General features: G+C 45.0%; 3 protein-coding genes across 12 annotated transcripts; all 3 read left to right on the top strand.

The window, feature by feature from the left end:
• Nucleotides 1-21,172: 21,172 nt before the first annotated feature.
• Nucleotides 21,173-54,547, top strand: IL21R (interleukin 21 receptor). The gene is given in 16 exon segments (XM_007063676.4): nt 21,173-21,377; nt 28,012-28,086; nt 31,847-31,952; nt 38,537-38,690; nt 38,692-38,725; nt 38,728-38,742; nt 39,608-39,759; nt 41,790-41,816; nt 41,818-41,841; nt 41,843-41,908; nt 41,910-41,934; nt 41,937-41,969; nt 43,246-43,333; nt 44,403-44,444; nt 44,446-44,485; nt 52,581-54,547. Coding segments are annotated over 16 exon segments (1,809 nt in total). The 5' UTR covers nt 21,173-21,367; the 3' UTR covers nt 53,499-54,547.
• A 3,253-nt stretch (nt 54,548-57,800) lies between these two features.
• Nucleotides 57,801-74,358, top strand: LOC102948367 (interleukin-9 receptor). 4 transcript variants are annotated; one of them, XM_037911497.2, is made up of 9 exons: nt 57,801-58,593; nt 64,867-64,956; nt 65,368-65,476; nt 65,877-66,070; nt 66,899-67,035; nt 68,184-68,365; nt 68,861-68,977; nt 71,703-71,787; nt 73,007-74,358. In XM_037911497.2, exons 2-9 carry the CDS (start codon nt 64,878-64,880, stop codon nt 73,532-73,534), a joined length of 1,431 nt encoding a protein of 476 aa, XP_037767425.1. In that variant the 5' UTR covers nt 57,801-58,593; nt 64,867-64,877; the 3' UTR covers nt 73,535-74,358. The 4 variants fall into 4 exon arrangements, with proteins under 4 accessions (XP_037767425.1, XP_037767424.1, XP_043380055.1 ...); XM_037911496.2 differs by having other exon boundaries at nt 57,802-58,593; nt 65,365-65,476; XM_043524120.1 differs by lacking the exon at nt 57,801-58,593 and adding an exon at nt 59,135-59,566.
• A 22,650-nt stretch (nt 74,359-97,008) lies between these two features.
• Nucleotides 97,009-253,135, top strand: PDPK1 (3-phosphoinositide dependent protein kinase 1). 7 transcript variants are annotated; one of them, XM_043524118.1, is made up of 19 exons: nt 97,174-97,456; nt 130,856-130,941; nt 145,084-145,353; nt 150,156-150,198; nt 150,469-150,606; nt 152,580-152,724; nt 168,276-168,373; nt 170,780-170,855; nt 172,545-172,613; nt 173,243-173,339; nt 174,135-174,308; nt 183,710-183,924; nt 184,715-184,772; nt 187,799-187,951; nt 212,248-212,356; nt 214,218-214,309; nt 217,328-217,423; nt 236,237-236,362; nt 247,419-253,135. In XM_043524118.1, the coding sequence occupies exons 1-19, from the start codon at nt 97,396-97,398 to the stop codon at nt 247,446-247,448; spliced, it is 2,136 nt and encodes a 711-aa protein (XP_043380053.1). In that variant the 5' UTR covers nt 97,174-97,395; the 3' UTR covers nt 247,449-253,135. The 7 variants fall into 7 exon arrangements, with proteins under 7 accessions (XP_037766657.1, XP_043380053.1, XP_037766659.1 ...); XM_037910729.2 differs by lacking the exons at nt 212,248-212,356; nt 214,218-214,309; nt 217,328-217,423; nt 236,237-236,362; nt 247,419-253,135 and adding an exon at nt 188,547-194,485 and having other exon boundaries at nt 97,009-97,456; XM_037910730.2 differs by lacking the exons at nt 97,174-97,456; nt 212,248-212,356; nt 214,218-214,309; ... (1 more) ...; nt 236,237-236,362; nt 247,419-253,135 and adding exons at nt 97,537-97,671; nt 188,547-194,485.
• The last annotated feature ends 3,730 nt before the right edge of the window (nt 253,136-256,865 follow it).

Genomic DNA, 256,865 nt, shown 5'->3' with positions numbered 1-256,865 from the left:
GCCTGCTGGCCAGTCTTTTAGCTGAGAAAGGAGATTGTAACAGCACTGCATGGTGCTGCCACACTGTCTTTAAAGGGGCGCCATGGTGGCCCTATTGCAGCCCCATCTTCATGTCCCCATGTGTGACATGCCCTGAGCTGAGCCTCACTGCACAGATCCTGCCAGGCCTTTGCAAGGCTGGGTTCGCTGCCCGAGAGCACATGCCCATTCCCCCACTCCTTCCTGTGCTCCCATGCACATGTGCGCAGCCTCTAGGAGAGCACGCGGGGTTTGTTCCCCAGGCTGGAAGGTGACGGAGCCAGTGACTAACGTGCAGCTGGGACTTTCCCACATGCTGCCATTTCCCCAGCTCTGAGGCATGGGGAATTTACTGTGGGCTGGGGGCGATGAGTGGAGGCAGCCTCTCACCACTTCAAGCATGGCTGGTTTTGTTTGTAATAAGCCACCCACCTGGCAGCGGGGGTTACAACACCCTGTAAGGAAAGCACAAAGGTGCCCGTTGTGGGGAGAATTTCCTTACTTGGCTTAATATTGTAACTAAGTCCTGGCCATCTGGCACGTGCTGGATTTCGCCAGGGCCGTGCAGCAATTCACCATGACAGTAGGGCGAGCCTCTGCTGCTCCTGCCATAGCACCACAAGAAGCCGAAGCCCTGGCCCTGGCCCTGGCCCGCTCCGATTCCTCCCAGCAGAGGGCACTAGGAGACTGCGTCTCTTGCAGGCTCACTCTGTTGCACAAGCCTTTCGGGTGCCAGGGAGCCCTGGGGGTGCACGGGGGTCTCGGTGCAGGCCACAGCCCTAGAATAACGTCAAGGGACCCATGCTGGAATGGGGCAAAATGTGGGGAACACACCCCATGTTCTCTGCAGCACAGAGGGAAGGGGCCACGCTAGGGCGACAGCTTCACTGAGCGAAGGGCTTGTTTCCCCTGGGAGGGCAGGAGTTTGGGCTCCTAGTTCGACTTTGTGCTCCCCACAAACCCAGTCTGTGGCCTGATCCCACAAGATGCCGAGGACTCATCGTGAACGCATCTTCCCAACTCCTGCTCACTCCAGAGATGGCAGCAGCAGGCACCCCGCCTGCCACAGTTCAGCCCCTGCAGTTACCTGCATCACTAAATACTGTGTCTTATCTTCTCCCTGAGGCTTGGAGGCCCTAGATCTTGTACCCTGTACCTGGACATACTCACCTGCAAAGGGGTCGTGCTGGCCTCTTCCTTAGCTGTATCGCACCTCACGCATGTACGTCACTTTCCATTTCTGTATGCTTGGATCCTGTGGGGAGGGGAAGGGGTGTGAAAGCTGTGCTGTATGGAGCCAGAAAAGAGCCCATCCAGACGTCTTCCTTATTCCACTGAGGCCCTTGTTCACCGCCCATGTCAATGCTGCATATGGATCCCCAGCCCCTGATTTCTGTGTGGTCAGGAGACTGACCGTATCCACTGCTGGTACTGTGGGGTAAGGCCTACTTCCCCTCATGCTGGGTGGCAACTGGCGCCGTTCTACACCGTACAATGACATGAATTGTTTAGACTATTCCATCAGTTTGATAGTTTTGTACCTTTCAAGTTTTTGCCCATTCTGACTTCCTGTCCACTGAGGCAGCTGCAGCAGGACTGAAGTGACTGGATTTTACTACTCAGTGCAATACGCTTTCCCTAGAGCAACAGTTCCACGTCTAAACTGTTCTCCATCTTTACTCAATGAAACCTGCTCATCTCCAACCAGCTCCAGCGACAGCCTAACAAAGAATCACCTTTAGAAATCAGTACTGTCTGGCAAGGTTTGAAAGCCGCAGTTGACACAGCAAATGGCCATGTAGCCAGCCTACCCTGCAGGAGCCTGCCTCTGAACCCAGGTTGCAGGTTGCTGCAGGGTTGGCTCAGCATAGACAATTCTTCAAGTGACTGCACACACCCATTCCACTGCAAGTCTGCCCACTGGTGCGCTCCTGTCCACCATTGTCAGAGTTTGCCCCTTAGTGGTACTCATCAGGGCAGCAGCTGTGCCCCACCCCACCCCGCCACTGCCTCGCACACTCAGCACAGGCATAAAGGGCAGAGCTGCCCCCGGCTTCCCTCAGTTCCTTCCTTCTGCCCGTGGCAGTTGTTAGAGGTCCCGTTCTACAGTGTAAGTCCTTCTTTCTCCAGGAGCTATTGTAGCTAGTACCCAGTGTTGTTACAGATGAGTCTGTGTAGTTTATTTAGCTTAGCTTAGCTTAGTTTTAAAAAGAAAGTTGTTTGTTTGTCACAAGCTCCCGTCTGGGTAGCCGTGTCACTGCCAGAGTTCGGCCCCATTCTCCGGACTTCAAGCCCTGTCACTCTTTCGGCAAACCTATGCCGGTTAGTGACCTGCACCTCAACTGTCTTATGTGCGTGGAGGAGGCTCATGTGAAGGACACATGCAGTATCTGTAAAGTGTTTAAGCCCTGATCCAGAAAGGACAGGGCACGCAGACTTAAGTACCTGCTACTGGAATTGGCTCTCGGCCCTCCATTGGAGCCATCCGGCTCAGCCTGGGTGCCAAGTGCCTCTGCATCATTCAGCCGTGCTCCTCTGGCCCTGGCAGTACCGAGGGGCAGACCAGTTTCACCGGTGCCAAAGAAGAGGTACCGCAAGTCATCTAAGGACTCCGTACTGGGCATATCAACATCGGAGGTGAAGATGTTAAGCTCTACCTAGGACTCAGGGATGCACGCAGAAAGGAGGCATCCCCAGAGCACACCTCAAAACCAGGGAGTTTGTTGACTCCAGATCCTACTTCAGGCCTGTTGAAACCAGCTCCCAAAGGGCCAGTTCTATCACTGTCACCTCAGGTCAGATGTCACAGGAGCAGAACGTTGCCCCAGCACCTTCTGCTCCTGAAGCGTCTGCAGCTGTGAGAGTGTTGCTGAATCTCTTGGTACCACCTTCCCCGGGAATTCAAGATTCTCACCTGGCATCAGCACCGAAAGTAACCACAGCTTCACCTCTGCACTGTGTGGGACCCTTGGGTTCTGCTATTAATGTACCAATTAAACCAGTACCATCCAGGGGAAAGCCACAGAAGGTCTTGCCACTATCCCTTTCTTTGGCATTGGAGCCACCTCTCTGGTACTGACTGGGATGGCTCCTCCATGGTCTGAAGAAGCAGACTCTTCTCCTCTGCAGTCCAAAGTGGGTTTCTAGGGGTCTCAGCCTGAAGACACTTGGCAACCTGTGAACGGTGCCTGCCCATCTTGGTTTCAGCCTCAATTCCAGAATGGAGCATACCACAGGGACCCAGGGTCCATACTCAGTTGGAGACCAGGGCCATTTCAGTGGCCCTTTTGGAACCCATGAGAGTTCCCCTTCAGTCAAGAGCATCCCCACATCCTACTCCCTCTGCTGGTCATCAAGAACATCGATGCCATGAGCAGCCCACCCTTGGTAGCGAGCTCAGCACTGTGCAGGATCAGGACCCATCTCACAAACTACACACAGAGGAATTGGAACAGGATCAGCCCTGAGAACCATTGGCATCCTCTTACTCATCCTGATGAAGCTGTCGTGCCTACGTCCCCGCCACAAGATGATTACAAAGCCCGTCAGAAGTTCTTAGGAAGGATGGCTTTGGCTCTGGACATCCATCCAGAGGAGGGCCAGGAAAAATGCCACAAGCTTGTGGACATTTTGACATCAGCAGTTCGGCTGAGGGTAGCTCTGCTTATTAACAAGGTTATTCTAGAATCTACCAAGGTTCTTTGCAGACCCCCGTGAGCCTGCCACCTCCTGCGAAAGGGGTGGAAAGGAGGTACTATGTCCCTTCTCAGGGTTCAAACCTTTTTCCAACCATCCCCCTTGGAGCTCCCTGGTAGTATCTACAGCTAATGAAAGGGAGAGGCAGGATCACCAGGCATCAACATCGAAGAACAAGGAAGCTAGGAAACTAGACTTGTTCAGAAGGAAGTTATTCCACAAGAGGATTAGAGATTCGTATTGCAAATCAGCCAGCTCTGCTGGGGTGCCATGATTCTACCCTGTGGGATGCAATTTCAGAGTTTAAGGACAAGCGCCCAGACGACATATGTTGGTTTCTCTGCAGGCTGGTCTAAATGCAGCTGACTCTGCAGCTTGCTGCATGGCCTCTGCCATCGCTATGCGATGGTCTACATGGTTGCAATCTTCTGGTCTCCCTGCAGAGGTACAACAAACAATCCAAGGCCTCCCCTTTGAAGGGCCATTGCTTTTCTTGGGAAAGACTGATGAGCCTATGCATAGTCTGAAGGACTCTAGAGTGAGTGGGGTCTAAGCCCAGTGGAAGTGGGATGCACCCTTCAATTTCTTTCCATCTCCCACTCCCATCCCCCTTCCCTGTCCCTTTTCAGGGACACCTCTCATGAAGCTGTGTTGCTGAGAGAAATACAATCACTTCTTCTTATAGGAGCTATAGAAGAGGTCCCTCCATTGCTCAAGAAAAAGGGTTTTATACCCGTTACTTCCTGATCCTGGGAGCAAAGGGGGATCTCAGGTCTATTTTAGATCTGAAAGAGTTAAATGGGTCCCTAAAGAAATCAAAATTCTGGATGGTCACTCTAGCTTCCATTACTCCTTCCCTGGAGCTGAGGGACTGGTATGCTGCTCTCAGCTTAACGGACACTTACTTCCACCTGGCAATTCATCAGAGCCACAGAAAGTTTCTAAGATTCACAGTCAATGGGTTCCCATGATCAATTTGCAGTTCTGCCCTTTGATCAGACAGCTGCCCCTCATGTATTCAGAAAGTGTCTGCCTGGGGTAGCAGAAGGAGGCCATATCTTCCCTTACCTGGATGACTGGCTAATAAGAGGTCCTTCCAGGGCACAGATGTTGTCCAGAGTAGACATAATCCAGTCCACATTCAATGCATTCAGCCTGCTGATCAACACAGAGAAGTCTGTCCTGTCTCTGGTACAGAAAATGAATTTATTGGAGCAGTCCTGGGTTCCATGACAGCCAAGGCCTTCCTTCCACCAGAAAAGTTTCAGACAATGCAAAGCATCATTCTAGGCATAAAGACTTATCACCTCACGAATCCTGAATCCTGGCAGGGAGTTAAGCGAGATGACCCTTGTGGTCCCTCCTGCCCCTGTGGTTCTGTGTTCTATGATTCTATGATAAGAAGCTGTTTGAGGCTACTAGGGCACATGGTAAAATGAATTTATGTAGTCCAATATGCCAGACTATGTTTCAGAGAGCTACAGGGCTGGGCAGCCAAGGTGTATTCACCAAGGAAGCACCATATGGATGTGATAGTTCAGATTATTAATCGAGTCTAGGGTGACCAGACAGCAAATATGAAAAATTGGGCACAGTGAGGGAGTTAATAGATGCCCATATAAGAAAAAGCCCCAAATATCAGGACTGTCCCTATAAAATCGGGACATCTGGTCACCCTAATCAAGTCTTACCCTCCCTAGACTGATGGACAGATCCTGCCACTGTTAACAAGGGAGTTCCCTTCACCCTGCCTCAACTAGCTCTCATCTTAGTCACAGATGCCTCTGAATTGGGATAGGGGGCTCACCTGGGTCTCATGCAGACTCAAGGTTTCGGGTCTCCCCGAGATCTCAGCCTGCAGATAAATGTCAGGGAATTGCAAGCAATCTGATTAGCTTGCATGGTGTTTTTTCCACACAGCAAGAGAAGGGGCTTGTTGGTTCTGACTGACAATACAATGGCTGTGTTTTATGTAAACAAATGAGGAGAAGCCCAAACTTTGCTGCTGTGTCAGAAAACGATTCTATTTTGGGAATTCTGCATTGCCAATTCTATACCTCTGAAAGTGGCTTACCTTCCAGGGATCCAGAATACTCTGACAAACTGCCTAAGCAGACTGTTTATCAATCACCATGATGGATCCCTTCAGCTGGACATACAAGGTCCATTGTCGAGCTCTGGGAGATTCCCCAGGTGGACGTATTTGCAAGAAAACACAACAGAAAGAGTCACCAGTTTTGCTCCCAAGCAGGCCAAAGCCCAGCTTCGTTAATGGATGCTTTTCAACTGACATCATCAGATGGTCTTCTGTATGCTTTTCCTCCTATCCATCTCCTGCCCAGAGTTCTGTGCAAAATAAAGCAGGACAAGGCTTAACATATACTGAGCGCCTCGCTGACCCCTCAGCACGAGTTCTCAGAGTTGTTAGTCTTGTCAGTCAGCCCCCTCTATCGCTCCCACTGCACACAGACTTGATTTCACAGAATCGTGGTCACCTCCTCCAGCCCAATCTGTAGATCTTTCATCTGATGGCCTGGAGGCTTCATGACTGATGTCTGCAGAGGGGTCCAGCTCTAGGGAAGTCCAGGAAGTGCTGCTGAATAGTAGAAAACCATCAACTAGAAGTACTTAGCTGGCTAAATGGAAGAGGTTCTCCATCTGATCCAGACTGAAAGGAATTTCCCTGGTCCTCGCATCTATTCAGCACATGTTGGACTACCTTCTGTCCCTAAAGCATCAAGGGTTAGCAATTACTTCAGTCAGAGCACACCTAGTGGCTATCTTGGCCTTCTACCTGCCTACTGATAACTGCTTGCTTTTTTTCCCAACCCAATATCCATGAGATTTCTGAAGGGCCTGGATAGACTTAGAATCATAGAATATCAGGATGAGAAGGGACCTCAGGAGGTCATCTAGTCCAACCCCCTGCTCAAAGCAGGACCAATCCCCAATTTTTGTCCCAAATCCCTAAACAGCCCCCTCAAGGATTGAACTCACAATCCTGGGTTTAGCAGGCCAGTGCTCAAACCACTGAGCTATCCCTCCCCTAAAGCAGGACCAATCCCCAATTTTGGCCCCAGATCCCTAAATAGCCTCCTCAAGGATTGAACTCACAACCCTGGGCCAATGCTCAAACCACTGAGCTATCCCCCCCCCACCCCTCTTTTTTCCACAGGTGTAGAATTCTAGCTCCCCATGGAACTTGAATCTAGTCTAGTCTTAGCAAAACTAATGCCCCACCCCCCCACACACTTTAAACCTCTAGTGACCTTCTCCCTATTGCACCTTTCTATGAAGGGGGGCATTTCTGGTGGCTATTACAACGGCCAGGAGAGTGAGGAAATTGAGGACAGTAGTATCTGAGCCACTATATACAGTTTTCTTCACAGATAAAGTTTATCTTCATCCTCACCCAAGATTCCTTGCTAAGGTGGTTTCCAGTTTTCATATTAACCAAGCAATCTCCTTACCAACCTTCTTTCCAAAGCCTCCTGGTCATAAGGGTGAGGAGATACTTCACGCTTAGATATTAAAAGAGCATTAGCTTTTTAGCTGGATTGGGGAAAGGCTTTTAAGGCTTTGACATAACTGTTCATCACATTTGCAGACAGAATGAAAGGCTGTCCAGTATCCACTCAAAGGATCTCAACTTGCATTTTCAGTTGTATTCAGTTATGCTACCAGTTGGCTAATGTAACACCTCCAGACTGAGTGCTGGTTCTTCAACTAGGTCCTAAACAGCTTTTGTGGCCTTTCTAGCTCACATCCTCATATTTGACATTTGCAAAGCGGAAGCCTGGTCTTCATATCATTTGTTTGCCTCTGACTATGAAATCCTCCAACAACCTAGAGACGATGCCAAATTTTAACCAGTCAGTCTCCAATCCCTGTTCAATTAGACTCCAAGCCAACCTCCAGCTTGGATGTCACCTGCACTGAACTGGAGATGTGCAATCACTCCAAGAAGAACAACAGTTACTAATCTTTCTATAACTGTTGTTCTGCGAGAAGTGTTGCACATGTCCATTCCATGACTCGCTCTCCTTCCCCACTCTATCAGTGTTTATCTGGCAGGAAGGAACTGAGGGAGATCGGGGCAGCTCCCCCCTTTTATGCCTGCGTGCAGTGCACAAAGCAGTGGGGTGCCTTTGCCCCACGCTGATAGGTACCGCTAAAGGAAAAACTCACCAACAACTGTGCACACATCTCAAAGAATAATAGTTATGGAAAGGTTAGTAACTGGTTTTTGGTGGTAAGAAGCAATTCCAGGAGACATAGATAGCGGTGATAATGGGCAGCAAATCCAATATCTGCTTGCAACATGATACCGGCAGAGTGGGCATCCACAGTGCTGTTATCCTAGACCTAGACGTAGGAGCAGAACAAGCAAGTCTGTGCTGATCTGCATGAGTTTAGAGCTGTGCAAGGGCAGCAGGAAGCAGCTTGTTGTTGCCACCTCCATGAGCTGAGGCAAGTACACCTGGGAATGTTCTGTGGGTTGCCGTCCTCACTTAGCATCCGAGGGACAGTGTGAGGATGAGGGCGGGGTGAAGGCTGTGTGGGCACCAATCTAGAAATCACAAACACAAGTCGGCCTGCCTGGGCTAAGTGACACCAAGAACAGGGTCCAGTCTGAAATCAGTCACTGGGGGGGGCGCTCTGGGGGAGCAGGAGGCACCAAGAGGACAACAGGGTTGAAGCAAATGAAGGAAAACATCAGTTGAACAGCAGGGGAAAGTTTCTGATGTTGAGTCTGTAAGGCTGTGATATAGCCCCCCTGGGGAAGGGGTGGGAGCCCCGTCTCTGGGGGCAAAGCTCTAGCAGACATGCTGAAGACCAGTCCTGCTCTGTGAGACTGGGCTAGGTGGGATCCAACAGCTTTCTTCCATCCTCTGATTCAGAGAGAGTGGGCTATGCAGTGCCTGGTTGTGGGCAGTGATGAGCTGCCAAAATCTGGAGAACCGGTTCCTTCACTCGCTCCGGGTCTTCGGTGGCACTGAGGGACCCGCCGCCGAAGTGCAGCCGAAGACCCGGAGCGCCACCGGGTGAGTAAAAAGGGATTCTCAAGGGGAGCCTCCCCAGCCGGGAGCTCAGGCGGGCCAGACAGAACGGTCCTCCGGGCCACATGTGGCCCACGGGCTGGAGTTTGCCCAACCCTTTAACAACTGGTTCTAAACCGGCTTCTAAATGTAACAACCAGTTCGCGTGAACCGGTGCGAACCGGCTCCAGCTCCCCACTGGTTGTGGGGAAGCCTGAATTAGCCTGCATCAAAAGGAGGGCGAGGTTTATCTGCTCTGAAGGAGTGGACGTGGCTGGGATCAGGCAGCAGCATGGGTCACGTTTCACTGTCACAGGCTTCACCCACAGCAAGATCACAATGGGCAGCAGCCGCATGTGCCCGACAGGCAATAGGGATAACCCTGAGCCAGGCCGGGGGTTTCTGTTCCATATGGCCCTGGGGACACAATCGCTCAGTCATTCCTGTTTCTGTTCACTAGTTTGTGACATGGTGCTTTCCGAAGAGAAAATGAAAGTGTCTCCATGTGACCCCTCAGAAGCTGCTAGAGCGAGGCACTCACTGCTCTGCTAAGGTGCCACAAGTCCTCCTTTTCTTTTTGCTCTGCTAAGGTAAGTCCTCTTCCCTCTAGTGTGAGATGAAGTGTAACCCCTTCCCCTGTCTCCAAGATCCTGGGGTTTCAGTCAGGGTGAGTTCAGGCCTAATGCACATTCAGAAAAGAAATGCATTACCCAGGGGCTGGACCCGAACTCGCAGTGTCAAGTTGGGCGCTAGGCAGAATGAGAAGGGTGGGAGGGTAGGCTGCTTGGGTTACTGGGGGGCTGGGTGGAGACACCTGCTTTACCAGTTTGAAGTTTCACTTTTAAAATGGTTTTGGATGAAGAAATGCAGGTTTGGTGCAGGGAAGGGAACAGGGCCTTGGTGATGCACACATCATGTCGGGTGGGCTCGGTGCTGTGCAGGGAAGCGCCCTGTACTGAGGTCACCAAACAGGCTGCCTCGTCCATCTCTCGCTCTGGGACTGGGAGGGTTACTTTGAATGAAGCTCATGGTGCCCGGCTTGGTACCTGCAGACCCTGCCCCAGTCCAAGCCTGGTTTTCAGGGATAAATCCAGGTTTCACTGTTTTCTGCGGCAGTTTTCCCAGCTGGCTGGAATCCCGCAGGAGCTGTTCTCCATGAGCCATGCTGGCTGCACCTCCTCTTACCATTACTATATTAACTAGTCTCCCTGCCTGGCTTTGTTGTTTTCTTGCATGTGCTTTGCTGACTAACACCTCCACATTCTGCAAGGCTCATTCATATTTTACCTTATTTCCTGGGCTTTCAAGTGGTTTCTTCTCTTGCTGTTTCCATCCGGTGGAAGAATGCTACTTAGCTCTCAGCTGTTCTGCTGTCACTTTACCTCATTATTTTTGGTAATATGCAGATTATCTTCCTCATAAATGTAAAAAGAAAAGGAGTACTTGTAGCACCTTAGAGACGAACAAATTTATTTGAGCATAAGCTTTCGTGAGCTACAGCAGATTCATCCGATGAAGTGAGCTGTAGCTCACGCTCAAATAAATTGGTTAGTCTTTAAGGTGCCACAAGTACTCCTTTTCTTTTTGCGAATACAGATTAACACGGCTGCTACTCTGAAACCTCTCATAAATGTAGAGATGGTTTGACTCTAGGGAGGTAGTGCTAGGCATGTAACATTTAGAAACATGGTGGTTGCTTAGCAGATTGTTTTATTTCCATTGTAACAGGCAGAAAATATGGAGAGCTATTGTTTTTCCATGTCATGAGCTTAATAGTTAGAAGCATTAATAGCAAAACACTGTAGAGCAGGAAATTGTCAAAGCCGTGATTGCACTATTTATTGTACATATTTGTGCTGGTTTTCTAATTACACACAAACAAATGCCTATCTCCCAGTTAGAGGCCTCTGCCAAGACTCATAGAGCCAGCAACTCTACTAATACACGTCCAGCAATCATAGAATCATAGATATCAGGGTTGGAAGGGACCTCAGGAGGTCATCTAGTCCCACCCCCTGCTCAATGCAGGACCAATCCCCAATTAAATCATCCCAGCCAGGGCTTTGTCAAGCTGGGCCTTAAAAACCTCTAAAGAAGAAGATTCCACCACCTCCCTAGGTAAAGCATTCCAGGGTTTCACCGCCCTCCTAGTGAAAAAGTTTTTCCTAATATCCAACCTAAACCTCCCCCACTGCAACTTGAGACCATTACTCCTTGTTCTGTCATCTGCTACCACTGAGAACAGCCGAGCTCCATCCTCTTTGGAACCCCCTTTCAGGTAGTTGAAAGCAGCTACCAAAACCCCCCTCATGCTTCTCTTCTGCAGACTAAACAATCCCAGTTCCCTCAGCCTCTCCTCATAAGTCATGTGTTCCAGTCCCCCAATCATTTTTGTTGCCCTCCGCAGGACTCTCTCCAATTTTTCCACATCCTTCTTGTAGTGTAGGGCCAAAACTGGACACAGTACTCCAGATGAGGCCTCACTAATGTCGAATAGACGGGAACGATCACGTCCCTCCATCTGCTGGCTATGCCCCTACTGATACATCCCAAAATGCCATTGGCCTTCTTGGCAGCAAGGGCACACTGTTGACTCATAGCCAGCTTCTCATCCACTGTAACCCCTAGGTCCTTTTCTGCAGAACTGCTGCCTAGCCATTCGGTCTCTAGTCTGTAGCGGTGCATGGGATTCTTCCGTCCTAAGTGCAGGACTCTGCACTTGTCCTTGTTGAACCTCTTCAGATTTCTTTTGGCCCAATCCTCCAATTTGTCTAGGGCCCTCTGTATCCTATCCCTACCCTCCAGCGTATCTACCTCTCCTCCCAGTTTAGTGTCATCTGCAAACTTGCTGAGGGTGCAAATCCACACCATCCTCCAGATCATTAATGAAGATATTGAACAAAACCGGCCCGAGGACTGACCCTTGGGCACTCCACATGACACCAGCTGCCAACTAGACATGGAGCCATTGATCACAACCCGTTGAGCCCGAAAATCTAGCCAACTTTCTATCCACTTTATAGTCCATTCATCCAGCCCATACTTCTTTAACTTGCTGGCAAGAATACTGTGGGAGACGGTGTCAAAAGCTTTGCCAAAGTCAAGGAACAGCAGGTCCACTGCTTTCCCCTCATCCACAGAGCCAGTTATCTCGTCATAGAAGGCAATTAGATGAGTCAGGCATGACTTGCCCTTGGTGAATCCATGCTGACTGTTCCTGATCACTTTCCTCTCCTTTAAGTGCTTCAGAATTGATTCCTTGAGGACCTGCTCCATGATTTTTCCAGGGACTGAGGTGAGGCTGACTGGCCTGTAGTTCCCAGGATCCTCCTTCTTCCCTTTTTTAAAGATGGACACTACATTAGCCTTTTTCCAGTCGTCCGGGACTTCCCCCGATCGCCATGAGTTTTCAAAGATAATGGCCAATGGCTCCGCAATCACATCCGCCAACTCCTTTAGCACTCTCACATGCAGCGCATCTGGCCCCATGGACTTGTGCTCGTCCAGTTTTTCTAAATAGTCCCGAACCACTTCTTTCTTCACAGAGGGCTGGTCACCTCCTCCCCATGCTGTGCTGCTCAGTGCAGTAGTCGGGGATCTGACCTTGTTCGTGAAGACAGAGGCAAAAAAAGTATTGAGTACATTAGCTTTTTCCACATCCTCTGTCACTAGGTTGCCTCCCTCATTCAGTAAAGGGCCCACACTTTCCTTGACTTTCTTCTTGTTGCTAACATACCTGAAGAAACCCATCTGGTTACTCTTAACATCTCTTGCTAGCTGCAACTCCAGGTGTGATTTGGCCTTCCTGATTTCACTCCTGCATGCCCGAGCAATATTTTTATACTCTTCCCTGGTCCTTTGTTCAATCTTCCACTTCTTGTAAGCTTCTTTTTTGTGTTTAAGATCAGCAAGGATTTCACTGTGAAGCCAAGCTGGTCGCCTGCCATATTTACTATTCTTTCTACACATCGGGATGGTTTGTCCCTGTAACCTCAATAGGGATTCTTTAAAATACAGCCAGCTCTCCTGGACTCCTTTCCCCCTCATGTTATTCTCCCAGGGGATCCTGCCCATCAGTTCCCTGAGGGAGTCAAAGTCTGCTTTTCTGAAATCCAGAGTCCGTATTCTGCTGCTCTCCTTTCTTCCCTGTGTCAGGATTCTGAACTTGACCATCTCATGGTCACTGCCTCCCAGGTTCCCATCCACTTTTGCTTCCCCTACTAATTCTTCCTGCTTTGTGAGCAGCAGGTCAAGAAGAGCTCTGCCCCTAGTTGGTTCCTCCAGCACTTGCACCAGGAAATTGTCCACTTCACTTTCCAAAAACTTCCTGGATTGTCTGTGCACCGATGTATTGCTCTCCCAGCAGATATCAGGGTGATTGAAGTCTCCCATGAGAACCAGGGCCCGCGATCTAGTAACTTCCGTGAGTTGCCGGAAGAAAGCCTCGTCCACCTCATCCCCCTGGTCCGGTGTTCTATAGCAGACTCCCACCACGACATCACCTTGTTGCTCACACTTCTAAACTTAATCCAGAGACTCTCAGGTTTTTCTGCAGTTTCATATTGGAGCTCTGAACAGTCATACTGCTCCCTTACATCCAGTGCAACTCCCCCACCTTTTCTGCCCTGCCTGTCCTTCCTGAACCGTTTATATCCATCCATGACAGTACTCCAGTCATGTGAGTTACCCCACCAAGTCTCTATTATTCCAATCACATCAAAATTCCTTGACTGTGCCAGGACTTCCAGTTCTCCCTGCTTGTTTCCCAGGCTTTGTGCATTTGTCTAGGCACTTGAGAGAACTCGCTGTTTGTCCTGCTTTCTCAGTGTGAGAAATCCCCCGAACCTCCCCTTTCCCATGGAAACAGACCCTGCAGCACAGAGGTTACAGCCCAGGGTAGTTTGAGGCAGAGGAATGTTTTCTTGTCTTGCGTCTGAGCTGCCACAAACCGATATCAGGGAAATGGCCTGACATCCCAACCCGTCGCCCTGGGAGGGTTAGGTCTATATTTCTGAGCCCTGTGCACCTTTCCCTCTGCTGACTGTGTTATTGACTATGGAAACTCTGATGCCTTTGGGGCAGGAGAGTCGGCGACACCCACAACTGCAGTGAAGAGTCTCTCTAGACTGGTGTGTGCTGTGGCGACAGGCACAGAGTGGAGCTGGAACTTTGGGCGTCACTGGACTTGCCTTGTCCAAGGCGGGCAGTATCTCTGCTGACTGTTTCGCACAACACAGGCCGTGGCAGAAATAGGGGCTCTCAGAGAAGCTGTGTATTTGTCCCTGTTCCCAGCCCCTCATGGGCTTGGAGAGTGCAATGCTCTGTGTGGAATGCTACAGATAGAAACTCTGCAGCACGAGCGTGCCCCAGGCTGATCCTTGTGTTAAGATGCAATGATCCTGGCACTAACGGTCCACGCGGCACTCACTGGCAGCCTCAGGGCCCAGCTGCCTTTGTCCCCACTTCAGCATTCACAAGAGCTACTCCCAGATACGCAGCAGAGACACAACCAATGAGCCTCACCATGCCACAGAGATGCACAGTACACACCAAGGGCATTTCCCACCCTCTGCCCTGGGCCTGATCCCGAAAGCTCTTTTTTCCCTGCTCCGCCCTGTCAGCAGGAAAACCCCACCATGTGAGCATTCAACAATTGCTAAAAAACAAAATACACACAACTGTTCAGCCAGCCCCACCTCACCCTGCCCCGCCCCAGCCACAACCCACCACGATCCCAACCCACAAACCAACCCCGCCCCCACCCGGCCCCGCCCTGCCCCAGCCACCAGCAACAGCCCACCACTATCCCAACCCACAAACCAACCCTGCCCCGCCCTGCCCCAGCCACCAGCAACAGCCCACCACGATCCCAACCCACAAACCAACCCCGCACCCACCCTGCCCCGCCCTGCCCCAGCCACCAGCCACAACCCACCACTATCCCAACCCACAAACCAACCCTGCCCCCACCCTGCCCCGCCCTGCCCCAGCCACCAGCCACAACCCACCACTATCCGAACCCACAAACCAACCCCGCCCCCACCCTGCTCCGCCCTGCCCCAGCCACCAGCCACAACCCACCACTATCCCAACCCACTAACCAACCCCGCCCCCACCCTGCCCCGCCCTGCCCCAGCCACCAGCAACAGCCCACCACGATCCCAACCCACAAACCAACCCCGCACCCACCCTGCCCCGCCCTGCCCCAGCCACCAGCCACAACCCACCACTATCCGAACCCACAAACCAACCCCGCCCCCACCCTGCTCCGCCCTGCCCCAGCCACCAGCCACAACCCACCACTATCCCAACCCACTAACCAACCCCGCCCCCACCCTGCCCCGCCCTGCCCCAGCCACCAGCAACAGCCCACCACGATCCCAACCCACAAACCAACCCCGCACCCACCCTGCCCCGCCCTGCCCCAGCCACCAGCCACAACCCACCACTATCCGAACCCACAAACCAACCCCACCCCCACCCTGCCCCAGCCACCAGCAACAGCCCACCACGATCCCAACCCACTAACCAACCCTGCCCCGCCCTGCCCCAGCCACCAGCCACAACCCACCACGATCCCAACCCACAAACCAACCCCGGCCCCACCCTGCCCCGCCCTGCCCCAGCCACCAGCCACAACCCACCACGATCCCAACCCACTAACCAGCCCCGCCCCCACCCGGCCCTGCCCCAGCCACCAGCCACAACCCACCACTATCCGAACCCTCAAACCAGCCCCGCCCTGCCCCAGCCACCAGCCACAACCCATCACGATCCCAACCCACTAACCAACCCCGACCCCCCTGCCCCGCCCTGCCCCAGCCACCAGCAACAACCCACCACTATCCGAACCCACTAACCAACCCCACCCCCACCCTGCCCTGCCCAGCCCTGCCCCAGCCACAACCCACCACGATCCCAACCCACTAACCAGCCCCGCCCCCACCCGGCCCTGCCCCAGCCACCAGCCACAACCCACCACTATCCGAACCCTCAAACCAGCCCCGCCCTGCCCCAGCCACCAGCCACAACCCACCACGATCCCAACCCACTAACCAACCCCGCCCCCACCCTGCCCCGCCCTGCCCCAGTCACTAGCCACAGCCCACCACTATCCCAACCCACAAACCAACCCCGCCCCCACCCTGCCCCGCCCTGCCCCAGCCACCAGCCACAGCCCACCACTATCCGAACCCACAAACCAACCCCACCCCCACCCTGCCCCAGCCACCAGCAACAGCCCACCACGATCCCAACCCACTAACCAACCCCGGCCCCACCTTGCCCCGCCCTGCCCCAGCCACCAGCCACAACCCACCACTATCCCAATCCACTAACCAACCCCGCCCCCACCCGGCCCTGCCCCAGCCACCAGCCACAACCCACCACTATCCGAACCCACTAACCAACCCCACCCCCACCCTGCCCCGCCCCGCCCTGCCCCAGCCACAACCCACCACGATCCCAACCCACTAACCAGCCCCGCCCCCACCCGGCCCTGCCCCAGCCACCAGCCACAACCCACCACTATCCGAACCCTCAAACCAGCCCCGCCCTGCCCCAGCCACCAGCCACAACCCATCACGATCCCAACCCACAAACCAACCCCGCACCCACCCTGCCCCGCCCTGCCCCAGCCACCAGCCACAACCCATCACGATCCCAACCCACTAACCAACCCCGACCCCCCTGCCCCGCCCTGCCCCAGCCACCAGCCACAACCCACCACTATCCGAACCCACTAACCAACCCCACCCCCACCCTGCCCTGCCCAGCCCTGCCCCAGCCACCAGCCACAACCCACCACTATCCGAACCCACTAACCAACCCCACCCCCACCCTGCCCTGCCCAGCCCTGCCCCAGCCACAACCCACCACGATCCCAACCCACTAACCAACCCCGCCCCCACCCTGCCCCGCCCTGCCCCAGTCACTAGCCACAGCCCACCACTATCCCAACCCACAAACCAACCCCGCCCCCACCCTGCCCCGCCCTGCCCCAGCCACCAGCCACAGCCCACCACTATCCGAACCCACAAACCAACCCCACCCCCACCCTGCCCCAGCCACCAGCAACAGCCCACCACGATCCCAACCCACTAACCAACCCCGGCCCCACCTTGCCCCGCCCTGCCCCAGCCACCAGCCACAACCCACCACTATCCCAATCCACTAACCAACCCCGCCCCCACCCGGCCCTGCCCCAGCCACAACCCAACACTATCCCAACCCGCTAACTCTTCACCCATCCCAGTACCTACCACCCCATTCTTCTCACATGCCAATCACTATCCCAGCCCTGCCCATACCCCATCCCCATAAGTATCCCCATCTTTCTCTACCCCATTCTTATAACTACATCCCTGCCCCACCCAACAAGTACCATGTGGCTACAGTGCAAGCCGGTGGAGGGAAGGCGATCAGCGGCTAAAGGGAAGAAATCAGTTCACACGCTTACAGTGGGAGTGATGGGGACCATCAAAGCTGGTCAAAAATTCTCTGCCAGTGGCTTCAAGTCAGCAAATTTTGCTTAAAACGTTTAGCAAGATCATAGGGCTGCATTACAAGTAAGGGAGAAAGGGGGTTGATCAGATAGGGGGCACATGCTCTGCTGTCCTTGCACTGCTGGGACCTGCCAGTCCCCTGCCCCCCAGAACTGCATCACAGTGCTCAAGATTAATAGAGTTTAAGGCAAGAAGGGACCATTAGCTCACCTAGTCTGACCTCCTGCATATCACAAGCCATTAAATGTCGCCCAGTTCCCTTGTACTGAGCCCAGTAACTTGTGCTTGGCTAAAGCATCTCTTCCAGAAAGGCTTCCAGTCTGGATCTGAAACCCTCAGGAGATGGAGAATGCACCACTTCCCTTGGTAGCTTGTTCCAGTGGTTAATCACCCTTGCTTGCAAATCATCGTGCCTAATTTCTCTTTTCAATTTGTGTAACTTCAACTTCCAGCAATTGGGGGGTTTTATTCCTTTTCCTGCTAGATTAAAGCGTCCTTAGTGCTCGGTATTTTCTCCCCATGAAGGTATTTATAGGGTGTAAGCAAGTCAATCTTCGGTCATCTTTCTGATATGCTAAACAGCTCTCACTGTCAGGCATTTTCTCCACGCCTTGAATCATTTTGTGACTCTTTTCTGCATCCTCTCCAGCTTTTCACCATCCCTTTTACAATGTGGACAGCAGAACTGTACACGGTATCAGTCTCATCATACCGAGATAAAATCACCTCCCTACTCATACCCATACTCTGGTTATACATCCAGGGAGAACATTAGTCCTTTGTGCCACAGTATCACGCTGGGAGCTCATTTTGAGTTGTTTGTCCATTGTGACCTCGAAATCCAGAGGTGAAAGTAAGCTGGTACAGTACGGTATGGCGTACTGGTAAGAAAGTGGCTGCTGGTACACAGCCAACCATACCGGCAGGGCTGCTGATGTGGGGGGTACAAAAGGGGCAGCTGCCCCAGGGCCTGGAGATTTAAAAGGGCCCGGGACTCCCAGCAGCGGCTGGAGCCCCTGGCCCTTTAAATTGCAGCCAGAGCTCCAGGGCTCCTGGCCGCCACTATCCCGGGGCTCCAGCGGCAATTGAAAGGGCCCGGGGCTCCCAGCCGCCACTGCCCCTACCACACCAGCGGCTGGAGCCCTGGGCCCTTTCAATCACCACTAGAGCCCCGGGCAACATGGGCTGGGCACCGTTGACAGGCTGGCTGGGGGAGTCTGGCCCCAGCCCTGCCCCCTCCGCCCAAAGCCCCGCCTCTGCCGGGGCCCCAGAGGAGCCTCCCCACCTTGCCCAGGACCCTGGCCACCCTGCATACCAGTAAGTCCGTTAAGTTACTATCACCCCTGCCTAAATCATTTTAGAGTCCCTGCTTCCCAGCACCCAGGCCCCCGTTCTGTAAGTACAGTCTGCATTCCAGCTGTGTAACTTTGCACATGGCTGTATTAAAACACAAATTTTGTCAGCGGTGATTTTATATTTACTTCCAGATCATTGATGAAAATGCTGAAAGCATTAGGCCTAGAGCTGATTCCTGCATTACACCACTAGAAACACCCCCATTAGATGATGATTCTCCATTGACAACTACTTTTGGCAATCTGTCAGATAGCCAGTTGTTAAACCATGTAACATGTGCTATATTGTTTCCCTAAAACCCAATGGACTGGCATTAATTATTTATATATCCTTTAATTCTTTATCAATTGAACCTCGTATTAGCTTTTCCATTCATTTATCCAGAATTGACATCAGGCCACCTGGCCTATAATCATCCAGCTCATCTCACTTCCCTTTTTAAATTTTGGCATAGCTTTAGCACTCTTCCAGTCTTCTGGAATTTCCTTGGGAACCTAAGATTTATTAAAAATTAACAGCACAAGTCAGAGATCTCAGCCAGCTGCTTCTTTCCAAACACAGAACAGAAATATTATTGACCACGTCTGCATCATTATTAACAAGTTCACCATCTCCATCTAGTCATGGGTTGATACCATTGCTACTGATCCCAGTATATTTTAACAACTCCTTCTTATCCTTAGCCCCACAAGCCAGGGATTTTTCTGATGTCTTTAGCTTCCCTTATCAATTTTTGAGCACCCACCAGGCACCACAAGGGACCTCTTCTCCACTCCTCCCCTGTTCTCCTCAGCCCCTCCCTTTCTGTGTCTCCAAACCCTTCCCTTTTCCTTCCATTTAGCTAACCCCCTCCTAATTAAATGCATCCCCTACCCCCAAAATTTGGCACTAACTTGATGTTTGCCACACGCACTGTTCCCTCTGCCAGTGTGTTACAGCCCTGCCACTTCGCTGGGTCTGTCAGTTCTTCAGGGCAGGAACTGCCTGCTACTCGGTTTTTTGCAGCACGTGGTACCACGGGCCCAAGCCATGCCGGGCTCCTAGGTGCTGCATTAACAGAACAGGACTCATGTACAGCTGCCGGGCTGTCCAGGCCTCTGCACTTCTGCCCAGGCTCTGGGCGCCAGCGCAAGGGGCAGGGAGTGCCCCAGCGAGCCCCATGCTCAGGCCTGGAGTGGGACCCAAGGGCAGAGCAGCGGGCTTGGCAGCCATCTCCCACCACGGGTTCACACAGACAACCCTTACAGGCACCCAAAGCACCTGTCCCCGGTGAGCTGAGCTAATAGAGGATCTGAGTTGATGGGCAGTGAGGGGCTGGACTGATGGGGGACTGGGTGGGGGTATATTTCATTGCTGGGCAGGGGACAGGCAGATGTGGGGTGAGAGCTCCTGCTGCGAGGCCAGAATCCCCTGGCCCATTGAATATGAGAGAGTGGGCAGTGCTGATTGTCAGCCATACACAGGGGTGGGTGGGGGGAATGCAACAACCACTGGTCAGACCAAAAAACTCACTATAGGCTTTACAAAATCTCATGATCTGGGGGGTCTCACTCATGATTTTTGATATGCTTGATATTGACAATACTGCACGGGAGCCTGTCCCTGGGATCCCCCAGCTCCCAACACCCACCATGCTCCTGACTGTATCCCACCACCCCAATACACACACCCAGGATCCAAGACACCTCGCAACACCCTCTGGCTGCCCCAGCTCTCTTCACACCTTCCTGTCCTCAAACAACCTCCCTCCCTCACAGCCTGCCTTAACTCTCTCCAATACCCTGATCCCTCGGGCTTCTCCAGGCCCACTCAAGCTGTCCTTGGCTCTGCTCACCCTCTCCCCCCAGGCTGCTTCTGCGGGTGTGAGGAATAGGCTCCTATCTCCCCGTGTCTGCCCCTCAGCTCAGGGCACGCTGCGGGGGAATGGCCCATCTGTCGTCATGCTCCTCTGCACAAAGAAGCTCTGCCCAGGCCTTGGAATCTTCAGCCTGCCTCGCTGGCTACTGCCAAGCCACGGACAGGCAGAGTCAAGGCACGGCATCTCCCTGTGTGGCCAGGCTCCAGCGTGCATTCTCTGCCCTGCCCTGCACGAACCCATTGCCCTTCAGTCTCAGGCATTTCACCTCCTGCTGCTGAGTCTGTCAGGGATTTCCTGCTGTTCTGCTGCCCGCAGCCCAGCAGGTGCAGCCAGAGGCACTGAGCAGAGCTGCGCTTGGCTGCAGATGGGCCCCTGCCTCTGACATGCCAGCATAGTGGTTAGCCGTGCATGACTGTGGAATTAATTACAATTAACTCTTCTAGTCTAAGGGCCCAGGGCTGATGCTTCTGCACTGCAGGTCTCTGAATCCACCATCCCCACAAAACCCCTTTAAATGACCTTTTAAAGTGTGGGTTTGCACCACTTCTCCCACCATTTTCTCACATGTGAGCGTTAGAGAGCAGAGAAATACAGCCCGGAGCACTGTGTGGGTGTCGGAGGCATGAATTCATTGCGTTAATGTACTCACCACATCCTTCATTCTGCACAGTAATACTGATACAGAGCTGACGTCAGCCACCGTATATCACTGTACATTCCAATACATTACTGCTCTGTATTGCTCAGGAGCAGATTTTTAGTTTTCACTCATTCGGTGCTGATGAACTCCACCTGCTTGTCATAGCCTTTGCTTTCAGTGTCTGCAATGACAGTAACATGTTAACCAGGCAAGTGCCCTATGGATTTTTGGGAGGCTGAAATGGACATCTGAAAGGATGAGGCAAGGTAATATCAGTGATTCTACCAATCCCCATAGAGGTTTGTTGCCAGCTTGAAGCAGTTTGTTAATGCCTCTATTGATAAGTTTGACTACATTTAAAATCTTTCCTATAGACGATACTGTACTTGCCCCTCTGGTGACATCCACATTGACTTTCATTGCACAGAATAAGGATTATTTTGCTTCCGTTCTGATTTACCTGTTGCTTTAACCCTATGGTCAGATGTTTTTTGATTATTGCTGTGTACAGTAGCTGTCAAGCTCAATGCTCAGGGAAGAGCACTTATTGTGCATTTCACTGAATTAGTTTTAACCTCTGTAGACCTTCTGGTCTCTTTCCTTTGTTTTGCTGTACTAAGAAATTATTTTCTGTGTTTGGAAATTTTATATTTTATCTTTATTTCATGTTAGTTTTTATAACTGAGTTCTTAGACTTTTTGGAGAATGTTTATATAAATATATACATATACAATTCATGTAACCATTTACAAACACAGCGTTAGACTAGGTAGACCCAGGCCCTCAGGCTGCTCCATATCTCCAGATGCTTAGCACTATGTGTCTTTGAATATGCCATGTTGGTACAGGCTCCATCTCTCACACTGTAGTTTATTACAATTTTTAGCACTGCTTTCACACTTATATATAAATTACTACGTCAATACCAAACATCTTTATTTAGTACAGTGCTTTTCATACAACCTGTCTCTTAAACTGCTGTACAGAGGTTAAAAGAATTGTGCTTAGCAATTCTATAGCGCTTGACATATGAGCATTCATGAATTGAGAACTGTGTCCAGTTCTGGTGCCCACAATTCAAGACGGATGTTGATAAACTGAAGAAGGTTCAGAGAAGAGCCATGAGAATGATTAAAAGATTAGAAAACAGGCCTTTAAGTGATAGACTCAAAGAGGTCAATCTATTTAACTTAACAAATATTTGATAATGGGCTCTTCAATCTAGCAGAGAAAGGTCTAACATGATCCAATATCTGGACAAATTCAGACTGGAAATAAGGTATACATTTTTAATAGTGAAAGTAATTATTCATTGGAGCAATTTACCAGGGGTTGTGGATTCTCCATCACTGACAATTTTTAAATCAGGAGTGGATGTTTCTCTAAAATATCTGCTCTAGGAATTATTTTGGGGCAGTTCTCTGGCCTGTGCTATACACAGGTGGTCAGATCAGATCACAATGGTCCCGCCTGGCCTTGGAATGCATGAATCTACGAGCCTCCCAAATCGCCTGGGAGCTCAGTATGTATCTTTGTCGTCTTTTTACAGACAGGCAAATTGAGCCATAGAGAAGTGATATGACTTGTCTGAGGTTACACAGTGACTCCATGGCAGATTTGAGAATAGAGCCCAGGGCTCCCAGCCTGTTGCTCATTGCTCCACACCATGTGAACTTTCCAAATTAGTAACAGAGGTGAACCAACAGGGGTAGGAAAAGGGGGAGATGTGTTTTCTGATTAAAAATCATGTGGAAAGTCAATAAGGCAAAGAAGGGGGTCGTCTTCATCGTACCCAGGGACTTAGGGCCTCAGCAGGCCTTGGGAATGGAAAAGGCCCTCGGCTGCATCTTGTGCCTGTTCAGGCGATGTGCTCATCCAGCCGCAAAGGGCCACAACGAGACCTGCTGCTCCCTTCCCTTGCTATTCTGCTCTTGCATGTGTGTCTCAGCACAGAACCCAGAGCAGAAGCAGAAGGATCTAGGGAATAGGTGCTGGCATTCACTGGCACACTTGCCCTGACTCTCTCAGAGCAGCAGTCCCCCCTCCCTTACCACCCCATGTCAGAAAATTTGGTGGGAGAAGGAGAGAAGGTTTTGGGTGCCAAGGAGAGAGAGATCTGGGGGGCCCTGGCAAGAGCAAGAGGTTGAACAACAGAGAACATGGGACATGAAAGAAAGAACGAAGTCTGAGAGGAAAGAGGGTGCTTCCCAAAGAGAGAACGAGAAACGCCAGGGAACAGAGAAAACATGAAAGAGAACGAAGCAATGGAGAGATGGGATGATCACTTGACAGGATTATCTGGGGGTATCTCACTTAATCGTTTCCCTGCCATTGCAGGGACCTTAGGCACTGGTGCACCTCAGTCCCTCCTGTTCTCTGCCTGTGGCACATCCTCGTCTCCAGTATACCTTGGTCTAATTCCAGTTGTTGGGTTAATGTGGAGGTGCTGGGTGGTTTTAGTGGCCTGGGATATACAGGAGGTCAGACTACATGATATGGTGATCCTTCCTGGCCTTGGACTCTGACTCTAAGAGCCAAGGGGGAGAAGCAGCGAGAGACATATGCCACGCTGGGATTAGGTAAATGCATTGAGTGCATTAATCTGCCTACATTCTGTTGCATCTCTTAGACAAAGACCTATATCCCGTGTTTGGGGAATGCTATGTAACTGCAACAGGAATAGTGCAGGGGCCTCAGATTCACTCCTTGCAGGAGTCATGTTCTTAATGAAAGAGATCATAAAAGCTAGAGGTGGGATTAAGTCCCATCCAGCCTACCCCACAAATCAATTCATGAGTATTCCCCTTGTGCTAATATTTTGCCCAGTCTAGTTTTAAATATCTCAGGTGAGATGGTTTCGACCCTTTCTCTGAGGAGATAATCCCAAAGCCTAACAGATATCAATGCTGAGATATTTTTTCTGATATTGAGACTAAAGTTTCCGTTTCTTAATTTCACCCCATCACTCTTAGTTCCACCCACTGTACTCCCTAAATGATTCTTCTTTTTCCTTGGTGTTAACCCCTCTCAGATATTTGTGTGGCAGCTTGTAATCTTGTCCCCACATATCCATCTCTTAGCCACTCTTAGGAGTGTAGCACTTTTGACTCTTGCTCTTGTGTCAGGCCCTCCAGCCTCTTGATCTTTTCTATGCTTTTCTCTGAATGGTCTCTGAGCAGGGGAGACGCATAGGAGAAGGTTCTTGAGCAAGTGATAGCCAGATGGTTTGGAGGAGTAGACATGTAGCTTGTATTGGCCGAGCAGATGTAGTGGAAAGGGGAGAAGTCCATTAGGGTCTGCTGGAGCAAAGCTACCAATGGTTTTAGGAGAGCAGTTTTGAAGTGAAACGAACAAGGAGTCAGCAGAGCTTCTTGAAGGTGATGGTGATGTAAGTCTTGCTTCTTTGTGCATATGAGAAGGCAGGAAGCAGCATTCCGTGCACGCCTGAGATCTAGGACATCGGGAGGCCATAGCAAGGGAGCTGTAACAGTCAAGGGGAGTGGAGCCAAAAGCCTGGGTGAGAATTTCAGCAGAGGTGGAATCCAGGCAGTGGTTTGCATGGGGAATGATACCAAGATCGCAAAGAAACCTAGGGCATGTAAAGGAAAAAGGGGAGCTCAGGATGAAAGAAGACAGGAAGGTTGCAGGCACTGAAGACAAACGGGAGTTTTGAGAAGGAGACAACAGAGAGAGAGTGATCCTTGAGGAGAAGTACTGTCCCAAGAGAAGCACTTTTGTGTCTGAGACACAGTGGGAGGAAGTTGAGGCAAAGCAAGTTTATTTGGTCAAGAAGAACAGCCAGTGGGAGGCAGAGTGGGGCCTTCGGTGTAGTGTGAGCTGTGTGCCACCTGAATACTCCTAGCACAGCGGTAGTAGTAAAGGCAAGGATATGATACACAAAAGGTAGAAGGCAGCTAGTTACTAGAGCAGGGCCGGGCAAACTTTTTGCCCTGAGGGCCACATCAGGGTTCCGAAACTATATGGAGGGCCGGATAGGGAAGGTTGTGCCTCCCCAAACAGCCTGGCCCGCGCCCCCATCGGCCCCCTCCCACTTCCTGCCCCCCTCAGAACCTCCCACCCATCCAACCCCCCCCCGCTCCTTGTCCCCTGACTGCCCCCTCCTGGGACCCCCCGCTCCTACCTGCCCCACCGGGACCCCCACCCCCTATCCAATGCCCCCTGTTCCCTGTCCTCTGACTGCCCCAACTCCTATCCACAGCCCCCAGCCCCTGCTCCCTGTCCCCTGACTGCCCCCCGGGACCCCCTACCAAACCCCCTGCCCCCTTACCATGCCACTCAGAGCAGCAGGACTGGCAGCCTTGCCACCTGGCCAGAGCCAGCCACATCACCACACTGCCCAGCAGGAGCTTGCAGCCCCTCCACCCAGAGCGCTGGCAGCGTGGCGAGCTGAGGCTGCGGGGGAGGAGGGACAGCAGGGGAGGGGCCGGGGGCTAGCCTCCCTGGCCAGAAGCTCAAGGGCCGGGCAGGACGGTCACATGGGCTAGATGTGGCCCGTGGGCCGTAGTTGGCCCACCTCTGTACTAGAGAGACCAGCACAGTTCTGGAGGCAGGGCTGGGAAGGTGGCTTGGTGTCAAAGGGTGCGTTGGGGTCCAGGAGAAAGAGAAACAAAAGGAGCCTTCGTGATCAGAGAGGAGGAGCTTGTTCATCACATGGCCAGCGGAGAGCAGTTTCCATGCTCTGGAAACAGGCCAGGACACTGTTGTGAGAGCTGTGACTGGAGAGATGAGAGAAGGCAGCTTTTTCAGGGGCTTTGTTGAGAGCGGGAAGATTGGCAGTGAGAGGGTGGAGAAGGGGAAGTCAGGAGCTGAGGGAAGGTGTAAGAAGGAGGTTGACAGTGGCCCAAGTTTTAGAGAACTGGAGAACGTTCCAGAGGAAAGAAAGGTAGTTACAGTTATGTAAGGAGGCATCATGTCCAAGGGGTTCAAGGAAGAAAGGGAGTTTTTTTAAAGGACTGGATGACACAAGAAGATTCAGGTGCAAAAAAAGGGGGGGGGGGGGAGAAGAGGACGGGGGGAATGTTACCCTGGAGTCAGATATTAATGGATGTTAAGAAGGGACCGCTACAGCCATCTCGTCTGACCCCCTGCACAGCACAGCACAGACAGTCACCCACTGATCTCTGCTCAGGCCTGTAACTTATGGTTGAACGAGGACATATTTTATTGACAGAAAAAAAGTAAAATGCTTACACCTGGAGGCCAGGGTGACAGTGACATGTTGGGCTTGTAGCCTACTACCATATTCCTAGCTGGGATGTGGAGCTGCACATGAGAAAGACATTTCTCCTGCCTTCCGAACTGGCCTGCTAACAGTTCAGCTACGAGCGTGACTTGATTATCTGACCCTGGTGCCACGGTTCGGTGAGAGCCAGTCTCTGAACTAGCTCAGGAGCCAAAGGGGCTTTTCGCTGGTTACTAAAATTATTTTGCTTTCATTATTTGAGTAAACCTGGAAAGTTTTTAAACAACAAAAATATTCCCCAGGTTAGAAGAGCTTAGCTGGTGTCCTCATCACTGAGTGATCATGTGGTACACGTGCTTCCGGAGGCTGGGGACCGCTGAGCATGGAGGGACACACAGGGATTCTTTGAGCACTGAGCTGACCTTTGTTCAGGGCCATTGGGAAGGCACGCTGCAGCAGCTTCATGCCCTGCACTCTTAGGCTTCACTCCTAGCATTCTTCCTACAGGTGCCACTTTGAGCCTGGGTGGCCAAAGTGTGACCCAGCCCAGCTGCCTGAGCCTGCCCCCTCTAGCCTGCAGAGTCCACAAGTCCTACCTCCTGTTGCCTCGGTTTGGCGTTTGTCACACTTTCATGACATCCGTGACAGTGTTGCAATATTGTAATGCAATGTGGTGTCTTTGCCTCCCAACATAATCTGACAACGCTGGGTAAGAGCATCCTTCCATTGTAATGCAAGCTAGCTCCCTCTGCAAAAGCCACGTGCCCCTGGGACCCAAAACCTCCTGGTATACGACTCTCCCTGTTCCTTTGGTGGACCACTGGCCCCTTTTGGGATGGCAGTGTTAAGCAGAGGGTGAATCTGCAGTGGGTATTGATGATGGGGAGCTCCAGCCCAAACCCTGCAAGGATTTTATTTTTCACTCTTTCAATGTATACCTCTGTATTGGCATAAAAATAAATGTTAGCCATTCTGCAAACACAAGCTTGGACTGTGTGTGCCACATGAGTCCCCCGGGGGTTGGTTACAGAGCAAGAGCCTTTGCCTTTCATGGCTGAGCAGAACAGTGACTTATCAGTGTCACTAGATCCAAAGATCTGATCAACCTCCTTGTTCCTTGCAATCAAAAGATTTTCATATAAATGCTCTTCAGCCAATGGTGTCAGAACAGCCTTTCCTTAAATGAATGAGTGTGTTACCAATGTTCTGTGATGCAGGAGAGATAGGCTTTGCTTTACTTCTTTATTATGTTCCATGAAGACAGTTCTCCTGTCCTATGCCCAGGGCCACAGCCCCACATGCTTTCCTGGGGGGTCATTAACAAGATGCTAGTGTTTGTTTAAACAAAGGAGGAGGCTTTTAGGGAGACCAGATCCACTTTCTCCATAGCTGATGTCTGTCTGCTGTGTTTCTATAGGGCCTAGCACTAGAATCTACACAGGTGCAAGCACCCATATTAGTTCCAGCAATGTTTGTTGCTCGCTGTTGCGTAGCATTTCTAACCATAGGCACCCAGCAGTGAGCAAGGACTCTCGTTTAGCCTGCGTGCATGTGCTGTAATCTGTTTACTTACTGAACTACAATACAGGGCTGGGTGACGCTCCCTGACATCTGTCTCTCTCACACACACACACACACACACACACACACACACACACGATTTGGTGGCTGGGCTGAGCTCATGTTTTGTTTTTCAGGACGGTCAACTGGGATCAACATGAGGAACAAATTCCAGCTCCAGGCAATTCCCTTCTTCCTTTTACTTCAGCACAGTAAGTTCCCAGGTTTCTGTCCCAGTTTTTCAAATGCAGAATTCTTTGGTCTAATGTTCTGCAGCTGCCTCACACACCCAAGGTTAGTCTGGGAGGATCACAGTGGCGGAATGATTCTAATATACTATTCAGCACTTACGTAATCTTTGCTGATGATTGTTTGTGCTGTGGCAGGGCTTAAGGGCCTCAGTCATGGATCAGGCCCCACTCTCGGTGCTAGGCGCTGTACATACACATAACATAGAGACAGTCCCTGCCCTAGGAGCTTCCAGTCTAAGTATGAGACAATAGATAACAATAATACTGTTCTCATCCCAATTTTACAAAAGGGGAAACTGAAGTGGGACAGCAACTTGTTTGAGACCACAAACTAAGCTGGTGCCAGAGCCAGGATGAGAACTCAGGAGTTCCTAGTTCTCAGTCCTGGGCCCAGGCTGCTCAACTATGCTGCTGCACCCTGTGGTCTGATGGTTAGCCCCCTGCCCACCTGATCCCAGCTGGGTGATCCAGCGTCTCCACCCAGCTATAGGCTAATTATTAGAGATTATAAATTTTCCTTCCTGATGGGTGTTGTGAGGATCCCCAGCTGTCCTCTTTTCTAGTCAATGCCCCCACTTCTTTTTGGAGTCTTGCATACCACTGCAGATTGGCGCCCTTAGGCTGCTCCTGGACAGCATATTTTAACCTGATGGGAGAAAACAACAGACTAAAGAAAGGGAAGCAGTGGAGCAAAGTCAGGGGAAAACCTTAGGTTTTCTTTCCCTTTGAGCTGCTTCTTCTCAGGCAGAATCTCCAGCCTCAACTGGACACATAAGTCAGTGCAATGTTGCCCTAAAATAAGCACATTATCCTTGTAGGGTGGGGGGGTTGCATTTGATATGAAGGTGGCTGGACATGGTGGGCATTTCTGGCTGATCTGATAAGTGGATAAACCACAGTGCAGCCTGCTGCATTCTCTGTCAGTTAGCTCTGGGCAGGCAGCTTTCACTTCAGCCACACTCTGAACACTAAATAAAACTGAATCTTGTGGCTGTTTTGAATGTTGGCTTAGGTCTTTCACACACTGCAGCTTCACAAACAACTGCCCGGATGATAAAGTGCACACAGCCACAGAGATGCAGCTAAGAAGTGCAAGGGAGAAGGGAGCACAGCTCCTGGGGGGAGGGGAGGGGAAGTACACATCTGTGCTTTTTTTAACATCAAGACTAGCTTCACCATCAGCAAAGCTAAAATGCAGGATCCTTCCTCTCTCCCCAGAGGAACAAGCAGTGAAAGAAGCAGACCTTCTGGCTGGTGTAGTACTGACAAGACTTAGGAATTTTGCAGCAGCTGATTTAAAAATTTTATTAAAGCTAATGTTAAAATTATATAAGACACAAGTCAAGGAAAAGAACAGAAAGTCTGTACATCTGTCTGTAGTGCTTAGATTATCCAAAAGTACAACGGTTGGTTTAAAAGTCATATAATACATATGGGACATAATCTAAATTTGGGTTATTGCTGATTAATAAATTTAAAGATACAGTTCAGATATTAATATCCAAATATTTGGGTACATCACTCATGAAAAGTTATACAGCAGAGGTGGGCAAACTACGGGCCACATCCGGCCCGCAGGACCCTCCTGCCCGGCCCTTGAGCTCCCGGCTGGGGAGGCTACCCCCGGCCCTTCCCCTGCTGTCCCCCGTCCCCCACAGCCACGCTGCTGCGCAGACAGCGGGGCTGCGAGTTCCTGCCACTCCAAGCGGCATGGTAAGGGAGCGGTGGCGATGCGCGCACGGTGGTGAGGGGGTTGGGTAGGGAGTCCTGGGGGGCAGTCAGGGGACAGGGAGCAGTTGGATGGGGCGCAGGTTCTGGGGTGGGGCGGTCAGGGGTCAGGGAACGGGGGGGTTGGATAGGGCGTGAGAGTCCTGGGGGGCCTGTCGGGGGCCGGGGGGTAGTCAGGGGACAGGGAACAGGGGGGTTTGATAGGGCGTGAGATCTCGGGGGGGGCAGTTTGGGGCGGGTGGTCCTGGGAGGGGGCAGTCAGGGGACAAGGAACGGGGGGGTTGGATGGGTCAGAGATTCTGAGGGGGCAATCAGGAGGCAGGAAGTGGGAGGAGGCGGATAGGGGGCGGGCGCCAGGCTGTTTGGGGGGCACAGGCTTCCTTACCTGGCCCTCCGTACAGTTTTGCACCCCGATGTGGCCCTCAGGCCAAAAGGTTTGCCCACCCCTATTATACAAAGAGTCCATAAAACTGCAGTAACAGCGGTGGCTAAACCCACCTTCTGAGTGACTCATAGTGGGACACATGACAAGAATGCCCCTAGCTCAAGTCCTGAGGCCACTGAAGGAGGAGAGGATCTTACTGGGGCCACAGTGTCAACATCTGCCCTTGCGTAATGGGAATTTTGCTCCTTTCAAACAGGAACAGGGCTGTAGGCGGAAGAGACCAAATTAGCTTAGAGTCTTCTCCACCATCTGACTGTGGGCATGATCCTGAGGGATTTCACCATCATACACTTGTTGTATTTCCTGCAGCAGCTTCATTATTCTTTATGTTTTTATATTTTTATTCTTTTTTTTATATATTCATAATATTTATGTATTTGTTCTGTGGTAGCACCCAAAAGCCCTAATCAGATCAGGGCCCCCTTGAGCTGGGGGGCTGTACAATGTACGCGCTGGTTATTGCTAAGTTAGCACAGACTACTAAACTTTTTACCTTTTCCTTAGCACTGTCAGCACTACACACGGCTGAGGTTCACAGCACTGCTTTATTCCTTTATTGAAATCTCTCTTCCTTGCATCACCCCATGGAGATATTGTCTAGGCGTCATGCTCAGGACTACTCAGGATCCAATACTCTCATAACAATACCTTTCAAATGCTAACATCTGACCAGAATGCTCCGCAGAATAATGTACAGCAGCATCAAATGCTGCTATATGTCAGTTTTCAACTACAACTCAGAGCACTAACAAACCTCAGCATGTAATTTCTTGACATTTTTCTCCCCTATGTTAGAAACTTGTTTCAGTTATCTATTTAAAGGTTTATAAATCTATGCCTATCATTTTGGCATCTCGACATCTTACACAGATTATAACAAATACAAAATTAAAATATCTTTGTGCCAGGATTACAGAAAAAGATTTTTCCAAACCTCTGGAGCCAGATATGAAAATGAACTAACAATGCAGTTGCTAAGCTGTCAAAAATCGTTAACAGAGAGAACTGAAAAGAATACGTGATTAAAAGATTTTTTCCTACAAAATAAACATCTTGGAAATGCTCGATACAAAAACCATTAAAAGAATGGTACAGTTGCAAATTAAAGTGTTCAAAAGTTAGGTAATGCCAGAATTGTGCATGATACAGTCATTACATGGTCATAGCCAATCTGTGTACTAAGTAAGTCAGGGCTGTTGCAGAAATAATAGCATGTAACTAAAGAGTGTATCATGATGTGTACATAAAAGGGGGCAGAGTTAAGGTTGCACATTCAACCATAATTTGGGCATTTCCTGACTTTTCAGCGCTTCACTTGCAACCTTAATGTTCTTTAATGGGATATTATTAAAAACAGCTCTGGCTTACAATGGTTTACCGCCTGGGAAGCCTCAATAGACATGAAGCACTGTGTATTGAGGTGAACTGGCACCGAGAGCAATCTGGGTCATGTTGCTGTGCCACGTGCCCTTTTGAGGGCTGAGTGTGGTGACACGAAGTGCAGTTTGGTCTGAGCTGGTGCATTATTCTCTCTCCCTGAACTTACAGCTACATGTTGTGAAGATCTCCTTTGTTCTGTGGACTATGTAAAAACTCTGACGTGTATCCAGAAAACTGACCTCAGTGAGACTTTGTATAATCTGACTGCAACTTGGTATGTATTAATAAGCAAGAGAACAACGATGAAATTAGCTGTGATTTGCCGGAGGCTAGAGTGTTGTTCTCCTTCCCAGGGCTAAGGCAGAGCTCTCTCTCTCTCTCTCGCTCTCTCTCAGTGCCTCGCTCACTCATGCTCTCCAGCTCTCCCACTCCGACTCCAGCTGCCGGCCAACTGCCCAGTTAACAAAGAGAGGGGAGTTCATGGTTCCTGGCTTCGATAACAGGGCTGTATTGCCCTCCCACTCACAGCCATACTGACTCTGCTCTCTTCCTTGCTTCATTTCCTCTCCCCCACCCTGGACGCTTCTCTGTCTCCTCAGGGTTGAGGCTGGATCTTTTGCTGTTTAACAATGGAATTACATGCATCTGGAGCAGAACATTAGGACTCAGCCATCTTGTTCACAGACATAAATAAAACTACTGCCCACTACTTGCCAGCATGTGGGTTTATTTCTGGGCAGATCTGTGACCTTGTGCCTCCCTTGCTACTGTAACCCTTGACCCTTCTCTGTCTTTGCATCCTATGAGAGCTCACTTATAGAAACTTCCCTGAATGAAAGAGACTACACAGCTCATATATAGCCAGTATAGTAACCTATAACACCCTATTGACTTTGAAATGTCCTAGCTCCCCTTATGTACCAACACCTCGGTGCTGTTTTATGCTACCTGTAGTCACAAGATTTTTCTCATAACTCTGCTTAGAGCTGAGTAAATAGAAGGAAAAGTTTTTCTGCAAATATTTATTTGAATACAGAAGTGAATTTCCATTTGAAAACCTAATTGGGTCCCTTTTAGTTTTCATGAACTTCTCTGCTAACTCATTTAGTTATGTGCTGTGTGACGGGGCAAGGCCAGATGGCTATAGAAAAGTAATGGGAGATAGATATATTAGCTCCAGGCTAAACAAATCCCTGGTACCAGGATAAGTGAAATGGCAGCTGCTCCAGGTCACTTAAGACACCTGGGGCCAATTAAGAACTTTCCAGAAGGCAGGGAGAAGGCTAGGTTGATTGGGACACCTGAAGCCAATCAGGGGCTGGCTGAAACTAGTTAAAAGCCTCCCAGTCAGTCAGATGGGTGCGCATGTCAGGAGCTGTGGGAGGAAGTTGCGCTGTTGGAGAGGCTGAGCAGTACACACCATATCAGGCACAAGGAAGGAGGCCCTGAGGCAGGGGTGAAGTGGAGCTTGAGGAAGTGAGGGCTGCTGTGGGGAAGTAGCCCAGGGAATTGTAGATGTCATGTTTCTAAAAGGTCAGCTACCATAGCTGATACTATTAGGGTCTCTGGGCTGGAGCCCAGAGTAGAGGGTGGGCCCAGGCTGCCCCCCCCACCTTTGCCCCCTGGTTAATCACTGAGACTGGGAGACAACAGAGACTGTGCAAGGAAGGATAACTTCTCCTAACCTCCCTTGCCGGCTTATGATGAAAATGGCTCAGTAGACTGTGACCCTTGTCTCTAGAGAGAGAAGGGTTACGTGCAGGGTCACGGTGAGCCTCAGAGGCTAGCGAAATCCACCAGGAAATGCGGGACCCATGGAGTCAAGGACAGAGCTTTGTCACAACTGGTTTTAGAAGTGGGATTTCATACACAGCGTGGCGGAAGAAAGAGGTTTAAAAAAAAAAGTGCACTGGGGTTTTGGATTTTTTTGTTTGTTTGCTTTGTACCACAATGGAGGAGGTGGTCAGAGCTCTGGTACAGCCCAGCAGGAGGCCACCCGGGTTTAGGCAATGGCACAACAGGAGTCTGTGTGGCTACAGCAGGAAACCAATCAATTATTGATGAGCCAGACGACCCAAGATCGTGCCCTCTTGAGAGAGGTGGTGGACCAGCTGAATATCCTCACCACCCAGGCCCGGGGGTCCAACAGGATGCGAACTCTGAGGGCCACTGGTTGTCTGCCAAAGATGACGTCAGGAGATGACGTAGAGGCATATCTCCTCTCATGCGAAAGGACTGCTCAGCGTGAGGCGTGGCCCCAGGAGCAGTGGGCCAGCATTCTCGCCCTTTTTTGTGTGGAGCGGCCCAGAAGGCCGACTTTGACTTGTTTGCCATGGATGCCACTGACTATACCCATCTGAAGGCAGAGATCCTAGCACGATCAGGGGTAACGGCAGCGGTAAGGGCCCAGAGGTTCCATGAGTGGAAATACCAGGAGAACAAACCCCCGAGGTCACAGCTATTCGACCTCATTCACCTCGCACGGAAGTGGTTACAGCCCGAGGTGTGCAGGCCAGAGGAGATTTTGGAGACCCTGGTCATCGACCATTACATGCAGGGACTGCCGCCAGATCTCCGCAAATGGGTAGGCCAGAACGATCCGTCCACGTACGACAAGATGATCACACTAGTAGAAAGACAGATGACAGCCAGGGAACTGACCCGACTATCCAAGGAAGGCCCCTTTCGAAGCAAGCACCAGACCCCAAGCCTGGAAGGTTGGGCAGCCAAACCCCCGGGGAGTCCTAGGAGGAAGAAGGGGGAGGGGCTGAAAACCAGCGGGGACCCCAGAAGGAAGAGATTGGCCTGAGTGGTGGGAACCCCAGGACTAAACCCCTTAACCCCCGGGATAGGGGAGTGATTAAAAGCAATTATAGATGTTATGCATGTGTGGAGTGGGGACACATAGCAGCACAGTGTCCCAGCACCGAGGAGCCTATGCAATGTAACTTGGGGGATTGGGAGGTCCCATGCTCCCTCGCGGGGGTCGCATTAGCCCTGCATAATTACACCAGGCCAGTGAGGATAAATGGAGCAGAGACTACAGCGCTTGTGGACTCTGGGAGTGCTATCACCCTCATATTGGGTAAGCTGGTAAAAAGTAGTCAGCTGCTACAAGCGAAACGCGTAGCAGTGCCGTGCGTGCATGGGGCCGTGAGCCATTACCCCACCATCCCAGTAGAGACAGAGGTTCAGGGAAACCCCATTGAGGTGACCGTGGGCGTAGTTCCTAAACTCCCATATCCTGTAGTCATTGGGAGGGACTATCCAGGGTTGATAATTTACTCCCCCCGGAGAGGCTGGAGGGAGGTGGGGACCCTGAGGACAGCGAGGGGAATGTCAACCCCCGAAGTTTGCTGAGATTTCTCAGGATCTGTTCTCAGCCCCCCGAAAGACCCGGAAGACAAAAAAAGAGCGGAAGGCCACGAAGGCCTTGGGAACCCGGATCCTGACCCAGGGCCAGAAGACCTCCCTAGTAGGCAGATGGACGCGAGCAGCCAACAGAGAAACTTCCACCACAGAAGGTGAGCCAGAAGCTGCCCCCAGCCATGACGGCGGCGAGCCGTTGGAAGAAGCAGAACCCAGCCTCTGGGAGCTTGGGCAGGTTAGTCCCGGGAGAGAGACTTTTGGGCGGGACCAGGCGGAGGACCCCAGATATGATAATGCCAGGAAAGAGATCGATGGAATACCTGTGGATGAGAAGGTCTGGGATCCCAGACCTTACTTTATAGTGAAGAAAGATCTCCTGTACCGCGTGGTGCAAATGCAGGAGCAAGAGATACAACAACTTCTGGTGCCACGAAAACATCAAAAAGCCATATTGAATCTCGCCCACAGTCACCTGTTTGGAGGACACCTAGGGGTAGAGAAAACCCAGGCACGGATCCTGCGGAGGTTCTTCTGGTCAGGAGTACATGAAGATGTCCGGCGATACTGCACCTCTTGTCTGGAGTGTCAGTTACACAGCCCTTGCCCGCACTTGCAGGCTCCTTTGATACCTCTTCCAATAACAGAGGTTCCTTTCGAATGGATAGCCATGGATCTGGTAGGGCCTCCATTCGAACTACTATATGGGCTCCACCCTCGGGGCATATTGAATATAGCCAGAGAAGCCTGGGAAGAGGAGCCAAATCCCGGAAGGAACATAGTTAAGCATGTACTGCAGATGAGAGATCAGGTAGCCCGAGTTACGCCCATTGTACGGGAACACTTGGAGAGAGCACAGGAGACCCAATGAACCCATTATAACCATCAAGCGAAGCTTCGACAGTTCCAACCAGGGGATCAGGTGATGGTACTGGTGCCCACAGCAGAAAGTGAACCGTTGGCCCAGTGGCAGGGACCCTACGAAATAATCAAAGCCGTGGGAGAGGTGAACTATAAGGTGCGGCAGCCAGGCTGCCGGAAATTGGAGCAAATTTACCACATCAATCTTCTAAAACCTTGGCATGATCGAGAGGCATGCTTAGTCATGCAGGAGACCCTTCCCCAGGAGGATAACTTACACGAGCAAGTGAGGATATCATCCGACTTGACGCCGATCCAAAAGATCGAGGCAGCCGACATGATTAATCGCAACCGAGATGTGTTCTCTACAAAACCAGGGCGGACGACTGAGACCTATCACCATATCCGCACGATCCCCGGAGCCAAGGTAACATTGAGACCATACCGAATCCCAGCAGCCAAAAGAGAAGAAATCAAGGCCGAAGTAAAGAAAATGTTAGAATTAGGGGTTATTGAAGAATCTTACAGTCAGTGGTCCAGTCCCATTGTTCTAGTGCCTAAACCTGACAGTACCATGAGATTCTGTAATGACTTTCGCCAACTGAATGAAATATCCCAGTTTGATGCATACCCCATACCGCGCATCGACGAACTGGTTGACCGACTGGGTGTTGCCCGATTCTTGACTACACTGAATCTGACAAAAGAGTACTGGCAGATTTCTCTGACCAAAGAAGCTAAAGAAAAGACAGAATTCTCCACCCCGGATGGGCTATTCCAGTACACCGTCCTCCCTTTTGGGCTACATGGGGCCCCAGCCACATTCCAGCACCTCATGGATAAGCTGCTGCACCCCCATACTAGTTATGCAGCTGCATACCTAGATGATGTCATTATCCATATGCCAGACTGGGGAACCCACTTGGAGAAAGTTGAGGCAGTACTGCGCACCTTAAGGTGGGCTGGCCTCACTGCTAATCCCACTAAATGCGCCATAGCGCTAGCAGAGGCTAGGTACCTGGGATATATTGTGGGAAGGGGCATAGTGAAGCCCCAAATGAATAAGCTAGAGGCAATTCAAAACTGGCCCCGGCTGACCCAAAAGAAGCAGGTCCGTGCATTCCTAGGCGTGGTAGGCTACTACCGATGTTTTATTCCCCACTTCGCCACTAGGGCAAGTCCCCTAATGGACCTGGTGAAGGCCAAAGGGCCAGACATGGTAAAGTGGACTGACGCAGCAGAGGGGGCATTTACAGACCTTCGGACAGCCCTTTGTAATGACCCCGTACTCATAGCCCCAGACTTTAACAGGGAATTTATTTTACAAACAGATGCTTCCGAGGTGGGGTTGGGGGCAGTTCTGTCGCAAATGGTGGGAGAAGAGGAACACCCGATCCTCCTCCTAAGCAGAAAGCTTCTCCCAAGAGAACAGAAATACGCAGTAGTCGAGAGAGAATGCCTTGCTGTCAAATGGGCTATGGAGACACTGCGTTATTACCTCTTAGGCCAGCGATTTACTCTTGTGACGGACCATGCACCCCTCCAGTGCATGCAGTGGAATAAGGAAAAGAATGCAAGGGTCACCAGGTGGTTCTTATCCCGCCAACCATTCCAGTTCCACATATGGCACAGGGCTGGATGCCACCATGGCAACGCTGATGGTCTGTCACGAGCATACTGCCTGGCGTCCCAAGTTGCCCAACTCTATGGTGTTGAGCGGGGGGCGAGGAGGGATATGTGACAGGGCAAGGCCAGATGGCTATAGAAAAGTAGTGGGAGATAGATATATTAGCTCCAGGCTAAACAAATCCCTGGTACCAGGATAAGTGAAATGGCAGCTGCTCCAGGTCACTTAAGACACCTGGGGCCAATTAAGAACTTTCCAGAAGGCAGGGAGAAGGCTAGGTTGATTGGGACACCTGAAGCCAATCAGGGGCTGGCTGAAACTAGTTAAAAGCCTCCCAGTCAGTCAGGTGGGTGCGCATGTCAGGAGCTGTGGGAGGAAGTTGCGCTGTTGGAGAGGCTGAGTAGTACACACCATATCAGGCACAAGGAAGGAGGCCCTGAGGCAGGGGTGAAGTGGAGCTTGAGGAAGTGAGGGCTGCTGTGGGGGAAGTAGCCCAGGGAATTGTACATATCATATTTCTAAAAGGTCAGCTACCATAGCTGATACTATTAGGGTCCCTGGGCTGGAGCCCGGAGTAGAGGGTGGGCCCGGGCTCCCCCACACACACACCTTTGCCCCCTGATTAATCACTGAGACTGGGAGACAACAGAGACTGTGCAAGGAAGGATAACTTCTCCTCACCTCCCTCACTGGCTTATGATGAAAATGGCTCAGTAGACTGTGACCCTTGTCTCTAAAGAGAGAAGGGATACGTACAGATATAGGTGTGAGGTTTTTTGCAGGAGTGGTGGGTGAAATTCTGTGGCCTGTGTTGTGCAGGAGGTCAGACTAGATGATCATAATGGTCCCTTCTGACCTAAATATCTATGAATCTATGAGGCTAGTGAAATCCGCCAGGAAACGCGGGATCCACGGAGGCAAGGACAGAGCTTTGTCACAGCTGTTAAACAAATCACAGACCAGCCTCATTAAAACATGAATGAACATATATTTGATTTTTAAAGGTTCCTTGAAGAAGAGATGAAAATTTCTGAGCACTTCTGCAATCTCCTCCAGTCGTCCAGAACTGCTACTCACACTCAGTACACATGCTCCATGGACCTGAAGGAATTCAATTCTGATGACAAGTTCAGAGTAGATGTAACAAAGCTAGCTGATGGGGCAATACACAACTTCCAAAGCATGCAGTGAATTCTTCTGAGCAAGAATAGTAAGTACAAGAAATCATGAGCCTGGCTTTCAGTACTTAGATCCAGGTGCCTCTGGCATACGTAGCTCTGAGTCCTCCTATGAGTGCATAAAACAGCATCAAGGGCTTGCGCATGCCTGTTGCTAGGTAGGGGGCCTGCTGCATAAGGATACTAACCCACTGCCAAGGCTGGAGTGGGTCCCTAGATAGCTCTTGTCCCTGGAGTAACAGGTGACTTGTTCCCACCTCAGATCTGCTCCAGATCCAAATAACTATGATGTTAGTTATTTAGCCAGAATCAGACGTGACAGTGAAGGGTCACTTCCATTGAACATGTCACAAATATCCCCTGTACAGGACTGTAGCAGCCTTTCCAGTGGGAAATCAAAGAGCAACATGAAATTATTGCCCTGTCTGGTGGCATAAAATATCCCTAGAATAATGCAGGCAGGGCCTTTCCCTCTTCCTGAGTCACTCTTGTACAGGGGAGTTAGTCTTCCTGATGGGAAGTTCAGGGTAGATTCTGGCATAGCTTATTCTGCCAGTTCACACAGCATGGTGCTGAACCCTGAATCCTGCAATAAGCCGTGAGGTTAATGGGTGCCCAACTAGACGCACAAAGGCCACAAAGGGCTGTAACCCACTGTCGGAGTCTCGGGATTCGGTTTATTCTGAAAATTAAACGTCAGGTAACAAGTGTCTAGATGAGTGTGAAAAAGATTACAGGAAAATGGACGACATTGCGTGGCCATGAGTAATAAGTAATTGATGCTTTCAAAGACAATTCCAGTCCACTGCACCCAGACTGTGCACCTCTCCTCGGGGCTGGGAGGTCTCAGGATTGTAAAAATTGGCACAATTTGTCTTTCTGTGTTCCCACCCACAGTTAAACCGTATCCTCCGTTCAATCTGACTGCCGTGTTTTCAGATGGATATAATATCTCCTGGAAAACCATCTATCAGAACTCTCTCTATTACTATTTGGATGATGAGCTGGAATATGAACTGCGGTATAAGAAGAAGAGTGACACCTGGGCGGTAAGAGGGAAGCAAGGACACCCATGAAATTGCATGTGCCAGCAGAACACATGTTCAGGCATGAACCAAAGGAGGAGAAGCCCAGGAACTTGTAAAATAATAACCCCGAGCTCTGATGTGGGTGGGCGAGGAGAAGATGTCCTTGGGGTGTACGTGGTGTTTTCATTTGATTGTCTTGGCTGGAAACAGAACTAAGGTTGAAGCAGGATTTGGAGATCAGGCTAGTTTATCCTTGTGTTTGAGAGGCTCTGTCTTTTGTAGGCAAGACTTCTAACTCAGGCCTGTCCTACACCAGATGAATCGTACACCAGGCCAATGCTGCAGCCAGCCAAGGATTAGCCTCGGGGCTATTAGATCCTATGCAGAGATCCAGACCCTGGCTGCCTGGCTCCCCATCTGCCCTAGGTACTGCTAGGTACAAACATCTCCGATAGAGTTACTGCTTAAGGCAAATTGCACTCCAGACTGTGCTCCCCCGGAGAAACGGACAGGCTGCGTGCCCCTCTCCCTCAGCCAGAGGCATAGTTTGACTACTGTATTGGGGGTGGGGGGGTGAGGCTTTCTGGGGGATCCGGGTGCATGGGGGTGGAGCTCAGCAGGGGGGCTCTGGATACAGGGGGTGAGGCTTGGCAGGGTGGCGATTCAGGTGGGGGAGCCCACAGTTGGGAGTTTCTGGGGGTGGGGGGATCTGGCTGCATGGAGATTAGGCGAATGGGGGGCAACTCCCCATACAGGGACCCTCCCCCTGCAGCTGAGGAGTGATGGAGGTAGAAAGCAGGGTGGTGGGTACAAAGCTTCCTGGAGCCAGGAGAAGTTCTTGGGGGTGGGTCTGACCCAGCCCTGGTGGCTCCCTGCAGGGGAAGTCCCACCGCCCTCTTCTCTCTCCCCCCCGCCCCCCCCCCCCCCAACCAGGTCTAGCAGCTGAGCACTCGTTTGGGTTGGAAGCAGCTCAGTCATCTGAAGCTGGAGCTCCGCTGTGAGAGTCGCTGCTTTCCTGCCCTCCCCTCCTCTCACACAGCCCACATGGGGAACCTGACCAGCAGGCCCAGAGCTCCTGGCATCACCCCTCGCCCACCCAACATTCCTCTCTGCCCCCCAGCGGGCCAGGGGGGCAGTAGCAATGCCAGATTCTGTGCCTGCCGGTCAGTCTCCCCACATGGGCTGTGTGGTGAGTCATCAGGAGCTTCTCTCCTGCCCTCCCCTTCTGCAGACCCCTGTGGGGCAAACTGCTGTGCATGCACAGTGCTCCTGGTGTCACCCCTCGTGTCCCCCCCAACATTCCTCCACGGGGAGGACGCAGGACCAACTACAAGGGAGAAATCTGGGCACCCTCCCCCCACGCGTCGCCTCTGCATCCTATCCAGTCTGGGGGACAATTTCCCCCATGCCTACCCCAATCTGAGCCCATGCCCTCAGCCTGCAAAGCAAAGTTCCTGCCTTGTGGCTGTAGAGAGGAGGGTGTTATGGAGCGTCTCTGCTCAGCCGGTACTTGCAGCTCGCTCCCTGAGGTTACAGTCCCCTGCTCCCCTCTGTTGTGTAAGCAGCAGTGTATGTAGCGAGGCTGGGGGTGATCTCAGTGCTTCTCTTAGCTGAGATCACAGGGACATTTTCTAGGATGTGTTCAGACCTGTCTAGCTACCAACAGTGCGACAGATCAGAGCATTTCAGAGGGAGCTGGGGGTCAAAGCATCGCCTTCTGCAAGGAACTAAGGAAGTGCTAACCCATCAGTGCTGGAATAAAGATAGATGGGATCGAAAAACCCAGACCTCGACACCCGCAAGACTTTGGTTGCTTGCAAGCCAGATCTGTTTTTGTGGGTTTAGGCTGTCTCTAGAGAGATGTCATTGCTGCTCAGAGGGCAAAGCAACGGGATCGGATGGTTCTGAAAGGTTACAGTTTGTTGGTCTAATACTGAAACTGACACTTTCTTAGTCAGAAAACAGAACCTTTGCGGGTGGGGAGCGAGAGGGGGCTGGGAACGAACCCTCAACTTCTGCTAAAAGCTGCTGTGGTGTTTCACTTTGCACAGAATCAGAAGAGTAAAGTGATCCCAGAAGGACAAGCGAAGCGTGGTGCTCCTGCACACTGGAATTCCAGAGGGACACAGACTATGAGTTCCAGGTGCGAGCCAAGCCCCGGCCTGGCTCTGGACTACCTTGGGGTTTGGAGTGAATGGAGTCCCCTGCTAACCTGAAAACTGAACCTGAGGGTAAACAGAGCATCAGCCTTTCTTTGCCTTCCTGTCCTTGCTGCATCCTCCCCTGTCTGATGTTAGCGAACAGTTCCAGAACTGTAGTTTATTAAAACAGGAGCCAGGACCATGGCTGCAGAGTTACAGCACAAAGCTCAGCCCATTGGGTTGTTCAGCCCTGGTCCTCTGAGACTCACTGCCCTGGGTTTTAACATGCAGGTAGAACATACCTCGGGAGGCACCATCACCTGAAGACAGAGCAGTGAGGGCTATTACCAGTTCTCTTTAAATGCTGGCCTTCCAGGATCCTGCTTGCTGATCATTTTCAGAAATCGGGACAGTCTGGGATGAGCAGGTTCCATTCCTGGAGTTCAGGGTCCCACATTCAGATCTGGGTGTTGGGTTCGGGGAGCCTGCTTTCAGATTTGAGTTCAGGGCTCTGACTTTTATGACTGGGGAGTTTATATCCAGCTTTGACACTGAGGTTTGGTACAGCGATCTGGCATTCACATCATACAGCATGTGATTCTGACTCATGCATAGAGCTCATGCCAGTGCACTAAGCAAGATAGGTAGCATATTTGGCCAAGTGGGTAGAGGGTGCTTCCACCAGTGCCTTGGGGGAGTATTTCCTCAAGTTGTGCAGGGGGAGGGACTAGGGCTATTGGCTACTGGCAAAGGACTTCCACCTGCCGGAGCTGGGCTCTCCCCTGAGGCATATGCCAAGGGTGCTTTCTGCTCTGTGTTGTAGGTTTATGTTGTAGCTCAGTCCATATGATGTCTTTGTGTCCCTCCCCCTGCACCCCAGGCCATTTGCCTGCCTCATCATCCAGGCCCCCTTTCCTTGCCTACTTCTGAAGCCCATGGAAGGTGTCCCAGGGAGGTGCTAATCAGACACAGCTGACCAATACCAGAACAGGGATCCTTGGCACACAGAGCTGCACATTGAGTCCTGTGTCTCCTAACAGAAAGTGATCCAAGAAAGTGTGATGTAACTCTGCCAAAGCTGTGGACAAACAGCCCAGACTGCAATCAGATGCTGTGCTGCCCATACCCCTGCCATGGGAGCAATACCATCTGGGCTCCCAAGGAGGAAAAGAAATGCCTGACCCCAGCTCCAGAGAGCTGGGCCACCGGCCAGCACCTCAGAGCCCATAGGAAAAGAGTTGGAGTGTAGAGATCCCAGTGCTTTTCCACCCCTCTGTCCTTGACTTCTCCTGCTTTCTCTGGTATCTTTAGACAGAAGCCGAAATGCAGGGTAAGAACTGACTAATCCCACTTGGTTCTCCCTTAGAGAGCCCAGGAGTCCGATGGCTGGTGTCGCTGCTCGCCTTTGCTCTGGTTGCTGTCTCCATCACAGTCTTTCTGGCCAGACACCAGAGGTAAGAACACACAGGGGGTGCTGGGAAATACTCTGCTCGGCATCTGCTCTATGTGACCGCCCAGTCCCAAGGTTTCTGACCCTTGTCAGTCCAAGTCAGCAGTTAACCAGCGACTGTTTGCACAGCGCTGTTCCTCTTCCCAGGAGGAGGGGAGGGGACTCCACTTTCATTAGTATCCCACCATGAAAGGCACAAAGACTCAGCCCTCTACTATGATCTCCTGGGTGAATAGGACTGGGGCAGTGCTTGGTGGGCTCACAGCCCTGTCTGTGCCCACAGCACGGCCCTTCCCAGAGACATCTGCTGCTGCCTGGGGCAAGCTAGCTCCGGGGCCTCTGTTGTTAGCATGCTGACTCCTCGCCCTCTCCTTTCTGGGGGGACTCTGCCCTCTAGTGGAGCGCTGCTTCCAGTGACGCTCTCGTGGGCTGGACTTTTCTCCTGCCCTTCTGAACTGGGAGCACAGCTAATTACTGCTTGTGTGAAAGCCACAGCGCCTGGGGCGAGGTGAGATAGAGTCTCTAATGATCCAGACGGGGGCACCTGGGAGCAGAACCCAGACCGGGCAAAGTGCACCTGCTCCAAGCTCTTACGAACTCCCACCTCAGGCTGGGTGAAGGAAGGGTCCCTGGGGTTTGTAGCCTCCGGGGAGCCTGGGCACTGGGCATTTCCGGGCCTGGGAGACATGTGTAGGGTTGGGGGGGCAAGGACCACAAAATTCTGCGGCAGAAGCTGGGAGCCTTTTTTCAAGACAAGCCTGGGACCTGAGCATTTCAGGAGGGGGTGCTGAGCATTTTGGGAAGCAGGGCTCCTGGCTCACATTTTTGTTGGGCAGAGCCTGGAGATCACGCCAGTCGAAAACTCCATTAGCCTGGTCCATCCTGATATATAGGAGGCTGGAGCATTATCCCGAGGGCAGATCCGTCCATTTTCTTAGCAGAACCCACTCAAGGGGAATTAGGCTCCCAACAAGGCCTGGGCAGGCGACTCCAACTGCTCAATCCCAGATGCTTTGGCTTTGGACTGTGAAACATGCCTGACACTGAATCCTTGCTCTTGCTTTCTCTTCCAGCATATGGAAAAAGCTGGGGGTTTTCGTCCCAGATCCGCTCCCTTTTTCAACCACTATATGTGGTACACAACGGAGATTTCAAGGTATAAATGGAACAAATCACGTCCACAAGCAAAGGGGCACACGGCAGAATTAAAACAAATGGCCCAGCTCCTTCACTCAGGCTGGGGCTTTCCAGAGGAAGCAATGGGAGGAGGAGTCTATTGCAAGAGAATGTCAAGTGACACTTGGGTGCAGGTTTGAATTTACCAGTGTGTCTGCCTGTGGAAAGAGCAGGCCTGCTGGCCAGCTTTGGGGGTTATGGAGAGAATAATTTGGGGGAGTCTTTAGCTCTGCACTTTCATTTTCAGTCTTCAAATTCTTGGCCACTTTGTCATTGTACCCCCGTGGAGCACCTTTTACTGCAGTAACACAGCAGATTCACTCACAACCCTTGGGGAGCTAAACCAGCTCTGCACAGCCTCTCCCTGCTGCTTTGTGTTTGGGCCTCTATGTTTGCACTGCACCGGAATATGGCTCTTGTGCTGCACCTTAATATCATAAAGATGTTACACCCACGACATAGCTGGCCAAGCTCTCTCTTGTATACCCAGTAGCCATCTGAGTGCTCTATGAGGTGCAGTCTAGGACCATTCTCATTCCAGTCTTCTGCTTATGCCAGGAACCCAGTGTTAGCCCTTGCAATCCCCTCTAGGAGATCTTTTAATCCAGAGACTGGTTGTAGGTAACAGCCTGGAAACATGGTTAGACCTGGAGGGGTAAATAACCAGCCCAGTAACATTCATCAAGCTGCAGCTATCTCTGAGTTAGGCGCGTATCCTTCTGAAGTCATAAGAACATAAGAACGACCATACTGGGTCAGACCAAATGTCCATCTAGCCCAGTATCCTGTCTTCCCACAGTGGCCTATGCCAGGTGCCCCAGAGGGAATGAACAGAACAGGGAATCACCAAGTGATCCATCCCCTGTCGCCCATTCCCAGCTTCTGGCAAACAGAAGCTAGGGACACCATTCCTGCCCATCCTGGCTAATAGCCATCGATGGACCTACCCTCCATGAACTTATCTAGTTCTTTTTTGAACCCTGTTGTAGTCTTGGCCTTCACAACATCCTCTGGCAAAGAGTTCCACAGGCTGACTGTGAAGAAATACTTCCTTTTGTTTGTTTTAAACCTGCTGCCTGTTAATTTCATTTGTTGCCCCCTAGTTCTTGTGTTATGAGAAGGGGTAAATAACACTTCCTTATTTACTTTCTCCACACCCGTCATTATTTTATAGACCTCAATCATATCCCCCCTCAGTCGTCTCTCTTCCAAGCTGACAAGTCTCAGTCTTATTAATCTTTCCTCATACTGAAGCCGTTCCACACCCCTAATCATTTTTGTTGCCCTTTTCTGAACCTTTTCCAATTCCAATATATCTTTTTTTGAGATGGGGTGACCACATCTGCACACAGTATTCAAGATGTGGGTGTACCATGGATTTATATAGGGGCAATATGATATTATCTGTCTTAGTCAGTAACTTTATCTAGTTACCCTGATTCTCTTTTCACTTAAAAACAGCCAAACTCTTTTTTACTTTAATCCTTAATGTTTCCCTCTCTGGCTAAATGGCATGCAAAGAGCAGGGTTCACAATGGAATTCTGATGGACTTTAAAGTGAGGGGAAAAAACTGTGAATTCCAAGTGTGCTTTTCAGTGTTTGGTTCAGAGGGGACCCTGCCATACAATGGATGAATGGGGATAATGCCAGTGTCCGAATACAGATTTCACATTACCTCATCTTCCTTCACAAAACCTATTGTTAAAGCAGGTCTTATTAGAGGCACTTCAAAAGCTAGTTCTTGTTTCTGTTTCTTCTCTGACCCTCTTGGGAGAAACACCAGCTGCGCCCTAATGTAGAGACTTTAGCCAGGTGCCCAAAGAGACTGTTGGTTAAAAGGGTAAAGTTTCATATTTTCTGCTCATGGGTTCATGCAGAACAAAATAAAACATGCCTCCCACTTCAGTGCCCCTCCCAGCTCCCCTTCTGCTCTCTGCTCCCTTCTTCCATTTCCACCTTCTTCCCTTCTTGCACCTCCATGAAACTTACCAAGCCTTTCACACTCCTCTGACCTCACTTATTGCTGAGGGGTTTGAAACACGTTTCTTTATTCCTGGGTGTTTCTCCCCAAGGCTGACCAGCCATGGCATCTACACCGGGGACTTTGCCATCTTGTTGCTCTCATTGCAGTCATTCTGATGCCTCAGCATAAACTGCTTTCCCTGCACATGACCCTGCCTTTACTGCATAATAGTTGAGTGGTTACCCAAGCCCTAAATCCAAGCAGCAGCTGACTCCCACAACGAGTTCCCAGTTTTGCACCATGAGATGCTAGCTCAGAATTGCAGAAAATTACAATATATAAAAAATGGACTAGAATAGTATACTGAAAATATTATAATGCCATCCCATAAATGAATGGTAGGTCTGCACCTGGCACACCATGTGCTGTGTGGTCACAGCATTTCCAAAAGAACATAGTAAAAATAGAACGTGTTAGGAGACAAAGAAGTAAATTGATTACAAGCCTTGAGACAGTGTGTATCATGAGAGACTGAAAAGATTGGTGTAATTAGTTCGGAGGAACCAAAGAAGAAGGGACTTGACAGAGGTATACAAAATACTGCCTGGTCTAGAGGAGAATCACTGCACACTCCCGTTCACCCTCTCTCATAACACAAGAGCAAAGGGACCTTCAAGGACAATGAAAGGCAACACACTTAGAATTGATAAAGGAAGCATTTTTTATGTAAGTCATAATAAATATGTGGAATTTACTGCCACAAGATATCATTGAGGCCAAGGGCTTAGCAGGACTCTAAAAGGACCGGCTGTGTATCTGTCGAAAAGCGCGTGCACAGTTACAGTAGAGAAGATAAACAATATAAATTTATATCTCCCATTTCAGGACATAAGCCAGCTCAGCTCTCTGACAGGGTAAAGAAGAAACTCCCTCTCAGCAGTGTGAGGCTGCTGAGGTCTCTTACTAACTCCCAGAAAGGGACCTTCAAGTGCTGCAACATCCCGCCCCCCTGGTGCTCTTAGCCCAGGGGTGGGTGCCCTTAGCCCAGGGGTGGATTAAAATGGCTCGTGGGCAGATCTGGCCCACCAGCCATTTTAATTCGGCCCTCAAGCTCCTGCTGGTGAGCGGGGTCTGGGGCTTGTTCCACTCCAGCCAGAGAGCAGGGTTGAGAGCCGCTCCACGCGGCTCCTGGAAGCAGCGCCACGGCCCCACTCCAGCTCCTTCACATAGGGGCAGCCAGGGGGCTCTGCTCTGCATGCTTCCCCCACTCCAAGCGCTGCCCCCGCAGCTCCCATTGGCTGAGAATTGCGGCCACCGGGAGCTGCAAGGGCAGTGCCTGCAGACGGGGTAGCGTTCAGAGCCACCTGGCTATGCCTCCACATAGGAGCTGGAGAAGGGACATGCCACTGCTTCCGGGAGCTCCTTGAGGTAAGCGCTGCCCAGAGCCTTCACCCCTGAGCCTCCTTCCATGCCCCAAACCTCTGCCCCAGCCCTGATCCCCCTCCTGCCCTCCGAACCCCTCGATCCCAGCCCGGAGCACCCTCCTGCACCCCAAACCTCTCATCCCCAGCCCCACCCCAGAGCCAGTACCCCCAGCCGGAGCCCTCACCCCCCTGCCCCAGCCCTGATCCCCCTCCCACCCTTTAAACCCCTCTATCCCAGCCTGGAGCACCCTCCTGCACCCCAAACCTCTCCTCCCCAGCCCCACCCCAGAGTCCGCACCCCTAGCCAGAGCCATCAGCCCCTCCTGCACCCCAACCCTAATTTTGTAAGCATTCATGGCCCGCCATACAATTTCTATTCCTAGGTGTGGCCCTCGGGCCAAAAGGTTTGCCCACCCCTGCCTTAGCCAGAGGCTGAGCCAAGTCAGACGAGAGCCTGGAGCTAATCCCAGCCCTGGTTCCGAGGTAACTCAGGGAGGCAATGCCAGCTGGGAGCTCAGCAAGGGCAGCCAGGTCTACTTACTACCCTGAAAGGAGGGGGCAAGGCAGGGGCCGTGCTGACCAGCCACTGAGGTAGGGCCGGTTGGGGAAGCAGAGGGGCGGTCTTGGGGGAACTGTGCTTTCCTGGTCGTTGCATGGAAGGAATGTACATTTGGAGATGTTTGCTGATTTGGTGTCAGTTTGGGTTAAACCAGCATCCCTGAGATAACCCCCACCCCATAGGCGACAGGTGTTCAAACTGCAGTGATTCTTTCATTGTCTTCAGCAGCCCTGCCCTGAGCATTGCTCATCCCAAAGGATGTCTCAGCGCTCTGGACAGAGGTCACTTCCTGCTCTGAGGTAGAAAGTGACAGCCATTCTCCATCGGACTGGACAGAGGATTTTGCCCACTCTGTTCCTCGTTAGGCTGCTGAGAGGGAATGAAAGGTCATTCATTTCTAAAATGGTGAAGCTGAGAAACTTCTGGGAAATTAATAAAGTTGCAGAATAAAGCAACAGTCGCCCACACAGTTATCAGCCGCAGCACGAAATGCACAGACAAGGGCGCTACAGAGGATGTGGTGACCTTGCTAACACCTGAACAGGGACTTTATTACCAGCTGGCAAAAAACAACTGTTCTAGGACATATTCAACCACAGTCTGTCTGCACAAAACCAGGCAGCTGAGGTATTCCTCTTGCAAATAAGCTGGAAATTCTCTACAGGGAGCACTGAGGGAAAAGGCAGTCAGAGCACAACACTCCGTAGACTTGTCCCTTCTCAGGTGCTTTGGAGTCTTGGTAGCAGCTGTGGGTAGTGAGTGCGGAGAGTGTGAGGGTCAGTTATGGCTTTGTTTTCACCTACTCTTTACTTTGTGAACATTCCTCCTTAGCTCTCTGCTCTCCCCAGGCATAGGCTTAGCCCAGAGAGGGCTCAGGGCTGGTTGTTGTCTTTTATTAATTATTATTTTTAATTCAATGCAAATCTGGTCAGTAATTTCTGAGTTATGGAAGAACGAAAAATACCAACTCCAAAGCTGTTCTGTTTACAGACGGTGGAATCCTAGCACCTTTGGCTCTCTAGGCCAGCGGTTCTCAAACTGGGGGGTCCGGACCCCTCAGGGGGTCGTGAGATTATTACATGGGGGGTTGCGAGCGGTCAGCCTCCACTCCAAACCCCACTTTGCCTCCAGCATTTATAATGATGCTAAATATATTTAAAAGTGTTTTTAATTCATAAGGGGGGGTCGCACTCAGAGGCTTGCTGTATGAAAGGGTTCACCAGTACAAAAGTTTGAGAACCACTGTTCTAGGCCCATTTATTCCATCACGATTCCCATACCAGCCCCGTACAGAGCTGGTGGAATGAAGGGTGTCTCCATTTTTGTCTGTGGATGTGCCTGGCATACTCTAGTCCTGGATCTGGCTGGCAGGGAATCATAGAATCATAGAATATCAGGGTTGGAAGGGACCTCAGGACGTCATCTAGTCCAACCCCCTGCTCAAAGCAGGACCGATCCCCGACTAAATCATCCCAGCCAGGGCTCTGTCAAGCCTGACCTTAAAAACTTCTAGGGAAGGAGATTCCACCACCTCTCTAGGTAACGCATTTCAGTGTTTCACCACCCTCACCGTGAAAAAGTTTTTCCTAATATCCAACCTAAACCTCCCCCACTGCAACTTGAGACCATTACTCCTTGTTCTGTCATCTGCTACCACTGAGAACAGTCTAGAGCCATCCTCTTTGGAACCCCCTTTCAGGTAGTTGAAAGCAGCTATCAAATCCCCCCTCATTCTTCTCTTCTGAAGACTAAATATCCCCAGTTCCCTCAGCCTCTCCTCATAAGTCATGTGTTCCAGTCCCCTAATAATTTTTGTTGCCCTCCGCTGGACTCTTTCCAATTTTTCCACATCCTTCCTGTAGTGTGGGGCCCAAAACTTGACACAGTACTCCAGATGAGGCCTCACCAATGTCGAATAGAGGGGAACGATCACGTCCCTCGATCTGCTGGCAATGCCCCTACGTATACATCCCAAAATGCCATTGGCCTTCTTGGCAACAAGGGCACACTGTTGACTCATATCCAACTTCTCGTCCACTGTAACCCCTAGGTCCTTTTCTGCAGAACTGCTGCCGAGCCACTCGGCCCCTAGTCTGTAGCGGTGCATGGGATTCTTCCATCCTAAGTGCAGGACTCTGCACTTGTCCTTGTTGAACCTCATCAGATTTCTTTTGGCCCAATCCTCCAATTTGTCTAGGTCCCTCTGTATCCTATCCCTACCCTCCAGCGTATCTACCTCTCCTCCCAGTTTAGTGTCATCTGCAAACTTGCTGAGGGTGCAATCCACGCCATCCTCCAGATCATTTATGAAGATACTGAACAAAACCGGCCCCAGGACCGACCCTTCGGGCACTCCGCTAGATACCGGCTGCCAACTAGACGTGGGGCCATTGATCACCACCCATTGAGCCCAACGATCTAGCCAGCTTTCTATCCACCTTATAGTCCATTCATCCAGCCCATATTTCTTTAACTTGCTGGCAAGAATACTGTGGGAGACCGTGTCAAAAGTGATTCCCATTATTAAGTGCAGACAGCATTGTTAGAGAACATATTGCAAGAAATACAGACAGAGATGAAAGCAGAGTAGTATTGCTTACTAGTTATTTCGTACAATTTTGTTGTACTCTGAGTGGAACTGGACCCTTGGGAGAAGGAGTGAGAGATAGCAGGCAAGCAGCAAATACATTCTGCCTGTTTAACTCCAAGAAAAGGGATTTGCGCTTTTTTTGTAAACAGCCTTTTGCACTGTCTAAGCACCTTCCCATTCCTACCCTTTACAGCTCAGAGACAGCCAGGGTTAAAAATCAATTAATCAACATAAACCTTATGATTGCAGCTTTAAATGTATGTTTTCCATGTCACGTGTGAGACGGTAACAAGCAGTATTCCAAACCTGACCCCCAACATTTCGCTGCTCTGTCTAGTTAGACTGAGAGCAATTTGGAGCAGGGACTGTGTTTGTCTAGATGTCTGTAGAGCACCCAGCACAGTTTGTGCACTTCTGCAATATAAATGATTGATATTAATTAGTACAGGGCCATTGGAACAACATCTGGTTTTAGCTAGGGCTTGTCTTCACTACCGCGCTGACACTAGGCCGCCAGGAAAGTATTCGTCCGTCAGTGTAATTACTCCACCACAGCAAGAGGCGGAAGCTATGTTGGTGGGAGCGCCTTTCCCACTGGCATAGTGTGGTGTGGACACCAGTTTAAGTCGATGTAACATGCATCGCTCAGGGGGGTAGTTTTTTAACACCCCTGAGCAACGTAAGTTACATCGACCTTAGCAGTGTAGACAAGCCCCTAGAGTTTCAAAGAGAATTAGAGGATTCAGCCAGGAGTGACGGCTGAGAAATAAAGACAATGAAGTATTTATTCTTCTTTGGGCCGTGCCCAACAACCATGAGGGCTCCCCTCCCCCCGACTTCAGACAGATATGTCCCAGCCCCTAGGTGCTTATGGGCTAAATCATAATGTACATAGGACATGACAAGTGAGGGTGAGAACAGAGCAGAGGGGGATGTACTGGGGCTGGGCAGGTCACACAAAGAAACTCGGATTATGTACACTCCTAACAGAGCAGAGGCCAGGGCAGTGCTGCAGCAAACGGGGTTTGGGGCGTTCTAGACATAGGGGGCAGCATAGCAAGCACGCAAAGCCGTGTGTGAGAGGATGACAGAGAGCAGTAAGGCTGGGCTTGCTGGGTTGGATGCAGCGGGAGGCAGGGTCCGGTAAAGGGGTAGGGGCTGTGTGATGAGGGAGCAAAGGCTAGGCTAGGAGCTTGACCAGAACAATCAGAGTACAAAGGCAGGGACACACTCCAAGCTTGAAGGGCAAGTACAAAACAATGAAATGAAGAGCTAGATAAAACTACCTAATTGAATTGACTTACAGATAATTCTCCTGCAGCTGCTGGGCCTGGCAATAATGCCGTGGAAATTCTTGCCATTCCTGGTTGGTTAGAGTCCGATTTCCCTCTGAAAAACAATTCAGTTCCTTGGGTAGCCGCAAGTCTCAGCCCCGCCGCCACCTCATACCACCCCTGCCCATAGGCAATGCGATTTGCTAGCTGCTGGCCACCACTGAGTGCAGCGCTAATAATCTCTCTCCTTGTGTCTCTGTGCAGAAATGGGTTGGTGCATCCTGTACCAAAGCAACACTGGATTTCTTTGAGTGGGGAATTGTCCTTCCAGAAGTTTTAGAAGTTTACAGCAAACACCTTTCCCACAACACTGCAGCTGAGGAGCTGAAAGAACTCAATAAAGATCACCCTCGCGAGACTTGCATGTCTTGCCTGGCCATGCACGGTCAGGACAGCCAGTCCCATCTGTCCAGTTTGAATAGTAGCAGTGGGACACAGGACCAGTCATATGGTCATCTCTCTATTGACACAGTAACTGTGGCTGATGAATTTACACCTTGTTACTCACAATGCAACTGTAACAATGCTCACCGGGATCATGAACATCTGGATGCTGATGGAGAGGATGGCTACCCCAAGGTTAATCTTGACGGTGACAACAGTGAAATTTCCAGCAGTTTGCCTCTGGCTGCCCTGAGTGCACAAGATAACATAATTTCCTCTGGCTCTGTGTCTATGGAACCCTCATGGAGGAGTGCAAGTCCCTCGGTGCATCGCCCAATGGCTGAGGCCCTGGGAGGAGGGATGGGGAGTATTTTAGAGGCCCTCTGCCTGCATCATGAGCAGTGGGATTTAGAAAGTCCAGCTTCTCTGCCTTCTCCAGATGGTGAAAGTGTTTCCTATAGCGATGGCCCTTATGACTTTTTCTCTCCTAATACACGAACTGGTGATGGTTACCCAGCAATATGCATAGATTTAGACACCATTGACAGTGGATTTGTGGACTCAGATTGTGGGAGTCCAATCGAGTGTGAATTTGAGAAAAGCAGTCAGACCAATTCAGGCTGTACTTCTGGATCCATCACACTCGAAAATGAAGGAGAGGACTTCCCGCGGAGTTACGTCAAACAGTGGGTCTCCTGTCGCTCTGCCACGCTGCCCAGTGGGACGCAGACAAACTAAGGACTCATGCTGCTTGCCATTTCCAAGCCTAGGCACTAATACAGGAGCCCAGAAAACCTATGCAGCACAACACGAACAGAACAAAATGCTTAGTGCTGAGTGCAAGCAGCCTGTATTGCATGCAACTGAAACGAGCAGCTGCACAGAAATTTGCCTTTTCCTGCTGGTATACACTCTAGGTTCATGTCACATCAAATCTGACATGATCAACTTTTTGACAGCTTCGCTGGTCAGAGTGGTGCACACGGAGCCATGGAATTTCATTTCTTCCATGCAGGAAAGGCAGCCGCACCCTGGGAATGGACCTTGAGCTTGGGGAAATGCACAAGATTTTGAAGCCATGTTTATAAACAGAGTATGAAACTTTCAAATGACTCGCTCTCTCTAGTGGCACTTGGCCTGAGGGTTTGGTGGCATTTAGAGCTTTTGTAAGCATCATCACGCAAATTTTAGTGTGCAAGAAACTGAACAGAACTCAAGTTTCACGGCTAAGTTCCAGTCAGGCTTGACAGTATATTCTGCAGACCAGAATCTTACTCCTTCATTCTTTGAACCTACATCTTAATGTAATAGTTTCTCAGCAAAGCTACACCTTCCAACTCCAGACAAATTCTCACCACTTTCGGGGCTGCCGCTTTAAGCAACATCTTTAAAAATACCTTCTAAGCACGTTAATTATAGCATTGTAGTGGCTTGTAGATTTATGCAAGAAATGCAGGGACTATGTGTCTGTCTGTGTGTCTGTCTGTCTGTCTATAATGAAGCCCTGACCCAGGCCTTTGGGCACTACTGCAGTACAACTCTTCAACAGTACTAAACCTGGACTGTTCCTGCTTGTAATAGAGCCACTCGTGACACATGCACTGGGATCAGGAAAACATTTGCCTCTGGCTGTTTTGTGACTGCATTTTGTTATTTAGGACAACTGCATTGTAAAGTTAATATAATATTGTTAGTGAGTGTAAGGGCCCAAGCCTGCAGTCTGCTGCATTTCCAGTATAATAATCCTGTTCTGTCTGTGATACAAATAAACTCCTCCTGCCCCCGTCTATCCCTCCTGTTCCCTGGGATTCCTGCAGCATCACCAGTTCTCCTAGGAGAGATCAGGCATCATCCAGTGGGCAGCATCATTCACCATTCACAAGCACAGAGTAAAGGATCAGTGATCCAGGGTCAGGAGGAGACCTGTTCTGGGCATGCAGAGTATCTCTGAGCCAGCAGGGAACCTCTGGCCCAGGGGCAGCATGCCTGGGCCTCTGTTTGTAGGAAGTGTCCTCCCTGCAAAATCTTCAGGTTGGCTTGCTCATCAAGATGCAGAGAGCAAGGAGAGCCCTGGCCATGCCGTCTTCAGGCTCACCCCTGGCATTCCTCCCCGAATTCTGGAATTGTATCAAGCCAGGTTTAGAGGCAACGTAATGTCTGCCTTATGCCCCTGGATGTAGCCCTGGACTTCCCGGCAGAGCCTCCTCCTCTCCAGGCTCAGCCCCTCTGCTGGACACAGCCCCCTCTTGGCACAGCTCCTCTGGCCTCATCTGTCTATATCCCCATGTGCAGCCTCCAGGGCCCCACTGCCCCCTCTGGTAGGGCGACCAGACAACAAGTGTGAAAAATTGGGACGGGGGTGGAGGGGGTAATAGGAGCCTATATAAGAAAAAGACCCAAAAATCGGGACTGTCCCTATAAAATCAGGACATCTGGTCACCCTGCTCTCTGGCCCTAACTCCCTCCCCTCTGCAGCTCTGCTCCCCTCCTTGGGTATGTCTACACTACCCGCCGGATAAGTGGGCAGTGATCGATCCAGCGGGGGTTGATTTATCGCATCTAGTCTAGATGCGATAAATCGACCCCCGCGCGCTCTCCCGTCGACTCCTGTACTCCAGCGCTGCGAGAGGCGCAGGCAGACTCGATAGGGGAGTGGCGGCCGTCGACTACCGCAGTGAAGACACCGCGGTGAGTAGCTCTAAGTACGTCGACTTCAGCTACGCTATTCACGGAGCTGAAGTTGCGTAACTTAGATCGAGCCCCCCCAGTGTAGACCAGGGCCTTGTCTGCCTCGGTCTGTGGGGACATGTTGCAGCCCCCTCAGGTGCTGTAGGCGTGCTAACCCCCATGCCCTCGCGGGGGCAGCAGAGGAGCACATAGGCTTGCTCCATCTCTTGCTGCTCAGCCGGAGACTTTCAGCACCTAGTTCGCTCTGAGGTATTAGACCTTTCTGACCTGACCCTGCACAGGCCCAGGGAGGGAAGTCCATGCAGAGATAAGACATGTAAGATCTGCAAAGAGGGGCTTCCCACTACAGGCCCCCTCTGCCACAGCATCACCAACCCTAAGTGTCAAAAGTTACAAACTAGGCCCCAAACAAGCATGCGATTTTTACAAACAATAAATTCCAGGTTCTTATTTCTTACCAGCTAGTTGCAGAGCCCCCAGGCTGCACTGGGTCACATTTTTCTCCACAGCCATGAGGGCTGCCTAGAAACTTACCTTTGATTGCTTTTGAATGAAAGCTGAAAATTCTCATGTAATCACATGACTCAACGAGCCAGGGCTTTGAGAGAAACGTCGGCTACCGCAAAGCTAATGACAGGATCATGAGAGTTGGCGACCCTGCTGCTGGCGGGAGGGGACTCCCAGCAGAGACCAGTTCAGCACGGCCGGGGGGAGGGGTACTCCAGCTGGGACCAGCTCAGCATGGCTCCTAACTGCTTGGCTGGGGAGAGACTCCCTTCCAGCTCATTTGGTAGAACTGCTGACTGCCAGTTAGGAGGGGCCTAATGGGTCTCAAGCGTGGCATTGTGGCCAGGAGCTCTACTGTACCTCCCCCTCATGCCGAGAGCTTGGCTGATCTCATGAACAAAGTAGGATCAAGCTGGGTTTGTATTTTGGTGGGAGCCACTAAGGAAAAACACACATGTAGCAGTGGGCTCCTCAGTGTTGCTCTGTGCGTGCACCCTACACAGAGCTTTAGGGTGGGATTTCCCAACATGCTCAGCACTGGCCTAGCTCTGCTCCCATTGATGTCACTTGTAAAACTCTCATTGCTGCTAATGGGGGAGTGAGGCCACCATCACGTGCCTTGGGAAATTGTGGCATTAGGGACTGAGGAAGGGGCACACGTCCCTCTGAATCAGCCCTGACCCTGGTGCCTCAGCATAGCGTTAAGGTATGCTGCGTGCATGCTCCAGATGGGGGAGTCAATCGGCTGCCTTGTGTTCTGGGTTAGTTGTCCCCGCAATGCTCCAGTGCGGTGCTAGGGAGTGCTGGCTTCCCATCATCATGGAACACAAAAATAAGGGTGTGGTCCCAGTCTCTTGGCCAAATTGCATCTGGCCTTCCTGCTCTCCCCCTGTTGTTTCAATTGGAAACAGGAGTCTTCTGCCTGACCTGGTGTGGTCTGGGAAGGAGCTGACATGTTCCACTCTAGCCGGGGATTGCACTGAGCTCCAGTTTGCACAGTTGGTTCAGTACGGTCTGCGAAGTGTTTTGGGGTACATGTGGTTAAAAAGCAGCAACATTCCCTTGTAGAGGACACACAGTGCGGGACTGGGCTAACTCCCTGGGTGTGCCCTAGTGAAGGCAGAGCAGCAGCACAGCGAGACCAAGACAGCCTGTGGTCACAGCAGAGGCTAAACTGCTCCACAGCTAAATTCCCATTTGGAGAATGGCCCCATGTTTTCTAACATGAATATCAAATGAAACTGGGGAGGGAGGGTCAGTCTTTTACGAGCTGGCTGCAGAGCTCCCAGGTGCTGGTGCTTCCTTCTCAGCTGCATGTTGGCTTAGTCATCAGAGCTCTTGGCCTTACATGGACCCCAACACCTCCAGAGTGATTCACAAGCCACAGTGATGGGGAAAGGCCCTGAATGTAGGGTCCCAAGTCCCTTCGCCAGCAGAGGAAACAAAATATGTCCAGTTTCACAGTAACCACTTTATGAAGCTCTCTGGGCCTCCTGCTCTGAGTTCAGCTGGCTACATTTGTCTCAGGGTGAACCTTTAAGAAATAGTTCCCATTTCAGAGGCGCTCTGGTTTTTCATTGTCTGATTTGGAGAGTTCATGTTTAGAAAGCAAACCTGCACAATGAGCATGAGGGTGGCATTTCCCAAGGCACGTGATGGTGGCTTCACTCCCCCATTAGCAGCAATGAGAGTTTTACAAGTGACATCAATGGGAGCAGAGCTAGGCCAGTGCTGAGCATGTTGGGAAATCCCACCCTAAAGCTCTGTGTAGGGTGCACACACAGAGCAACACTGAGGAGCCCACTGCTACATGCAGTGCTCCCATCTCTAGTATTCCCAACTTCACACACGCACACTCCCTGCCTGTCTCACCCTTCTGAAGTTAACGCCGCCCAAACAGATTATTGTCATGCCAAGCCTTGCTTCTCTGGCTTTAATCTCTCTCTCTCTCTGGCTCTCCTCTGGCTGCTGTGATGCATCTCAGACACCACTGTGTAAATGACTGTGCAGGTAGCAAAGCTAAGAGTAAAGCTACTTCTACCAAGCCATGATCAAGTTCTTGACTGCTTTTCTAGGTCTCAGACAAGGGAAACCCTCAATAAGCCAGAGTTCAGTGTTGGGCTGGATACTTATTATTTATGCAGTGCCCAGACTTTGTTTGGTACCTTACAGAGCACAGAATAAGATAGGTCCTGGTCCATACGCTTCAGTGCTCATGGCGTACAAATGTATCTGAGCCTGGGGCATGAGGACGACAGCAGTCTCGCCGCTCACACTCAGGCAGGGCTAGGAAGTGTTTTTAGGTCACTTATAAAAAGTTCTTGTACTCATTTTTTTTAAAAAACTCTAAGAAGGTATTTTAAGTCATTCAGCAAATAGTTCAGTCTCAGTAAAGTTAACCCCTTAACGTAAATTCAGCAATTGCTCCCTCACTAATGAGTAATTGCAGATGTGGCTACTTCATATCAGCCTGATCATCTCAGAGAAACTTGCCATTGGTTATTGAGACTAGCTTTAAAACAAGGCACAGTGAACTCTGCTTTATGTACCAGAACTGTTGCTGCTTGGTGAACAAACCACACACTCTAAACTATCAAGAAACAGAGGAGGCATGAAAATTGAAGTTTAATTTGCGCTGGTAAGGAGACAAGCTATTGCTATGCTTTGTATTTTGCTGGCTAGTGCTAGGAGAAATGATTGAACTAAGATGTTAACCAATAATAAATAATACTAGGTGTTCAGCTTTATAGTGTTTCTTGTACTATAAATCTGTAATGATCCAGATCATCTCTGCAATTTTGTTCCACTAGCTCCCAGAGCACAAAGCTGTAGTTTGTAGCACATTGCACTCTCTATTGACCTTCTATTGGCAACAAACTGCCCAGTGAGGAAGAGTTTGAGCTTATGCTACACCCAGGGTTGGGGCTACGCTGGAAGGAGACCTCACCCCTAACAGCACATTTCTAGAGAAAACCAGCTGAGGAAAATTAAGGCAGATTAATGAATGACTAGCTACAGCTATCCGTGAGCTAGATTCCGTATAGATACCCATCTGCAGAACATGGTGTGTAATTGCTTTGTGTTATTATTGCACTATGCTTTTCACCAGTGAAAAAAGGCTTTTCACAGCCTCCAGGGTTTAGGGCTGGCAGATTTACTGTAGGCAGCTGTCACATGCATCAAGTTCTGGGAAAATGTCCCTCTGAGGTTAACGAGAGGAACAGACTAATCATTTTGGAGGGTTTGTTACTCTGTGGATATGAGAAATCTCTATTACTTTTCCCTTTCTCCTCCCCCTCTGCACATTCTCACCCTTTATGTGTGTGTGCATATTATTTATATACTTCTGCTTGTCAACTGATTGTGACATGTATTTTCCTGAATGAGGGAAATGCCAAGAGTGAGTTGGCCCCAGCTCTTAATTATAGCTGAGTGCCAGCTCTGCTGTGCCTACGGATCAATGTTCCTCTCCCTTCCGCTGCTGTTCAGCACTGAAATGCCTGTTGCTGGTGCATCTTGAAGAAGCTTAGAGAGGATCAGAAGGTTCTGCGCAGGGAGGAGTGACCCATTTACAGCTGGGTGTTAAAGGAATCAGAGCGTTCAATGACCTGGTGAGTCCCCCCTGCCTGCTCTCACTGGATTCCACTCATGGTGCGAGTACAGAGCATAGCCCTGAGAATAGCGCAGCGACTCCAGTGGCCTCACTTTGCAGATGCAACTCCCCCAAGTTAGAGAGGAACACAATGGCCCGTGTGCGGGAATTATAATGGGGAGAAATAACACTGATAGTAAACAGTCAGAGCATGGCCACACTGCCCGCAGAAGGAGCCTCCCAGCAGGCTGGCAGACTGGGGCTACTACGGCTCACACTAGCGCTCTAAAAACAGCTGTATAGATCGTGCTTTGAAGTGTGGCTGGGGCAAGAGCTCGGGCCTTGAAGCCCACCCTGCTCCAGTGAGTACAGTGGGGGGGGGCTGAGAGCCATTGATAACCCTGGATAGAATGGAATCCACTTCAAGCCAGGGGGTGCGGCAGCCTCCCCAGCATCCTTCATTCCAGCATCTCTGCCCCGCTCTCTTGGCTACAGAGCCCAGGCTCCAGCCCAAGCCACAACTTCAAAGTGCCGTCTACACTGCTCTTTTTAGAGCGCTAGAGCGAGCCCTCCTAACCTGAGTCTGTTGACCGAGGCTGGGAGGTGCCTTCCGCAGGCTGTGCAAACATACCCTCAGTGCCCTAGCTGGGAATAGAACCCAGGAGTCCTGGCTCCCAGTACTCTCCCCTAAACAGATATTTGATATTGCCAGTCTGCAAGTCCCTAGACTCCGCACACAATATCCCTGTGTGCAGCAAAGGGGCCTTTAGCACTTCTAAGATCCTCACCCAAACATTGCAAAGTATCATCATCCTTCTGCTCTTTTGCAATGTCCAGTGCCTGGCAGGAAGCCTGCGGCTCTAATCAACACAGCCTTGTCTTCCTCAGGGTGTGATTTCTCCCCTCGCCCCTGATAACGGGCAAATCCCATGGGGATTTCTTGCCAGTCACCCAGAGGTTGGTGCCATTGCAGAAGTGACCTTTGCCATACTGAAAATCAGCTGAGCTGCCTTGTCATGCAGTGGCCATGTGTCCCAGCTGCCCTGTCCCACAGCCATGCTCTGCCCTTATCCTCAGCGCTCTTGCACAGAGCTGGATGTCACAGTGGTGTTTGTGCTTCCACTCGCTGCCCAGTTGTGGTGTTGATGCATTTTGACTGGCTGTCTTTGGTTTCTGATTGGCTGCTGCTTGCCTCTTGTTTTCCTGCTGCTCTGGGTCAAACTGCCAGTGCCACGAAGAGCACGTCCCTGGGTGGAATGCAGTGACGGGAGTGCTGGAAGCTTAGCATTTCATCAGGAAGCCTGTGATTTTTAGATGCCCCTGTCCTTGCTGACTGACGTTGCTGGACAGTTGCAGGGGGTTATGTTGCCTTCACACTTCCTCACTAGGGCCCCTCTTGATGGCTCCTCTGAGATTCCCAGAGGAGCTGGCTGGCGTGGAAGGGTGTGAGTAACTCCCATGCTGCCTGGGTCTGCCGAACGGGCGGGGAAGCTTATCAGACCAGGAGCCTTCCCATGGGATGGCCAGGACGTCTCCCCGGCGGTCAGGCTGAAAATGCCACCAACATAACCTGCCATGGTAGCTTGGCAAGTCCTCCTGCTGGGACTGAGCAGCCCCCACAAAAATAGAACACGAGTGAGGCAGGAAAACCTCTGCTGGGCTTCAGTTTGTGTTTGGGGTGCCAGCCTGCCCCAGAGACCGCTGTAGAGACCAGCAGCAATGTCTCAGTGCTGCGTTCACAATGAACTGAGAGGTCAGCACTACTTGGTGATGTAGTAAGACCTACAGGGTTACCCTGCAGAGAACCTGGCAGCACACAGCCCACTGCACACCAATCCCTCTTCAGGCTTGACCACTTCATAACAGACAGACTGGCCGAATCCAGTCAGGCATGAAGACAGCAGCTCGCGCAGGAACATTTCGGGGATGGAAAAGACTTTCAGACTCTGGGCCTAAGATACCAGGGAAGTAGAAAGCTAACCCAGGAGGGGCCAAATTCACCACTGGGATAAGCAGGCACTAATCCACTGACCTCCATTATGATGGCCCTAACTCTGTAGCCAGATGTTTTCTCAGGAAATAAGGAGAAAGTTGCGATTTGCCTTCCTCTCAAACAGGGTGTCTTGGGAAATAGCTAAGAAGCCAAGAGGCCACCCAGGCAAGCAGTGGCTCTTGTAAGGCACTTTGGGCTTAAAGTTTGTGGGGATGGATACTGCAGGTTTAAAGGCCAGAAGGGCCCACTGTGATAATCTAGTCTGACCTAGGGTGACATATTGGGACAGAGCGTGGGGTGTGTAATTGGATCCTATACAAGAGAAATCTCCAAATATCGGGACATCTGGTCATCCTAGTCGGACGGCCTGCATAGCACAGAACACAGACCCTCCCCCATGTCCCTCATCCAGCCCATAACTTCTGTTTGAGTGATAGAGGCTTGTTTACCAAGACGTCCAGTCTTGATTCACAAATTTAGAAGGCTGGAGAATCTCCCTCAGCCCTAGGTGAGCTGTTCCAGTGGCTAATTCCCCTCACCGTAAAAAATCTGCACCTCATGCGCTCCCCGACTCTGCCAGCCTCTGGCAGCACCAACATGGCCAGGCCTTCACAGGCCCCGCTCTCTGGGCAGGTTAGTAATAGGCACACACCAGTCCCTGCGGATGCCGAGCATCTTTGCCACTGGACACCCAGAATTCACAGATCTGCTACTCCCAAGGAATAGCACACGCCAACTTACCAGTTACACTGCAGGCTCACCGCTCCACTCGGTGCACAGCATTTAGCTGGGGTTACAGAGGAAAAACAAGACATTTATTTAACAAAGAACAAAAATTGAGAAGAAGCAAATAGAATTAAGGGAAACAAATGGTGACACATAAAATCATAACACTCTAACGCTTAAACTTAACTAACAAGACATTCCGCTGTCTCATAAAGGTTAGCTTGCCCCAAGTTTCTTTCCCAGCATCAAACAACCTAACCAGCTGTGATCTTCTGTTGATAAGACAAGCTTATCTGCTTGGAAGTGTAACTGGGTGTACCCTGCACTAACCCCTCCCTTATCCCCCAGCTATAGGTCCAAAGATCCATTGTCTTCACTCGCAAAAAGGATGTCCTCCTGCTGGTTTATTTCTTCCTATAAATGCCCTCCCTGGAAGATTTCACAATCCCTTGTTAGCAATCAGCTCAGACTGTAACTGGGTGGCCAGTGTGACCTGTACAATACTCGGTTTACAAGTAGCTTTTGCCTGAAAGAATCTTGTTGAGCACCTTTTGGTGACCAACCTCCAGTCACAGACCTGAAGAACATAACTTGCAGTCTATATACATAACTCCTTCCATATTATCCATACATACATTTCACAATGATGATGAGGACCAGGCTTTCAGTAGAGACCTTGCATGACGCTCTTTGGTGAACTAGTATTTAGATACCAGACCCACAGGATCCCCTCAACCCTATGCACCCCACTGCCAGTTGACACCAAGCGATCCCTGGGTCACAGCCTTCTCTGGGATGAGCTAAATAGATTGATCTTCTTTGTCTCTCGCTGCAAGGCAGGTTTTCCAGGACTCATACATTCTTGTAACTTTTTCTGAACCTTTTCCAATGTTTTAACAATCTTTTTGCAACGTGGACACCAGAACTGGACACAGTATTCCACTAATGCCATATGCAGGGGTTATAACACATCCCTACTTTGGCTCAATATTCCCCACATTACCCATCCAAGGTTTACATTAGTTGTCTTAGCTACAGCATTGCATTGTGAGTTCAAGGTCAGTTGGTTACTTGCCTTTACCACAAGTCCATTTCTGAGTCTCTGCCTTCCAGAACAGAGGCCCCACACCCCAAGTGTGATCTACATTCTTGATTTCTAGATGTGTGACCTTATTATAGCTAAATGCAAAACTCATGGTTTTTAAGTGAGCCCCATGTACCCTGTGATATCTGATACAGCTAATACATTATAGAACTGACTTGAGAAGTTTTCTGACAGTAACCTAAAAATGGGTCTCTTAATTATTCTGATCTGTGTTTGCCAGTTGGTGTGTGTGTTCAGGTATGCACATGTATGTGCCAGAGTGTGTGTGCATTCGTGCAGCTTTCTGTATTTCATATTTAGTCAATCTTACAGCATTTATCACAGACAGTCAGCACCTGATTAGAATGATAAGGAAGAGATACTTAATCCTACTTAGCCGCCCTCGGCTGATGTCAGTTAATTATGAATTTCCTCTCGTCAGCCCCAGCTCATAATAAGATCTGCAGCAATATATAGGGTGGTAGTGAGACATCCTCTCTCTGCCCAGGGGATGAAGCCTGATCCACTTCTTAGAGCCTGCCTGTTGTTTTATTTTCAGTGTTTCATTAAAGATAAGGGAAGCTGCAGGCAGGCAAAGGTGTAGAAAAGCGAGATTCTTAGGTACACTGGCAGGTGCTGAGCTCTCTTCAGCTGTTTGCTTGATGACGGGTCCTTTAATAGCTATTTGAATTTTTTAATTAATTTGGGTTTGGCTGAGTTTTGCACCTTATGCTCCCTTTCTCCAACGCTCTGGTTACTGCACACCTTCTGGTCTTCAGACTGGTTCTCTGCCCCCTTAGAGCAGCACATGGGCCACCCTAGACAGTGGGCTTGTTTCCAAAGACAGGGTGACACCCACTCTGTGAGAGTTAGTGGTGTCCTGTGAGATGCCTCCAACTGCTGACTTCAGACCTGTAACCACAGATCAGGCCAATACCAACTGAGCTGAAGGACAAGGTCCCGCAAACATTAGCTCAGGCCGATGAGATGAATGGGGGTTCAGATGGCTAAGAGAAGGGACAAGTAGGAAAGAGGCATTAAAGATGCCAAAGGAGGGTTCAGGTGAGTATGTTCGCAGCAACAGAGGCTGGGGTGGTTACAGGCAGAAATGAGAAGAGGGAGAGGGAAGACAGTTGTTAGGCACTCGAGAGAAGAAAAGCCACCATTAAAGACAGACCAGTACCTACAATGTGCGTGGTTCTTTACAGGTATCGCTGTACATGGAGGGAAGTCCAGGAAGGAGGGGGGAGGAAGGAATTAAAAGCATCATAGAAATTAGAGCTGGAGAAGATGTCGTAGGCCATGTAATTCCTGCAGTGCAGCCTGTGCCCTCCATTCCTTTGGCCGCAGCATGTTAGCCGCAGGGAGGAGAGCAGTTCTGGGGCTATGCCATGCCCTTCAGGGGCAGGGGTTGGGCCAGTCTCAGCTCCAGCATGGAAAGATGATTGACACACTCTGCATGTTGCCATAGAGACACCCAAAGCCCTTTCTACTCCTAACATACTTTGTATTTCAGACACATTTACAATGGGAAAGGACATCTGGCGAGCGTGCGTCCAACTCTGCTTTATTGCCATTGTGTTCTCCAGAAGAAGGGGAGGAAGAGGTAAGGGGAAGAGGAGATTGGGGGCATTCATGCCGTTTCTCTCTCACGCGCGCTCTCTCTCTCCTCCCCCCCGCCCCCACTCCAGGAACTGAACAAGTCAGAGGGCAATATGGGGCCCAGGGATCAGGGAGTTGTTATTATTTCCCGTCCCCAACAATATGCTGGGCAGCTAAGAGAGCAGGTAAACTGCACACACGCGCCCTGCCCCCAAGAGTTTACGGTCTCATTTCATACAATAAAGGGCCAGCTAAACAGGGTGGTGGGGGAGGCTGGATCTGGCCCAGTAATAAGTGGCAAGGCTAGTGCACAGCATCGCTGATGTATCAGGGTTTGGGGCCCAAAGGGAGGCTGTTGGCATTAAATAACAAATGGAGTTAATTTCCGAAAATCTCGGATCTCCTTCCTCAGCAGAATTTCCTGGCAACCTGAGCTGCTTGAATAACTACCTCTACCGAATAGACTGTACATGGGAGACAGACGGGAGAGTCGGGGATGGACCCTTTCACGTGCATTTCACAAAGTAAGTTCAATGCCTACTCACTGTCTGCCATGCTGGGGCCCTGGGTCAGGCAGGAGGGCAAGCAGAGTAACAGGGCAGGAAGGGCTCTCTGGATTCCTTGGCCCTGAACTCTCCCCAACAGCCAAATCCTATTGGTATCCTCCACCTCCTCGCTTGTTGGCTTGGCTTTCACCTGCCGTCCCTTTTCAGGGCAGACACTTAAGGCACTTGCTGGAGCCCAGGACTGCATTTCTTTGCATTTACACACTGGGAAGACCCCAGTTCTATGAGCCCTGTGCAAAGTGACTCCTCCGTGTGGTGACTGGCACTGCCACAAATTACTAAGGCTGAACTCTTAAAGTAACTAAACCCATTACTCTCTCCAGCATAAGACAAACTTTCAGCCCCTTGGTTATTCTAGCGCCATCACGCTGGATGAGAATTACAGCTGCACACTGACTGCCAGAGATGAGCTGCACAGCCAGCATCACTGCACAATTAACACGGCGGAGAGGTTCACGCAGCAGGACAATTACAGCATCTCGCTACAAGGTGGTTTCTCTGGGAGGAATCGCACGTACGTTGCTTTCCCGGAATATGAACCCAGTCTGAACAGTGAGTACCACCCATTGCAGCTATGGGACGGGGGCCAGCTGATCCCTTTGGAATGAGAGTGTTTGGCCTGTGAAGTTCATTGAAGAGCAAGACTTCAGTGGCAGCAAGTGAGACTGATGGGGATGCAGAACCCCCACCCTTGGGCAGCATGGCCTGTACATGTTATATATGGGGGCAGCCCGTCATGCCCCTCAGGACTCTCTCTGGGTCTCATTCTTCCACATGCACCCCAGCCCATCCTTAGGGGTCATTCTGCCACCATCCTCCCTTGCTTTGCTATCTGCCTTGGGCAACATCCATCAAGCCATCACTGCAGTTTGAGCCCTGGGGGCTCCCCCTGCTGACAGCTGCACTGTTTGCTGGGATAGAGGAAGGACTGGGGAGCCTTGGGAAATGTGAACGATGGGCCTGATTCTCAGCCCCACTAAGACCACTTCACAATGCACAGTGTCACAGAGGGGTCTGAAAGCTCCCTAAAGGGGATAAAGAGGATTTTCCCAGTTGGAAGGAAACCCATTTTGCAGCAGCCCCTCTGGTCTCTGTCCCCAGCACAGAGCACATCCGTGCGTGTTCATGGTAGGGAGGGCTAGAGCATAATCTGCTTTGTGATCCCTCACTGGCATAGCAGTCCCTCAGGGACTGTTATAGTTGGTGTTACATTACAGAAGCCCTGTGGCTGCTTTAACTTGCACTGGGGGCTTATTTGTTCTCCTGCTGACCCCAGGATCATGGGATGGTCCCTAGCTGTGAGCAGCCTAGGACTGTGCTCTGTGTTCTGCAGGTCTCCCAAAGCCAAGCGTTTGGAATAATTCCTCTCTCTGTTTCCAGTTAAGTGTGATCCCCCCTTCAACCTGCAGAGCAACATCAGTGCCAGTAAGTGCCAGCTCTGGTGGAGTGTGCCATGGAGTCTAGAGAATATTCTTCAGTATGAATTGGAGTATAAGGAACACAACACATCCTGGGAGGTAACTATACCTGCTCTCAGCCTGGATGAGCCATGCACAGATGCCTGCTACCACAGTTCAGAGCAACTGCACTTGTGTTCCCCCTCCGTGGTCCACCAAGGACACCCAGTCTAGGCTGCCAGCTCCTTAGCCATCACCTCTCTTGGGCAGAGACCTGTGTCTCACTCCCTACTGACCAGGGGTTTTCCAGTGAGTCTGCATTGTTCCCTGCTAGCACTGTGATACTCCCAGTAAGCCATTCTGCCTAAACAAACCAGCATCTACACTTTGCTTTTTCTCCTGTAATTGCCCACAGCCCTTACAAAGCAAGCACATTTATTCTTCAGGTAAAAGCATTACAGAGAAAACATATTAAAACGATCAAAGAACCTATATGCACGCTAAAATGCTTACCAGAGATCACCGCCCTCCACCCCCAACTCAAGAAGGGCTCTGGTAAGAGCCTGTCCTTCCAGCCCCACCAAGGGGTTTTTCTGTTGTTACAAGGTCACAACAGCTTTAGCACAGAACTAGCCTCCCCATGAATGGGTCTGTCCTTCATTTATACAGCTTGGGCCACTGATCCTGAAACTTCAGGAACAGGTGATCACCCTTCTTAAGGTGCAGCCAGAGGCGAGAAATTTGCATTCAGCTCCTCCTAGAGATTCCCAAGGCAAATCATTTGACACTGTCTGTCCCCAAAGTCCATTCTTGTCTGGCAGGTTCAGTAAAATCAGTGGCATGTCCCCCCTCCGGCTCCTACACAGAGGCATGGCCAGGTGGGTCTGCATGTTGCCCTGTCCACAGGCACTGCCCCTGCAGCGCCCATTGGCTGTGGTTCCCAGCCAATGGGAGCTATGGGGGTGGCGCTTGGGGCAGAGGCAATGTGTGGAGCCCCCTGGCTGCCCCTAAGCGTAGGAGCCGGAGGGAGGACATGCCACTGCTTCCGGGAGCCACGGCACACGCAGAGCAGGGCAAGCCCCCAACCCTGCTCGAGGGCCAGATTAAAATGTCTGAAGGGCCGGATGCAGCCTACCGGGCCATAGTTTGCCCACCCCTGGATTAGCATCTAAGAATGTAGAGTCAGGATTGGGGAGCTGTCAAATTGTTCAGAGTACCAGCCCTTTATTGTGTGTTGCTAATAAGAGTTATTTCTTAATAATTTTCAGCAGGCACAGCACAAACAGCTGTTCAACTCAGTGACAAAGGTAGAAATCGAGGCCATGGAGTTTGAAGCAGGCATCATTTATACTGCGAGAGTTCGCTGCAAAACTTCCCAAGCAGAGGAAGGTTATAAAAGTCAGTGGAGTGAGTGGAGCCAGACAACTGAATTTCAAAGAGCAGCCCCCCCCAGGTGCAAAGAACATTGTTTTGTTCCATTTTGTTTCATATGAGCCCTAAAGTCACTTTATAAAACAGAGAGAGAAAGAGACACACTGGGAAATGGAGGGGCTGTCAGCAGCAGGTTCATGGATCAAGAACAATGTCTTCCAGCCTTTTAAAGTCAAGTCACTTTCTTTCAAGATTTTAATAGCTTGCTTGTTTGTTTAAGAATTTGGATAGAATTCCACTCTTTATATGAAAAAGCGGCAAAGAGTCCTGTGGCACCTTATAGACTAACAGCCGTATTGGAACATGAGCTTTTGTGGGTGAATACCCCCTTCGGATATCCGACGAAGGGGGTATTCACCCACAGAAGCTCATGTTTCAATACGGCTGTTAGTCTATAAGGTGCCAGAGGACTCTTTGCCGCTTTTACAGATCCAGACTAACACGGCGACCCCTCTGATACTCTTTATATGGTCATTTTGTGAGTTGATTCTGTTAATGGAATAATTCTTTTTATAGGTTTTTCACAGGTACCCAAAAAGTTCTTTCACAGAAGCATGATACAGATTTTGTTCATTCCTCTATGTCTTGGTGTCATACTCTACATAATTTTGAACTTCAAGCTTTCCTCAAGGTACATTATTGTCCTTGGCACAAGCCCTGGCTGCCTTTTCTAGTTTAATGTAGTTTCTAGTTTTAAAGTTTAATGAGTGTGTATATCATGTGTCCACACATCTGGGCTGCTTCTTGCCTCTGCACCAGAGTCAGGTCTTCGAATGTCATGGGCTCAGAGGAACGTGCTCTGCAAACATTCCTGAACATGCTGTCTCCACGTGCTTGCAATAGTTAGCGAACCAATACTCAGAGTAGAGGGCGCAGGGTGCACTTCTGGGATCCTAAACTCAATCAAGGAGCATAGCTGAGACTATGCAGAGTATTTACAGTTAAAAGAATTTTTTTAAACTTTGTGCCAATTTGCCTAGATGTAAAATAAGGGTGACTAGTATGGAGCATTGGCTATTGATGATCAATCTGCCATCTACATTTAGATCTTCCCTGGCTGGACTCCTGCCAACGGGAACTACACTAGCCAGTGTGTGAAGTGCCCCTGTGACTAAGTTTCTGTGTTTCTTAAGTTCTGAGCAGAGCAAAGGACCATGAGGTAAAAGGGAAAAAATGGCTCAAACCTCCAGCTGTCATGGCCCAACACATGGGAGCTCTGAGATGGAGCTCTAAGATGGAGCTCTATGTAGGGACGGGGGATCTACCTGGGCAATGTCCAGAGTTGCATGAAGGTGCTGGAATGCAGGGTTGAATCTGGCCTGGGTTAGTAGCCATGGGGAATGGTGTAAGGACCCAAGCACTAGAATTTAGGTCTAAAGAACCTGGGGCAGCTGCTATTCCCACAGTGCCACCAGAAGGCCCTTTAGAGGCACAGCAAGGGAGCACTGTGGAGAGCAGGTGCCACAGGAAATATCGCCCATGAGACCTAGAGAGACAGTACTCTGCTGCCCTCTGATTGGCCAAGTGCACCTACTTAACCCCAGGGTTTTTCCCAGGAATTTGTCTGGGCAGCCACACAGACTTTGGCTTGCTGCAATGCCAGACTTTGCCTCATCTTCTGGTCTCTGAGTCCAGTCTGACTCTGATCTTGATTCCCGCCCCCATTCTAACCCGGTACTTCCTCTGACCTTTGACCCCTGCCTGACTCTGGTCCCGACTCTCTTTTACGGGGCCTGCCCTTGATACCTGGCCTTGCCCTTGGCAGCCGGTATCAAGTGGAGTGCCCTAAGGGTCGGTCCTGGGGCCGGTTTTGTTCAATATCTTCATAAATGATCTGGAGGATGGTGTGAATTGCACCCTCAGCAAGTCTGCAGATGACACTAAACTGGGAGGAGAGGTAGATATGCTGGAGGGTAGGGACAGGATACAGAGGGACCTAGACAAATTGGAGGATTGGGCCAAAAGAAATCTGATGAGGTTCAACAAGGACAAGTGTAGAGTCCTGCACTTAGGACGGAAGAATCCAATGCACCGTTACAGACTAGGGACCGAATGGCTAGGCAGCAGTTCTGCGGAAAAGGACCTAGGGGTTACAGTGGACAAGAAGCTGGCTATGAGTCAACAGTGTGCCCTTGTTGCCAAGAAGGCCAGTGGTATTTTGGGATGTATGTAGGGGCATTGCCAGCAGATGGAGGGACGTGATCGTTCCCCTCTATTCAACACTGGTGAGGCCTCATCTGGAGTACTGTGTCCCGTTTTGGGCCCCACACTACAAGAAGGATGTGGAAAAATTGGAAAGAGTCCAGTGGAGGGCAACAAAAATGATTAGGGGACTGGAACACATGACTTATGAGGAGAGGCTGAGGGAACTGGGGATTGTTTAGTCTACGGAAGAGAAGAATGAGGGGGGATTTGATAGCTGCTTTCAACTACCTGAAAGGGGGTTCCAAAGAGGATGGCTCTAGACTGTTCTCAGTGGTAGCAGATGACAGAACAAGGAGTAATGGTCTCAAGTTGCAGTAGGGGAGGTTTAGGTTGGATATTAGGAAAAACTTTTTCACTAGGAGGGTGGTGAAACACTGGAATGCGTTACCTAGGGAGGTGGTGGAATCTCCTTCCTTAGAAGTTTTTAAGGTCAGGCTTGACAAAGCCCTGGCTGGGATGATTTAATTGGGGATCGGTCCTCCTTTGAGCAGGGGGTTGGACTAGATGACCTCCTGAGGTCCTTTCCAACCCTGATATTCTATGATTCTATGGTAATTCCTCCAACTCCGGCCTGATGACTCCCATCCTGGGTGGGCGGACCTCAGCACAGCTGTGACCACTAGGAAGACCTCCTAAACCCCAGTCTTTAAAAAAAGGCTTTTCAGATGGCACAAGGAATAGTGCAGGATTATGCACTCTAAATTTAATAAGACAAGTACTTCTGTAAGATGCTTCATTCCTGGAAATGTTCTGAGGTGATTTAGATCAAACAGTTGCTGTAAAATGCCCTGCCAGCTGAATTCATACAAAGGGGAACAGTTCAGACAATTCTCTAATACTGTTACACTGCAACATATATTAAGACTCAGAAACCTCGAAGGAGTCTGCATTGAGGACTTGCAAACATACATTTTATCCATCTGGACTACAGTTGTCTCCAGATAGACTGCACTGTTGATATTAAATGCACACACATAGCTGTGTAGCCATGCACAGACAGATGGCAGGAGCCATATGAAATGGGCCTTTCCTGGAGTCTTTCCAGAAGAAAGTTAAGTGTTTTGGTTTAATCTTTCGCAGTGTGCTGCGGGTTGCAATAGAAGGTGGAACATTTATCTAGATTTGATAGCAGTGTCATTCTTTTTCCACAGGGCAAAGAACATCTTCTGCCTGAACGTTCCCACCCCAGCTGCTTTCTTCCAGCCTCTCTACACCTTGCACAATGGGAATTTTAAGGTAACAGCAAATTCTCTTTCTTCTTCATGATCCTTCCCCTCAATGTGGGAAGGTGGCTTGTGGGTTCTCATCACTGCTTCCACTAACTGGCCTCACCAGGCCCATTCCGACACAGGGCTTTAGTCTGACTGGAAGTTCCTCATTCTCCACTCAAACACCTGCCTCCATTTTCCTCCTGCTCCATCACCAACCTCCTCTCCATCTAGGAACGAAGCCCTCCCATCCTGAGCATCTTCCAGTCACTGCCTCCCTTCCTTTATACCACCACCATCGGACTTGCCCAATCCCCACTGGACATTCCACAACTGCTGCTGTCAGGCTCTTCCTTGCCTAGCCAAAGAACTGCAGGAGAATCAGTCAGACCAGACTATCCGGGGACAGCCCACCCACACTGTCCTGTTAAATCCAGCTGCTCCTACCCCATGCACTGAGGGGGCGTCAGCAGGGAGGGTCGCTGCCCCTTTATCGTCAGAAGTACAGAATCCTTTTCCTTTTACCTGAAATCAGTTCCCCTGGGCTAGGGTTACCAGAAGTCCCAATTTTTAATAGGGACGGTCCCGATTTAGGGGTCTTTTTCTTATATAGATTCCTATTACCCCCCACCCCCGTCCTGATTTTTCACACTTGCTGTCTGGTCACCCTACCCTGGGCCAGCATCAGCCTTGTCTCCTTCCTCCATTCTCTCTTCATCCCTGCCTGTGCTGGGGGCTGGCTGGTTTTGGGTGAGCCTTGTTGCTACCCCATAGGATGTCAAGTCCCTTGTCCCCCTACATTGAGGCCCTCTGGGTAAATTAGCACTTACTCTGACTGCCGAAAGTTGCAATAGGATCCAGTGCCTGGCAAGTGCAAAATCAAAGCCTGGGAGCATTTCCCGCCTCAGTAATGCAGTTGCCTTTTTCCTTATCCCCTCCCTGCTTCCCTTTCCACATACCAACTGGAGATGCTGCTCCCTGTCCCCCAGGGAGCCAAGATAGCAGAGGCTGCTCAGGGTCTGGCTGAGGAATGAAAGCTTGAAGGTCATCAAAACTTCCATCAGAGAAAGCAGGGGCCTTATTCTCCACTCCATTATTTGGGGTTCACGCAGTGGAGTTGCACTGATATAGAACTGAATCCAGCCCCTGGTCTGCACTGCCAAAGCCCATGGAAAGCAATAGTTCAAGAATTCCTTTGCAAATTCTGCCTCTCCCCACTAAACAGTATTTACTATTCCTTGCTTCAGGACTGGATTGGACCTAATGAGACATGTGGCCAGCTCAGAAGAGATGACGCTAACAGGCCAGGCAAAGTGACTATGGATGGAGTTTCTGGTCTAAGTGCTCATGATGTCATTTCCCAGCTCTCCTTCAAGTCACTGGCAAAGACCAAAATCATTCCTCAGGAGGACCCTTGTGGCCCTGCCTCCAGGCCCGACACGCAGTACGTCCAGAGCAGGTATGTGAGTGTGGAAGAGGTGGAAGCCAGGCTGCCATCATTGTTCCTACAAAACCACGCCGATGACGCAGGTGCCCTGGACTTCTCTGAAAGAAGCGAAACCAACCTTGGCAGCCCAGACATGAGTGGGAACCATCCCCCATATTTACGGGACGGTCAGGGTGACTTCTTTATGCCACAGGAGTCTCTGGAGCTGGAAAGTTTGTCCTTCTGTAGTAATGACTATTGCACCTTGTGTGGCAGTTACTGCGCAGGTGGTCCAATTCCTGCTGAACTGCTACAGCTCACCGAGGAGGATGGTCAGGTCAAGCATTAGAATGATGGGAATGACAGACTCTCGCTGAAAGCTGCTGCAGATACAAGTCACCAGGTCTGCCACATCCACCAGCTGGCCCATCTGAACCCCTTGTGCAGTTACAGGCTCCATTAAACTTTGGGCCAGATCTGGAGATCCTTTCTTAAAAGCAAGTTATGTCCAGTCCCTGCACAGTTGGCCCAAAGAGGGCAGGCACAAGCAGCCCCCTTCCCTTGCTGCCCCCCTCAGTGCAGGGGCTGAGCACAATCACGGTTTCTGTGACCAGGTGAGCCAGGTCTGTGCCAACCTAGCAACATGCTAGGCTCCCCAAGAGAGGCCGCACCATGTCTTTCCCCCACACCAGCCATGGAGCTGACTGGTAGCAGAACTCCTCATGCACCCTCTGGAGGGATGTAGCAGAAGGCACACCCTCCCTTTGTGCCTCCCTGGGGCAGAGCAGCGCTGCACTGCCCCCAAAGCACCTCCCTAACTGCAGCTCTTACTAATCAACCGCCCAGTGGCTTCATATTCTCTACCCCAGACAGAGCTCCTGCTGTGCTGAGATCAGGGTGAAGTCAGACACTAACAGCAAACCCTGCACCAGGCTTACACACATTTCAAATATGGTGTCGCTCTTAGAACCATGTACGATGCTTGTTGAAAAAAACAATGCTCTTCCAGTGATGGACACTAGTGAGATGCTGCATTTCTGCTCCTTTTTAAACTGCACCTGAGTTCACAGGCATGCCTAGGTCCAATACTTTAATGTCTTTATATACTGTGTTTTGCTGTTTACGAGCCTGGTAACTTTCTAGCTTACATTAAACCCAGTGCCTTGCTTATGACTTGAAAAGATTATTTCAAAACACACTATGAGCACTGGGCTGATTCACCATCTGGGGAGGGTGGAATCACACCCCAAACAATGGGTCTCAGGCTTTTCTTAGGTAATCCCATTAACCAGGCACTGCTGCTAAACAAGGATTCTGCTTTGGGAGACCTTCATTTTGCAGCCCTGGAAATCCAGACTCCAAGGCCCATTTACTCCTTGGTGCCTTTTCTGAGACAGCCACTGATGTACCAACTGGGGCCTGTTTTTAATGCTCTAATCAGGAGGCTTTTTCTAAAACCCTGTCCTCAGATTAGGAGATTAATATGGCCCATGGTCCTCCTGCTGTCAATTAGATTTTTTTAATCTTAATTTTAAATAGCACAAGGGGGCCCAGGCATGCCTTTTACAGCTCACAGCTGTTCATTGTCCAAGGAGAGGGTGGGAATTTGATGCAGTCCTAACACTCTCTTTTTATCATTTCTCCAAAACTCAGAATTGATAGGTAAGGTCTCATGGGAAGAAAAGCTAAGGGTAAAAGAGATCAGGAGCATGGCAATATTAAAGACAAAAACAGCAAACTACCCCAATGTGAAGGAAGGTAGGAATAGTAAGAGGCCAATATGGCTTCATGAGGAGCACATTTAGTGAACTGAAAATCAAAAGGAAAGTCCCACAAAAGTGAAAACTTGGACAAATTGCTAAGGAGGAGGACAAAAGAGCAGCACAAGCACATGGAACAAAATCAGAAAGGCAAAGGCACAATGAGTTACATCTAGCAAGGGACATAAAAGGTAATAAGAAGGGGTTCTTTAAACTCATTTGGAGCAAGAGAAACTAGGAGGTGTATCTATAGGGTGTATCTATTGGGGTTCCACAGGGGTCAGTCCTGAGTCTGGTACTATTCACTATTTTAATTAATGACTTAGATAAATGGAGTGGAGAATCATACAATCATGGGACTTGAAGGGACCTCGAGAGATCATCTAGTCCAGTCCATGCTCTTACATCTTTGAGATGCTTGGTTGTGCCATAGGTCTGGTTGCTAGACCATAATTATGGAAAAAAGAGGAAGCAACAGTAATACCCAGCCAACTTGAGGAAAGATTTTATTTGATGCTTTGTGGTGGGCAGTGGCATTCGACCAGGGTCTTTCCTTATTTATCAATGGTTTGATCCTCCCCTTCCTCAGAATATAGCCAAGGTACTTCATCTCTCATGCAACTGAGCCAGCAGTTGGTCATGAGCCCCACAGCCCTAAGGGCCTGGAGTATCACTTGGACACCTTTGAGGTGGGGTAGACCGCTCCATCATCGAGGCATGCAGCAGCATATGCTCAGTGGGGCAGAAGTGTCTGAAATGTCACAGGAGTGCCATGGAGCCTAAATGGAAGGGTCCGGAAGTGGTACAGACCCGAGGGCATGGCACATGCAGTTAACTCCTTGGACTCAGGTGCTAAGGGGTTCTAACCCTAACCCCGGTCACTTGCCCACCAATCAAACCTCATGGGCCACCTCTCTGACTACTATGAACAGCTCAGAAGGCCTTGGCACTTTGCCAGCAGTTTGCTATCTGCAGAGGAGAGCAGCCGGAGGACTCCTATCGGAGGAGAACGGGATAGGATTCTCCTGGACACTTCCCTTCTACTGTTGTTCTGGGTGTGTGCTATGCTGCTCACAGGTTCTCCCTGACAAAGACCCTACCAAATCCAGTCTTCTCTCTCTCTCATTCTTCTTGAGACCATATTGGGTCACTTTCTGGCTAGTGATGCCTTGTTCCTGCCAAGACTCCTGTAAAAGATCCAGTATCCCCTGCGGTTGTTGGACATCCAGCAATTCATAGGGTGAAAAGCCCGTGGAGGATTGTGGAACCTCCCAGATTGCAAACAACAAATACAGGAGCAATTTTGTCCCAATTCCAGGCTCCCTAGTTACAGATTTTCACAACAGCTGCCTTAATGTGCTGTGAAACCACGCTACTAGATCATCTGTTTGTGGGCATTAGACAGGGGATTTTTTATCAAGAGAGTTTTCAGGAGAGCGAACTCTCTCGTATTAACTGGGATGTGAAGGCTGTGCCTGACCATCAGGAGAACTTGTGGAAAGCCACACTCCAGCAAATACTTCCATTCACTTGGTTATTGTCTGTGATGTTGCTGAGTGCAGGGCTACAGCTTCGGGTACCGAGTGGCATAATCTTCAATCGCAGAATAAATAGTTACCTGCTTGAGCTTGGTTCCCGGGGCCCTACGAGGTCTTCCCCAACCCTACCAAAAGGGGTGCTCACCAAAGGAAGAGGGCCTAAGGAGGTCCTGTGGTCCAGCTGGGGGCTCATCAGTTGGCATTTCAGACAGGATTCACAATAATCTTTAATGTCAGGATAAACTATGGGCTAAAAGAACTGGGCCATTATCCTCTCTTGGATTTACTCCACTCCCAAGTGACCAGACCATGACACATCATGGGCAAATTTTAACACCTGGTTTTGATACAACTTGGGGTCCAAGAGTTGGGTTTGGCAGGCTCTGGTTTGTTTATCCTGGACCACTCACACCCAGAAATCCGTTTTTCACTCAAAATGGGGATAGTGAGTGTTCTGGCAGGATTAACCAGCACTTCTTTCCATCAGCCATATAGTGGCCTGAAAATGGTCCTCTCTCTGTTTTGGGATGAAGTTCAGATACTGTGTAAGAGCAGTGGGTTGCCCCAAGGGGGAGACTGTTTCATATGGCCATTCCTCAGGAGGCTCCAACTACACTTGCACTCTGTGTACCCTTTCACCGGTCTCTTTTCACAGACCCTTTGGGCCTTGAGTGCCTTCCCTTCAGACCCAACACTGTTCCTGGCATGGACTTTGCTTTGGGGCCAACCAGCTCAGAGTTGAAGAGGGGAACTTCTTTCGGCCTAACTTTTCCTTGGGTCTCTAAATTGAGTGCCAACCTCGCCTTCCTGGCCACCCTCAGAAGGCTGGTTACAAGTCCCCAGTCCTGGTTCAATACAACTGGGAAGCAGGTTGTCAGGTCAAGCAATTGACATTTCACCCTATCAACCACCCTCCACTGTTAATCTGACTTTAGTCAGAGGGTAGGGCAGATTGTCCCCATGAATGCATGCTACATATATCCATTTGGCCCTTTTAGAGCTTGGGAGGGATCGATGCTCTTTGTATGAATGTCTACCTTGAACCTGAGTCAATCAGGTCCCAGCACCTCAGTCCCTGCCATTGTAAACGGACTACTTAGGCCTTCAGCCCAAGGTTTCTAAGCAACAGTAGTGGGCATAATTTGCATTGTATATTGGGCAATCTTTGTACCATTGCCTTCCTTCCCCCAAATAAAACAATTAGGGACCCCTCTTCTTCTCAGCTGGGACTCTGTCAGCTGGCCCACAGCCAGGTGCGGTTCCAATCCCGGGGAGTACCATGAGTTCACCCTATGGCCCAATTCAGCCCTTCCCAAGGGGTCTCGTTGGAGCTTGAGCCCCCCTTCCCTATGGAGCTGAGCCATGCACATTCGAGTTCCCCAGTTTTCCTGGAGGCTCACACTCTATTTCAGCCTCCAGGAAATTCACCTATGAGGTGTACTGCCTCCTCAGGTGAGACACTTGGTGGCAGCAGACCTCTCCTTGGACCTCACCGGGAGAATCTGGTAAAAATCGTTCTGACCGTCACAAATTGCACAATTTCCAGTGGAGAACCAAGTCTCTGGTTCAGCCAGTGAGAACAAAAATTTAAAAGTCATGGGGGGTACAGCCCTTGGCCAGGCTCTAGAGTAATGGTCACATAGGAATAACCAGCAACAGCCCTCTTCACTAAGTCCCAGGTGGTCTAGTACTGTGGTTTTGAGTGTCCCATAGTCCTTGCTCCTCTACTCCAGGGGCACGATACTTAGCCTGGGCCTCTCTCCCTGGCAGATAGGGGCCACTAAGATTCACACCCTTCGACCTGAAGCACTGGTATACCCCAGCCACTTGCTCTAAAGTCTCTAGGAAGGCCTCAAGAGCATCTTCTGGCCCCATTTTTTGAGAAGAGGCTCCTCCATCACCCACAGTGAACTGCAGCACCCCCCGCCTACCTGAGGGCTCGATTCTCTGAGGTTCATAGATGAAGTATAAACTGCTGCCATTTCCTCCTGCCGAGTTTGTTGGAACTGTATGTTGTAACTAGAGTTGCTGCTGGGTCAGAATCTGCTCTTGCGCTGTTGTTCTCCCATCCATTTCAACACAGCTTCAGGGGCCATGCTTTTTCTAGGCAGTGGTAAATTCTGCTCGCGTTCTCCACCTGGTATAATTTGGTGGGGCTGTCGACTGGCTTGGTAACAAAACAATCAGCCACACCCAGCTCTGGTTTAGCCTTCAGCACAGGCTCTTTTATTCCTCTACCACACAAAGGCAAGAAATATTGACAAGTAACAAAAACGATAGTCGTAACCTGGACTAGTACTGCAGGGTACTCTACCCACAATGGCTCAAGGGTTACAGCCCTCCCTTAGCCTCAGGGGGACCACAGGATCTACCTGCCCTGTTGCAGCCTTTCATTACTGCTGCTCAGAAAAGTGTTTGTTAGCCTCTCTGCTTATACACACTGAGTCCTTCCTTATATTCTGCAGCTGAGAATCAGAGCCACTCATTAGCTGCTGCTTATCTGTATTAGCTGGTTCCCAACACATACCTGCTGGGCTTCTCCTGGTCTTAGGCCCTTGAAGGGGCAGACTGCCCTGCTACAGTTATGGAGCAGACAGCAGCAGAATTTCTACATCATCTGCCTCTTTGGAGCGAAGGAGGAGTTGAAGATGACTCCCAGTTTACAGGACTGAGTGGTAGACAGGTTGGTGATGTTGTCAGCAGTGACACAGAATGGGATGAGCATAATGGAATCCAGAGTAAAGGCACACACACACACACACACAAGTTCCTCTGAAAAAGAAAAATGCCAGGAACAAGGACAGGCCACTAATGCATTTGCACAAGGGCCTGGCTCAGGCATCTGAGGGGAAACAAGAGGCTAAACCCAGAATGGAAAACTGCTGTGGTTCTTTTACAAATTAGCCTGAAAGTGGCATTAACAGTGTTGTCTGCCACAAAGCGCTGAAATACCAGGGGCAGCCAGCAGGACTATCAGCACAGAAGGTCTATTTTTTTAAAAATATGTGTGAATAATTCTTCTTGTGATTTGCAGTGATATCCAGCATCAAACGCTGAGATTCTGGGAAACAAAATGAAAAATATTCTTGCTCAGACATGGGCACAGCCACACACACGCACGCCTGTGCGTGCACGCACACTCCACAGACTTGAAGAAAATCCAGAAGATTTTACCAACATTTCCCATATATTTTTGTCCCTCATCTCAGCCCAGTATAATCCCCCAAATCTCTACTAATGATGTCACTTCAGTTAAAGCCTCTTGGCAACAGAATCAAGCTGACTTTAACAGGTGCTATTGTGAAATAGGTTTCAGAGTGGTAGCCGTGTTAGTCTGTATCAGCAGAAAGAACAAGGAGTACTTGTGGCACCTTAGAGACTACCAAATTTATTTGAGCATAAACTTTCGTGGGCTAAAGCGCACTTTCATCAGATGCATGCAGTGGAAAATACAGTAGCAATATATATATACATACAGAGAACATGAAAAAATGGGGGTTGCCATACCAACTGTTAACGAGACCAATCAGCAAGAGAAAAAAAACTTTTGTAGTGATAATCACTTGACATCTGATTTGTGATTGCTGGTGAGTATTGCTTTGCTCACCAGCAACCACACACCACACAACAAAAACACTAACCCAGGAACCTATCCTTGCAACAAAGCCCGTTGCCAACTGTGTCCACATATCTATTCAGGGGACACCATCATAGGGCCTAATAACATCAGCCACACTATCAAAGGCTCGTTCACCTGCACATCTACCAATGTGATATATGCCATCACGTGCCAGCAATGCCCCTCTGCCATGTACATTGGCAAAACAGGACAGTCTCTATGCAAAAGAATAAATGGACCAAATCAGACGTCAAGAATTATAACATTCAAAAACCATTCTGAGAACGCTTCAACCTCCCTGGACATTCAATTACAGACCTAAAAGTTGCAATTATTCATCAATTTCCCTCTACTGTTACTGACACCTTCTTGTCAACTGTTTGAAATGGCCACCCTGATTATCACTACGAAAGTTTTTTTTTCTTCTGCTAATAATAGCCCACCTTAATCGATTGGTCTTGTTAAGAGTTGGCATGGCAACCCCCATTTTTTCATGTTCTCTGTGTATATGTATATATATATTATATTATACATATATCTTCCTACTGCATTTTCCACTGCATGCATCCGATGAAGTGGGCTTTAGCCCATGAAAGCTTATGCTCAAATAAATGTGTTCGTCTCTAAGGTGCCACAAGTACTCCTCGTTCTTTCATTGTGAAATCGCGCTCTCTCCAGTACTGTGCAGCCGCAAGAAAAGCTGCCTTCCTATCTCTACCAAATAATGTGCTGTTTAGTTATCTGTTTGTTCATTTCAGGAGCGAGTGATCAGAAGATGAGTCTCTGCATAGTTTTCTGCAATGTAAGTGATGTGACACAAATGCAAACTAATTTTAAAAGAAATAAAAATCTGTTCCTTACATTGGGACAGAGGGATTCAACCCAGACTAAATCCTCTGAGTTAGAGTTTGGATTCTCTTTACAACATGGCTTCTATCTATTATCTATTAATTCAAAGCATAGTTTGTTTCAAGTGTCAGATGTGGGTGCAGGACTGGAACACAGAGCTGGAGCTGCAGAGCACATGGGTCGTTGCTTTGCAAACTCCACCTCAAGCGGCAGAAGCCCAGCCTGCAATAACGACTGTTTTGGTTTCCCTGTTGTTGCTATTAGCTGGTGGCTGAGGGCACAGCCCATTCAGGCAGTGCTACCGGCTAACAAAAGTACCAGTTGTTTCATGGTTTAGTAAGGACACAGGATGACAGTCATTCTGGAAACAAAAAAAAGGTTTAATTTTTGGTGAAACTGTTGAGTGTAAAAGTGAAAGACAGAGAATGCTGGTTCCAGTCAGACAAGTGGGTAAGCGCTGGACAAGCTCCTCCTATGCAGCTCTGTCAGTGAGCCTCAGTTCCAATACCCATCTCCCCTGCCACTCATGTTCCAAGGTCTCTACAATTCTGCCCTGGCAACTAAATAATCCTGGCCTGCAGAAGCCCTTTTCTCCACCCCTCACTATTCCAACTTTGCTCAGCTCTGCAGCTTTTGCAATGTACCTCAGACTTGGCCTGCAGTACCCTATGCTGTTCTTGCTCTAGGCCTCCACATTGCTCACTCCCCTCCCACTCAACCCCATGTACCCCCTTCAGGCAGTAAAATCACCAGAGGTTAAAAATAGCCAATCTAATCTTCAGTAATTAAATCTAATCTAAAGATCTGTTCCTGCCAGGGTTTCAAGAGCATTTCTGAAGAGATAAGCACTAATCAAATACAGAGATCTCAGCTATCAATTTTGAAAGTGCAAACCATGATATCTGATGCTATGCAGATTCCCATTCTAGCAGCAGTTAACAAATGATCTCCTCCCAGTAGCAAAGAGGGTGAATGCAGACTTTTTTTTAACAATAGGGCAGCCAGGGTTAAAGTTGCAACACCAGCCCCCAGCATTTTGAATTGTTTTCTCTTTGGTGGTCATACCCAGGATAACGGCCATGTAATCGGGAAAATTCCCAAGGCCCCCAGTCTCAAAGCTGCAGAAAGATAATTCTAGGGCAGGGGTGGGCAAACTATGGCCTGCGGGCTGGATCCAGCCCCTCGGGGCTTTGGGCCCGGCCTGCGGAATTGCCACCCCAGTGGTGCCACTCCCACTCCGGGAAGTGGCCAACACTACGTCCCTGCAGCCCCTGGGGGAAAGGATGGGGGCAGAGCAGAGAGCTCCGCACGTAGCTCATGCCTGTGGGTACTGCCCCCAAAAGCTCCCATTGGCCAGGAACGGGTTACCGCAGCCAATGGGAGCTGCGGGGGAGGTACCCACAGGCGAGGGAAACATGCGGAGCCCTCTGTGCGCCCCCCCCCCCCCACCATCCCCAGGGGCTGCGCAGGGACGTGGTGGCAGCCGCTTCCCGGAGCGGCGCCGCGTGGGGCCAGGGCAGGCAGGCAGGGAGCCTGCCCTGGCCCCGGTGCATGCCGCTGCCACCCCGGAGCCGCTCTAGGTAAGCCTGCACCCTAACTCCCTGCCCTGAGCCCCCTGCCACATCTCGCATCCCTCCTGCACCCCAACCCCCTGCCCTGAGCCCCCTCCTGCACCCCGCACCCCAACTCCCTGCCGCATCCTGCACCCCTCCTGCATGCCAACCCCCTGACTTGAGCACCCTCCTGCACTCCACACCCCAACCCCCTTCCGTGAGCCCCCTCATACACCCCACACCCCTCCTCTGCCCCAATCCCTTGCCCTGAGCCCCTTCCTGCACACCGCACCCCCTCCCACACACCCCACTCCGCAACCCAACCTCTTGCCCCGGCCCTGCAGGCAATTTCCCCACCCAGATGTGGCCCTCGCGGCCAAAAAGTTTGCCCACCCTGTTCTAGGGTCTCCTGCTTTAGCTGTTCCCCGTAGTTTCCGCCTCAGGGTGCTCAGGGGAGATGATCACACAGGGATAATTCCCAAGGCAGATTCCTCATGAGGAACCCAAAGGTGGAGCATACACAGACAATTCCTGGAGACTAGGGCACTTTAAAATCTTGCTCTGGACTCCCCACCATGACTCTAGGGGCTGTGGCACACAGTTTTAATGCCTTTATACTGCTTCAGTGCGCCTCAATGAATTATGGAAAGATAAAGTAGGGAGAGACAGGCTGACTATCGACACATACCAGAGTTCACATGGGAGTGAGGGGGTGAATCAGCTGCTCTGTCACCACCTCCTCCCACTCATTGGCTTTCTGGAACTACCTACCACACTCTGAAAGAGGAAATGTGGAGGCCCAGCTCTCCTCCCTGTCACTTAGCTGCTGCATTGCAGACCTTCTTCGTTCCTTACCGCAGTAAGGCGTATCTTCTTGAGCTGCCTCCCCAGCTGCTTACGCTCTCCTCAGAGCAAATGCTCCCACTGACGTATCTGCTATGTTGGTTACAAATCTGCCCCCAGGCCCTGGCCACTCTACCCATAAAATACAGAAGCCACCCTGGAGGTCAGGAAATAGAGAACTTGGACAAGAAGGGACAGACCTCTAGAGGGACGAGAGGGGAGACAGAGAGCAAGGGGAATGTGTGGGGCAATGGGAATACCCAGAAATTCTCTCTCAGTCTCAGGCATAGCTAATGTCCTCTGCAGATAAAGTGCATCTGATGCAGAACAGACACAGAAGCCAGGCATCTGAGACTCCCCTAACTTACAGCCATAGAACTCAGTGTTGCTTTATTCCTGAATCTCATGAGTTTGGTGTTTTTCCTAAAGCTCCAGGCCCAGTCATGTGACTATGTGAGAATCTCAACTTTCATTAAAATAAAAATTAAGTTTCTGGACCTCCTGGTTTTGGAGAAAAGCTGGACAATTGATTCCTCTCATTGACCGAAGGCTCAAACAACAAACAAAAAAAAAACCCCAAACAAACCACAAGGCAAATACAAGACCCAGAATGTGTTACTTTTTAAAAATCTCATGGTTTGTTTGTTTGGTTTTTTTTGGGTGGGGGGGTAGACTCATGAATGTTTAATACTTGGGGTTGGCACAAGAACATAAGAATCGACACAACACACCCGTGGGCCACAGATTCATAGATTTGTAAGGCCAGAAGGGACCCATTATGATCATCTAGTCTGACCTCCTGCATAGCACGGACCAGAGAATTTATCCAGTGAGTCCTGCGTCATGCCATATTTTGTGGTTGGGCAATAGCATATCTTTTAAAAAGATATCCAGTCTCAGTTTAAAGGGTTCAAGTGACAGCAAATCTACCACATTCATTGGTAAATTGTTCCAATGTTTAATTACCCACTCTGTTTAAAAATGTGCATTTTATTCTTTGTCTCAATTTTAATAGCTTCAGCTTCCAGGCATTGGATCATGTTATGTCTTTGTCTGGAGATTAAAAAGCTCCCTAGTCCTGTCTCCTGCCTGTGACACTGGTCAGCATCAGATGCGTCAGAGGAAGTGCTAGAAATCCCACACTAGAGAGCTGTGGAATAATCCGCCCACCATGAAGGTCTGACACTAACCTCTAATAGAGATTGGTTTTGAACCCTGGAGCATGAGGTGTTTATATTGCTTGCAAAATTTTTGTTAGTTTTGCCAAACATATGACAACATCCTGCAATAACCTGGCCAAATTAAGGTGTAAGTACTTTAGGAGTTCATTGTAATAAAAATGCAAATGTTTCTGTACTATTGATGGATTTTATATATTTCCCTGGGGGAGGGGACCACAGCCCTCCAGGAGTTATGAACAATGTGAGGTGGGTAGGCTAATTCACTCAGGTTGTAATACCTCCAGAGAGCTACCACCGCCTAGTGAGAGGCTCACATATACTGGTTCAAACTGTATTCTCTGAGTCTAGGGACCAACAGACAAAGAAAGGATTTTAGTTTAAATACCCTGAGTAAAACTGATTCAGGACCTTCTTCCTGATCCAGCAAGCGGACAGGACATCTGGTCCAAGGGGGTCCCCAATCCTTAGGGAAGGGTTGAATGTCTTTGGCTCACTGACACACCATAAGACTTGGGTGCTGGTTCTGAGCTGAAGCTGTAATCATAGAATCATAGAATATCAGGGTTGAAGGGACCTCAAGAGGTCATCTAGTCCAACTCCCTGCTCAAAGCAGGACCGATCCCCAACTAAATTCATCCCAGCCAGGCTTGTCAAGCCTGACCTTAAAAACTTCTAGGGAAGGAGATTCCACCACCTCCCTAGGTAACACATTCCAGTGTTTCACCACCCTCCTAGTGAAAAAGTTTTTCCCTAATATCCAACCTAAATCTCCCCCACAGCAACTTGAGACCATTACTCCTTGTTCTGTCATCAGCTACCACTGAGAACAGTCTAGAGCCATCCTCTTTGGAACCCCCTTTCAGGTAGTTGAAAGCAGCTATCAAATCCCCCCTCATTCTTCTCTTCTGAAGACTAAACATCCCCAGTTCCCTCAGCCTCTCCTCATAAGTCATGTGTTCCAGTCCCCTAATCATTTTTGTTGCCCTCCGCTGGACTCTTCCAATTTTTCCACAATGTGTGAGCACAGGAAAAAAACACTGTGTGAGATTTGAAGGCCTAATCACCAACCAGAGCCTTTGCTGGAGAGAGGGGTGATGTACGGTAAGTGTGTTGGCATGCATGTAGGTTCTGGTTTGAATATGTTTTCTCTGTAATGCTGTTACCTTAAGAATAAATATGATTGCTGAGAAAGAACTGTGAGTAAATTAACAGTGGCAATTACACTGTGTACCATCTCTGAGTAGAGAAGCAAAGCAGGCAGACTGTCATTTGCTGGGGACATCACAGTATAGTCAGGGAACTGTGCAGCCTAGAAATATCTCAGTCAGAAGGGAGAGAGAGACACGTGTCTCCATGCAAGTGAGGTGATGGCTGAGGTGCTTGGAGTAGATGTCCTTGCTTGACCACAGAGTGGGAACACAGGTGCAGTTGCCCTGAACTGTGACAAGCATTATCTATCATAACTGGATATTATTGTTATCCATATAAATATTAAATCCTTCTTTGAATTTTGCTAAGTTCTTGGCCACAACAACATCCTGTGGCAAAAAGTGCCACAATCTAACTATGCAAAGGTCTTCCTTTTATAAATCTTGAATTTACCAGCTTCAAATGAATTGAATGTCTGTTTATTCCTGAGTTATGAGAAAGGAAGGAGAGAAGTTTCCAATCAACTTTACCTACACCATTCATTAATGTATATCATTTGTATACTCTTTGGGGAGACCAGTATGAAGGAGGACCTCACTGCCAGCGACGGAAAGAGCCATCGCTTGTGCATGGTTCTGGAAAAACATCTAGTTTGTGACAAGGATACGAGAAGAAAAATAATTTGTATACTTTAATGGTGTGTCATATTCACCTCCTTTCTAAGTTAAAAATCTAAATCCTTTGAATTTCTCTAGATGAGAGTTTCTCCAAACCCCTAAATATTCTTAAAAGAAAAGGAGGACTTGTGGCACCTTAGAGACTAACAAATTTATTTGAGCATAAGCTTTCGTGAAGCTTATGCTCAAATAAATGCATCCGATGAAGTGAGCTGTAGCTCACGAAAGCTTATGCTCAAATAAATTGGTTAGTCCCTAAGGCGCCACAAGTCCTCCTTTTCTTTTTGCGGATACAGACTAACACGGCTGCTACTCTTAAACCTAAATATTCTTGTCACCCTTCTCTGAACTTCCTCTAATTCTACAATTTTGATCTGGGGTCACCAGTATTGCACACAGTATTCGAGATGAGGCTGTACCATTTACGTACAGATGGACATTACAATATTTTCCTCTATTATCTTATATCTCATTCCTTATGCAACCTAATATCTGATTTGTTTGGTTTTTTTTACCATAGTTGTACATTGAGCTGTCCGCAGTGATGCCTAGGTCCACTTCCTAAGTGGACACAGTTAATTTAGACCCTTCTAAGGTGTATCAGTAGTTCAATTTTTGCCTCCAGCGTGCATTAGTTTGCATTTCTGAACACTGAACTTCATTTGCCATCATGTTGCCCATTTGCTTACTTTGATTAGATGTCTCTGAAGTTCCCCAGAGTCTTCTCTGGATTTGATTAACCTAAAAACTTTGTATGCAGTGGATCTGTAGCCATGGATATTAGAGAGACAAGGTGGGTGAGGTAATATCTTTTATTGAACCAACTTCTGTTGGCGAGAGAGACAGAAGTTGGTCCAAATAAAGATATTACCTCACCCACCATGTCTATTTAAAAACATTGTCATTTGGAGATTGTTACCTCACTGCTCACCCCCCCTTTCCAGATCATTAATAAATACTTTAAACAATACAGGACCCTAGTACAGAACCTTGAGACCAGTGCTGTTAACCTTTTGCCATGATTAAAATCGACCATTTAATCCTAGTCTTTATTTCCTGGCTTTTAGCCAGTTTTTGGTCCTCAACAATACTTTGCTTCTAACCCCAAGACTACTAAGCTTCTTTAATAGCCTCTGATAAGTTACCTTGTCAAAGGCCTTTTGAAAGTCTAAATAAATGATGTCAACTGGTTATCCTTGATCGACTTCTTTACTGATATGTTCCAGGAATTCTAATAGATTAGTGAGGTGTGATTTTTCTTTGCAGAAACCATGCTGATTAGGCCCTATGAGATCATGATCTTCCAGTATTTTATTATTCTACTTTTAACTATTGTTTTAACCAGTTTACCAGGTACAGATTTATGGCTGAATGATCTGTAATTCCCTGGATCTCCCCTAGAGCCTTTTTAAATCTAAGGGTATGTCTACACTACCTGCCGGATCAGCGGGCAGCAATCAATCCAGTGGGGATAGATTTATCGCCTCTAGTCTAGACGTGATAAATTGACCTCCAAGCGATCTCCCGTCAACTCGTGTACTCCACCGCCGTGAAAGACGCAGGCAGAGTCGACAGGGGAGCAGCAACAGTCGACTCACCGCGGTGAAGACACCACGGTAAGTCGATCTAAGTACGTCCACTTCAGCTACGTTATTCACATAGTTTAAGTTGCATAACTTAGATTGATTTCCCCCCCCCGCCCCCAGTGTAGACCAGGGGTAAATAAAACATTTGCTACCCTCCAGTCCTCTAGTGTAGTAGCTGTTTTTAATGAGAGATTGCATGTTTCTACTAACAGCTCAGTCACTTCATACTCTAGGTCCTTCAGAACTCTTAGATTGTATGTCCTCCAGGTCTGATGACTTATTGTTTTTTAAATTATCAATTTGCCCCAGCACCTCTTCTTCTGACACCTCAACCTCTGATAGTACCTCATCTTTGTTACCAATGAAGAACAGGTCCAGGATAGGTATTATAATCCTCTTCTCTGGCAATACTAAAAATTAAACTGGTCATCTTTGCCCTCTCTAGGTATTCACAGGGTCCTGAGGAAACTTCCAAAGCCTCTCCGAGCATGCACTGGGCTTACTATAAAACATGGCATGAAATATTTGAGAGAAATCTCTTTGGGCTTAAGTTGAGGCTATAGGTTAATAGATTCCAAGGCCAGAAGGGACCATTGTGACCATCTAATCTGAGTAAATCAAATCCTGTTAAAATAAGACTTTTAGACATTTCAAAAAAGTAAATCTCAGCCTACAGTTTCCTTTTTCCTGGTTCAAAGTACATAATTTTAGTTAAATGCATTGTATACTCCTGAATAAACCTGCACATGCAAGGCTCCCACAGAACAGTGATCCTGGCTGTGCCTTGGTGTGATGTGGAGTACAGTTCTTAACGGTGAATACTAAACTCAGAACTCACAAGTGCAGGTAGCTTCATGAAGTGCTTGGGCCTCTTCATTTCCACAGACACACACATTTCACGCTGACTTCAGTGGGCCTTGTGCATGGTCTAGAGCGACCAGATGTCCTGATTTTATAGGGACAGTCCCGCTATTTGGGGCTTTTTTTTATATGGGCTCCTATTACTCCCTCCCGTCCTGATTTTTCACACTTGCTATCTGGTCACCCTAGCATGGTCCCGGTAGAGAAAATCAGGGCTCTTGTTTGTAACATGGGCTGTCTACGAATTTCCACTAGACTTTTCTCAGTTTGTCACAACCAAGGCTTTTCCGTTATCATAGCATAGTTGTTTGCATTTTAAATCTGTGTAATAAAACTTCATTTTCTTTGGCTATGTCAGAGGGTACCTGGCCCTCTGAAGAGGTCAGAGACCCAGCCGACCTGTGACAGGCTCCACAAGGGGGAACAAGACAACTCAGGTTCACCTGGGGCTACTTAACTCATTGACTTACCAGGAGGCAGTTAATTAGGCAGGGGACCACCTGATCAAGGAAAAAAGGCAGCTACTTGCAATGGGGCCTGGCCAGGAGAACACAGGCTCCTAGGGAAAGGAACAGTCCCCAGAGTACAGAAAGAGAAAGGCCCTACAGAGATGGCTTCTCAGAGGATTGCTGGTGAAGGGGGCTCACCAGCAAAGGAAACTCAGAAAGAATGATCCTGTGTGGGAGGACTTCCAAAAGGAAGAGACTATGAATGCTAAGTCTCAGAGAAACCTGGCTCCCATGAAAGACTTCACCAGGTGAGAACAGATGCTGTAGGTCAAAGGAATCATGCTGTCCTGAGGAACAGTCCTTTTGGTTTGGCCTCTGTGGGGGATCTTGACCCAAGAGGAGGGACCCTTCCCCAGCTAGTGCCAAGAGGCCCCTGACTCCCAAAGAGGATTCTGGGTCATGAAGGCCTCACCGGTAAAGGACTTTTGATATAATTGGTGTTGATGGACTAAGGTTGACTCAGGCCCTCCTCCCTCCAGATAGAGAGAGACATTGTGGGGAGACCTATTTCTGTGATGATATGCCTTTGGGCTGAATAATCTAGTGCCCTCAAGGGGTGCTGTTCCATATACAGGCCTCAGTAGACTTATTAAACCCGTATTCATGGAAACTAAGGCACAGCTACAATGGCGATGCTACATTGGGCTGCCAAGAGGTACTCCAGGGGTGAGGGCCCCTATTACAGGCTATAATAGCTAGACACTTGATTTTTGCCTCTGTGCGCCCTATTGTAGTATTTTTTTTACCCCTAGGTATTAGTCCTGGAGGCTTGAGAGGAAGCATAGATTTAGCATAGCTCTGAGTAATTGTGCATTGCACAATTCCACTATCTCTTACTATAATTCACATTCAGAAGATGACAGGTTTCAGAGTAGCAGCCGTGTTAGTCTGTATTCGCAAAAAGAAAAGGAGGACTTGTGGCACCTTAGAGACTAACCAATTTATTTGAGCATAAGCATGTAGCTGTAGCTCACGAAAGCTTATGCTCAAATAAATTGGTTAGTCTCTAAGGTGCCACAAGTACACCTATTCAGAAGATGATTCCATTTCTTGATGGCACATTATTGCCCTCTGCTGGAAGAGCCCCATTGTCATAGATTTAAAGTGCATAAAAGACCATTAAGATTACACAGGCTCTTGTTAAAAAATATTGTTTGTGTTCTATCTAATCTATCATCTTGGTATCTAAATGTTTGTCATCTACCACTGGTACACACTGAAAAAAATAGGGTGGAATTAATCTTTTAAGAGAGAATTCATTCACTCATTAAGGTCTGGGATATACAGTTCTAAAATATCCATATACTAGTATGGAAATAAAAGGCAATATTTTTGTCTTACCCTCCATCAGCTAATACATTATTTGTTCCAGGGAAAGATATTCTTTAATAAGAACAACCTAGGTTTGTAGGACATGAATAGTCCCAACACTGCAAAGAAGTAAGATGCCCTTTTTTGCAAGCATTAATAGAAATATTATACTTCTCATCAGAGGGTTGGACAAATTTAAGCACCAGTTAATGCTCAGGACTCTGGTGTTTGGACCGTAGCAATAGGTTTTGAATGCTGCATTGATTATCCTGATGGAATCTCTCTGTGAACATGACCGGAGAGAGTGAAAAGGGGAAAGGCATGCCTGGGAAATGTTTGTTTTAATCCTGCCTAGTTTGCTTTACAAGTGCAAAAACAGTCTCTCTCAGGTTATTGTTAACCATAAATTCATAGGTTATTTACAGGGCTGCTGTCTTTGTGAACTGGGTTGACACATCTTTTGCTGATTATAATATTGTCAGGACAGGAATTGGCTTCCTTTTTTAATTCTCATGTAGATCACTTCATCTCCTTTTTTATTCTGTGAAGGTGACTTGCGGGGCGCAAGCCTGATATTTAAAGAAAACAAATCTAGAAGAGCAGCTGAGAGACCATTTTATTAATATGGTTTTCAAAATGTTTTTGCCGGTGGGTTCTTTTGAAGAGATGCGTGTGTTTGGGGGGGAGGCTATTTTCAGCATATTTATACACTTCTTTCATATTCTAGTTATTGGATGTGTCTACCATTGGTATCCTGACTATTTTAATAATTCAATTGTTATGACTTATATTATCATGAATTACAGTATATTAAAATCATTGCAATCACCTACAAGCTGTCTTCACTAATGTCCCAGTTTAAAGACATTGTCTCACTGTAGCTTTCTGGATGAAACTGTCAGCAATCTTATTTACATCTAGGTTCCCCGGTACTATTTTGCCGCACATAAAGGACAGCTACATTATTCAGTTGCATTTGTCCCATCGATGACTAGAGATAATTTTTAAGTCTTTTGAAGCAGGAGAATGAGCATTCCACAGTTCAGAATGATACAGGCACAGTGAGAAGAAGTCTTATGAATTTGCAGTACTCTGGAAACATAGTGCTTCCAGAGTACCGCAAATGACTCCAAGATATTTTTCTTGATGGGTAACAGCTAATTTAGGCACCATCATTGTGTATGTATTGTTGAGATTATATTTTTCCATGTGCATAGGGTGACCAGACAGCAAATTTGAAAAAGTGGGACAAGGGGTGGGGGGTAATAGGAGCCTATATAAGAAAAAGACCCCAAAATCAGGACTGTCCCCATAAACTCGGGACATCTGGTCACCCTACATGTGCACTACTTTGCATTTAACATACAATTTCATCTGCCATTTTGTTGCAAGTCACCCAGTTTTGTGAGATCCCTTTGTAACTCTTTGCAGTCTGTTTTGGACTTAATCTTGAATAATTTGTATCATTTTGTAATTTTGTATCATCTGCAATCTTTGCCACCTCACTGTTTACCCCTTTTTGCAGGTCATTTATGAATATGTTGAACAGCACCAATCCAAGACCAGTACAAGCCCCTCGGGGGACACCTCTATTTACTTCTCTCCATTCTGAAAATGGACCATTTATTCCTACTCTTTGTTTCCTATCTTTTAATTGGAGTGCCTCAGACTGCTTTCAGGATCATCTAAGGATCCTTAATTTAATTTAATGACAAGACTTTTATCTTAATCACCCTCCCTCTGTTTATAAACAAACTCCCTGTCTCAAGGGCAGAAGTTGTTAGCAGCACAGAACTTATCACATTCCACACTAAAGCTCTGACTTCTGGGTGCTGAGCACCCACTATTTTTTTTCTGTGGATATTTGAGCCCCGGAGCACCCATGGAGTTGGCGCCTATGCTTCCGAAGGAAATCAAATTTCAGAACTACTAACTATGGTATCAGGTTTCAGAGTGGTAGACGTGTTAGTCTGTATCAGCAAAAACAACGAGGAGTCCTTGTGGTACCTTAGAGACTAACAAATTTATTTGGGCATAAGCTTTCGTGGGCTAAAACCCACTTCATCAGATGCATGGAGTGCAAAATACAGTAGGAAGATATATATAACAGTACATGAAAAGATGGGAGTTGCCTTACCAAGGTGGGGGGTCAGTTCTAATGAGACAATTCAATTAAAGTGGGCTATTATCAACAGGACGTTAGAGCTCAGATAAATGTGTTAGTCTCTAAGGTGCCACAAGTACTCCTCGTTGTTTTAACTATGGCATGTAACCTATTGATTGAATCAGCGTCTGCAACAGATGACTGGAGGATAGCTAAAAACGGCTGCAAAGATCATCCTGCTGATTACTAGTGGTAAGTCTAACTTCAGTACCAGGCAAATAGGTTGAAATTAGAGTAAGGAAGAGAATTGCCAGACACACAGATGAAGTAGATATGTTGGCGAAGAGTCAACAAGGCTTTTGTAAAGGGAAATCATGCCTCGCCAACCTATTAGAATTCTTTGAAGGGGCTCAACATGCATGTGGACAAGGGTGATCCAGTGCATATAGTGTATGTGGACTCTTAGAAAGCTTTTGACAAGGACCTTCACCAAAGGCTCTTAAGCAAAGTCGGTAGTCATGGTATAAGAGGTAAGGTCCTCTCATGGATCAGTAACTGATGAAAACATAGGAAACAAAGGGAAGGATTAAATGATAAATTTTCATGTTGGAAAGAGATAAATAGCAGTGTCCCCCAAGTATCTGTACTGGAACCAGGGCTGTTCAACATATTCATAAGTGATCTGGAAAAAGGGGTAAAACAGTGAAGTGGAAAAGATTGCAGACAATACAAAATCACTCAAGACAGTTAAGTCCAAAGCTTGCTGCGAAGCATTACAAAGGGATCTCACAAAACTGGGTGGCCGGGCAACAAAATGGCAGATGAAATTCAATGTTGATAAATGCAGAGTAATGCACATTGGAAAACATAACTATACATACAAAATTATGGGGTCTAAATTAGTGTAGCAAGATCTTGGAGTTGCGGATCGTTTTCTGAAAACATCTGCTCAATGTGCAGCGGCAGTCAAAAAAGCTAACAGAATGTTAGGAACCATTAGGAAAGGGACAGAGGAGACACAAAATATCGTGACACTATATAAATCCATGGTACACCCCCACCTACAATACTGCATGCAATTCTGGTTGCCCCATCTCCAAAAAGTTGTATTAGAATTAGAAAAGATTCAGAAGAGAACAACAAAAATTAGTAGGGGGTATGGAACAGATTCCATATGAGGAGAGATGAGAAAGACTCAGACTGCTCAGTTTAGAAAAAAGATGAGTAAAGGGGGATATGGTAGAGGTCTATAAAATCATGAATGATGTGGCGAAAACGAATAGGGAAGTGCTATTTACTCCTTCCTATAACACAAAAACTATGCCACACTCAATTAAATTAATAGACAGCAGGTATAAAATCAACATGAGGAAATCTTCACACAATGCAGTCAGCCTGCGGAACTTTTTTCCAGGGGATGTTGTGAAGGCCAAAAGTATAAAAAAGATTAAAAAAAACAATTAGATAAGTTCATGGAGGCTAGGTCCATCGAAGGTTATTGGCCAAGATGGTCAAGCATGTGCCCCATGCTCTGGGCGACCCTAAACCTCTGACTGCCAGAAACTGGGACTGGATGACAGGGGGTAGATCATTTGAAAATTGCCGTTTTGTTCATTCCGTGTGACGCATCTGGCTTTGATCACTGTTGGAAGACCACACACTGGTGTCGACGGACCATTGATCTGACTCAGCACGGCCATTCTTAGGATCTTAAATCCCAGTCTGTCTCACTTTAAGGATATGGAAAGAAATAGGTAGAGCCCTGCACAGATACAAAATTTATATCTGCGGATATGAAGTAGAAATCCATGGAGCTGCAGGTCTCTACCGGGAACCGCAGTGGTGAAAGCAGCAGTTTGTCAGGCCACCACTCCCAGGAGCCAGCGCCCCACGTGGCCAGCTTCTCTGGCGTTGCTGTGCCACTCCCAGCTCCGCCCACTGGGGTGGGCACCAGGCTCCCCGGCAGCTGTCCCTGGTTGTGCTAATGCATGTAAGAGCTTCCATGCTCCCAAACAGGAAATGCAGGTGGCTGCATGGAAGAGACTCCTTGCTGTGAGCTCCTGTGAACAGCAGCCCAACATGCTGCTACTTTCGCCGGTGCAGTGCCTGGTGGAACCCTGCAGCTCCTTGGATATCAGCTTTATATCCACGGATATAACTTTTGTATCTGTGCAGGGCTCTAGAAATAGGGGTGGGTGAGGGCAGAATTTGGTGGTTTCATTATTAGCGATGTTATCAGGCTGATTTACAAATCTCAGATTATAACAAATTTATCTGAGTATAAGCTTTCGTGATCTACAGCTCACTTCATCGGATGCATTCAGTGGAAAATACAGTGGGGAGATTTATATCCATAGAGAACATGAAACAATGGGTGTTACCATACACACTGTAACGAGAGTGATCATTTAAGGTGAGCTATTACCAGCAGGAGAGCGGAGGGGGGGAGGGAGAAGAAAAGCTTTTGTAGTGAAAATCAAGGTGGGCCATTTCCAGCAGTTGACAAGAACGTCTGAGGAACGGTGGGGGTGGGGGGGGGGGGAGAGAATAAACATGGGGAAATAGTTTTACTTTGTGTAATGACCCATCCACTCCCAGTCTCTATTCAAGCTTAAGTTAATTGTATCCAGTTTGCAAATTAATTCCAATTCAGCAGTCTCTCGTTGGAGTCTGGTTTTGAAGTTTTTTTGTTGAAGAATTGCCACTTTTAGGTCTGTAATCGAGTGACCAGAGAGATTGAAGTGTTCTCCCACTGGTTTTTGAATGTTATAATTCTTGACGTCTGATTTGTGTCCATTTATTCTTTTACATAGAGACTGTCCAGTTTGACCAATGTACATGGCAGAGGGGCATTGCTGGCACATGATGGCATCTATCACATTGGTAGATGTGCAGGTGAATGAGCCTCTGATAGTTTGGCTGATGTGATTAGGCCCTATGATGATGTCCCCTGAATAGATATGTGGACACAGTTGGCAACGGGCTTTGATGCAAGGATAGGTTCCTGGGTTAGTGGTTCTGTTGTGTGGTTGCTGGTGAGTATTTGCTTCAGGTTGGGGGGCTGTCTGTAAGCAAAGACTGGCCTGTCTCCCAAGATCTGTGAGAGTGATGGGTCATCCTTCAGGATAGGTTGTAGATCCTTGATGATGCGTTGGAGAGGTTTTAGTTGGGGGCTGAAGGTGATGGCTAGTGGCGTTCTGTTATTTTCTTTGTTGGGCCTGTCCTGTAGTAGGTAACTTCTTGTGAAATAGTTATGGGTAAGGCCACTATGGATCTCTCTACACCAACATTCCACACAGAGATGGACTACAAGCTGTCAGGAACAGTATCCCCGCTAATGTCACAGCAAACCTGGTGGCTGAACTTTGACTTTGTCCTCACCCATAACTATTTCACATTTGGGGACAATGTATACCTTCAAATCAGCGGTACTGCTATGGGTACCCACATGGCCCCACAGCATGCCAACATTTTTATGGCTGACTTAGAACAACGCTTCCTTAGCTCTCATCCCCTAATGCCCCTGAATGCATCCGATGAAGTGAGCTGTAGCTCACGAAAGCTTATGCTCAAATAAATTTGTTAGTCTCTAAGGTGCCACAAGTCCTCCTGTTCTTTTTGCGAATACAAGCTAACTGGGCTGCTACTCTGAAATTTGTAAAATACTCTCAATCTCTTCAGTCTCTCTTCATAGGAAAGATTTTTCCAGGCATTTGATCATTCTCATGGCCCTGCTCTGAATCCCCTCTAATTCTGCATTATGAATATTTAAGTGGTCATTGAATATGACAGCGCTCAGTAACGGACCGAAGGAGAGGGGCCGGGTAAAGATAGCTTTATTCCATCTTTGCAGCTGATCGTGGAGCTGGCTGGAGGCTTGCTTGGCAGCTCTTGTCATGGACTGCTCCAATTTATTCTGGGTATCCATGGTTCCCAGAAGCAGCTGGAAATCACAAGTGTGTACAGCTGTTTAAGCAATGCCATCGTCCCCCGGCCATGGCAGGGGCTGCCAGCATGGTCGTGAAGAGACCGTGCACCAGGCCTGGACCGGGCGATTCCCCAGCCCTGGGGGAGTTACGAAGCAGCCCTGCCAGTTGCCTTTGTGGGCCGCCTCCTCACTCGAGACGCGTAGAGCCCGTAAGCCGCCAGAGGCAAGGCCCAGCGCGCCGTGGGCCGCCCGGGGCGCGCGAGGGGCGGCCCGGCCCCGGGGCATGCTGGGCCCCGCCGGCGCAGCCCCGGTGCCTGCTGGGCCCGGCCGCGGGGACAAGGGTGGCACTGCCCCAGTGCATGCTGGGCAGCCAGGCTGGGCGTGGGGGAAGGTGGGCTGGGGGGGACGTTGTACGTGGAGACCAGGTGCATTGTGGGTGGAGCTGGCCACTGCGGGACAGGTGAACGGCGGGTGGCGGTCCGCAGGCGGGGCTGAGGAAATCGGACAGGTGCATCATGGGTATCCGCGCGGGGGAGTCTGGGCTGAGAAGCTAATAGGTGTGCGATTACGCCAAGCTGCTTCCCATGATCCTCTACTGGCTCGGAGCCAACCCGGAAGTGGGTGTGACAGGAGGCTGGAGCCCAGCGCTGCTCAGGGCAGGGTCGGAGCGGCTCCCGAGGACAGACGAGGGCAGTGGCGTCGCCGTGTTAATTGAGCATGCGCAGAGCGCGCGCTCCCGTTTATGCGCTGCACGGAGCGGAATCGGCAAGAAGTAGAGTCTGACACTACACCTGGGCCTGCCAGTGAGTAGCAGGCGGCTGAGCCAATGGGAGCGTGGAAGCGCGGAAGTCCCGCCCTTGCCAGAGGTGGGGGCATTGTTGTGGGTGACGTCACGGGCGGAGGATGCGGGTGCCCCATTGGCTCGGGTTCCTCCGCCGTGAGCTGGGCTCTTAAAGGGCGACTCGAGGGGAGGCCGGGCCGGCCGGGCGGGCCCATGGCCAGCACCAGCAGCCACCTCGTGAGTACGCGGCGTGCCGGGCCCCTGCGCAGGGGCTGCGCCGGGCCCGGCCGCTCGAGTGGCCCGCGGGTGCCCTCTGGGAGGAGGGGCTAGGCCGCAGCGCCAGGGCCGGCGGGGCCGGCTGGCCCCAGGCCGCGAGGTGCGGGCGCCCCAGCAAGGCGCTCGAGGTTCTTCCGCGGACTCGGTGCGGTTCGCCCCTCACAGCAGCCCCCACGCGGACGGCGCGAGCGGCTCTGAGGGGGCGCGAGGGCTCTGGGTGCGATGGGGCTGTGCGGGGCCCTCCCTCAACTTCCGGGCGGGGCGGGGGTCTCGGCGCGGTGGGGCGGGGCGGGGCCCCCTGTCAGGCCTCGCTGGGTGGGGAGCTCTGGGTGCGATGGGCTCTGCGTGAACCCCAGGACAGGGGTGGGGGGGTCTGGGCACGATGGGCTCCGCAGGAACTCTCCCGAGCGGGACCAGAGAGGAATTGAGTGCATTGGGCTCTGTGTGCGCGTGGGGGGTGCCTGGGTGCGATGGGGTCTGCGGGAATGCTGTGAAACAGTGGCTCTGAACCTTTCCAGGCTACTAGACCCCTTTCAGGAGTCCGATTTGCCTGGTGTACCCCCAGGTTTCACTTCACTAAAAAACTACTTGCTTACAAAATCAGACATAAAAATACAAAAGTGTCACAAAACACTGTTATTGAAAAATGCTTGCTTACTTATTTTTACCATATAATTAGAAAATCAGTCAATTGGAATATAAATATTGTACTTGTATTTCAGCATATAGTATAGAGAGCAATATAAGTAGTCCACTGTCTGTATGAAATTTTATTTTGTAGTGACTTTGCTAGTGCATTTTATGTACTCTGTTGTAAAGCTAGGCAAATAAGTAGACGAGTTGATGTACTCCCTAGAAGACCGCTGCCTACCCCTGGTTGATAACTACTGGTATAAAATACTTGTAATTGCCTTCAACTACTGCACAGTTTTTGTACACGAAAGAGGTTTTTTGTCTTTCTTTGTACAGAGTGAACCTGATTAAGATGGTCATTAGGTTAGGAAACTAAAATTTCCACTTTTCATCCAGAGAAGATGAAAAGCCCGTCTTCTATGAATCATCTGGCTCCTCTCGAGTGTACAACATGTGCCCCCAAACTGAGCTTGTCTCCATAATTTTAATTCTGACACTGAAAGGAAAACAGCTGCTTCTTTGGGCTTGTGTTTTGGAGGAGCAAAGATTGAACCATGCTGTTGAAAGTAGACTTCTAGTTTCATTATGCTTGGGTGTTAAGGTTGCTTTTAATGGAAACTTCCACTGAAAGGATATTAGAACTTTCTTGTTCTGGAAGGGACCACCTGTTACTCTGTAACCTGCTTTTTTTTCATTAGCACCAATTGTCTGAACTCAAATCATAGGCAGTGGTAGTGAGGGAGATAGTCGTCGCAGGTGATTGAACTAAAATAAGCCTTTCAGGTATAGCTGCTGACTTACATTCTGATCGTGAACGCTGATTGATAGAAGGGAAGTAGCTGACTGAAGTGGTTCTTATAGTTTGCATTTATGGGATATGTAGCAAAATTTATTATAGTGCAGTTTTTAAGATTTAATAACGATCAACTTTTATTGCTCAGGGATGTGGAAAAACACCCTGGGAACCCTCAAGCTAGGGGTGATGGCCCAGCCCCATTCCACAACATATCCTCTGCTCCTGTCTCCCTGCTTCTGTGTGCTACATTCAGCTTTTAGATTTTATACATAGTGACTTTTTTATAAACTTAATCAGCCCAGTGGGAGGTGATGGGGGGTGAGAGAGGAAGTGGGGATTCAGCCAGGAAGGGTTTTGGGGGAAGCGTGAAGTGGAAGGGAGAGGAACTCAAGCTTTACTTTTCCCCATGCTGTCCCTGCATGGTGTATCTTCACCTCCACGTTTCCCTTCCACTCCAAAGTGGTCCCTCAGCACAACTTCTCTCTGGAACACAGATAGTTTGTCAGTGTAGCTCCTCCTTGGGCCCCTCTCAGTTGAAGTCCACTTTCACTTACATCCCTGTTCCCAACCCATGCTAATTCTCCCGTCTTCCCAGGACCCCCTTCACAGCACCCTCCTCCTGTGTTTCATCTGTCCCCCAAAGCCCACTCCAGCAGCCATGCTGACCATTCTCACTGAGGAATACGTGCAGAGCAAGGCTGATGCCAGTCAGTGCTCATTTTCACTGAAAATGACGTTTCTACCTCCCCCAAAGATGTCTGTCTGTTTTTGTTTATTTATTTAGTAATTGTTAGGGAATCAGATTGACAGTAAGAGAAGACTGATGTCATGAATGAATCTGTGAATTTCTGTAGGCTAACCTTAATGTAACTTTCAGGTTATGCCAAATAAGGAAAAATAACGGTTTAATTTTTAAGTTCTTTTGAACTTAAATTTGATAGCACGTGAGATGTTATCAAAGTTTGTGTGAGAGAAATGTGGCATTTGTGGAAAGGGTGGCTGTTTAGCTATAGGAACCTAAAGAAATGTGAGGAAAACTGGATAATTTTTTAGAGGTCTATTTTAAAGCATTTCCCCTACAATTAGAGATAATATGTTTGGGAAACAACCCCTTCCCCACCTCCAAAAAAATAAAAAAAATTGTCCTGTGAAGAGTTATAGTGCTGATGTTGGAGAATGAATTCAGTTATTAAAATGTGAAAGCTATTTTAGTCCTGCTTTAAATACCAATCTCAATACAACCTTAACTACAGTTACTGATAAATAAATGGGATCTCTGTTAATAATAATTAATTAGTAGCTGAAGGTCTGTTCTGTTGCACAAGTGTGATTTTGTAAAATCATGTTTATTAAAAAAAAAAAAGAAAAAAGAGAAAATATGGGACAGTAACAGTCTGCAAAACCCAATTGATAACTGACCTTGGTAATATTCAGATCAAACAGCTCTCAACCATGCTTGTAGCTGTTTCTATTGCTTTGCACTGACTCAGACATTCTAGGGTTCAGGGTAGTGCTTCAGTTGTGTGTGTGGTTGTGTTGATTTGTGTCTGACAAGGTTATGCTGGGAGATTTGTGTAGATGGTGGGTGTCGCCTTTAGGCCAAGTAACCCACCATCTGTGCAGTATCCCTCAAACAACCCATGAAATTGGTCCATGCAGATTAGCTGTAGAGTAAGGGTGGTGATCAGTGGTCTAGTACTGGTGACATGGGATACGTGCATGGCTATACGCCACACAGGTATAATTAGTAAAGTCAGAATGTCTGAGAACTTAAAAATTGGATATCAGACCATCAGTCCCATTGATGATTCAGCGTGGTGATATTCCGAACAGTGAGCCCTGAGCCATGCATATGGCTGTTTCTATCGCTTCACATCGACTCTACAGATGTAACTGGCTTCTGAGTGACACACACAATGATAATCCTGGAATTTTATTATATATGTAAACTGGGAAAAAAATGACTTATGTTAACACAAAATTAACTGAAAAGTGCTTTTGCTGCATAGTTTATTTGGGTATAAGCTATACCAGCAAAAGCACTTTTATATAACTGGAGTGGCTAAACAGCTGCACGTGGCTCGTGAGCTGCACTTTTACAGTTAAAATGCGGCTCACAGAGCACACCCCCTCCCCCCCACTAGTTTCCTCCTACCAGATGGGGAGAGGGGATGGCGGCTAGGGCCTTCTACCCTAAGGAAGGCTGGTGGGGCTAGCAGCTTCAGCCCTGCAGGAGGCACCTGCCAGGGTTTGGGACTTCAGCCCCGCTCTTGCTGAAGCTGCAAGCACCTCCCACGAGGCTAAAGTCCCATCACCCAGCCGCAAGGAGAAGCTCTGAGCTCTGGAAGGTGTGCCCGGCTCTCAACTTCTGAAGAGTATCATATGTGGCTCAGAGGATCTGTAAGTTTGGCCGCCCCTGCTATAAAATCTGCATCTACATTAGAAGTGTTTACTAGTATAGCTATCCTGGCAATTTGTTTCTAGTGTAGACTAAGCTCTTGTAATCTTAAATACTTGTAACTGTTTTACATATAAAACTTTTCAGAAAAATGTGAGATTTTTTTGTTTTTGAGTTCATAGTGTCTGTTTAAAATCCCTCACACTTCATTTATCCGTAGACAGCTTTGTCTGTATCACTGACACATAGGCTGTCAACTTCTTGATTGGTAAAAGATTTAGAGAAAACTGATCCCAAACCAGGCTAGGGTTGAAAGATGGAGTAAACTCATGAACACTGTTTTCAACATTGTAGGTTTACGATGTCAGATAAGTAGTTTAATATGGCTAGGTACATAACCATATGTGTTAGAAATAACTGGTCAGAGAGTAGTGATACAGACAGTTGTGTGTGGTGTAGCTTTCAAACTAAATGTGCATCCACCGCATGGTGGGGTTTTTTTTAAGCAAACCCTATTCTTGAGTGGACATGGAAATTACTTCCCATGTCTTACAAGAAATAACACATTTTCTCAGTTTTTGTAACTGTGACTGGATCACTGGGCTTGTTCCTCCCTCAACTCTATCTGTATAAGAGACATTGATAAAGTATCCAAAGGAAGTAACAAAAACAGAGTCCATAGGTATTAGGGGAGAGATTGCAGGAACTAGATAAAAGAAAAGGAGTACTTGTGGCACCTTAGAGACTAACCAGTTTATTTGAGCATGAGCTTTCGTGAGCTACAGCTCACTTCTATGCATCCGATGAAGTGAGCTGTAGCTCACGAAAGCTCATGCTCAAATAAACTGGTTAGTCTCTAAGGTGCCACAAGTACTCCTTTTCTTTTTACGAATACAGACTAACACGGCTGTTACTCTGAAACCTCTCAGGAACTAGATAGTTATGTACCGCTTGGAAGATGTTAGCTCTGTCTAAATACTTAAAAAAATGTAGCACCCTTTTTATTAAACCCACTTAAAGCAATCAGAGGTTTTAAATTTCTACTTTTTTCACCTTAATAACTCAAAACTTTCTTGGAAGGACTTTCTGAATGACTCTAGAACTCATAGGTTTATGACCTCAAAAAAACCATGCAAGTGAGACCTGATTTAAATGTGTTGTGATTGTGTTAAACAGTCTGTATAGAAAAACAAACACTAAGAACAAAAGCCCTCTGTTAAGGAGCTTATTCACAGGTATCCTCCACAAAGAACTTCCCTGGTTCTACTCTAGTAAAGTTTTGGTATTTCTGATATTTTGAAAGTTTAAAAACAGGAAATGCTTTTTGAGGTGGGAATTTTGTTATTTTATACATAAAAAGCAAAAACAGCACAACCAATTTTGTTTACCTTCACGTTCTCCTCTACATATCTTTTAGGCAAGTAAGCATACTTGAAAAAGCTGAGACCCAATAATTGGGTATGTGCAAAAGAACTGGATAAAACAGCATAATGTAGAGAAATGTTGAAGCTTGTGCTAAAGCCCATTTCAGCCTTACTGACCAATGATTGCTGTAAGCAATAAATGGCTTTGGTGGGGGAAAGACTGAGATTTGCAGCATGGTTAAAAGACTAATACACTTATTTAACAGTATTTTCATATATTCTTTATTGTTAGGCATTGCAAGGATTAACTTGCTTATCACATTCTTTTCCCAAGATTGTATTAAATTTGGTATTACATTATATTCCTGTTTATAATCTTAACAGCAATAGTTTAGATCTGTCACGGTTATTTTGGTTCTTTTCTGGTTTGCGTTGGATTGGATCAGTTTATAAAAGATCCAGATGAACAAGAGTGGAAGAAATGTTAGTGACTTATTTACGTATCTAGATAATTGGGTTAGAGGCTGAATACAGGTGCTTGGAGATTCCTGTGGCTTCCTGCTTCAGATCAGTTTGACGGTTATTAAATAATAAAACAGGCCCTTTAAACATTGGCTCTGGCCCCTGAAGGTTCTGGAAACTGAAGTTCTTTGCTTAGTAATGGAAGAGGTTAGAGGGTAAGTAGTTGGTATACATGTTCCTACAAGTTCCCTCGTTAGCAAAAATCTTTACCTGAACTTGAATGTGAAATCCTAGAAATTAACAGAAAATAGCATACCAAGTATCAGAGAGGTAGCCGTGTTAGTCTGTATCCACAAAAATAACGAGGAGTCTGGTGGCACCTTAAAGACTAACAGATTTATTTGGACATAAGCTTTCGTGGGTAAAAAACCCACTTCTCCATGCATCTGAAGAAGTGGGTTTTTTACCCACCAAAGCTTATGCCCAAATAAATCTGTTAGTCTTTAAGATATTCATCAGACTCCTTGATGGTTTTTTTAGAAAACAGCATAGCTATCTGTAATGTGGTTCAGTTCAGAAATATGCAGTTGTACTATATGGTTTGGGTTTCATGACTTAAATGTTGTTGTACTCTCTTGATAAAGAACTAAGTTAATTTTGGTAGGAACAAAACATCAGTCTTTAAAAATCAGTTTCTTCTAATCTGGCACCACAAGTGCTAATATGCAGTAATCCTAATTTTATGGATATTGCATGACATCACGGAAAGCTTAACTTTAACTCTGAATTTCCTGTTGTTAATGCTTGTTTTTGGAATAATTATTATACTTTGTAATGTGTGTTATCCAATATTACTGATACGTATACTAGTTTTTATCTAGTGTTGGGCATACCATACAAAACATATTCCATGAGCTATATGGATGCAGAAAGGTTTAGAGATAGAAAAACTAAAACAAAATGAAGATCCAGACTTGTAAGTAAAGCAGTGATGTTCACATTTCTGTGATGGTGAATGGATTTCATTTAAGTGCTTTTAATACGGTTGCTTTCCCCCATCTTCCTACAAAGCTCCCAATTAATTTAATAATAGCAGTATCTGTTGGAAGTGTCTGCTTCAGATTTCCTATTTTCATTAATATTTCTAATCTTCAGGGTTAACGTGCAATAGCGTCAGAGCCTAAGAAGAAGTTACTAAGGCAATGTGTACACTGCCACTTATGTTGATATAACTTATGTGACTCGGGGGTGTGAACAAGCCATAAGTTATACCGAGCTAAGTGCTGGTTTGGACAGTGCTGTCGCCACTCATTGGAGGTGGATTAATTAAATTGACAGGAGAACTCTCTCCTGTCATCTTAGAGCGGCTACACTAGAGAGCTTACAGCGGTGCAGCTGCATCAATACAACTGTGCCATCTTAAGCTCTGTAGTAGTGTAGCCATAGCCTTAGTGGAACATGCTCTGGTCACTCTAAGTGATGCCTACTTTATCCCTATATTTTTGATAGGGATTGTGTGGGCTTGTGGCAAAGTGATTTACCACCTGGTGTGCTGCCTTTTAGCTAAGTGCAGCATTGCAGGGTTTTTTCTTTGTAGTCCTATGACCAGGTCCACTGGTGATCCCTGTTGCCTTGTGACTTGGCCCTACAGCTGGGTCATCTTTGGTCTCACCCCTTTCGGAATGAGTCAGGGTTTTCACCCAGTAGTCCCAGGACATCACACAGGCAAACAGCCCTGGTCCAAGGCTAAAGTAGTCCTTGTGGACTCTTGGATCTTCACACTAGTCGTCCTGGTGAGGTTATAGGGGAACCCAGCCCTTCCATCTACCCTCGGTTCCAGCTCAGAGACCCGTGGAAGAAGTTGATAAGGTGTCTCTGGTCAGATCTCTTGCTGCTGCTTCAGGGTTCCTTCCTGTGTTGGCCCATCTTCCCCTCATGGAGCTTGGATGACTGCTTTGTTCCTTTCTGGGAGCTAAAGAGGCCTGTCTGCTTCCTAGCCTGAGCCTTTTGAGCTGAGCTTCTCCCATTTGAAGGCTATTCCTCCAAGATTGGTGTGCCAGGTGCAGCAGGGTGGGACTGCCTGAATCCATAGCTGCTCTTTAACGCATCACAGGGCCCCAACCCAACAAACGCTTCAGTATGTGCTTAACTTTTGGAGCATGTGTGTCGTTTCAGTGAAATCGATGGGCCTGTTCACATGGCTGCATAACCTGCAGTGCTTTGCTGGGCTGGTGCCTGTGAGAATCCATTTTTACCAGTTGCCTATTATGGCATTCTGTACAAATAAAATTTTGAATTTTATTTAATTAAGGTCCTCAGAGGATCTCTAGTTTGTTTAGAGATTGGCTGAAGGATGACCATTCCATTTTATGACCACTTTCGAGGTTTCAAAATTTTGTTTTCCTAATGCATTGGAACAAAACCAAAATCTTTGAGATAGATAGGTTTATGAAGTGGAATTGTGTTGAAACAGCAGTTTTTAGATCAAAAAGCTCAAGTTTTTATTTTCTCTCCCATCAAAAGTGACCACAGAGCCTTGGATTTCAAAAACTTTCCCAATGAAAACAAACTAGACAAGCCATTTACAACACACACTTTGCTTCTCTACAAAAGAAAAAGGACACTAAACTATCTAAACTACTAGAATCATAGAATATCAGGGTTGGAAGGGACCCCAGAAGGTCATCTAGTCCAACCCCCTGCTCAAAGCAGGACCAATTCCCAGTTAAATCATCCCAGCCAGGGCTTTGTCAAGCCTGACCTTAAACACCTCTAAGGAAGGAGATTCTACCACCTCCCTAGGTAACCCATTCCAGCGTTTCACCACCCTCTTAGTGAAAAAGTTTTTCCTAATATCCAATCTAAACCTCCCCCATTGCAACTTGAGACCATTACTCCTCGTTCTGTCATCTGCTACCATTGAGAACAGTCTAGAGCCATCCTCTTTGGAACCCCCTTTCAGGTAAAAAGAAAAGGAGTACTTGTGGCACCTTAGAGACTAACCAGTTTATTTGAGCATGAGCTTTCGTGAGCTACAGCTCACTTCATCGGATGCATAGCATATCATGGAAACTGCAGAAGACATTATATACACACAGAGACCTAACCCTAAGTTTTGTTTCATGGTCTCTGTGTGTATATAAAGTCTTCTGCAGTTTCCACGATATGCTATGCATCCAATGAAGTGAGCTGTACCTCACGAAAGCTCATGCTCAAATAAACTAGTTAGTCTCTAAGGTGCCACAAGTACTCCTTTTCTTTTTACGAATACAGACTAACACGGCTGTTACTCTGAACCCTTTCAGGTAGTTGAAAGCAGCTATCAAATCCCCCCTCATTCTTCTCTTCTGCAGACTAAACAATCCCAGCTCCCTCAGCCTCTCTTCATAAGTCATGTGCTCTAGACCCCTAATCATTTTTGTTGCCCTTCGCTGGACTCTCTCCAATTTATCCACATCCTTCTTGTAGTGTGGGGCCCAAAACTGGACACAGTACTCCAGATGAGGCCTCACCAATGTCGAATAGAGGGGCACGATCACGTCCCTCGATCTGCTCGCTATGCCCCTACTTATACATCCCAAAATGCCATTGGCCTTCTTGGCAACAGGGGCACACTGCTGACTCATATCCAGCTTCTCGTCCACTGTCACCCCTAGGTCCTTTTCCGCAGAACTGCTGCCTAGCCATTCGGTCCCTAGTCTGTAGCGGTGCATTGGATTCTTCCATCCTAAGTGTAGGACCCTGCACTTATCCTTATTGAACCTCATCAGATTTCTTTTGGCCCAATCCTCCAATTTGTCTAGGTCCTTCTGTATCCTATCCCTCCCCTCCAGCGTATCTACCACTCCTCCCAGTTTAGTATCATCCGCAAATTTGCTGAGAGTGCAATCCACACCATCCTCCAGATCGTTTATGAAGATATTGAACAAAACCGGCCCCAGGACCGACCCCTGGGGCACTCCACTTGACACCGGCTGCCAACTAGACATGGAGCCATTGATCACTACCCGTTGAGCCCGACAATCTAGCCAGCTTTCTACCCACCTTATAGTGCATTCATCCAGACCATACTTCTTTAACTTGCTGACAAGAATACTGTGGGAGACCGTGTCAAAAGCTTTGCTAAAGTCAAACAATACATCCACTGCTTTCCCTTCATCCACAGAACCAGTAATCTCATCATAAAAGGCGATTAGATTAGTCAGGCATGACCTTCCCTTGGTGAATCCATGCTGACTGTTCCTGATCACTTTCCTCTCATGTAAGTGCTTCAGGATTGATTCTTTGAGGACCTGCTCCATGATTTTTCCAGGGACTGAGGTGAGGCTGACTGGCCTGTAGTTCCCAGGATCCTCCTTCTTCCCTTTTTTAAAGATTGGCACTACATTAGCCTTTTTCCAGTCATCCGGGACTTCCCCCGTTCGCCATGAGTTTTCAAAGATAATGGCCAAGGGCTCTGCAATCACAGCCGCCAATTCCTTCAGCACTCTCGGATGCAACTCGTCCGGCCCCATGGACTTGTGCACGTCCAGTTTTTCTAAATAGTCCCTAACCACCTCTATCTCCACAGAGGGCTGGCCATCTCTTCCCCATTTTGTGATGCCCAGCGCAGCATGCCACATACCATACTACATGCCACAAGGGCCACAGCAATGGTTCCCTTAACCCACCCAGCAATATCGTTAATCTATTCAACTGTACTCTTAGTCCAGCAGAAGAATCTGTCCTATCTCGGGTCCTCTCCTTCTGCCCCTCCACCCCCACGAACATGATAAAGTTCTGTGGTGACCTAGAATCCTATTTTCGACGTCTCCGACTCAAGGAATATTTCCAACACACCTCTGAACAACATACTAACCCACAGAGACCTTCCTACCAACACTACAAAAAGAGGGATTCTAGGTGGACTCCTCCTGAAGGTCGAAACAACAGACAGGACTTCTACATAGAATGCTTCTGCCAACGTGCACGGGCTGAAATTGTGGAAAAGCAGCATCACTTGCCCCATAACCTCAGCTGTGCAGAACACAATGCAATCCACAGCCTCAGAAACAACTCTGACATCCTAATCAAAAAGGCTGACAAAGGAGGTGCTGTCGTCATCATGAATAGGTCGGAATATGAACAAGAGGCTGCTAGGCAGCTCTCCAACACCACTTTCTACAAGCCTTTACCCTCTGATCCCACTGAGGGTTACCAAAAGAAACTACAGCATTTGCTCAAGAAACTCCCTGAAAAAGCACAAGAACAAATCCGCACAGACACACCCCTGTAATCCCGACCTAGGGTATTCTATCTGCTACCCAAGATCCATAAACCTGGAAATCCTGGACGCCCCATCATCTCAGGCATTGGCACCCAGACAGCAGGATTGTCTGGCTATGTAGACTCCCTCCTCAGGCCCTATGCTACCGGCACTCCCAGCTATCTTCGAGACACCACTGACTTCCTGAGGAAACTACAATCCGTCGGGGATCTTCCTGATAAGACCAGCCTGGCCACTATGGATGTAGAAGCCCTTTACACCAACATTCCACACAAAGATGGACTACAAGCTGTCAGGAACAGTATCTCCGATAATGTCACGGCAAATCTGGTGGCTGAACTTTGTGACTTTGTCCTCACCCATAACTATTTCACATTTGGGGACAATGTATACCTTCAAATCAGTGGCACTGCTATGGGTACCCGCATGACCCCACAGTATGCCAACATTTTTATGGCTGACTTAGAACAACGCTTCCTCAGCTCTCGTCCCCTAATGCCCCTACTCTACTTGCACTACACTGATGACATCTTCATCATCTGGACCCATGGAAAAGAAGCCCTTGAAGAATTCCACCATGATTTCAACAATTTCCATCCCACCATCAACCTCAGCCTGGACCAGTTCACACAAGAGATCCACTTCCTGGACACTACGATGCTAATAAGCGATGGTCACATAAACACCACCCTATACCGGAAACCTACTGACCGCTATGCCTACCTACATGCTTCCAGCTTTCATCCAGACCACACCACACGATCCATTGTCTTCAGCCAAGCTCTACGATACAACCACATTTGCTCCAACTCCTCAGACAGAGACAAACACCTACAAGATCTCTATCAAGCATTCTTACAACTACAATACCCACCTGCTGAAGTGAAGTGACAGAGCCAGAAGAGTACCCAGAAGTCACCTACTACAGGACAGGCCCAACAAAGAAAATAACAGAACTCCACTAGCCATCACCTTCAGCCCCCAACTAAAACCTCTCCAACGCATCATCAAGGATCTACAACCTACCCTGAAGGATGACCCATCACTCTCTCACAACTCTTGGGAGACAGGCCAGTCCTTGCTTATAGACAGCCCCCCAACCTGAAGCAAACACTCACCAGCAACCACACACCACACAACAAAACCACTAACCGAGGAACCTATCCTTGCAACAAAGCCCGTTGCCAACTGCGTCCACATATCTATTCAGGGGACTCCATCATAGGACCTAATCACATCAGCCACACTATCAGAGGCTCGTTCACCTGCACACCTACCAATGTGATAGATGCCATCATGTCCCAGCAATGCCCCTCTGCCATATACGTTGGTCAAACTGGACAGTCTCTACGGAAAAGAATAAATGGACACAAATCACGTCAAGAATTATAACATTCAAAAACCAGTGGGAGAACACTTCAATCTCTCTGGTCACTCGATTACAGACCTAAAAGTGGCAATTCTTCAACAAAAAAACTTCAAAACCAGACTCCAACGAGAGACTGCTGAATTGGAATGAATTTGCAAACTGGATACAATTAACTTAAGCTTGAATAGAGACTGGGAGTGGATGGGTCATTACACAAAGTAAAACTATTTCCCCATGTTTATTCCCCCCCCGTTCCTCAGATGTTCTTGTCAACTGCTGGAAATGGCCCACCTTGATTATCACTACAAAAGGTCTCCCGCCGTCCCCCTGCTCTCCTGCTGGTATTAGCTCATCTTAAGTGATCACTCTCCTTACAGTGTGTGTAAGACCCATTGTTTCATGTTCTCTATGTATATAAATCTCCCCACTGTATTTTCCACTGAATGCCTCCGATGAAGTGAGCTGTAGCTCACGAAAGCTTGTGCTCAAATAAATTTGTTAGTCTCTAAGGTGCCACAAGTACTCCTTTTTCTTTTTGCGAATACAGACTAATACGGCTGCTACTCTGAAATTTGTTGAAACAGATATTTCTGCAGAACATTTTGGTTTCACCTAAATTAATGTTATAACCAGCTCTGTTGTTCACACTTCTGTTAGCTTCCATTGTGTTGGGAAGTAAGTTCTTGAGTTCTTCAGTGACTGCCATATGGAATTAAACTGTTGATGTACCATCGGCTGATGTGGGACTTGACAAGACCACTCAAACACAACTCTATCTTACATAAATACAAACATTCATATCGTTTTCTGTAACCAGAGGCCACTTGTATAAATACTGTTTTTATATGGTTGATACAGAGTTCATATCTCAAACATATCAGAATGGATTTTGAATATATTTACTACAGATTGAGGAACTCTATTATATAACTGAACTTGAACCTTCATTAAACTTATGTCTGAAAACTAGGGTCAGTTAACTTCATCATTCAATTTCATAAGCAACATAAAAGAAATGTTAATGAATTAAGGGCAAATAGTTAATTGTGTAGGCTAATAGTTTGGTAAGCCAGATTCCTTCGTTCTGTGAAATGCTTGTCAATTTTATATTGTCATCTTTCTATGTTAATCATTTGTCAGGATTTTCTGCCTTCAGGAAATTAAGAGGTGCCTTCATTTCAAAACTTGACTCCTTGTAATAAGATGGACTGACTGCTCGATTAGATCAAATTCACATCTTGAAGACATTCTTTCAAAGCAGTCTTTTTTTCATGTTTCCTTCTACCTGGATCCCTGATAAATGTTTGATCCATCAATTTTTGAGCCCTTTACTACACATACAGACAGATGGCTACTGTAAAAATCTACCTTCCCTTTTAAGAAAAATCCTAGTTTGTCAAAATGCACTACTCAATATATCAGTTGTTCAGATATTATCTCCTCTCCTAAAGCTATAAATGCTGACAAGGCGTATTTCATTAGGGCCTTTTGCCTTTGGAATTTGTTCACCATTTGTCTGAAATAACCAGAGTTTGCTGAACTTTAGGGCATTTCCACCCACCCTGCTTTTAGAGATGGGGAGATTGTGCGGGGTCTGTGAGACTGGAATTTAGAGGCTTACATTATGTTTTAAAATTTTGCAGCTACAAGTGTGTTTTGTATCCATTCAAATGCATAATTGAATATTTTGAGTGTCAAGAGTGCCCAGGGCCTGGAACAGATGATTTTTTAGGTAACAGTACGAACCTAAATAAAGCATTGCTGCACTTTAGCGTTATCACTCATGGTTTTGTGATATTTCTCAGATGTTTAGGTTTACTCATAATCCCAGGATTTCCAGGTCTGCAGTTGTTAATGACCTCAAATGGAGTAGAAGAAGAAGAATAGAGAAATAGGTCTGCATCTGAGAGTGCTAAAGGAATTGGTGGCTGTGATTGCAGAGCCATTGGCCATTATCTTTGAAAACTCGTGGCGAACGGGGGAAGTCCCGGATGACTGGAAAAAGGCTAATGTAGTGACAATCTTTTAAAAAGGGAAGGAGGAGGATCCTGGGAACTACAGGCCAGTCAGCCTCACCTCAGTCCCCGGAAAAATCATGGAGCAGGTCCTCAAGGAATCAATCCTGAAGCACTTACACGAGAGAAAAGTGATCAGGAACAGTCAGCATGGATTCACCAAGGAAAGGTCATGCCTGACTAATCTAATCGCCTTCTATGATGAGATTACTGGTTCTGTGGATGAAGGGAAAGCAGTGGATGTATTGTTTCTTGACTTTAGCAAAGCTTTTGACACGGTCTCCCACAGTATTCTTGTCAGCAAGTTAAAGTAGTATGGTCTGGATGAATGCACTATAAGGTGGGTAGAAAGCTGGCTAGATTGTCGGGCTCAACGGGTAGTGATCAATGGCTCCATGTCTAGATGGCAGCCGGTATCAAGTGGAGTGCCCCAAGGGTCGGTCCTTGGGCCGGTTTTGTTCAATATCTTCATAAATGATCTGGAGGATGGTGTGGATTGCACTCTCCGCAAATTTGCGGATGATACTAAACTAGGAGGAGTGGTAGATACGCTGGGAGGTAGGGATAGGATACAGAGGGCCCTAGACAAATTGGAGGATTGGGCCAAAAGAAATCTGATGAGGTTCAACGAGGATAAGTGCAGGGTCCTGCACTTAGGACAGAAGAATCCAATGCACCGCTACAGACTAGGGACCGAATGGCTAGGCAGCAGTTCTGCGGAAAAGGACCTAGGGGTGACAGTGGATGAGAAGCTGGATATGAGTCAACAGTGTGCTCTTGTTGCCAAGAAGGCCAATGGCATTTTGGGATGTATAAGTAGGGGCATAGCCAGCAGATGGAGGGATGTGATCGTTCCCCTCTATTCGACATTGGTGAGGCCTCATCTGGAGTACTGTGTCCAGTTTTGGGCCCCACACTACAAGAAGGATGTGGAAAAATTGGAAAGAGTCCAGCGGAGGGCAACAAAAATGATTAGGGGTCTGGAACACATGACTTATGAGGAGAGGCTGAGGGAACTGGGATTGTTTAGTCTTCGGAAGAGAAGAATGAGGGGGGATTTGATAGCTGCTTTCAGCTACCTGGAAAGGGGGTTCCAAAGAGGATGGCTCTAGACTGATCTCAGTGGTAGAAGATGACAGGACAAGGAGTAATGATCTCAAGTTGCAGTGGGGGATGTTTAGGTTGGATATTAGGAAAAACTTTTTCACTAGGAGGGTGGTGAAACACTAGAATGCGTTGCCTAGGGAGGTGGTAGAATCTCCTTCCTTAGAAGTTTTTAAGGTCAGGCTTGACAAAGCCCTGGCTGGGATGATTTAGTTAGGGATTGGTCCTGCTTTTGAGCAGGGGGTTGGACTAGATGACCTCCTGAGGTCCCTTCCAACCCTGATATTCTATGATTCTAAGAATGTTGATAAACTGAAAAGGGTTCAGAAAAGAGCTACAAGAATGATTCAAGATCTGGAAAACAAGCCTTAGAGTGAGACATTTAAACTCAAGTAGATATAACTTCTTATCAGAGAAGGGTAAGAGGTGCTTTGATCATGGTTAAGGCTGCGTGTCCGTCATGGAGTTCAGATTTTGTGACTTTCTGTGTCTGTCTTCTGCAGCAGCCAGTGCTGGCTCAGGGTGGGCCAGTAGCAGCAGTTTGGGTGTAGGAGGGGACTCAGGGCTGGGGCAGCGGGTTGGAGTGTGGGGCAGCGCTTACCTCGGGGGCATTCTCCAGCTCCCATGGGCATATCCCTGCAGTTCCTAAGTGGAAGGGACATGGGGCTCTGCATGCTGCCCACACCTGCAGGCGCTGCCCCTGCAGCTTCCATTCTGTGGTTCCTGGCCAATGGGAGCTGTAGAGCTGGCGCTTGTGGCAGGAGCAGTGTGCAGAGCCCCCCTGGCTGCCCTTCCCCCTAGGACCTGCGCAGACATGCCGGTTGGAGATGGGTAGGGAGCCTGCCAGCCCTGCCAACCCTGCCCTCCCCCACCACCAGCAGAGGTCCTGGGCTGTGTGCCACCACCCCCGCCCCCAGCACGGCTGCATGCCCCTGCCACCACCATCAGCACCTGCAGGGGTCCCAGACTGCATGCCGCCGCCTCCCCTCACACCAGTAGGGGTCCTGGGCCACCCCTTGCAGCACTTCTGGCGCCCCCGGATCACCCCCCTCCCAGGAGCACCTCCGGCCCAAGTTTTAGTGAGGGATATATAGTAAAAGTCATGGATAGGTCTTAGGCCGTGAATTTTTGTTTTCTGCCTGTGACCTGTCCATGACTTTTACTAAAAATACCCGTGACTAAAATGTTGCTTTAATCATGGTCCACAATTACTTGCATGGAGAAGAGATATCTGATAGCTCTCTGAGAAAAAGCCACAAAGAGAGTTAGAAGCTGAAGCTTCACAAATTCAAACTAGAAAAAGTCAGGGTAACTATTCAGTGGAACAACTTATTTAGGGATGGATTCTCCATCACTTGCTCTCTGTACATAAAGACTAGGATTCTTTATAAAAGAGATGCTATAGCTCAAACAGAAATCATGGTCTCTTGATGCAAGAACCACTGGGTGAGGTTCTGTAGCTTGTACTGTGCAGGAGCTCAGACTAGATGATTGTAATGGTCCCCTTCTGGCCTTAATAATCTATGAAACAATGCTTTTTGCAGAGAGGATGCGAAGTGGCAATCTTTTTCTACTATTACTATTGGATTAGAAACTCCTCTATTGACTTACTATAGTCCTATTTTGTTTAAATGGGGAAGTCACTCTCTTGCTTTCACCTGGCTCAACTGCATTGATTATGCTGTAGAGTGTCCCTTTAAAAATCTTATCCCTCTTCTAAAGGATGGGTTTCCAAGATCTGGACTGCTCAAGTTAATGCTTAATGAACTTGTAGTATCATAATAATAAATTCACCTTTATTCTTTTTGATTAGCTGTTCTGTAAAATGCCACCCAACTATTAAATTTCCTAGTTCTTTGAGCACTAAAGGTTGTTTCTTATGTATGTGTTTAGTGGACAGGTTTAAAATATTGTTCGTAAACTAAATTGTGTAAGCCATGAAAGATTTAGCCGAGGACCAAATCACCCTAGCCATCCTGTTTAGGTGTGTATGGTGCGTTGTGGCTACACATGTTCAGTGTTGCAGGACTGTTAGTTGTTGCCCCATCCTACAAGGCCTGGCAGGGCTCTGCTCTGTGGTGTTCATTTGTATTTGTTCACAATCTTAGTTTGTTCCAGCGGATGCTTAGGCTAGTTTTGCTCCTTTGAGCATGTGCTTGCATCCTGATGCAAAACACAGGATTCCTCCTGCTTCACCTCACATTATGCTTAGGTCTCCACAGCATGCTAACTGAGGGGTAAATAATCACAGGATTATGCAAACCATGGTAGTCTAACCTGTAAGAGAATGACCACACATGCTGTACTGTGCTGTCACTCCCTGCATCCTCACTGGTGCTTTATCTGGCTATGACGAGCAGTACAGCTATCTGGGAGCATATCCTAAGATTAATAGTACCACAACTCACTGCATCATTCTTAGCTCATATTTGCAGCATCTTGTGGGACAACTTGTCTGCCCACTATGGGGACTGTGGAAAGTTTAATGGAGAGAACACTTAGTAAATTGCTTTGTTTGGCAATAACTATATACCCATAAAAAGGAACTGAAATGCTCTGAAATACAGAATAAAATGAGCCAAAAGAAAACAGTTATAAAATAACTATTCTCTTAATGATCTGTATGGTAAGAAAAAGTGGAGAGAAGAAAGTTCTTTTACAGCATTGCACTTCTCTGTCTTTACCTAGCTCTAAAAGCTTGAATGAGTCAAGGCTTTGAGATTAGGCTAGTAAGGTGATAAAGGTTCTTACCAAAACCTCAACTTTTGCAAGCTGGACAATAAAAGGGGTGAGTGGTTGTAGGAGAAAGGGAAGTTTTGACATGGAGGATTTTAAATCCATGTAAGAGTTTCACTATATCAGGGGGTTAATGGGCATTATTCTGCTATAGCAAACACTGAAGATGCTTGAAGCAGGAGAAACTGCAAGCAGGATGCTGAACAGAGACAGATTTATAGTTCACTTCTGCTCAGGTCAAAGGATAGGTAGATGGTGAGATGGCACCAATTCCTGTGTACTAAGGGGGCTTATGGGAAAGGATTGGAGGACCATCGCATCTCAACTGTTCTGATTGTTCATGGCTGCATGTTTTCACTGCTGTTACCTCAGGATAACCGTACATGTTAATAACTACCACAGGATTTGCCTTATAGCTCATGGTGTGCTGCCTGTCTCACCACGTGGCACTGATAGTCATGTGGATGTGTGAACATGGAAAGTGTGAAGGGGAAAACCCACAGCTGAGCCAGAGTTAATTCTGCAGTGATGGCATCTGCACTGTCATGGGAGTCACCAGTGTCCCAGCCAATCGCTGTAAGGCTCTGGACCTGGATGCCTGGACTGATAAGCACCACCACCATTGAGTGGCTCTGCTCCAGGAAGTAAGGAGCCTGGCTTGATTTAGTTATTTTTAGTTACTATTGCCATAAGTTTTTTTGTTTTTTTTTTCTGTTTTGTACTTAAAGTAAGTTTCCTTTTCTTGGATTTTCCCTGTAAGTGTCAGATGGGATTGGTCTGGGCCCATATACATGGGGAGGACATCCGTCTTGAGTCCTGGTGAATGGCTTAACAAGTCCTTTCTTCTTCTGGAACATATTGAGGTCCCCAATGGCTGTATTGCTGCACAGCACAGGGTGTGGTGATGGGGAGGTATAGAATCGCCTTGGGGAGGTATGTGCATTTGCCTTGTGGTAATGGGGACCAAGATGGTAGCCTTGCTGTGCCTCTATTAATTGATCCCTTTCTGTGTTCTCTTTCAGATATAAGTAGTGTAGAAGATGATTCTGAGGAAGCTTTTGGATTTTTGTGGCAACTCCCAGTGAAGTCCATGTGCTTTGGGAAGGAGTTGTCTGTGTTTGTCTGTAACCTTAGATCTTTCACCTTTTGTATTTTGCAAGTGAATACCTGTGGGATGAAAAAGTTAGAATGTTTCACTTATAAATAATGATGATAAAGTTTTTTTTTTTCTTTTTTCACTTCATTTGCATCCATTGGGTGTAGGGATTAGAGTGTGGGGGATGGAAGTGACCAGATAGAATGAAGAACAGCAAAAGTACCTCTCAGGCCTACCCTCACTAGGAGTTTGGGGGCTTTGGAGCATTTGATTTCTGTTGAATATTACTTTAGCTATTGCTAGGCCTATAATCTGGTAGGTTAGTGTCTTAACACATGACACAACCAATGATCTGATCTGTCACAGCTGCCATTGAAATAGCATTCAGGAGAAATTTGTGGGATTGTACTGGGAGGGACTGCATGGTGGGGTGTTTGGGTTTTTTTGGTTTTTTTCAGTATAGGATTATTTTGGTATATTTTAGCTCACTCTAAATGCCTTTTATCATGCATTAAACTCAGTTGCATAATAAAAAACAGACCGCTTTTCACCCCAAACCAGAAAATAACTAATCAACAAAAACAAATACTCCTCCTCATCCTGAAATGGTATCCTTATCAGACCTTTCCCTTCCCAAGTGCATGGATAAATAGATGGGGCCTTACACTGTGCCCTGACTGTCAACAGATTGGACAAAGTAGAGGAGAAAAGCTCCAAAGTTTGAGTACACCTTATGGGGAAAGATCTACCAGCAGCTTCTCTTTTTTGTATTGACAGGACTTCAGCTCAAGTACGTGTGCTGATGTTGTGGTGGAAACATGGCAGAGGGAGAAGAGCAGTCTCAAATAGGCAAATCCCAAAATGTTTAGGATTGAATAGGTCCAAAACAGTACCTTAAACTCCACCTGGCAATGAAAAGGCAGCCAGTGCAGATGCCAGAGCACTGATGTTCTGGGCTCCAAGTGAGCCACGCCGCTTGGTAAACAAGCTGCCATGTTCTACACAGCTTCAGTTTCTGGGTTCATTTAACAAATTCATATATTCTGTAGCCAGAAAGGACAAATCATTTTTCATTCTGACCTGCATAACACAGGCAATAAAATTTCATCTGTAAATCATGTAAGCACAGTGATTTGTGGTTTAACTAAAGCATAATCCTGTTGTGCCTTTGTGATATTAGAGCCCTGTACTGTCAAATATATTCTTGTGAAGGTACATAGGTTATGATTTATAACCTTCTATTTGATAAGTTCAGTGGATTGATCTCAAGTCTCGTAAGACACGTTTTCCAGTTCTGATATCTTTCTTGTGGTTTTGCTCTAAACCTTCTGTAGTTTACCTCCTTTTGGAAGTCAGAGCCAGTATTCCAGGAGTGATGTCCACAGTGCTATATACAGTGGCAATAAACTTGCCTACTCCTACTTGATGATCCTCTGATCATACATCCAGAGATCTCACTAATCCACTTAGTCAGCCATGTTTCCACCATGACCCCTAAATTCTTTTCAGAGGCATGGCTTTGCAGGATACATTCCCTACATTTTTTGTAATGTGACATACATTCTCTTTTCATAGATATAGGACTTTACTTTTGGCCATATTAAACCATGTATTTGCACCCAGTTTACCAACCAATCCAGATTGCTCTATAGAAGTGACCTTCCCGTATCATTATTAGCCATTCCACCAGTCTTTGTCCGCAATGATCTTTTCTGCCAGTCACTGATAAAAGTTTTATAGCTTTTGATTGAGAATGAATCCCTGTGGGAGTCTGCTAGTAACATCCCCGTTTGATGATTTCCCTTTGAGATTTTAGCCATTTTATGTAGTATGTGCTATATTGATTGATGCTAACTCTAATTAGAATTTCGTGCAGTACTAAGTCAAATGCCTTGTAGATGTAACTGCATTAACATAATGTAGACTTTGAATAACCACATTTGTAATATCAAAAAATGATATCCAGTTCAATTGACAGGACCTGTTTCTCATAAAACTTGTTGATTAGCATTACATTCCCATCCTGCAGTATATTTATTGAATTTCATGTTGGCTGTTGTATCATTTTGCCTGGGATCAATGTCAGATATAGCCCCTTGGGAAGCTTCACTGCACTAGTCTAATCCTGAGATGTTTGACACTGATAATGATAGCAAAGGCCACCTTTGAAGGAGACTCCTCCTCCTAGTCCGATGGGGAGGGAGTGGGGGGAAAAGCTTCATGTTCATTGTTGCTGTATGGTTGTTTAACAAGATCGGGAATCAGTAATAGCAACAGATTGTGAACTCTGTTAACAAATGGTAGGCACCCTTTCCCTACCTTCTGCCCACCATTGCAGCTGCTAGGCTATAGTTTGCTGTTGCCACTGGCCCTGTAAGCTGGGGAATGACTAGACACTTGTCCATGTTAGTATTTTTTCTAAAATTTCTCACTGTTGCAATTGCTGGTACAGCTTTGGTGGTAGTATTGGTTTGAATTCTAGTTCAGATAAGTCGCCAGTGGCCACCAACACTTGTTACCATGTCATTTAGACCTTATCTGAGCCAGGTGAGACAACAGTAGTAAAAACACTGGCAGCCCCAAAAGGTCTGTCTACAATATTGCTCCTGCTGTCGTTACCACTGATAGAGCTGCACCAGTGAAATTTGGTGGGAAATTTGGCACTGAGAAAGGCTAATGTAGACACAACCACAGTAGTTGGACTTCCTTTGAACAAGGCTGCACTAATGTAAGCACTTGTGTGTGAACATGTGTTGCGTACCAGATGTGACTGAGGGTTTCAGAGGTATTGGCGTGGCCAGAATGCTCTAGTGTAGACGAGTCCAAAAAAAGGAGATGCCTAATTAGCCAGTTGTGCTCTCCTAGGAATTGGCCTTTCTCTTCCAGTTCCACTTTTATTTGAATTGTCAGATTCCAGCAGCTATGGTGTTAACCATTCGTATAACCTATGGGTGTAAAAGGAATAACAGGACAATACCTAGTGAGTCTTTATTTTGCATCGAGATAAATTGTTTTTTTCCTGTTTGAGGTACTATTTCTGTTATTTTCAGCAATTGTTAGGGGGTAGTGCATGGAAGATGAAACAGAACCATGTAAACACACGTTCCATACTGGATTTAAAAGAAAAATTGAAGGAAGCTTGTTAATAGTCATTTATGAGAATGACACTGTAGTATACATTTGACATGTTGCCCCCTAACTTTCCTTGCCTCCCAAATAGTTCCATTATTTTGAACAAAAAGAAAAGGAGTACTTGTGGCACCTTAGAGACTAACCAATTTATTTGAGCATAAGCTTTCGTGAGCTACAGCTCACTTCATCGGATGCATAAACTTTTGAACTTCATTAGCTTCCAAACATACAATATACTGTATTGATGAACAAAGCATTTCTCCTGTAGGGCAGTAGTTCAAAAAACCGTACCTTTAAACATAGAAAAATGATTCAATAATAGTAGTGATCAGTATGTGATACTCTGTGAACAAGACCAAATTTTAAAAAGAAAATTTAGAATAACTGAAGTGTTAAGCCTCTGACTTGGAGTACTCTGGCACTGGTTAGTTATATCAGCACTGTTGACTCTAGCTGTCTTGATCCTCGCTCTGCTGTTACAGTACCATATAGCATATATGCATATTAGCATAACAGCGTAATAGCATATATGGTATTAGCAGATCTGAGAGTCTCACAGGAGCCAGAATCACTTTCTACCACTGACTCAAGTATTACTGGGCCTATCTCTCACCTGCTACTGAGTACCTCTTCTTCCCCCCCCCCCCCCCCCCCCGCCTTCCTTCAGCAATTCACTGCCCCACCAATTGACATAACGTTGTTTTTGATGACTTCTGATGATGGTGTGGGGCACTTGTGCATTTATTCCTTAAGGATGTTTCCTCTGGTATCTTCTGCCTTAGACAAAGAATCCAGAGACTTTTCCAGGGGCAGATTTTATGGAGACCATTGCTTTGGGCACAGACCATGGTTCCTTACTCCAGGGCTCCTAGGCTCTTACCCAACTATGCCCACATGGTTTTACTGGGGTTCAGAAGCCTCTTTTGGATGGAAGTGCTCCTGACAGACCTTGGACCCATAAGGACTCTCACTCTACAACATCAGTTACCCAGTCTGCACCTGGTGACTTACCCAAGAAAATGCCACCTCACTGGATTTATTTCCTTGTCCTCCTTTGAGGCTATTGTTCTGCCTATTACAACTAGATAACTTTAAGGAGTATCAGGACCTGCTTTAAGAATCTTGGACTCTTAACAGATTCCCTTGGAAGAGATCCAGGAACCTACCCACAGGCTGGTTGACATCTTACAGTCTCTCACTTCTGGCAAAATAGTGTTTTGTTAACTTTTGCTTGCATCTGTAATAGCCTTGTTATTTGGCAGACCCCAGGCCCGGCAGCCTCTATCCTCCAGAAGGCAGACAAGAAATACTAGGCTCCGTCAAGGGAGGTTAAATTCTTTTATATGCATCCTGTACCACCTTTGTTAGTAGTGACAGCAGCTAATGAGAAGTTGTCAGCAAAGTAAGACCACACGAAAGGAACATGAGCCTAAATGATTGGATATATTTGGCTGTAAATCGTATTCATTAGCTAGTTTGGAGTTTAGATCAGGTTCAAGATCAGTGGTTGCAGTGGGGTGATGAGAAGCTCTCATAACTTCAGGGCTCTGACTTCCTCAAGAGGCTCAATGCATGGTAAAGGACTTGCCATTTAAAAGGTCAGTGTTATTTAGCTCTAAGATAAATTATGCTCTTTTTACATTGAAGGATTGTGGAGCTACGCTTGGTCCTCAGTTTTGGACCCTGTTATGATGGAATATTCTGTCCAGTTCCATACTCTCCACCCTACTCCCCTATTCCTTTTGAGGGACCCGTCTCACAGTAACCTGTTACACCAAGAAGTCCTGTCATTTCATTCACTTGAAAAGATGGAAAGGATAGTTCCTCAATACCAATGGAAAAGGTCCTACAGAAAATACTACTTGGTTGAAGGGGGGAAGATTAAAGGATGGCAGACCTCCTTGTGCATAAGAAGGCACAACACATTCATTTGCAAGTTGAAGTTCAGAGTGTGTCTAGACGGACATCAAATTGTGTGAGAGTCTGTTATGAAGTGGACCTCTAGTTTCTCTCAGAGCTCATTCCACAAGAAATGTTTCCATAGTAGACGCATGTAAAGTAGCCCCCTGGAGACCTATTCACACATATACAAAGTATTTTGGTGTCCAGGAAGCTTCCAGATCAGATTCTGCATTCAGGGAAGGATATGCTGAAAATGACTCCAAGCTCCCACCTCCATTATATTGGTCCACTTCTTCGAAGTCACCATACATGGAATATGCAGGTGGACGGACTCTCAAATGAGGGAGGAAATTTACTTAACTGTACAGTAACTGGGCTCTCTGAGGCCATGTCTACGCTACCACTCCCCTGAGCGACATAAGTTACGCTGTTATAAGTGGTAATTGCACAGCGCTACATCCCATCGACATAGCTACGGCTCACTGGGGGTGGATTAATTGTGTCAACGGGAGAGCTCTCTCCTGTCGGCATAGAGTGGCATCAGTACAGCTGTGCTGCTGTAAACTCTCTAGTGTAGACATAGCCTGAGATGTGTTGTCCAGATGCACATTCCACAACCTGCCTTCCATCCCCGTCTACCTTGGCGTCCTACCAAACTTTGTGGTGGAGAGGAAACTAAGTGGTGATTGGCGCACTCTTCCCTTTTATGCTCTTATCATAGGGTGAGGACATTTATGGTGCATGAGCAACCAAAGGGGACACTGGAGTCCAAAAGACTCATCTGGGGTGCATGCACCCCATACATTAAACAAGCATATAGACAATACATCTTGAAGAAATCCAGTTACTGTACAGTTAAGTAACTTTCCTTTCCTTTTGTAGCTCTTGGTTCACATTTGGAAGGTGGCTTACAACTATAATGAATAAGCCTACTTAGTAAAGACAGGTTGTATTCTGCAGAAGTTGATGGGCCTCACACAAATGCCACCTATTTGCCATGAATGAGTAGAGCTTTTTTCAAGCCCTCGGATATGGGTGAGGCACAGCCTGCACTTCCTGAAAAACAGACATGGTGTAGTCTCTGTAGTCTAGAAAACATCTGTGTTTATCATTCCTTTCCATAGTGCTGCTGCTTTGGTGAACAGACAAAGGATGTCTCTTAGCTTTAGTTATATTTTGTGTGTTGAATATTTATCTCAAAAAGTGAACTTGTTTAACTGGGTGGGAGGTGGGGATGGGGGGAGAATTCCTGTACTTTGTAGAATACCAATTGGTGAATAGTTGTTTTAAAATCTACATTTTGGAATGGAACCTTTTAAACCCAAACATGTGGGTGAGTGCAGGTTGGATTCCCTTCCAAAGAGCCTTCCTACTTAAATCCAGAAAATTTTGAACCCTGTAGAAATGGGGCATTTTCAGTGTAAACACAGACTGAAACCTGTGAAATGCAAAATCATTTTTAAGCTTCAACAGGAAAGACTGTGATATCAAATTTGTGAGGGGTGGGTGTGTGTGTGGGTGTGTGCCTGACTTTTGCTTCACAGTAAGTTATGCATTGTTTTGCCAACTGTCTTTTGAGGAACTCTAAACCTCTGAGTTTAAAACAATGTTTAAACCTAGGGCAGTGTTTGTTTTTAGAAAAATGATGATTTCCCAATACAGTGCAGTCAGGTTTTAATTTCAGAAAGGTTTGGCAATACTTTCATATTGCCTGCATTGCATTCTCTGCTTGGTTGCACAGCCACAAGCATCTACAGCAAACATGTGACAAACTAATGGCAGTATGTCACTGACAGGAAAGCCAGCTTGAGAATAGTCTGTGCTCACAGTTATGATTTTGGGGAATTGGATATCCAAGTAGCTAAAATGATCTAGCAGTTTTCTCTGATTATTTTTTCCTATGGAGATTACAAAAGTCAGGGTTCAGTAGGCTTTTCTTGTCTCTGCTCCTTTGAGTGCTATATTTGGCTATTGCTTTGGTTTGGCATTAGGGTATCTCTTTGTGACCATATTTGGAATTTAAATATTGAAACCTTCCTTCTGGTGGGAAGGGACTACAAGGCAGGGCATGGATTAAAAAACAAAAAACCTGTCAAACATGGATGGGAGTGTAGAACTCTGCTCCTGCTGGTCTCATCTTTTTGTGACCCCTGCACCTCGCGCCCTCCCCCCCCCCCCCCCAGCCAAGAAATACCACTGAAAAGTTGGGGGTTCCATGAATATCTTAAAATGATAAAATAGTCACTCCTTTGTCGTCAGCAAATGTAGAAATTTGTCCTGTGTGTATGACCACGGTTTTTACACTTCATTTAATTTTTCTTTGTATGTTTCATTGTAGTTTAGAAAATCAATCCATGTGATTTACAAGCTTCAATTTATGTTTAGTACCCAGCTGTACAAGGCTACTGTTTGTTGAAAGTATACAACACTTATTCATTCACAAGATGGACTGATTCTCTAAGGCTCTAGTAGCTTGAACTTTAAGCTTACTTCATGTTAATTCATAGCAGATACCACTTTGACATTTTGATCCACAGGTATTAGGCGATTCTTAAAGGAGAGCCCTGAAAAGACTGCATTCTTGAGATGCATGCCTTCTGGTTACGTGTCTGAGTCTGTGCTGTTGTAGATATCATTGAGGCATATTTCAGTCAGGCTAATGATTCATTTGACAAGTTAAGAGCTGCTATCTCTGGAATGAGTTCTCAAGCATTGACAGGCCAAAGGATTTCAAGTTTTGGGGAAAATTCAGGCTTGATTTGGCAATCTGCAGTGTAAAGGAGGGATCTTTAGAGCTAAACTGGGTAAAATTACTGTTTTTGAAGAGTGTGACTACATTAATGGTCCTTAAACCAATTTCCCAGCTTTTGTTTCTTTTTAATTAAACAATCACTCTTGGTCATAGGCTATGTCTACACTATGGACCTTGCAGCAGTGCAACTGTACTATTGCAGCTGTGTCGCGGTAAGGTCTCCTGTGTAGCCACTTTATGCTGGCGGGAGAGCTCTCCTGCCGGCATAATTAAACCACCCCCAACAAGCGGTGGTAGCTTTTGATGGGAGAGTGTCTCCCTCTGACACAGCGCTATCCACAATGGTTCTTTTGTTGATGAAACTTTTGTCAGTCAGGGATGTGTGTTTTTTTTTGTTTTGTTTGTTTTTTCCCCACACCCCTGACCAACAAAAGTGCTAGTGCAGACGTAGCCTCACGTGAATATTCCACCCCTCTAAGTGACATAGGTTACACCCATCATAAGCGCTAGTGTGCACAGTGCTATGTTGGTGAGAGAGCTGCAATTGCAGATCATTGACGGTGGATTAATTATGTTGACAGGAGAGCTCTCTCCCATTGTTATAGAGTGGCTATACGAGACATCTTACACGAGCGCAGTTGTAGAGTCTACTACTCTAGTGCAGACATAGCTTTAGAAGTTCAGCTATGTATTTTTAAGGAGATGGGGATTGTAAATAAGATGTTTAGGGATGGGTAAATGAAGTGTGTGTGTGGGGGGGGTGTCCCAATTATTTGATTTGCTGGCCATGTGGTGATCTGTGGAGATCAGATATTGCGATGATGATGGTGCAGGGGCATCTAAGTACTTAGATGTGGGGGGGACTCACAAATCACTTTTTCAGCCTGACTTTTATTACCTAGCATATGGTAATATCTGTGCACTTATTGGGGCAGATCCCATGGGTATGGTGCTGAAAAACATACTGTCCATAGTGGTGGAGCACATTACTTCTAGACATGTGCACACTGTGTTTTTTGTGTTTGTTTTGTTTTTTGTTTTTTGCTAGCCATGCGATTGTGAAACATCTAATTTCCTTCATTGATAGGGTAACTGGCTTAGTGAGGGGAAGCAATAGACTTCATTGATCTTAACTTTAGTATGGCTCTTGATACAGTCCTACATGATATTTTCATAAACAAACTAGAAAAATATGGTCTAGATGAAATTACTATAAAATGAGTGCACAACTGGTTGAAAAAAGTACTCCAAAAGTAGTTATCAACTGTTTGCTGCCAAACTGGGAAGGACGTATCAAGTGGTGTCCCAAAGGGTTTTTTTCTTTGTCCAATACTAGTCAATATTTTTATTAATGACTTGGAAAAGGGAGTAGAGTGTGCTTGCAAAATTTGCAGATGACTTCAAGCTGGGAAAGATTGCAAGCACTTTGAAAGACAAGATTAGAATTCAAAATGATCTTGATAAATTGGACAATTGGTCTGAAATCAGTAAGATGACAATCGATAATGATATGTGCAAAATACTATCTTAAGAAAAAATCAACTGCACAAATACAAAATAACTGGCTAGGCAGCATTACTACAATAAAAGCTCTAGGTGTTATAGTGGATCCCAAAATGAAACTGAGTCAAAAGACAGGTTTCAGAGTAGCAGCCGTGTTAGTCTGTATCCACAAAAAGAAAAGGAGGACTTGTGGCAAATTAGAGACTAACAAATTTATTTGAGCATAAGCTTTCGTGAGCTACAGCTCACTTCATCGGATGCATGCAGTGGAAAATACAGTGGGGAGATTTATATACACAGAGAACATGAAACAATGGGTGTTACCATACACACTGTAATGAGAGTGATCACTTAAGGTGAGCTATTACCAGCAGGAGAGCGGAGGGGAGGGGAGGGGGAACCTTTTGTAGTGATAATCAAAGTGGGCCATTTCCTGCAGTTGACAAGAACATCTGAGGAACGGGGGTGGGGGGAATAAACATGGGGAAATAGTTTTACTTTGTGTAATGACCCATCCACTCCCAGTCTCTATTCAAGCCTAAGTTAATTGTATCCAGTTTGCAAATTCATTCCAATTCAGCAGTCTCTCGTTGGAGTCTGTTTTTGAAGTTTTTTTGTTGAAGAATTGCCACTTTTAGGTCTGTAATCGAGTGACCAGAGAGATTGAAGTGTTCTCCCACTGGTTTTTGAATGTTATAATTCTGACGTCTGATTTGTGTCCATTTATTCTTTTACGTAGAGACTGTCCAGTTTGACCAATGTACATGGCAGGGGGGCATTACTGGGACATGATGGCATCTATCACATTGGTAGATGTGCGGGTGAACAAGCCTCTGATAGTGTGGCTGATATGATTAGGTCCTATGATGGTGTCCCCTGAATAGATATGTGGACACAGTTGGCAACGGGCTTTGATGCAAGGATAGGTTCCTGGGTTAGTGGTTTTGTTGTGTGGTGTGTGGTTGCTGGTGAGTATTTGCTTCAGGTTGGGGGGCTGTCTATAAGCAAGGACTGGCCTGTCTCCCAAGAGCTGTGAGAGTGATGGGTCGTCCTTCAGGGTAGGTTGTAGATCCTTGATGATGCATTGGGAGAGGTTTTAGTTGGGGGCTGAAGGTGATGGCTGGTGGCATTTTGTTATTTTCTTTGTTGGGCCTGTCCTGTAGTAGGTGACTTCTGGGTACTCTTCTGGCTCTGTCACTTCACTTCAGCAGGTGGGTATTGTAGTTGTAAGAATGCTTGATAGAGATCTTGTAGGTGTTTGTCTCTGTCTGAGGAGTTGGAGCAAATGTGGTTGTATCGTAGAGCTTGGCTGTAGACAATGGATCATGTGGTGTGGTCTGGATGAAAGCTGGAGGCATATAGGTAGGCATAGTGGTCAGTAGGTTTCCGGTATAGGGTGATGTTTATGTGACCATCGCTTATTAGCACCGTAGTGTCCAGGAAGTGGATCTCTTGTGTGGACTGGTCCAGGCTGAGGTTGATGGTGGGATGGAAATTGTTGAAATCATGGTGGAATTCCTCAAGGGCTTCTTTTCCATGGGTCCAGATGATGAAGATATCATCAGTGTAGCGCAAGTAGAGTAGGGGCATTAGGGGACGAGAGCTGAGGAAGCGTTGTTCTAAGTCAGCCATAAAAATGTTGGCATACTGTGGGGTCATGCGGGTACCCATAGCAGTGCTACTGATTTGAAGGTATACATTGTCTCCAAATGTGAAATAGTTATGGGTGATTATCGGGGATACTGTTCCTGACGGCTTGTAATCCATCTTTGTGTGGAATGTTGGTGTAGAGGGCTTCTACATCCATAGTGGCCAGGATGATGTTTTCAGGAAGATCACTGATGGATTGTAGTTTCCTCAGAAAGTCAGTGGTGTCTCGAAAATAGCTGAGAGTGCTGGTAGCGTAGGGCCTGAGGAGGGAGTCTACATAGCCAGACAATCGTGCTGTTAGGGTGCCAATGCCTGAGATGATGGGGCGTCCAGGATTTCCAGGTTTATGGATCTTGGGTAGCAGATAGAATACCTCTGGTCAGGGTTCCAGGGGTGTGTCTGTGCGGATTTGTTAATGACACTGTTGTGTGAAAAAGGCAAATTAATTTTGGGATGTGTTAACGGCCATGTCCTGTGTAAGACATGGGTGGTAGTTGCTCCACTCACTGGTGAGGGCTCAGCTGGAGTACAGTGTCCAGTTTTGGACACCACACTTAGATTTGGACAGACTCGAGAGAGTCCAGAGGAGAGCAACAAAAATAAGAGATTTAGCAAACATGACCTGTGAGGAAAGGTTGAAAGAATTAGGCATATTTAGTCTAGAGAAAAGAAGTGGGGGGTGGTACACAGCATAGTCTTCAAATATGCAAAAGGTTGTTATAAAGAGGATGGTGACAGGATGTCAGTTATCAATTGTTCTCCACACCCACCAAGGCTGGGACAAGAATTATTTGGCTTAATTTGCAGCAAGGGAGATTTAGGTTAGCTACAAGGAAAAAGTTCTCCCATAGTTACCCCTGTCATTGGAGATTTCTAACAACAGGTTAGATGGACATCTGTCAGGGTTGGTCTGCTTGACCTCTTGAGGTCCATTCCATCCCTACGCTTTCATGAGTCTGTGATTTAGCTGTTGCAGCATAAAGTTACATTCCTACAATAGTTAGATTGCAAACCAAGAGGTTATACAAGAGTCGGATCAAATAAAATTTCTAAGACCACCTGTCTGACTCCAAGGTGTTCAGAATACTGTACCTTCCCTAGACATGGCTGGAGAGAATTCCCAGAGTCAGAGGAATTACAGCAAAGCATTATCACCATGCACAGGCTTCGATAAATTACATTTGTAAGTGATTTTTAATATTGTAAAATTTCATTTAAATGTGCATCTATAGGATACTGCTGTTCTGGAGACTGTGGGATTGGCTCTCAGTAGAGTGCCACCGACTGACCTTGTAGTTCTACTTGGGGATTTCAACACTTATGTGGGGAATGATTGGGAGGAATGGCCTCCCTGGTCTGTGCTAGTCATGGATTGTCCATAACTAATACCATGTTCAAACACAAGGTTGCTCATAAACGTACTTGGTACCAGAGCATCTTGGGTCGAAGATCAATGATCGACTTCATGGTTGTCTCGTCAGACCTAAGGCTGTACGCTCTGGAAAGTCGGGTGAAGAGAGAGGCAGAGTTGGCAACCCGATCGCCGCTTGGTGGTGAGTTGGATCCAATACATGGGACCTCAGCTGGATAGACAGGAGGCCCAAATGATCAGTGTGAGTCTCCTGGGAACATCAGGTAGAGGACCCTGTGCGGAAAGACTTCAATTCCCACCTCTGGAAGAACTTCTGCTGCATTCTGGGTGAGATCTTGGACGTTGAGTTTGAGTGGACCATGTTCAGGGCCTCAATTGTTGAGGCAGCCACAAAAAGCTGTGGCCTGAAGGCAGTTGGTTCCTGTCATGGTGGCAACCCTAGGATCTGCTGGTGGACTCCAGTGGTGAGGGAGGCTGTCAAGGCAGTGAAGGACTCCTGATACAACTCAGAGGTACCTGCTGGCTAAGAGGGCTGCGATAGTGGCAGTTGTTGAAGTGAAAGCACCGGCTTGGGAGGCGTTTGGAGAGACCATGGAGAATGAGTACCAGACATCTTCAAAGGTGTTCTGGTAAACCATTTGTTGCTTTAGGAGGATCAGCGAGATGTTGCCCAAGCTGTATTCAGTAAGGGTGGTGAAACGCTGACCTCGACTGAGGAGATTGTCGAGAGCTGGAAGGAGCACTTTGAGGAACTCCTCAACCTCGTGGACATGTCCCGCTTCCAGGAGGCAGCACCAGAAACCTCCATGAGATCAGATCTGTTTCTGCTGCTGAGGTCAGTAGGGTAGTAAGTGCCTCCATAGTGGTAAGGCAGCAGGGGTGGATGAGATTTGCCCGGAGATGTTGAAAGCACTGGATGATGTTGGGGTGTGGTGGTTAACGAGCATCTTCAATGTTGCATGGAAGGCAGGTGCAGTATCTCTGGACTGGGAAACCAAGGTGGTGGTCCCAATCTTTAAGAAAGGAGACAAGAGGATGCGTTCCAATTATAGGGGGGGATCACATTCCTCAGCCTCCCCAGCAAAGCCTGTGCCAAGGTGCTGGAGAGGAAGTTACACCCGTTAGTCGAACCTCAGATTCGGGAGAGACAATGCGGATTCCAACCCAGCCATTGAACAATGGACCATTTGCTCTCTCATAAATACTTGAGGGGTCGTGGGAGTTTGCTAATCCAGTCTACCTTTTTTTTTTGGAGACCTAGAGAAGGCATATGACCACTTCTTATGGGAAGTGCTGTGGGAGCATGAGGTGCTGGTGCCACTTTTGCATACTATCTAGTCCTTCTGTTCTCAGCGTGAGAGTTGTGTTTTGTATTCTTGGTATTAAGTCTGGTTTGTTCAAGGTGGGCATTGGACCCTGCCAACTTTGTATCTTGTTCCCACTCCTGTTCGTGATTTTCATGGACAGGATATCAAGGCACAGCTGAGCTGTGGAGTGCATCAAGTATGGGGACTCTCTGCTGTTTGCAGATGATGATGTCCTTCTTGCTTCTTCAGACTTTGATTTCCGACGTGCACTCTAATGTTTCGCTGCAGAGCTTGAAGCGGCTGGGACGAGAATCAGCACTTGCAAATCAGAGGCCATGGTCTTTGCTCGGAAGAAAGTGGACTACTCTCTCCAGGTGAGGAGGAAGCAGCTGTCCTTAGTGGACAAGTTCAAGTATCTAGGGGTCTTGTTCACGAGTGATGGCAAGCGGGAACATGAGATCAATTGACAGATTGGTGCGGTGGTGATAGTGATGCGGGTGCTGTACTGATCCATGGTGGTGAAGCAGGAGCTGAGTTCTCTGATGAAGCTCTCTGTTTACAGGTAACGCTACGTCCCCATCCTCACCTGTGGTCATGAACTTTGGATAACGACCGAAAGACGAGATTGTGGGTACACGTGGTACAAATGAGGTTACTCTGCAGAGTGGCTGGGATTACTGTTTGAGATAGGGTGAGGAGCTTAGCTATATGGGAGGGCCTCAGAGTAGAGCTGCTACTCCTCCAGATCAAGAGCAGCCAGTTGAGGTGGTTTTGGGCACCTGATAAGGATGCCCCCAGGAGGCTTCCATTAGAACGATACTTGGCATGTCCCACTGGGCGGAGGCCCCGAGGCCAACCCATGACACACTGGAGAGATTATATCTCTGGGCTGGCCTGGGAACACTGAGGGGAATCCCCCAGGAGGAGCTGGAACCTGTTGTGGAGGAAAAGGAGGTCTGGTCCTCCCTACTCTCCATGCTGCCGCCACGGCCCTCACCAGGAAAAGCGACATAAAGGAAAAAAAAGACCACCAGTCAAGCTGGAAAGTAAGGTTTTATGTAACATACATTCCACAAAACTCCAATAGTTTTCTTAGATTTTGGTGAGAATCTACGCTCTCGGCCAGGTTTGAAGGAAATTTTGTTTAGTAGCTTTCACATTTTAAACATTTTAAAATCCTGCAGGTAAGTGGAGGGTCTCCTAAACAGTGTTCTTATCAAGAAAAAGAAAGGTACAAACAGTTTTTAGGCAGGGTGTCTCTTTGCTGTGCCCTGAAGGTGCTTGAGCAAGTGGTTTTCACATCAGTGTGACTTGAAGAATTTCTGTCTGTTTGTCAAAAAGTGTGTTACTGTGTTAGAACTGAAAAACTTTTAGATGCTAGGCAACGCTGCATAATCCCACTGGTTTTTCATATCTTCATCTTGATAATCCAGTCCCCTCTTTCTCTCAAATTTTGGATTTGAAGCTACATTAACTATAGTACTTCCTATTCAGAGGGTAAATAAAAACCTCTTTTGATACTTTAACTTGTGATTAAAAATCCCATAACCACCATTAATACCATAGCTTCACAACAGTATCGTATAGATGCTCATTTAAAATATCTTTTACAATAGGTTCTCACTTACAAATACAGTTTGTATAAACCTGTGCATGGTGGTGATTTGCTGTAATTCCTCTGACTCTAGCAATTCTCTCCAGCCATGTTTGGGGAAGGTACAGTTTTCTGAACACCTTGGTGTTAGATGGGTTGTCTTAGAAATTATACTTGATCTGAGCTTTGTGTAACCTCTTGGTTTGCAATCTAATTATTGTAGGAATGTAACTTTATGCTCTTTACAGCTAAGAAATACCATACTAATTAACACTAATTACTTGTATGATATAGTTCATGTGCAGAAAATAGAGAAGCATATTGGCTTCATATGACTATTTGTTCTGCTCTACTGAAACAGATTTAAAAGTGGAGGACACTCTACAATATTAATGGTTTTTTGTAATTTGAAAGCTGGCAGCTGAGCATATGCAGTAAATAGCTGGTAAGTATAACTTTCCTGTCTAATACTATCCCTTTTCCCCACCCATAACTAGGTTAACTGTCTCATATGCTTCTGTGCTGCCATAAACATATTTGACAATTGTATATTTAATTCAGTTCATACTACAGACCTCTCCTGAGCTTTCACATTGTCTTCTGCTTGCACAGTTGTACTCTTTCAGTGACAGTGGGCAGTAAGCATTCTGCTCCCTTGGTTAGGACAGAATACTTGGAGTTGGAATTCTTGGTTCTGTTCCTAGCTTTCTTTGCTGAATTGCATTGCTCTTTTTACTCTGTTGTAAATCTGGAGTAATTTTGTTGAAGACAGCAGAGTTACTTCAGACTACATCAGTATAACAGAGTAGAATTTGGCACTTTGTGTGCTTGGGAAAATCACTTAAGTAAACTGTGGTGCAGAATTTATCTCCTTAATTGAGGACAGTACCTCACAAAGCTGTTTTTGAAGCTTAATGTTTATAAAGCACTTGGAGATCCACCAACAGGTGCTGTTCATAATAGCAGAAGGTATAAAATGGAGGACTTGCCTGGATAGAGGTGTCAGGCCATCAGCCTGTGGGGAAAATAACAATGTTGACTGTCAGTGACAATTCAGTAATTTTTCTCTTTAGACATTAAAAATAGATTGGCAGCCATCTTTGGGAATGTTTAGTGTTTGTGATTGCCATTGTACTGGGGTGAGTGGATGAAAATGTGTCTGAGATGAATGTAATGGATGGCACCTGTTAATAAATGTAAATTAAATTGTTGTTTGCCTCTTAATCCTGTTTTGGGATTCAAGCAGGGCTCTGTCATTGCTCCAGCACTCTTCTCTGTTTACCTTGTCATGATCCTAATCCTTTCCGTGACCACCTTCCTGAAGGAATCGGGATTGAGTATCCTATGGATGGTCAACTCCTCAATCTCCAACATCTCCAGACAAAATCAAAGATCATGAGAATTGGCATCACTGACCTTCAGTATGCAGATGGCTGCGTCATTCTCGCACATATAGAGGCTGACCTCCAAAGTACCTTAAATCTTTTTGCAGATGCCTATCACAGCCTGGGTCTTTCTCTCATCATTAGGAAAACCAAGATTCTATACCAGTCCTCACCTGCACAAACTACTCTTTGTACTCCGCAAATTGCCATCAGTGGAGACCCCCTGGAAAATGTGGACCATTTTCCATACCTTGGCAGCCACCTCTCCCAAACAGCCGGCATTGACACATAAATTGAATACAGGATCCGCTGTGCCAGCACATCCTTTGAAGACTTGTTTGAGTAGTCTTCCAAGGATAGGGATCTGCAAACAGGCACCAAGATCTTGGTTTACAAGGCAGTTGTCATCCCCATCCTTCTCTATGGATGTGACACCGGGGTAATCTATAGATGACATCTCAGACGACTGTAGTGGTTCCAACAGTGCTGCCTCAGGAGGATTCTCAGGATCAGCTAGGAAGACTGATGCACTAACATCAGCGTTCTCTCTGCAGCCAATATCAACAGTATAGAAGCACAGGTCATGAAACGCCAACTCCGCTGGGCTGGCTACTGTGTAGGTATGCCTGACACTCGCCTCCCGAAGCAAGTACTCTTCTCTCTGTTAAATTAGGGAAGAAGGGTTCTCGGAGGGCAGCGGAAGTGCTTCAAAGATATACTGAAAGTACACCTTTAAAAGGGAGGCATCAATCCAGGAAACTGGGAGGACTATGGCGCGGAACAGAACACAGTGGCACCACACCATACACCAAGCCACAGCTCACTTTGAGGAGGACAGACATGCTCATAAGTAGTGCTCCCTCTAATTTTCCCTACGCATGTGCAGAATGAATTTTATGTGCACCAATATGGAGGGGATGTGTGACACATCCCCTCCATATTGGTGCACATAACAAAATTCATGTGGTGGGAGTGGGGCCAAGGGGTTTGGAGTGTGTGTGTGTGTGGGGGCGCAGGGCTGAGGCAGAGGATTGGGATGCAGGGAGCAGGTGAGGGCTCTGGAGTAGGGCTGGGGATAAGGGGCTCAGGATTGGGGTGCAGGGGTCTGAGGGCTCTGGCTGGGGGTTAGGGGTTGGGGTGCAGGCTGCTCGGGACTTGCGGGTGATGGTGGGTAGAGATGAGTATCTCTCTCTCTCCCCCCTCCTTCCAACAGCAGCAACTGGGCTCAGGGCAGGGAGGTGCCTCTTCTCTGGCTGCAGCACGTCCGTGCTGGGGCCAGTGGGGAGAGGAGTTTCTCCCCACTGCAGTCCTGAGCCCCTGTGTGGGGCTTAATAGGTAGCTGCACAGATGCGCAGCTTAGAGGGAATGTAGCTCATGAGAGAGAGAAGCGACAAAGGAGGAAAGAAAGGGCACAACAGTTCAGCCAACAACTGTCTCCTCCAAGATTACACCAGTCACTTCTGTGGGAAAATCTGCAGGGCACAAATTGGGTTCCTCAGCCACTTAAAAACCCACCAATGAACCCCCTTGGCAGACATCATCCGCACACCGAGGGATAGCTGAAGAAGAAGAGTTTTGGGAGTAATGGTTACTCTCTGCTAGGTTGGGGCACTGTGGCAACCAAGCTGTAAATCACGAGGAGGAGTAGATGTTTAAATGGCAAGTTCTGATCTGATAGAGAAACTTAGAGACTTGTCTCTGCTTCTAGAAGAGTAGATAAATGTTTTGACAGAGAGGGGGAATTTCTGCTAGCAAAACACATCCCTGCCGTAGTTCTAAAGTTGCAAAATGGGTTCCAGTTATATTCCTAGACATGTACACAAAAAACCTGTTAAGACTGAGAGTATGTATCAGTTACTAAAGGATAAAAAGCATAGTAAAATTATTCCAAAACGAAGCATTACAAATTCACAGAAATTCGGAGTTGAAAGAAACTTACACTTAACAGAAATCCCCACGTGTTAATGTGTGTAAATGCAGTTAAGGCAACCAAAAATCCTTAATTCTGTCCTGTAGTGACACCAAGCAATAACTGGATAAAACATTTTATGTTCATAAGCATGTTTCTATCGTAGGTAATTATGGTGGCAACGGTCCATCTCAGAAGACAATGGTGTAAGTGCCAAAGTAGTTCACTTACTCAGTGTCAGGCTGCAGCATTGCAAGTGACTAAAATGTCCAATGCTCAAATTACACAGAGCTCTTCTTCAGGTCTGGGAAATGTGTTTAGCTGTGGCACTCTGGGTACAAGGTGGAACAGATTGTTCAGCATGAATACACATTTCAAGAGACAATTCAAGATGAAGTGGCCCATTAACACCCCTCCCGTCAAAGGGAGGAAAGGAGGGCGGGAGGGAGGAGATAGTTGAGAGTGAGTGTTAGTAGGTTAAAGATTGTTTTAATAAGCCATAAATCCAGTGTCTCTATTCAGTCCATGATTTTTAGAGTTTAGCAAAGTTATGAATTTAAGCTCCCAGGCTCGTCTTTTGAAAATGTTGTGCGGGTTTCCTTTGAGGATGAGGACTGATAGGTCAGATATAGAGTGATCACTTTGTGAAAAGTGTTCACCCCTGGTGACAGTGTTCTTTGTCTTGTCTTTTTCTTGTGTGAGTTCATTTGAGAGCATAGTGATTGTCTGGTTTCACTTTTCAGCCAGCACAGAGCAGTGCTGATCCATATTGGCATTCAATTCCCAGCTCTCTACTCAAAACCAGCACCATGCTGGAACTTCAAACAAAGCAGACTGGGCCACTTTCACTGACTGTGGACAGTATCTCCTGCATACCCCCACTGCCAAAGACATTTGACCATTTTACTGCACTATTAATCTCTGCCACAAAGAAGAACATCCCTGAGGACTCAGGCCATCCTACACTCCTTGCTGGACTGCAAAGACCCAAGAATGCCTTCACAATTATGGGGAGCATAGAGACCCAGAAATTGGAGAAGCCCTCCTGGCGTCATTGGATGCAACAAGGCAGAAATGGTCGCTTGAATGTGTAGAAGGTCTAAACTTCACACGCTTTAGCAGATCCTCCTGGAAGCTGCTGAAACTGAAAGACTTAGGGGCTGCAAATCCCATGCATGTCACTAAGCCCCAAGTGAAGGGCAGTGCCATCACTGCTAAATTTTTGTGGACATCAAAACAGCCAGGGGACAAATGGTGTCACAAACAAGTCCAGCATCCATTCTGTCAGGTGTTGTCCACATGAGCTCCAATGGTCTGGACCATTCACAAGTAAGAAGACTGATTGCAGCTATTGCAGTCATGAAATTGGGAAAAGTAGTGGGTGGAGAGACGCCAGTGTTTAAAGCCTGGAAAACCCGCAGATCACCCTTCTTAGTTATAGGCCAATCTCCCTCTTGAGCACCATCTGCAAAGTGGTGAAGCATATGATTCTGAATCAGATCAGTCCCAGTGTGGATGCCAACCTACACAAAGATCAAGCTGGTTTTCAACTGAACAGAAATTGTTGCAGCCAGGTCCTGGCCCTCACTACAGACATGGAGGCTGGATTCCAATGAAACTCAAGATCAGTAGTGCTGCTTTCATCAATCTGTCAGCAGCGTATGACAGTCTGGTCTGCCACTGAACTTAGCCAGCAGCCTGAGAATCAGCACACAGAGGATCACTTTGAACACCATGCTTAGTGGCCAAAGGATGCTCATATACCTCGAAGGTCAAACTAGCAACCCGCGTGCTTTGAATAATGGGCTACTGCAAGGCTCTGTCCTTGTTCTAACACTCTTCAGTTTGTACACAAGCAATATGACTGAAACAATAACGCAGAAGTTGGCATATGCTGATGATTTGGCACTTGCAGTTCAGGCCCATAGCTTTAAAGAACTTGAAGTGACCCTTGTATCTGACCTTAAGATCATGGAGGAGTACTTCCAAAAGTGGCAGCTGAGACCAGATCTGAGCAAATTGGTGGTCTCTGCTTTCCAACTTTGACAATAGAATCACACAAAACACACTGTCGAGTTTTGTGGTGAACTGTGTTATGACCCAAAGCCAACATATCTCAGTCTCAAGAATGACATTCTTGACTGCACACTGAGCTTTCATGATCGCCTCAAGGAAGTAGCCTCTAAAACGAAGATACGCATCAGTGTTATTCAGAAGTTATCAGGAACAACTGCCCTGGTGCTACGAACATCAGTCTTGGCCCTGGTGTACTTAGTTGCAGAGTGTACTGTGCATTGGTGTAAACAAGAAGCTGCCATACCCCACTTTTGGCTAAGCAGCTGAATCCGAGCATGCAAATAATCAAGGAACTTTAAAATCAACATATTTACCGTGACTTTCTGTATTAACAAACATAGAACCCCCAGCTATCTGAGATATAGCAACAGCATGAAAACTTAAACACACCAGACTACCCAGAACTTCCCATCCAGCAGGTTATGGATAACATACCCCAGCGACACCTGAAATTGCAAAAACCCTTATGGACCACATTTGAACACCTCATGTCTCTGGATCCAGCCAGGGAATGGCCAAGTGTCTGGACTTCCTCTAAAATTCCAAACAAGCACACTATACTGACCCAACAAGCTTCTCTCCTGTTTTCAATGTGCCATGCAGATTTTGGACCACACTGAGCTGCATCTGAACACACCATGGCAGATGCGGCTACTTGATGGACAAGTGGAAAATCAAAGACTCCCTTACATGCGACTGCAGTGAGGACATCCAAGCCATTGAACATATAACACAGTGGCATAAATATGGATTCAGAGGTGAGTGAGTGATATCCACCACGTCACAGAAGAGACATTGAAATCGTTTATGGACCTACTACTGCATCTGTAGAATGTCGCTCTGCAGATGCACTGTGTGTGTGTGTGTGTGTGTGTTGTGAGAGAGAGAGCGAGACGGCACCAGAAAAAAGCAGTTGAAGTGTACTGATGGGTCTGGCCTCTAATTGAGGATTGATTTACTGGCTTAGAGGATTGTTGAGGTCTGGTATGATGTAAAAAAAGGGGCAGGAGAGAGCTCATCCCCCCTCCTTTCCCCCTCCCCCCGTGCTTTTGTGTCTTTACTTCAAGGGATCCCCTTATGCTCTTGTCTCTTTCCCAAGCAGTGGTGTTAGGTACTCAATGGAGCAAAGGCAGCAATGCGCTGGGGAGTCTTTCAAGCACTGTCTCTCTCGTCTTCCTCAGACCACTGATTCGTTGCAACCAGTAGATTTGTTCCATTCTAATTAGCTATGAAGAATGTTTGTTTGTAATTGGTTGTTTCCTCTGTCAGTGGCCTCACTCATAGATTGCAAGGCTAGAAGGGACCATTTGTGACAGTCTAGTCTGAGCTCCCATATAACACAGACTACAGAACTTCCCTAAAATAATTCCTAGAGCAGATCTTTTAGGAAAAAATCCAGTCTTGATTTTAAAATTGGCAGTGATGGAGAATCCACCATGACCCTTGGTAAATAGTTCCAATGGTTAATTACCCTCATTTTAAAAAAAATTATGCACAACTTCCAGTATGAGTTTTGTCTAGCATCAACTTCCAATCATTGGATTGTGTTATACCTTTGTCTGCTTGATTGAAGAGCCCATTATCAAATATTTGTTCCCTGTGTAGGTATTTATAATCTGTGATCAAGTCACCTGTTAACCTTCAGTTCGTTAGATTCAAAGAGCTCAATCTATTTAGTTTATCACTATAAGGCATACATTTCTAATCCTGTAATCCTTCTTGTGGCTGTTCTCTGAACTCTGCAGTTTATCAGCTTCTTGAAGTATGGACCCCAGAACTAGACATAGTATACCAGTAGCAGTTACACCAGTGTCAAATACAGAGGTAAAGTAGTCTCAAATCGGAGTAGAGAGGTTTTCCTCTCTATACATCCAGGGATCACATTAGCCTTTTGACCACCGCATCACACTGCAAGCTCGTGTACAACTGATTATGTTCCACAATCCACAAATATTTTTGAGTCACTGCTTCTCAGGATAGCGTCCCCCATTCTGTAAGTATACTCTATGTTCTCTGTTCCTAGATGTTTATATTTACATTTAGTCCTATTAAAATGCATATTTGCATCTGCCCATCTTACCAAGTGGTCCAGATCATTCTTTATCAATGACCAGTCCCCTTTTTAGCAGTGCCCCAATCTTTGTGTCATCTACAGACTTTATTGGTGGTGATTTTATGTTTTATTGCTGGTCATTGATAAAACTGTTAAATGGTATAGGGCCAAGAACCAGTTCCTTCAGGACCCCAAAAGAAATATACCTATTTGATGACAATTCCCCATTTAAAGTTACATTTTGAGACCTATCAGTTGGCCAGTTTTTAATCCATTTAATGTTTGCCATGTTAGTTTTGTATCTTTCTAGGTTTTTAATCAAAATGTTATATGGTACCAAGTCAAATGCCTTACAAAAATCTAAGTATATTACCTCAACACTATTACCTTCAACCAAGCTTGTGATCTCATTTAAAAAAAAATAAAAATCAAGTTTGTTTGGCAGGATCTATTTGCTATAATCCGATGTTGATTGGCATTAATTATATTACCCTCCTTTTAATTCTTTGAGTCCCGCATCTAATTTAATTCTTTGAGTCCATTATCTTGCCTGGGATCGATGTTAGGCTGACAGGACTATAATTACACAGGTCATCCCGTTAACTGCCAATATAAAGAAAGGTAAAGTTACCTGAGCTATTGACCTGATTCTGTTTGCAACCTATATAATCATAGCAGATCAGATTCAAGGATTGATAATTTAGGCTATATTTGAAGAAATTAGATTGTAATAAAGCTATGCACAAGGGTTTATTGAATATTACCAATATAAAAAGTTTGTGGTGGGCAGTTGTTAAGGTCATTTATGATAAAGAAAAGACTGATAGATACTAATTTTTTTTTTAATTTTTTTTTAAGGACCCTGTTTTTAATTAACTCCTAAACCAATGGATTTACTTGTAAATAATTCTCAAAATACATTCTAGGCTCAAAATGTGTTCAATTTGGAGAAGATGCATTGTATTCTCATTCATAAGAGGTTGAATCTCTGCTCGAAGTGCAAAGCAAAACTAAAATTTACAAGTGAAACCATGATTGATGCTTCCATATAATTAATATAATTCCATTTTCACATCTGAGTGACCTCCTGTCCCACTGTAGTATGTATTCAGTATCTTAGATACCTTCTACATTTAGCAAATAACCGTAAAGGACACGCATACTGAAAGCAGTATCTGTCTTTTGAAAACCAGCAGCTCTGGGACTTTTGTGTGTGTGACAAAGAAAGTGTATGTAAGAACACTACATCTCAGCAAAAATGGCTGAAGTTTACTCAGTTCTCAGACAACTGTCTTAATCTCTCTCTCCATTTCCCCTGTCTCACTGTTCCCTTTGTGTCTTCAGGTTGTATTCTGTGCTGCTTTGTGTACATAGGCCAGCCTCCCAACCAACATAGGCAGATTTCCCTTAGTTCTGCTCTAAAGGATTCTGCAAGCCTTTCCCCCCGCCCCCACCTTGTTTTCTGATGCACTCTGTCTACATTTGGCTCCCTCATCACTGTCTCAGTATAGTTCTGTTTCAGTTTGTGCTCTTAGACTGTAATCCTGTAGTAGCAGAGGACCAGTTTTGCTCTTCTATTGTAGAGCTGTATAATAATGAAACATTTTAAATTTGGCCTGAACTTCTCTAACAAGTTCAGGGACAATGTAAAAATAAAGCTGGTTGATGTCTTCCTTGTGAACATCTGAGGCTTAGCAGAGTTTAATGCAGAGCCTGCTCTGACATGCCAGTTCTCCCTGCCCATTCTGACAGGTCCAGGGGCTGCTACTCTTAAGCAGCTGCTGTGAGAGTAGTTGGTGAGGTAAGTTGTAGAAGTCTCATTGGAACTTGGAAGTAGAAATACTCAAAACAAAATAAAACATGTCTTTAGCCTCCTGGACAGAAGAAAACCATGGATGTATAATATCACGGCTATGTGACTTTTAGTGTCTCTGCTGCTTCGTTAGCTTTTGGAATTTGCAGAAAGCACTAGCATTTTTGTCCTTTGAGAAGACAATTGCAGCAGCAGTAAAGATGAGATCTAGCCCCTTCCTCATATAATTTAACTCTATAAGGTATGAATTTCAGCGTTGGTGGTGGAGAGTGTCATTCAAGAGGGAATGCATGCCCACAGGTGTGGTGATGAAATAAAATGCTGATAACTAATAAACCAAAATATGTCATTTGGCAAGCATTAAATGGGACTCTAGTCATCAATCTCTCTCATATCTTAGACAATTTAAAGTGACATGACATATATATTGGAGACAAGGTGGGTGAGGTAGTATCTTTTATTGGACTAACTTCTATTGAGGAGAGAGACAAGCTTACACAGAACTCTTCTTCAGGTCAAAATGTTTCTCTAATATCCTGGGACCAACATGGCTACAACAACACTGCATATGAAAGAAATAGAGCATTTAAACTAAGCAAAGGTTATTATAAAACGAAACTTGATGGTTTGAGTCTGTTGGCCAGAGCAAACTAGGAAATGTGTGAACTCTTGTAAGAAATGAAGAGAACTGTTTTGAATGGTGAGTAGCAGGCATACTAATTATTTGAGGAAAAATTGGACGAGTCAATGGTGAGTTTAAAAGGTTGTTATTTTATGCTTGAGCTGTCAGTTGCCTTTTTGGAAGTCTGAAGGGAAACTTTCACTGATGCTTCCCTCATCCAGAGTGGTGACATTCTTTTTTGTGTGTGCAAGTTTGTAGTGTTGTCCTCTGGCAAAAAGACAAACACACATACAAGAGCGCAAGTTTAACTGCTTGAAAAGGTACTTTTTTTTTTTTTTTTTTTAAAGAAGTCCCATTGACTTCAGTGCAGTTGATCAGTTGAGTAAAGTTACGTGTTTTCAGGATCTGGTCCTAATTACAGAGTAGGACCAAGGGACTTAGCACAGAGAAGGAATGAAGAAGAAGTGAGGCAGAGGAGGAAGACAATAAGATTAAGTGTTTACATGGGAGGCTAACATTCATGTATTGGTAACCAGAGCTTTTGGGGTTTAGTTACTGGTAAAGCCTGTACACCCAGCTCAATAACTACTAGGTGGTGATTGGAAAATACTTATTGAAGTATTTGTATCATAACTTCTGTGTGAAGAATGCAACAAAGTATATAAATAAAAGCTACCAAATTATATTTAAATTCTGTTGTATTTCAATCCAGTTTTGTTGGTTTTTTGGAATAAAAAGACTGTGGATTTTTTATCTTTATAGTTGCTTGTTAAGTAAATACCTGGATGTGTCAACCTTGCTTTCAAATTTAATTTCTGAAGTGAATTGAAAAATATAGACTCTCCATGACTTTCAGATGAGTGTGGTTGTTGCATGATATCGCTACAGGGCAGAGTTAAAGTTTCTGCTAAAGGACAAATTTTTAGCCACAAAGAACGATGAGTTGGATCTAAAAGACAATTCATCCTTTACATTTTTATTTTTTAAGTCTTCACAAGATTTCAGTGAATCCTTAACTATATGGGAAATTTGAAGAGTCTGACAGGGAACAGTTAAGGTTGTTTTGGCAGGACTGCACAGATTGTTTTTGGCACTTTGGGCAAAATCAGAAACTGAGGCCCTCTGCCTTTCCAAAAAAGTTACCACTGAGGTGAGGCCCAGCAGGAGGGGATTGGAGATTGAGCCCACACTTAACCTGCTGCTGTGGCTTCTGTCTTGTGGAGCTGCTCCTGGCTCCCCACTCTGGGCATTGCGACCTAGCATGTGGGGTTGCAGCGGCACTCAGGTTTGGCCTGACCCCCCCCCTCCATAATAATGGGGTGCCCAGGCCAAATCTGAGTCAGTGGTGCTGCGACCTTGTGCATCACTCCGTTTGGGGGCCCTCTCAAACGGAACCAGAGGAAACCTGCCCCTTTTACCCCACCCCAGATGGCTCTGTTGGTTGCCCTTACTATGCATTGACAAACTTTAACATACTTGGATTTTTAAAATTTAAATTTGTTTGAAAAATACCTCCTGTTCTGCATCATGCCCTACATGTGACCAGGTACAGATCTGGAGTGACCTTCCTTAAGCTCAAGAGTAAAGGGTCTTCTACTGAGACTGTCCCTGCCTCCAGTTCCCCATGAGTTCAGCATTGGGAACTGGAGTGCCACAGCACACTGAAGCTACCAAAGTGAGGCATAGGGGACGTCTGTTTGCATGGAGAATAACCACTTGACTTGTATCCAAAAGCAAATGGACAGCCAATGCAGAACGCTGAGAACAGAACTTACATACTCTGAGACAAGCAGCAACATTCTGCACTAGCTACAGCTTCTGAATAGTCTCCCAGAGTAGGCCCCTAGAGTACACTGCAGCACTCCATCCTGTGATTTCAAGAAAGTATGATGACTTTAGCAATGTCTGCATCAGGGAGAAAAGGTCTGTCTCCTGGCCAGCTGAAGATAGAAAAAGGAGCTTTGAGTCACACTTATTAACTGGGAATACAGAACAGTGATAAGTCCAATAAGATACTGAAACTGCAGATACCCGAAACAGAGGTTGCAGACATCGTGCACCTGTCAACTGCTAGAGATGCTTCCCTCGGTAAGATAACCTCACCAGAGTTTGGTTTGTACTGAGCCTCAGCTAAGTCACTGTTGTACTCGAACCAGGGAGAGTAGGTCATGAAGCTCTAAAAAAGTTAAGATTGGTCTGGTAATATTAACTCAACTGCATTGCACATCCTGTGCATTTGATGGAATTCAGTGACATGCAAGTAAAGCAGTTTTATTTAGCTTGGGAAAGAAGAGAAATTACAAAGGTAGCCACAGTAATATTGTTGGAACAAATTTAACATTTGGCTTTAATTCTCTCAACTGTAGCTTTGCATTAACTCCAGTAATTATCTTAATTTCCTAGCTTTGAAAAGGAAAAAGTAGGAGGGGAGGAAAAGAGAAAAACTGAAGGAAATTTGCTTGCAAATACAAGATCTGCCAGTGACACCAGGGCAGAGTTTAAATTCTCTTAATCAACCAGTTCACACTTAGCTCTGCATCTGAGTATTGGGAGGGGAGGTGAAGAATAATCTTCCCTTAAAGTATGATTTGTATAAAATGAGTGAGTGCAGATATTCTATCTGCATCTTCATTCCTTTTATATAAATCTTTGTATTAAAGTTCCAATTCATTGTGCTACGCTTCCAGTAGCTCTGACCCAGCCTATACCTATTCTCAGTCTCCTACACTACTCCCACTTCCTATGCTCTACCCTAGTTTGTTTTGACTGCTTCCTTTGCTCATTCCTGGCTCCTGCTTCCTTCCGTGCAGCCCTCTACACTTCAGATAGTCTCTCGATAAATATTTACACTCCTGAAGATCCACCAGTTCTGTGAAGCATTGCAGATCTGTTTTTGTTGTGTACAGTTGTGTATTGTACCTTGTAAGTTTATACTGTAGTTCTTCAGAGGAAGGACTCTGCTATATGGCATTCTTACACTTTGTACATTTTCATGCATTTATGTTGCTTAGCCCCTCCAGTTATACATTTAGATAAATGAATATGTTCGACCCTCTCTTTTCAGTATGATGCTGTTCCAATCCAGTCGAGTGTGGTTATATGTTCCTGCCCATCCCCATCAATGGTGAGGAACCAGACAGATTCCAGCACTCCATCTGTCATTACCACCTGTGGCAGCAGACAAGGGTCTAACATGGAGGGAACTGCAGCTGAATCAAGGTCTAGTTCAAACTCCCTACAGCAACATTCAGGACAACAGCCTCCACAGCCTCGAAAAAAACGACGTGAGGATTTCAAATTTGGGAAAATTCTGGGTGAAGGATCTTTCTCAACAGTGAGTAATACAGCTGTTTTTCAGCTCCTTGCTATATTGGTTCAACAAAAACATAACCACAGAGTCATAGAAAGGAAGTGGTGGAAGGGACCTCAAGAGGTCATCTAGTCCACCCCCCCCACACTGAGGCAGAACCAACTGTACCATCCCCAACAGGTGTTTGTCTAACCTCCTCTTAAAAACCTGATGAGTGAGATTCTACCACCTCCTCTGGTAACATATTCCACTACTAAACAATCCTTATAGTTAGTTTAGATATTAGGAAATACTTTCTAACTATCCCTTGCTGCAGATGACACTGATTATTTCTTGTCCTACCATCATGGACATGGAGAACAGTTGATCACTGTCCTCTTCATAACAGCCCTTAACCTATTTAAAGACTGCTTTCAGGCCCCCCACAACTCTTCTTTTCTCAAAATTCAAACGTACACAGTTTTTGTTTGTTTTTTTAAACCTTTCCACAAAGGTCAGGTTTTGTAAATCTCTTACCATTTTTGTTGTTGTCCTCGGCATGCTCTCCAGTTTGTCCACATCTTTCTTAATACGTAGAATCCAAAACTGGATAGATTCCTCTAGCCGAGGCCTCACCGTTCCTGTGTAGAACGAAAGTTACTTCCCATGTCTTACGTATAAAACTCATGTTAATACACACCAGAATATTAGCCTTTTTCACAACTTCTTCACATTGTTGGCTTATGTTATATGTGTACTGCTATATACCCTCAGATCCTCTTCTGCAGTACTACTGGTTAGCCAGTTATTCCCCATTTTGTATTTATACATTTACTTTTTCCTTCTAAAGTGTTGTACTTTTTACTTGTCTTCACTGAATTTCATCTTGTTGATTTCAGACCAATTCTTCAGTTTGGCAAGAGCCTTTTGAATTCTAATCCTGTTCTTCAAAGTCCTTATTACCCTTTCCAGCTTGGTGTATTCAGATTTTATTAATTTACTCTCCTCTCCATTATCCAAGTCATCAATAAAAATGTTTAATAGTACCGGACCCAGGACAGGCCCCTACAGTGTCCCACTAGATATGTCCTCCCAGTTAGACAGTGAACCATAGAAAACTACTCTGAGTACACTTTTTTGACCAGTTTTGCACCCATGTTACAGCAATTTTGACCACATTTCCCTGGTTTGCTTTTCAGACTATCATATGGGACTGTGGCAAAATCCCTACTAAAATCAAGGTATATCACATCTACTGTTTCCTCCCAGTGCACTAGGCCAGTAACCCTGTCAGAGGAAATTAGGTTGGTCTGGCATGATTTGTTCTTGACAAATCATTGTTGGCTGCTACTTTATCTTCCTATTATCCTCTTTGTGCTTACAAACTGATTAATAATTTTTTTCAGTATCTTTCCAAATAATGAAGTTAAGCTGACTGGTCTATAATTCTCTGGTCCTCATCCCCTATTTAAAGATAGATACTATGTTTGCCCTTTTTTCAGTCTTCTGGAACCTCATGTATTCTCAAAGATAATGGTTCTGAGATTTTCAGCTAGTTCCTTTTCATACCCAAGAGTGAATTTTGTCAGATCCTGCCATCTAACTTAGCTAAATATTCTTTAACCTGTTCTTTTCCTAGTGGCTTGTTTTTTCTTCCCCCTTGTTGTCAATAGTAATTGTATTAAGCAGCGGGTCACAACTGACTTTTTTAATGAAGACTAATGGATATTTTGTGTCAAACACCTAGTATGACTTCCTAGATCTGGACTCTCTTTCTACATTAGTAATGATAATGAATAACATTTTGTGTTTTGATTTTTTTTTTCCTTTTATATTGAATAAAGATCACTTCTGACAGCATTTGAGTTACTGAGCAATTTGCTTAATTATTGCAGGAGCCTAGTACTGGCTGTTACAATGGAAATAGGCTGTCAAACTATCGACTTAAATTCTTATACTGCACCCATCACTGCCTTCAGCACTCTGGTCAGGCCACGTGTGCAGACCAATAGATGTTCATATGCTCATAATTTCAGTTTTGTGAGACTGAAGCAACACTTTGTCCATTTTTGGTTTTTGTAAAGTTACTATCCTTTAGTTCCCACAGAAACTCCTTGGGTGAGTTTTGAAATTTCAAATTTGGCATGTGAATAAAGTCATTCAGAAATTTATCCTCAACCAAGTTTGGAAAAAACAATAGTTGGGTGTTAACGAGGTCCAGTTTTCAGTGTGCAGTACAAAATTAAGTTTACACTTCAAGAGGTGGTGTTTATGCCTGCTGCATCCACTTTGTGCATCCACTTTTCAACTCCCATAAAAAGCACCCTTCTGCCTTAAAAGACTTGAATTTTAAGTTTTCAGAAGACATATCTCAATGTGTGTTTTTAGTGGCTTAAGCACTTATAGTGCCATAAGGTGGTGGAGTTTCTCATGCTCTTTAAAATATTCAAGATTTACTTTAATCTGGTCTGAAGGATTTGAACTGGGTTAGAGGTTTATGCCATTGTAAGAACTTAATGCACCTCAGAGCATGATGCCACTGTAAGGATTTCAGTTAAAGTTCTTGTTCTACCTTAATTTTATTTTTATTTTTTAAAACCAAGTGCACCTACACAGGAAATGAATGGTTGCATAGATACTCACTCACTAAAATCTGGAAATCCTAATATAAGAGTTCATTAACTCTTATATTAGTAAGTTAACTTACTAATTAAACAGTAAATTAACTTGGCAGGATTACACACAACAATTTGTTTCCTGATTTTAAATGAGTAGTTTAATATATTACTGACTGACTTCTAGTAAAATGTGTAGGAAGTGCAATGTGGCAGAATTACTGTTGCAGTTGGGACCTTAGCTTTGTGACATGTTTTCCAGTGTTAAAGTTCCATTAAAGTGGCTTTTTCATTATATAGATCTAGTATTACTATAAGCAAGTAAGTGTCAATTTGGCTACACAATAGCTAAAGTTTTTTAAATTGTTTTGATTTATGGCAATCTGTTGGCTTTTCTCAGTCATTGTAAACTTCTCATATTTTTGTTATCAAGGTGGAATTGGCTGCAATGTGGAGATTGAGAGATCAATGTAAATCCCCAATTCTGCAAGCATTTATGCATGTGTGAGTAGTTCCAGTGATCTCAGTGGGACTATTCACATGTGTAAAGTTATTAAAGTGCATTTTTGCAAGATCGAGGCTTATGTTTTATATTGTTTCTTGACTATTGGCTAACTTGACTATTCTAATACAAATATAAATATTTGCATTCCCCAAAATGCAAAAAGCTAGCTCTATACATCTGGGCATGTTGATATTTAAGTATTAAGTAATAGATCTTGAAAAGAGCTGGTTTAATAGATTTCAGAAATGCTGAAATTATGATAGAGCTGGGGTAGGGGAAGAAATTTTGCAAAAAAAGAAACAAAACACCCCACTTTCTGACCAAATCTGATCATAAATATTGTAGTCTGAGGGATACATGTTTTAAAGATTGATTGTTATATGTTAATCCTATACACAGAAATCTTTTTGAAATTTTTTTTATTATAAATGCATAATTTTTAAACCTTGAGTGTTTCTAATCTGACTTCTCACTGTTCTGCTTCTGTCAACTTCAGACCTCTTACACTCAGAAAAGTGAACAACCCTCCTACAGTTTTATTGAGAAGTAAACTTTCAACAAAATATCAACTTCTGGAGCAGTGTAACTCTGTTTGCATAAACCTATTCAGGGGGTGTAAGATGGCTAGCCTTAAAAAAAAAAAAAGTATAATACTTAATAGCATGTATTTGAAATAAGTTAAGATGTTGGAGTATTCTACTCTAACTAAAAAAACTTTGGCATATGAACAAGCATGGTATGATGGTAGAAAATTTGGTGTAGATTATGTAAGAACTAGATATAGATTATATTCCTCCTAATGCATTGTTAGAAACCTAATATGAAAACTAGATACTGGAACATTCTAGATATTCTGATGTAGCAGAGACGTTCTTGCTTGCTTGTTTTCAGGCAAGGAGACACTGTGCATTCTAGCTGTTGTGTTTTGTGTGTGTATCTGATCAAAACTCTCCTATTAGGAAACTTCTTATTCCATACAGACTGTAAATTCACTTGCATTTCACTAACACATTCCCTCTGAAACTTTTTTCTTTTCAAAAATTTGGAACCATTGTCTTGAAGGCCTCTTCTCCCCCTCCCCACCCTTCACCTCTGCTGTTTGGAACTCTTCCTCTCTTCATCAGTGAACTGTTTTATCTTGTCAAATTGTAGGCTACACTGAAAGCCTTTCTGTTGCTTTTAACTCTTAATCTTATGGATAAATTGATTAAAGTGCTCAAGGACACCATGCAGGACATGGATACATACTATGGCAGTCTTTTTATATACTTAAAAATAAATAAATATAAATAACTTCAGGAAATATTTTTGCTAAATTTGCCTGAAACACACAGCAGAGACGCATGTCTTCTTGTAGAAAGATCATCAATGATTTAGTGTAGCATATTATATTGTAACCCATATGATTTCCTGAAAAGGAGAATAAAATCTAGTTTATTGATTACCCGGTGGTGTTTATCAGCCCTGGTTCAGCAAAACACTTAAGCGTGTACTGAACTTTAAACACATTGACTTCAATGGGACTCAAGAACATGCTTAACTGATTTGCTGATTTAGGGCCATGATGTGGAGTGTATATGGAAAGGGGTGCATTAAACATCTATGGGCATAGGGATTGAGGTTAATACAAAAGTCAAACTGTGACTGGGAATGAAGAGCAAGCTGGCATCCTTGTATATCTTTTTAATGAACCAGTTACATTGTGGGTTTTTTTCCCCCTAAACCAGGTTGTCTTGGCCCGAGAATTGGCAACTTCCAGAGAATATGCCAGTAAGTAATGATTCCTTCAAGCTAAATGTTTTAAGCATAACATTGAAATAGGTATCTTTAACTATATTCACTTTTTAAAATATTCTGTTACCTCCTTCCCCTCTAATGATGGGGGAGAGAGAGTGGGAGCAACTGTTAATCAGGGAAGTTTGGCATTTTTTAGAGCGTCACTGTTATCTAACCAGTCAGTTTGCAAAACTGCTTCGTTTACAACATGCCTTGTTTGGGCTCAAGTCCTCTGAATTTTCATTGTTCTTCTTCGTCTTCAAGTTAAAATTCTAGAAAAACGTCATATCATAAAAGAAAATAAGGTCCCCTATGTGACCAGAGAGAGAGATGTAATGTCCCGTCTGGATCACCCTTTCTTTGTGAAACTCTACTTCACGTTTCAGGATGATGAAAAGCTGTGTATCCTTTTGAATTAAATATTTATTGCAAAGTGTTTGAAAGTAGCAAGTGAATTATTTCATTCAAACCTATAGAACTTTACTGGAATAAGAGAAACATGGAAAGAAACTGAGCAGCACTTTCTGCGGTGTGATAAACTCTTTAGCATCTAATCATTATCGAAATAGCTACTTGAATTCTTGAGTAAATATTAAACCACGAATATGCCAAGTATTTTCGAACAGGAGGTCTCATGCGTTTACGTAACACTATTTATACATGCCAGTTTAAATAGACCTAGTAATATAGCCTACACCCAAAATTTCATGTCCCTTTAAATTAACACCACATGGCAGAAACTGTATATTTTAAAGCCAGCAGTGTTTTTCCAAGAAACTCTTTTTGTGGTCACTTTTTTATATAGGAGCTACCATATTGTGTTCTGCTGCAAAACTATCAAGAGGCAGAACAGAAATAACAAACGTAGGGTTGCCAACTTCCTATCGGCTGAAAACCGGACCCTGAGGCCCTGCTCTACCTCTTTCCCGCCCAAAGGTCCCGTCCCCTACTCTGCCTCTTCTCCCAAGGCCCTGCACCCTCCCTCTCCTGGCTGGATCATCTCCACCTCACTCCCCCCACCAGGTCCAGGACTAGGACAGGAGCTGCCGCAGTCTGATGCAAAGTCTGCTTGCGGGTGGGAGGCAGCCATGGCTGTGCAGGGGCAGGCGTGAGTTGATGACACTCCTCCCCCGCGTTAATGGGACTTTTGGAGACTGCCCAGTCTCCTTTTCAACGTGACTTTCTGGTCGAAAACCAGGCACCTGGCAACTCTATCCTGAACTCTACTAACATCATTAACGCTAGAATACAAATTAAACTGACTATATCTGTACTTTAGAAGAGATGAACAGGGAAAACTCAGTATTAACCGTATTGGCAGTGTCAAAATTAGTGGGAGAAAATGTTTTTAAGTTGATTTGTTTAAAATTTGTTTTCTTACAATGTTTTACTTTCAATACAGCAGGTAAAACAAAAACTGAATTTTTTAAAAAAGAAGCTTGGCCGTGTTCCTTTCTTATATTCAGTAATTTGTGTCCATTAAATCATCAGAGTTGTTAAGCTTCTCTCATCTAAAATGGCATGTAGAGTAATCTGAATAATGGGGCTAAGGCATTGAAGAGGTTCTGGTTGGGCCTTTTAATAGCAGTTCTTAGAATTACTGTGCAAGAGACCTGGCTGGTTGTTGGTTATAGTATGAAGAGGAGATCCTCAGTGTCCCAACAGGAACGTGTAGTCTCCTCCATGGCATCTCTCTCCAACCATTCTTAAGTTTGTTTATTTCAAGTTCATTTTATATTGGTAAGTATTCTCTCTTCAGAGCTCTGGAGTCTGAGGTCCCCCTTTTTATTCATAGAACAGGTGCAATACCAAGCTATGGCAAACTTCCCTTTGAGCTTTCTGCTCTGTAGTGGTGCTTTCTAGGGGTGAAAGGATAGATCTAGTCTCCTTTCAGGGCTCATTTGATCGTTCACGATATACTTGCTGAGGCTGCCAACGATAGGCAGGATGTAGTAGTCTCTTTTTGTAATGTGAACACCTGCTCACTACAAACTGCGCTGAGACCAGTGCATTTTGTATAACTCTCCAAATGGCAGTCAGATAGTTTCAGCCTGGCCATAACTGGGTCTCTATTTTTGCAGGAGCTAATAACTGTAGGTGAAGTTTTAATCAATTATTTAAGTGATTTAGACATGTCATTAACTGTGTCTCAAAACAGAGGATTTAAGCATCTAAATTACCTTAATTGTGTACTATAAAAATGGAGAGCAGTGTCAGAAAATGTTGCCTTGGATTAGTACCAAAACAGTTTTGGAATTAGGCTCCATATTCCTTCCATAGTTCTTATTCAATCTTATTTTTATTTTAGTCCTCAAAATAAGTTTGAGTTTGATGTTTTAAAATGTCCTAGTGATAATCCTTAACTTTATATTCAGATTTTGGACTTAGCTATGCCAAAAATGGAGAGCTTTTAAAATATATTCGCAAAATTGGCTCATTTGATGAGACCTGTACCAGGTTTTATGCTGCTGAAATTGTATCAGCATTAGAGTACTTGCATGGAAAGGGAATAATTCACAGGTAAGGTACTTAATTGGGACCAACATATTTGCAATGGTATTTAATAAGAGTAATTTTTTTAAAGGCTCACTTGTGATATAGTTTAAATATGACTAAATATGTAGCTTTTGTAAAAAAACTAATATAAATGTTTTTTTGTGAATATAAGTATTCGCTTGCTGTATTATGAATCAAAATCAAACTAGTGCTTGTGAATAGAGCCCTGCTGCGGGACTGGGATTCTGCGGGTTCTGCAGTACCTGCTGCCATAATAGCAGGAGTGGATAAAATGTACTTTGTTGCAGGGAGGATTGGGTGGGTAAAAATACCAGATTGTAGTAATTTGCAGGAAAACATTAAATCTGTTGTCAGTTTGTCATAAATAGAATTTCAGCAATGTAAAGCAAGTCTTTCTTTTTTTAAATAAAGGTTTTAATACTTAAATTTAAGCAAGGGATAGAAAGAGGTTTGATTTCCATAACAGGAGTTAAAGTATTTTTTTTACATGGTTTAAGCAAGATTAGTTTTATTCTTTTAGCAGTAAAAATTGTCTGAATTACATTTATATTTTATATAAATAAATAAAAAAATTAAATGGAATTCAGTCTCTCTCATATTTATATAAATATAAGAGAGAGAGGCTGAATATATAGTTAACATGCAGGAATCTCTCTGTCTTGCGGGATTTGTGGGATCCAAGGTTTTTGTGGGTGGGATAAAAATGCAAAAAACAATGTGGGAATGGGAGTAGATATTGCAGGGCAGGAGCGGGATTTAAGGAACTGTCCTGAGCGGGGATCTGCTTGTGAAGTACAGTGTGCAGGAGACTATATAAACAAAAGTAAAACTGACTTAGTCCAGTTTTTACATTTTGTGTTACTACTCAGCTTGGACAAAGAGCAGAAATGGTGAAAAACAATTTAGGATATGTCTACACAGCAGCTGGACACCCACGACTGGCCTGTGCCAGCCAACTTAGGTTTTCAGGGTTCGGGCTGCGGGGCTGTTTCATTGATGTGTAGACTTCTAGGCTTGGGCTGGAGCCCAAGCTTGGGGGGACACAGACAGAGAGACAGACAGACACAGAGAAAGAGACGCCCCCAGAGGGCTCGAGAGCCTGGACTCCAGCTCAAGCCCAGAAGTCTACACAGCAATGAAGCAGCCTCGCAGCCCGAGCCCTGCGAGCCCAAGTCATTTGATGCAGGCCAGCCATTGGTTTTTCTTTGCTGTGTAGACATACCCTTAAAGTCTAGTTTAGATAATCTAAAATGGTGATGAGAACACAGCTAAGGGTGCACTTAATATTTATCTTGAGTTCCTTTTTAAAACTAATTTTGGTTATTATAGGAAAATGTTGAAACTTTCTAAAAGATTTTAATTGGGTCTCTGAAGAGCCCCAAGAGAAGAATTACAATCTTGTTGTTTGGATGAGAATATTCTGTCATGTATACAAAATTGGTTTGCTAACTATAGATATATTTTACCCCTATTTGACACAATAGCCAAATGGGCAGGGGTGGTTGGGAGTAGAGATTGTACCGTAGAATCTAAAGTTGAGAAGAGACCTATTAGGTCATCTATTCCAAAAGTTCCCGAAACACTTGCTCAGAGTCTTGGAGAGCTGTCTGATCATGTGATGCTGGCTCTTCTTGTTTCCTGTTATGTTAAACGCTAAAAATACATTTTTCTAATATTTTTGCATAGAAACAGTTGTGAATGGGAAGAGGGAGGAAATTGATCCATCCATTCTGACAGAGAGAAGGTGTCCATGAAACACTAGGATGGAATAAACACGATAAAAGAGTTCAGGGGTTCAGTTTCCCTGCCAGTAATATATGTTGTATGGGAGGGAGATTCCAGAAAGGTCAAAAACCAATGCTATTTAATATTTTAATTATGTATAGGGAAGAGGGGCACTGTTTCCTGTATTGTTTTCTTTGTCTTTTATGTAATCACAAGAGTTTTTACAACGTGTATAAATTTACCTTTATTTATGTATTTCTTTTAGTAGGGCTTTATTAGAAATCTGGCATTGTAGGAGAATTGCTTGTAGATGTCTTAAGTTTAGAATGCTATGGAGGTAATTATGGACAGCTCAGTACTGGGTGGTGAGATCGAGTTTGTGCTGATGTCACAATCGTACAGTTGACTTTTTTACGAAACCATATTCTATTAAAATGCTTAGAACTCTCTTGGGGTTTTCTTGAACACTTAGAAGTATGACCGCAGATAACCAGACATCTTAAAGTGGTTCTACTTTGAAAAATAACTCTGTAGAAATGGCACTTTCTGTTCTTTGAGCTTTTGTCCACATGGGTTCCACTGTAGGTGTCCACACCCGTTGCTTGAGAGTCTGGAATCTTTTAACCAGCAGTGACCATAAAAGTCTGCCCCACCCTGAGTGTGTAAAGGGCAGAACAGCCCCAAGTACCACTCAGTTTCCTTCTCCGTGCCTATGGCAGTGAATTAGAGCAGCATAGAGTCCTACTGCTTCCCCGCTACATCACAGATACTTGTAGTTTGATAGGTAGTTAGGATTATTCTTAGTACCCTCTGTAGTTCTAAAAGTTCAAGTTGTTGGAGCCCATTGGCCAAAAGAACCCCCCTCCCCAAAACACACACACACACAAATAACTTTTTTGTTTTCCCCTTGATACCGTGATTCACACACGGCTCAGTCTTGGTCCCTGGGTTTTAAAATCTGCCTAGCTTGTGACTCACCCATGCCTGCAAGAGATGCTCATGCAAAATGTTTATTCTGCTTGAGGGAGTCTCACATAACTGACAAATAAGCACTTTGCACATCATTTTCAAAGCATACTCAAAAAGCTTATGACGTCTGTTTGAAAGTTTTCTTCGCAGAGAAATCTACAAGGAACATATCAGACTCTGAAGCTCCCTTTCTAGAGAATGCTATTCCATTAAAGCCATTGTCTAGCAGTTCCTTGGCTACCAGGGATACCATTCTAGGTGTTAACAGGTCTTCTGCATCCAAGGCTATGCCTTCACTGCATGCTAAGCATGGGGGTAAGCAATTACTGGGTAAGTTAACCAGTGATAGCTTAACCCAGAATAGCATGACCACATTTCCGTGTTGTCATAACTTGCATCCATACTGGTAGTGTGTCTGGCTGCACCAAGCAATACAGCTGTCTGGTTACTTATCCTAAGATTTATAGCACCACTATTTACTATGCCTCTGTTTGCATTCACAGATGTTGTAAGACAACTTGTCTGCCTGCTCTGATGGTTATACATTGGTACAAGGGCTTGTTAATGGGCTTTGTTGTGTTGTATGAAACACAAGAGATGTGTGAAGCTGGAGAAATTGTCAGCAGGCAAACTGCAAGATGAATGCTGAGCAGAGGCAGATTAATAGTCTACTTCCAGTTGGGGGTTTATGGGAAGGGATTGGAGGACCATTGTGTCCCAACTGTTGTGACCGCTCATCTGCACTGCGGTTACCTCAAGATAAAGGAACACATTAAAACCTACCTCTTTGTCTCCTCTGTAGCTCAGGGAGTGGTGGCTATTATGCTGTGTAGCACTGATAGAAGTGTGTGGCTGTGTGCACTTGGAGAATGCTATGGGAAAAACTCACTGTTGAGCTCAACTTAAGTTTTCAGTGAAGGCAAGCCCCCAAAGACCTCATGCTGCTCTAAAACATTCTGGACTTATCCTTTTTTTTCCTTCGCAGGTCAGTCAGAAAAATCCCACCTGCCGAAGGCAGAGAGACCTTGTATTGGTCAAAGTCTCCAGTACCAACAAATTAAAAAAAAATCCAAATTATATTATACGGAGGCTTTCAAGTTGATTTCCTTCAAATCAGACTGGCACAGGGTACCACCAGACCCTTCAAGGGTTTGTTCCTCTACCTCACAATTACACTAGCAATCTTCTACTGTCCCTACCAGCTCATTGGTATTAATGGCTGTAGAACCATCTATCACTGATTCCTTGGAACTGTACTTACAGCTGTGTCAGCCACTTCAGTACCAGCAAGCTTGGTGCTGATTACATTGGTACCAGTCCCTATTATTTTGCAGTGATCTTTTATAGCTCCAGTGGACTTAATGATCACTCCAGACCTGGAGTCTCCTCTAATGGACTTTCCTCTGTTTTCTGTGGGTTCGAATATAGTTTCAGTACTGGAACCAAAGGTTCTAGACATGAAGATATCCCTTGACCTTCACTACTGGTACCAATGGCTGTCTCTTAGGAGATACAGGGATTCTGTGGAGAAGTTCTACTATTCTGACTCCTCCTCGCTGTTTTATCCTCATTCTCCAAATATGATCCTAGAAAGGGAGGTGTGGAGGAAACTTTCTCATCGGAGGTACCAGCTTCTGACAGGACTCAAACTCCATTGTTTCCACTACTTTGGTATCCCAGGCCTTATCATTATGGGACACAGTTGTGGCCTTACTGGCCAGGATTGAACCCGCAGCAATTTCCAGGTCCTGACTCTTCTATGTTAAGGTGAAGGAATCAATCACTTCATAAGGAACCATCCAAGCCTGTACATTCTGCAGGTCAACCTATCATGCAAGAGGTTGAACAGGGTCCTCATTTTGGAGAGGATGAAGGGGAGCCTTTGGAGGAATATGACTTTCAGCCCTTTCTGCTTGCAGTATCCTCTTAATCTCTGGATGACGCAGTTGTTCTGTCATCATCTGCTACAATAGATTTCAGTGCTTTTCAAGACTTGCTTAAGAGGAAGGCCAAGGCTTTTTAGAAATTCCTCTTGAGATGGTTCAAGAGGATTCTCAATCTCAGGGCCATTTGGCCATGCCATTCAATAAGGTAATACTCACTGCAACTAAAGAACTGTGGCAAACCCCTGCCTCAATTGTTTCAACATCTAAGAAAGCCGATCATAAATGTCAAGTAAGCAGATCATAAATGTCAAGTACTTCCAAAAAGGTTTGAATATTTCTTTGCACATCTAATCCCACGGTCTCTTATGGTTACAAGTACCCACAAATGTCCAAGCACTGTGGGCCCCCCCCCTAAGTTGACTCCCAGGAAGAAAGAATCCAAGAAAATGGAGCTGCTTGTTAGGAAAGTATATTCTTCAGCTAGCCCTCGGTTGCAGATAAGCAGTTATCAAGCTCTGTTGGCCAAGTACAACTTTCTCCAGAAGAACAGGGTTATGCAGCTGAACAAAAAACTCCTACATGATATTAAGAAAGAGCTAAGTAATGTGGCCGTAGGAGGGTGCACTTTGTGGCAAAGACAGCTCTTCAAGCATCATTAGATGATTCTGATCCTGCAGCTAGGGCTATAGCTTCAGCGGTATTAACTATCCACAGATCACTCTTACAATTGTCTGGATTCCCAAAAGAAGTCCAAACTGTGATCAGGGACTTACCTTTTGAAGGTCCTGACCTTTTCAGTTTAAGGACAGATGAGGCACTTCAAGCTTGAAGGACTCGAGAGGCCCTCCATTCTTTAGAGCTCTGTGCACTTACGAGAAGAGGAAGCAGAGTCTGAGCCACCATATTTTTCTAGACAAAGGCCTGAGATGCCCTCACTGTTATCAGAGACTTTTTGGATGCTTGTGAGAGCCTTGTTATCTGAAAAAGAGAGGCCCTACCCTAAGTTCCCTCTAAGCTGCATGGCCAGGCGGCCAACCAGCAAGCTATCAAGTGCTGTGCACTTCAGGTGTGCCTCTGCCCACTGTCGCACTGCTCCTGCCCTCTGCCTTGGAGCTGCTCCCGGGAGCCTCTCACTTGTTATGCAGAGCGGTGGGGAAGAGGGTGCTGATGTCGGCGTGTCCCTCTCCTCCTGCCCCATACCCCATCTCTGCTGAGCCAGGGAGGGAGGAGCGACAGGGCTCAGGAGTGGGACTGAGGGAGCCTGCTGGTGTCTGCTGCTGTGTCTGCTTTGAGTGCCTATCTACTTAAAAGGGAAACATACAACAGCAAATCATAGGGCTGGAAAGAAGCAGTAGCACTCAGGATTTTAGTGAGGCTCCACCATTTGGGCTGCATTTTGCCATCATCTGAAATTCTGCACTTTAATTAAAACTATCCCTGAGTTTCTATCTTTTTCCATTGTGAATATAGTCATAACACTGTAAATCGATGTGTAAACACTAAAGTGACAGTAACTTCCACAGAGGCGCTGCCTCTGGTGGAGAGAGATGGCTGGGTCCTCTGTAGAAAGGGGAGGCCTTTCAGTGAGGAATGTGGTCTGGGAGATGTGTTCTCCCATCTTGGATCCATGTTGCCCAGGACTGGGGCAGTGGCCTGACTTCTCTATCGGTGCACAGCTCCATGTCAGAGCTGTCAGCCAGGACTCCATACTTCGGGCGTACAGATACTTTAAGTTTTTTAGTCCTCTGACTATAACTTAGCATGGGAGGAAGCCGCTCCACTTCTCCCAGAACTCAAGGGCATGCTGTTACACATACTTCTGTGCCAGTGTATACACACTGGGGCTTTTAAGGAAAAGCACCATATAGCGTGAGAGTAAGCAATATTGATTACCTGAAGGATTCCCCAGAGCAGCTGCTGTCTTCTCGGAGTCTTGCCAGGCTGTGAACGTGCACATATTCTCTGTAATTTTATTCTTTCAGTGTGCTGTTTGAGTTTTTTGATTGGTCTATGCATTTCCTAATTTTTATTTCTCTTATGCTTAAATTTAATTCTTTGAGTAGTGAGTTCTAAAATGCCTAACCTGTCCTGGCTGAAGTAATTATCCCTATGGTGACTTTTAAAAATATATTATATCTAGGTTTTTTGTTTCTACTGGTGGTGCACATCCACACCTTACCTCGATAATTTGTGCACATAACAAAATTCATTCAGCTCATGGATGGAAAAAATTAGAGGGAACATTGCAATTGACTAGTCAGTTTTAGAAATGATTCCACATGAGTACTTTGTCTAATTTTGGTCTATGCCAATTCCCTTTTCAGGGACCCATGTCACAACAAACTACTGCTGGTTGAAATAGGTAGTCATCTTCACTGATGTGTGATTGAGAGTGTGTGTGCGCCAACGGGTTCTACTTCCATTTTTCTTAAAGAAAAAGGTGGGGGGGGGAAGGTTGGCATCCTTTTTGGATCTGACGTCTCTACAGGTTCATCCGTTTATTGGTCAGACACACACTGGAACTGCCAATGCATGTGACCCTGAAAATTCTGGAGTCTCTGAATTGGTGGATAAAGACCGCCTTCAGGTCTGTCAGAGTCCCCATTCTACCAACCCTTCCCACAAGACTATTGTAAGAGATGCATCTAAGCAGGGATTGGTGGTCCCAAGCGGAGTGGCATTTACATATAAATGCATTAGAGTAGACGGCCCATTCATCTAGTTTGCAAAATATTCCTGCCCATGCTTCAGAACTCCACCATCCAAATCGTGATGGACAATATGGTGGTGATGTATTGTATAAACAGGACTGTGGGGTGCAAGATCATCCTGTCTATCAGGAAGCAATCCTCTTATGGGAATGATGCATTTGTCATCACATCCAGCTCTTCGTCTTTCAGGCATTCAAAATGCTGATTTCCTCATCTGGAAAGGCTCCATCTCCAACAAATGGGAGGTAAAAGTCTCAGTTCTGAGTCTTCTATTTCAGGACTGCGGGAGTGGGGGGGTCTGATATTTATAACCAATAGGTTCACCAAGAAATTTACCTATATTTTGCTCCTAGAGAGGGATGAGTCCAGGATCTCTAGCAGTGGGATCAATAACTGCTGCACACTTTTCCATCTGTCCCGTTAATCCCCATAGTGCTCAGGAAAATGTCTGGACAAAACTCAAAAATGCTAATAGCCCCTACTTGGGCTTGTCAGTTTTGGTTTCAGATGTTGTTGTTCATCTTTCACTCCAGCTGACTCCTCAGCTCCTGATCATTCCCGACATCAGTTCTTAGACTGCAGTCCAGTCTTCCACCCAGACCCAGAGACTTTACACTTGCCAGCATAGACACTGGCTGGTTAACCTTGCTTGAGAAGAACTGTTCATCAGCTGTTCAAGAGGTCTTGTCATAGTAGAAGAGCCTCTACTAGGCTCGGATGCTTAACTAAATGGAGACTTTTTCAATATGTTCTGACCAGAGACTTATCCAACCACGGGACTCTTCTGTCCCATTTATTCTGAGCTATCAGTTTTCTTTCCACAGTATGCATCCGATGAAGTGAGCTGTAGCTCACGAAAGCTCATGCTCAAATAAATTGGTTAGTCTCTAAGGTGCCACAAGTACTCCTTTTCAGTTTTCTTTGAAGCACTCTGGACTGTCTGTCAATTCTGTCAAAGTACGTTTACAACTATATCTGCATTTCACCCTCAGATAAAGGGTTATATAAGCTTTTTTTGTCACCCGTTTCCAGATTTTTAAAGGGTCTGACTTTTTCCACCAGTTAGCGATCCCTTTCTGGTTTGGGATTTGTATGTAGTTTTGAGGTCATCAATGGATCTTCCTTTTGAGCCTTCATAAACCTATTCTTTGTATCCTCTTTCCAGAAAAACTTCATTTTTAGTGAAGTGTCTCTTCAGTTCATAGTGAGTGTGTTGCGGACTTCAATGGCTGGACCCCCTTACACAATATTCCATAAGCAGAAAGCTACACTCAGGCCAGGTCACACAGTTCTGCTGAAAGTGGTTTTGGACTATCATTTTAACTGTTTTATACGTTTACCTGTACTTTTTTTTTTTTTTTCCACTAAGCCTCATGGCACCCGAGCTGAAATTAAGCTCCATATTGTATATTAATTTAGAGCCATATCTTTTTATCTCTCTAGAATGAGGGCCTTTAGATGTCTCTCAGACTTTTCATAGCTCTTGGCAGTAAATCTAAAGGACAGGCAGTTTCTGTAGAGACTAGCAAAATGGATTCTTGATTGTGTTAAGATTTCTTGTACTATAAATAAGTTTCCCTTTCTGCATTCAGTTAGGGCGCTTTCTACCAGGGCTCAGGCTCCTCAGTAGCATGTCTTAGGAGAGTTCATATCGGAAATTTGTAGGGCAACTACATGGTGTTCAGCTCATACATTTACTAAACACTTTTCTATTGTGGCAACTTTTAAGTCAAATACTCAATTTTGCAGAGCTATCTTGCAGACGTTATTTAGGTAGGACTCATATTACCTACATCCTTGAGAGGTAACTGCTAGTCAGTCATCTACAGTGGGATCCATGTGGACAAATGCTGAAAAAAGAAAGGTTACTTACAGTAACCGGAGTTCTTTGAGTAGTGGCCCTATGAGTGCTCCACTGTAGGTGTGCTTGCGTCCCTGCACTGCTAATTTGGAGAACTTGGGTATCAGTGTCCGTTAGGCCTTCACATGCACTGTCTCTCCTCGTGCTGTGCCACGAGGCTAGTCAGCGCAAGCAGGCTAACACCCCTCAGTTCCTTCTCTACTGCCCCTGGCTACAGACCGAGCTATTTGCAGTCTATTAGGACCATCATTTTAAGCTGCATTTCTATAGTTAATTAGTCTCATAGTTCGTAGTTGTAGTTCTAGCTGTTTCTCCTTCTTATACGCTTTTAAAAAAAGACTACTTCAGTTTCTTTCCTGCCTTTTTCCTCTTTGGGGACTCCTTCCCCAGCAGGGTTTGCCGGGCTCACTGGGCTTCAAGAAATGCCTCTCTTGCAAAGAGGCAATCCCTCTAGCAGATAAACACTTCAAATGCCTTTAGACCACTCTCTCCCCCGATTGACACAGCTGACCATCATTCCACAACCATTTGGCCACTGATTTGGCAACATTCCAAAGTGCCTGGGAATGCATAACAGATCAATGGGTCCTACAGATCCTTCAAACTGGGTACTTCCATCCATTTTACCTCCCTACACCCTCCACAACACCTTCCACATCCCTCTTCAGGGACCCTTCTCATGAGAGTTTACTACGACTAAACATAGATTGCCTTCTCCAGTTAGGAGCCATAGAACCAGTACCTTGACATCTACGAGGCAAAAAGTTCTACTCTTGTTATTTCCTAATACCCAAAAGGAAGGGAGGTTGGAAACCCATATTAATCCTCTGGGTTCTCAAAATTTTTTCAAGGCTCAAAAATTCAAGATAGTCACTTTATCAACAATCATTCCAAGGTTGGAACAGGGAGACTGTTTGTTTGGTTTTTGGCACTCGACCGCCAGGACACCTATTTTAATATCTTAGTCCTACTGGCTCACAGATGTTTTCTCAGATTGACTCTGGGACATGACCATTACCAATATAGAGTGCTAACCTTTGGGCTATAATCGACCCCAAAAGTATTTTAAATGTTCTTTCAGTGGTTGCTTGTTTACATTCTCAAGGGATAATGATCTACCCTTAACTGGACAATTGCCTCCTCAGAGCTTGATGTCTCCAAGAGGCTCACCAAGTCAATGAAGCTACAGTACACTTGTTTACGGAACTGGGTCTACAGATCAACGCCAAAAGTCAACAGTCACTCCACTGCAACACCTGAAATTCATAGGGGCTGACCGTAATTCGTTAAAGGCCAAAGCCCTCTTACCTCAACACAGGTTCCTATCCTTAGTAACTCTCATAGACGCTGTTCAAACAGCCCACAAATACCAGCCAGGCTCTGCCTCCAACTCTTGGGGCATATGGCAGCATGCATGGCGGTAATACTACATGCCATGCTTCACATGTGATGCCTCCAAATGTGAGTCAGCTTGGTTTACAGATCAAACAAGGACAGGCTGGACAAATCCCTGTCACCACCCACCAGGATCAAAAACTGCTTAGACTGGTGGAAGGACCCAGCCAACATTTGCAAAGGGGTTCCCTTCTAGCAGACGTCGTCACCATTGTTCCTCACCATTGGTGCCTCATTCATAGGGTGGGGTGCACATCTAAAGAGCCTCACAACACAAGGCAAATGGTCGCTGGCAGAGATATCCCTTCATGTCAATCTCCTCGCGCTAAGAGCAGTCAGGAACGCCTGCGCCCATTTCCTCCTGCTGATCACAGGATCTCACACAAAGATTCTAACAGGCAACATAGCCTATATGTGCTACATCAAGAGGGAAACCAGTCACCCTCCCTATGCGCAGAAGCGATGGTGCATCTCCCACAATGTTACTGTCTGTGGCTTACCTCCCAGGTGCACAAAACTCAATAGCGAACAATCTCAGTTGCAAATTCCCACACGACTGTGAGGGGGAGATACATCTGACAGTGCTTCACAGCCTATTCAGACGATGGGGGACGCCATCCACAGACCTTTTCGCCACTCGCCTGAACAAGAAATGTCCACACTACTGCTCCAGAATGGGGATGGGACAGCACTCTCTGGGCGATGCTCTCCTCCTCCCCTGGAACAAGGACCTTCTCTCTGCCTTTCCTCTATTTCCCCTACCTTTTGAAGGTCCTGCTGAAAATAAAAAGGGATGGTGTCATTTTGATTACTCCTACTTGGCCGAGACAGACCTGGTACAGCTCATGGTGTTCCTGCTGATTCCTCTTACGGCCATCCCACACCTCCTCTCGCAGAATGGAGGATGTACCCAACATCCAAACTTGGGGATTCTCTGCATCAAGGCATGGCTTCTGCTTGGTTCCAACACCGAGAAAGCTTCTGTTCAAGGGAGGTACAAGAGGTACTGTTACACAATAGGAAGTCCTCGACATGACATACTTACCTGCAGAAATGGTCCAGGTTTCAGATTTGGTGCAAGTACTAATAAATCTCCCCAACATTCACAATTCTTCCACATATCCTAGACTATGCTTTGACCCTAAAATGGTCAGGACTATCTCTAAGCCCTCTTAGGGGTCACTTAGTGGCTATAACAACTTTCTACCAACCTGTAGAAGGCTACTCAGTGCTGTCAGACCTAACTACTAAAAGGTTCCTTAGAGGTATAGTAAACCTTTCCCCACAGCCTCGGCTTCCTATCCCTATGTGGGACCTAAACCTGGTGTTGAAAGAACTGACTAGGCCTCCTTTTGAACCCATGGCCATCTGTTTGTTGATGCACCTGTCAATGAAAATGGCCTTCCTGGTAGCAATTATCTCAGTCAAGAGAACAGGAGAGAGAGCAGCTCTGATGGCTCAACCCCCCACACAGTGTTTTTTTTTTTTTTCTGAACAAGGTTACACTCAGGCCACATCCAAAATTCATCCCAAAGGTAATCTCTCTGTTTCACATAAATCAATTGATTCACCTTCCAGTCTTCTACCTCAAGGCTCACCAGGACAGGAGGGAGGCTATATTACATGCTCTAGATGTCAGGAGAGCCGTGGCCTTCTACCTGCATAGGATGAAGGCCTTCAAGACGTCCCCTAGGCTTTTCCTCTCCATCGTGAAAAGATCCACGGTCTCTGCAATATTAGCCCAAAGGCGCTCCAAGTGAGTCTTGAATTGCATCAGACAGTGTTACCAAGTTCGCATCATGACCCCTCCGGACTATTCATGCACACTCCACCAAGTCTATCTCTTCTTCCGTCACCTTCAAGAATATCTCTATCTCAGAGATATGTAGAGTGGCAACATGGGCGTCAGTCCACACTTTCGCAGAACACTATGCAATTACTGGAGACTCCACCTTCAGTGCCATCTTCAGCTCCACGGCGCTGTCACTGAAAGTAGAGCACCCATAGGGACACTACTCAAAGCAGAAGAGGAAGTTACTCACCTTGTGCAGTGTGGCAGGGTGCTGGGCAGGAACACCTGAGCCAGCCCTATGTCATGCCAGCTCCAGTTAAGGAAATTGGAGCTGACTAGAGAAACCTGAACCTGATTGACAACAGGGAAGTGGCTGCCAGCCTAATTAGCCCGGGGCTACATAAAAGCCTCAGAGGAAGGAAGCCGGGGGGCAGACAAAGGGGGAAGGCAGAGAGTGGAAGGAGAGCGGTAGCTCTTCTCTCCTGGCTGCAGAGGCTGGAAAGTCCTTCAGACTGAAACCCCCAAGCTGTATGTGTTGAGAAGGTGGTCGGAATTGCACCCTGTAAATAAACTGCACTGGTGGTTGCTGAGCCAGAAGGTCTCTGAGTGGTTTTTGGAACAGAGCAGAGGCAGGAGCAAAGGGGGCCCTATTACATGCAGTAATGGTGGTTCTTTGAGGTGCTCACCCTCCTACCCTCTACTTTAGAGTTCTTGCGGTAGAGAAGGAACAGACAGGGGTTAGCCCGCCCATGCTGACAAGCCTCATGGCACAGCACAAGGAGAGAGAGTGCATATTCAGATAGATATGCTGGAGGGTAGGGATAGGATACAGAGGGAACTAGACAAATTAGAGGATTGGGCCAAAAGAAATCTGATGAGGTTCAACAAGGACAAGTGCAGAGTCCTGCACTTAGGACGGAAGAATCCCATGCACCACTACAGACTAGGGACCGAATGGCTAGGCAGCAGTTCTGCAGAAAAGGACCTAGGGGTTACAGTGGACGAGAAGCTGGATATGAGTCAACAGTGTGCCCTTGTTGCCAAGAAAGCCAATGGCATTTTGGGATGTATAAGTAGGGGCATTGCCAGCAGATGGAGGGACGTGATCGTTCCCCTCTATTCGACATTGATGAGGCCTCATCTGGAGTATTGTGTCCAGTTTTGGGCCCCACACTACAAGAAGGATGTGGGAAAAATTGGAAAACGTCGAGCGGAGGGCAACAAAAATGATTAGGGGACTGGAACACATGACTTATGAGGAGAGGCTGAGGGAACTGGGATTGTTTAGTCTGCGGAAGAGAAGAATTGAGGGGGTATTTGATAGCTGCTTTCAACTACCTGAAAGGGGGTTTCCAAAGAGGATGGCTCTAGACTGTTCTCAGTGGTAGCAGATGACAGAACAAGGAGTTAATGGTCTCAAGTTGCAGTGGGGGAGGTTTAGGTTGGAAAAGGTTTAGGAAAAACTTTTTTTTATTAGGAAAAACTAGGAGGGTGGTGAAACACTGGAATGCGTTACCTAGGGAGGTGGGGAATCTCCTTCCTTAAGTTTTTAAGGTCAGGCTTGACAAAGCCCTGGCTGGGATGATTTAGTTGGGAATTGGCCCTGCTTTGAGCAGGGGGTTGGACTAGATGACCTCCTGAGGTCCCTTCCAACCCTGATATTCTATGATTCTAATGGACACTGTTACTGAAGTTCTCCGATCAGCAGTGCAGGGATGCACACACACCTATGGTGGTGCCCCCATAGGGGGACACATCTTGAAGAACCATCATTATTGCACAAGGTGAGAAATTTCTTTAAGATGCTTTCGTCCATATGGATCCTATGACCTGCCATCCTTCCCTACTAACAGAGTTGTCCTCCTAGATATCAATATTACTGAAGGAACTGAGTGGTAGTTGGGACTGCTCCACCCTTTATGCACTTGTAAGTGGGGGAAAAGATGTACGTGTGCCGTGCATACCCTAATGCCAATCTTCCAGTGGCCACTGCTGGCTAAAAGATTCTGGACTTGCATGCATGGAGAGGCCTACACAAACAGTGGGATTTGTATGGATAAAGACATCTCGAATAACTTGAGTTGCTGTAACATAAGTAACCTTACTTTTTCAGCAGATCTGTTTCCTGTGTGTATTCAATCAGTTTTCACTGCTGTCAGCTCTGCAGAGTTGAAATGGCTGTGGGGGAATGAACTGGCCTACCTTCTGGTTTATGCGTCATTAACAGAATTATTCAGTTGCATTGCCACCAAATTCTGCTCTTGGTTGAAATCTGCCATTAAAAATCATTTTGTTGCACAGACCTAACTGGTGCATGATCTGAGGAAAATCATATTGGACAAGGGTTACTGAAAGCAGCATTGGACTTGCAAAGTTTTTACTGATGAAGCACGAGCCAGAAAGACCCCAGCTTGACTTTCAGATCTCAGTCTTAATTTTCAGGGCTAGCACTTAGAAGAAAGCTTGCTTTTTAAAAAAAAAACTCTTGTAAACTGGGGAAATTTTGATACAACAATGACACAATAAATGTGAAACCCTACAATGCTGTTTTTCATGTTCACTGTTAAGTAGAACCACTTTAAGTTTTAATTACAGAATCCTGCAGCAGCTAGGTGTTGGTTGGTTGACATGGTCTTGTTTTTTATCACAACTGGAGGCCTGCAGAAGTCCATGTGTGAAGTTTGCACAATTATGGCCTTAGTATAGTTTTCATTTGTCCCATTCATTCAGTTTTGTGGGATGATCATTCTTGGGCCAATGATATTTCATACTTAGTGATGTTTTGTGTTATAGTCAAGTAGTGTAAATTTCACATCCGTATTACCATATCAGTCTCATATGTTCTTTAAATGTAAGGTTTACAATTGTCCTACTCTTTTTGGTAGATTTTTTTTGAACAAGTGAGATGCATGTTGACCTCCAATTTGTGATTAACTCCTTTTAACTTTTAGAAGGATTGGAAAAATTCGTGGGCTTTATGAAATCTGCTATCCCCACTCTAAATGTTGATTCCCCCAGGTCAAATAAAAATTGCCACAATAGTATTTACACAATTCCTGTGGTTTCTTGATGGATTAATTATATGTACAAACGTTTGTATATATAGTGCTATGACCTGCAGAATTCATGTTAAGAATATTGTTAGCTTCAGAATTGAAATGTGATATCTGGTTTTCATATGTTTAATTTTAAATTTGAGACTCCATCTTTTTCAGGGACCTTAAGCCAGAGAACATTTTGCTAAATGAAGAGATGCACATTCAAATAACAGACTTTGGAACAGCAAAAGTATTATCTGCAGATAGTAGACAAGGTATGCAATTGTTCATATCTCTGATCCTGTATCCCAGTGAACTACTCAAGAAAAAGTATTTCCCTGAAATGTAAATCTCTTGAATTTAAGTTAAACTATCCTTGACTTTGAACACTGCATGTGAGAATACCATAGTCCAGATATAGTTTTGTTGTCCTAAAACAATTCTGACTCTAAACTTCTGCTTAGGTGGATCGGCTCATAAAGTGTGAATTTAGAACTCGTAGAGTTTGTTTTGAATAAAGCCAATTTTCTCTCCAGTTTAAAATATAGGAAAGGGAGCTTAATTATTTCTTCTGTGTTTCTGAAGAAAAGAAACAAAACAGTATATCCTTCTGGCTGTCCAGAAAAACCTCTTGTCTTTTCTGATTATATGTGCTAGGATGTCTCCCATGGCAGTAACTTAAATTAAAATGTGAGAGAGAGGCAGATATTTTGGTGCAATTGATGGTAGATTATTACTGAAAACACAGGGTATTAAACTTCCTGAGGTCTTGTTTTGGTATCTTTTAAAACAATATAACTAGCATTAAGCTGGCTTTTGCTGATGACTACTATGATACTGAGATAACATACTGGGAAACGTCCACCATTTGGGGATTTAATTTATAATAGTTTTTAAGAAAAACTATCTTCTGGGTAATGGCAGGGTCTGTGAGATTGTACTGTAATGTGTTTTTAAACATTTCAGACAAGGAAATGTTGACCGATATATGGTGGCTGGCGCGTGCGTGTATGTGTGTATAGTATATATAGCACATATGTATATATAGTTACCTATATAACTCTATACTTTTTATACCCTATCTGTTACAAGTACAAGGTACCATGTACATTGTTACAAACTACATTTAACCAATCACCTTTCTGCCTTGTTTTTCTGGTAGTATGGTGTACCTCCTGTCTTGTTTGTCCTGATCCTGACAACTTTCCTATGATTTTTTTTTTTTACCGAGCAGGTAGAGAGTTACTCTCACAGGCCAGTATTGGAATGTCCCAAAGGAAGAGGATAAGATATAGGATTGTTGTATCCTAGTACAAACCTAGGAGGTGCTGTCACACTCTTGGTATTTCAAATACCTGCGTTTAGAACAGAAAGATAAGAGGTACACCATACTACCAGAAAAATCAGGTAGAAAGCTGATTGGTTAAATTTAGTTTGTGATGTACATAGTACCTTGTATTTGTAAATAAGTAGGGTATAAAAAGATGGCTTTAGGGGCGTGGCTTTGGGAGCACACCTTCTGTTTAAGAGACTGTATGAGACTGCTTCCTGGAGACTGGTATCATATAAAACTTTTTACTATACTATATTTTTATTGTGTCACAGCAAAAAACCTGACATTAATTCTTTGGTCTCTTGAATATATTTCATAATAAACTAAAATATGGTCAAGCAATTGACTATACAATTTATCAACAAAAAGAAAGACTTGGATAAGAGTTATTAATAAATGACCATCTTAAAGGTTGCCTTGAAACTGCTGTGCATTGTAACAACTTGCTGATTTGCCTTGCTCTTCAATAAACTGAAAAATAAGAATAGCATGAGGTGAACACAAAGCCATCATGTGTCTTTTTATGCAATATACATCCTTAATTTAGGTAAAGGAACATAGAATATAGTACTGACTGTAACAAGGCACTGTCCTGAGGAAGAATTTTGAGTAACTATTTGAACTTATGCTCATGGCTTGTTTAGTACTCCTCAGAGAGGAGGGGGCAGAAAGGCGTAATTCCCAAGTATTGTGTGTTCAGGGCCAAGATTCTCCAAATTACTGTCAAGAGTTGCTAAATGTAAATGGAATGGAGTTCTTTGCTTCCAGTAGCACTTTCTCTTCCTCCCTCAATGCAAATCTTGGTGGCCTGATGCCACCACAATATATGCCCTCCAGTGACACCAGACGGTCTTGCTGTTCATCCAACAGGTTTGTTTTCTGGTGAGTGATGTATGTGCTACGAGTGAAGCAATGGATTGGTTGCAGCACAAGCTAGCAACATCAGAGGAGCCCAGCAGGTGTGCTGTATACTATGCTGGGTGCCAGGAGTGTAGCTTATAAAGTGCTAGGCACTGGGAAGAGGCAGGAAACACAAAGTAACAGAACACAAGCTGAATGAGCTCCTTTTTAAGAGATGTGATAACTCCAAAATATTTGAACTGTAATATCCTGTAGCACAGTCTGGCAAAACTGTTAAAATCTACTAGCCCAGTCAAAATGCCTATTTGCCTACCCTCTACCAAGAATAAAAGTGGAGGGAAAAATTTTTGTAATTGCCTATCCAAAAAAAAGTACTTACTGTAGACACAGAATTTGGGTGGGTTCTGTAGCCTTACATACTATTCAATAGATAAAATTTTGGTTTATCTAACTAAGGGTTTACTTATCTCTTTCCCTTTTCTCCCAGCACGAGCAAACTCATTTGTAGGGACAGCGCAATACGTTTCTCCGGAATTATTGACAGAAAAATCTGCCTGCAAAAGGTAAGTAGTCTTTGTGTTTGTAGATAATTTTATGGACTTAGCTTACAATTTTTTCCTCTTTTAAAATGTTTATTTAAAATATCTTCTTTTACAAAATGTTGCTTTAGCATCTCTTGGTTATTTTAAATCAAAATACATTTCCTTATTGGCAAATGTTATTCCATGTGTGAGCACTGGCTTACTGGATTGCTCATGAGTTCTGGGTTCTACAGACATAGTGACTTACTACAGTACTGAGGTTGTGTCATGAGAAGGAAGTTGATGGTGAAAAGGCTATACGTCCTGAAAATATAGTAATAAACCAAAAAGTTTTAGACATGGTCTTGCATCCAAATAGCCACCACCCTTTCTCAGTCCATTTTGAACATAAGTCAGCTCCAACATGAGCAACTTCTGTTGTAAATTCAACAAAATGTTTTGCCTTTCCTATAGGTAGGAGAGTCATGATTCCCCCCCCCCCCCCCCCCCCCCCCTTTGCAGTTAAGTTATTTAGTCCACAGGTCTGGTCCTTCAGTCCACTTGTGTTTTCACTGAGCTCCACATGAGCTCTTGTATAGTCCAGGAGTTAGCTTTGCGTCTCTCACAGTTTCACCCTTAAGATCTTTTTCACATAGGAATCTCATGCAGCTTGGTCTCTGTCCACCCTGCATAGTCAGTTTTAGCCTGTGATATGTGGCTATTCCCTCACCACAACAGAAAATTAGTGATTAGAAATAGGTATATATTACAGCTTTAAAATAATGCAGCTAAATATTATACCTTCAGTATTCACTGCTTTAGAGAGTTTGGCTAGTGAAGGACTTTTTAGCAGGTTACCCATCTCCTTTTAGAAGTGACATTATCCAGCTGTAGTTCACAAAAGCTTATGCTCAAATAAATTGGTTAGTCTCTAAGGTGCCACAAGCACTCCTTTTCATTATCCATTCTGTCTTTACAAGGAGCTTGTATTTTCTGAGTTGGGGTAGGCTCTTTAGATAGATAACTTTTCTTTTTCAGGATAGGGCTAATGCTAAGTCTTTCACCAAAGTAGGCGCAATGTATGTTGCGATAAAGTGATTAATCAGTTTTTCAAGCCAGCATATCAAAAAGATCTTGCTACAGAGTGATTCTTCTAAAAAGTGCCTCAAATGCTGTTTAGTCTCATTAACCTTTTGGACATAAATGGAAGTCTTCAATGAAAGATTTGTTTTGTGATTGTAGGAGTTTTGTCTAAAGACATGGGGAAGCGGGAAGTAGATCTTTAGGAGCACACACAGCTGTATCCAAATCAGTGCCTTAGATTGCAACAGTAGTTGCTTTCCTGTTCCTTTGGTTGATCTGTCAGATATGCTGGCTGGTAGTGTTTTAGGAACAAGCAAGCTTAGATGTATACTTGGGTTATGTACTATGAAATAGTTACTGTTTTCCTTTGTCATATATATTACTTTGTCAGAGTATAGCTACAACTTTTCTTTATAGCCAGTTTTGCTAGCTGCTTTTCTTGCCAAATAATGTAGAAAGAAGAGTGTGTGGATCGTTCTGAATTCAGGTCTCTTCCATTGGCTGTATGTGTTACTGGTATCCTGACTGGTAGAAGTTGAAAATAAGAAATGCCGTCTTAACTTAAATTATACAGGCTTACTGTACGAGGACAGTAACTAGTATGTGGTTTTTTGGTTTTTTTTCCCTCTTTTCCCCTTTCCTTTAAAGTTCTGACCTCTGGGCTCTTGGATGTATAATATACCAGCTTGTAGCCGGATTGCCACCATTTAGAGCTGGGTAAGAGACTTCAGATCATATCTTGTATGTAAACTACAGTTTTGTTTTTTGTTTCAGTTTTCACTAAATTGCAGTTTTCAAGGGAAATTAACTACAGTATTCCCTGAATGTTTTCATTAATGATTTCAACCATTGTTCAATATATCTACTACTTTAATAATTTTGGGCTAGATTGTGCTCTTGCTGCAGCCAGGAGTCCCCAGGAGCTAGTCAAAATTCTCCAGGGGCTCCCATGCAGTTCGCATCACCATGGTGGCTACCAAATCCATGAAGAGGATATAGCACACTCCCATCTCTATACTGAGTCAGTTGTGCTCACTTCCGCATTCCTGCCCCCATTCAGGCATCTAGTACCCAAATGGGTACAAAAAGTAGGGAATTATTTTCCCTTTATGAATTTTGTCTATCCCTTGCTCAGGGCTGTTAAGGTGAGAGAAAGCTTCTTGTGCTCTCCCTCTGGTCATCTTTGAGCATCCTCACAGGGGCAGGCTGGAATCTGGCCCTTAACATTTAAAGAATAATGGATTTTTTTTATAAAAAATCTGTATACTATTTGGCTTGTGTAATGCCAGGATAAAAGTATCCTAGGTAACATCTGATGACTAAATATTATACTTGTTTTCTTGCAGCAATGAATATCTTATATTTCAGAAGATAATTAAGTTGGAATATGACTTCCCAGAAAAATTCTTCCCCAAGGCAAAAGACCTTGTGGAAAAGCTTTTGGTAAATATTCATTATATTATTGTCAGATGAATAAATTACATAGGAACTGCATAACGTGCTGAATGTATGACGTTTTCCTACATTTTGTATCCAAACTAACTATAAACTCTCAAACCCCTTTAAACTAACAAGAAACCTAAAGTTCTTGGCCATATAGGGAGAAAATTTGTCATATTGAAAGTAAGCATCGGTTATTAAACAGCATTTTAAATTTACTTTCTTCTGAATTGTGAAGAAAGTGTGTGTACGGGGAACACATCTATTAGTCAAGTTGAAACAAATTATTCTAGATAATCACACAAAACAACACATCAGACTTATAGCACAAATTTACAGACTTTTTATACTCTTAATGCATCATACAATTTGCCAAGAGATAAACTGTTTGTCTGAAAACATCTCTCTTTAGCTATTAGACAGAACTAGCTTCATTATTGGTAAAATTAGAGTTAATTTGCATTGCATTTCAGAGTACTTAACCCATATCGCACACCATTGTAAGTATACCTGCTATAGAATTATGGTAAGATGTTTATAGTGTGAGGATTAAAAAAGTGCAGTCTTATCAATGAGGATTAGAAGCAAGAGTGAAATGAACCTGCAGAAAATATTTACCTTTTTAGTCGGTGCATATTTGTTAAAGCTGGCCAGACTAACAGTCACAGGGTTCAGCATGTTAATGTGCCTGTTAAAACACCGAAGGGATTGCCATTGTGCTGTTATAAAGTTAAAATTTGTTTTTAAACTACTTTCTATTATTTTAAAGAAGTACTAACTTCATTTTAACTTGTCCAGGTTCTGGATGCTACAAAGAGATTAGGCTGTGAAGAAATGGGAGGGTATGGACCTCTTAAGGCTCATCCATTCTTTGAATCCATTACATGGGAGAATCTGCATCATCAGATACCCCCAAAGCTCACAGCATATTTACCCGCTATGTCCGAAGATGATGAGGATTGTTATGGAAATGTAAGTGTCAATTGTGCTATATTGCAACTTGAGACCTTTACATACAGCAGATTAATTCTTGCCAAGATAATATTTTTATTAAAACTATTCTGTCATGAGGCCATCCCCGTGAGCGACGGTCACTCACGGTGCATACGCTGTCTCATGAGGGATACATCTCGCAAAAGTGTACGCACTGCTTCAAATTGAAGGCTCAGTCCAGAGGCTAAAACTTTTTTACTAATGGAGAGCTCTCTCTGGCCAACCTCAGACCCTGGCCCTGATGCCTCTCAAGTGGTGGTCGCCATCCGCATGATCATCAGCCAACCCTCATTTGCCACATACCACCAAGAGAAAGTCTATTCTTTTTCGCCCAGATGAAAAGAAACGGGCCACTAGTTCACCCTCTAAGGAGCTGCCTCAGAAAAAGGCATCCCCTGCAAGGTCAGTAGACTCAACATCTTCAGGGGTGAGACTTCGCTCCCACATCCATCTACGCACCTCCAGTATCGGTGCTAAGGAGAGATCCAAGGACCACAGACAGAAACGCTGTCACTTGGACCCAAGAAGGACAGTGCAAGAATTTTGAAATCGGTGCTGACCACCTCAACTAAAATAACTCTGAGTGCTTTGGCATCGACCAAGCCCTCAGCACTGATGAAGTCCTCTGCACCAACATGACCTTCGGCACCATCTACTGGCCACTTGAGAGAATGCACTTGGCAACGACAGTGCCCCCAGTTTCTACACAGCCACTGATGCTGAGGATGCTCCTGCAGCTACCACAGGAGTTTTGATACCCACGGGACCTGTTTATCTCTCACACCTGAGTTGCCTCTTCCCCATAACAAGCTTCCTGCAGCTCACGCCTCTTCCCTGGAGACACAACACTACACCCCTTCACCACTGAGGACTGCACCGCTCTTCTCTAGCGAGGAGGAAGAGGCGGAGTACTCCATTGCATTGCGCACTCCACCATCATATCAAGGGCATCCATACAGAGAATCATCTTCTCATCCTCGATACCTGGAATCATAGAATATCAGGGTTGGAAGGGACCTCAGGAGGTCATCTAGTCCAACCCCCTGCTCAAAGCAGGACCAACCCCAACTAAATCATCGCAGCCAGGGCTTGGTCAAGCCTGACCTTAAAAATATCAAAGGAAGGAGATTCCACCACCTCCCTAGGTAACGCATTCCAGTGCTTCACCACCCTCCTAGTGAAAAAGTTTTTCCTAATATCCAACCTAAACCTCCCCCACTGCAGCTTGAGACCATTATTCCTTGTTCTGTCATCTGCTACCACTGAGAACAGTCTAGATCTATCCTCTTTGGAACCCCCTTTCAGGTAGTTGAAAGCAGCTATCAAATCCCCCCTCATTCTTCTCTTCCGCAGACTAAACAATCCCAGTTCCCTCAGCCTCTCCTCTTAAGTCATGTGTTCCAGTCCCCTAATCATTTTTGTTGCCCTCTGCTGGACTCTTTCCAATTTTTCCACATCCTTCTTGTAGTGTGGGGCCCAAAACTGGACACAGTACTCCAGATGAGGCCTCACCAATGTCGAATAGAGGCGAACGATCACGCCCCTCCATCTGCTGGCAATACCCCTACATATACATCCCAAAATGCCATTGGCCTTCTTGGCAACAAGGGCACACTGTTGATTCATATCCAGCTTCTCGTCCACTTTAACCCCTAGGTCCTTTCTGCAGAACTGCTGCCGAGCCATTTGGTCCCTAGTCTGTAGCGGTGCATGGGATTCTTCTGTCCTAAGTGCAGGACTCTGCACTTGTCCTTGTTGAACCTCATCAGATTTCTTTTGGCCCAATCCTCCAATTTGTCTAGGGCCCTCTGTATCCTATCCCTATCCTCCAGCGTATCTACCTCTCCTCCCAGTGTCATCTGCAGACTTGCTGAGGGTGCAATCCACACTATCCTCCAGATCATTTATTTTAAGATATTGAACAAAACCGGCCCGACGACCGACCCTTGGGGCACTGCACTTGATACCAACTGCCAGCTAGACATGGAGCCATTGATCATTACCCGTTGAGCCCGACAATCTAGCCAGCTTTCTATCCACCTTATAGTCCATTCGTCCAGCCCATACTTCTTTAACTTGCTGGCAAGAATGCTATGGGAGACCATGTCAAAAGGAGACTAGCAGCGAACCAGGTTTCTGGTATGAGCCTCCATGGATGAAACCCCATATGCCAGTTCCCTCACATTTGCCCTATTGGGCCCTATGGGCTGCATGTATGGCGCACTTTCCCAATTTGTCAACAGACCAGAGACAGAGACGACTACATTCTCCATCTTCATCAGTCTCTAGACTACCTGACTCTGAACCAGAAGCACTAGAGGTGCAGGAGTAAGAAACTGAGGAAGAGGTTACACCACCAATCCACTTCTCATCGTCCCCCAATGAAGGCATCATGCCACCACCTCCAGCATCGGTGGATGATTTTAAACTGTTCCAAGAACTGTTCCACAGGAATGTGGATTTTCTTCAGATCCCTCTGAAGAAGTTGTCGAGCAACTTGTGCTGTTGCTCTCAAAGATAGCACTCCCGATCAATGAGTCCCCATTGGACCCCGCCAAAATGATCTGGCAGACCCCAGTGTCAATATCCACCTACAAGCAAGTGGACAAGAAATACTGTGTCCCCACTAAGGGCATGGAATTTTTTTCCCCCACCCTACTCCAAACTCCCTTGTTGTCAATTTGGTACGAAAGAAGGGGTGACAACACCACTCTAGAACAACCCCCTGTAACAGGGCCTGGAAGAGGTTAGACCTCTTTTTGGTTGTAAAGCATATTCTTCAGCTATACTCTAGTTCAGTGTCACTAACTATGAGGCACTTCTAGCCAAATATAATCGCAAACTATTCCAAATTCCAGGAATTCTGTCCACACCTCCCAGATGATGAAAAGGAGCAGTTCCAGGCACTGGTGACAGAAGGACAACTTCTGGCTTGTACGCACTGCAGACCTCTCTGGACTCTGCAGACACAGCTGCTCGCACTATTGCAACATTGGTTGTGATGAGATGAGAATCATGGCTTCATCTCTCCGGGCTCTCCAGAGAGGTGCAGACCACTGTCAAGGATCTACCCTTTGAAGGATATAAACTCTTCGCTGAGCTCACGGACGAGTCCCTACGTTTTGTAAAGGACTCCAGAGCTACACTCCATTCACTCCACATATATAAGCCAGCACCAAAGAGAAGACTGGGTAGATACCAGCCTACCCAAGGTTTTGCACTCCACACATTTTACTCCTCAGCGGCGGTTGTGACACACAATGCAGGTGACAGAGGCGTCCTCCTAAGAGCAGGCAGATACCAGCACAAGGGGCTACGCTTCACACATCCACCTCAAAACAACAATTTTTAAACTTTGGTTGAAGTCCCAAGGTGCCTCCCTTTGGTCCAGTTGCTGCAACCATCTTTAATAGCACATCAGTTTGGCAACCGCTTGGCCCCTTTCTGCCCATCATGGCAACAAATCACCTCAGACAAGTGGGTCTTAAAAATCTTCAACAAAAAGTATTCTGTTCCATTCCCTCTCTCTCCCATTCACCTAGCCCCCTCTCCGTCCTTCTTCTTACAAACACCTTCTACAAGAAGAAACAAACCACCTTTTGTGACTGGGATCTGTAGAACTGGTCCCTTTCCAGCACAGAAGAGAGAGGTCCCAGAGTGGCAGAGCAGGAGGTTGAGTCAAGCGTGCTCTTAGAGGAGGTGACTGGGGGGGAAGAGACCCTCTCCTCCATCAGAGTCCGCCTTAGATAGAGAAGTGGAAGTGCCTTTGGAGACTGTGATTTGTACAAAAACAACAAGGAGTCCTTGTGGCACCTTAGAGACTAAACACATTTATTTGGGCATAAGCTTTCATGGGCTAGAACCCACTTCATCATCAGATGCATGGAATGGAAAATGCATCTGAAGTGGGTTCTAGCCCATGAAAGCTTATGCCCAAATAAATGTGTTTAGTCTCTAAGGTGCCACAAGGACTCCTCGTTGTTTCTGCTGATGTAGACTAACATGGCTATCCCTCTGAAACCTGTGATTGTACAGGGACTAGAAGATGCTGTGTCACAAATGATATAGGTAATCTCTAGACACAGAGAGAGAGAGAGACAACAGCCCAGAGATGCCAGAAATACTCTAGTACAAATCTATATATCTTATAATAAAACAAACAGACCCATAAGAAAAGATATGTAAGCAAGCAAGCTAGCCCTATGGGCTACAGTACTCTTCATCTCCCCATTGATGCCTAAAAATGACCAAGATCAATGTAAAAACAAGGACTTTGTAATACATTACTTTGGGATTGTAATTAATTATGTAACTGTGCATACTGTTTGTGCATGGATTCTAGTAATTTCTGACTAGATGCTGATGTCTTAACCAGTGCCGCATTACAACCCTTTTGGTATAATAAACAAAGCTAATGATCAATACCACTGAGCTGCTTTTTTGACAATGATAGCAAATGGACTGGAAGCACTCCTTCCATTTATAGTAATCTATAACATTAAACAAATTACTCAGGTGTCCTGTTCCGAGGTTAACCTGATATCGCATTACAGTCAGTTGAGGGCTAGAATTTAACTTGGTGAGGGCTGCATGTTTGTCATGCCTGTGTTAAAGTATAATTGGAAAAAATGTTGATATTTAAGTGTTCTCTTAAATATACGTCTACATGATTCTTCTAGGTTTGTCATGTTTGGTACTATTGTGTTTGTGGGAGGAAAGGGCTTTTGAGTTATACCCAACTCGACCCGTTTCCAATGACGTATTATCAACATTTCCACGAGATAGAGCAGAGGCGTGCGCAAGAGATGGGGGCAAGCCAGGCACGGCCCCCCCAGTCAGTGCGGGTACAGAGCTCCTCTGGGGGTGGGGAGAGCGAGCTCCTCCAGCCATTGAGGGCACAGAAAGTGCCTCTCCAAAGCAGCCAAATCTTTATTCCATGCCCCTGAGCCAGAAGACCTGGAGCTGAGAGCTGGGGGAGCAGTGAGTCCCCCCCGGCACGCTGCAGAGGGTGACATAATTGAAATCATGATTTTGTAGATATTTTACAAATCAGATGACATCTGTGTTCCCTCTAAGCTGTGCGGTCAGGCGGACTCCCAAGAGTGATCAAGTGCTGTGCACTTGATCAGCAGAGCCACGCAGCACACACAGCATGTGTTCAGGTGCCCCTCCCTCCTGCAGCTGCTCCCAGGACCCTCCTGCAAGCTGTGCAGAGTGGGGCATGGAGAGGGGGTGCTGATGTCAGGGTCTCCCCCTCCCCCAGCCCCTGTACCCGATCTCCACAGAGCAGGTGAGAGAGGACAGGGCTCAGGACTCAAGCAGCTCTGAGGTCTGAACCAGCCTTCTGGTGAGTGAGAGCCTTAAAGAGACAGCGCATGGTGTCTCTCTCGAACTTCACAGACAGACAGACATACTTGTGGTGGTGTTACTTCTTGGTACTTCCTGCAATGCACATATATTCTCTGTAATTTTATTCTTTCAAAGTGCTGTTGTTTGAGGTTTTTGGACTGGTCTATGCATTTCATAATTTTTATTGCTCTCTTGCACTTAAATTTAATTCTTTGAGTAGTGAGTTTTACAATGCCTAACCTGTCCTGTCTGGAGTAATTATCCCTATTGGTAACTTTATTTAAAAAATATATTTAAGTTTTCTGTTCTACTGGTGGCGCACAGCCACACATTGCCTCAGAGCACATAACAAAATGTATTCCGCACATGGGTGGGAAAAAATTAGAGGGAACAATGGATGACACCTCTCTTACTTTTCTATCATTAACTTGATTACGGAGTTATATGTGCTCCCAGACTGTACCTGTTTTAGTTCTTTGCTTTGTATGCAAAGAAACCAAACTATTCTAGCAACATCATTATCTCAGCAATAAGTTAAGTCTTACAATCTAAAACTAAACCAGGTGAGATAGTAACTCTTCAGGGTACCTTGTTTAGAAGAAGTTCAATAAACAGTTCTATCAGAGGACAGAGTAATATCTATACCTACTTGCAAGATTTTACTAAGATAACAGTAGATTATCTACATATAACAATTTTTTTAGTCAAAAACACACCAAAATGTAAAATCGGCTCCCTTTCGGTTGCTGTGGAGATATCCCTGATAACACCAGGGCAACTGACTTAATAAAGAAAAGACCCCAGAAACAAGAATAGGCTGAAGTTTGTCACACTGCAGAGAGACCACTTTTTGCAAGAGATAACAGGAAATCAGCATTAAAAAGATTCACTACCAATTAAGGTGTGTTTAGAGTTCACCAGGAAAAAAATTGGGATTTTTGCTTTTTTAAGAATGGTACCTGTTTGCTTGAGAAACTGTATTCTAAGACAAGGAGAAAGGTCAGTAAGATTAACCCTTCTACTCCTAGGATTAATAGTTTCTCTAATTAGTGTAACCTCCAATTTTCACATGCACTCACCTATTTCTGTTAAACAAGTGCAAACCTTGACTGCAATCATTAGGAGTTGAGGAACTAATGCAATTTCCATATATTGGTGACATTTGCTTATAAAAAGCAATTCAAATGCATTGAGTTGAGTCCTCAGAAATGTGCAGGAGTTGGTAGCAATCAGTAAAAGCACATCAATCTTTCTTGAGAGGTTTTATGCTGTGCTGTTGTAGCCCTGTTGGTCCCAGGATAGTAGAGACAAGGCGGGTGAGGTAGTATCTTTTATTGGGCTCACTTCTGTTGGTGAGAGAGAGACATGCTTTTGAGCTACACAGAGCCCAGACCTGAGGAGGAGCTCTCCGTAGCTTGAAAGTTAAGCTTTTCTCTCTCTCCAACAGAAGTTGGTCCAATAAAAGGTATTACCTCACCCAGCTTGTCTCTCTTGAGAAATTTATGGCATTGAATGGGTGGGTCCCTTTATTTCTAAGATGTTATCATAGTTTCCTTGTTGCTTCTGAATCTCCAAACAGAAGTTATTGATTGATCCATTGTGTCATTGGAATTCCTTCCAAAGCTTTCTCATTGTGCTCCCCACTTGTGGAACTTTTGATCTTTTACTAGTAGACAGGGTATGAGATGTTTACTGAAAGCAGATTGGATTGAAATTACAGGCTTAGATATGCCGCTGTATGAGGAGTGGTGTGGACACTGCGCAGCAGGAGCATCAAAAGACAGTGGGTGAAATCCACAAAGGGATTTAGGCATTACTATGATGAGCATCATGGTGCCTAATAATTGGGCTCTTAGAAAATCACAGAAACAACACTCTGATCCACACAGTAGAGTTATTACCTTGATTATCATGCACACTGTAGGGAGAGTGGTCGCTTTGGATAAGCTATTACCAGCAGGAGAGTGAGTTTGTGTGTGGCGGGGGGGGGGGGGGGGGGGGGGGGCGGAGGGTGAGAAAACCTGGATTTGTGCTGGAAGTGGCCCAACTTGATTATCATACACATTGTAAGGAGAGTGGTCACTTTGGATGGGCTATTACCAGCAGGAGGGTGAGAAAACCTGGATTTGTGCTGGAAATGGCCCAACTTGATTATCATAGACATTGTAAGGAGAGTGATCACTTTAGATAAGCTATTACCAGCAGGAGAGTGGGGTGGGAGGAGGTATTGTTTCATGGTCTCTGTGTATATAATGTCTTCTGCAGTTTCCACAGTATGCATCCGATGAAGTGAGCTGTAGCTCACGAAAGCTCATGCTCAAATAAATTGGTTAGTCTCTAAGGTGCCACAAGTACTCCTTTTCTTTTTACAGTAGAGTTAGGTGCCTAAATTCCCTATACAATGAACGGGGAGAGGGAGACACCTTGAAATGGAATCGACAAAAACCAGCGCACTAGGCAGCTCCTTGCCTGGTCTAGCCAGTGGGAGAGTCTGTTCTAAGCCCCTTCCCTTTCTCAGACAGGCACTTGCATCCAGGCTTCAGGGAGACACCTAGATCTGCTAGAGATCTATGAACAGGAATCTGATTCCTGGTTTAGGCCCCTGCCTCATTCCGTGCAACCACTGCCACCAGCCGTTTTGCAGGTGCTGGCACAACTGCCTACCTTATAATGTTTAGCCCATTGGTTAGGGTACCTCAGTCTCTCCTGTTTAAGATGGTCCACAGTGGATAAAGAGCATTTGGGCCAGAGAGAGAGTGTAGGAAGGGCTTTGTAGTCCAGTGGTCAGAGCACTCATTCAGGGGTCAGGAGACCCTGGTTCAAGTCTCTCTGCTCCAATCACTTTCTTTATCCACAGTGGCAAAGCTTCAACAAGAGAGACTGAGAGAGCCCCCACATCAGAATATCCCATAGTTCAAATCCTTTCCTGCTCTGGCAGAGAGCCAAATTGAAGCTGGGTCTCTCACATCCCAGGCAAGTGCTGTAATCACTGGGCTAAAAGTTACGAGGTGGGCCATGGCAGCAACAGCAGCCAACCGCCTCCTCAATCTTTTTTCTTTTTTTTTTAGGGGACCTGATCCAGCAGGCACCCTCTGAGTGTGGCCATCAAATCAGGCATGTTAGGCATCTGAGGGCCTGTCTTCCCCTGGGGCTCAGGTGGGAGATGGGTGTCCAATGCCTAGAGTGAGGCAGCAGTGCATATGCCTAGACACAAACTTAGGCGCCAAGTGAGTTTAGGCACCAACAGAATTCAGTAGGAGTTTTGTGGATCACAGTGGGGAATCTAGGCACCTAAAAATGGGATTTAGGTACCTAAATCTGTGTAGGCACCTAAGTAGTGTTGTGGATTCTACTCTTCGAACCTCCCAGAGTTCCAGGGTATGCAAGAGAACATAACTGTTGTTACACATCTTATGGGGTGTTCTTAGCTCATCTCTTATGGTGCATGCTGCTTAACAAATAATAAGACCAAATAACTAGGAGTAGTGAGATGAAACTGGCAAATGAAAATTCCTAATAAGATGTGTTTGGATTATGGAAGCATCATTCCTGGAGACAAATCAAAATTGAAGTGGATGACCTCATATTTATTCTCCTTTGTAAAGTACTTTGAGATTTATGGATGAAAATCTATACAAGAATTAAATATTATTTGTATTAGATTGTGACAAACAGAACACAGCCATAAAAGCTAGCGGTGGGAAAAACAATGTATGACATCGAAACATGACTGGCTTTCTGTCATGTGTGTACGCAAGTAATAAATTACCTGATTTGTTTTATAGCTTTTGCTTAACATGCTGGTATCTCTAACTCAACTTTGTGACAGTGATGTATTCGCTGTTACAAACCAAGTAATTTATTGGTTATATTTTTTTAGAGCATGTCATTGTAGCTAATCAGCAGTAAAACTTTAGAATTAAAAGCAGCTTTTCAGTGTTTTATATAAAAATGTTGAATATAGCTTTTTATTAAAAAAAAAAAAAAAAAAAAGTGACTAAAATTTCTTTTAATAATTTTTCCTTCTTTAGTACGACAATCTCCTGAGTCAGTTTGGTTGCATGCAAGTTTCTGGTTCGGCATCCTCCCATTCACTATCTGCCCCAGAGACAAGTCACCCACAAACATCAGGGAACATAGAACAGTACATTCACGATCTTGACAATAATTCCTTTGAGTTGGACTTGCAGTTTTCTGAAGATGAGAAGAGGCTACTACTGGCAAAACAGGCTGGTGGAAATCCATGGTAAGATGTTTAAAGTGATTGATCTGTGATTTTTGTGCTGTAATAAGGAATCTACAAAACAGTAAACCATCCATTCTTGCCTTGGTTCATATTCATCTTTATCAGAATCCTAGTAGCTGAACAGTTAATGATTTCATTAGTAATTATGCTTTTCTTGACTAAAGATTTTTGCTAGTACCACTTTCAGAATAATGTGCAATGATAATCTGGAAAATGACGTGTGTGTCATATATACTGGCAGTGGGGTTGTGTTTTCTCTCGGACTCCGTATCAAATGAACTCAGCTAACCAATAAAGAGAGGCTTTTTTTATCTGCTTCTCCTGTAAAATCAATCTGGAATCTGAAAAACAGTGTGATTCTTTGCTTCTCATATATGGGCTCCAATAATAGAAGCTCTTCAAGCCAAATTAAGCTCATTTACACCTCCATAATCCCACTGTCTTCAGATTATACCATCAATAACAGTTAGGTGCAATCCATCAATCTTGTCACAGCAGGAATTAAGTTGCAAATAAATTATAACCTACTGATATCTAGCAAATAGTTTTGGGGTAGGAAAGAAGAGGTTGAAATTCATCTAATAATTAAAGTTATAGCCATGGCTCATGGAACAGAGAGGGGAGATCTATAGAGAAATGGGAATTTTTTAAAGATTCCAAAGCAATGGATCTTTAGATATATCCCAGATAGATTTGAAAGAAAAAGAAAACAACAACAAGGGTAGTTGTGGATACTGGGGGAGGGGTGCTTCTGTAATGACAATTCTTTTTTTTTTTTCTTTCTTGTTAGGCACCAGTTTGTAGAAAACAACTTAATACTAAAAATGGGTCCAGTAGATAAAAGAAAGGTAAGTCTCATTATCCTATCTAACACGATGTAAAATGTCTTTGTTCTTGCAGTTGCACCTCTGAGAGCTGTATTGCTAAGGAATCTGTCTTTGGAATTCCCTGATTTGTATAGATTTGTTAGTTCTGTCCCAAATCTATCGTTCCTTTTATAAAAGATGTCATAGCATTTCCTAGCAAACAGCTTTTCACAAATTTAATATCCTTCCTTTTTTAAAACAAAAGTTATGGTACACTCTTGGTTGGACGAAAGTTGCAGTCAGATTAGCTGATGGTGCTTCCAATTTGTAATCAGCTGTGAATGGAGATGTCTTCTCTCCTCCTTTATCAATCTGATTAGTCCAGCATGACACTCCGTTTTCAGTTGTTCTTGATATGGATGTTTGCTATGTGTGTTGTTGGGCTGCTAATGTCTGAAACTAGAATACAGGCCATTATTGTCCTAAATGTAATATTTAATCCTTCTGAGGTAGAATGAAACAGTCTCTCATTCTAAGAGCAACTCCACTTTCCTTCCTTCTATCCTCCTTCCAACTTAGGGCTACTCTGTAGAGGGTTCCCTTTACATTGTACTGCTGTGACCAGCCTGCACTTTCACCAGCACACATACAGGTAGGGACACACCCAGCTGCAGTTATATGCAGATGCTGTGATCAGCCCTGCATGGGAAGGCTCCAGCTAGGGAACTTCCTATCTACACAAAGCAGATTACTTAGCAAATAAACAAAACACACAAACTAAGCTTAATATACTACACAGATTGAATATGAATAGCAAATTCTCACCCTGGGTGATGATACAAGCAGGCTGCAGATTCTTAAGGGGCAAGCTACGCTTGGATTGCAGCTTGGAATCCCCAGGTGTTCCATTCACAAACTAAAAATCCCTTTAGCCTGGATCCAGCACTTTCCTCAGTTCAGTCTTTGTTCCTCAGGTGTTTCCAGGAGTCTCTTTGGGTGGGGAGTCGGTGAAGAACCAAGATGTCACTCCCCTGCCTTATATAGTTTTTGCATATGGGGGGAACCCTTTGTTTCAATGCTTGGTTCCCGTACCAGTCAGTGGAAAAAATACTGATATCCCAAGATGGAGTCCAGCACCAAGAGACCTGGTCACATGTCCCTGTAGTGTGTCAGCAGCCATGACTTGGAGGCTGTCTGCAGTATCCTCAGGAAGGCCCCCAGGTGGGAGATAAGCTTTTTTTATTTTTTAAGGCCTATTGTTTTCTCTAATGCCCTTCCCCACTCAGCTTTTCAGAATGAAACCATCTCGTCTAGTGCGCGTTTCCCAGGTGTAAACACATTTGTAATACAGATACATAGTCAATATTCTTAACTTCAGATACAAAAATGGTACATGCACACAAATATGATGATCTTATTCAGTAAATCATAACCTTTCCAATGACACCTCACATGACTTATCTTGCATAATTATGATGTATTTTATGCCATAATCATATCCTAATAATATCACTGAAGAACATGGGATACAGTGTCACAAGGTTAACTATTTAAAATGCTGGTTATATTGACACTACAGCAGAAATGCACTGAGACGCATTCAAGAATATAGTCAAGAAGCAGAAATTGTTTATACAGTGCTATGTGAGCTTCACAAACAGACTCAGTCCCTGCCCAAATTACTTACAATGCAAGATACATGTGATGTAGGCAAAGACAAAGTGGAGAGTGGAAAAGAAGGGGAACAGGTGAGGAAGGGGCAAACTTTTCATGTAAAGTTAGTGATGTTTTAGTCTAGTTATTTTTAAATTATTTTAAAACCTTTATATTCTCTTGTACAGGACTTAGTCTCAGTCCCACAAAGAAACTTCTAAGTGTCTTGTCAGTATTACCTTCCAAATATGTTAATTTAAAAAGGGTGTGTGTGTAATATTAAAAAAAAAAAAAAAAAAAAAAAAAAAAAAAAAACCCACACAAACCAAACAAGGGTAAGTAATGTAATGCTGAGTTTTTTATAAAAAGCTCCAAAGGCGAGCCTGGCAATTACAGGCCTAACTTCGGTATCAGGCAAATTAGTTGAAACTATAGTAAAAAACAAACAAACAAACAAAAAAAAACAGAATTATCTCACACACATGAACACAATATGTTGGGGAAGAGTCAACAGGGCTTTTGTAAAGGGAAATCATGCCTCACCAATCTGTTAGAATTCTTTGAGAGAGTCAGCAAGCACGTGGGCTAGGGTGATCACATAACACAACGACTAGGGGTCACCTGATAAAATTAATAGGCAGCAGGTTTAAAAGAAACATAAGGAAGTGCTTCTTCACACAACACACAGTCAACCTGTGGAACTCGTTGCCGGGGAGGTTGTGAAGCCCAAAAGTATAAATTGGTTCAAAAGAGAATTAGATAAATTTGTGGAGAACAGGTCCATCAACAGCTATTGGCCAAGATGGTCAGGGGTGCAGCCCCATGCTCCACATGTCCCTAAACTTTCAACTGGCACTGACCATTGTCACAGACAGAATATTTGGCTAGATGGATCATTAGTCTGATCCTGTATGGCCATTCTTATGTTCTAACATTTTGAAACTGTAGTAAATTCAGAAACTTACTAGAAGCCCAACTGTGAAATTAGTCAATCTATATTAACTCTGTTTCCATAACGATGTCCTGAGAGAATAAGCATCCCATATTACTTTATCCATCTATAATACAAATATTAGTTTTATTAGTCAGCACAGATACTAGAATGTGTACGTTATATAGTGATGGTGCTGCGTGCCAGTACACGTACAAGGATTTGACAGCTTCCTGATAAGATAAATACTGAAGGCAGTTGTTCGCTGCTCTTTATTAAGGCTGTGATTCAGGAACGCATATAAGCAAGTGCTGGAGCCCACTGGCATCACTGTGACTTAAGCACATGCTTTAAGAGTGTTTTCAGGCAGGGGGAAGTGAGAAAAACAACACACACAGCTCTGAGAGAATAGATCTAATAGTAATATTCAGTTCTTCCTTTGCCTTGATACACTTTGTGTTGCTGCTACTGTTCTCTTTGTCAGGGATTGTTTGCTCGTCGGCGCCAATTATTGCTCACTGAAGGGCCCCATCTCTATTATGTGGATCCTGTCAACAAAGTTCTGAAAGGAGAAATTCCATGGTCACTAGAGCTGCGACCAGAAGCTAAGAATTTTAAGACCTTTTTTGTTCATACAGTAAGTGACTGTCTTTAGGGTTTTTCCCAAAAGTCTTAATATAATTGTAATCAGTTTTCTTTCAAATTAATTTCCAATAATTTGTTAAACTTTTTGTTGATAGAATGTTTTCATTGCCTGTGTACTACAAAGATTTGAACAGTTATTCATGAATGCTAGTCTGCTGATATTAGTGTATTTTTACAAAGAGAGGATTGAATTTTTTTTTAATACAAAGAAATATAAACTTTAAATGGATTGTGTGATATAGAAATGCTTCAAGAGTTTGATTTTCATCTTCGTCTCTTCAAAATAGTCAAAGCACTCTTGCATATTGCAGCTGACTAAAATTGTGCCAATGACTTACTGTATCAGTTAATCAGTCTACATATTTTAAATGGAAAAATGTCATTTACTAACTGTACAGTTATCCAGAAATAATGTACATTGCTCTGTTACTACAATTGATATTAATTAATAGGTTCCTGAACAGATTTTTAATCATTTAATTCTGAATTAGTTTTCTTGCTACCAGTAGAATATTTATTGGTCTTTTTTCTGATTCTTGTCTTTTATATGTTCTTGAAAATGTCATTAAACTATTATTTACTTGTAGCCTAACAGGACATATTACCTGATGGACCCAAGTGGGAATGCTCACAAATGGTGCAAAAAGATACATGAAGTTTGGCGGCACAGATACCATCAGAATGCTGCTAAATAGTAAAGCTCATCCAAAATGTCCCAGTCTCCCTACTTGCTGCTAGAACTCCATGTGCAGCCAATCAGAGGAATCTTCCCAACCCACCTATTATCCATCTCAAGGGGAAGCATATGTCTGAAATATTTTGTTTTTTTTAAAAAAACAACAAACATAAATGGAATTCAGGGTCGCTTTGCTTGCTCTTTGTGCTTCTGTTGAGGCTTCCACTTGCATATCGTTGAAGTGAGGATCTTGCTTTTGTGCACTTCAGCTCTATTTCTGCTGCAAACTAATGGATAGACCTTGCATTACCAGCTTCACTTAAGATCAGTTAAAACTGATCTACACGCACACACCCCAGATCATGTACCGGTCCTGCACTTTATGGGGCTGGGATTATTTCTGTGACTTTCAGATTATCATTAAACTGTATTTCATCAGGGAGCTTTTAAATGCTTCTGCTGAGGTGTAACCAGCACCTCCTCTCTTTACTTTACTCCCCCCCCCCCCCCTTTTTTTTTTTTCTAACTGGTATCTGGCATTTGCAGTCAGGCCAGTTGCACCCTTGCATAATTCCTAATATATAGTTCTGGTTGCAGGATTTCCATGGTACTTATTATAATTATGTGAGTAAATCAGATGTATGTGTCTGGCAGTCAGACGCTGATGATACAGGTTGTAAGAAAGTAAAATGCTGAACGTGGCACTGAAAATTTTCTAAAATTGAAATTTTCGCTTTTGAAGTTCATAAAGTTTTAAACATGGAATTTTAATTTGATGCATTTACAAGTTTAATCAAGGGACAATAAATTACCAGCATGCTTTTAATTAATACTAACTAAATTTAAATTAACCAGTTAGTATAAAATGTTACTATTGAGGTAGTAATTAGACTCTTCAGCTTTTCAGGAGATGAGGACAAGTAGCTTTCTTTCCAGGGTATGCATGTATTGTGCATTTTAGCGGGGCCAACCTATTTACTTGGGTAGAGAAGAAAGAATGAAAACTTTGATGTACAATTGATGACTTGATTTGTCTTTGTATAATGAGATGTACAAATATTCTTGTCCTGGTCATTGGCCAAACAACTTGCAGACCTTTTAGCAATTCTGAAAATATTTTAAATGATTGAAATATAATAAGCTTATACACTAATCTGAATAGTTGAAAGTTCAAATGAAAATGTTTGATACAAAGGAGAAAATGTATGGTACTTTAGTCATATCTATAAATGTTTGTTTCATATCGGTCTGCTTCATCCTTTTCAAATTAAATTGTTAAATTGTTAAATTTCCTGTGACACAGCAAAGACTTTGCTTTGTACATGTTAAAAGTAACTTCTCTAATAGTGTTTTCCATATATCTGTGCTTCTGGGTAACCAGATCCCTTGGAAAGAGCACGCCCGTGCCTGGACAAAGACATTCCTCCCTCATGTTTAAAGCAGTATAAATACCACACCTATTCACTCATTCATTTTCAGAAATATCTCATATTTGCCCCTTTGCCCTTGAATTGTTTCTGTACGAAGTACTTCTTCCCCCTAGAAGTAACCAAGCAGTGCTAGATTTTCCATATGCACCTAAAGAAGCCTGTTGTGTAACAGTTCGATATGTCAGTATTTTCAGATCCTTAAAGGAGAGTCTGAGTTGCTACTCTCCTCCTAATTCATTTTGAAGAAGTACCAGGGTGCAGTTAGATTCTGTAGTAAAGAATCCACACCAAATCCACACTCTCTACAACAAAATCACTAACGTGCATGGTCATATCTTGTGGACGAGGATGAGGGGGTTCAGTGCCTAATAGGCTCCTGGCATAAAGGGAAAAGTAGAGGATATTCCTCCTGTTAAAATCAGATGCTAGTCCGAAAGTGACTTCACCCCTACTCCAAAGGCAAAACCACTTGGCACTAAGTTCTTGGAGTAACACAGGACTCCTGCAACTATATTAACTCCATAGCCAACATCACAGCCAAGATAACCTGCTATTGTGTTTTGTTTTGTTTTTAGTTTGTGGCAATGGATACCTGTTAGTACTAAAGCTATCCACTTCACCTGTATGTCAGCTCTATCTGAGGCAGTGCAGCAGGTTCTGGATTACAAGTCTGTACCACTCTGCTATAGGCAGGTACTATTCTTGCCTTCTGTAGAAGAGCCTGGTTGTAGTGGAGCTGTACAGCAGCTCAAACATATTTACTGCTGTTACTTTAAGTGCAGCATCTCCAAGCATAACACACAGTTTTGCAAAGTGGTGGCTTGTTATGGGGTCTAGCAATGACTTCACTATTTTGAACAGAGGCTAGAGTAGCATCAATAAACCTATTCATTTCAGCAGATTACATGCTTTCTCTAAACACATTTTCTGTAACATCAAATAGTTTAGCAACCCCCTCTTGTCATTCAGAAATATCTTCTCCTCCTTTCTGCCCACTGCTTTTTTTAAAAACTCCCTATAACATGTGATCCTGCATACACACTACTTTCACCCAAAGATGGTCTCTTGAGAAAGAAAGCAAGAATGATTGCAGTCATTGCTGTGCAGATAGTAAATGTGAGAGCCTGAAACGTTGGGTGTTTGCATTGTGGGGTACTTTGCAAAATGACAGTATTGCAATTAGAAACTTCTCCAGGCAGACTCCTGCACTAAGCTCCCTCTCCTCTGCATATTCATGTTCTTCGTTAAGCCATGCTCGGCAGGTAGGGTTATGGCCCATGAAAAAAGTTGAGTAGTTTTAGCTATTATTCTCTAGAACAAGTTACAATATTGAGCACTACCATCTATAGTAGGTGAAACCTCACAAATAACAATCAGCTTCCAAGAAATGTTTTTTTCATTCTATTTTTTTTCCCCTCAGATTACTTGGACTCAGTCCAAAATGTAATTCACAAACCTTCACTGAGGAATGGACTCTTTTTGCAGTGGAAGGGGGCAAAAGCTGAGCCAGAGGCTTGCCATCCTTCATCTCTGCTTTATTGGAGGAGGGCAAGTCAAGTGAAACTACTTCTCACCCCTATATTTCCCCTCCAGTGAAGAGGAGAATAGGCTAGAAAAGGCTGCTCCTTGCTGTTGCACTTACAGTAGGGGGCCAAAACTATTCTGGGAGAGGCTTCCCCGAGTCACTTTCCTGTGTATGGGGGTATAGAAGTGGAAGATTCAGACTATGGGAGGATAAGGCAAAGGCTCTCACGTGGAATGGGTAGATGTTTGTAGCCTGCTTAAGGACATATCATGCTCTGTACTATGGTGGAGGGTTCCTGCATTGGATAGGAATATCTCAGTGTAGGGATGTCCTTATGGACAAAGCAGTTGAGTGCTTTCTGCAGGAGCATGCTCAGTCGTTCATGAGAATGCATGGAGAAGAGTACTAGAGAAGTGCTAAATGGCCTGCTCTAGGGCTGAGAGCAGGTCATTTAGAAGTTTCCATACTGTAATCATATGATTTCCAGAGGGGAGAGTGTAGCTGGCCACAAGCAGCCTCTTTGTTCTTGAAGATATTTGGGAAAAGGAGTACAGAGCGTGATTCGTTCACTTTCCTTTCCCAGCTACAATTACCAAGATTTCCAGAAAGACTGTGAATCAGTGTGGCTGTGATTCAGATTAGGAGACATTTAGTTTGAGATCAGACTCCCAGAAGGGTACTCAACTCTGGTGATGGGCCTGCTTTCCATTGAATGAAAAAGGCAGTGGGATTGGTGCTAGAAGGGATACTTAACCCACCTTCCTCTCCCCTGGGGACATTGACCGAGTCTTGTCTCCTGTACAGCTTAACAAATATCAGGACATGTTCAAGATTCCTGGGCTAGGCTGAGAGTTTGCTTTATCACCATTTGCCTCAATGTCCTAAGCCCTCTTCTGAGCAGGGTTTATTTTAAGGACAGTTAAGTTATAGCTCACATAAGCATTGTTTTTCAGCTTTAGACGATCTATTGTATCTATCATGAGCAGTGTAACAGAACAGTCTTAAGAGGTGCTGTACTATCAAAGTTGGAGTCTCTAAGGCATCTTCAGAACTATGCAGCATTGCTGTTGTCCCATAATGCTGTTGAACTGTGTAGCAAATTCTGCTAGATACAGCCCCAGAAAACTTCCTGAGGGATGGGTAAAAGTATTATAGCCATGCTTCAGCTTTTGTGATGTGATATATGAGGGATGGTATGTTGGACACTGACGCCTTCCGTATTGGGCATTTTCAAAGGATCCTGTGGATTTAGCCCTCATAAACTGAAGAGAAATCATTTCTTCTGTGTGTTAGGTTGACTTTGGAAATCCAAGTTTAATTATCAGTGATAAATTTCCCCAATTTTAAAATAATATAGACAATAGATGTATGTCTCCTGCAACCTAGACAACAAACACTGAAAATGTGTGTGCATGCGTGTTTGTATGTGTGAAGTGGGGCGATATTACATGATGCAAATGCTATGAACTGTGGCTGGATGGGCAATATTATACTCAACCACTTCCAACTTTTTACTATTCATGCTGGACTGACGAGTGTCTTTGTGAAGGGCCATATAAATATTTTGGAGATCTAGGTCCTGTTGGCTCAAAAACGTGTCCATAAAGAAGGCAGTAGCTTAAATAATGAAGTTCTTTCACCCCAGATCCTGACTGGGAGCTGAGTATTCCAACTGGACCATATAGCTGTAATTCTTCCTATCTATGATGAGATTCTTTGTTAGTCTGGGTAGTTTCCTGTGGGAATAAAACATTCATTAATAAGGTCTTAGCTGAGGAAAGGAGGTACATGATTTTCTAAAGCTGGGCTTTGTGGATGCTACACACAACTCTCTCTTCCTCAACCTAGTATTTTAAAAAGAACTGAGGTGTGTACAAATGGGTGTGGTATTTATACTACTTGAAGCATTTGGTGAATACTTCAACCATGTTGTCTTTAGGCCAATATTTTACTAATTAAACTATGAATCACTTCTGCAATGCCTCGTGGCCCAGAAAATGTCTGTTCATAGATACTTCCTTCAGTCATCTTGCAGGTAAGTAATTCTCTTTGACCCAGAGCAGTGTATTTTCAGCTAAAATGAGAAATTTATAATCAAACTGGTAAACTGCATTTCCCCATAACGTGTTTGCACTGTCTTGGAAGAAACACAGCTATAAACAGTGAACAATTTAGAAATGGAAAACCATTTCTTAAACTGTCTGAAGCATGCAAGTCCAGTACATCTGAATGAGCGTGAATGGGGATAGTTGCTATTTGAAAAGCTTATGTACTGAGTTTGATTGGATATGGCAAAGTCTCCTAAATTGTGGCAGAACTCACAACTGCTGTATCTAACAAAAAAACCAAACAAACTAGGAACTATAATCAATTTTGATAGATGTTAGCTGTCTTTCAGGTTGGTGGCAGTCACTTATGATGTGTGTAATATTCTCTACCTGGTTTGTAGCTGTAACTGTGATGTACAGGAAAAGCAAAAAATAAAGAAGCAAACAAAAACAGAAGCAAATAATGCAGTGATATTAGGATAAACATTTTTGTATTTTTATTCTTCTAAGGTTATTTGCTGGTGCGCATTGGCCTCTAGTTCAGTCTGTGTTATTTAAATTCTAATATATGAATTATTTGGATTGAATTCATGTTCGGGGCCATGGTGTTGTATGTATTGATGTACAGCCTTGAATGTGAATAATTATTGTAAACTATATTTTACACCTTTCTCTGGCTTTATTATATAAATTTTCTATTGGTCGATGATTTAATCATATCTCATAATTTAATGACTGTTTGTTCTCCGCCCGACAGCTCTCTGTGCTGTAGATGTAGCTAGTGACTGGATGATGAAGTTTCACTTACGCTCGATAGTCTTGTAATAAAAGCATGTAGGGTCCTAGGCCCTAGACTCCCGCCTCTTTTTCTGCGCCGCTCGGCACCGGGCCTGCCGCAGCCTGAGGGGGCTACTGCCCGCCGTCGGCTGAGGAGCCGCGCCGCGTGGAGGACAAACGCGCCCGCCGCCGCTACTTCCGGCGGATGTCACGTCAGCGTATGAGACGGGGGGAAAAGAAATCCGAGCGGACACTTCCTGTCTCGAGGAGCCGCGGGGGTGGGGGGTGGCTGTGTCGCCCGGCGGGGTCGGTGCTCTCCGGGAGGGGGGCGTGGGAACGGTGAGTCTCCGGGTTGTGCACGTCCAGCTGTGGCGTCATGGGTCCCGCAAAGGCCGGGGCATGGGGATTGGTATCGGCCGGACCGCTTCCGGCAGGAAGGGCCTGGGGAATCGGTATTGCGAACGGACACTTCCGGTAGGAGGGTGCGCGCGGGAGGGGGTCGGGCGACCGATATCCGGGTTGGACCTTTCCGGCGCTGGCGCGAGGATGGCGGCGGAGAATCACTGCGAGTTCCCGGTTCCCTCCATGGGCGTCCTTGGCCTGGCGGGGACCGGCGGGCCCTGCCGCCGCTGCAGCTCGGGGGCCTCCCCCAGTGGGGTCCCAGGTAAATGGGTCCGGCTGAACGTGGGGGGCACCTGCTTCCTCACCACCCGGCAGACGCTCTGCAGGGACCCCAAGTCCTTCCTCTTCCGCCTCTGCCAAGCCGACCCCGACCTGGACTCGGACAAGGTGAGGCCGACGCAGGGACCCCCGTGATCTGGGCCAACCCGCGCGGGCCGTGGAGCTCCCTCTCTTCTCGCCGCACGGGCTCTGCTTCCAGCCGCATTCGGGAGGGGTTAGGCCGGGGCCCCTCCCTAGATGAGCCAAAGGGGGGCTGGGACCTGCTTGTGCTGCGGGGAACCCGGCCCAGATATTCTTTTTACCACTACCGCCGCATCCTGGGCCCAGGGCGAGAGAGGCACCTAAGATCCCAGCCTGCCCTGGAGTCCAGTCAGGGGAGAGAATGGTCCCCCCTTGTCTCCCAGGACATCCGCACGCTTCCCTGTTCTAGCGCTCTGAGCCATCTCTGTTCTCTCTATCTCACCACTGCAATTAAAATACTATAAGGAGAAACGGCAGACTCTGAACACGGGAAACCTGAGGTAAAGGTGTCTAGGGGGTGTGGGCACGGAGGGGTAGGCAGGGCTGCGGATAACCCTGGCAACCTAGAAACATGCCAGGCTTTTTTAGTGGTATTTACTAGTTGTATTCAGAGAAGCTCTGTGTTAATTTTGCTTTGTAATTTACCAATCGAGCCTTTAGTATCCTAAGAGTAAATTAACAATGGGGGGCAAAACTCCTTTTTTTTCTTTGCTGTATAATACTTTAAATTGAAGAGAATCCCATATAGGTTAGAAGGAAGTGTGAAGTTTCATTTCTTGGGAACAGATATACATTTATTTTCTTCCCCCCTACCCCTTTTCTTTGTTAGTCTTAAAAATGGTAATACAACATTCAGGGGTTTTTGTAGTACCATAATCCAAGGAGTCCTTTAAGATTATGTAATATGAATATACTGTTATGAAGCTGTTCAATTGATCAAGTTGATCGTGGGGGCTGGAACAGGCCAATTCCTACAGACTACCCATATAGTTAATTGGTGTTTGGTTCTTGTATCACACCCATGACCATTTGAAGTGCCCTACAAATCTCTTAAAAGGAGCACAAGGTCTGTGTGAATTTCTAGGTCACTTTTATTTATTGAGTAAGCTTTTTGTCATGGTGCATAGATGTTTTATTTAAATCCTGTCATGTCAATTTTGCATTGTCGTGACCCATAGTTTACAATTTGTGAATTCTGAAACTGAGCGATGCCATTGCTGTACAAAAGAGTACATTAAATACAAAAGAAAAGAAAAGCGTATTGGAGGCAAAATCCAAAAGGCTAGGGCACTGAATGGGTAAGGGGAAAAAAAGGCAAGAAGAGGTTGTATAAATATATTAGGAGAAAAAGGAAAGCGTAGATCCATTTACTTAATGGGGAAGGAGAGGAAATAATGAATGACACACAGAATGCTGAGTTCAGTGTGGGTTTTTTGTTTTTTTTTTGAGGCTTCAGTCTTCACTGAAAACCTTGATTGTGACCAGATACTTAACAATGTGGGAAGGATCTCAGATCAAAATAGGGAAAGAACAAGTTTAAAGAATATTTAGATAAGTTAAATGTATGTAAATTGACAGAGCCAGATGAAATTCACCTTTGAGTACTTAAGAAACTAGCCAAAGCAATCTCTGAATTTTTAGCAATTGTCTTTGGGAGCTAATGGAGGAAGGGTGAGGTACCAGAGGGCCGGAGGACGGCAAACATAGTAGATAACTTCAAAAAGGGGGAAAACCAGAACTGGGCAATTATAGACACATCAGCTTAACTTTGATACCCAGAAAGATACTGGGACAATCAGTTTATTGTAACCTGAAGGGTAATAAGGAGATGAGTAGTAGTCAACATGGATTTATCAAGAACAAATAATGTGAAACCAAACTTATTTTCTTCTTTGATAAATTAACTGACCTAGTGGATAGAGAGGAAGCAATAAATAGGACATATACAGTCTTTAGTAAGGCATTTGACCCTGTCCCATATGACAGTCTCATAAACAAATTAGGGAAATTAAATTTAGATGGAAATATTATAAGATAGGTGCATAACTGGTTCAAAGGCTATTTCCAAAGAGTAGATATCAATGGCTTTCTGTCAAACTAGGGGATATACGTTTCTCTTGAGTCCACACTGTTCAGTATTTTCATTAACGACTTTGATAGAGTGGAGAGTATGCTTATGAATCTGTTGTTGTGATGTTTAAACCATTTCTTTGCCTGAAATGTTACCAATTAGTAATTGGTGTGTAGTTCATGACAAGATGACAGGGTGCTGCTAATCAAACTATTATGTAAGAGCACAGGCTATCAGATCTCAGTTTGTTAATCTCTAATAACAAACACGTGTTATCTCATTGCTGTATATGTTGGTACCGCTCACCATTCCTGGGGGAATTCTGCACCACTGCGCACGTGCATAATTAATGAGCCAGACATTTTTAATTTTTTGCATAGAGAAAAAAAGCTTCTGCCGGAAAGTTGCTTTTGCCCACCAGAGAGTGCTATGGCGCTAGAACAGGGGGAAGGGATAGCTTAGTGGTTTGAACATTGGCCTGCTAAACCCAGGGTTATGAGTTCAATCCTTGAAGGGGCCATAAAGGGATCTGGGGCAAAAATTGGGGATTGGTCCTGCTTTGAGCAGGGGGTTGGACTAGATGACCTCCTGAGGTCCCTTCCAACCCTGATATTCTATGGACAGAGCAGCCTCAGCAGAAAATAATTTGGGCTGGAAAGTTGCTGCAGTTCTGCCTTTTGCCCACCAGAGGGCACTATGGTGATAGAACAGAGCAGCAGCGGCTCCAGGCCTTTTGGGGAAGAGAAAGAGCCTGCCTTCTTCACAGCGATTGTTAGGCCAGGTCGGGAGACAGACATTCTGTGGTGCTGCTGGGGGCTCAGATGGGGCTCGTAAGGGCTAGTGGGGGAGGACAGACTGGGGAAGGAGCTGAATGGGAGTGGAGGTGCAGGGTTACATAGGGATGGGGGAGGGGATGCCTGACTGAATGAGAAAAGCTAAGAGCCAGACAGGGTCTGCATGGGGGAAGCTTCCTAACAATTTCCTGTCCATAAAACTCTGTTCCACACTTCTCCCATCCCATCCCACTTTTACCAACACCATCCAAGTTCACACTCAGGCTCCTTCCTAGCAATTACTTCCCTCTCCCTCAGCTCCTCTGTTACCCCTGACTCCCCCAAGTCTTTGCATTGCTTCTCAGGGGTGTGGGAAATACAGTTATGTATTGTACTTTAAATGAATTATTAATATGCCTCGTAAGGAATCTATTTGTCAAAAAACATTGCCTGAATCTTTTTTCTTTTCTGTATGGTTACAGATATACTTACTGACAGGTATTTTGAAATAAATGACCAAAAATAATTGAAACTGGTGTGACTTGTATTGTGTTATTTTGACAAATAAAATAGGCAGAATTTTGCAGAATTTGAAAATACTGTGTACAGAATTAATTTTTTGTTTTGTTTTTTGGCACAGAATTCTCCCAGGAGTAACTCACTAGTAGTGACTCAACTAGAAGGTTGAAGTCAGGCTGAAATTGAAGATGAGAATGTAGGTCTGAGAGGCCTTTTGCAGTGACTGGGCAGCTTGTAAAATGGATGTAAAATAGACACTCGTTATCTTGTACTTAGCATTAAATTGTACGCTCAAATATGACATTCTCAAGATCAGAAAAATTTAGAGTATTTTGTACATATGTAAGGGATGAACATTTTTAGTAAAGGATCGGAAATATGGGGAAAATTACAGTAGTGAAAATCCATCTTTGAGAAGATTCTGCTCTTAGGATATGCTTGTAGATAGCACCACAGCCCAGAAATCTATGGAAATTGACTATAAATCTCTACAAATCTATAAGTATTTACATGGGGAACAAATATTCAGTAATGGGCTCTTCAATCCAGCAGACAAAACGTATAGCATAATCCAGTAGCTGAAACTTGAAGCTAGACAAATTCAGATGGGAAATAAGGTGTAAATTTTTAATGATGAGAGTAATTACTGAAACAGTTTACCAAGGGTCACAGTGGATTCTCCATCACTGGCAATTTTAAAATCAGGATTGGATGTTTTTGTAAAAGATCTGGTCTAGGAATTATTTTGGGGAAATTCTATGGCCTATGTCATACAGGAGATCAGACTAGATGATCACAGTGATCCCTTCTTACCTTGGAATCTGTGACTGTGGGTGGGGGTGGATTTCATCTTACTTTGGAACAGTTTATGTGTGTGTGTCAGAAGGATGGGCCCATGTACCTTCACAACAGTGAGGCAGCACATCTTCTGATTCATCTGCTTCCAGTTGGTCAGAAATGTCTTTTCAGTACTACCAATGGAGTGATTGAGAGCAAATAGTTTTTTATACAGTGATAGTTAAAGTTAGTATTTTACATTTTTATGCAGTGAAGAGTTGGTTACATGGGCTGATATTTAACCAGTTGATATACAAGTAGTTAAAGGCAGCCATTATTACCATTTTATTAAACTTAGTTGTGTCTTTGATCTCCTGCTGCATAAACAGTCCATATCCTTTCCAGACAAGGAGGCCATTAGTACAACTGGAGGACGCTATTTTGCTCTCTCCATGTCTGGGTCCATCTCCAGGTCAGCCGAACCCAAGACCAGTATGATCTCTCCCCCACTTCCCCATGCTGAGGATCCCTATAGTGAAGTGATGACTCACCGGTGCGGTGCCTCCTGCAGGTCATCTGGGAATTAGCTCTTTTCCAGCATACGGAGCATCCTCTGCAGGCTGGTGTCTCACCTGCTACTAGCGCCTGTGTCCCTCCCAGACCCCGGTGCCTCTTTACCTCGGGGTTCTGCTCCCAGCAGTACCCCCTTACTCTGGGTTTTCCCTCCCAGGGGAATCCCCAACCCTCTAAACCCACCTTGCCTCAGTGGCTACTGACAGGCATCATCTAGCCCCCTTTCACTGGGGTGGACTGCAGTCTGTAATGGCCACTCATCATTGGAAAGGGGGTTGGACCAGCTGCCTCTGCCTATCCCCAGGCTGGACCTCTGTAGCCCCAGTACCTCTGTAGGCCTTCAACATGGCCTGAAGCCTGGGGTTTTACCATGCTGGAACTCCCCAGCACTGATCTAGTTCAGGTACCTTCATCTCAGGCAGCTAGCCCTTCTCCCTCTAGGGCTAGAGTGAGACTCCTCCATCTCCTGGCCCCACAGCCCTCTTGTCAGGGCCAGATGGGCCGTAATTGAGCTGGCCACAGCCGTGGCTGCTTCCCCAATCAGCCTAGTTTGTCTGCTTTCAATTCCTGTTCTCCAGGAGTGGGGCAGCTGCCCCACTACAATCCCCCTGGAGCAAAGAATTCCCCTCTGAATGCTACAGAGTTGTAGGCTCTGGAGGGTCCTCAGTTCACTACCCCTAAAACTATGCCTTCCTTTGTTCCCCTTCAACACAGATTACTTTGGTATAACCCTTTTTGTCAGGGTTTCAAGCTTCACCTTCTTTGTATTCTTAATGGGAACCATTGATATCCACTTTGTCCTTTCAGCATCTGTCCTCTATAGCCTACTAACCTTCCTGGGCAAGTTTCAGAGTGGTATCCATGTTGTTCTTCCTGGGCAACACAGCTCTGGGGTCTGCAATCTAAGAGGCAAGTTCTTAGTGTTTCCCCACCATATTGTACTAACCCCAGTGAGATCAGCTTCTAAGCCTACCAAAGCACATCTACCCCTTAGAAGTTGATTCCAAATTCTCAGGTAATTAAGAGCATGTTCCTGAGGAAGAGGCTATAAGCTACAATCCAAACAACTCCTCTTTTTCCCCAGCGGGTGTGGTAACACATATCATTGATGTCACCCTGGAAAAGCTAAATCCTTCCCAGACTTGCTCACCAGAGTTGTGAATGCACTCAGTTTGATGCTTCCAGATGTCAAGAAAAGACTTGTAGATTAGTTGGCATCTTGGAACTGAATTTATTAGTCAGAGTGGCTGAAGTCTGTGGCTGCAGTGCTAAACAACCAGTGGGGCCCCTGGATGATCGAGATACAAAAGGAGCACTTAAAGACGATAAAGTAATCGTGGAGAAACTAAATGAATTCTTTGCTTCAGTCTTCACGGCTGAGGATGTTAGGGAGATTCCCAAACCTGAGCCGTCTGTTGTAAGTGACAAATCTGAGGAATTGTCACCGATTGAAGTGACAGTAGAGGAGGCTTTGAAATTAATTGAGAAACTTAACAGGAACAAGTCACCGGGACCAGACAGCATTCACCCAAGAGTTCTGAAAGAACTCAAATGTGAAATTGCAGAACTATTAACTATGGTTTGTAACCTGTCCTTTAAATCAGCTACTGCACCCAATGACTGGAAGATAGCTAATGTAAGGCCAATATTTAAGAAGGGCTCTAGAGGTGATTCTGGCAATTACAGACCGGTAAGTCTAATGTCAGTACTGGGCAAATTAGTTGAAACAATAGCAAAGAATAAAATTGTTAGACACATAGAAGAGCATAAATTGTTGTGTGTCAACGTGGTTTCTGTAAAGGGAGATCATGTCTTACCAATCTATTAGAGTTCTTTGAGGGGGTCAACAAATATGTGGACAAGGGGGATCCAGTGGACATAGTAGATTTCCAGAAAGCCTTTGACAAGGCCCCTCATCACAGGCTCTTATGTAAATTAAGTTGTCATGGGATAAGAGGGAAGATTTCATGGATTGAGAACTGGTTAAAAGACAGGGAACAAAAGGTAGAAATAAATGGTAAATTTTCAGAATGGAGAGAGGTAACTAGTGGTGTTCCCCAAGGGTCAGTCCTTGGACCAATCCTATTCAACTTACTCATAAATGATCTGGAGAAAGGGGTAAACAGTGAGGTGGCAAAGCTTGCAGGTGATACTAAACTGCTCAAGATAGTTAAGAGCAAAGCAGACTGTGAAGAACTTCAAAAAGATCTCACAAAACTAAGTGATTGGGCAACAAAATGGCAAATGAAATTTAATGTGGATAAATGTAAAGTAATGCACACTGGAAAAAATACCGCCAACTATACAAACAATATGATGGGGGCTAATTTAGCTACAACTAATCAGGAGAAAGATCTTGGGGTCATCGTGGATAGTTCTCTGAAGACGTCCATGCAGTGTGCAGCGGCAGTCACAAAAGGAAACGGGATGTTAGGAATCATTAAAAAAGGGATAGAGAATAAGACAGAGAATATCTTATTGTCCTTATATAAATCCATGGTACGCCCACATCTTGAATACTGCGTACAGATGTGGTCCCCTTATTTCAAAAAAAATATACTGGCATTAGAAAAGGTTCAGAAAAGGGCAACTAAAGTGATTAGGGGTTTGGAACGGGTCCCATATGAGGAGAGATTAAAGAAGCTAGGACTTTTCAGCTTGGAAAAGAGGAGATTAAGGGGGGATATGATAGAGGTATATAAGATCATGAGTGGTGTGGAGAAAGTGAATAAGGAAAAGTTATTTACTTGTTCCCATAATATAAGAACTAGGGGCCACCAAATTAAATTAATGGGTAGCAGGTTTAAAACAAATAAAAGGAAGTTCTTCTTCACTCAGTGCATAGTCAACCTGTGGAACTCCTTGCCTGAGGAGGTTGGGAGGGCAAGGACTATAACAGGGTTTAAAAGAGAACTGGATAAATTCATGGAGGTTAAGTCCATTAATGGCTATTATCCAGGATGGGTAAGGAATGGTGTCCCTAGCCTCTGTTTGTCAGAGGGTGGAGGTGGATGGCAGGAGAGAGATCACTTGATCATTACCTGTTAAGTTCACTCCCTCTGGGGCACCTGGGATTGGCCACTGTCGGTAGGCAGGATGCTGGGATGGATGGATCTTTGGTCTGACCCAGTATGGCCATTCTTATGTTCTTAGTCATCAATGAAGGCTTTATGGACATTGGACAAGGATTTACAAGTAGCACTAGTCTCAATCACGACAGCTTGTTGGAAGGCAGATGGATTACACTAAATCTCTCCTGAAGGGCTTGCTTTTCCTTTCTGCAACAAATGAAAAACTGGCGGTTGGAAAATTGCATAAAACGACCCCAAGCAACAGATGAATCAGAGTGAAAAACCACCCTGGGAAGATGGATCTTCTGCACCAGACATCAGATTCCTTTGTCACCTCTGCTGGCTCTATATGACTATAGTGAACCCCTATTTTACTAACCAATTGGAGACAGAGGAGTTCATAAAATCAAAAAGTTCATGAAATTGAACATTTCAAAATTACAGGAGGTAGAATGCATAAGTTGCAGTATGGTGCCCTGCATCACTTTCTTCTTCTTCAAACTAGTGCAAATTTATTTCCAGTGCATTGAAGATATTGGATGAGAAATAAAGGTCAATTTTTTCTTCTTCACTTTTGTTATGTGATTTTCCCAAACTCCTGATGAAGGATATTTGTATAACTGATAGTTTGTAAGACTGGTGTCCATCATATCGAGGTTGGACTGTAATATTCTGAAGACAAGATCCCCTTTTATTGAGCCATCTTCCTGAGGAGCTTAAGGAAGTGGGTGGAAGACTTGATGCCTGATTTATAAAAAGCAGAAGTATTCATTAAAATCTGCTTGTGATGCCTCGGGCACAGCCACTTGGGGACAGTAGTGACTGCAGACCAACAGATGAGCTGGCTGTCTAAAGTATTCTGGTTTGTCCATAAAAGGTGCAAGATAACCCATTTGAAGTGGCCTAGATCTCTTTAGTGTCTGCACAGATGAGACACAGGAGAAATTAAAGAATTCTAAGTCAATGTTGAGATCCCAGGCTCTTTATCAACAGCCCTTCAAAAGAAAAGCACCATTCAAATACCAGAAGTTATCTCAGCCTTCTTATTTCAGTAAGCAGACATCCAGATTCTGTAGGAAGAAGCACAGATCATCATCTATGACCTCATGGCCCTCTTTCTTTTCCAAACAGAATGTTTAAAAGTGAAGTTGATACCTGAACCAATTATTGGTTGGTTTTTTCCTCAATTCCCACTTCCCTATTTGGAGACCACTGTTCGTCTTTGAGGTGACGTGGAGTTGATAGTTTCTCCAGTACGGTACCACTCCATGCCTCCAGACCACCAACTTTCCTGTCCATCTCACAGGATCAGTAAAAGGTGTTTTCATCCTTTTGCAGTTTGGATCAATAGAATAGGTTTCTCAATATGTTGGTATTCGATTCCCATTTATTTTTTATCCCAGAGATGACAAGGGTTTTACCACCTTTCTTGACTTGAGAGCACTCAACATATTTATCCATGAATTCATGTTCAGCTTGAGGACCTTAGCCCCAGTAACTGCATTTTTAAAGCCGTGGGGTTGGTTTATATCTCTAAACCTCAGTTTTTACTCCCATATATCTATCAGGCCAGCCTGCAGGAAGAATCTTTGCTTCTCTGTCAAAGGATCAGCAGCAGCGCAAAGTTCTACTAATTGGCTTTTCTATTGCATACTGTGCCCAGGGCATTTATCAAGTGCAGCTCACTTGAGAGAACAGGGAAAATGCAAATGTCATCAAGGTGCAGTCCTCTCTGTAATCCAATCCTTATGTCTAAGGATAAACCAAGATCCAGTTTCACTCCATTTGCGGTTTTGGGGGGTGGTTATTTCTAAAGTGGTAACCAATGTGCTAAGTGCCATACAAACACACATGAGGACACAGTTCTTTTCCTGAGGAGCCATTAGAACAATTTATCAAGGGTTATGGTGGATTATCCATCACTGACAGTTTTTAAATCAACACTGTATATTTTCCTAAAAGATGTGCTCTGATTCAGACAGGAATAACTCAGGGAAGTCTTCTGGCCTGTGTTACACAGGAGGACAGACTAGACATCACAATGATTCCTTTTGGCTTTTTAGTTCATGAAGAATGACTATCATCAATTTTAATCATTATTTAAATCAGCAAGCAGAAAACCTCTATGTTAAATCACTGATTTTAAACATGTTCTGCATTTGTACCTTTTAGTTATTTTCCTAAAGAAAAGTTGAGCCTCATAACCATTAAAACAAGCTGATTTGAAATAAATATAGCTTTTACACTGAATTTGGTGTTTCTTTTTGCAAACCAGGAAGATACAGTATATTTATACATATTTATTTAAGCACTTATATAGTTTAACTTAAATTTATTCAGATTCTTAGTTTTTATAGCTATTCTCTTAAATTTTTTAGTTTAATTTAAATGATTTTAATAGACTAAAGTGAGTTTAGGCCTTAAAATAAATTTCAAATTAACAATCTAATTTTAAATAGGTTTACTTTTAACAATAAGCCTTTATTCAAATTAAATTCAACAAATTTAAAAAAAAATTTAAATCAATTTTTTGATCCACCCTGAGTGAGGATGACAACAATTGGAACAAACTTTATAGATCAGAAACCTGAGGAATTATAGATGCTGTAAAAGTCACAGCTGACGTACAGTAGAAAGGCCTACAAACAGTAAATCTTGCTGTATTGTACTAGTTAACATGTAAAGTTCATTTTAATATCTTCATTTTTGCTATTAGTTTAACCCCTCTCCTGACTATTCTTGCCAGCCTGTCCCCAAGGAGATTTGTCCCTCTTAGAATCATAGAATATCAGGGTTGGAAGGGACCTCAGGAGGTCATCTAGTCCAACCCCCTGCTCAAAGCAGGACCAATCCCCAACTAAATCATCCCAGCCAGGGCTTTGTCAAGCCTGACCTTAAAAACTTCTAAGGAAGGAGATTCCACCACCTCCCTAGGTAACGCATTCCAGTGCTTCACCACCCTCCTAATGAAAAAGTTTTTCCTAATATCCAACATAAACCTCCCCCACTGCAACTTGAGACCATTACTCCTTGTTCTGTCATCTGCTACCACTGAGAACAGTCTAGATCCATCCTCTTTGTAACCCCCTTTCAGGTAGTTGAAAGCAGCTATCAAATCCCCCCTTATTCTTCTCTTCCGCAGACTAAACAATCCCAGTTCCCTCAGCCTCTCCTCATAAGTCATGTGTTCCAGTCCCCTAATCATTTTTGTTACCCTCCGCTGGACTCTTTCCAATTTTTCCACATCCTTGTAGTGTGGGGCCCAAAACTGGACACAGTACTCCAGATGAGGCCTCACCAATGTCGAATAGAGGGGAACGATCACATCCCTCGATCTGCTGGCTATGCCCCTACATATACATCCCAAAATGCCATTGGGCTTCTTGGCAACAAGGGCACACTGTTGACTCATATCCAGCTTCTCGTCCACTGTAACCGCTAGGTCCTTTTCTGCAGAACTGCTGCCAAGCCATTCGGTCCCTAGTCTGTAGCGGTGCATGGGATTCTTCCGTCCTAAGTGCAGGACTCTGCACTTGTCTTTGTTGAACCTCATCAGATTTCTTTTGGCCCAATCCTCTAATTTGTCTAGGGCCCTCTGTACCCTATCCCTACCCTCCAGCGTATCTACCTCTCCTCCCAGTTTAGTGTCGTCTGCAAACTTGCTGAGGGTGAAATCCACGCCATCCTCCAGATCATTTATGAAAATATTGAACAAAACCGGCCCAAGGACCGACCCTTGGGGCACTCCACTTGATACCGACTGCCAACTAGACATGGAGCCATTGATCACTACCCGTTGAGCCCGACAATCTAGCCAGCTTTCTATCCACCTTATAGTCCATTCATCCAGCCCATATTTCTTTAACTTGCTGGCAAGAATACTGTGGGAGACGGTGTCAAAAGCTTTGCTAAAGTCAATGAACAACACGTCCACTACTTTCCCCTCATCCACAGAGCCAGTTATCTTGTCATAGAAGGCAATTAGATTAGTCAGGCATGACTTTCCCTTGGTGAATCCATGCTGACTGTTCCTGATCACTTTCCTCTCCTTTAAGTGCTTCAGAATTGATTCCTTGAGGACCTGCTCCGTGATTTTTCCAGGGACTGACGTGAGGCTGACTGGCCTGTAGTTCCCAGGAACCACCTCCTTCCCTTTTTTAAAGATGGGCACTACATTAGCCTTTTTCCAGTCGTCCGGGACTTCCCCCGATCGCCATGAGTTTTCAAAGATAATGGCCAATGGCTCCGCAATCACATCCGCCAACTCCTTTAGCACTCTCGCATGCAGCGCATCTGGCCCCATGGACTTGTGCTCATCTAGCTTTTCTACATAGTCCCAAACCACTTCTTTCTTCACAGAGGGCTGGTCACCTCCTCCCCATGCTGTGCTGCCCAGTGCAGTAGTCGGGGATCTGACCTTGTTCATGAAGACAGGCAAAAAAAGCATTAAGTACATTAGCTTTTTCCACATCCTCTGTCACTAGGTTGCCTCCCTCATTCAGTAAGGGAGGCAACCTAGTGACATTCACTTTCCTTGACTTTCTTCTTGTTGCTAACATACCTGGAGAAAACCTTCTTGTTACTCTTAACATCTCTTGCTAGGCGCACCTCCAGGTGTGATTTGGCCGTCCTGATTTCACTCCTGCATGCCCAAGCAATATTTTTATACTCTTCCCTGGTCCTTTGTCCAATCTTCCACTTCTTGTAAGCTTCTTTTTTGTGTTTAAGATCAGCAAGGATTTCACTGTGAAGCCAAGCTGGTCTCCTGCCATATTTACTATTCTTTCTATACATCGGAATGGTTTGTCCCTGTAATCTCAATAAGGATTCTTTAAAATACAGCCAGCTCTCCTGTACTCCTTTCCTCCTCATGTTATTCTCCCAGGGGATCCTGCCCATCAGTTCCCTGAGGGAGTCAAAGTCTGCTTTTCTGAAATCCAGGGTCCGTATTCTCCTGCTCTCCTTTTTTCCCTGTGTCAGGATCCTGAACTCGACCAGGATCAAGCAGAGCTCTGCACCTAGTTAGTTCCTCCAGCACTTCCATCAGGAAATTGTCCCCTACCCTTTCCAAAAACTTCCTGGATTGTCTGTGCACCGCTGTATTGCTCTCCCAGCAGATATCAGGGTGATTGAAGTCTCCCATGAGAACCAGGGCCTGCGATCTAGTAACTTCCGTGAGTTGCCGGAAGAAAGCATCATCCGCCTCATCCCCCTGGTCCGGTGGTCTATAGCAGACTCCCACCACGACATCACCCTTGTTGCTCACACTTCTAAACTTAATCCAGAGACTCTCAGTTTTTTCTGCAGTTTCATACCAGAGCTCTGACCAGTCATACTGCTCCCTTACATGCAATGCAACTCCCCCACCTTTTCTGCCCTGCCTGTCCTTCCTGAACAGTTTATATCCATCCATGACAGTACTCCAGTCATGTGAGTTATCCCACCAAGTCTCTGTTATTCCAATCACATCATAATTCCTTGCCTGTTCCAGGACTTCCAGTTCTCCCTGCTTGTTTCCCAGGCTTCTCTTCTGCTTAGGTGGAGGCCATCCAAGCTATACAGCACCCTAGTTAGTGATGTATTATGGCAATGAGTTCTGAAGACTGTGCATTGCGTAGGTTCTTGTTTTTAAAGTGCTCCCTCTTATCATTTTAAAACTTTCTCCCTGTTGGTTTCATGCCCCCCCTCCACCACTCCATATTGAGTGAGAGTGAATATTTACCTGCTCTGCCTTCTATATACCATCTATAACACATGCCATGATCATGTCCTCTTTTAGTCAATTTAATTTGTATTGGGCATGTTTATAGCTTGCTGTTATTCATTCATCAGCTGTTCCTCTTGGATTTTATTAGTATGGATAAGTTTTATCTAAATGCATATATTTTATAAATGTGCTATTTTCGACATACCTATCCATAATATATCTTTAACTATATAGAATTTTTAACCAAAAAAAAAAAAAAAAATCTTACTTATGAGCTTGGCTCACAGAGGTGAATATGGCTAGAGCTTATCAAACATTACCTGGTCTCTGCATGGCTTAACTACGGTTCATTGACAGCGTAGTTATTGTCTGTAATGTAGTAATGGTCATATCCTGAGCAATTTTACAGTGTATGGTATTTTTTAAAAAAAAAAATCAGATATTTTGTACAAAATAGTTATCCCTTCACTTAATTCCTTTTTGAAGACCGTATACATTTTTTCCATCATGTATAATCATTTGTTCTCAGTTTCATTATGGAGAGCTGTTGTCATTTTTTGTAGTCAAGGTTGTGTCTAGTTTTCCATTAAACCCAAAGTACACCTGCAGCTTCACCAGAACAAAATCAATCTGCCTGAAAATTCACCTGCATAAACTTCTGCCTTGTGAGACTCCTTTTTTAAAAAAAAGCTTAGGTGTAATTAGGGAAGGTGTTCATCATATGTTAGTTTGAATAATCAGAGCTTTACAAGCCTACAAGGAGTGTATGCTTGGATTCTTATGAGGGTTGCCTGCCCTTGACCCTAGCTGGAGGCTCCATCTTCCATATCATGCTGGACTGTTTAAGCAGTTTGGGGCAGTTACTGTTGTTTTAGTGTGTGTGTGTGTGTGTGTGTGTGGGGAACACCTACTACAATAGGGCCCTTATCCCATATTGAGGCCCCCAGGCATTACAAATAAGAAATAAAAATAGTCTGGCTATTCGGTGTCTTGATAGCTCCATCTTAGCCCTTCCTTTGTGCCTGCATTCCCCTCCCTTAGTCTCTTGCTGGCTTCAAGAAGGAGAGGTCGGTATATGGTATTTTAGATCTTTGTCAGGGCCTGGGTGGTTATGGGGAAAGGTGTCTGCTAATCTATTCCCTCCTCCATCCTCTCCCCTACCCCCTTTATTTTTTTTTTTTTTTGGCAAGGTCCTACCCTACAAATAGCTCTAGTGCCTATCTGTTCTGCAGTTTACAGCATTCCCGAGCAGAAGAATGAAATTCACTTGATTCTTGAATTTCTTGCAGCCTACAAAGTACTGAATAGCATTAGTGAAACTGACCAGTTTTGTAAACTTTACCATGCTGCTTAAAACATTGGAGCTGTCTGCTGTCTTGGGAAAGCAACACTGCATTGATCACATGGATTCACATTTGGAATGCTATCTTTTAAAATGGAAACTTAAGTTCTGGAAGTATTGATTCAGGTCTCCTCAGTGCTCTGACTGGGAGTAAGAACGACCATACTGGGTCAGATCAAAGTCCATCTAGCCCAGTATCCTGTCTTCCAACAGTGGCCAATGCCAGGTACCCCAGAGGGAATGAACAGAACCGGTAATCATCAAGTGATCCATTCTCTGCCGCCCATTCCCAGCTTCTGGCAAACAGGCTAGAGACACCATCCCTGCACATCCTGGCTAATAGCCATTGATGGACCTATCCTCCATGAATTTATTTAGTTCTTTTTTGAACCCTATTATAATCAATGTTTCCTAATGTCTCTTCAAATGAAATTCTCAAGCTTTGTTCGCTATCCCACAGAACGCTACAGGCCATACTGTAAACATTTAATCCAAACATTAATACCTGATCCTCATGTGTCTACATGGATCATAGGCCACATCTTTCGGATTGCTCTCTGAATGTAGTTCACAAGCAACCTTTCCTCAGTCCACTACCATACTCCACCCCGTGATGTCCCCTTGTACCTGAAACAGGCTGGAAGGAGGGGTTTTAGGTATATCAACCTACAACAAAAGATTAAACTACTGTATTGTAAATTATATATGCAGTTGAAGGCCTTGAGAGTGGGGGGTTGTTTCTTTTTGTTTTTCATTCCCACTATACTCCTGGGGGAATTCTGCACCTAAAAATTATGTGCACAATATTTTAAAATTCTGCATTTTTATTTGTCAAAATAACACAATATAATCATGCCATTTTCAATTATTTTGGTAATTTATTACAAAATATTGTGAGCAAGTATGTCTGTGACAATACAGATGAAAAAAAGATTCAGGAAATGTTTCTTGACAAATAGAGTCCTTACTAGGCATATTAACACAGAACTCTGAGTAATAATTTATTTAAATTACAAAACAAAAATGTATTTCCGGCACCCCCTCAGAAGTAATGCAAAGGCTTGTGGGAGAGTCAGGGGTAACGGAGGAGCTGAGGAACAGGGAAATAATTGCTGGGAAGGAGCCTGAGAATGAACCGGAGGGTTGTTGGGGGTGGGTTAGAGAAGTATGGAAGAGTTTTTTGGGACGGTGGTGTGGGGGAAGTGTTAGGGAATTGGAGAGCCTCCCCCATGCAGACCCTGGCTGATCCTAAGCCTCTCCCTTTCAGTCAGGCGCATCTGTCCCTGTCCCCTTTTGTCCCTTCATCCTCCTCCCTTTCAACTCCTGGCTCAAAATTGTCAGCTACTTTGCCCCTACCCTAGTCTGTCGTCCCCCTCCCCCACCCCCCTCACTAGTCCTGAACCCCAGACTCTAGCCGTGGGGCCACGTGATCCAGCCCCAGTGACTACCGGCCCCAACCTCACCTCCCTCTGCCCCCACACACACATTGCCCCAGCCCCATTGTGTCCTCCAGGCCCAGTCCCTGGCTTCACAGCTGCAGGGCTCCGGGCTCCAGACTCACCCCCCGTCTACCCCCCCCATCACCTCTGACTCCCAGCTGCCTCCATACCCACCTCCCCATCCAGGGCTTAATTTGTCCCCCAGCTTGCAAGGGCTGAGTAAGTCTGTTGTGAAAAGTGATATATGTATGTTTGTTAATATCACTTTTTACTGCCTCCCTGCTAGCTAGCAACTCTGCTGCTGTGAAAAGTAATATTAACAAAATACAAATATTACCTTTCACAGAAATACACTTACTAATTAGCAAGTCTTAAAAAAAAAAAAAAAAAAAAAAACAGAAAAAAAGCAAAAGAGACGACAACAAAAAGGGACAAGAACATGCAAAACACATTATTTGTTTCAATTCTGTTTAAGTCCAGTAAGGAACAGAGAAAACTGTACATTATTTTTATTATTAAGTCTGTGAAAAAACCCTACATAAATAAATTACAATGATATGGACATGTGTATGTGCATATTTATTTGTTTTTCCTTAAGTAATTGAGTATTTTAGGAAAAATTGTCAGAGCAGCCAACAGCACTAGTTGGTGGCCACACTCTGAGGCCATGAAAACATTTCTTGTGAGAACCTGTCCCCTAATGTAATTTAACTGGTTAACTGTAGATTTTTAACTATATATGTGTGTGTGTGTATCTGTATGTGTGTGTATAACTGACTACACCAGTCTATTGGGCATTTAATCCACTGAGTTTTCTTGGCTGTTGTTGGTTTGTTTTTGTTTTGTTTTTTTTAACAGGATGAAACAGGTGCCTATTTAATAGACAGAGACCCGACCTACTTCGGGCCAGTGCTGAACTATCTCAGACATGGAAAACTTGTTATTAACAAGGACCTAGCAGAGGAAGGTAGGACTTAAACCAAATCCCTTGTTTACTTTACTCTTTCGCAGTATTGTAATTGCCGTGAAAACCACAAAAGAGAAGTGGGCTTGCCTGTAGAAGGAAGGTTTTATTAAATCAATTTCCATTTTCATTTTTGAGTTACACTGCAGACAAATCTCTACAGCATTCTGCCATGCCTTAGACAAAACTGAGTAGCTTAAGACTAGTTAGTGCTGTCCATAGACCTGAGTTTGATTCTTGACCTTGCTCCGTGAGCTGGAAACACTGTTAGGAGGCGCACATTCAGCCATGGTAATTCGGTGCCTTGTATCATTTAACGTTGGCAGCCCTATCTCTTTCTTACGGTACTGATGGTCTTGAAAGAAAGACCCTTCCAGGATTCTTAAGGGTAGCTGTGAAATGGGGTGTTGAAGATGTAAAGCAAGAAAAACCAAGTGAGGGCTGGGATCTTCTGAGATGCGGACTACACCAATTAGGGGACACTCTTTCTGAATCCACTCCTTCATGGGCCCCAACTCATATCCATGTGATGGGGTGCAGCCTGGACTGTGGCACCGCTGAGCCCTCTGTCCCCCCAACTTGAGGTATTCCTCTCACACTGATGCTGTGTCAAACCACAAACCTCTGATTGGCCCTGCAATTACACAGACATCCACAGGCAGGGGCACTCTCAAATGTGTTACATCAATGATCTCCCCGCCACTAATGTACCAGTCAATTCTCCCCAGTCTTGCACACCAGAACTGTACGGTTTTGCACTGGTCAGAAATAGTCACAGAAGTTAGAAAATATATATCTTCTGTCTATCCCCGAGAGGGGGCCACTGCAGAATTATTCTGTCTCCCTTCTAGGAATTTGTCCCAGTCTAATGTTAAGTATCCTAAGCAATGGGATTCCCACCACCTCCTTTGAAAGACTATTCTACTTTTTATCCCATTACTTTTAATTTCCTGATGATAGTATTTGCACTTGTCAGAAATTACATCCTTGACCAACAGGGGCAATTCTAGGCTTCCCTGTAAATTTTCTGGTATCATCCAGATTAACCATTTGTTTGTGCATTGATTGAATCTTATGTTATTGAAACTAAATTGAGAGGAGATGGGAGGACTGAGAGATGATACAAAAGGGAACTAGAGAGGTTAGAAACATGAGTAGGAAATAACCAAATTTAAATTTAAAATTGGGAAAATATTGTGAAACACACGCTCAATATGAGGCAGAAAGCAGGGAATGCTGAAAGTGAGAATGGACAGCACTCTGTACATGAGACTGCAATGTGGTGTTGGCAGCCAAGAAAAAAGGCCTCTGTGAGCAACGCTGGGGCATAAGACAATCTCTAACTAATGGTGGTTAGGAAGAAGCTTTTCCTGTGGCCTGGTTATTCCATAGCTGCCTTCTGCAGAATGTTTTGGACCTTTCTCTGAAGCAACTGGGACTGTTCACAGACTGGATTTAGATGAACCCTGGTCTGATCTGGAATGACATTTATTGTATTTCTGTGTTTAAAGGATACTCTATTAGAAAATCAATTTTTTTTATTGGGCCATTTCTAAAAGTATGTGTGTCCCTTTAAAAACACTTCATTAATTGTGTTTGTACTTCGAGCCTAGAATAAGTTTCCTGAAATGGCCTTGTAAAGTTTTTCTGGGTTTGGTTCTAGGACAGTTCTTCAGAATGAACTAAACGATGAATTACATGTGAGTGAAGGAAGTCAGACCTATTTATCTTGTTCAAGCAGCTGCTCACGAGGCAAACTGTTTCCCATGTAGTGAAAGAGATCCTCCAAGAAACTGGCTAGGAGTCCTTGGCTTGCACTCTTTGTTTACACTGTCTTTTCAAACATAATTGTTTCTTCTCGTAGGTGTACTAGAAGAAGCTGAATTCTACAACATCACGTCACTTATAAAATTGGTAAAGGACAAAATAAGAGAGAGAGACAGCAAAATCTCACAGGTGAGGCCATTTCCTAACGCACCTTCCTAATTCTGACATAAGAGTTCTCATTTGTCATACCCCTGCTGATGTTGAGTAGGTGCTTTTTTCACTCACCATTTCCCTAACAAGATTTGGGATTGTGGCTTCAGCTCTGCTGACTAAGGACAGAAACAACTGAATGCTAGTGCCCTGCAGTACCCGGTGACCTGCATGATGCCAAAGGGCATGACCAAATGTTGCCAAACTCTTGTTCATTAGAATGCTTTCAGATTTTGAGTAATTGAAAACATGACTGGATATTGGTGTGTGAGAAACCTGCTTGTCATGGTATTTAAACTCTGGGTGGATAGTTAGTGTAGAAAATACAGAGAGCTGTGACAGCAGATTTTCTCTGCTTTTGGATTTAAATCTTTTAAATATGAGGTGACCCTCTCCCTATGGGATAATTACTGTTTAAATTCTTATCCTGGGTAGGACTGGATAAGCACAATGACCAGAGCATTCTCATCTAATCTAAAATAATCTGCTTTCTATTAAAGGAAGAAGCCTTTGTGATTGAACCATATCCTAGTGGCTTCCCAAGAGAAGCAAGTATATTTTAAAGTGTGAGGCCACATCTACACTGCACTTTTGTTGGTAAAACTTTTGTCAGCCACGGGTGTGAAAAAACCACACCCCATGATCGACAAACATTTTACTGACAAAAAGTGCCAGTGTGGACAGTGCTTTGTTGGCGGGAGATGCTCTCCCGTCGACAAAGCTACTGCCGCTTGTTAGGGGTGGTTTTATTTTGCCAGCAGAAGAGCTCTCTCCTGCCAGCAGGGAGCAGCTACACAGAGGACCTTACAGTGTCCCAGCTGTAGCAGCACAGCTGTTCCACTGGAAGATATGCAGAATAGACATAGCCTTAGACTGTCATTGAGCCAGAAGCTGATTAAAGGTTGAAACATAATTGATAAGTTCCTGTGTGACTGGTTCAGTCCCTATTTTTTGTAAGGGTGATGCTAAATACATTGTCACAAACCAAAGCTTTCCATCTCTAACGGTTTATTTCCTTAAGCCACTCCTGTTAGAGTATGAACAGTTTCCCTTCTAATCCTTCCTTGCAGCCTATTCATTGCATCCTCTAGCTCCTGTCATATACTTCTGTAGTCGGGTTACCTTCCGCATCTGCAGCGCTGTGAATATTCAGGAAAGGATTCTAGTCTTTCTCAGATCAATCTGTGACTCTTTCTTCATAAAAATGAACATGCAGTAAATGTGGAAGAGAAACTCTATTAAGTGGGGAAAATATATTCAAGATTTGTTGTTAGTGTGATATATCCCTGGAGCTGGTATTAGGATATGCTCTGATAGCTGGGTTTCTTTGCAGCTAGTCAAAGAGCGGCAGGGTTCTTCTGTTGATGCACTCTTAGCTGGAACCCTTCAGGGAAATGCTGATAGATTCCTGCTGATTTGTTGCAGTAGATAAGGCCCTGCCCTGGATGTAAAGGCGGTAAGAGGGGCTCTCTGGGCAGAGAGGGTCTAGGATCTGGTTTGAACATTCCTTAGAGTGAAAGCCTAGGTGCAGATAGGCCTGGGGAGAAACCTTGGCCTCTATTATATTTTATTTATGTATTTAAAAGCTAAACCTTGGGAAAAGGATGGGATATGATCCTGTACAGACAGTATGTATGTACTGTTTGGGGCAATGTGGAAAAGCCAGCTTCTCACAGCCTAGTATTAGGATTTTCCTAGGATTACAGCCAGATTTCCAGAGGGCTATGTAATACTCCTGGGGGAATTCTGTGCCAAAAATTTAAAAAGTCTGCGCACAATATTTTAAAATTCTGCAAATTTTATTTGTCAAAATAACACTACATAATCACACCAGTTTCAATTATTTTGGTAATTGATTTCAAAATACCTGTCAGCAAATATAGCTGTAACAGTACAAACACACACAAAAATTCCCCCAGGAGTACAGAGTTAAAGAAACCCCTATGACAACCCAGTTCCTGTTTCTCTACCCCCTCACCCTCCAGAGCCCAGCCTGGGGGCCAGACAGTCACACCCTCTCCCACTCAGAGCCTAGCCATGGGCCCCACACAGCCCAGGCACTCGCTCCCTCCCCTCCAGAGCCCAGCCGCAGCCCCCCTCCCCCAGCTCAGGCACTCACATCCCTTCTCCCCCCCCGCCCTTCCCCCCCACCCCCTCCGTCGGTCCCCCTCCTGCCAGCCCCCGGCCCAGACGCTCTCACCCTTTACTCCCCAGAGGCCAGCTGCAGGGCTCCCCGCGGCTCAGACGCTCACACTCTCTGCCCTCCAGAGCCCAGGGATCCAAAGGGAGAAACAGCCTGATGCTGAGTCCTGGGCTTGCACGGAGATTTCTGCGCGCCTCCACCTCCTTCCTTCAGGGTGTGCTGGGAACTCTCCAGTTCCTTCCCTCTTCTCCCCAGCCTTGTCTTCTACTTGTGAGCTGGGCTCTGCCGGGTCCAGCAACATCTCTGCAGCCCATTTCTGGGGTGAGGGAGGAAATTCTGTACACACAAGATTAATTTCTGCAAAATTCTGCATTGCACGGTGGTGCAGTATTCCCCCAGGAGTAGTTACTTTCAAAGGGGTATCATTCTTTAGGATACCCACTGATTTGTGTAGTGTCAGGAGTTTTAATGCCTGAAATGTTTCAAGTCTTAATAAGATTATTCTGAAAGGGTAATGAATGGACAGAATCTGAACAAGCAAAAGAAAAGCAAGAAAATGCGTCACTTCCAAAAAGTGTTCCTGTACGTACGTTATGTTGGGCCATGTAACTGGAATGCTGTTGGCTGGAGACTCTGGTCCCAGTTAAGAACTGAGAGGAAGAGCATTCCAAACACTTCATTAGATGCCAAAAGTACCAAACCCAGTGACTTAGCTAGAGCCCCCCACTGATCCTCTGATGTTCAGAATGTCTTTGTTGTTTAATATCTTTTTAAAGGAATGAGGAAATCCCAGCAATAGTATACACTGTTGAATACTCCATGCTGTATTGAGTGTCTGATGTTTCTTCCTTCAGGTGCCAGTCAAACACGTGTACAGGGTGCTGCAGTGTCAGGAGGAGGAGCTCACTCAAATGGTCTCCACTATGTCCGATGGCTGGAAATTTGAACAGGTAACAAGATAAACAGAGGACTTCATTGGTTGTCCTGATATAAACTGCCGAGTCACGTTCATGATGAGAAATTTTAAAGTTTTATGTATTAGAAACTATTTTCTGTATACATGGCTTAAATAAATTTAATGATTATTGAGAAGTGAATGGCTCGAGAGGTTGGGAATGGAATTCACACTGACATCTGTGTGCCAATTTGTAACTGAAAATTAACGTTCTAGTTCTACAGTCATCTCAATCCGATTCTTGTCTATGTAGATATCTTCGTCACACAGCCCTTACGAGTTTATGCTGTGGTACAAAGGCTTCTGGTGAAAGGGATTAGATGTTTCTTGTGCCCTACAGATGGCCCTTCCAGAACAGGGCTGAGACACACTTGAGGGAACAATATGGGGGAACCTTTTAATGCAGCTGCCTTGGCAGTGTTAACTTCTATGGATAAAATGGCAGCTTTGGAAACCAGAGTTTTCATACTGCACTTTTCATAAGTATTAAAACAATCTACCTAGTTAATCTGCTAAAAATTATTAGTACTGTACATTGTAGGAACAGTTCTGGACATCAAAATACCAGATAAGGTATGAGTCTGTTACTTGCTTTGAAATCTGAACTGCTTCTATGTTTGTATTAAGCACACTGTTAGCACCTAATAAATCAAAACAGTTGTGCAAAGGAATGCAGGTGAACTCCAGGAATGTTTTCTGTTCTTGTTCTGCTTAGGACAAATAAGCTTAATTTGCACAGCCTACAAATAACTTTCTGTAGTGCACTTTAGATTCAGTAACACATTTTAAAGGTTGCAGTGACCTTTCTCTGAGGAAACTTGGCAATTAAGAAATTACCTGAGGAACCGCCTCACCCTGCAGGACGATAACTGGTCACTACATCTACCAGCAGCGGAGTAATGTAACTCAACCCCAGAGAGAGACTTGTGTGCTTAGGAAACAGCTTTCTTGGTGACTGGTCTACAGTTCTGGGAATTCACTTCTGGAAGAGATCCAGATGACTACAAAGCTTAGTGCCATTTAAGTAAATGTAAAACCTATTTTAACTCAGCCTTCCCTCAATAACAGTCATATTTAAAAAACAAAATGAGCCCTAAAAACAGTAGGAAGATGAGAGGGGACATTTTGTGTTCACTCCTAGAAATTTGCAAGGTGTTCAGATCACCCAGTTTGGTGGCCATGGTGAAAGAAATCTAGGTGCACAGATGACTTCTCATGATTCAGTTCTCCAGTTCAAGTGATAAGGATCCTCTCTGCAGCCCAGATATTGATGATATCTGTTTTGGGCAGATACCTGAGAATACCTGCTAGATTTCACTTGATCCATGTGACAATTGAATGAGTTCCCTGGACGTTCTTCTTTGTAGGAGGTTGGTTTCTGGTTTCTTGCAGAAAGAGTCTTTCCCATTTGAAGGAGACGAGGATATTAGAGCTTCCACTTTACCTGCCCATTCTTTGGGACTAGTGTGCTTGAACACTGGGGAACTTTGCAGTTACGTTGTCAAAGAATTAATATTGCTTTCTGAATTAGGCGTTCTTTGGGAAATGCTGTTGGTTTTAAATTTTTTGCTTTTTTAATTCATTTTTTCTCTTCTCCACGATGCTCTGTTTTGGATGTATGGTTTAAGGTTGATTGACACAACAGGTGTGCAATCTGTCATCCAGTTTCCCACCAGCACATAGTTGGCCCCTGGCAGGATTCTCTGTTGTTTGCATTGCAGATTTTCTGTTAGCAGATACCCTCCAGTTGCAGTGTGATTCTAACATTCTCTGAGTCTCCCTTTGAGCTTTTTTATCTCCAAGAGGGAATACAGTGGTGACAGTGTGATCTTTTTCTGAGAAATCCCTTTGCCCCTTCAGTGCAATCTCTCTCTCCTCTGAGATGGTACCTAGCCCAATATGGAGTATGCCCTGTGGTGTACAGTAAGAACCATGCACAGTTAGTTATCTATTTCTCCAGGGCCATACTCTTCCTGTGGGTTGACATCCCAGCTAGCCCTGCACCTGGCTTAACATGGTTTAAAGGGCTATACTTGATCAATAGGTCAAAGATGTTTCCTCTTCACTTAACATGCTTGAAAAGGTATCTTAAAATAACATCCTAATGGTGATAATCAAAGGGGGAGAGAGAATGATCTGACTTCTGGGCCTGTTGCAGGGTCTGGTGGATCTAAAGAAGCTCATCAACTATTGAGCGAAAGCAGTGTTAGCAAACCACATTTCTACATTAGTTCACATTCCACAAACTACCTCTAGGAATTGTTTTCCAGTAAAGTACTTGGAAATGTCTGTTGGTGCATTTCTTTGTGACCTGTCCTTTGATGGAAATTCATTCTCCATGCTGAAATTTTTATCCATCAGACAAGCTGTGAATTTGTCCCAGTCTGTTGGGTTTTAAAAGATCTCTCTGAATGTTGAGTTTTTCTTGTGACTTATACCACTGAAGGATCAGTTTCTTTAAAAGTGAAATACACATATTAATTAACTTCCAACCCTTTCTCTCGCAAGGAAATAATGTGGTTTTGTACTGCTGAATTACCTTCCTGTTTCTTTAAACATACAAGTGGAGAGAATGATTTGGAGAGAGTGATTTAATTACCACCTCTGGAAGAACACAGAAACCAAATATTTATCGTCCAGTGCAAAATGAGAAACTTGATAAATAATTTTGCATTGTCGATACTCTTTCTGTTTAAACTGTGTCCACCATACAGATTAGCAACGAATATAGTCTGGAATCTGGTCCAACAATGCCGCCTTAAGTGGATTGATTATACAAAGTCAGTACTGAACTGTTGCCCTCAAAATTATTCACATAATATGAACTGTAAATTACATCCTCTATCATTGCTTTGGACCAGCACCTCTCATTGGTATTATCTTAAATGAGTATGTAATCTGAATAGTCAGCTGCTTGTCCCACAGTAGCTTGTGTATCTAGCTCTTCAAATTTAATCTAAAGCCGTAATCCTTGTCAGGTGCACTGGCATGCATATGCTTTTACATGGATTAGGTGTTGAACATAATTAGAACATTATGAAGACAAGTCATCCAACGAGAAACTACAAAATTTAATTGAAAACATCCTGAACTTTAACATTATTAAATTCTTGCTATGTATGGGCCTAGTATTTTGAGAGACTTAATGGAAGCAAGCTTGGCCCCACTGTGTAAGAGAGTTCCTTCTTGGTGCTTTGTAAAATTAACCTTTTAAAAATTGACTCATATTCTTATATGTATACTCTCTTTCCTTTTAACTTATTTTATATATTTCCTCGGGAATATATATTGGGTTACCAATGCTGTTCCCTTGTGATAAGAAGAATTTCTCCAATAACTTTTCCATCCCCACATCCAGTAAGTATTTACTGACTTATTACAATCAGACTTTGATAAGAAATTGCCATTTGCCTTCAAATCATAACTGGCTTTGTAATCATCTGCAAGAATTTTAAATATATTAGATAGGATTCTTTTCTGGGGACTACAAAAAACTGTAGCTTTCATTTTTACACAGTAAAAATAATTACACTCTGTTTGAGTAGCAAGTGAATACACAGGAGCCAATCTGTTGTTTGTACAGTTCAGATGATAGTTATATGCTCCAGCATTACAAAGGTTTTGTTTTGTTTTTTGCTCTGATTGATTGTTGCAGCTTGTCAGTATAGGTTCCCCGTATGGCTATGGCCGGGCCCAGCAGTCAGAGTTTCTGCTGATAGTGTCACGGGAAGTGAAAGGGGAGGAGAGACGCTTCCAGAAATGCTGCAGTGAGGTGTGTCATATCATTCCTTTCACCCTCACACCAATATGCATGGCCACCTTGCATTTCTGCTGCTTTCAGATCATTCTGCTTTCTTCCTGGGTGTGCAACACTTGGTAGTTCTGTGTGTGTAGTTGTCGTGACTAGCTTTTATTGTATACTCATGACACTTCATTACACATTATAAATGTTCATCTTGTAAAAAGCTGTAAATACTGCCTAACTGTCCAGACTTCTGATTCAGAGAATTTTCTTGGCAAACATTTTAGGGGACAGATATCACTTTGATTTTCTTCTCTTCCTCCAAGTTAACAGCCCCTCTCCTGTAATTGCATTTTTATATATTTAGGTCAAAGAATCATGTAAACTTTGAACACCATGAACTCTATCAGAACACAGTTTCATTAAAGTGTTCGCAGGGACACTTTTATGTTGTTGATTTGTTCTTAGTCTTCCAGCTTGAATTTATCACCCGTGAAATAACCAGCTGAGTTTTGACTCGAGAACCTCATATTGGTGGTTGATATACAAACCAGAAAAAATATTGCTTGTTTTTCAAGTGAGTAGATAAGCATTCAGTGCCAGGAGCTGGAAACGTCTTTTTTTATGTTGATGATTTTATATATGTGTGTATATGTATATATAGTCTACATAGAATCATAGAATATCAGGGTTGGAAGGGACCTCAGGAGGTCATCTAGTCCAACCCCCTGCTCAAATTAGGACCAATCCCCAATTTTTGCCCCAGATCCCTAAATGGCCCCCTCAAGGATTGAACTCACAACCCTGGGTTTAGCAGGCCAATGGTCAAACCACTGAGCTATCTCTCCCTCCGCCGCCCCCCGATGTATTAGATGGAGATAATACAGAATAATAATCAATAATTTCACTCTTCTAAATTCCCTCTGCTTTTCTTTATGCAAAACACATCCCCCCAGAATGTAGCTTCATTTTACAACATTTCCTCACAAGTAAGCAGTTGAGAAGGGTTTGGTTCTTTACCCTAGTACACAACCATTCATTGCTAATTATGCTACAATGTAACTGTTTTTAGGTAAAAATGACAAACTACTTCATTTGCTATGACCAGAACTTTGCATATCAGATTACATGGCTGCATAAATTGCCACACAATTTCAGGTTATTTTGAAATTGCCATATAACTGGGCTCTTAAGTCTCGGCCTTGAGTTTGCAAAGATAACCCTCAGAATTTGAAATGAATGTAAACTAATGCATTGGTGTCTGTCTGAAACAACTTTGAGAGGATCTGTGATTTATTATTTGCAATGATGGCCAAAGGTATGCTAGATGGAACTTACAAATCAGTATTTAACATGATATAATAATGGAGTAACGAGATAGTAAGAGAACAAGGGAAGGGGTAACATCCATAAGATTATGGAGAGGTGTGAATTTCCTGTTCTTCTTTACATTGACTTCTGACAGTTTAAATGTTATCATCAGAAACCTCAAACTAATGTGCTTACAATCCCACTGTTAATCAGAGGTTAAGATTCTAATCAGTTTGTTTCTTTTACTTTCCTGAGAACTTGTCTGGACATGGCTTTTGTACTCCACAACAATAGCTGTGTAGCAACAGGTTTCAGAGTAACAGCTGTGTTAGTCTGTATTCGCAAAAAGAAAAGGAGTACTTGTGGCACCTTAGAGACTAACCAATTTATTTGAGCATAAGCTTTCGTGAGCTACATGCATCCGATGAAGTGAGCTGTAGCTCACGAAAGCTTATGCTCAAATAAATTGGTTAGTCTCTAAGGTGCCACAAGTACTCCTTTTCTTTTTGTGTAGAAACCAATATAATTAAAGCAGTACAACCCCCTAATGTGGACGGACCTAGTTATACCAGTATAAAGGTATTTCTATCAATACAGTTTATAGCTATACATTTACTATGTTAATTTCTAAAATTATGTAGCAGTACAAAAACTAGACTAGCTCTTAAAATCCATCTGGACTTCTGAATTAGGCATTCAGATGGGAATAGGATTTGTTTATCTTGAAAATAATATGGCTCATGAAAGTGAAGGACTGATAACACTGTCTAGGGGTATCCCACAGACAGTTTCACACATTCATATTCATAGAGTTTTAAGGCCAGAGAAGAGCAATATGATCATCTAGTCTGACCTCCTAATAACAAGACCATAAAATTTCACCCACTGATGAGGATTCCTGTATGAAGTCCAACAACTTGCTGTTGAGCTACAGCTTATCTTTGAGGCACATCCAACCTTGATTTAAAGACACTGTGATGAGAAATTTCCCACATCCCGACCAGTGGTTAATCAAAAACAAACTATTCATCTTTGTTTTTAAGGTCCTGCCTATCTCCTCTTATGTATTATTGGACATCTATCTCCACCTTTCCTCTGTCAACAGTACTGGACTTCATCAGTCATTTGTTAACATTTTCAGATGAGCACCTTTGTACTTTCTCCTTGCCTCCTTCAGGAATGGGGAAAGCTTCCCATAAACATTCTCAAAGCTATCTCATTGTTATCCTTAAATTCTCTTCTTAACTGTCCTCTACCATGATGCCTACAAGAAAATTGACAATGATTAAGCATCTGGTGTGCTATGACTGCTGCTTTCCATGCTGAACAGTTTTGTTTCATTGTTAGCTCGTTCTCCCCCCATCTATATCTTCTGACTGTTTGTTGGCCTTTGTTGTATACTTCGATGTTAAGCCCCTTGAGGCATGGACTGTCTGTGATTTGTTTGTAAAGTGCCCCGGCCACTGAAGCCCTGCTCTGTGACTGGGGCTCCTGCACACTACTGCAATGTAAATAATAATCATCTGTTTAAACATTTGCAAATTATTTCCATTTTGACCTTGGCTAACTTCAGCTTCTAGCTATTGGGGATCCTGTGTTTGTCTGCTCCTATTAGATCTCTTCTCTCCAAGCAGGTGCTTAATGAAGCCTGATCAAGTCATCTCTTTTTAAAAGCTAAATAGATTGAACTCCTTTGTCATTGGAACACATTTTTTCCAGACTTTAAATAGTTCTTATAGCTTTTTTCTGAACTCCTCCAATTTTTCAGCATCCTTTTTAAGTGTAGATACCAGAACTGGGCACAGCATTCTAGTCGTATTTTCAGCAGTGTTGTAATTACTTTTCTGCTCCGGCTTGATATGTTCTGCCATCACATCTCAATTCTGACCTTGTACCTGGTTCCCACTGTTCCTGTTTTGGGCTCTCCACATATTACTGTTGATGCACCTCAATCTTGACCTGTATTTTTCCACTCCAGGGTCTCTCTTAAGCAAGAGATCTGCACAAGTGCACCTTATCGGTGCTGGAAAACATAGCTGCACTGGTTCAGTGTAATGCTACTGTAGTCCAGTATCTGGGGCACTCCAGCAATTATAATATTAGTGTAGAAAGTGCACTGTAGAGCTAGGTGGAAAATGCTATGCATTTTCAGTGACATTTTTTGAATTAATAAAAATGAATTTTTTTCTTGGAATTTTTGAGGGGTTGTTTTTCATTCCCATGCCACTTTTCTCTCACTTTTATTTCCATAGGGGAGAAATGCAGAAAGGCAGGGTGTCAAGCTTCCTTCCCCACTCTGAACTCTAGGGCACAGATGTGGGACCTGCATGAAAGACCCCCTAAGCTTATTCTTACTAGCTTAGGTTAAAAACTTCCCCAAGGTACAAACTTTGCCTTGTCCTTGAACCGTATGCTGCCACCACCAAGCTTTTTAAACAAAGAACAGGGAAAGAGCCCACTTGGAAACGTCTTTTTCCCCCCCAAGCCCTACACCCCCTTTCCTGGGGAAGGCTTGATAAGAATCCTCACCAATTTGTACAGATGAACACAGACCCAAACCCTTGGATCTTAAGAACAATGAAAAATCAATCAGGTTCTTAAAAGAAGAATTTTAATTAAAGAAAAGATAAAAGAATCACCTCTGTAAAATCAGGATGGTAAATACCTTACAGGGTAATCCGATTCAAAACACAGAGAATCCCTCTAGGCAAAACCTTAAGTTACAAAAAGACACAAAAACAGGAATATACATTCCATTCAGGACAGCTTATTTTACCAGCCATTAAACAAAAGGAAATCTAACGCATTTCTAGCTAGAATACTTACTAACGTAAAAGGAGTTGTAAGGCTGCATTCCTGATCTGCAAAAGCATCACCCAGGCAGACAAACCCTTTGTTTCGCCCCGTCCAGCTTTGAAAGTATCTTGTCCCCTCATTGGTCATTTTGGGTCAGGTGCCAGCAAGGTTATCTTAGCTTCTTAACTCTTTACAGGTGAAAGGGTTTTGCCTCTGGCCAGGAGGGATTTTATAGCACTGTATACAGAAAGGTGGTTACCCTTCTCTTTGTATTTATGACACACCCCTAAATCACAGATAGGGTGAAACACTGGCTGTGATTTCTTCCTGGAGCTCTAGGAGAAAACAGAGTTAATAAGACACATGCACTTCTAAATATACTACTAACTGTATAAAGACTAACAATATTTTCCACATCTCAAGGACGATTTTAACCAGTTGATTCTGGGAAACTTTCACGGGAGAGTGCATCAGCCACTTCGTTAGAAGCTCCTGAGATGTGTTGTATGTTGAAATCAAAATCTTGGAGACCTAAACTCCACCGAATAAGTTTTTTGTTATTTCCTGTGGCAATATGAAGCCACTGTAGTGCAGCATGGTTGGTTTGCAGGTGGAAACTCCGTCCCCAAAAGTATGGGCGTAGCTTTTCCAGAGCGTAGACAATGGTGTAACATTCCTTTTCACTGATTGACCAGTGGCTTTCCCTCTCAGACAGCTTCTTGCTGAGAAACACAACAGGATGGAACTCTTGATCCGGTCCTTCCTGCATTAAAACTGCTCCCACACCACGCTCAGACGCATCTGTGGTTACTAGGAACGGTTTGTCAAAGTCTGGGGCTCTTAGCACAGGGTCAGACATGAGTGTCGCTTTAAGCTGGTTAAAGGCCTTCTGACGCTCTTCGGTCCACTGAACGGCATTTGGCTGTTTCTTTTTGGTTAGGTCTGTCAGTGGGGCGGCGATTTGGCTGTATTGCGGTACAAATTCCCTGTAATAACCGGCCAAGCCTAAGAAGGATTGAACCTGTTTCTTTGACTTTGGGACAGGCCACTTTTGGATAACATCCACTTTGGCCTGTAGGGGGTTGATAGTTCCTTGACCCACCTGGTGTCCAAGGTAAGTCACTCTGTTTAGGCCTATTTGACACTTCTTAGCCTTAACAGTTAGTCCTGCCTCCCTTATGCGCTCGAAGACTTTTTGTAGATGTTCCAGGTGTTCTGCCCAGGAATCCGAAAATATGGCCACATCATCAAGGTAGGCAACTGCATATTCTCCCAGTCCCACTAGGAGACCACCTACAAGTTTTTGGAAGGTGGCGGGTGCATTCCACAGTCCGAAATGAAACACATTAAATTCATACAGCCCGACATGTGTGATGAAGGCTGACCTTTCCTTGGCGGATTCATCTAGCGGTACCTGCCAGTACCCCTTGGTTAAGTCCAAGGTAGAGATGAACTGGGCCTGTCCCACTTTCTCCAATAGTTCATCTGTGCGTGGCATTGGATAGTTGTCTGGGCGTTACAGCAGTTAGTTTACAGTAGTCCATGCAAAAACATATCTCCCCATCTGATTTGGGAACTAGAACCACTGGAGATGCCCAGGCACTGCGGGAGGGGCGGATTACACCCATCTGTAGCATATCCTGGATCTCCCGTTCTATAGCCATTTTAGCTTGAGGAGACACCCGGTAAGGTTGGGCTCTAATTGGGTGAGCATTACCTGTGTCAATGGAGTGGTATGCCTGTTCAGTCAGTCCTGGGGTGGCTGAGAACATCGGCACGTAGCTAGTGCACAGCTCCTTGATCTGCTGTCGCTGCATACGCCCAAGGGTCATGGAGAGGTTTACCTCTTCCATGCCACCATCACTTTTCCCTTCGTAGTAGACACCTTCAGGCCACTCAGCGTCATCTCCTCCCTGGGCTAGAAAAAAAGGGCTTTAGAGAATTAATATGGTACACCTTAGGCTTTCGGTTGGAGGTGGGGAATGTTATGAGATAATTAACAGCTCCCAGGTGCTCTTGGACCGTGAATGGCCCTTCCCACAACGCTTCCATTTTATGGGCCTGGAGCGTCTTTAAGACCATGACCTGGTCTCCTACTTTGAAGGAACGCTCTCTGGCATGTTTTTCATACCAGGCTTTTTGCTCTTTTTGAGCATCCTTTAGGTTTTCTTTAGCAAGGGCTAAAGAGGTTTGGAGGGTGTTTTGTTGGTGGGTTACAAAGTTCAGAATGTTAGTTCCTGGAGAAAGTGTAAACCCTTCGCATTGCTGCTTCACCAGCTGTAATGGCCCCTTAACCTCGTGGCCATATACAAGTTCAAATGGTGAAAACCCTAAACTAGGATATGGTACAGCTCTGTAGGCAAAGAGCAACTGCTGCAACACTAGGTCCCAATCATTGGAGTGCTCATTTATGAATTTACGTATCATGGCCCCCAAAGTTCCATTACATTTCTCCACCAGGCCATTTGTTTGATGATAGTAAGGGGTGGCAACTAAGTGGTTCACCCCATGAGCTTCCCAAAGGCTTTCCATAGTTCCTGCTGGGAAATTAGTTCCTGCATGGTAGTATTTAATTTCATAAAGGGGATCTACACAAAAATGAGGGAGTTAGTTAAACAGAAATTAAAAGGTATAGTGCCAAAAGTGAAATCTCTGCAAGCTGCATGGAAACTTTTTAAAGACACCATAATAGAGGCTCAATTTAAACGTATACCCCAAATTAAAAAACATAGTAATTGAGGACCAAAAAAGTGCCACTGTGGCTGAACAGCAAAGTAAGAAGCAGCTAGAGGCAAAAAGGCATCCTTACAAAGTGAAAGTTAAATCCTATTGAGGAAAACAGAAACATAAACTCTGGCAGGTGAAGTGTAAAAATATAATTAGGAAGGCCAAAAAAGAATTTGAAGAACAGTTAGCCAAAGACTCAAAAAGTAACAGCAAAAAAATTAAGCACATCAGAAGCAGGAAACCTGCTAAGCAACCAGTGGGGCCACGAGACGATTGAGATGCTAAAGGAGCATTCAAGGATGATAAGGCCATTGTGGAGAAACTAAATTAATTCTTTGCATTGACCTTCATGGCTAAGGATGTGAAGGAGATTCCCAAACCTAAGCTATTCTTTTTAGGTGACAGATCTGAGGAACTGTCCCAGATTGAGGTGGTGTTAGAGGAGGTTTTGGAATAAGTTGATAAATTAAATTGTAATAAGTCACCAGGATCGGATGGTATTCACCCAAGCGTTCTGAAGGAACTCATGTGAAATTGCAGAACTACCAACTGTGGTATGTAAGCTATCATTTAAATCAGCTTCTGTACCCGATGACTGGAGGATAGCTAATGTGACACCAATTTTTAAAAAAGACTCTAGAGGCGATCCCGGCAATTACAGGCCATTAAGCCTACTTCAGTACCAGGCAAATTGGTTGAAACTACAGTAAAGAACAGAATTGTCAGACACACAGATGAACATGTTTTGTTGTGGAAGTGTCAACATGGTTTTTGTAAAGGGAAATCATGCCTCACCAATCTACTAGAATTCTTTGATGGGGTCAACCAGCATGTGGACAAGGGGGAGCCAGTGGATATAGTGTACTTAGATTTTCAGAAAGCCTTTGACAAGGTCCCTTACCAAAGGCTCTCAAGGAAAGTAAACTGTCATGAGATAAGAGGGAAGGTGCACTCATGGATCAGTAGCTGGTTAAAAGATAGGAAACAAAAGTTAGGAATAAATGGTCAGTTTTCAGAATGGAGAGAAGTAAATAGTGGTCTTTCCCAGGGGTCTGTACTGGGACCAGTGCTGTTCAACATATTCATAAATTATCTGGAAAAAGGCGTAAACAGTGAGGAGGCAAAATTTGAAGTCATTATGGATAGTTCTTTGAAAACGTCCACTCGGTGTGCAATGGCAGTCAAAAAAGCTAACTGAATGTTGGGACTCATTAGGAAAGGGATAGATAATAAGACAGAAAATATCATATTGCCTCTGTATAAATCCATGGTACGTCCACATCTTGAATACTGTGTGTGGATCTGGTTGCCCCATCTCAAAAAAGATATATTGGAATTGGAAAAAGTTCAGAAAAGGGCAACAAAAATTATAAGGGGTATGGAACGGCTTCTGTATAAGGAGAGATTAATAAGACTTGGACTTTTCAGCTTAGAAAAGAGATAATGAAGGGGTGATATGATAGAGGTCTATGAAACCATGACTGGTGTGGAGAAAGTAAAGAAGTGTTATTTACTCCTTCTCGTAACATAAGAATGAAATTAATAGTCAGCAGGTTTAAAACAAACAAAAGGAAGTATTTCTTCACACAAACAGTAAACCTGTGGAATTCTTTTCCAGAGGAGGTTGTGAAGGCCAAGACCATGACAGGGTTCAAAAAAGAACTAGATAAATTCACGGAGGATAGGTCCATCAGTGGCTATTAGCCAGGATGGGTAGGGACGCAAAACCATGCTCTGAATTGTCCCTAGTCTCTGTTTGACAGAAGGTGGGAATGGGCAACAGGGGATGGATCACTTGGTGATTCCCTGTTCTGTTCATTCCCTCTAAAGCACCTGGCATCGGCCATTGTCAGAAGATAGGATACTGGGCTAGATGGACCATTGCTCTGACCCAGTATAGCCATTCTTATGTTCTTTTTATAAATAGTCCTAATACAAACATTTGTGAGATAGCAACAGCTATGAATTTTCAGTTTTCATGCTTCTTTCCATAGAAGATTTTAGTGTCATAGTCTTGTCTTAGAATCATAGAATATCAGGGTTGGAAGGGACCTTAGGAGGTCATCTAGTCCAACCCCCTGCTCAAAGCAGGACCGATCCCCAACTAAGTCTTGCACTGCCAGAAATCCATTTTTTTTAATCCCAAATGTTGTCATTTTAACAATTGTCATTGAACAACTTGCCAAGGGATGCTGGGATTCTCCATCACTTGAAATCTTTAAATCCAGATTGGATGTCTTTCTAAAGTATATGCTTTAGCTCAGACAAAAAGTTATGGGCTTAATGCAGGAACCAATTGGTAAATAGTCCATATCTTGTGTAATGCAGGGTGTCAGACTAGATGATCATTTTAGTCTTTTCTGCCCTTAAAATCCATTAATCAGTCTCTCCCCTTTACTGATTTCCCAGAATCACAATTGTGCCACAGTGCATGGGCATATCGAATCTACCGTAATGTCTACTGTTTAAATGTTGATAGGCAGAACCCTGGGGAGCTTTCTCCTATAAATTAATCTTGGTGTATACAACAATTCATGAGCTACCTTGATAGTTTGGGGAGCAACCTATGCAATGCAACTTTCTAGGGCCACTGTAGATCAATCTGACTGAAAAGAGTTGGTTAAAACATGGGTGGGCAAACTACAGGCCGCATGTGGCCCGTCAGATGTTTTAATGCGGCCCTCGAGCTCCCGCTGAGGAGTAGGGTCTGGGGCTTGCTCTGCTCTGGCTCTCCAGCCATGGAGCAGGGTCAGGGGCTTGCCCCCAACCGCTCCCGGAAGCAGTGGCATGTCCCCCTTCTGCCTCCTACGCGTAGGGACAGCCAGGGGGCTCTGCATGCTGCCCCTGCCCCAAGCGCTGCCCCAGCAGCTCCCATTGGCTGGGAACCACGGCCAGTGGGAGCTGTAGACAGGGCAGCATGCAGAGCCACCTGGCTGTGCCTCCACGTAGGAGCCGAAGCCGGGACATACCTCTGCTTCTGGGAGCTGCTTGAGGGAAACGCCGCCCGGAGGTGGCACCCCCGACCACCTCCCCTGCCCTGATCCCCCTCCCACCCTCCGAACCCCTTGGTCCAAGCCCAGAGCCCCCTTCTGCACCCCCAGCTGGAGCCTGGCTCAACTCCCTGGCCCAGTGCAGAGCCCCCTCCCGCACCCTGAGCTCCTCATTTCTGGACCCACCCCAGAGCCCGCACCTCAACCCCAATTTCTTGAGCATTCATGGCCCGCCATACAATTTCCGTACACAGATGTGGCCCTCGGGCCACAAAGTTTGCCCACCGCTGGGTTAACGGTTGTATATATGGGCAGTGAATGCAGCTATTCAATGCAATAAAAGAGTATGACTTTAAAATGGTAAGTACTGACAGAGATTAAAGGATTGGTGGGGGGAAGCATCTTTCCCTACTGCATGCGTGCACATGTACAGTCTGAGCCCTGCTTTGAAACTATAAATAGGAGTCAGAGGTTCTTGCTCTCAGTTGAGGATGTTTGTGTACCTACCTAGTATCTAATCAAAAGGTCTCTTGTGATGGCAGTGGTTTGGGATTGAGCTATTCTAGCAATGGATGGAAGCCTCTCATTAATACAAGTTCATGTCCATAAGCAGCACAGTGCATAAGTCTACACCAGAAAAGGCACAAGCAGAAGTAAAATTCCTTTTGAGAAGGATAGGACTTTGAAATCAGTGAGTTCCCAAGACCAAACAACTCCTTGTGGAGTTAAGTTTTTAGCACACTCTTGGTGCTATACAAACAATACATTCTCAGCAGCAGACATATGCACAGGTTTTCTTGTATAAGCACTTTACAAGGATTTAACACAGGCCAGCTTCAAAGAATCCATGTTTAATAAACATTACAAACAGCATGTATCTTGAAGCTCTAGAAATATACAAACTAATCAGTAATATGATTCCCATCCAGACTTACCACAACCAACAAAATAAAAACTACTATCCTGCTGGCTGATACCCCCCTGACCAACCATCAGCCTACCTTCTCACTAAAAGCAGCATGCCCAGAAGGTCAGCAAATTTAGGCTGTTTCAAAGCATGAGGGGAAGCAAAACTGACTTAAAATCCCTCCTAGAGAACTCACTGTCACCATTCCATATTAAACCAGGGGCCTGGAGGTTGAGGCACCTCTGATAATTGACACGTCTATTTTCAGAGAGTACCTTTTTTTTTGCTGACCCTCAGTGAGCAATGAGGTATTTCTCCCTTTACTGGCAGAATAATTGCTGCAGTTGTAAACCTAGTTGATCTGACAGCTGGCCCTTCTTATTCTGGGGATTGTGAAGTCTTTTTGCAAGAAAACAATTGGCTGGCTATAGGACTAAATAGAATACTTGGATTTTATTTTTTAAATCCTTTGGGAAGTTGGGATATCTCTAATCTTGTTTTAATGTGCATCAAGCCACTTAATGCTTTTGTGCTTTCAAAGTAAAGTTGTTTAAGTTAATTTAAAATAAAGGGTTTTTTAAATATTCTTTCTGGTTTGAGAAAGTGGTTACTCTGTGTGTGTTATACGGTATTCATTTAGCATCAGTTTACCTGTTCTTATTGCTCAGTTTTGAGGTTTGGGCCAAAAACTCTTTACAGTTCAAAGACTCGTGCACAGTGCCTTCTTTTGACTGGAAACAGAATTAACTGGTCACTAATGTGTATGGAATTCTTACTTCTCCTTAATGCTCAATTGTCTTGCGAGTGGACTATAATTTCATCTCTTAATCTTGGCAGCCTCTTTCCAAGGCAAGGTAGGGCAGACTTTTTTAGTTCATTCTATATGGCTGAAAAATCAAGGTGCCTTATGTTTTACTGTGTGATTCCCTATCAGTCACTTAGACATTCTTGATATAAGTAGCAGAGTATTCATTGGGGAAAGCTGGCGTGCCTGGACATGTTGAGATAAATTAACACTGTTAAATGCTCCAAGAATGTGTTTAAATTACTTGTTTTCTGTAACTTCATTAGAAATGTTTTGGTGGAAAAGGTAACACCGTATTTTTAGCAGGTTTAATTTTATTCATGCTCTGGTCAACTGGATATTCTCTGACTACATATGCATAGTTGAGATGTATGAAGGCACCAGGAGTGTGTGGTGGCGGGATGGTTACTGACAAGCACTCCTGGCAAGTGACAGTTATAAAAGGGTTAATTTTGAGGCAGTGGTGAATCCATATCCGATATCTTTGCTGTTTAAATGTAGTTGACCTTTTGCAAACAGTGTCCCAGGTAAAAGATTTTGCAAGCCCTGGTTATGTTTGTCTGTCTAGGTACCTACACAGCCCCTTTACTGTAGCATCATAGCTCCTGGATATTTCTGTTCTGCACTCCACATGGGTACAAGGAAGCTTTGTTTTTTAGCATTAATACTGTGTTGGGGCTGCTTTCAGCTCAGTTATCTCCTTCTCCTACCTGTACGAGTAAACAGCCTAATTCCCGATGCCCTGACCATGTTCTAGCCCAAAATTCCATTGTTACATATCTCGAACTGGGTGCAGGAGCATCCATCAGGTCCTTTAATATCTCTGTGGCTCCCCTGAGCTAATGGAAATAAACTGTTTGTTTTTAGCCCAATAGTTTTTTGGCTGTTTCAAATGATGTTACTCTGAACAGCAGGAAATCTGAACCTTTGCTCCTGGTCATATACCAGGAGCACTTTAATAATGAAATGGAAATTGATCAATGGTACCTTATAGCTAAACTACTGGCATATTGGGATTGAAAATAGGGATACTGCAAACTTGGGACAGAGGGCTGTTAGTACATGTCTGTGGCAGTTTGGCTGATGAATTTGGTGAAATGTATGACTGCACAGGGTGGATATAGAGCAGGGGTGAGCAAACTACAGCCCGGGGGCTGTTGTCGGTAGCTACTGGTGTGGTGCTCTGCTCTTGTTCGATGCTGATAACAGTCGGTTGTGTGCGTGTTCCCTCTGTGTGCTGCACCAGCGCTGCGCAGATAGCTGACTCAGCAGACCCCGAGAGAACCCCCAAAGACCATAGACTCTAGTAAGGTACGAAGGCACCCGGCCAGCTTTATTGTCAAACAAAGCACAGTAATAGTTTCCTATAGACTCTACAGGACATACTACGAAAATGTGCCCCCTGGCAATGGACACAGCTCAGTCAGTGGCGGGACAGTCCACTGCCCCCTAGGCTGGACAAAGATATGTGCTCCGGGACCTGTTTTTATACAGTTGCAAGACAGATTACTCATCCCCACTGACGTATTGAGGTACAGCCCCTTGACTCATTAAGGTGCTGTCTCCCCCTTTGATCATGTTGGGTCAAACAAACAGATCTGTCCATCATGTTGTCCTTTTGACCCTGTCTTTGGGATGCACCTGGCTGTTCCTTATTTCTGTGAAGTGTCCTCATATTGGGATGTCCAGGTGCCATCTTGGCACACGTTCCTCGTATTACTACTTATATCATTAGCACGTGCTTTCTAGGGGCCCTTTTCTTGCCAAGTTCTGCAATTAGGGCCTGCCTCTGGCTCACAGACTTAGCAATGCCTGGAAGTACTTTGGTTCAGGCTTTAGGCCTCAGACCAGGCCTCTGATACAAGGGTTTATGTTTCAGGGCCTCTTACTACAGGGACCACATCCGGTCCTTCAGACGTTTTAATCCAGCCCTCAAGCTCCCGGCAGGGAGCAGGGTCCGGGGTTTGCCCCACTCTGGTGCTCCAGCTGGGGAGCAGGGTGAGGGGTTTGCCCCATTCTGCGTGTGCTGTGGCTCCACACGGCTCCCGGAAGCAGCAGCATGTCCCCCCTCTGGCTCCTACACATAGGGGCAGACAGGGGGCTCCGCACGCAGCACCCACAGCTCCCATTGGCTGGGACCTGCGGCCAATGGGAGCTGCAGGGGCAGCACCTGTGGATGGGGCAGTGCGCAGACCCTCCTGGTCTTGCCTCCGCTTAGGAGCCGGGGGGGGGGACGGGGGGGTCATGCCACTGCTTCTGGGAGCTGCTTGAGGTGAGCACTGCCCAGAGCCTGTCCCTCTGACCCCCTCCCCTGCCCCAGCCTTGATCCCCCTCTCCAAACCCCTCGGTCCCAGCCTGGAGCACCCTCCTGCACTCCCAGTCCCCAGCCCCACCCCAGAGCCCACATGCCCAGCCAGAGCCTGCACCCCAGCCCGGAGTTCCCTCCCACACCCTGAACTCCTCATTTCTGGCCCCACCCCAGAACCCACACCTCCAGTCGGAGCCCTCACCCCCTCCCACATCCCAACCCCCAATTTCATGAGCATTCATGGCCTGCCATACAATTTCCCTACCCATATGTGGCCCTCGTGCCAAAAAGTTTGCCCACCCCTAATATAGAGGGTCTGTGCACCAGACAGCTTTGCTGGTCTTATTTTTGTCATCAGTAGCTGCATAACAGTACCACACATGTCATTTTATCTGTAATTTAGAAATGTACTTTACAAAAAAAAATACCTGCATCTGATTTCATTCAGCAGCTGGTTAAGGCTTGTTGAGTAAATCCTTTTACCTTAGGTAGTTACACAGTGCAGAAGAAAATGTCACCACCAGAGCAGACTGCACTTTGAGATAAATTGTCCTCATTCAGTTTTAAGGCTTCTAGCAGTTTGTAAATAAGCAACATTTCAAGCATATAACGTCCACTTGTAATGCTACCTTAACCAACTTCCCTGTAACAATACATATGAATTTGGAAAGTTGGTCCTTGAGTCCCACCATACTGTTTGTCTTGTTTTTTCAGTCAAATGCTAACTTTTGCCTCCTGCTCTAAGTATCTCTGTAAATTCCAAATAGAAGCATAGGGTCATTCTGTGAGTAAAATAGCAGGTGTCTCTTCAGGGCAGAGTGTTCTCTGCATGCGTTCCTTGCTTGTCTAAATCCCACCCACACTATCATGCCACATGCAGGTTTTTTTTTAAAAAGCTTTTGGAGGAAAGGGGGTAGTGTTCAGGTGTCTGAAATGCAATGGGAACAGGCGGCTTCTCCCCACTGACTGCCTCTGTAGGATTTTGCCTAAGCACTCAGGGTACAGTTGGCAATGCTACCCTTACACTAGTAGACTCATGGACCTTTAAATGGAACAGCTACATTAACCCTGACATCAGAAGTTGGCATCTATTTGCATTAAAGTGGGAGCTCATGCTCAAAATACAGCCAACGCCTTAAGGAGTGTTAAAGCCAAAGTTGAGGAAAAATTATACCAATTGTTTTGTGCGGAAATACCCCTAAGCCTTTCTCTCCTCTTTCAGTTGGTCAGTATTGGTTCTTCCTATAACTATGGAAATGAAGATCAGGCTGAATTTCTGTGTGTTGTCTCGAAGGAGCTACATAATACCCCCTACGGCACAACCAGTGAGCCCAGTGAAAAAGCAAAGGTAAGATGCTGGGCATGGGAGGGAGGAAATGAAAGATGTCAGTCAAAGCAATTAGACTTAGATATTATTGAAAAGAAGGTTGAGCATAGTGTGTAATCTGCTTGCCATCTCTCCTCAAGGTCGGTAATGGTTCCCTTTTCGTTGTGCATGAGAATATAAACTGTACCAGTTAAAGTAACTCTAATTGTCAGTATGACTCTCACACGTTACAAAACAAGAACTTTAAATGGCTACTTAGTATTCTCCATGTCTTCCATACTGTTATCTGACTTCTTAGTGAGTGCTTCCTTTTGAGAATATGCATATTTGGGTTATCAGACAGTAGATAGACTTTGATTCTGCCACCAGTGTAGATGATGGATGTTTTCCGTGCTTATCTGAGTCAGGATACAGAATTCTCAACAGCCAGGAATGTGAATGACATATTCTGTCTGAAAAGTATTGTCATATGCAATAAGCTATAAAAGTCTTCCCATTAGATTAAGTCCCTTACTTGCAATGAATGTATTGTGCAAGCTCGCAGCTTTCAGGGTTCCTTGTAATTCTCGCTCTTCTGCATGACCGAATTGACAGAGATGTTACAGGCATGAGATCTTGCTTGTGTGATCTGTTGACTTTCAGGGATAATAGTTAGGGAAGACTGTGTGTGACATGACTGAATCATAGTTGGCTCTGACCAAATGGAAAATGAATTGCACTGTTCCTCCATTCAGCCTGCAGTGTACATTTTACACTATGGTTGGTGGGGAAATGGAAACACTAATAATTGGTTAGTAGTAAAACTAGTCATCTTTATACAAAAAAGTTTACCACTCATTTATCATTTTTATTGGTTTAAATTGAAAACAACCAAAGTAAAACTTAGCACAGCTTTTCAAGAGTCCGCTTTAAAAAATAAACACTGAAAAAAGCCTCCTAAGACTGATCTGGAACTTCCAATGTCAGTTGTATCCTGCTCACATTGTTTACAGTAAACTACTGTCTGCTGCTGGTTACTGCTGCTGGTTACTACTGCTTTTCATGCTGTCCACAGCTCATTTCTTGGTTGGGCACAGCAGCAATTTGGAAAGCAGCATTTTTGTGTATGGATACCCACAGTAGGCACGTAAGGTACAAGTAATCAGACTTATTTCATAAAGCTTTAGAGTATTTTAAAACTTTTTTTGTTTCATTGCTAGTGAAGTGGCTAATTTCTGCTGAAATGTATTTTATCGCAATTCAGAGAAACATATTTTAAACCCTATCAGAAGTTAATGCAGCCAAAAATAAAAAGTGAACATGTAAAACTATAAAATCCCACATATGGATCACTGTTCCTGAACGCATGTGTAAGCCCACAGCCCTCCCCTCTTCAAAACTCACTTTTGCCATGCTGCCTGAAAGAAATGGAAAAGCTGATAAGTTATATGTCGGTGTGGTATTTAAGCAACAAGTGTGTGTGTGGTATCTAAGCAGTGTGTGTGTGTATTTTAATTGCATCCTTATCACTCATTGTTCATCATTTGCTTGTTGTCTTAGTTTGTAAGCTCTTCAGGGCTGGGATATGTGCACCACCGAGATAAAAATAATAAAGCAAAAACTGGAATTACTGACCACAATGCATATCATTACAAGGGACTTCAGTGACCCTTCTGCAATAACATGCTTCAGAAGGGCCCAGAGTTTGACTGGATACTAGGCTAATAGAAAATGTGTAGAATACCAAACCAAACAGTGTGGGCATCTAAAGAGGAGGGACTAGTCCAGAACAAGTATAGTGCAACTCTTGGTTATTCAGACATTTGAGAGATGCCAGCATTTATACTCTCTGCAGTGAAATTCACAGGCTTGGTAGAGGGACTCTGAAGAACACTGCTGTGTCTCAAATGCTCACCCGGAGTCTTGATGCACAGAAGGGAGTTGTGTACTAGAAAGAATGAGCACAGTGGGAAGTAGCATGAGATTAGAACAGTAAGAGTTAGTTAAAAACCAAGAGCAAGTATAGTCCTGTTGCATGGCTGAAAATGCACAGTTGGAAGCTCTCTCTGATGCCAAGTAAAGTCATTTTGAAAGGAAAGTGAGTGAAAGAATCCCCAGAAATTAACAGAGTTTTGTTCCACTGTGCATTGGCCAGTGGAGGTTTGGGATGGGAGAGTTGTCTTTACCAGACTTGGGCTAACCTCAAAATGCAGGAATAAGGCCTGGTCTACACTTGGGGGGGGGGGGAGATCGATCCAAGTTACGCAGCTTCAGCTATGTAAATAACATAGCTGAAGTCGACGTACTTAGATCTACTTACCACGGTGTCGTCACTGCAGTAAGTCGATGGCTGATGCTCTCCCGTCAACTCTGCCTGCGCCTCTCGCCCTGGTGGAGTACCGGAGTCGAGGGAGAGTGCTTGGCTGTCTATTTATCACATCTAGACTAAATGCGATAAATCAACCCCCGCTGGATCGATCGCTGCCCATTGATCCAGCGGGCAATGTAGACAAGCCCTTAGTTTGGGAGAGGATTTATTAGAATCATAACTACATAAACTTGCCTGTTGGTGCAACTGTTGGACAGGGATGTTCTAAACTAAAGAGCATGTCAGGAAAGAGGATGTGAGTAGTGGGGTAGGGACTGTGGACAGGTGCAACAGGAGAGCTTTTTGAAGTTTCCATTTAATATACATACTGTTAACAGAGTATTGGGGGCATGAGGGTTGTGGGTTGTTGTTTTTTTTAATCCTTTTGGATTGAAAAGTACTTGAATGTTGAGTCAGAACTGTTTCTTGGGGTCTGTCCTCTCGACAGATGGATTTTTCAAGCCAGTTTAGCCTCAAATCCATAATCTGCTAAACTGTGTCTGATTTAACCTTCAACAACTTGTTATTCCATGGAAACAATAATGAAGGTCACCCAGAATTACATATTGACAAATATTTAGGTGGCTCTGATCCATGCTGCTGTGAAGGGGAAAGCACAAGAATCGTTGTGTCATGACGTCTTAAAAAAAAAAAAAAAAAAAAAACCTATCAGTACAGATATGAAAGGGCCATTGTATTTAACTCTGCATTACCCACCAGATTACCAGAATCTTTATTAGTAGTGGTGGGTTTACAAACCAGAAAAAAACATGTGTTGGGAGCAGCCCCAGCTGATCTGACTTTTCCAGTTTTTCTTTCTTTTCTGGTGGGTTTTTTTTACTCTAGTATCCTCTTCATGGAGGATGCAATTTGCCTAAATAGGATAGAACAAGAAACAATAGCAACTAAAACTTGAAAGTAGTTTTTCCAAAGGTACTAAAATCTTCCCCAGTGACAGGTATTCTACATTATTGACTTTCTCCAAAAGTGACATGCTAGTAATACTGAGCTATGGCAGTAAAGTTTGATAAATGAAGATTTTGCTGCCATGTAAATCACAGCTGTAAAATAGCATAAAATGTGCTCCTCTATGAGCCAGCATTACACAGTGATAAGTATATAGACTGACTCTTGAATCTCACACTATGAGATATTTCCCATGAAGTGAACTTAGCATATACCCTGCTTTGTAATTATTTCCTACTTTGGAGAAACAACTCTGAGCATTCTGAAAGGCCATCTGTTTCAGAACACCCCTCAAATGCAACTAATCTATCACCCTTGTGTTTGCAAAGTCCATACAGGAACCTTCCCAAAATAAGACCTCCACTGAATGTACATAGCCCAGGACTTGGACTACATCTTGAGGAATTAGTAAGGAAAACAGCCTTACCTTAGGCTTCCAAGGGCTGTGGGCATGAGTGTTATGTAAAGTATTTAGATTCCTTTCTGAACAGTTTATTCATTTTTTGCCATTTCGTTGCTGATTTGGATTTCTGTTCAAGCTCATTTCCATTCTGGCTTCTGTAGATTCTAATTGTAGTTTACTAAACTCTTCAACTTTTGTTTTAAGTAAAACTTAAAATGGGCCAAGTTCAGTAGAACAATAACAGTCACAACCTGAAGAAGAGCTCTGTGTAAATTCGGAAGCTTGTCTCTCTCACCAACAGAAGTAGGCCCATTAAAGATATTACCACACCCATCTTGTCTCTCTAGTATCCTGGGACGAACATAGCTACATCACCACTGCATAAGCACAACCTAAACAGTATACCTACCAGCTTGCCCAAAAGTTGGATCTCTTGTGGCATTTGAGGAAGCAATGCCACTCAGCCGTTGCCTTTCCCTAAGTCCTATTATTGATAGCTGGAATGGACGTGTAACTTTCTAATGTAGCTGGGAGGAGTAAACTAACCCCTTTGAGCCAAATTACTTAAGCTGTTTCAATGGTGCTTGTGGGGCAGCTTGTGATTCTCTGACCTCTCCATTCCCAAATCCACTTGGTTTCCCTGCCCACTTCCTTGAGTTGCTCTATTAGGAGGGGATGACCCAATGTTCCTCCTGATGTCTGCCTCCAAAACTAAGTTTCCAAGTGTTAAGAGTCCACAGACACATGGAGCCAGTTGCAGAGCTCACAAGTTTCAGGTAGCATATGTAGCATTAGCTGTCTCATTACACAGTGTTTCCTTTCATTGTGTCAAGTGAATGCTGAACTGAATGGAACCATTAGCAGTAATCTGCTGATACTTGGGACAGTGGGGAAAACTAGTTTTCCTGCTATTTATAATGTTCCTACTTTTAAATTGTCTGGTATCTTATTGCCTTATGAAGAATTGGATTGAAGTAAAATAACCTCACATACCTCAAGTGTAAGTGGATTGTACTTTGCTTTGGCTCTGACTCACTTGCAATCTTTTCTTTTCCCTCCCTTTCTTTACACTTGCTGCATGCCATTCAGAGCGAGGATGAAGAGACGGATTACGATATGAATGACTCAGATTAAGTGTAAATGTCATGGTGAGCATTAGCTGCCCTAGGACTTCACCCACATGCTTTCCTCTGCCCCATCTACCACCTACCCCTCACCAGTACCATCTTCTGGCTAGTCCTAGTGGTGTATTTGTTCTGTAGTCATAGCTGCCTTTATTTCTAGTGTCAGGTGAAAATCACAGTGGTAGAAATGGTAATAGACTTTATAGTATGATCTGTTGCACAGATGGTGATGACATGACAAGACCAGTACTGGCTCTTGTGCTTTTTTACATAAGTAACACTGGCATTATCAGTCCTTTTAAAGCTATGCTGGGAGAGGGGAAATTCTTTATACAGATTCTAGGGGAAAATATTTTTAGACAGAAATGGTTCTGTTTTTTTGTTGTTGTTACATGGCCTGTTTTTTCTCTTGTCATATATTTTGTGTATAATGGCAGCTAATAAAAATCTTCAGTAAATGTCTGATTTGGCAACATATTAAGAGGCTTGTCCATCTGAAGTATGTTAGCCAAGGATGGTCCTATTAAAGCAGAATATAGGGAGTCCGCAGGTCTGCATTCTTTTTTCCACTCTGCCTCAGTCCCTCTGTATGAATATAGACAAGTCACTTAACTTCTGTGCTCCAGTTTCCAGAGGTCTAAAATGGAAAAAACCTCACTGGGGAGAGGCCAAGTCCTAATTTACTGAGTGTAAAGTGCTTTGAAGTCCCTAAATGGACAGTGCAATTGAAATTCAAATTATTATGATGAATTACTAAGAAGTGGCCTTACAATGCTTGAAGCAGTGCATGGAGAATAATTAATGTTTTTGTTGACAATCATTTCTATTTTAAGTCTGCTGTTGCTTATATCTGTTACTTACTGCTCATCAGGACTCCGCAATACTGCAAAGCCCAGGTGAAATCACTGGAATCTGGTGGTATTCAGCATCTTATGGGATCATACTCCAAATCCTTTCTTACCTGTACCTTTGGAAAGGCAGCTTTTTTACAAACAATTTCAGTGCTGCTTGCATATGGGTTAAAAAAGATACATTTATTTTGCAGTAATAAAATGCTTGAAAAGCGTGCATGGGGAAGGTTGTCTACTTTTGCAAAATCTAAGCTTTCATTTTTTTAAAAATTAAGTGATTAGTTCTTTATGGTCAGTATAAAACTTTCATTCATCACATGAGTATAAACTCAGGGACTCTACAAACAGGCAGCTCAGAGTTTCCCTAAGTGACACAGTGAATACTGACCAGCATCTGTCAGTTCTTACTCCTGTTCAGAATCCTGTGGGCAGCAATGAAAATAAGAACCAAATATATTTTACTTCCCAGCCATGGTTAGGGACAGGAGGCATTCAAATGTGTCGGCAGTTACTAGCCAGAGGCTAGTATGAAAATAAAGCCACTGAGCAGAGTCCAGGGACAGCATCCCTATCCCAACTCCTTCCTCTAGCCCAGGGGTCAGCAACTTTTCAGAAGTGGTCTTTTCAGAAGTGCCAGGTCTTCATTTATTCACTCTAATTTTAAGGTTTTGCGTGCCAGTAATACATTTTAATGTTTTTAGAAGGTCTCTTTCTATAAGTCTATAATATATAACTAAACTATTGTTGTATGTAAAGTATATAAGGTTTTTTAAATGTTTAAGAAATTTCATTAAAAATTAAATTAAAATGCAGAGCCCCCCGGACTGGTGGCCAGGACCCGGGCAGTGTGAGTGCCACTTAAAATCAGCTCGCATGCCACAGGTTGCCTACCCCTGCTCTAGCCAAACAGATTGGCATGGGAGAAGCAGTTGCTTTCTCACCAGGTTGTTGCCCTGGACCGTTCCGCCTATATCCCCCGCCCCTTATCTCGTATAGGTCTGTGGAATTAATTCTGTAGGTAATGGCCACCTTGTAAAATTTCAATACCATTTTTGTGAGGGGGTATGGGATGTGGTCAGGCAAATGAATGACATAGGGAAAGAATGGGAGATTGATGGGATAAGCTAGGAAAGAGAATTACAGGGTGTGCATATAAAATATGGGAGAGAAACAGATTTGTGGGGTATATGGAAGAAAAGAAACCAAAATGTATAGGGCAGGAGGTAGAGCTCACAGTGAAGAGAAAGAGAGGTTAGGAGATGGAGAATGAGAGAAGGTAAAGAGGAAACACTTTGAAAATGACTTGAGAAACATCACCATGATCTGTTACAGGAAAGAGAAAGTAAAGTGAAGCCACCTAGGAAAATGCCTAACCAAAAGCAAGAAAAGGGTTGGGGAGTATGCATGTGCTGTTGACTGTGATCTGCTTTACACAGAATTAAATGTTGTGCTAAAGTTACAAGTGACATGCAACTCACTCACTCCTATTATCTCCCTGTGGCACATCATAATAGCTTCGTTTCCTGTGGGATGTGATACTTACGTCTGGGTTTGAATTTAGCGTGCAGGAGCTCGGTGCTGTCAGTGGTCTGACTAGATTATCTGGTTATCCCTTCTTCCCTGAACTCTAGGAGTCTACAGGTGCAAGCTAAACCAAGATGAGCCATGTTGAATCTGATATGAGTGTCTGCATATGCTGGTTTAACTAAATGTGTGATGTTAAACTCAATTAGTTAATCAGTTCAGCATCACATCTTTAGGTGAATTGGTATAACTTCTTTGTGTAGCCTGTAGCTCACGAAAGCTTATGCTCTAATAAATTTGTTAGTCTCTAAGGTGCCATAAGTACTCCTTTTCTTTTTACGGATACAGACTAACACGGCTGCTACTCTGTAACCCACTGGAGTTCATCAACTAACTTATTCAACTGATAGTTTTCTTTGTGGTATTCAGTCATGCTGGTCACGTTCTGCTTGGTGACTATCATATGGTGGAATGTATTGAATAACATAGCCAATGTCTTTTTCCTGCCAGTTGACCAGCCCTAGTAGTAAGATGTGTGCTTTTAAAGTTTGATAGTTAACTTGATTGTATTCTGCTCAGGGTAGGGAGTGCCCTCTTATGTGTTTTGGAAAACACTATACACGGGTGCTGTTGCAATATATATAATAAATGTTGATGGATAATATTACAATTACAGTACCTAACTGTTCCTCTAACTTTAAGTTGCAGGGGGCACAGTAGCATGTATTTTTCACCATGGCAAATCCCTTTACTTGCAGTTGTCAAGTAAATTTTCAAGGCCTGACTTTTACTCACTGAAATCACTTGTGTTTGCCATGCAGTTTCTTATAGAATGCTTTTAATTAACTAGAAGCACAGGTGGTAAATTTTCTTAATGCTGAAATATGTAGCATTTGCTTTCGATACATACTTTGAAACTTTTCATACTCCATCTAGAAAACCTTTCATAGGAACTTCATAGCAATACAAGTTGTGATCTCATCTGCTCTCAAACCTAAGCAGGAACAGTATACAGTGTGAATAGGAACCCTCCAACCACAAAGTAAAATCCAGGTGCTGCAGGAAGTACTGTTGGTGAGTCAATAGATGGCACTTTTCCCTCCAAGATATGTCTACACTGCATTTAGATACCTGCAGCTGATGTGGGCTAAGGGGCTGTTTAATTGTGATGTAGACATTCGGGCTCCTAGCAGAGTCCTAGAGCCTGGGCTCCAGCCCGAACGGCTACATCGCAGTTAAACAGCCCCTTAGCCTGAGTCAGCTGGCATGGGCCAGCCATGGGTTTTTAATTGTAGCGTAGACAGACCCTAAGTCATTACGTAACCAAGATCTGCACTGTAGTGCTAGACAGCAGTCTGCTCTGAAGTTACCTTTTTTAGGAGAAATCATACAACTGAGGGGTCTCACTAATTGTAGTCCTTGAAGATCCTAAAGCATTATATATATCAGGAAAGACTATCCTAATTGGCTGTAATTGATGTGAAAGGCTTATCCACTGTTGGCCAGTTTTGAAACTAGAAAAGTTAGTTACTTGCAATATGAAATTCAACTGTAAGTTTAAATGTCAAGTTTTTTGGTGTATTCATTAATATGGAGCTTCTGTGCCCTATTAAGTAGCTGCCATGTTCCTCCCTGCAAGTATGGAGGGACAGGTGTATTTGTATGTGTATTGTAAAGGCCTGTGAAATCCTTTGGGAGGGAAGGTGCTACTGGGTATCGGTGTAAGATGTTCATGGTTTTAACATTCCGTTCCACTGCAAGTACCAGAGAAGGAAATTCTGCATGACACCAGTGGCTGCCTCTGCCGGGGAATGTGCCTGGCCTGTCATATACCTTCTCCTCATGGTTGGATCAGAAAGCCGTTTCAGCACCATGAAGGCAGCCACATGCCAAAAGAGTAAAGCGTCAGGTGGTGCTAATTTCACTGACTAGCAAACAGTGCTCTGGACTTGTCGCTGGCATATTCAAAGCTTTGCTTAGTTTGTCTGACTACTATCAAGACTTGCTCCTTAGTTTATTTGTAGGCTTCCCTGTGGTGCTAATCACCATCATAACTGAGCTCATCATTACTAGTCACCTATTACATGAAAAAACTGAGGCTAGTAATGTGAGATGCTAATCTAAGGTGCTTGGATACCATCATGCAAGAATTTAGAGCCCATACTATGGGGTTGAGATGAAGGGGGTGGTGACAGGAAAGCCAAAACCACCAGAGGGAGCAGAGGAAAAGTGGTGAGCAGATGCCAAGAAGAGATCCTGGATACTTCAGAGGCAAATACTTAAACTCAATTATCTTCAGAAAATATTTTAAAGTCCCAATTTTCAGAATGTGATTTCTGCAGTGAATATTGTAGCAAACGGGCTGTTCTTGGCAAAATGAGTACATCCTCTTCCCCGACGCCAGGAGAAGCTCTGCTCACTCTTCACTGCAGGAGAGTGGAATCCTTCAAACAGGATTTCTGTCTTTTGAGATGCGTGCTACAAAATGGTAGCGTTTTAATATGAATTTAGGGTTCGTGTGCACAAGTTTGGGCCACTTTATGTGGGTTATAGGCTGGTTTTTGAATGGTGTCTTAAGGGCAGAGGAGGTCTCCAATTCAGTGTAGTCTCATCTTACAAACCTAAGGTCGCACAGCTGCAGTGGGATGGGCAACATTAATCCTGTCAAAGTGTGATTCTTAACATCTCCTCTCTATCCACTGAATTAAACTCACTTCCTCATAAAATGTAACCAATATGCTTCAAAAAACATTGTATCTCTTAATTGTCCGTCTTCCGCTTCACAAAGCATAACAGTGTTGGGCAGGATAGTACTTGGAAAAGTGAACTCCACAAAGTGTCCCATCCCACCAAAAGAAAGGTTTGCATATGAACTGTGACTCTTCATATATGCAAGAGAAATTGTGCAAGGCAATATATTGCATGAAATTCTATTAAATACTATTGATCAAACATGAAGATATATGTAAAACATTAACTTAATACATCAAGCTAATAGCTTTCACGTATTAGTAGCCTAACAAATAGTCCCATCGGGTCAAGAATCTGGCTGTTTGTATTTACCATATAACGAATACTGAGGACTGCTTTAGGAGGTCAGGGCAGATACTGTAGGGTTAATGGATCAGCCTACTCTGTATAGGAGTTGATCTGGCCCATGTAAGCTTTTGTACTCCTGACTTTCAAACACTGCTTGTTTTTTCAGACTATAATTGTGTCCCTGCCAAGGTTTCGTTGGCACATCTTATGCTACTTATGCACATTTCATTGCTACTCTAAGTGACACAGGTCATAAATAAAACAAGGGAGAGCACAGGAGATGTTACTAAAGCAAGTACAATTTAAAAAATCCCAAGTTTGAAAAAGGCAATTGTTCTCCATTTTCCCTGGTAACCCACAAACTAGGCAGCCTTGCTTCTAGGATCAGAGAAACTGGCCTAGCCCATACACCTACTATCCTTGCAGCTCTCTCTACCGTCTTGTGACTTTTAGGAACTCTGTGTTTGCTCTGTGTGCTGTGAACTTCATCGATGACCAATTGTGCTCATTTGTCTGATTGATCTCTACTTTTACTGCCCCCTTACAAAATTAAATGCTCTATCTTTCCTCTTACTAGTCTGACTCAAATACACTAATGGTGATCTGTTGTACAGGTGTGTTAATGATATTTCATAAGTGACGTATAGCCTATTCTCTGTTTTTCTATATTAAAGCATCAGTTTCAGGAAAGTCCTTAAGCCAGCCCTTTGGGCTTTATCACATGATTGAAATACAGTGATTTCTTTTTGCTCTCTGCCCCCCCAGGCTTTAGGTCTGATATTGGGAAATTTTAACGTGTGTAATTTTTAACTGTCTCTTTCAGATTTTGCAAGAGCGAGGTTCCAGGATGTGAAGAACATATTGAGCACTGAAGAATATTTCTTTTATTCCAAGATGCAGTGAATTGTCACATTGAAGAGGCTTGGCTGTGAGAGGAAGAAATCTGCTTTAGATAATTTTCTATTGATCTGGGTTGAACCATTTTTGCCTATAAGCTGGTATAGACTGAATTTGCTGGCTGAAAAATCACAAGATTATTGAATGGGAATAGATGATGTGAGAGAGTGTGTTAATCTTGGTTCTAGTGCACGGTTGTAGTCTCTCATGGGCTGAATTATATTGGTCACATAGAAAGAAACAATCATACACTCATATTTTCCTCTGAGACATGTAGCACTTACACCTGGTGCTGGATGATCCAATGTTGATCAGTTTGAAATGATTTTGGTATTAATAATTGCAGACAGTTAAAGGACACTGTATTTGGTGCTACATATATATTACAGCCCATAAATGCAAATATTTGGGCCTACGTAGTTGGTTTTTGAATCAATGACAGCCCCAGTTTACTGTCTTATACTGCACATTCCTTATGGCTCAGTGACACATTTTCTATTAGGTAAGAATGGTGTAGGAGATCAAGTGAAACTACCTTGTAAAAAGTTACACCCCGGACAAAAGATTCCCATAAAGAATGGGTGTAAAATACTGACTGGATTGATGGCTTATTTTAATAGTCAAAGGGAATACTAAACTTGGAGAAAATGTCTTTTGTCTGAGTCATCTCTGATGTTTCTCCTGTCAAAATAACTTCCTCCTGCAGAAGATAAGCTCCAGTCTTAGCCAAATGTTTGAAAGGAAAATCAAAATTTCTTAAATTGTTGTCACAACTGAACATCTTGTCTCTTGAAATGTTTGTTGCTAACCAAATGTTTAGTTGTACATTTTAGAAATGCCTACAAGTGTCAGGCTCCTCTTGGATTTTGTTGGGTATTTTTAAGAGCTGGAGTTTGTGTAGCTACATGGCTGGATAGTGTTAGATTCTGATCTCAGTGAATGGGTTTAAAGTTACCCTAAGAGCGAACACAAGCTCACCCAATTAAAAATCTGAATTAATTGCTTTGAATTTTCAGGATGTTTACAGTCCATCTCTCTACATTGTTTCAACTATGCAGTTCTTTATGATGTTTATAAGAATGCTGCCTGAAAACATTTTCACACAGCTGTATTAGGACAGGCCTGTGGTAAATGTTAACACAAGACTGGAGCTTTTTAGTGCATTGTGTTTTAAACAAAACCAGTAGCATGACTTTTTTTGAAACAGATGTAACTAAATTGATTGCGTAAAACTCTCAATTCTTGCAGCTTCATTGGCTTGCGTAGCTCTAGGTGGAGCAGTGGATGGGAGTTTAAACAGGATTATCCAAGATGGTCTGGAATTCTAAAAGCCTTTTAAACTGTTTCATTAAATAACTTGAGAATTTTTGCATATACCATATCCTCTACCAGTAAAATGTGTAATCCTCCACATGAAAACCAGTTTCTCAAGCATCTTGGGTCTATCTATATTTTTTAAGACTTATTGTACAATGATAAGTTTGGCATAAACAGTTTGTAAAACCATTTCTACAAAGCAGGTTATGCAGTGGGCTAAACGTTTTGTCAGTGCATCTACTGCTTGAAAGGGTTTGTAAAGCATTTTGCCATTTGGATGCGGTCTGCTGGCCCCTCCACAATACCACGTTAATATGTTTGTCTTTTTTTAAGATGTTAGGATCTAACTGAATTTACTAAAATGTAATTATTCTGTAGTGAAAAATGTTTATACTTTTATACTTTTTTTTTTTTAGGCATCCATATTTTATCAGCCTGAAGTTAATGCCTAAATTTCCTCTAAATAGTAACAGATAATCTTGTGTATCTAAAGATAAGCATAGCGGTTGTTTGTCTTAAAATGCATACTATAGCATTTCCTCTGCTGAAAAGGTCACTGTGTTTAAGCAGCTTGACACGACCCATGTTCTTCAGGTTCCGTGGCTCATGAAATTGTGGCCTTTAAGGCTTCCTATTTTCCTGCTGTGCTCTACAGAGTAAATTCAGCATTGGATTAAATGGCTTTTAATGCCTTATAATAATTAAAAATGTATATTGCTTTCATTCCAAAATCTGCATTTTTGTGTGTTGTCTTCTGTTGTTAAAAGAAGGCAGAAGATTGGATTTTCATAAACTACCTGAGATCCTTAAGGATTGCAGAAGCAAAACATGAGTAAGAAACTGAGCAAGTTAAAACAACTTGGAGGATATATATGAAAAGGGCCACTTTTAGAGAGTGGCATTTTCACTGGAATACTTTATGGTTTAATAAATTTGCTTTTTATTTTTTTTGGTGGGATTATCTGCACCCTGGTTTACATTGTCCCTTGTAGTAGCAAAAATGATTTTGGGGAAGTGTTTGAATCATTAACATTTTGCACTTTCTCTGTCTTATACCTCACAGAGCTATTGTCTCTCACTTCAGCAAAAAAAATAATAAATTATTAGGCTAATATCTGGTAAATGATTTTGCAAGCTGCTGTAACAGACTTTCTCAACTAATCTTCTGTTCTTGCTGTTACCCTTATTAATTTCATATTTCTTTAACGTCTGAGACATTCACTTAGGTGCATGTACAGTAGAACCTCAGAGTTAAGAAAACCTTGGGAATGGAGGTTGTTCATAACTCTGAAATGTTCATAACTCTGAACAAAACATAATGGTTGTTCTTTCAAAAGTTTACAACTGAACATTGACTTAATACGGCTTTGAAACTTTACTATGCAGAAGAAAAATGCTACTTTTATCCATCTTAATTTAAATGAAACAAGCACAGAGACAGTTTCTTTACCTTGTCAAATCTTTTTTTAAACCTTCCCTTTATTTTTTAATAGTTTACATTTAACACAGTACTGTACTGTCTTGTTTTTGCTTTGTTTTTTGTCTCTGCTGTTGCCTGATTGCATGCTTCCGGTTCCAAATGAGGAGTGTGGTTGACTGATCAGTTTGTAACTCTGGTGTTCATAACTCTGGGGTTCTACTGTACTATCGAATTCTTTTCCTAAAGCCCCAGGAGTTTCCCTCTACTAAAATTTGCTTTCTTTTTGTATTGAAATCTGGTAACTTAGAATAAGGTTAGCTATACTAACAAGAGGTAGACAGGATGGTCAGGTCAGACTCTTTGAATTAGTAAGCTACTTTATCAATAGATGAAAACAGTATTACAGCCTAAGATTTTAAATCATAAGCATGGGTAGGTTATAGCAGAAGAGAATGAGGGTACACTAGATCAAGGCAGACAAACAATTAAAGTGGCTTTTCATACAAGACATAATTTGTCTGTCTTGAGTCAGTTACAGTTTTGTGAAACAGTCTGGTGTTTGGGGGCATAGCTTCCTGAGGAGTGGGGGAGAATGTTAATAAGGGTATGTATTCACTAGCAACGTTAAAGCGCTGCCACGGTAGCGCTTTAACGTGGCTGTGTAGTTGCAGCACCAGTGAGGGGAGTAGCCCCCAGTGCTGGTGCGCTGTATACACTGCTGCTGAAACTTGCAGCGCTCGGGAGGTGTTTTTTCAAACCCCTGAACGAGAAAGTTGGAACGCTGTAAAATGGTAGTGTAGACAAGGCCTATGAGATGGGCCTTTTCCTGCAAGTAGAAACTCATCGAAAGAGCCAGCAGTTTGGGTGGCATTCATGGAGGGTGGGGTGGAGAGAATCTCTTTGAATTTCATTTGCACCTATTTGATTTACTCCCTCCATATCACAAACCTTCCCCTTCCCAGGAGATGTGAATACAGCTCTTTCAAATTGCTGCTGTTCTTCAGTCCGCCCTTGCATCTGGGGTCTTAGGAAAGAGGGTTTCTTTTCTTGAGCAGCATCCCTGTTGGCTCAGGAGCCTGGGACTAGAACTGCTGATGAGCAGCAGCTGAAAGTGTCCGATTGCTTAGCAGAAAGCGATTTTGAAATATGTAAGTCCCTAAGTTGCTCCATTTGTTTTTGTGTATTTTAATTTACATCTGTTTCCTGCTTTAGGGACCATCTCAGGATCCCAGTTAGATCTATGTGTGTAAAATAGGGGACTCAGGAACAGAGCGAATCCCATCAGTATTCACTTAAATGTGCAGGAGACTCTTCAAACTCCCTTCGAAGGTAACTGGTAGTAACTTGTGGCTCACCGCAAAAGGCAACTGTCCTTAAAGGCTTATTGCCAAATAGACACTTTAAAGGGCTAAATCTTCCACGCTTAATTGTTCAGTTTGCCTAAGGTAACTATCCCAGACAGAAAATATGTCTGAATTCAAAGCATTGAGAATTCCAAGGGCTAATACACCTCCCAGGGCTAATTTGAAGTTCCAGATAAACGTGCATAAATATTTTTAAAGACCAGCTATTGCATTTTTCTTACATCTTACAAACTCTGAACATCCAAATTAGAAACATTATGAGCCAATCACAAATAGCAGATCTTTGATTTTTGTTACACTCCAGCCTCCATCTGGGTAGGACTGCAAGTGCAGAAGACAGCACAATCGTCTGTCACTCTCTTGTGTAAATATTGAAACCTGACAGCTTCTGTTAATAGAACTGGGAATAAGGAGACTTTGGGAAAGTTCTCCTTCCTCAGGAAATAGTCATAGGTTATTCCATTGCAAATTAGCTTCCCTTTACTTTAGCTAAGTCTAACAAGGAATACACTCTTGTAAAACTCAGCTAGTAACACTGTTGCAAATGCAGCTGTCAATGAATATTCGAAGGGCTCTTATTGGGATATTAGTGATAGTTATATTGACTGCCATGGAGAGAGAGAAATCTACATTATAGTGTAGAAAGCTACCTTATTACTTCTGGGTGATGTCACGCTTTTACTGTAACACTTCTATAGACAGTGCTCTCCCTCAGAAGTTAAAGGACTAAAGGCTATTGATCTTAAATTTTGACCCACCTTAACAATGGTCTCATCTCCAAGGCTTGGCCTTCTGGAATCTAGTGGCTGTTGTGTTTGTGTGCCTGGCTCATGCTCCATTTGCAGATTTTTTTTTTTTTTTCCAAAAGCTTATGCTCAGTTAATCTAAAGTAAACTTGGCCCACACGTGTTTGCCAGGAAAGAGCAAGTGCCTATGCACTATAGGCCAAATAGTGCCAACCTGACTACTAGGAACTGAATCAAAACCACAGAACCATTTTCTTTATCACTGAACAGATATCAGAGGGCAACTACTTTCAGCCACTGCTGACTTGAGCCCGATTTGAACCTGGGTTTGAACATCTTCATTTCCAATGGGCTGTCCAGGTCTCCTTTACCGAATTCACCAGTTTTATTGGTGGTCTGACAGTAAGTTGTGCATCAGCGGTTTGTGTTAGGGCCCAGGAGGACATACTTGCAATGTTTTATTTCCTGGATAGTGGATTAGCAATAACAGTTTCCTTTTGTGCCAGTTCATTATCTCTGAAGTGTTCTTATTGCAGCAAAGTTTGAATTCTGACATGGCTTTAATGCTTTTGCATGAGCCAAGATGATTAGCATAGAAATTGACATGGAGCTGAATCCAGAAAGTTCCCTGGATAAACCTCTAGTAGGGCTTCCCAACTTGTTTTAAGGTAGGTGCAGTTACCCATAATTTTTAGATCAAATATACAACTAAAACGTGAATGGGTATTTTTAACCTCCTTTTCGTAACACTAGTTTATTGTAAAATGCATGAAATAAACCTGTTTTTCCCTTTTAAGATATTGTCTGATGTTTGAAATCTTTTTCCCAAACCCCTATGACTGCTGACAGTTTTTGTGTATCATAGCTAATAACCCCAGAGTTTAATACTACTGACCCAGTTTTCTATGCTTTCTACACTGCCTTGAAAATTCTTGGTCACTAAAGGCTACGAATACACTTTTAGTAGTCATTGGGGACATAAGAAACTCATGTTTTATTCACTGTCAGATTAAAAAACGTTTGCTGCTAACTGCTATAGTGGGTATAATCTTCTCCTCTAATGTGTGTACTATCGGAAAGTGCTCTACCGTATACCAAGACGGGGGTAGAGTGGGAGGGTGAACACAGTCCAAGATCCAAAAAGGGATGGAGCTGTTGCACCAGGGATGTCACTGCCTAATTTTTAGGTGCTTGGAAAAACCGTGCAATCCACAAGGCTTAGTTAGGTGCCCTAGGCTCCTATACAATGAATGGGGAGAGATAAGCACCTTAGAATGTAATCCATGGAAGCCAGCATCCTAGGTAGGAACCACCTAAAATAGTCAATGGGAGAGGCTGACAGGAGGGGTGTGTGCAGAGCCCTACCCCTGGAGATCGGTGCCTCAATCCAGGTTGCAGGGAGGGGGCCTAGCTCTCCTCAGCAATCCTCAAATGGGAACCACACATCTGATGTCAGGCAGTGGCGTAGACAGGTGGAAAAAACGGGGAGTGGAGATTAAAAAAGGCGCCTCCCGCTAGTACTCTCCTGGCGGCGCTCCGGGTCTTCGGCGGCAGGTCAGGTGGCTGCCCCACGCCCCCCACCCCCAGCTTTGCTACTGATGTCAGGGAGACGAAGCACCCAAGGAGTCTCTGGTGGGAATTGTTAGACTCCTTCCTTGCTTGGAGGAGGAAGTGCTGCTGCCGCTGCCCTCACCACTTTGGCCAGTGGTTAGACACTTGTCTGGGCGTGAGAGACCCAGACTCCACGCTTCCCTCCGCCGGGGGCAGGGGAGAGTAGAGAGGGTTTGCACAGGGGTCTCCCATCTCTCCGGAGAGTGCGCTAACCACTGAGCTATGGAATAATCTGATGTGGACTCCCTCAATTTCTCCTCTTGAAGCTGTTCCATTCTAGATAAATAATGAAAGAGAGACTGAAGCAAGGAGACTGGACCCAGGGTGTCTCACTTCCTGTGACATTTTAGGGATCTGTGAGACTAATACGGGGTTCTCACGCTGCCTGCCGTATAACTTTGGGTGCCTTAATGCTATGCTGCTATGAGCCTTACCACCAGTAGCCAGCCTGTGAGCATAAAGGTCTCACCCTGGTTTCCTCCAGCCTAGTTACTCCTTACTCTGGGCCCGAATCACCCCAAATCCATCTACCTTGAGCTCTTTACTACCAGACACTCTGACAGTTCTCCTTGCCTTTGAGACTGTCCCTCAGCTCTGGACAGCATTCACTTAAACCCCTTTCCTTGTAACAGGGATATGGTGCAGAGTGGCTGGGCGGGGGGTTTCAGACTGGTGATTTGTGGTGGGGAAAATTCTCTCCTTTCAAGACTGGAGTTTTTCTTTTCAATTTCAGATTGTTTCAGTGGTTTCCCATTAACTTTAATGGCTCATCACTTGTCTTTTCCTAGGTTGTACAATGCTAGGTGCTTGGAGATAATCCATGATGCAACCTATTTCTCTGGTGGAGTGTCCTTGTTTGGTGAATGTGGTTTTGAGTGTGTTATGGTGTATATCCTGGACTGTCTCCTCAGAGCACATTCTGTGGAATCTGCATGCCTGGCTGTAGATAACAAATTTCTTGGTATGTTTGGGGTGGTTGCTGGATCTGTGAAAAGAAAAGGAGTACTTGTGGCACCTTTTCCTTTTGCGAACACAGGTTTCAGAGTAACAGCCGTGTTAGTCTGTATTCGCAAAAAGAAAAGGAGGACTTGTGGTACCTTAGAGACTAACCAATTTATTTGAGCATGAGCTTTCGTGAGCTACCGCTCACTTCATCGGATGCATACTGTGGAAATTGCAGAAGACATTATATACACAGACACCATGAAACAATACCTCCTCCCACCCCACTCTCCTGCTGGTAATAGCTTATCTAAAGTGATCATCAAGTTGGGCCATTTCCAGCACAAATCCAGGTTGTCTCACCCTCCGCCCCCCCGCACAGACAAACTCACTCTCTTGCTGGTAATAGCCCATCCAAAGTGACCACTGTCTTCACAATGTGTATGATAATCAAGGTGGGCCATTTCCTGCAGAAATCCAGGTTCTCTCACCCCCTCACCCCCCTCCAAAAACCACACACACAAACTCACTCTCCTGCTGGTAATAGCCTATCCAGAGAATTTGTGCTGGAAATGGCTGAGCGGAATCTACTGAATAACCCTAACCACCCTTCCCCAACAATCCACAAATGGGAACGACTATGTCCACAGTATGATGAATCCAGTGATATTGCTGAATATTTTCTCACCTTTGAGAGACTGTGCACTCTCCATCAAATTCCTGAAGCTCACAAGATGACCACATTGGTCGCAAAATTAACTGAAAATGCTCTGGACGTATTCAATAAGATGCCTATTGATGAGGCTTCTGACTATAATAAGTTCAAGGATTTGGTTTTAAAGCAATTTCAAGTTACATCTGAAACATACAGAATAAAATTTTGAACCCTTAAGAGAGGGCCTGGACTAAGTAATGTGGCTTATCTAAACCAGATGAAGGATCTGTTAGATAAATGGGCCCAAGGAAGGGGTGTCACTAGCTTTGATGGAATGTGTGATTTGATAGCTCAGGAGCAATTCCTGAATATGTCCAAGGACGAAATAAAACAGTGTTTATGGGATAAGGAAATGGACTCAGCAGAAAGTCTTGCTTTTTATGCTGATCGATACGAGCAGTCCCAGACCGCCAGAGAGGCAGGGCAAGCTGGAACAAAACAGTGGAGGGAGGAAAGAGGAACAACCCTGGTCACAGTTGGAGCAGATACCAGAAGGGACACCCTCAGACCACACCCTATTACCAAGGCCCCAACTACACACCAAGGAATACTCCAGACACCTTATTGTCCTGCCACACCGTTCTCCAGCAACCCACCTCGCCCCAGTGGCCCGTCAGCTGGACGATGTTTTAAATGTAACGAGCCGGGGCATGTGAAGGCCAACTGCCCCAAGAACCCCAACAGATTACAGTTCATTGCACCGGAATCACGACAGAGGTCCTCAGGTCCAGATACCTCCCAGATACCCTTGGAGCGGAGCGAAAATGTGAGTGTGGGTAGGAAGAAGGTCACCGCGTGGAGGGACACCGGAGCACAAGTGTCGGCTATCCATGCTTCCTTAGTGGACCCCAATTTAATCGACCCAGAGATCCAAGTGACAATTCAACCCTTCAAGTCCAACTCTTGCAATTTTCCTACAGCCAAGTTGCCTGTCCAGTACAAGGGCTGGTAAGGAACATGGACTTTTGCAGTATATGATGATTATCCCATCCCCATGCTGTTGGGGGAAGACTTAGCCAGTCATGTGAAGGTAGCCAAGAGGGTGGGAATGGTCACCCGCAGCCAGGCTAAGCAAGCCGTCCCGCCTAGCTCTGTTCCAGAAACTTCTACCAGGATCCGGTCAGAGGTGATGGACCCAGACCCCATGCCAACGTCTGCAACAGCAGTAGTGGATCCAGTCCCAGAGACCCAGACAGAGCCAGTCCCAGAACCGGAACCGGCAGCAGCCAATAACCCTACACAAGAGGCTCAGCTGGAG

This window comes from Chelonia mydas, chromosome 10 (genome assembly GCF_015237465.2).
Source record: "Chelonia mydas isolate rCheMyd1 chromosome 10, rCheMyd1.pri.v2, whole genome shotgun sequence".
Classification (NCBI taxonomy): Eukaryota; Metazoa; Chordata; order Testudines; family Cheloniidae; genus Chelonia; species Chelonia mydas.
This window is presented reverse-complemented; position numbering and strand designations above follow the sequence as displayed.

Coding starts and splice junctions, on each gene's coding strand:
- PDPK1 (XM_043524118.1), top strand. CDS start 97,396: ATGCGCTGCACGGAGCGGAATCGGCAAGAAGTAGAGTCTGACACTACA. Junction 173,340..174,134: donor ACCTTGTGGAAAAGCTTTTG/GTAAATATTCAT, acceptor TAACTTGTCCAG/GTTCTGGATGCTACAAAGAG. Junction 187,952..212,247: donor AGACCTTTTTTGTTCATACA/GTAAGTGACTGT, acceptor TTTTTTTAACAG/GATGAAACAGGTGCCTATTT.
- LOC102948367 (XM_037911496.2), top strand. CDS start 64,878: ATGGGAAAGGACATCTGGCGAGCGTGCGTCCAACTCTGCTTTATTGCC. Junction 66,071..66,898: donor ATATGAACCCAGTCTGAACA/GTGAGTACCACC, acceptor CTCTGTTTCCAG/TTAAGTGTGATCCCCCCTTC. Junction 71,788..73,006: donor TGCACAATGGGAATTTTAAG/GTAACAGCAAAT, acceptor TCCTTGCTTCAG/GACTGGATTGGACCTAATGA.